Source organism: Echiichthys vipera (genome assembly GCF_963691815.1).
Source record: "Echiichthys vipera genome assembly, chromosome: 12".
In the NCBI taxonomy this organism is placed as follows: Eukaryota; Metazoa; Chordata; class Actinopteri; order Perciformes; family Trachinidae; genus Echiichthys; species Echiichthys vipera.
Genome location: NC_139837.1, coordinates 24,053,371 through 24,285,158, shown reverse-complemented (window position 1 = coordinate 24,285,158; position 231,788 = coordinate 24,053,371). Strand labels below are relative to the sequence as shown.

The following is a 231,788-nucleotide window of genomic DNA, read 5'->3' as shown; positions in this document are numbered from 1 at the left end:
ACCGATATATGCAGCCTTTTTACACCAAAATTCATCACATATCACCTATTATGGAATTAACACATTATGCCTAATTGTATTGTGATGCCCCACTGGATGCAAACATAAATGCAACACGGCTTTTCAAATGTAAACACAGTCTGTACAAAATAAGTTATTGAAAAAAGTGCCATTCATTTAATTGTTTGTGTTTTTAGAGAGAATATTTTGCCTCAAACAACACTACAGACAACATCACAACAAGGAAGATGCATATCTTCAGTCCAGAGTAGTAAACAAACTTAGTTTTCTTTTTCCAGACTGAGTAACGACTGAGCCGGAGCTTGGCAAATAATACAATCAATAAATTAGCAGTCAAGCTCAACATGCTAACCTGTATTGGATCTAATGGATACAGCACCAGAAATTACCTTCTCGACGTGACGGTAAACAACGCTGTAAAGTTCAGGTCAGCACTGGTCTGAGAAATACTTGTGACTGGGCGTTAAACAGACATAACGGGGCTCCAGGAACTCCACACGTTTGGTGAATCCGGCATCCTGAACGATAGAAAAAGTCTGTTTCTCGGTGTCGGCTGTTGCTTCTTTTCATCACTTTGCTGCACAGATGTAGCGTTTAACTCCGCATGGTTCTTCTTGAGCTGGGTGATCAAATGTGATGTATTAAAGGAAGACGCCTTGTTTCCTCCTCTCATAACTAACTTACTGTTAATAGGTGACACTTGGAAATACTTCCAAACCACGGACATCTCATGCACCGGGAGAGCTGAAGCTTGTTAGCCACGGTTAGCAACCTACGAGTGAAGCGTGTTGTTGTTATACGTCATCAAGCACGCGCCTGTAAACGGCCCGTGTTGCATTCAGGTACACTCGGAAATGCTGAAGCCTACGGCCCGTGTTGCATTCAGGTACACTCGGAAATGCTGAAGCCTACAGAACTAACATCGGTTGTAAAAACCCGATACCGATAATTCCCGATATTACATTTTTAACTCAATATCGGCCGATAATATCGGTGGGCCAATATTATCGGACATCCCTACTTGTAAGCCATGTTTGTAACTTTCTAGAGAAGGACCTAAGTAGTGAGTGCCCTGAGTGCTAGGATTGGCCAGTTGTCCATGTTGGCTGTCCTCAGCCTAACCACTCGAGATGGGCCTCACCAAGATGAGTATTGGGATTCGTAATAACACACGGGAAACACAAAATATGAAAGAAATAATCTACTCTGCATACCTCTGAGTCTAATGCCAGGATCAGAGTACTCATAGTGGCCCAAGGGTGTCAGGAAAGAACATTGGTAGATTGTGTCAACACTTAAAATGAGCTGATAGAATGAAACATATCAGAATGTATTTGCCCTCTTTAACAACTTTCACAGCATCTGGGATGTCCTGCATGACAATTCAGATGCCAGGGATGTTAATCTAACCGATCCAGGAAGTCTTCAGACACAGATATGCTTGAATAAATAATATATATAATAAATGATTTATGCTAAGTATTCTCCTGCAGAGGACTTGCAATGTGCAAAAATATTTACTGTTCTAAATTGCCTCACTTCGAGGCGATGGGACACAAAAAAGGACAAAAAAACACGTCTGGTGTGTGTATTTGACCCAACCGTTCATATCACCTTTCTTCCAGAGTACTTTGAATGTGTAATGCTGGCACGTATGGTTTTATATTGGAGTCGATTGAAAGCCCGGTGCATGTCATCTATTTTTCTGTGTAGAAACATATTCCAGCGACTGGGTTGCATTTCCAGTTTTCTGCCTCTCAAAACTTCCCAACAAACCATACCGACTGCACTGAATTTAAATATGTCTTTTCCTTCTTGTGTAGAAGTTCATCATGATGGACTCGTTCAGATTTGTCTCTCTGCTGTCAAAAAAAATGGAAAAATGAGGATAGAAAACTTTGTAATGCTAAATGGCATGAAATCATGCGAGTTGAATACTTCAGAGTTCAGAAATGAGATTTCTATCACACTATGCTAATCAGGTTTTTGCTTTGGAACATTTTTTTGAAAGAATACCGTTTTAATGGCTTCCTTCATTCAAATGGTTCTTTCCTGGGCCTTTTTTCTGTACCAACCTGCTTCTCTCTCTCTGTCACCACAGGGAGCTTCTGCTTGTTTCTCTGCTGTCGGCCACTGAGCGGATCCCCTGCAAGAAGCAGGGGTAAGTGCCTTGCTCAGGGACACCTCAGCAGCAGTCTCAGGCAATCTGGCCTCCTTTTATAGTGTGAACCCAGAAATTAATCTATGAGAGGAGTTTTCCATGATGGCTACCACTGTACCTGTAGAGCAGCAAATGCTTAATTTCTCTTAACTCACTGACATAATCAAATTTTATGCAAAGCTATGCAACATTTCTCCTCTTACAGCTGTTAAGAGACTGATGGACTTTAACTGTCCCATAGTATATAGTGTCAATAGGCAAGCCAGTATTATGGGTCATTATCACAAATATATCTATACGAAGGATTGAGGATTTGTTTGTTTGTGCAGTTAGGATTTATTATTTATTTTTTTGTTTGTTATTGACAGGATAGCTCCAAAACAAATTACAAAATTGCCTTCGGTTTTGAGTCGGATAGGATCTACTCAATCCTCCAACACATACATCCACACTAATATGAGGTGTGGTTAACGTTGTGAAACCTTTGCCGCTTGTTGAGGTTTCGGCATCAAAACTACTCATTCGATTTTTTTATTTTTTACGTAAAGGCAACGTTGACTTTTGGTAATCCACAGGACATGAACAGTGGCCTCCTGGGTGAAAGTCCTGTTTGTTTGACCCCGCTTTCCTCCCTACGTGGACTTTTCCGATCTTTATCCCAAGTCACCTGACTTCCTCTTTTGCTCCCGGCATGTCTATGACGGCCACCAGAGGGCACCGCCACAAGAAACATAAATATGGGTCTTCATAAACTGCTTGTACAAACCTCTTTTGACCTCTACTCACGGACTTGTTTTAGTCGTCTTTCTCCACTCTCCACACAAGCTTTGACTTTTATCCAGGTCTCAATTTCTAAATTGAGTTTGAAAGAAAAATCCAGCATAATCCACTTACTAAAACTGACACTAAATGGTATTCCCCGTACAGTTTGACAAGGAAATTCTTCCAATCTAACATCAGGTTTTTGGCCACCAGCAGTCATAGAGGGACAAATCTTATCGTATGTCCAGCCGCAGAAACGGAAAACAAACCATAACACAATGCAGTCACAGCTTGTGTATTTATGAATCTGCAGATGGCAGCGTGTGTGTGTGTGTGTGTTTGTGTGTGTGTGTGAGGTAAAGTGTTTTTGTAGTTTGACCAACTGGGCACGACTCACTGAGGCTCTCTCTGATTTGGCACCAGAGACTCTTCTATGGGAGACGTTAAAAGCTTTTTGGGAAAAAACAGGAAATCACTTACTGACAGAGAAGGAGGAATATTGGGTGCAGCAAATATTAACAACTCCCAGAATGCACCAAAACATCACAGATGAGTTGTATCTGTCTGAATTTAAGAGTAATGATGGATTTTCCCTGTTAAGATCTCTGCTGATGTTCACTTTGATTCATGCTGAAAATCACCCCGAACATAAACAAAAGCCATAATCCAATCATATAAACTGTATAAACAAACATTTATTCTCCCTGTTCTGCACTTCTAAAACGTTTTAAGACTTGAAGAAGCAAATTAGTTTTATCATCGCCTTGATAGGACGTCCCCCAAACCAGAATGTAAATTCTAAATTGTCACACTACACACTTCAGCTGGACACAGTTTTCCCCATAACGTCTGCATGCAACAGATTCTCCAGTTGTTACCTCAGAGCAGCAAGAGATATATCTATTTTTTATAAGTATAAGTATATTACCATATCTAACAAAGGTTTATGAATATTATATGTGACTGCTGTTTTAAAGTCAAATTTTGGTTTTGTGGAAAAAAGTCACTTAGACACATTTAAGTCAAATTTCTTCATACATTTACAAATCTGTGACAGATGAAGTCATACAAGTTTTCTTGAGCTCAACTGTTCAGCATGGTGAACTCGGAGGGGTCTGCATTTGTGTGAGTGACAGCCGCTTCTTACTCCTGCCGTCGTGGTCAAAACCAGCTTCCCCTCTGCTGCCTGCCCTTATTGAAACGACTGGAGGCAGTGAGTTACCGTGCAGTGAAGTGAAAACTGCTTTATAATCACTTAATAGATTAACCAATTTTAAAAAGCTGAATCAATTCATTAAAATTGCATTTAAGTAGTCAATAAAAACTCTAAATAATATGTTTACATAATTCAATCTGCCAATTAGTAAATATATAATTTTTTATTCAAATAATAAATGAATAATTGAATACTAAAATTAATTTAAAATAGGTGTTCAGTGTTACTTTTTGTTATTCTATTTACAGCCAATCAAAACACATCAGACAGTTGATTTCCTGCTTTAACGTACCGTTTGTTTTTGCTTTAATTTAAAGAGGACCTATTATGCTTTTCCGTCTTTTCTGACTTATGAATGTAGTTATGTTTTATAGTCACGTTTAATAATACCAAAGTGTCCAATAATGAAGTCCTTGCAATTAGACGTGAGCCCTGCCGACCGTCTGGGTTGGCTGTGCTCAGCTCCAAACGCTGGGGTGTCAGTCGCAATCAGAGATTTCTCAGAATTTCCGGGATTTGTCCCCGTTGAAGAATCCTGACTTCCTTAGTGTCATGCTGTTTCACACAGGCTCAAACTGTAAACTCTAAGTTCGGCTATTTTTACGCTGTTTTGGTGTTTATTTCGGAAGTTAACCTGTTAAAGCTAACCTGTTAAAGCTAACTTTAGCATGTTGCACAGCTAATGTGGCTAGCATCCATGTAGACTGTGTTTTCAGCTGCTGAGGTAACTGATTCCGGTTATCGTAAGCGGCATAACATTTACCGGCACCCGGCATAAATAGTTGACCAATCACAGACGAGCAGACCAGCCGACCAATCAGCACACTGGGCTTTTTTGGGGGCCAGAAGCTCAGACAGAGCCTGCCACACAGAGGTGCTGCATGGGTGCTGTAGCAATGGACAATATGAGAAATATAATCTGTTTTTGAAAGATCAAAGCATGTAAACCTATTATAGTTGACCTGAGAAATACAAATATGACCCTGAAAAGTAGCATAATAGGGCCTCTTTAAAGATGTGTAACTCACGGAGCAGCTGGAGCTCTGGTTGGCCAGAATTCTGCCAACACATAGCAGCTGGCCTCTGTTGTAAATTAAATAATAAATAGTATAACAAGAAAAAGACAGAATACATCGTTTTATAATGCATTATTTAATCTCTAATGTTATGAATCAAATTATAATAGATTTTTAAATGTTTGAATTTATTGATTTATTATAATGAACCACAGTAAACGTCTATATAGACCACAGTGGTATACGCACACGTCTGCAATACTGTGACAGTTGGAGTCATTTTATACGTTGGGCAGGAAGAAGAGACGGCGCTCTGAAAAACTTTTAGTGCTGAGTAAGAGTTGCTTTAAAATATGAACATTTTTAAATTTAAATACATGATTCTATCATTGCTCCCACAGTGGTTAAGGCAGGATGATGGCTTCAACCGCGTTTCTGCAGTTTGAGAGTTTTCCTGTCAGCAAACTGAAACAGAGTTTGTGAAGAGACAACACAAACACTCACACACACACACACACACACACACACACACACACACACACACACACACACACACACACACACACACACACACACACACACACACACACACACACACACACACACACACACACACACACACACACACACACACCTTTGAGTGCAGGACTTTTTGCCACTTGAATGTACAACCTCACTCTCCCAGGGTTTTACTGGAGATGCTTTTTTGTTGTTGGTGTCTCCTTTTGTTTCTTGACTCTTTATCTACTTTCCTTTCCTTCCTTTGTCGCTCTCTGTCTTGACACTGGAAGGAGGTCCTCTTTTATCCCATCTCTCTGACAAACACCTCTCCTTGAGGGCGCTCCTCTCCTCCTCTCCACCTTCCTCTCCTCTTATCCTCCTTTTCTCTCCGTCCTCTCCCCTGTCTTTGAGCTGCATCGCGCTCTCCTCAGCATGCTGAAGACGTGCGGTTTGTCTGCGTTGTGCCGACCAACTGACACCACAAATCCACCTCCCTGGGGACGGGTGGGTACGACCGAGGGGCCTCATTTATTCAATCATCCTTGAGCTTGATTCAATTCAACATATTGCATTGAAGATGACACTAAAACAAATAGAAGTCATTTCCCGGATAGTGATAGTGAATTTTATATTGCTTGACTTATCTCAGAAAAAACAACGCAACCTGCAGAGTTTTCTCACCAGGATTCATTTCCCATCAGTCGCAGCTTAAGCTCAGATCCACCCTTAAATGTGTGGATGGTTTTAATAAAGATGAAGCTTCTCTCTTTTTTCTACTGGAATGTTCTCAATTTCTACTGTTTGGTTAAAGCGATGGTAGGGCACCACTGAAATCCCACGCTGACTCATGTATTGTTTAACAGTTGCACACCTAAACTGTAGTGTCAGAATAATAAACAGCCGTCTGGGATACTCTCGCTGGGCTTCCTGTCTGTCTCTCTTTGTTTTTAGAAACATCTTCCTCTTGTTTCAGTTTCCCAAAGAGGCATTCAGTATTCAATGAGCTTTATTGATCTGTATTGGCACCCAGCAGGAGCTGAAACAACACAAAGAGGCCGTTTTCTCTCCTGCAGGACGGCTCTTCACCTTCATCTGTCCTGTCGGCCTGTAAGTGAAAAACAAACAAGGTAATTTTCCTGAAAGCATACAGCGAAGTTACACACTGAGTTTATTAAGTACAGCAAGCTGAAGCGAATGCAGTGCACAAGCTCTATAATGTGGTTTTTGTTCTGTTTCAGAGAGATGATGATCCAAATGATCAGTAAGGTCACTTGGTGGATATACACTGAGGTGAGTCAAGTCAAACTTAAAACTATATATATATATATATATATATATATATATATATATATATCACATTTAAAACAACCAAAGCTGACCTATAGCCTTTTGAGAACATCTTGATCTCTGAGCTCCATTGTATTTTACTCTCAGTTCAGTCCAGTAAAAAAAAGAAAATTTGTAGAAGTTTTTCAAGCGACCGAACCAATCAGCGTTGATTTTGAGGTGGATTTAAGTGTGTGGAAACGCAAAGAGACTGTTCAGTGTAAACAACATGGCGGCTTCCACGGATGTGATGAGAGCAACTATAGAGCAAGCCGCTCGCTAACACTGTTTTCTCTTGGATCCTTCTGTTGAAATATGGACCAGGCACCTGTAATTGGGCCTTTTATCCATAAATTCTCTTTACACAAATGGCAAATACCCTTTACTGACATGTTGTTTACTTTCTGATCTTTGCCTCAACGCTATTAATATGTCTTATGCTTCCTTAATCTTATTGATTGATTTGGACGTACGTTGGTGATGGTATATCCAGCAACCAGTATTTCCGCCTCTTCCCAAAAGATCTCCAAACGAGAGTTCCCGGATGGATATGCTGAGCAAATGACAATCAATCCATCTGGCAGAGTCAGGTTAGCTGACCCAACCCACCAACACAAAAGAATGCAAAGCAAATAACAATAAATATGACCGTAAAAGTGCAGCAGAAGCTGTCAACATGGGTTAATGCAGAGTAGATGCATATGGACACAGGTTCCGCAGACTCTGCTGCCTTGCTACTGCAGATATGAACAGGTGAAATTCAGGTCAGAAGAATACCCTCCAGTCACAGTTCTGTAGCTCATGTAAAACAGAAATAAATGAAGTGGAGAGTTCATTCACTTCCCCCTGAACTTGATCATTTGGATTTCCTCTGCAGGTTCTTAATACAGAGACACGGACACTCTTGTACTTTTCATTCTGTCCTGCAGCTCATTGTTCCTGCTGCTTCCTCTTTCTTCCTTAATCTCACTGTCTTTTGTCCAGAATTGATCTCACATGCTCCTGTCTTTAGTTTAACACCATAGAATCTCATTGAGGTTCTTTGACAGGTTAATACAGAGACTTTGAGTGTTTTTGTCTTGTTTCTGCATCCAAAAAGGGTTGATGCCATTTTCTCATCAGCATAGCTATTTACCTGTCTTCCTTTCTATACGTTATTCTGTCCAACCTATCCAATCAGGCGTTTCTCTTGACATCAGGGGCTGGTTGGGGTGTGAACCAATCTGAATCTTCGTAGCCAATTAGAGACTGACAGCAGAGTTATCACGGTAAGTTTCCTGTGGATGGTGAATGCTGATGGAGAGCTAATGGAAACAGAGGAGTATAAGCTTGTCAAGACCCTGCAGCAGCTTCACCTGCAGCTCCGCACCAACACAACAAAGCCTTCGTCTCTAAAACAGTTGGAGCTTAGCCTCATTTTTGTGCCGAGATGGAGCACATGCTTATCCCCATTACCATCGCCCCGAATAGAGAGGAGGAGACTTACTCTTTTACCCAAACTGACACCCGTCAGCCCAGGATGTGTCAGCACATTCTCTTGGAAAACATCTTTAATTGCTGCTGGTGAGAAGTGACTTTCTTTCAGTGCAGTTGCTGTTGAAGTGAAGGTGCTTTTGAAGCTCATTTACTCCAGAATTGTTTCTCTTTGGTGTCAATCATGATGTGAAGGAGTTGACATCACATCTTAGTTTCTCTTTATGCGAATCAACAGTTTTAGAGGAGAAGTATTTTTAATCAGCCAAAACAACACTGCAGCTCAAATAGAAATATATGGCACATTTCGGGAGACATTATTGAGAAAATTCATCTTCAAATGTCGGGTTCTCATTTAATATCGATGATTAGGGGACAGGGAGTTATCAAAATGTTGGACAATGAGATGCTATAATTCAGTGAGAACTCAGAGGGGATATTTTAGAGTAAAAATAACTTACAAAGCAGAGGTTTAATTTTAACATCTTGGGAGAGTGTCTGCTGCTTCAGAAAATCTCAGACAGAGGAGCATATTGCTAAAGATGAAGTCTTCAGTACACACTATATGAAAAAACACCAAAGCTAAACACATCAATAACAATTACAATGTGCCATTAACCATTACAGTTTTCATACACAAATACAAACACTGATGGAAAACAACAACAGGAGTTTACAGAGCGGTTCAGTAGGAGGTTCTTCAGCATCCAGGGGTCCGTTTCACAAAGCAGGTTTAGTGAAAACTCTGAGTCTGTTAACCCTGAAATGAGGGAAACTCTGAGTTTTCTGTTTCACAAAGGGAGGTAACTCAAACCAGAGAAAGAGGGGTAACTCTAGCCTGTTTCACGGAGAGAGGTAACTAAACCTCTCGGTCAGTTACCATGGTAACATGCTCTCTGAAACTAACCTGGTCGGGGCCAGGGGTCCGTTTCACAAAGCAGGTTAAAAAAACTCTGAGTCTAACCCTGAACTCTGAGTTGATCTACTCTGAGATAGGAAACTCTGAGTTTTCGGTTCCAGAACAGCAGATTTGCGTTAGGTTGATCAACTCAGAGTAGTTTGACCTGGAGTTAAGCCCGTGCACCACAAGTAAAAAAAGACAGCATCAATGGAGCCCTGATTCGACGAGCCACCATGGCAACGGGGAAGCGGAGCGCTATGCTACAACTGGAAATGGAAATATTAATGCGCTCATACGGGAGTTTGAGCAGAGAGAGGGAGACGGTGCGGGAGGACATTGCGGCTCGGGTCCGTGCATAAGTTTAAATTTAGTCCTGTTGCAATCACAGTAATATCACAGGGGAAACTGCTTTAGTGGTAGTCTATTAATTTATTTCATTTAAGTGCAACCCCGCGGGGGAGAAGCGCACTTGGCAGCAGCTTAAGATGAAACATAAAAACATTATTCAAACAGGTAAAACATCGGCACAATCTCATGGTGACGCCTCATTTTGAGCATGTTTTACATGGTAAAGTAAATATTACCGTAAGTGGCTGTTTTTTATACAACATATAAATGTTGTATAAAAAACTCCCATTTGCAAAAAAAACCGCAGCGCAACACACAATATCTGCTGTGATATGAGAGCATTACTGGTTGTTAATGTTGGAAATGTAAGGAGGGGTGAGATGGACAGTGACATGAAACGGTGTTGTGCGTATTCAGCCCCCTCGCATTATAGGTGATATTCTGGATCAGAAGGCTATATAGGAGTAGTTTATATACCGGTAACCCAACTAAAAGCACACACTTTTGAACCTATGAATTGCAAGAAAAGCTGGGATTATATCGGCTCCAGCACCCCCGCGACCCCGACCCCGGGATAAGCGGTTGAAGATGAATGAATGAATGAATGAATAAGTCAAATACATTCAACTTGCTCAAAAGATCCATTTCGTTAATTTTGTAATTATGGCTGCAGTATATTAAGGACGTCTATGCGCGGTCTGATAATCATCTCCCGACGAATATTTAATTCTCTTCGCACTAATTCTGCACCTTCATCCACGGGATCGTTATCAAAAGGACACGCCATGGTAGTGGAAATAGTCACCACCTAATATAACTTCTAATGTCTGATTTTTGCAATGATTTTCTGAAAAAACAGACGGAACTATACTACGCTAAAACTCGCCCGCTGACTGAATGAATGAGGAAATCAAACACCGTGTGTGGCTGAAAGAGGGCGGAGACAGAGAGAAACTCAAGGTTTTCTGAGAAAAACCTGGTCCTGACCAGGTTAGTTTCAGAGAGCATGTTACCATGGTAACTGACCGAGAGGTTAAGTTACCTCTCTTTGTGAAACAGGCTAGAGTTACTCCTCTGTCTCTGGTTTGAGTTACCTCCCTTTGTGAAACGGAAAACTCAGAGTTTCCCTCATTTCAGGGTTAACAGACTCAGAGTTTTCACTAAACCTGCTTTGTGAAACAGGCCCCAGGTTAGTTTCAGAAAACCTGGAGTTTCTCTCTGTCTCCGCCCTCTTTCAGCCGAACACGGCATTTGATTTCCTCATTCATTCAGTCAGCAGGCGAGTTTTGGCGTAGTATAGTTCTATCGTCTGTTTTTTTAGAAAATCTTTGCAAAAATCAGTCAGTAGAAGTTATATTAGGTGGCGACTATTTCACTACCATGGCATTTCCTTTTGATAATGATCCTGTGGATGAAGGTGCAGCATTACTGCACAGAGAATTAAATATTCGTCGGGAGATGATTATCAAACTATTGATTATAGATGTGCTTGCATTTCCAAGCAATTCTCTTTTTGAGCGGAACCGTTTCATGTCACAGCAGATATTGCATGTCGCGCTGCGTTTTTTTGCAAAAGGGAGTTTTTTTATACAACGTATAAAAATCAGTCAGTAGGCCTACATTAGAAGTTCTATTAGGTGGTGACTATTTCACTACCATGGCATGTCCTTTTGATAATGATCCCGTGGATGAAGGTGCAGCATTACTGCACAGATAATAAAATATTCGTCAGGAGATGATTATCAGACCGCGCATAGACGTCCTTAATATAGTGCAGCCATAATTACAAAATGAATGAAATGGATCTTTTGAGCAAGTTGAATGTATTTGACTCAGCATTTCCTAAATATAATCCCAGCTTTTCTTGCAATTCATAGGTTCAAAAATGTGTGCTTTTAATTGGGTTACCGGTATATAAACTACTCCTATACAGCCTTCTGATCCAGAATATCACCTATAATGCGAGGGGTGCATTTCACGGGAGGGGTGCTGAATACGGCACAACACCGTTTCACGTCACAGTCCATTATTTACATACACAACCTCATCGTCCTTACATTTCCAACATTAACAACCAAAGTCATGCTCTCACATCCCAGCAGATATTGTGTGTTGCGCTGCGTTTTTTACAAACGGAAGTTTTTTATACAACATATAAAACAGCCACTTACGGTAATATTTACTTTATCATGTAAAACATGCTCAAAATGAGGTGTCACCATGAGATTGTGCCGATGTTTTACCTGTTTGAACAATGTTTTTATGTTTCATCTTAAGCTGCTGCCAAGTGCGCTTCTCCCCTGCGAGGTTGCACTTAAATTAAATAAATTAATAGACTACCACTCAAGCAGTTTCCCCTGTGATAGAAACAGGACTACATTTAAACTTACGCACTGACCTGAGCAGCAATGTCCTCCCGCACCGTCTCCCTCTCTTTTGCTGCTGCAGTGGTGTTACACTTTCGGCGAAAAACCTGTTCAAACTCACCGTATGAGCGCATTAATATTTACAGTAGCAGTTGTAGCGTAGCCCTCCGCTTCCCCGTTGCCATGGTGACTCGTCGAATCAGGGCTCCATTGATGCTGTCTTTTTTTACTTGTGGTGCACGTGCTTAACTCCAGGTCAAACTACTCTGAGTTGATCAACCTAACGCAAATCAGCTGTTCTGGAACCGAAAACTCAGAGTTTCCTATCTCAGAGTAGATCAACTTAGAGTTCAGGGTTAGACTCAGAGTTTGGTGAACCTGCTTTGTGAAACGGACCCCAGGTCATGAATACAAGTAAACAATGTCAGCTTTGTGTGCAGGTGAGCGATCTGAGCAATAACCAATCCGTGCAAATACGCAATTTGTGCGAATGAGCCATCTGTGTAATTTGTAAACAGTTGAATACTTTCTACCATTGATCATGTGAGTGTCAGAAGGGACAAAGGAAACCTCTGGTCCTCATAAGTGGCTCTCAAGGTAACAGTTTAAAGTTGGTTATTGAAGCTTTTAATCGATTTTTATATTTTTCCAACACTGGAGGTTAGATTGAAAATGTCAACAAATCATCAGTGCCTATATCCATCTGTAGTTCTAGACATGAATCATTTAAAACATCTTATCCAGGTGGATCAAGACATTTCATTAGTTTTTCATTTGCCCTTCAGTCTTTGAAAATCCCCTTCCCCCAAACTGGATGACACATGGGTAAGACAGTCCAACAACACAACTGAAAAACAGATTAGATAAATAAATACATTCATCGTTAAGCGGTCAACTATTAAATCAAACACCAACTGTTTTGATAGTCCATCATTATCCATCATCACTCTTTTCTTTCTTTTGTCGTTGTGCAATGTCTGCCCTATGTGCCTTTCCTTTAATTACCCCCTGGGGATGAATAAAGTTGGACGGCACGGTGGTGTGGTGGTTAGCACTGTCGCCTCACTGCAAGAGGTTTTCCTGGCTCGAATCCCAGCTGGGCCCATCTGTGTGGAGTTTGCATGTTCTCCTTGTGTCTGCATGGGTTCCCACAGGGTTCTCCGGCTTTCTCCCACAGTCCAAAGACATGCACATGTTAATTGATGAGTCTTAAATTGCCTGTTAGTGTAAATATGAGTGTGATTGGTTGTCTGTCACTGTTTGTCTCTATGTGCCCAAAACAGTGCCCTTCTTTTTCTGAATCCACTGTTTTTATTCACCCTGTGGTTCCACAACCTGTCAGGAGACAGCAGGTGTCTCACCAATGATGCAAACACGCCTGGTGAAATATGAAGCAGATTTATGGACTTTAATGTTTCCAGATGTAACTGTAAATACAGTCCAGGTTAATCAAAGAACTAGCTGTGACAGAGAAGAGTTAAAAAGAGTTGGTTTAGCTTTGAAAACACAAATTTTGTCCCCTGTGAGTCAGTTATCAGGCACTGAAATGTCTTGATGTGTCTGCTGCTTTGATATCGCAACAGTTTGCCCTCAGAGCTTCATGAGGATGAAACAGGGTTTTGCTCCAGACTGATAGAGTCGTGTTATCCGTCCCTTCCCCTCAGCTGCTGTCCATATCAGTGGTAATACTGTAGTGGAGTCCAGGGGTCCGTTTCACAAAGCAGGTTTAGTGAAAACTCTGAGTCTGTTAACCCTGAAATGAGGGAAACTCTGAGTTTTCCATTTCACAAAGGGAGGCAACTCAGAGAGAGAGGGGTAACTCTAGCCTGTTTCACAAAGAGAGGTAACTTAAACTCTGCACTTTTGCAAACGGGAGTTTTTTATACAACATATAAAACAGCCACTTACGGTAATATTTACTTTATAATGTAAAACATGCTCAAAATGAGGCGTCACCATGAGATTGTGCCGATGTTTTAGCTGTTTGAACAATGTTTTTATGTTTCATCTTAAGCTGCTGCCAAGTGCGCTTCTCCCCCGTGGGAATGCACCTAAATGAAATAAACTAATAGACTACCACTCAAGCAGTTCCCCCTGTGATATTGTGATTGCAACAGGACTACATTTAAACTAACGCACTGACCCGAGCAGCAATGTTCTCCCACGCCGTCTCCCTCTCTTTAGCTGCTGCAGCGATGTTACACTTACGGCGAAAAACCTGCTCAAACTCCCGTATGAGGGCATTCATATTTCCAATTCCATTGGTAGCGTAGCACTCCTCTTCCCCGTTGCCATGGTGACTCGTCGAATCAGGGCTCCATTGATGCTGTCTTTTTATACTTGTGGTGCACGCGCTTAAGTCCAGGTCAAACTACTCCGAGTTGTACAAAGTAACGCAAATCTGCTGTTCTGGAACTGAAAACTCAGAGTTTCCTATCTCAGAGTAGATCAACTCACAGTTCAGGGTTAGACTCAGAGTTTGTTGAACCTGCTTTGTGAAACGGACCCCTGTTCTTACGTAACAACCCCTAATCATGAAAAATCAGCTGGAAGTTTGAGACATTTGTGAGTGTGTGACTGTTGAACCCAGCTCAATTTCAGACATGTCGGCAGGACCATGAAAGATCAGTTTAGTTTTAGAGTTTAGAGAAGAAAATAATCTGTCCCGTTTAAATCTGTAAATATAATTTCCATTAACTGTCGACACCAAACCCTCTCACTTAGACAACAGCTCCTCTGTTCCACAGAACGAGAGCAGCAACTCAACAAGACGAGATTTCTGATCTGATGTTGTCTTTGCTTTTCAAAATCTTTTATTATCATGGATGGATTACTGAACAGGCCTACAGGCTCAGGGGCCCTGACTCAGAAATGTTGTTTAAAAAAAAACAGAATGATTGCAAAGAGATGCTAAATGATCACAAAAGTAACATTAGTGACCACAAAGAGTCAAAAAAATTACTATAGGGATGCAAAACAACCACATAGAGATGTCAAATGACTGAAAAAAGACACACAAAGAGACAAGAAATGCCGACAAAGACACGCAAAATGATTTAAAATAGATGTAAAATGACCACAGACAGAAACAAAATGATGACATAGAAACATAAAGTGTCTAAAAATGGATACAAAAGCACCACAAAAAGATGCAAAATAACTGAAAATATACACAAAACGACCACATATAGATAAAAAACGATGACAAAGACGCGCAAAATGATTTTAAAAAGTTGTAAAATGACCACTGAGAGAAACAAAACGACAACATAGAAAAATAAAATGTCTCAAAATAGATGCAAAACAATTACAGAGATGTACAAAACAACTAAAAATGGACGTAAAATTACCACATAGAAAACCGTCTAAAGATAAGTGCACAATGACCACAGAGACCCGAAATGACTACAAAATGAGTAAAAGTTGACCTTTGAATGTGGGTGTCTTGTTCCTACATAGACATCATGGGGGGCTTCTTACATGTCTGTAACCAGGGGCCCATTGGCTCATCTGACTGCAATCAGCACAGCTCTACAGCCTGGGACAGGTGCAAATTAGTAAATGCACCTGGTTCAGTGACTGAGCAGAACAAACACATGGCATGGAGATGACTTGTTGAAGCCACAATTCCCATCTCTGTTAAAAATGCTCCACCGTTGTGTTTCCGTGTAAAGGGGTAAAAACACAAAAGTGTGCTCTGATCTGCTCATGCCGGTTTTCGTTTAGTACGTGTTTATGTAACATCCATGTACAGTACAGGCAAACAACAACAAACAAAGTCGGACTGTTTCCATCATTGGGACATTTAAGTGTCCTGTGTGGAGGCTGCAGATCCCTGTCTCACTGTACGGCGTCCTGCTTCTCCGCTACTAGGGAGAGAAGTAGAGGGAAGTCTCTACACATGCACGAGCTCTTGGTGGTGTTGTGTTCACAGCACCACCTAGCCACCTGGTGTGTATACTAAATCGAATTTCACTTTTGCGTCACCGTATGCACGCAGCTTTTCACCCAAAGACACTCAACTAAAGGCATAATAAAAAGTGAGAGTGCAATGCCACTTATGCGTTTCCTGTCCAGATCGTCTCCGTCTAAACAGGACCTCAAACGGCAACCAAAGTGGAGCACCCTGTGTTTGACATGCAGGGCTATCCAAAGTATGGACAACTGACGTCAAAGGGTCCTGACAAACTGCAGTATGTGCTGAGTTGGGATGAGGACACGTTGAACTTTGTATCTGTCCACTCTGTGCTTCTTGCATCCTCTTTAAATGTTCTGTTAATGTACATGTTAATGACTTCACAGAAGCCTCAGAGGTGTTGGTATATTTTGCAACTTTTGAAAGAGGCAAGCTACTTAAAGATTCTGTTCTCGCGCACACACACCAGGACACAAAGACGAGTGTTTAGTTTAGCATTTAGTTTCCCTTATGTGCATTAAGTTTAAAATGTTCTGTGCAGAACTTTTACTCCCTGGTTTGGTTCCTCATAGAACCAAAGATAAGGGAAACTAAATAAAACAGGTTACATTGCTGGATGCTCTTCTACAGCATGTAGTGGATAAAATAACATGGTAGCAGAGTTTGTGATCAGAACAGAACCTCATCCTTCCATACAAGTAAGCAAGAAGCAGTCTGTGTGAGTGCTAAATGGGTAAAATGAGAAGAGGCTAAAAGGAGAAGCAGAGGGTAGCTGTGTGGACCGTTGGCTCTCAAAATACCTCGGTTGTCTTCAACAGCCCTGACAGGAGAGTCGCTCTGATGCCCCCCGCTGCCCTAATCATTCCTGACATTACCACTTCCTCCTCCAGCTGTGGGAGGGGTAGGGGGGTATGACGCAGGAGTAGAGGAGGAGGCGGTGGCTCTAAGTAAAACCATCAACAGAGGTTCCTAACCTGAGGGGGGACACAGTGACTCATACCAGAGACCTTTTATTTATGGCCAGAACCGTTCATCCAATCTGCTTCACATTTGGCAGGTGTATGGATGAGGACTCAGTGGACTGCAGTGTCATATTTGCTGCCATTTGGCCACACGGTAGTGCTTTAACAACAAATGTTAGAAAAGTACAGGTGTGGTCACTGTCGCTCCTGTTAAGGAAACAAACAGGCGGAACACAACAAAGACGGAAGAGATCGCAGACACTGATTATTTCTTGTGAGTGTTGTGTTTTTATCACTGTATGTGTTGTAAGCTTGTTGTTAGCTGTGTAGCCACCTGGCTAACCCAATGGCAGCGCTCTGCGGTGGTGTGATGAAGCTTTCCCCAGCACCTTTCTGCAGGCCAACATGCACATCAATATTGATATATCTGCAATAAGCCAATATTGGCCTGGTCAGTTTATCAGTCAAGCTCCAATAGAAACATCTTGTTCCTGTTGTGGTTGGTGATAAAAAAAAACATGTTTCAGGTAGTAATCACATCTTTACACCATACACTGTACAAAAAATGACCGTAGCCTCAAGGTCTGTTCTCTCAACTTGATCCAATCGTCCTCTCCTACGGGAGTCACCATCTTGTCAGACTTTGACTCCGCCTCATTTCCTCTTACCAAAAAAGGGCAGGTATGTGACGCTGGGGGGAGGGAGATATGTCCAGACCAGAATTTTTTTTGTACGAGGCCTTAAATAGGTATAATTATGCTGTGAAAACAGCCTGTTTACCATGGGGGTCAATGAGAAACTGCTCTATTATGAAACTCGCCTCTAGTGGCCACTCGGAGAACTGACATTTTTGGCACTTCCATGTTGGATCAACCATGAAATCGCTGCGTTGGGGCTTGGTTCACATGTAGTTTTCTTGACTGAAATAAAGCACAAAAACTGACATTTGAACTGACATGAAATGATTGTCAGCCTGGGAGTTACACACCTTATTCCAGTGTTCTCCCAGGATATTCCTGTAAGTCTAGGTCACTAAAACAGGGTCATTTACCCTTTTTCTGTTTCTAGGAAACTGCAGGCTGGGATTAAGGGCAGGTGACCTGATTCTGCAGTCAAGTCTTAAAGGCAACTTCCCCTGTGCGGCCCCCAAAACAGCGGTAAGTAACAACTGTGGTTCTGAATCATACAGCCACTCCTACAGCGATGCTGGAACGGCAAAGGAGGATCTGTGATGACACAAAGCTTCAGACGGAGAGAACAGCACCTCTTTAGGGTGAGATTTCCCCAGGGATATACCTTGCCCTTTGATCGTTATCGCCTCTATTACAGTTGACATGTAATATGACGGGGGCGGCGTGGGTGAAAGTTGATTGATGAACTGCTTTTGCTGGCAGGAAATTCTGCACACATCACTTTTTCCTGGTGTGGAATCATAGAAAGCAATCATTTACCAGTTTCCCTGTTGGTTTTGAACAAAGGACAATAATCTGTTGCATTTCTAAAGGGAAATTTTGGACTTTTTACTCTTTATGTCATGGTCAGAGTTACTCATTAGTTAGCAGATTTGAATTGCTTTAACATTAATTGGAGGTCAGTGACAGGGTCAGACATACATAGGCAATTAAATTTAACATTAAACTTATAAACATACTTAATGGAAAAATAAAATCAGTTAAAGGATGATGAAATATAAAAAAACAATATGCATAAGATAATAGATAAGCAATAAAACGTCCGTGCAGTTAATTTAACAAAGGAAATAAATGTGCAGTAGAGAAAAAATCAGAGGTAGAGGGAAACGAGAGAGTTTAACAAATGTCATTAAGAATACTTTTACAGTCACTCAACCACTGGAGACAGTGTGTCAGCCTATATCAGCCCTAATTATCACTGATGTATAGTACAACCCTGACGGGTGGCGGTGGGGTCACAGCACGTCCACCTCCTCTGCAGGAGATAAAATAATAATTTCACTAAAACACAGGGAGGTCACACCACGGCCACTACATCATTGCATGGCATTACATAAACCTGTTCAGACAGAAATTAGCAGTTCTTAAGTCTCTGCAGAGAGACAAAAACGATGGTACGCTGGTACAAATACGATGGTCAGAAACACGTCAGGTGCCAGAAGGTCACTGGTTTGATTCTCCAATAATATTTGCTCAGTCAAAGTAAAACTCTAGCCCCTTAACTGACTGTGAGACTGAGAATATGAAATCAAATTTATATATGCAGTGATGAATTTTAATGTAAATATGAATAATTTATGATACATGAATAATTCGGGAAACAATTTCTTAATAATTATACAGTATAATGTAGTTAAAATGATGAGCTTCAATGACTCCATCGGCTGTCGTTTAGACCCAATAGAGCACTAACGAAACTGAAAACCTACTTCCCACCAACGACTCCAACCGTGGTCGTTGGCACTTGGAGCACAAAGGGTTCCAGTGACATCATCAGCCTTGTGAAAGGAGGATCTCCACACCAGATAGTTGGACCAGTCCCAGCCTGTTCAGATGTGTACATAAACTGATGAAGCCTCTTGGATGAGATGTGAAACCTTCTTCCTAGACAAATAACCAAGTCCAGTTGCTTTTGACTGATTCAATGACTACGCCAAATCTACTCATACATTTACAGTGTGTGTGTGTTTCATATATTTTTATATGCAACTCCATCCATCCATCCATCTTCAACTGGGTCGTGGGGGGCTTGCGCCAATGACAGCTGACATCGAGCGTGAGGCAGGGTCCACCCTGGACAGGACGCCAGTATATCACATGACACATAAAGATAAACAGAGACAAACAACTTTTCACACTCACATTCACACCTATTGGGAAATTTTAGAGTCATCAATTAACCTAACACGTGCATGTCTTTAGACTGTGGGAGGAAGCCGGAGAACCCGGAGAAAACTCAAACAGACATGGGGAGAACATTCAAACTCCACACAGGGGCCCCAGCCGGGATTTAAACCAGGAACCCTCTTGCTGTGAGGTGACAGTGCTAACCCATATTCAAATTCCTGTTTTCTTCCTTATCTGTTGTTATTATGAATATTTCTCTTCTTATCTTATGATTTTCAATTGCATAGTAAATAATTGTTTTGTTTTGTTGTTTAACAGAAAAATAGGTGAGTTTGAGTTAGGTGTATTGACACTTATCACAGCATTTTATAGTAAAGTACAGACAGAAAATATAACTCACTGGTAGATATGAAAGACTGGAAAGAAACCAGAGGCTCTGAATGTCAGAATGTCAACATGACGTATAGAGGAAGGTATTTAGAAAAGCTATTTATTAAAGATAGTGTGACTTGTTGATGCTCATGGGGGAATTGTTGGGTCTCTGTAAATCATGAATAAGTCACAGAGTGTGGTCTTTACCTACTCTTTATGTAAAGTGTCTTAAGATTACTTTTGTTATGATTTAGCACTGTAAATAAAATTGAATTGAATTGAAAAGTATTATATACAAAAGACAAAAGTTATTATAAATCAAGTGCCTTTTTGCAGAATGTTTAAGTAATATTTGTCTGACTTTGGCCATGCTGTGTGCTATTGTTTTGTCATTTTATGTTTTGTTTGTGCTCCATACTATGCGACCACATGGTCCTGAGTTAAACAAATGAGATGAAATGAAAAGATATTAAAAAATAAACACAAATCAATTCTCAGAACTTAATTCATGAATATTTCCTTTTCATTTGTGTGTGAAAATTATAGCCCTCACATGTTCTGCTCATAAGGGGGAAACAAGCACTGGTTCACTTTAAAGTAAATAATAATGATAATCCCCCCTATTGTGGTCATTAACATTATGAATTTCACCTTAAACAGTTGCTTTAAATATTACTTTCCACCTTCACTGAGGTAAATCCTTTAACTTTAAGTTTGTTAACATAATACCACAGTTGTTTTTTATGAATAAAAAAAATTAATGATTTGTTGTATACTAAATGCTAGGGGAATATTTTATAGTTTGTGGCAATGTTTAGCAAAAAAAACCCACAAATGATTTTGATGTATTTTTATTTATTTATTTGCTGCAGTTAATATTATGGTGTATAATATTTACCAGTTTCAATCCAGGGTTAATCTTTTGAACAACTTCAGTCAAACTTCCGTTTTCCGACCAAATATTAATTTTCTTTCCAGAGTTTAAGCCCTTTAAATATTCTGTAAATCAAATCAATATTGTATACCATGTTTCTGTTGATCGTGTTCTCCTTATTTTAGTTAAGAAATTACACTTGTTTGTGAGGGCCAAACTGACAGCGATGATGATTCAAGTAAAACCAATGAAATATAAACCTAATAAACTGTAATATTCAACTTACTAATGTATTAAAGTGCTTCTGGTTTACATTGTAAGCAGAACAGGAATCCTTTCACAGAAGCCTTTTAACAATATTTTATGGACTTAAAATGACATTAACTGAACAATATAGTTTACAGAAAAATAAGGAATTATTACATACGGTTAAGTAAACATGAAAAGTTGCTAATAGAATATAAAGAACATAAACAAAATGTATCTCCATTTTATTTTATTTTTGTTATCATAAAACCCTTTTAAGAGCAATAATCTACCAGACAGTGCCAAATAAGCGTATTATTTACTTTATTTAACTAACTGGCAGAGATTAGACTTGCTCAGCTGCTAGCAAGAGCACAAGGTCTGTATTAGCTTTTTTGAATTTGCATTGTTCATACGTATAGGAAGAACTTGTCTTTTTAATTGTACTGGTCAGTCATTAAGAGCGTACATCTTGTATATTTTAAAAGTGTGTGTTTTCTGCCAGTTCAGGTTGGATTTAGACGGACGTTATACATTCAGTGGTGCTGGTCAGACAGACGCCACAGTCACATCTCAGGGCCACGGGGTAGATGTAGGTCGGGTCCACGTTTGGCAGACAGTTGGGAAGTTTAACTGACACCAGGCGGGTTTCGTTGTACGTACAGACGCGCTGGTAGGACTCAATGAAGGGAGGGTCCAGGACGGGCTTCTGGAAATATAAACAGGAAAAAACATTATTACTTTGGAAAAATTTGATGTTCACTTTGGAGGTTGGACCTGGCTTTTTCATACCTAGTCAGTAGAGGTCTTCAGCTCAAGGACAACAAAGTTGTTCTTTTTCTAAAACAATTTCTCACTTTCTCCGCACTTATTTTGACAGAATTGTTCCATTCATTACTTCTCTGGTAGTGAACAACAAATTAATTTTTCCTGACAGGCTCGCTTGCGAGATAACGTGTTTGAGTTTTTGTTGGCAAATTGTCAAATTTAACCACCAGCTCATATCTGTATTTGCATGCTTGCAAAGTACTTTGCTAACGAAGGCAATTCTGTCAAATTTAGGTTAAATTTGAATGTTTTTTTATGTTTTTTTGTGTTAAATAGCATGTTATTAACAGTAACTATGTTAGTAACGTAGTTTTAAGAACCCTCCTTGTTTTTGGGAGCGTACCTATGTTCTTTTTAAAAAAAAAAAAAAAGGTACGATGTTCCCCACTTTTCACAGATAGGGTCCCATGTTACCTTTTCTGTTATTTTTTTCTATAATCAGTGCCGAATTCCCCGGCAAATAGGCCTATGTTTAACATGCTCTCATGCTACATGTTTGCAGAAATTACAAACATTGTGTCTCAGAAAGATGCAGAAAAACTAGTCCATGCATTTGTTACTTTTAGGCTGGACTATTGAAACTCCTTATTATCAGGCTGCTACAATAAGTCTTTTAAATGTCTCTAGTTGGTCCAAAATGCTGCAGCTTGTGTACTAACTAAAACAAATCGAAGAGAACACATTTCTCCTGTATTAAACTCTTTGCACTGGCTACCTGTAAAATCTAGAATAGAATTTAAAATCCTTCTCCTTACCTACAAAGCTCTTATTGGTCAGGCTCCGTCGTATCTTAAAGAGCTCATAGTACCGTATTACCCGACTAGATCGCTGCGCTCTGAGAATGCAGGGCTACTTGTCGTTCCTAGAGTCTCCAAAAGTAGAATGGGAGGCAGAGCCTTCAGCTGCAGAGCTCCTCTCCTGTGGAACCAACTCCCAAGTGTTATTCGGAATGCAGACACTGTCCCCATATTTAAGAGTAAACTTAAAACTTTCCTTTTAGATAAAGCTTACAGCTAGGTCTTAAGAGCCCTTAGCAATGTTGTTATTTTTAAGCTGATTTTGTTCTGCTTAATTATGCTGCTATAGGCCTAGTCTGCCGGGGGGTAATACTTTTCCTAATACTCTGACCTTCTCCCCTCTCTGTCTGTATCTTTCATGTCTCATCAATGCATGTTACTAATTCAGCTTCTTCCCAGGAGTTGTTTGTGCTTTGTCTTCTCGCAGGTCTCTGCTGATCGTGGTGGTGCCTGCTGCCGCGGTGCTGCATGACGCTTCCTGCTACTATTATAATCTATCACCTTAGCTTAGCTTGTTTCTACTATTCTGCTGTATTAACTGCCATAACATATAAGTCATATTCACATTACTATAGATATTATTTTAGTTACTGGAAGTGTCTCTGTCTTTGTGTCTGTCTTTTTCTCTCTCTCTGTCCATCTGTCCGTCTTTTCTCTCTTTCTCTCTCCTTTTCTTCCTCCCCAACCGGTCAAGACAGATGTCTGTCATCCACAGAGCTGGGTCTGTCTGACATTCCTGCCTGTTCTTCTCCTTTTTGATTGTTTTAATGCTAATTACCTCCACCAACTGTTGATGTTCATTACGGCTCTCAGGCTGCAGGAAGTGCTCCGGGCTTTGAAGCAAATTTGGGTGGGCAAACGGTGGAATTGCAATTATAGGGTCCGTCATGTGATGCCCTCTGGGTCGAAAAGACTTGACTTAGGGTCACAACTCCCACAGAATGATTCATTTCTGTACGATAATATTTGGAAAAGATGTACAATTAAATAATTGAATCCCCATTCCAGTGAAACCGAGCGCTAAAGTGGAGTAGTCTAAAGAGGCTAGTGCTCCTGCTGTATGTGCCCCATAATGAGGAAGCAGTGCCGATTATCCAGGAATTCTTAGATGCAGGAGTTGAAGTTTTTTGACTTCATGACTGAGCGACTTTCACAGGAATGAACGGGCTCTGCCTTCAACGCTGTATCCAGTAAACTTTATAAAATATACACAATAGGAGCACTCACTCATTAAAACATCTCCAGCACCGTGAACAAAAACTTCACCTGCTACCTGAAACGACTCATATGTTTCTCATGTCACGATAACCTGACATGGAATCAAATCGACCTTATAAAACTTTGAATAAAGTCTTTTGTTCTGCCTCTCATTATTTTTTATTTTTTGCCAGTGAACCCCTGATTTGCTGTGAAGCAATTTGAAGGCAGATTTGTGACACATCTGCAAAGCTCCTTTTAATTGCTTGTAGTGTTGGTGTTCAATCTTATTCTGCCGTTGCAGTAATTAAAAATTGTGTGCACAGAAGGTAAGGTTGTAAATCCTGAAGCTGGGTGGTATTTGTAATATTAGAGACTGCCCTGTGAGCCCTGACCCCCTAACTGTCTGTCCTACGGACAAGCAAGACGTCGACTCCCTCGGCTGCGTTCTGACCTCCCTGTGGGGGAGAGCAGACAAAATGAAGAGTCACCTCTCTGAGGGGATCCAAAGAGTATCACAAAACAAATCCGGGGCCTCGTGCACACACTCCAGCTCCACCGCAATATTCAAGCAGAGAATCACGAGATTCCTAATGCCTCCTGTCACTGAATACATTTTACCAGATGAAACTTGAGATTTCACAGCATTTTTTTGTAATCAGTATGCGGAAACTTACGAAATCCAATTTGTATCATTTATGCACTTGAGGCATTGTTAAGGAAACTGCTGCTGTCACTTCAATCTCTGAATTCCAGGCTGCTTTCCGTTCTTGCAGAACGTTAACTCAATTTCAGTGCTCCAAAAGGCCTCCTGTCCTCCTCCATTCATATGCAAGATTTATACTTCACACAGCCTCTCATTACTATGTGACAACAATGAGATCATAGTCAGTTATTATAAACACAGAACATATTTTTAGCAGACATCTTACATGCATATATATATATATATATATATATATAGAGAGAGAGAGAGAGAGATCTATCTCTATCTCTATCTATCATATTTGTCCATCTATCAACTTTATGTATCTGTATGGCAGCTGAATCCATAGAGCTACTCACAGACGACCTTGCACCGACCTCCCTGTGGTGTGAACAAATTTTCTCCATGGCGATCAAACATACCTCCATATCTACAGTATTTGTCTCACTGTCTGTTTGTCAGTCTGTTTGTCTGTCTATCTGTCTGTCTGTGTATCTGGATAAATCTGCATTTAATCCATCTTCTTCTTCCCTCTTTCTTCAAATGTAAGCTGATGCAAAGACTAATGTCTTTTGTATAAAGTTGTCAGCTTTGCTTACACCACCTCTTGGTGCAATCACATTTACACTCCTCTTTGTGTGTACAGTTGAGTACAGTATCTGCCTCCCAGCTGCTCACCTCCCAGGTCTCACAGCGCCCCCAGCAGGCGTCGGTGGTGATGTGCAGGCCCCTGCAGCCGGGCTTCCTGGCCAGGAAGGTGAACTCCCGGACGGCGCAACCAATGAAGCGCCTCAGGTTGACGGCTGAAACCCGGTGGAAGGGCTCTGGTTGCAGCAAGATCCAAAGCAGAAACCAGCATAAGACCAGTCCAGGCCTTCTGAGGGCGAGGAGCAGAGATGGAACAAAACATGAGCAGCTTGTGTGTTTTTATTTGAATGGAAGATGTAATATAGAAATGAAAAGTTGAAGGAGGATTTTTAAACTTCAGGTTAATAGAACAAGTGAAGAGGCTGGGAAGGTGTCACAGCCTGAAACAGCAAGCTTGCGGCTTCAGACTAAAAAGAAAAGGACTTTTTTTTTTTTGAATGCAGGAATAAGTCATATTTCTTGGCTTTCTTAACCACAAATTTTCTAAGGCATTCTGAGATCAGTTTTGTCACTGTTAGGGAGTCTATTTCAAATGCACAGTGTTTTTTCTTGTGGCAGTGAAATTATTATACGCTTCTAAAAAAATCATTTAAAATGCTTTGTATTGCAGAAATTCTAAACCTCCAGGAAAATGGACCTTAGCTGGACTTGATTGACTCCTTTCTCTTAAGCCTGACTGTTTACTAAGAGGATATCTGCCCATTTAAGGTCGAGCAGGGTCTATTTCCTCAAAGCAGAAGGGGGAACAACACTCCATAATGACTCTGTGGTACCACTCCTCAAAACTGCAAACACATTATGAAGCATTAGACTACTAAAATGTAATTCCATTTCAGTTCTCCAATTGAACCTTTATTGGAATATTACAAAAACAATAGTAAATGATGGGAAAATATGTTATTCTTGTCGTGACATATTGAGCATCTGAAACCAAATCAAACTAAAACATTTGGAATATTAATTTCCACTAAATGTGAACAGCAGTTTTTGTAAAATATTGAGGTTGAATACACTTCCAACAGTTGTCTCACTGTACATTAAAACATCGGTGAATGTTATTAATATTTTAGCAGCTGCATATTTTATGACAGCCCAGTCTTTAAAGGAGACAGACACTGTTATTGACACCACCTTGGACAGTTGGTGGTCCGCACATCTGTGTGTCATCCGTGCCCACGAAGTTTGCCACAAAGGCTTGTGAGATTTGCTGGAAATCCATGCGGCTAAAAATGTGGCGTTCAAGACATATCTGAAAGTATTACACCGGCACTATCAGCTAGACATGTCTACATGGAACTGTTTTCAAATGTAAAGTTGAAATCTTACCACAAAGTCCAGCTGTTCTGGAGCTTTTGGTCATAATTTCAACATCTGGATCCATATCAACAGATGGAGTTTGCCCTCTGAATGTTTCTTTTTTCTCAAAAGTCTTAAAGGACTTCTTGTCCATGTTGCTTCAAAAGTTGAGGTTCAAAGTCCATTCTTGACCTTGGATACAGCAGTCTGGATAACAATCTCACCAAAAGGTCCATTTAGTAGCTGTTCTGGAGCGTTTAATCATATCAGCTGAACAACAGGTGGTAGAACAGGAATGCATAGGAAGCCATCAAGCTAAATTCACTCACCGTTGTGCCTTCTTCCTTTGCAGGGTCATCTTAGCTGTCACTCAATGTTGACTATTGGATATGCCCTGAAATACAATGACACACTGAAGTTTAAGCAGTATCCTCACAGTTGTAGCAGGCAGGCCTGTAGCATCAGCTTTGAGGTTATTTTATGGCAGTGTGGACGGCTAACATGAACTGCAGTACTTGTCACATACGCTCCTCAGACCTGAACCACCTCCTAATGGATCCGACAGCACAAGCCAGAGCTTCTTTATCATCCCGTGTCCTGCCAATCAGAGACTGAAGTCCTCACTTCAGACTCCCTAAATCCCCCAGGGGCCTTTTCTACCTGTCGCTGCCCATCTAGTTCACCCACCAGCTTGTTCCCACTCCATTAGCTTGATTAGGGAAAAGAGTATGCCCTTTTGTTCACAGTCATCCACACGGAAGAGGGGGAACAACATACTCAAACACAGCGCCTACCTGTGTCTACTCTCACTCATCCGAGCTCAATTAGCTGGCTCCAGAGACAGACCCTGCTCCTGTTCTCACACGCCAACTGTAATGACTTCACCCCTGAGCTCCAACACTGCTTCTGCCACTTTGTCTCACAATTTTTTTCTTTTTAGTTGCCAATGACATTTCCTCACACACAGATAGAGAGAAAGCTGGCTATTACTCATGCCGTGTCTTGTAGGCAGGATAAAGCTTCTCTTAAGAGTGAAAGGATGCGGGAGACAAAGACGGGAGGAAAGGAAGAATTGATTTGGGTGAGTAAGCACCTCATCAAGAAATTACCATTGTCAGAGGCCCCGCGGGCAGCGTGTGGAGCCAGCGGAGCAGAACTGCTCTTAAGTAGTCCGGGAAATGAATTTTTAAAAGTGAAGTTGAAAGTTGAGACCAAGCAATTAAAGTTAGATTAGAGGAAGTATTGAGGAGGATGAGCCGGGGACAGGTTCACACTCCTCTCAGACACTCATGCCTCCTCACTATCAGGAAGAATTACCCATCTGGATCTTTTATTGAACAATGTGCAGGGTGGTGTGGAATAACAGAATGCATGTAATTGGATAACAGTGGTGATTAGGATGAGTTTAATTATAATCCAGTACAAAGGGAGTAAGCTGGATTTTCACACTCATTATTTCAAATAAGATCTTTTTTGCTTCATTTTTTGTCATACTTCATTAGTTTTAGGGGGAAATTCTTCAGCTAAATTTAACACCATCCCCTCTCTTTTAAAAGAACCAGCTCCAGCATAATATATCAGACTATATCAAAATAAAGTTTATTCAATTCAATATCATTCATTGGGGCAGGATTCCCAACGCATCAGCCAATATGCATGTGTTTTAATGTGAAATGAATCCCATTAAGTTTAAGTATTTTTGCGAGGGTAAGAAAAGAGGAAGGGGAATGTAAAGCACGCTGATGGTGACGTTGTTTTTGGTTTTCTTTTTCTTTTTTTTATACATTATTGGGTAGTGTTGTTGGAAGAATATAGTCAAGTCAAACTTTATTTGTATAACTCATTTAAAACAAGAATAGAAGAAAACAATGAATATATAATTCGTGAAATAAAATACAGTAAAAATATGGGGGACCATGAGTCATAAAAATAAACAAAGCAAATAAAATGTTGCTGAAAAATAACACTAGAAAAATCACAGAGATGCTAAATGACCACAAGTATACAAATAACGACCACTGAGACAAAAATGATGACAAAGAAATGTAAAATGTCTAGAAATAGAATCAAAACCACCACAAAAAGATGCAAAATGACTAAAAATAAAGATGCAAAACGACTAAAATTGATCCAAAACAATTAAAAAGAGAAACAAAATGACCACAAAATGACTAAAAGTCGACTCTTTGAATTTGGGTGTCTTGTTCCTGTACTGTATGTAGACAGAGTGGGGGGCCTCTCACATGTATGTGCCCAGGGGCCCCTTGTCTCTGAATACGTCCATGGTGAGGATGGATGCAGGGCCATAGAATTCATTTATGTAACTGATTTATTGATGATTAGATAAGTATAGAATAGAGGTAGGACACGCATGGTACTTATTTTTTTCCATTATTATTGGTTATTTAGTTTTCATATTTCTTTCAATCTGAAAAAAATGAAATGTTCAAAATTAAGTTCATTTAGTTAAATTTAATTCAGTACCTTTTATTGGGGCAGGATTCCTCATACTTTATCCAACGTGTGTGTGGTTTAGTGTGACATGGATCTTATTAAAACGCAGTGATCTAGAAGCTTCTAATGAGTTTGTTGATTTGAGGAAATAAAGTCGACAAAAAAACATCTAATCCTAAACAATCTACAGATCACTGAAAGAAAAAACAACATCATACGTCTAAGTACAGTGTTGGTCAAGACTCATCCATGTTGACTTATGGTTGATTTCCCACTAAACCTCCCCGTTATCACATGTCAGTTACACTGAGCAGCTCATAGGGAAAACAGATCACAAAGATCATGAATTCTTGTTTCCCTGCAGCCATCAGAAGCATCAGCAGCACCATGATGTTGTGCTGACCTCTGGTGCTCACTTGGAGAATTGATATTCTCCAAAGACTGGTGAGGCATCTCACATGTTGCAGCAAGTGAATCTGTTCTTGTTATGATGCATTTTTGACTTTCTAGTTGTGTATACTTCATTGCTACTGTGCTCCATATTGGGATGTTTGTTTTGTATTTGAGTGTTCCTTATGTTTCACATTTTGCTGGAATTTTTTTCTTGTCCATCCCACCATTTGTTTTATTTGTTTGTGGTTGAACTGCACACAGTGTGGACGCTAATGTGGATCGCTCATTTGTGGCTGAATAAACAACACAACTATAGACACAACACTGCATAGAATAAACAAACATTGCTCCTGTTTTTGCCTCTGTTGAATGCTGTTCATTCCTTTATTTAAGTCCACACAACTTTTAATATTTGCTTCCTTTATCTTCCTGGTACGTCTTTGTCGCCATTTATTTACTGTTCTTGAATTATTCTTTTAAACAAATTTTGGGTAGGTTTTTCAACCTGAGTGTCTGAAGAAAGAAATATATAGTTTTATATTATGCAAATACAATATCAGGACCAATGAGCTCCATGCTTTTCTGAACTGTCTAGCCAGCCTGTGTGAACTTTGACCTCTGTGTCAGCAATCTGGGAAACTTATGGATCATTTATGATCTCAAAGTTATGACTGTTGATTTCTCTCAAAAACAGTTACCATTAAAAAAAAACCTCATAATAAATTATAATTGTCACCACCTGTAGCCCATTCCTGACTAACATCCCATCTTTTTTTTTCCAGTTCACAACTTTTATATAATATAAACCTTTCCAATGGAATTCCATTGCTAGGCAACAAACAGCCTTGGTTCTTGTTAACTTCCCGTCAGTTGATGTCATGAGTCACTGCAACAGGAAATAAACTTGGAAACTGATTATGCTTACAGTTTCTGCCTAAAATGTGTCGCTTGTATGACAACTCCCTAAATGCCCCGGAAGAAGTATTTCGCACAAAAATGCTGAAATATATTAATTGAAACTTTACAAAAGAACTTCTAAGCAGTGTAACGTTGTTTAATTTTAATGGACCAATTTGATTATATTTTAGACACATATTCTAACCTGTCAAACTGTCTTGTTTGTAAATGTGTTGTAAATAAATTCAAGTTTTAAAAAAAAATGTTAGCAAACTTATGTTCGATAGTCACTTGAGCTAACAAGTGATATTGCGATACTTGTAGGTAACGTCAACGACGTTAACACAGTCTATGTAACTGCAGCAAAACGAAAATAATATGACATGGCTCATGTTTGTCTCATCTCATCTCATCTCATCTTCAACTGCTTATCCAGGGTCGGGTCGCGGGGGCAGCAGCTCAAGCAGGGAACCCCAAACTTCCATTTTCCGGGCCACATTAACCAGCTCTAACTGGGGGATCCTGAGGCGTTCCCAGGCCAGTGTGGAGATATAATCTCTCTGCCTAGTCCTGGGTCTTCCCAGAGGCCTCCTCCCAGCTGGGCGTGCCTGGAACACCTCCCTAGGGAGGCGCCCAGGGGGCATCCTTACTAGATGCCCGAACCACCTCAACCTGCTCCTTTCAAGGCAAAGGAGCAGCAGCTCTACTCCGAGCCATCCTCACGAATTGCTAAACTTCTCACCCTATCTCTAAGGGAGACTCCAGCCACCCTCCTGAGAAAACTTATTTCAGCAGCTTGACCTCGTTCGACCTCGTTCTTTTGATCATGACCCAGCTTTCATGACCACAGGTGAGGGTAGGAACGAAGATTGACCGGTAGATCGAGAGCTTTGCCTTCCTGCTCAGCTCTCTTTTCGTCACATCGGTGCGGTAGAGCGACTGCAACACCGCCCCCGCCGCTCCGATTCTCTGGCCAAACTCACGCTCCATCGTCCCCTCACTCATGAACATGATCCCGAGGTACTTGAACTCCTTCACTTGGGGTAAGGACTTATTCCCCAACTGGAATAAGCAATCTACAGGTTTCCTGCTGAGAGCCATGTCCTCAGATTTAGAGGTGCTTATCCTCATCTGAGCCTTTTCACACTCGGCTGCAAACCGATCCAGTGAGTGCTGAAGGTCACTGGCGGACGATGCCATCAGGACCACATCATCTGCAAAAAGCAGAGACGAGACCCTCAGCCCACCGAACTGAAACCCCTCCCCACCACAACTGTGCCTCGATATTCTGTCCGTGAAAATCACAAACAGGATTGGTGACAAAGCGCACCCCTGGCGGAGGCCAACCTCCACCGGGAAAGAATCCGACTTACTGCGGAGGATCCGGACACAGCTCTCGCTTTGGGTGTACAGAGATTGGATGGCCCTCAGAAGTGCCCCCCTCACCCCATACTCCCGCAGCACCTCCCACAGTATCTACCGAGGGACCCGGTCATATGCCTTCTCCAGATCCACAAAGCACATGTAGACTGGATGGGCATACTTCCGGGCCCCTTCCAGGATCCTTCCGAGAGTGAAGAGCTGGTCCATTGTTCCACGTTCAGGACGGATTTGACATTGTTCCTCTTCAATCTGAGGTTCGACTATAGGACGAACCCTCCTTTCTAGCACCTTGGAGTAGACTTTACCAGGGAGGCTGAGTAGTGTGATACCCCTGTAATTGGCACACACCCTCTGGTCCTCCTTTTTAAAAAGAGGAACCACCACCCTGGTCTGCCACTCCCTTGGCACTGTACCAGACTTCCACGCAATGTTGAAGAGACGTCTCCACCAAGACAGCCCCTCCAAACCCAAAGCTTTCAGCATTTCTGGACGAATCTCATCAACCCCTGGGGCTTTGCCACTGTGGAGTTTTTTGACTAAGTGCTCCTTCCACCGCTCGATTACCTCATCGGCTGAGGTCACCAGCGTCCCGTCCTTACTGTAAACAGCTTGCTAGCTAATGTGACGTCACATATGGTCTCTTATGTGGTCTATTGAATTAGTTTTAATTAGCTCTTCAAGTCTCTTCTGCAGTGAAGTTGTTTATATTCTCCATCCCTCGATTTTCAATCTTTGAATGAACTTGAGGAAACCAGAGTTGCCACTGTGCACAGGATTGCTATTATTATTATTATTGTTATTCTTATTGTTATCAATATTGTTATTATTATTATTATTATTATTATTATCGTTGTTGTTGTTGTTATTATTGCATAGACATACTCTATATGTAAAGTGTCTTGAGATAGCTTTTGTTATGATTTGGGAATATTAATAAAATTAAATTGAATCGAGTAAGAGTTGCGCTAAACTGGAGGAAAGTTTTATTTTGTGTTTGTGTGTGTGTGTGTGTGTGCGTGCGTGCGTGCGTGTGTATGTGTTTGTGTGTGTGTGTGTTTTCGTGTGTGTTTGTGTGTGTGTTGGACCCTGACTGCTTCTATATTTAGTCTCCCAGTGAGCTTTTTTTGCTCGGCACCGGTATGGCTCTGGCTTCTCCGGTGACCGTGCGGCCCGGCCTGGAGCTTTGCAGACTGCAGATCTGTCAAACTGCGCCTCAGGTTTCATCTCCACCACCAACTACTACAGAGCCATATCTTCTCTTCCACACTGGGCTCGTTATTGGCTGGACCTGCATCTGCGCTGCAACTTCCATCTGCCCCCCAATAACTATTTTGCTGCATGTAAGTAGACTACAGGCAACTTTTAAAATGTTTTTTAACGCACTAGAAACTTTGGAATGACAGTTGTAGAGAATGCATTGGCTCTTGACTGCGTCCAGCTGTAATTGAGCCCAGGTTGTTTTCGCTGCCATCCCCGTGTTTCCTCTTTGTCTTGCGTGTTTTTCAAGGAATGATTTCTCATTACAGTCTTGTTAAACCTGCAGGGCAACCGCTTATGTGCTTTATTCAAAAGTCCTCTGGTCCTCCTCAAGGACTCATTATACAGCTCAGCTGAACTGATCTGAAAGCAGCCTTACACACGTGTTCCCTGCTGCTATTTTTGGGTCCCGACAGCTTCATAACAGCAACACTATCTCACATTCCTGCAGGCGAACAGAGCGCACTTTGTAGCACTTGATAATATACATCAGTAATATAAAAAACTGGTCAAAGGTGGTAAATGAAAATACTCATTCTAAATGTAGAGATTAACGTCATACTTATGTTGATGCTATAATAATAGATGATTAGTAGTATTGTATTGTGCCTCTGGAATTATTGCATGGTAGTATAATGTATTTCTTAAATATAACGACATGTTTATATTATTCTGTCCAAAAAGTAAACTATTTCAATTTAACTTTAAATCTTTAACATTTTATTACATCACAATCACTTGCTTCACACATTGTGTGATGACGGCTTTAACCTCCTTGTTCCAGCTTTATACTGTATGTACCATGATCTTCTCCAAAGCGTCTCTATATGATTTTGGTATAGGCTTAGTGTCCTGTTGTCAGTGGGCATACACTCTCTTCATGTGTCTTCAGCTCCATGAACAAATACAGAGATTGTGCTTTGGCCGGAGAGCCCACTAAAACATTTCTATAGAAATCCACAGTTAACCGAGATGAACAATACTGACACAACCAACTTTGTAGATGATAATTATAGTGACATGAGAATAATTCTGCTAAGCACACTGGATTAGAAATACATCGCGGTATGCATGGTAGTTTGACCTGGTTTGATTGGTGGCATACCGGGGATGTAAAGGTTAGAGCAGCAGGCTGCTGACCAGAAGGTTTAAAGATAATTCAGGAAAGGCTGGTTAGGGAGGGACCTTTCTGCAAAAAACAAAGGAGTGGCGTTTGCATTGTTTCAAAAATATACTCCCTGTGTTTTTCTGTAGGGGTTTAAAAATCAATTATCTGATTAAAATCTTCATTTGAATGATCTTTTCATATGAAACTAGACCTAAGGAATCCATTGTTATCATGTCATGATGGCTTGTCAGAAAGGAGATTTGCAAAGTTGAACATTTGTAGCACTGTTCAAGTTCATGTTAAATAAATGAAGTTCTTTGGCGGCAAACATTGATGTGTAATTCCGGTGCAAAATCATCCCATGGTCTTTTTTTGGCAATTATATACATCAAATAAGCCATGGAGACATTTTTCTTTTTTCACGTATGAACTATTAACGGAGAAATCTGGGAGAATTGGACGTGGCTAACACTGGTTAGCGCAGGGCAGTAAGGTGAAGGCATTAAAACGGCTCATTGGGCTGCTTCCATTTGGATTGCTTTTGGTTATAGACTTGATTGGACTTGGCTATGAGAGGAGCTGGTACAGGGGCCAGTAGGTAAGTCTTTAAAAGACTCTTTAATAAACTCTGGGTTCACTAACTACAATGTTGGTGCTTTGTTTTCTGTGTAGGGACTCTTATCATGCTGCTGCAGAGGTTTGGTGTTATTTTGAGCAGTGTTAGTGGTTAAAAAAGACTTTTGAATGCCTTCACCATGCTGTCCCGAGCTAACCAGTGTAAGCCACGTCCGGCTGTTAGCGACTCTACAGGATTTCTCTGTTAACAGTTTATACAAATTACACTTTAATGTAACCATTATTTCTTTTATTTTTAATAATGCACCAGTTTTGAGGGTTCCTTGTCAGGCTCTTCTCATTCACTGCTCGCTCATATAACTATGAAAAGTATTGAACAAATTTGTCTTTAATCAACATGTTTATTACTGCAGAAATTACGTCCAGAGCAAAGAAGAAAATCAGGTGGCATCTCTAAACCTTAGTTGTTTTGGTGCCTAAAGTTAACCGGTCACGTGATGTAGTTTCACAGCGTTAAATATTTCTTAAGGTATCATGCAATTCCGTTTTAAAGTGTTAAATAGAACATCACATGTCATAAGATAGAATACAAAATATTGTGCATCGGTTTTCGTAAGCTATCTTATGAACCCTTTGATGAGAATACGTTGTCCAAGTACAATGTACAGAATTTGTCTTTAATGTCCAAGCAAAATTGTTTTTGTAAGTGAAATATCCCTAATCAAATTGAAATTGAATCAGATCGAATCATGCCATTGAGAATCGGAATTGAATCGATTAAGGAAATCAGTGGAGATTTCCAGCTCTAGTAAAATCCTAACTCGCATTGCTTTAAAATTAAAATATAAATTGTCTGTTTAACTCAAGCTCACCGAAACCAGATTTCAGTGACCTTATGGAAATGCCCAGATGTCTTGCATGTTAAAAACGACACTGCACTGAAAGTCTGCCTGAGGGACATTTGTCCCACATTCACCTCTGTGTTGTTGTCAGTGAAATGACAGCAGAGATCGCCTCTCCCTTTTCCTATAATCATATCGTCCAGGGTGTGTCTGCGAACGCTCTGTGGGACAGGTTCAGCAACACTGAGGCTATTGATTTATTGTCCATGACCGAGACAAAGAACACAAAGAGCTGCTGGAGACCATTTAGACAGAACTAATGAGAGAATGGTGTTGTTGCCTAGTGAGTCAGGGCATTGAAGATGGGTGGAAGCATCAGGAGAGAAAGTTGTTGTCGTTGAACCTGAAGCTGAAGGAATGTGGTCGATGTTGTTTCCACAGGTGTTTGTTTGCATGTAATGTACAAACTGAGGCTAGTTTTGTTCTATCCGTGTAGGTCAATTCAGCCTACTTCCAATTAATTCTGGACTGCTCCAAGAGGAAAATTACTATAGCCAGAGCATTAATGGTAATAATTAGAGTATAATTCTCCGATTTCAGCTCTCTGACAGTAAACTGAATATCTTTGAGTTGAGGACGTCATCCTGGGCTGTTAGGAAACACCGATCCAAATTTTTCATCATTTTCTGACATTTTATAAACCAAACAACTAATCGAGGAATCAAGATAATAATCAGCATATTAATTTACAATGAAATTATGCAGTGTTAGTTCAGCTCTAGTAATAAAGGAGCAAACGTTTTTTATTTCTGCTGTTATTTTCATTATATATACAGTTATACGTGGTGTCTGACCTCTCTGACATTTCTGCTGTGACTATTTTATGTGAGGCATGCATGAGGTTTCCAGACATTGTTCCTGCTCCTAATGCTTAGGATGCGTTACATGCCAAGTGTGACAAATAGATAAATATAGTTTCTTTTTTCCTTTTTGCATTGCTCACGAGCCCAAGAGGTAAATAAGGTCTCCAGCCACGGGTTAGCCTCGCTCCCTTGTGCACACAGCCCTGTTGAATTGTATGAAACTCAGGGGTTTTCAACCTGGAAAGTAGCAGTTTTCCAGTTTGACACTGTGATCATGTAAGCCGATTTCTTGTATTTTGTTTTGTTTTATTCCGACCAATCAGTATAAATTCACTTCTAGCTGCAAGCCTTGAGGAACTGGGGATATTTCTTTGAGTCATGCATTAGGAATCTGTAAAAATAATAATCCACATAAAATACCTGCTGTCAGGTGATGTGGACTGTTAAATCAGCTGACTTGTGGAGCTCTGAGGTGTGGATGTTGACTGATTAATGGCATCCCACGATCAAGTGCTGTAAATAATAATATGTGCACATCATCAGCTGGATACATACGTGTATAAATATATATCTAAAAAGCTTTAATGCTGGTTTTGTGGCCTCATGACGTCCCCCCTCCCTGTGCTTTTTCCACAACAGTGTGTGCGATGTGTTTCACTGCCCTCTGCCTTGTTGCTACAATTAGCGCTGACTGAAGAGACTTGTGACTTTGGCTCAGGGAAGCTGTCACAGTCTCACTCTCTGTTTCTGTCTCTGGCCCTGCTTCTGCTAACTTTCATTTTGCTGCCTCTTTTATCAGACATAACATTTAAAAGAAATACAAAACAAATAGAAAGTGCTTTTCATACAGGGATAATGCCAATAATCAAACACAATCTCACTCAGGTGAATGATCATATCACATTAATTTGAGCTAAAAAGGAGGTCATACCATGTATCTGACCTTCTTTAACATCTCAAATTACATAAGAGAGGACAAATGATACATCACTGAGAGTTGATTGCCTTTTCCTTAACCAATCTTGACTCGTGCAGTGGTGTATAACAACAGTTTCGTTTGTTTTTATTATGAAACTGCCCTCCTTTCCTTCAAGTGATATTTGTTTGAGTGCCATGACAGTGCCAGCCACCCTCCATGAGTTTTACTTGGACCCACTTCCTCTCCCTCCCTTTCTCCCTGTGACCCCTGTGCACTGACTCTCATCTCACCTCCCTCCGGTCACTCCGACTGCAGCTGACACGAAGCCTTGGGATAGCTCAGATGCCGTGCTATAGTGGTTTAACCCCTCCTCCACATACACACACTTCTCAGTATAGCATTTTAGACATAGATGTCAGCGTGTGTCCATGTGCACATACATTAATATTAGAGGGCAGAGGTCCACTTCTTTCATGCTTCAATTGTGTAGAGGTTGAGCTGCAGCATGGGACTAACCTCGGACAAACAGTCTGTGGAAATACTTCATGGTTTTGTTTCAGTGCGCTTGACACCCAGATGCCTTGTGACAAGTGGGTCAATTAAATGATTAAATTTGACATGTTATTAGGTTAGTATTTAATATAAAATAGCATTTAACTTTGTTGCCGGAAATTAGATTTATTTGATTTCTATTCTATTCTTCAGACGGACAGTTGCAAACATCTCGTGCAGAAATGTGATTATGCTTTCATAGAAAGGTAACTGATTAGGTTGTAGTGTTACATGTAGTACTTGTAGCCCACTACACATTTGTATATCTTGCACATAATATGTATCTCGATAAAGCATTTCCCTGGTAATTCAGTAAATATATAGTCTTTTTATAATAACCACATGGTAAAGCCAATTTGTATATACTCCTGTGTCCTGAAATCTAACATGTAACAAATGAAAAATGTGCAGTATTTTCTCATTTTATTAAGAACTTTAGTGCAAAATATAAACTCAAAACATTGCACATCAGATTCTCTGAGAACAATTGAGTGTGTATGTGCTTGTTATTATCAATTTCCATGATGTAATTGTGTTTCACAATATGATAAAATTCCAAAGAACCAGCCAGAATAATTTTCTATAGCTGACATTAAAACAGTGGATTTTTTGAGCTGGCAGGGTCTTTCTTAGGTAATGGCTTCTCTTATTTCAAAAAATAACTGTATGTTGGTGTTAATTCATCTGTTAAGTTAGCAAAAACCTTTTCTTCTTCAAATCAAATTTGAAGTTTCGTCTACTCATCAAGTTCTCTACAACGTAGAACCAGCTGTTATTTATGAACCGTTCCCTGTAACCGGCCGTTCTCCAGTCAGTGCTTAAGACTGGGAGTGACTGGGCGTTTGCACTTGTGGCTCCAGGTTCTGCAGCAGCCTTTCGTTACACATTAAGTGTGTTTGCGATTTTGGATTGACTCCGAAGTTGAAATTGCGCCTGCAGTGTCTTCTAAGATTGTCAAAAGTATCAACACCTCAATATTTTAAAATACCACATGTTTCAAAACACTATGATATCCATATTCAATAGTTTTGAAGCTTGAAGCTATATAAAAAAAGATTTATGATCTTATTCAGACACTGTGTACATGATGTTGATAAAAAAAAAGCATCCTATTTTGTGTGCCATGGTCTTTTATTCTTTTTGCCCTGATATCGAATGAGGTAATGAGTATTGTTTTTTTATACTAGCATTATATTAAAGTTTAAAATTCTAGCGATTTGACCACCTTTGTGTCTTAAATCTTTAATTGTGTAGACAGGCTGTATCTTTGATGCTGTTGTGTTGTTCTAGTGTGTGAAATCTGTCATTAAGTCTGCTCAGGACTGAGGTTATGATTAGCAATATCCCATAATACTTGCTCATAGACTTCAGCAAAGAGAACTGTTCTTGGATATCCATCTTTGCACTTGTTTAATGCTAAAGGGAGTAAAGCAAACAAAACGAACACTGACTATCTGATCTGATCTGACATTTGCTCAGCTCTTTCACCGTTTTATTTTAGCCTCACTCACCTGTCCGTTCTCCTAAACTGTCAGTCATGTTTGTGATCAGCACAAAAACACATTCTGGTCAAAGGCACCTTTATATTTTCCATGGTGTGATTTGTTTTAGCAGGCGGATTTGGAAAGCTGTCTAAATGTCACGCATTTTTCTCAGTTCACTTATTCATATCCTACGGCAAGACAGGACAAGACAAAACACAGCCCGACACCTTCAGCCATCACTCATTGTGTCACTGCTCCATTAAAGATGATAAACTCCCTCTGAACTGTATTTTAAGGTGTTTTCTGCTGGTTTGATGAAAAGCTCTCATGCAGGTACACGGATTTCTGTGTCTTTGAATGATGCGACTGCTAAACTCAAGGTCTCTTTTTTTCTTTCCTTTGTGTATCTGTGTAAACTGCAGTTATGGTCTTCTTGACTCCTCTGTTGCTTTTTTCGACAAAGATATTTCAATTAACCACAAACCTGGCACTTGGCTGCACGCTTCTAAATGCAATCAGTCAAATAGAGCAAAGGTCATTACTATATGCCAAAATAATTTTGTTTGTGCCTACTGTTAATGTGAGTTAGTCTGAAAGTGTTCAAATGCAGCTCTTAAATTATTACAATGTTTATGTTTCCACTACTGCTTCTACTATTCCACATGTGAATATGTTTTATGTTTTATTTGCAAATATTTGAAAAGAAAAGTCAGACAGAAAATATACATAGATATAAAACAAGTGTGCAGGTGAGGTAGAAACCCACCATAAAAGCAATATACAGATGGGGTGTGTGTGTGTGTGTGTGTGTGTGTGTGTGTGTGTGTGTGTGTGTGTAATACATACTTTTAAATAAAAAAATAACAATGTTAAAATAACAACACAAAATATCGATTAACCTGCATATCTTTTAAATTCCTAATAACATCGCAAATTATTAGCTGCTAATAAATAACAGCACTATATTGAAGACAACACAAAATGAAACACATTTCTAAATTATATATGGACAATCACTTTTGAAATAGATACCAATAAATATATCATATTTCTTTCTGTTGATTGTCAACTAGCAGAAATTGAATGTGGGTCAGCTTTAAGAGACAGAAAGGTTGACACAGTGACATCTAACCTTACGTTATACTTCACTTTTTAAGATTCACTGGACAGCAATAACACTGACTCTAACTTTTTTCTTTCAGAGCGGTGCCATGCTGCTGGGAGGCTGTGAATGAGAAAGCATGTCGTCAGACTTCTACTCCAGAGATGATCTGGTGGAGAGGGGGTTCATCCCCCTGGACATCGACAACGTCCACATGCTGCTGCAGGGTCAGTGCAGTGGCTCAGACCATTTTTTAATTCTGGTTGGAAGGATTTGCCACTTTATTTTTCAGTTTTAGGCTATTATAGCAGTTGTAGTGCTTTTATAGATTGGTCATTTACTTCGCTTTATCAAGCGTTCCAGCTGAACTGAGTGAAGGCGCACTGTTCCTTTGGAGAAGTCTGAGGTCATGCAACTGTAAAAAGAAAAGCCCCCTGTCTTAATTTCACCGTTTTATCTTGGTTCCTGTGGCAACATTATACCTTTTAAGGCTCAGTTATGCATCTCACTCAGGAGAGCAGTCTGCTGCTGCTGGCTCTGTCCTGTTTCACTTTTTTGTTTTGAGGTCATGCTTGGTTTAATCCGCTGAAACTGAACCCCTGCTCTCAGAGAGACCTGAGTCATACTGCTAAGAGCCAATCCAGAGGGAGACAGCAGGAGGGTGAAGGAGATATTAAACGCTTCTCGCTCATTGAGTCGCTGTCTCCCAGGGCGTTTTTGAACATTTAAAGCAAAGCTGTGATTGCGCCAGGGTCGTTTCATCCTGTTCTCACTGCCTGTACGACAAATGTCATCCTTCTTCAGTATTACAAATTGGTTTTAAACTTCATCTGTAAGATTTTGCGTTTGTTTTCTGTCTTTATGAAACTTATTTGGAGTCATCCATGGATATCTGTTCTTACTTAATGAATAATACTGAAACATTCATCAAGCCAAATTATTAATGTGTGTGGTACTTCTTGGTTTTGTATAATTGTAAATTGAATATCTTTGGGATTGTACGATTGGACAGATATAACAGGGTATTTGAAGACATCACCAGAGGCTCTGGAAAATTCTAATGCACATTTCACAATTTTTTTTTTTACATTTAAAAGGAAAAACAAGATACACTGGCCTAATGTTAGCATGCTAAAATGCTAAAACAAGATGAAAGTAACATACATCTCTACTGCCACAGAAGGGTTAAGATGCCCCTGTGACCCTGGAGGGTTGTGTTGTCTGGAGAAAAACATCCTGTGGGGTCTTAGCTCGTATTCTGTGACTGGATTATAACTTCTTACTCTTTGGTTCATGACATACATGGCATTTGCAGTGTAGCTCTCAAATTCATTGTTCACAGTCTGTGTGACATTTGCAGGAAAGTTTTTATTTCTGCTTGATCTCCAGTGTGTCATATTTCAGCTCTTTTGATGAGGCCTTCTGTTTGTGAGACCTGGTTCATTGTTTAAGTTGATTCTCTGGTGACCGAGGCAAGGTCACAGTGAAACACTGAAGCCGACAGCGTGGACAGGTATCTGCCCAGGAGGCTGTTAATCTGACACTGCTTCATCTTTTCTTTGTACCTGTCATAGTGTCACCAGGAATAGATGGCAGCGCAGGCTCTTGTCTCCACTTTGCTGTCTTCCTTTTATTGTCTCTCTCTCTCTGTCCCTGTGCAACTCTTTCTTTATCCACTCTTGCATCTTATATTTATTTTGTGGATTGCTTTGGGATGTTAACAACTCTCTGCCAACTCTTTACCACATTTTCTCTGCCTGTCTGCCTTTCTTTCTCTCTCTATGCAGCTACCTCAGTTCTTTGTCTCCTTCTCTGTGTTTGGGTCCATTCTTACAAGGTTCTCCACTGAACTGAACTATTTTTAACACGACTCCCTTAGTTTCTTCCTCAATTTTTTTTTTTTTAATTCAAAGCCTTGTAATTGTTTTTTCTAGCGATGTGACTTCCAAATGGTAGAATGTGCAGAATGGATGATGTAAGCCTAATGCCCCCATGTCCAGAACGCTTTTCTTTGTATTTCTTAAAGGGGTAATGATGATAAAAGGATGTCAGCGAAGAAAGCTCATACTGTGTGTAACTGTGAGTGTGGTCAGTGTTTGCAGCAGCAGGGTAAGGAAGCTTACTCTGTACTGAGTGCATGTAATCAGATTTTATTACATGATGAACGTGTTGCCCCGTCATGTCTACGTGATGGATCTTTTTAGGGTTCAGACTTGATGTTTCATGAAGACTTTGTGACAATTACTCCCCTTTAAATACCTTGTCATTGGTTATTGGTTACCCTGGTTATTATTGGGTGAAACCACTCCCATAATAATATTCATCCTCATCACCATCATAGCACCTTTCTTCCAAAGTGCTTCACATTGTCGAAAAAGTACAGTTAATGATAATCCAAGCATTAGTAAACCATCAAATTACAAAATTAGGAACATGAATACAAAATGATAATAAATAATAATAATTAAAATAATTAGATACTTTAAAGTATATAAGACTTGTATTAGGGGAAGAAAACATCATCTTAAAAGGGGAGGACAAATCTTTATTTGTAACCTAATAAATGCTATTCACCATGAAATATGTGTTCTGCAGAAAACATCTTGTGTGTTTTTGAACCCTCTAATGTAGCACAAGTAGACTTTATATTTCACTTTGGCTTTTGTTTTCCATCAGATCCTTGTTATGATCTTGACATATACGACCTCACTCATGTGCATGTGTAGGGTTAGGGTTAGGTAAGGTGATATATCCAAATGTTCACAGCATTTGACATTTGAATTTGCCCTACATTTTCCAGCTTATGTATCATAAATTACCCAGCAGGCAGCAGGAGAACTAGCTTGTTGCAGGTCGTGTTTCAGCAGGCCTGAATCTTCTGTGAATCAGATTGAAAAGAGGCGGAGTCCAGCTGATCTCACCTGCTTCCCTGCAGGCTGGAAATGTAGACTGTTAGCTCTTTGGACAGGAACTTTTCCTAAACTAATTTCATGTGTTTTTCCTTCATATCTCTTCTCCTGAAATCATGGATCGGCAGCGTTTAGAGTCAATGTGGTAAACCGTATGTTTACCAGATAGAGACGTTTTACATTGATATGCACCAGAGTTTGCTGACCTGGAAACATTCCCTGCTGAATCAGCATGAGTGATCCCATCATGGGTGAGTTTTTTTTATTTGACTCAATGGTACAGGCTTATTGGTACAAAACCGAGCTAACTGGGTAGAACTTTTTTCAAAGGCACACTACTATAATGGAAATTGTTAGGCATATTATCAGCATATGAAAATGTACCTCTGGTGGACTTCTGCAGTATAACAGTAGCTATACAGTTATACACAACAATTAAGTGGTGGCAACATATGTTATTCAAATGGAGCTATTTATCTAGAATGAAGAGATTTTGGTTCATCATACGCTAAAAAATAGTTTCTGCTCAGAAGCACGACATATCCATTTGGCTTGTAAATTTTATCAGCAAATAAATCTGAAGTCAAATACAGGCTTCTTTCTCTTTCAAAGTAAAGTTTGTTCTTAGGGCCAGGATAGGTTTGAATCTGATAAGAAGAACATATTTGTCCAACCAAGTCACACATGTATACACTACTTTAATCACCTATGTTAGTTTAGGGAATATACTGTTCATGTCAATTTGTAGGAATGTATAAATTAATGTATTTTTACAACGGCCAGTGTAGCAACACAAGTTACAGTGAAAGGTAATTGAAACACAAAATGAGAGCTTGGCTCCGGTCCAGACGCTGTAACTTTTATCAGTTATGTGTAAAATAATTATGGGAGTATTGCCCTGGAGGCCAAGCTCTGCTGTGACATTAAAGAGAAGAAAATAACAGCCTCCTGTACAGAACATATGGTTATGAATCACTTTGGTAAAATGAATCAGCCACTCGTCAGATACTTCTGGGACTGTTAACTGCTAAAGTTTCTTCTTTTTCACAGTGGTCCTTTTCTAAAAGTAATTTTAAGGCTTTGCAGTTCTTATTAGCTATCCTGGAAATATGCTAGCAGGCAAATTTAGTATAAGTATCCCGTTCAATGGTGAGGAACTTCTTCTGCATCACTTAGCACATCCTGATGAGGAACATCACTGCCTGCTACGGAAACAACACCAAACAGGACTGCAAGGCACTGCAAACATACAATAGACTGTGCCCTTCCCTGCCTAAAGGAGATTTACAACAGGCACTACAAGAATAATGCTAGGAGAATCATTAAACCGTGTAACAGCCTTTTCTTCTGGAGAGAAGCTACTGGATACTGTTTGTACAGACTTTGGTCATTTGTTGGCGGTTTTGTTGTTGTTGCCACAAAGATCAACAGAAGACGCAAGATTAGCTTGCTAACTCACTCACACGTATTAGTTGAGGTGAAGTCACATCAGTTATCTGTTGAAAGCAACCAAAGAAAGAAACCAACAAAGTCATCATCTTCCCACAGCTTAGTTGGCCCAATAGAAACTCCTACCAGAAGGCACTGTACACCACATCACCTGAAAGCCACTTAGTTATCAATGTTTTTTTTAATGGTAAGACAAGTTTATTTACATGTCACAGCAGGAAAATTCAACATGACCAGGATCCTGAAATGAAAGGCCAACCACCAATGAGATTACCTGTGATAGTAATGGATGCAGTACAAGAAGATACCTTTGATTAACGGAAAGCAACATCAAAGGTGTTAGACTTTGTAAGGATGGTTTCACATCTGTAGTCTGGTCACCTTTGGTCCCAACAAAGAGGAAAGAGCTGATACATTGTTGAATTTTAGTTCTGGTCCGGCTCCTGTTCACTATGATTTTTGACAAAGGAACCAAGAAGAGTACACATTAACTTATCCACACTGACATGTAACTTGTTGTTTGGACAGTTTTGGCGACTGTCTCTCTCCATCATCAGGACCCACACGGGAAAATCAATCTCTGGTTACTGACAGTCGTTAATGCAGCACTTTAATGCTTCTGATGTGCACATGTATGTTTTTTGGTGTCACAAAGAGCTCACAAAAAATAACTTGATTACAAGCATTTTTGGTATTATTAGACTGCAAATTTCTTAATAATGGTGGAAAGGTATAGACAGGACTCAAGGAAGTGTACTGTGCGAGGCTACTATACACTTTTACTGCTGATGACCACAAATTATACTTTTACATCCAGAACCCGATCATTGATCTTTATTGAGGTGGGAGTTCTTCTTTAAATTGTCATTATTTATGTTTACAAATAATTATGTTATTGGAATAGCAGGGATTCAGCTCCGCAGCTTCTACAGTGACTAAAATGGAAGTACTCTGGAAGTGACTGTGTCCCGATTGGGTTTGTTTAAAATAATTCTCCTGGAGAACTCACAAGTGTGTCACAGCTCTCCAGTTCCTTCATCCTCTTGACTTACCAGCCATGAACTCAAGAAAACTTGTTCATCATTTTTCTGTGTTAGTTCTTAGTGATTAGTGCTCAGCAGTGCATCTCTCTAGATGTTAAAACAACTAACAGGGTCATGTTGCCAAAGATAACCCAACCACTTCCCCTTATCTTTGTTCAATGATACCACATCAATTATAATTAGATCTGAGTCATCATGGGGGGTCCCTATGATTAAGATTAGACCTACAAGTGAATTAAAGCCAAAGGTGGCCTGCTGTTAAACATATTAAAACAGAAATAGTCTGTAAACTGTTTGATAATGCACCTCATAGGACCAGGCAGCCTGAAAGAGGGCTGGAGCACAGCATGGACGAGAAAGGACTACGGACAGAGTTAACTGAGAATCTAGTAGATCAAAATTTAGCTGGACCTTATTGAATATTGTTTATTAGTTTTCAAGATCTAAATTATGAATGAATGATGAAAATATCGAAATTATGAGGCGATTTGGAAAAGTGTGGTAGAAACTGTTTTTACAGACTCTAGACATCTGCGACAGGCTAATTAAAGCCACTAAATTGGCTCAATATAATGTGAAGTTAAAGAAGAATCTTTTTGAGGATAAATACTATTTTTGAGATGCTGTTTGCAGTTTTCAATCTGAGAATAACTGTCAAACTGGAAGTTTAGAAAAGCTCTGAGTGAGATGTTTTTGAGTCAGTAAATTGATTGTTTTGAGGACAATGGAGAATGAAGACTGGATTATATGTGAGACTCTTCATACTGTCCGTGACCTGAATGACTTTATTGAGCTGTACAATGGTGAGTGCTGGACAATTAACTGAACAGAGCTGTTATTATTACGTATGCAAGTTTTTAGGTTGTCTGATTGCTTAAATCTCTCTGTAGCCCATCTCAGATACTTGTTATCCAATTTTTAACTATGCAATTTCTGAATACACATATGTAGGATAAGAAGAGAGATCTACACATATTAAAATGAATCACCTTGTGAAGTATTAATTAGGCTAATTAATTATTCCTCGTTAAAACGGGGGAACCACCACCGTATAGACAGGTAATGTGGAATAAGCCTGATGGAAACCTAGTCACCTGCAAGAATTAATAAAATACTTTTCTATCAGTTTATCTTATCAATTAATTGAATCAATTCATTTCTATCAATCAATTTCTATCAATCTCAATCTGAAAACAGTGACCTCAAAACTTTGCAAAACAGTATGAAAGCTCACACACAACAGCTGGGGTTTGGGGGGTTTTACTATAAAATATGAATATATTTATATACATAATATACATGATAGTCTATAACCTGAAATGACACACATGAGAATAACAGAAAATGAATGTGCATGGTAAAAGCTATGATATGGAAATGCAATTTCTAATCATACCTTTACGGAAATTAAAGTTTAATATAAAAAAGCCAGTGGTCACCAGATCTGCTCATTAAAGTACCAACAACGTCATCTCACCAACCCAGCTTTGTAGAAGGGGGATCCAAGGCTGTCCAACAGGGCGGAATGGGACAGCCTCTCGATAGGGGACGCTTCACCGTGGCAACAGATATTCAGCATCAAGGGTCACTTTCGTTCTGAACCCTAAATCTTCAGCTTTAAGCCAAAAGGAATCTTTCTAGATGCTTCAGCTTCAAAAGCTTTGAGTAAGGTGAATGAGAGAGTCAGTTGGTCACTTTCAAGCTCCTGGTGAAAACTGGATTTTGATATGAACTTAAAGGGTAACTTTGCGCTGTTGACTTATCTCGCCGCAATAAAAATAAGCTTATTCTCAAAAACACGAGCACTAACTTAAAAAGATGTTTGACTAATTAGTACAATATTATGAATCAAATAAAACACTGAATTTCATTGAAACAAAGTCAGAAAGTTACTAAAAAATAAAGACAAAAATAAACTAAATAGATGTTACAAAATAAGACAATAGACAACGTACCATAGAAAGGAACAAGACAATACTAGGACAAAAGAAGACAAAAGACTGAGAAGAAGTGAGAAGTCTGAGGATATCATCTGAGGGAATCTTCTAGAAATCTGAGGAGACAGCTTGGGTCTACTATCTTTAAGTCCAGTTCTAAAGTCGGGCCTGGATAATGAGCTGCATTAATTTTCCGGCATAAAGTGGGGGGAAGACCCTCTTTCCTTTGTCCCCAATGACAAGATATCAGTTTTCATATGAATATACAAATCAGGCCAAGTGTATGAATTTAACAGTGAATACACACACATTAACACATAATGTGAACGTTCCTCTTATTTAATAATCCTGTAGAAGTGTCAGTGACACAATAACATCAGATAATAACATTTTCATATGTTAAAATAAGCATTCTATGATGGTAGTTGATAATGTGTTAAAATAAGATCCTTTTCGACTGGAGAAGTTTCGTTACTACTTAATACTGTACTAATTTTGGTCCTTACCTCAAGGGTATGGAGTACTGATACCCAGCCCTATACATGCATTAGTAGTATATTTAAACCTGTGGTTCTTAACCTCGATCGAACCCTAAGGGTTCGGTGAGTCGGTCTCAGGGGTTCGGCAGAGCCTCCGCCGCAGAGGTCAAGACACACCCGACTCATCGTGTCAATTCGTGATGACACGCCCCGCTTGGCCATCACTGGCTGCAGATCATAACGTTACATTGCTTGGCCAATCAGTGCTGCGGGGAATTTAGTGCGCTCAGTAGTCAACGTGTGACTGTCGTGGTAGTACGTCGTGTGATTTCTTTCTTGATATTTTAATCCATACTAACTATGTCGAGCAAAAAAAAGAAAGTGGTCGGAAGCATATGTACAACATGGATTCACATGTATCACGGAACGTAATGGGACCCAGCGACCTATCTGCATGATTTGCAATGCCAAGTTGAGCAACTCTAGTCTCGCACCGGCAAAACTAAAAGAACACTTCTTGAAGCTCCATGGAGATGGGGAATACAAGAACACAACGCTTGCTGAATTCAAGGTGAAGAGAGCCAGATTCGATGAAGAGGCCACTCTGTCTGCTTTTGGATTTGTACCCATTAACAAACTGTTCCTCACAGCATCGTACGAAGTTGCTTACCTGATCGCAAAGCAGGGCAAGCCACACAACATTGGTGAAACACTCATAAAACCAGCTGCGTTAAAGATGGCGAATCTGATACTTTGAACAGCGGCCGAAGGTAAATTATCCCAAATTCCTCTTTCAAATGACACCATCAGCGAAAGAATAGAGTATATGAGTAAAGACATCTTGGCTCAAGTAGTCGCAGATCTGATTTCAAGCCCGGCAAAATTCAGCCTTCAACTCGACGAGTCCACAGACGTTTCTAATCTAAGCCAGCTTGCTGTTTTTGTACGCTATGTGAAAGACGACATGATAAAAGAAGAATTTTTATTTTGTAAGCCTCTTACAACAACAACTAAGGCAGCCGATGTGAAGAAGCTTGTGGATAACTTCTTCAGAGACAACAATCTTTCCTGGGATATGGTTTCTGCAGTTTGTACGGACAGAGCTCCAGTCACGCTGGGAAGAAAGTCTGGTTTTGGCTCGCTAGTAAAAGCCGATGCACCACACATCATTGTTACGCATTGTATTCTGCACAGGCATGCGTTGGCAACAAAAACCTTGCCTCCAAAAATGGCAGAAGTATTAAAAACTGTAGTGGAATGTGTGAACTATGTGCGAAATAGTGCTCTGAGGCACCGCATCTTCAGTGAGCTGTGTAAAGAAATGGGTCTGAATTTGAGGTACTTCTGTACCATTCTAATGTTCGGTGGTTATCCCGGGGACAGGTGCTGAATCGTGTTTCTGCCATGCGTGTGGAATTAGCCCTGTTTTTGCAAGAGCACCAACATTGTCATGCAGATTGCTTCAAAAATTCTGAGTTCATTCTCATTTTAGCATACATTGCTGATATATTCGCAGCTCTCAATCATCTCAATCAGCAGATGCAGGGTGGTGGAGTCAACATCATGGAAGCGGAAGAAAACCTGAAGGTTTTTTTAAAAAAAAGCTACCGTTATGGAAACGAGGCATAGAGAACAATAACTTCGTAAACTTTCCCCTTCTGGACGACTGTGTAAGTAAGATCAAAGATGTGTCTGGAATCAGAGACATTTCTGTACCCATCGAACTGAAGCAAACAATTGCTACGCACTTAGATGAGCTTGCAAAGTCTCTCGACGGATACTTCCCTACAAGAGAGTCATATCCAGCATGGGTGGAACAGCCGTTCACATTTGCTGTTGCGACAGCAGATGTCAATGATGAATACCTCGAAGAAATCATTGAAATTCAGCAGAGCCAGGTTCAACAGCAACTCTTCAGAATAACAACGCTCTCAACTTTTTGGCTTCAACAAATGGAAAAGTATCCAGTTATTGCTAAGAAAGCCCTGGAATTTTTTATACCATTTGTTACAACATATCTTTGCGAGCAATCCTTTTCGAGGATGCTGGACATAAAAACGAAGAAAAGGAACAGACTTTGCTGTGAGAATGACATGAGAGTGGCACTTGCCAAGGTGAAGCCATGCATATCTGAACTGGTCTACACTGTGTTGGTTTTGTTCTTGGAACAAGGTGATATTCATGCACGGTTCATTTTGTGCACCAGTAAAAAAACATATACCTATGTCTTGAATTTGAAAAAAATCACATTTTATTTTTCACTAAAGAAGGGTTCGATGAATGCGCATATGAAACTGGTGGGGTTTGGTACCTCCAAAAAGGTTAAGAACCACTGATTTAAACGCATATCAATACAGAGGTAGAATGAAATGTGAAATGTCTCATCCCAATACATGTACTTGCAGGGACGTTGGAGTCAGTATGTGTGCAGCTCCTATGTTAAACTGGATTCCAGTCAAAGCTACTTTTTGAAAGTACCAACACTGGATATAAAGCTGGAGATTAATTCAGTTTACAGGCTTGCAGCTCTGTTTGTGCTGAATTATTTTCTGTGGCTTTTATTATTGCACTGATGTTTTCTGCTTGTTCAGGCAACACACAGACCAAATACCTGTGTTTGTGATTACCCTCATGCCCACAGATTTTCTGTGAAGTGATTGGCCCAACCTGTGGGTGTTAGCTACAGTAATAAGCTGCTTTTAAAAGGCACATTTATTATAGCTGCAAACACCAGGCTAATTTCACAATGGGTGTATCAACCTCTTTGACTGATTAATGTAAAAATGAATTACACACTGACATAGAGGGTAGAGAATGCTGCTGTCTGGTTTGGGTTAGTTAGTTCATTTTCACAAAGTCCATTCCTGTCACTTTTCTGGAGAGGACAGTGTTCAATCTACTTCAGTCTCATTGAGCCTGCAGGCAAGGCTCAATGAGACTCTCGTCAGTGACATTTGCAGCACACACATCGTTGCTAATAATATTAGAAATCTAGGAAGTTGAGACTGCAGTTGCACCCAGTATAAATAGTTTACGTAAAGCATTGTGACCTTAATGCCTATGATCTAAATTTGCACTACCTGTATGATTGAGTGCTTTGATGTGATGATATAAATAAAACTTGACATTTTGTGTGTATGTGTGTGTTTTCTTCCCCAACAGTGGAACAAGAACAGATTCAGAAGAAGACCTTCACCAACTGGGTCAACGCTCAGTTGTCAAAGGTGAGCCATGTCTCTAAACTCTGTCCAGTCCGAAAGCTTTGTAGAGAATTAGCAAACTTTCTTTTTATCAGATGAAACCAGCAGCTCTACAGCTCGCTCTGTTGTTAGCTCCACTAACAATTCCACACCTTTGAGTCCTAGGAGGCTGGAATTTGGCATGGAGGTCAAGTGTTTGTAAGGGTTGTGTGTGTGTGAATGCATGCATGGATGCATGTGCATACCTTGTTGCAGCTACTGTAAAGAAAATGTATGCTTTTACTGGCCCTTTTATATTTGCAGCTTAGCTTTTTTTAATCTTTAGTGTTATGTTATGTTATGTTATGTTATGTTATGTTACAGCGTCCAGCTTGTTTTAGCGATATTTCCTACATTACTGTGGAAATGACTTTGTTTGCCCTCAGGGAAAAACATTTTTTATTCATTCATAGCATTGTAATTTATACACGGTAATTTCCACTCACTTAGCTGAGCTGATGCAGCCGAAAACAAAGTGCAGGTTGGAACATGTGAGGGCTTAAGTTGAGTTGCTCGGCTGCTGAGGCGGACTCCAGATCATGGAGGGCTGTCCTTCAGTGCTGATTGGACCCAGTGTACTACCTCATCCTCATCCTCTGGAAAGACAGCAGAGCACTGGGTTGCGACAGGGCGGGGTGGAAAGTATTCTTCAACATTAGTCTTGCCAGGTTGAATTGTAGCTGAAAGTCATACTGCTGCAGGCGGTCTGACCATCTGTAGAGGTAAAGGGGCCTATGTCCTCCACCTGAAGTGGACATCAGGGCTGTCAGGGCCTGGTGGTCCATCTGTAGGGTAAAAGACTGTCCATACAGGAGTTTAGGTCCAGGTAGCATCCTGGCTGTCGTATCCGAGTGAAAAGGGGAGATACCATCTGTGGACACATCGACCCCGACAAAATCAATGGCCGATGCGGAGTACATAAATTTCCCAGTGTTTAAGTTGACATGGTGGTGGCTGAGGGAGTCAAAAACCCATTCTAGGCGAGTGTCAACATCGGTCCGTGTACCAAAATGTCGTCCAAATAGGCCTGTTACCAGGGCAGCTGGCGAGGATTGTGAACATGATCTTCTGAAGGCAGGATGGCCCTGAACTGAGCCAAAAAGCCATCCTCATATAGCTGTACAGGCCAGTATGGGTTAGGGTGAGGGTTAGGGTTAGGAACATGTGAGGGCTTAAGTTGAGGCATTACTAGTAGGGATGTCCGATAATATCGGCCCACCGATATTATCGGCCGATATTGAGTCAAAAATGTAATATCGGGAATTATCGGTATCGGGTTTTTACAACCGATGTTGTTCTGTAGGCTTCAGTTTTTCCGAGTGTACCTGAATGCAACACGGGCCGTTTACAGGCGCGTGCTTGATGACGTATAACAACAACAACACGCTTCACTCGTAGGTTGCTAACCGTGGCTAACAAGCTTCAGCTCTCCCGGTGCATGAGATGTCCGAGGTTTGGAAGTATTTCCAAGTGTCATCTACTAACAGTATATGTGCGCTTTGCAATGACTGCAAGGCGTTAGTTATGAGAGGAGGAAACAAGGCGTCTTCCTTTAAAACATCAAATTTGATCATCCACCTCCAGAAGAATAATGCGGAGTTAAACGCTACATCTGTGCAGCACAGTGATGAAAAGAAGCAACAGTCGACACCGAGAAAAAAACTTTTTCTATCGTTCAAGATGCCGGATTCACCAAACGTGTGGAGTTCCTCGAGCCCCGTTATGTCTGTATAACGCCCAGTCAGAGTGTTTCTCAGACCAGTGCTTACCTGAATTGCACAGCATTGTTTACTGTCACGTCGAGAAGGTAATTTCTGGTGCTGTATCCGTTAGATCCACTACAGGTTAGCATGTTGAGCTTGACTGCTAATTTATTGATTGTATTATTTGCCAAGTTACGGCTCAGTCGTTACTCAGTCTGGAAAAAGAAAACTAAGTTTGTTTACTACTCTGGACTGAAGCTATGCATCGTCCTTGTTGTGATGTTGTCTGTATTGTGTTTGAGGCAAAATATTCTCTCTAAAAACACAAACAAATAAATGAATGGCACTTTTTTCAATAACTTATTTTGTACGGATTGTGTTTACAATTTGAAAAGCCGTGTTGCATTTATATATGCATCCAGTGGGGCATCACAATAGAATTAGGCATAATGTGTTAATTCCATAATGGGTGATATGTGATGAATTTTGGTGTAAAAAGGCTGCATATATCGGTATCGGGTGATATCGGTATCGGAAATTAAGGGTTGGACAATATCGGAATATCGGATATCGGCAGAAAAGCCAATATCGAGCATCCCTAATTACTAGCTATACTTATGTAATTATATATTATATATATTATCATATTCCCTTAATATAATAATAGTTCATTTAAATAATCTGTCATTAAATAAGCCTCTCTCAGTAAATATGTTTGTACAACAGGGAAATTCCAGTCACCAATATTATATTATGTACTGTATATAGATACAGAATATGTCATGAGTAAGACCTTTAAAAGTATGTTTACAATCAGTACTTTTTGTTTGTAAAATAACCGTTTAAATTCAAAAGGCTTTTATATATAGTTTGAAATATAGGATAGTTCTGATACCGATCGGCGAGTGCACAAGATATGCACTGATCCAATACTGTGCTAAGAAAAATACTTAAAAGTTTTTTATTCATGTTATTTTTCATAATAAGCAAAAGTTTTATGGTATTAATTATCTGTATGTATAACCTGATGATATGATAATTAATACCATAAAACACCTGAGCCAGGGCGACATGGTGGTGTGGTGGTCAGCACTTTCGCCTCACAACAAGAGGGTGTTCTCTCCGTGTCTTCGTGGGTTTTCTCCGGGTTCTCCGGTTTCCTTCCACAATCCAAAGACATGCACATGTTAGGTTAATTGATGACTCTAAAACTGCCCATAGGTGTGAATGTTTGTCTGTCTCTGTTCGTCTCTATGTACCCTGCGATAGACTTGCGCCCTGTCAAGGGTGTAGCCCGCCTCACGCCCGATGTCAGCTGGGATCGGCTCCAGCCCCCCTGCGAGCCCGACAGGGACAAGGGGTTGAAGATTAATGAATGAATGAATGAATAACCTGAGCCAGGCCATATAACAATGATAGCAATTGTTTCTCACGTCCATACAGGGTTTTTAGAATACTGCTGTTAAAAAATTATATATATATATACCCGTATATGTACTGTGGGTACTCGGTATCGCGTTCAGGTATCGGTGACATTTGATTTTGTGTTGCCTCCCTCTCAAATACTTATCATCCGTTCTAAGGACACCATCCACTGTGTTGTGTCAGCTGACAGTGTACATTCTTCTGAAAGACCTCAAGCAGCATTGGAAACCAAAACAAATCTATGAGTCTCTGATGATTATCATCAAACCTCATAAAACAAGGCATCATCCTTTTTATATCCATATTATTGCTTTTCCCAGTCAGCAGCTTGGGTTCACAAGAAATCCAACAAGGCCTGAATTTGGAGATTTGAAGACCGCACACATCACTGTCACACACACACACACAAACACACAAACACTGGGGGCATTTTTCTGTACGTCAGCAACATTTATTTATTAATTTTTCAGAACAAGGTTGATTTTCCTGCTTTTTTTTTTTCCACAAATAAAGAGGATTATAAAACAACAACATGGAGGCTCCAAGAAAGCAAATGTTACTCCTTTCAACCTTTCTCACGGCAGCACAAACCATATCCAGTCCTTCCATTCTTACCTTTCACATTATAAGCCCAAGATATATACCTCGCATAGTTTTAATGTGAAATGTTCGAAGGTGAGTATTTTCACTTTTTTGGTTGTTTATTGGTTACTCTAGTCAAGGACACTCTGTTCAGACCAATTTTTTTGTTACATTTTTTGGGTATTTGTAAAACTATATATTTTTGGAATCCTTACAGACCGAAGAATCAGAAAATCTTTGCTTGACAATTTTTACAAGTCATTACTGCAGTACATTTGGGTGTACTTTTACAGTAAAAAACGCCATAGGCTAATTTGCTGTCATCTTGCCTTAGAATTAATTAAAGTAGATCTGAGGCTACACAACATTTTTAGATAGTTCAAAGGGTCCTTACTGCAAATCCACGGTATAGGATTTAAATCTGGTCCCCAGTTTCTCAGAATTTTCATTAAAAAATGGATGCCTTTCTCTCAGGCGAGAAAATACTGGTAGATTAACTAATTAAGGTTTTTAGCAGCCGGTACAGCTTGGGCGAGAGGGGCCACAATGGGATCCGGCACATGAGGAGCCGGCCCAGTCATTGGGTTGCCCTGCTCCAGGTGATGGTGCTGAAGAGGGGAAGGCACTCTGCGCAGGCAGTTGACCACTGCAGCAGAGGTAACCGTACCCATGGGAACCACCTCAGGCCACTTGGAGTGCAGGTTGTAGACCACCACAAGGAACCTTTGGCAGTGTGGCATGTTGGACAGTTCTTCACAGATATTAAGCTGCAGGTGGTCCCATTTTGCAGACAGCTAGTCTACTGGCTGTAGTGGAGGTAAAGTGGGTGGCCCAGTCTTCCCACTGGTGAGGCACTCTGCACAGGAGCAAATAAGTCCCTCTAGGTCACGGTCAATGGCAGGCCACAACACAGTGTCACAGCACCTTTGCATGGCTTTGACGATGCCGAGGTGTCCCTGATGTACCATTTGCAAGACACACCCTCTGAGGGCCACTGGGATGACAGCACAGAGGCCATGGGCGATGCAGGCCTCACCGAAGCATGACAGTTCACGTCTCACTCGATAGTATGGCTCCATTTCTGGTGGGATGCAGGCAGGCCAACCATGTCTGATGTAGTCACGAAGCATCCTGAAGATGGGCTCGGCTGCTGAGGCGGACTCCAGATCATGGAGGGCTGTCCTTCAGTGCTGATTGGACCCAGTGTACTACCTCATCCTCATCCTCTGGAAAGACAGCAGAGCACTGGGTTGGGACAGGGCGGGGTGGAAAGTATTCTACAACATTAGTCTTGCCAGGCTTGAATTATAGCTGAAAGTCATAGTGCTGCAGGCGGTCTGACCATCTGTAGAGGCCAAAAAGCCATCCTCATATAGCGGTACAGGCCAGTATGGGTGATAAAAGCCGTCATGTTCAGACTCTCCAGGTGTAGAGGAAATTGTAGGTAGCCCTGACATGATTACAACTTAGAAAAGACCCTGTAGCCGTAGAAGTTGGTTGTGAGGTGGTAAGTTCTTCTGTCATTGGGAGAGGCACTACTGCCTTGTTGACCTGACGAAGGTTGACGCAGACTCTCAGTCCACCTGACTTCTTCCTGGCAATGACGAGGTTAGACACTCAAGGAGAGGCATCAATGGGCTCTATTATTTCATCAGCCTGGAGGCTTGGAGCTCCTGTGTAACGCTGTCCCACAGAGCCAGGGGAACATGTTGAAGGGGCTGGGCCACGGGAGGTACGCTGTGGTCCAGGAGCTGTCTGTGTGTGAATGAGGTGAGACACCCAAGGCCATTGAACAGGCCAGCTTTGTTGCCAAGGGGAACCCACTTGTAGTATTTGTGTTCTGTTGTTGTCCTGTAGGGTAAAGCCAAGGCTGAGAAAGAGGAGAGGCCCATAAAGTTCTCATCGAGGCGCAAAATGTAGAATGGGAAGCGGCCCACAGTTATAGAGGCGTAGCGAGCTGGGAGGTAAAGTAGGCCGACAACGTCGATTTTGCTGCGGCCGTCGCCACAGAGAGCAGTGAATGGGGGCTGCAGCTGTCTGTTTGGGAAGAGAAGGTTACAGTTGTCAACATTAAGCACTGACACTATGGCCCCAGTGTTGAGAGGGACACAGCAGCCATCCAGGTATATAGGGTACCTGGAAAAGATCACTGGGTGGGGATCTATGGTGTTCAATGGCACCACCGGGTCACGTGACTGATCAAAGTAGTCAGCTGGAGCACACCGGCACCATTTAGCAAAGTGGTTAGGTTTCTGACAGCGTCTGCATGTTTGTTCCCTAGCAGGGCAGTCATGAGCCCTAGTGGCATGATGGGTGGAGCAACAATTCCCACATTGTCTCTGTTGGCGTGTTTGCTTGGGGTGCGCGACCTGTATAGCGGCAGGGCTGGCCCGGTTGTCTGAACTGTTGCAAGCTGTTGCACTGGCTGTTGCACTGGCTGTTCCATAACGGCAGTATGAGACTTGCTTTCTGCTATTTTAGCAGCACATTGAATTGCCGCCTCCACTTGTAAGTAACAACTCCTCCTGTACTCTGGGATTAGTTGTTTTTTCAATGAGCTGATCTCAAATGAGTTCATCCCTCATGACATCTTTGTCTGAACTCCAGCGACCGAAAGAGGGTTCACAAAATGTGCATTCAAAGCCCTAATGATAGCATTGTAGGTGTCCAGAGTCCCATCGAGCGTGTTGAAAATCCTGTTACCCTCCACTCCCAGCAAGAGCGGTAGGATAGCGTCCTTCCTTGCGCTAAAAGGTACAGTTCAAAGGATGTGTTTATGTGTGTGTGGTGGTGGGGGTGGGGGGGGTCTACAATAGGAAAAGAATCAAAGGAAAACACACAAAAATATAAAGATGTCCTCCAGTGAGGGGAGTGGTGGGTAAAAAACAGTAAGGCAGCTATTTGGCATTAAAAGATATACAAATAAAACAAATATGGGTCAATGACATCTAAATCTAATTGACATAATTTTTCGGCATTCCAACTTGACAATTTGACTACTGGAAATCGAATTCTAGATAATCCTGGAGATGTGAGGTTGAGAAATTAATATTAAAAAGACGGCCATTTTGAAAATCCAAGATGATCTTGGACAATGACAATTGTCAATCCAAATTTTCCTGATTCTTCATACTCTAAGGTTTCCAAAAATATATAGTTTTCATAAACCCCCCAAAAATGGAACGAAATTACACAAGGAAACTGACTACTCCCGCTGTGTGTAAAGGCCTTACCACCTAACATGAGTCAACAGCAGACTGTCGGCTCTCTTTCTGCCTCATGTTGGAGGTCAGCTGTGAGTGGGGAGGTGGGGGACCATGTACATAAATAGAGCACAGAGGAACAAGGTTCACAGCACACAGACGGACAGCGACAGATGGCCACCCCCCCTTCCAACCACCGACACCCACCAAGCACACACCCTCATATCCACTCGCCAGACATCCACCCAGCTCTGGCTCAGTGTTGACCTCAGTGGTGACTCTGCCAATGAACTGAATGGTGGAGATAATTGTTAATCCTTTGTTTGGTTGTTCACATTAGATCTGACAATGCAACAGTACCTTGTGTCACATGTGAATAGTTTTCTTTCCATTTTGGAAACTCCTTCAGTGGTTGACATTTAACAGGCAGTTTCAGTAAGCAAAGGCTTTTTAGTGGTTTAGGAAATCTGATTATAAATTATTCTCTCCTGACTAAATGAGACTGAGATGAGAATTGTTTTTGGCATTTATAGGCTACTCTGGGACTGTTTTCTGCCGTTTACTTGTTTTATTTCAATGCCTTGTCTTATCGTCTCAGATCTTATCTTGTCCTGTCTTATCGTCTCATATCTTATCTTTTCTTATCTTCGGAGGATTATACTTTTTTTCTCTGTCTTCTTAATGTATCTCTTGGTTGTTCGTTGAACTCATTCTGACACAATGTAAAATGGTCGAGGGTCGGCTTGATCCGTTAATATTTACTTTAATGACAGCGCAAATATCTAAACAAACCGGCATAAGAAAAGCATCTTCCATCACCCAGGCAACAATACATCAACTGCTTTGCATTCCAACGTTATTAGTTCATAACACAAACTATGTATGACAGTCTTGTCTTGTCTTATCTTGTCTAATCCTGTTATGTCCTGTCTAATCGTATCTTGTCTTGTCTTGTCTTGTCTAATCATGTCTTGTCTTGTCTAATCGTGTCTTTTCTTGTCTTGTCTTGTCTAATTATGTCTTGTCTTGTCTAAACGTGTCTTTTCTTGTCTAATCGTGTCTTTTCTTGTGTTATTGTGTCTTATCGTGTCATATCTTATCTTGTCTTGTCTAATCGTGTCTTGTCTTGTCTTGTCTAATCATGTCTTGTTTCATGATATCGTTTCATATTTTATCTTGTCTTGTCTTGTTTTATGATATTGTTGCATATTTTATCTGGTCTTGTTTTATGATATCGTTTCATATTTTATCTTGTCTTGTCTTGTTTTATGATATCGTTTCATATTTTATCTTGTCTTGTCTAATCGTGTCTTGTCTTGTCTTATCTTGTCTTGTCATGTCTTATCGTGTCAAACCTGTCTTATCCTGTCTAATTGTGTCTTGTCTTGACTTGTCTAATCGTGCCTTGTCTTGTCTAATCATGTCTTGTCTTATCTAATCATGTCTTGTCTTGTGTTATTGTGTCTTATCGTGTCATATCTTATCTTGTCTTGTCTTGTCTAATCGTGTCTTGTCTTATCGTGTCTTATCTTGTCTTGTTTTATCATATTGTTTCATATCTTGTCTTGTCTAATCGTGTCTTGTCTTGTCTTGTCTCATCGTATCTAGTCTTATCTTGTCTTGTCTAATCGTGTCTTGTCTTATCGTGTATTTTCTTGTCTTGTTTTATCATATCGTTTCATATCTTGTCTTGTCTAATCGGGTCTTGTCTTGTCTTGTCTCATCATATCTAGTCTTATCTTGTCTTGTCTTGTCTTGTCTTGTCTTATCGTGTATTATCTTGTCTTGTCTTGTCTTGTCTTGTCGTGTCTTGTCTTGTCGTGTCTTGTCTTGCCTTATCTTGTCGTGTCTTGTCGTGTCTTGTCTTGTCGTGTCTTATCTTGGTGTGTCTTGTCTTGTCATATCTTATCTTGTCTTGTCTAATCGTGTCTTGTCTTGTCTTATCGTGTCAAACCTGTCTTATCCTGTCTAATCGTGTCTTGTCTTGACTTGTCTAATCGTGCCTTGTCTTGTCTAATCATGTCTTGTCTTATCTAATCATGTCTTGTCTTGTGTTATTGTGTCTTATCGTGTCATATCTTATCTTGTCTTGTCTTGTCTAATCGTGTCTTGTCTTATCGTGTCTTATCTTGTCTTGTTTTATCATATTGTTTCATATCTTGTCTTGTCTAATCGTGTCTTGTCTTGTCTTGTCTCATCGTATCTAGTCTTATCTTGTCTTGTCTAATCGTGTCTTGTCTTATCGTGTATTTTCTTGTCTTGTTTTATCATATCGTTTCATATCTTGTCTTGTCTAATCGGGTCTTGTCTTGTCTTGTCTCATCATATCTAGTCTTATCTTGTCTTGTCTAATCATGTCTTGTCTTATCGTGTATTATCTTGTCTTGTCTTGTCTTGTCTTGTCTTGTCTTGTCTTGTCTTGTCGTGTCTTGTCTTGTCGTGTCTTGTCTTGCCTTATCTTGTCGTGTCTTGTCGTGTCTTGTCTTGTCGTGTCTTATCTTGGTGTGTCTTGTCTTGTCATATCTTATCTTGTCTTGTCTAATCGTGTCTTGTCTTGTCTTATCGTGTCTTGTCTTATCTTGTCTTGTCATGTCTTATCGTGTCAAACCTGTCTTATCCTGTCTAATCGTGTCTTGTCTTGACTTGTCTAATCGTGCCTTGTCTTGTCTAATCATGTCTTGTCTTATCTAATCATGTCTTGTCTTGTGTTATTGTGTCTTATCGTGTCATATCTTATCTTGTCTTGTCTTGTCTAATCGTGTCTTGTCTTATCGTGTCTTATCTTGTCTTGTTTTATCATATTGTTTCATATCTTGTCTTGTCTAATCGGGTCTTGTCTTGTCTTGTCTCATCGTATCTAGTCTTATCTTGTCTTGTCTAATCGTGTCTTGTCTTATCGTGTATTTTCTTGTCTTGTTTTATCATATCGTTTCATATCTTGTCTTGTCTAATCGGGTCTTGTCTTGTCTTGTCTCATCGTATCTAGTCTTATCTTGTCTTGTCTAATCGTGTCTTGTCTTATCGTGTATTTTCTTGTCTTGTTTTATCATATCGTTTCATATCTTATCTTGTCTTGTCTAATCATGTCTTGTCTTATCGTGTATTATCTTGTCTTGTCTTGTCTTGTCTTGTCTTGTCTTGTCGTGTCTTGTCTTGTCGTGTCTTGTCTTGCCTTATCTTGTCGTGTCTTGTCGTGTCTTGTCTTGTCGTGTCTTATCTTGGTGTGTCTTGTCTTGTCATATCTTATCTTGTCTTGCCTTATCGTGTCTTGTCTTATCGTGTCATATCTTACCTTGTCTTGCCTTATCGTGTCTAGTCTTATCTTATCGTGTCATATCTTACCTTGTCTTGCCTTATTGTGTTTTGTCTTGTCTTATCTTATCTTATCATATCTTACCTTGTCTTTCATATTGTGTCTTGTCTTATCATGTCATATCTTACCTTGTCTTGCCTTATTGTGTTTTGTCTTGTCTTATCTTATCTTGTCATATCTTACCTTGTCTTTCCTTATCGTGTCTTGTCTAATCGTGTCATATCTTACCTTGTCTTGCCTTATCGTGTCTTGTCTTATCTTATTGTGTCATGTCTTACCTTGTCCTACCTATCCTGTCTTGTCTTTTTTCATCTCGTCTTGGGGAAAATACAGTTCTATCTAATCTTTCAGTTCATACATTATTAAATGTGGTTATTAAAGAATGGGATCAAGATAAGTATTTACTGTAAACCCCCTAGTGCTTTCTGATGGACAATAACTGTATGTCACGACGGCAACACTGTACCTCAAATACCTCAAACTTATCTCTGGCACTTGTTAATCATGCTGACACAAATGTACCTCTGAGCAGTTAATATCAGGTAACTGTCAGGCTCAAATACGTCTTCCTGTCTTCTGTCAGTGAGAAACATCAAGCAATACAACGGGGCAAAGTTACAAATTAAGTTAGTAAGTATATTTACCTAATAAAGTAGGTCTCTGTCATTCTCAGCATAAATACTTCATGAATTGCCTGAAAAGAATGCCAGTAGTGTCACAGGAAATGCCCAGATCCAATATCATTTGTCTTCATCTACAGGCAGCACCACAGTTGGCAGCTTGGGTTTGTGACACACTATGGCCGTGTGTTAGTAAGTTCTGTCCTGATTGGTTCAGGATTGGTGCAAAGGGATTTTATAATGATGTTGCAGTCACCTTTTCTACATGGTGTGCTTGAAAATTATTTATCAATGCATGGCAAAGATCAAAACGTTGATGAATGAACTGTCAGATGCAAATTTGATAACCACAATAATCATCATTATCTGCAGAAAATGTCTTATTTCCAAAATATCTACTTCTCAGAAACTAACACACAGCCTTGTTTTGAGCTAGATCACCACGTGTTTAATTGGACGTCACAAGTTATTTTTTGGCTCTAGCCGCATAATTATGGAAAATTCCAGTTGCATTCCTCACAGGTCAGATTGTGTTGCAAGAAAGATTCCTTTCTTTTCCTCATCAATTTTTGTACTTATTCTTAAGAGTGTACTGGGTGAGTGAGTGTACTCCTGTCTCCTCTGGAAGAGCTGCTCTAAATCCTCTGCTGAATCAAATCTGCAGATCAAAAATCCGATTTCCATTTTGAGGCCTGGGTCACCAACTAGACTGAAACATGATCTGCTGTGGCGGTCCCTTAAGAAAGAAGAAGATTCTAATGAGTGTGATAGGAAATGTTTTTTCTTCCAAAATAAAATGGTAACCGAGTTTATTATGTTAAGTTCTTAGTTGTAATCCTTGAAGATCAGTTTAAGTGGAAAACACAGCTCTTATGTATCCTACAAAGTTGCAAAAAATATTGGTAAGAAAACTGGCTCTATATTACTCTTTAATTTATGTTTTGGGCAAGCACGCATAAAACCAGCCTCAATTACATATTTTTATTACAACAAAAGTGTTAGATGGTCACTTACTTTAGCTGGAATGCTTATACTTCTCCTTAATTTAAACCCTTGAGTTATTAAACATATTTGACATCCTTAAATTTCATTAGGAAAGTTCTTAATAATTCACTTCCAGTTTCCTGTCATAGTTTCTTTTTCTCGAGGTCTCAGATCCACTGTACCACAGATCCACAAAACAAGACATTGGCTCTTTGAGTATTTTATACCTGCAAATATAAACATATACGTGTGTGTGTTTTGTGACAGCGGAGGCCGCCATGTGTGGTTGTGGATTTGTTCAATGATTTCCGCGACGGCTCCAAACTGTTGGACCTGCTGGAGGTGATGAGTGGCCAGCGCCTTGTGAGTTCTTCTCTCAGTTCAGAACCAAACATGCTCTCCAACCAACGGCCGACAGCTTTAATGAACCAGCTCACTGACCCTTCTGGTTGTGTTTCACAGAGTCGAGAGAGAGGCAGGGGGATGTTTCAGCACAGGAGCAACATTGAAAAAGCCCTTTCCTTTCTAAAGAAGAAATCGGTAAATGACACTGTAAAGGGGCACTCTGACTGTCAACCAAATGACAAAACAAGACATTTTTAACACACACACACACACACACACACACACACACACACACACACACACACACACACACACACACACACACACACACACACACACACACTTAATTGTAATATTCACAGGACAAAACTACAAAATGTGATAACTACTTCACCATCTGACTGACATATGGGGCTTTGTGTTTGAAAATTGGCCTGTTTTCTCCACAGATCAAACTAGTCAACATTAACATTCCTGACATTATTGATGGTAAACCCTCCATCATACTGGGCCTGATATGGACAATCATTCTACAGTATCATGTGAGTTTAAGATGTTTACTTTTTATAAATTTTATTTCTTCGAATTTCTCTCTTCTTGTTGTCTGTTGTGTTTCGTGGTTTTTCGTTTTTCTTAACTCATGAACTAAAAAGCCTAATTTCTCAATCATTTTGTGGATGCCATTATTAGATTTGAAGTGTTTTCTTGATTTGTGTTTTCATCATTCAACCAAATAATTTGAGTGAAACCCATTTCAATGCTAAAATTAAGCCCATTTGTTGAATCTTAAATAAAATGATATGTTTAGGATAAGCCAGAGACTTCCCACAAGACTGTGGTGTAATTTATGTGGATTTTAAGTTTCTTATTCTCTGCATTATAAATCTTTTCCCTTCCCATATTTTGCTTGTTGTTTGTCTAGTTATTTTTCTGTTGTTTTACACCTTATTAACTTTTACTCAGTTTCTGTAACTTACTGTTACTGTGTGTTGGTGGTTTTTCTTAGATCGAGGAGTTGGCCAGCGGCCTCTCGTTCAATTCCCGTCAGTCCTCCATGGAGTCCTTGGCCAGTCTGGACTCCCGCTCCACCCTGTCGAGCCGCTCGGCCAGCAGCAGTCCTCTTCCTCCCAGAGGCTCACCACTACACCAACGTTTTAGGGTTTCTGCTAAGAAGGCCCTTCTGCTGTGGGTCCGGGAACAGTGCCACAAGTAAGCACCCACTCAACTGGATGGTATTAAAGAACTCAGCTTTATTAAGAGTTATATTGATACAGCGACTGGTTGAAGCCTTGAAAATTCTCTAGTTGATGCAGCTCTTCTGTTGTGGGCCAAGTGTGGGATGTAAGGAGTGATAGATTCTCACACAGGGACCTCTCTTGTCATTTCCAGGTCTGGGCTAAAGACCAAAACCTGATCAGGCCTTTGCCGTTTGAGTTGTAGGCTTTCAGATGCTGCCGGCCAAAATCTGTTAAAATACTTTCCTATATATAGCACATGGGCTTTAATAGCATTTTGTTTGAAATATTGTCAAATCCCGGTGCCGTTTTGCTCTCTGTTTTCCTGTTAAGAAGCCCATCACAGCTTTATATATATATATTATTATTATTATTATTATGTGAAATTTTCCATTTTTATTTGGCTGTGTTAATATTTCTAATCTTAATATTTAAAGTTTCAGCGTGCCTGTATTTGATCATTCGGTGCCTTCTGTACGTGTAGGATTTAAAATCAGCAGTAAAATCAAAACAGACCATCATGAATGACCTGTAGTAATGAAATGATCCATCTCCCTCAGAGCTGGCTGTTCAATAAATGTGAAAGACTTCAAAGCTAGCTGGAGGAGTGGAGTGGTCTTCCTGGCGATCCAGTATGCTCTGCGGCCTGACCTGGTGGATCTGTCTAAGGCCAGAACCAGAAGCAACAAGCAGAACCTGGAGGAGGCCTTCCACATCGCCGAGAAAGAGCTAAACATCCCCAGACTGCTGGACCCTGATGGTGAGGAAATCAAACTACTTTTTTAATTTTTAATTTGGAAAGCTTTTTAAAATATGAAAAAAAAACAGTTTTCTCCTTCGATCACCTAAAGTGAATCTCATTTGTTTGTGTGGAGTAGGGATGTCAGGACTAACATCAAACTAGACTCACTAGATCACAGTTCCATAACTCTAAGACTGTCCTGATTCCTGCATTGTAGCTCTGTGAAAACAAATCTCACGAGTCACGTTGTTTGTGTGTGCCGCTATGTTTTGTGTGTAAGAGAGTCGTCGTGCCAGTCACCTGACGCATGTGTGCAAAGGGTCCATCACTGTGAATATGTTCAACATGTTGGAGAGAATCATCCAGCCCTTTCTGCTCAAGTCTTTGTGAAAAAAGTGAACTAGTGAATGTAACGTTACTAAGCAGGACCAAACCAGTTTAAACTGGGCTGGAGGACCAAACCAGTTTAAACTGGGCTGGAGGAGTTCACAATGTCTTCCTGTTTCCTGTCTACATCTGGTGGGGAGATGTAGCAGTTACCTGGATGTAACCCCAATTCTATGAGGATGTGATCAAACTGAATATTTTACATAGAAAGTAGACTGACAGGTTTCCAATAAGAAATTCTCTCTTTAATAATCATGAAACCGTGATATTTCCACTGACAATAATCATGATATCAAATCCCATATTGTGGCATCACTGCTTTGGAGGCTGATGAATAGTAAAGTTATGTCAAACTGTGATGATGTATTGGCCTTGCTGTCGGCCCATATCCCTGTGAAACCAACCGAGGCCAATTTGTTGAAAATGATTTTTATAAATGTGGTGAACTGAAACAGAAAACTAAATGCCTCTAAAGATGTTTGTACGAAGTACAATATATCAAGGTTGAATACGTATTTATATTCAGTATTTTTAGTAGTAGTAGTAGTATCTTTATTTAACTTGCCAACATTTGTAACACAGCCCCATTTGATCATCATTGATTGGTCATTTTTGGAAACTCATAGTCCGTTTCCAGCGCTGCAAGAACAGGAAGTTTCTTTTGTTTGCAATTTTTCAAGTTGATGTCGATGGAGAAATGTGAGTTTCATAACACAGACTCACAAGTATAGGCCATGTGTTTCACTTGATCGAATCATTTATTTTTTATCAGCCAGTCTCGTACAATCAGTTTACCACAGTTGAACTTAGTTCTCGTTTCAGTCTTTTGTTCACACAGCTCATCCCTCCACTCCCTCTGGTCTGATACAAACACTCTTATCCAAATATGATTCTTCAAACTAGTCACTCACACCTGTGTTGCAGACGTTGTTGTGGTGCCATGTGAATCTTTGTGTGTGTGTGTGTGTGTGTGTGTGTGTTTGTGTCTGTGTGTGAGTGTATAGCTAAGTGTTGTGACTGAGCCAGGCCCAGTGAGCCTGAGGGCAAGTGGGATGGTGATCTGACAGTCTGCTGACTCACTTGCTGTTTGTTTCCCTCAGTTAATATATAAAACCCTCACTTGTTTCACTCTGCCTGTTAGTTGATTAGCAGAGGGATGTTTTTTTAAAGACGGAGAAGCTACACCTCCGTTTTTAAGACTCCACTGTAAAACTGCACCAACTTCAGGAGCTTTGCTCATGTGTTAGTATTAAGCTTTTGACAGTAGTGTGAGCCTGATCATGGAGGATTGTGATGTGGATGCAGATGTGGACGTTCGAGACCCTGATGAGAAGTCCATCATGACCTACGTGGCTCAGTTCCTGCAGTACTCCAAAGACCTGCCAGCGTCAGAGGAAGAAATACAGGTCTGTATCACTATGTTTTATTCTTGACAAATATCGTTTTACACTGCCACAATGTTTGCAAAAAAGCTTAGAAGTCAGTGTTGCTTCTAGTCTTGACAACCAACTCAGGAAGTCCAATGTCAAAGGTTAGGGTACAGCTGAGTCCTGCCCATTAAACATTAATTTGGTAATTTGCGGGTAAAAAGAAGTCGAGACATCAAGATTGCATCAGGCAACATTTGTTTGAAATGTTTTTTAGAAGCCCTGGTTACATATAAAAGTAATTTAAATGTATTTATCTCATCAGCAACAGTATCCAACCTAGAAAAACAAAAACAAACATGTTTAACTTAGATATCGAGATGTTTTTACAAATCACCAAATCAGTGCTCAGTGTTTTCTTTTTCTTCAGCAAGAGTCTGACTGATGAGTCTGTGCTGCTGCAAAATCGATATCTGCGGGTAAAGATGGATATATGCGGTGACATGCATATGATCACACATGTTTAGCAGGAATCCTTTAAATCTAGCCATTAAAGACTTGGTCTAAATATATAAAACCAGAGGTAGAGTATTTTACAGTAGAACAATACATTTATTGTTCACAGACTCCACACTGCTTTCTGCCCTGCTTCTGTCAACTCATGTGCTGCAAACAGTCTTGTAAATACTGGCGTTACCTGAGGTGCACTTTGTCTGTCATTTTTTTTGTGCAAATAGGACAGAATATATGCAGATGTATTTGTGAGAAATTGACATTAGCCTCCAATAAAACAGTCTTTATTTGAATGTTATTTGGAAGTTGTAATGGGAAGAATCACAGCTTGCAGAGCACCTTTGGTAAAATCCTATAACATTTGTAAACTGTAGTATTTGAGAGTTCCAAGTTGTACTATATGTGGTTATCATGAACATGACTAATGTTAAGAAGTTACGTATGTAATGAAGTATGGTCTCTCTTTGCCAGGGTTGCCCTGCAATTATTTCTGTCACTTGCCATGTGATTTGCAATAACTTTTTCTGTGGGATTTCTCTATTTCCTTGGCACCCTTTTGTTTACTGTTAACTCCTCTCCTTTTTCTCTCCTCTCCTCTCCTACCCTTTTTCTCCTTTCCTCTCCTCTCCTCTCCTTTTCCTCCTAGACACCCTACCTGACTGTTCCTAAAAGTCCTTCACCTGTCAACCTTCCTGTTCACTACACTCCTGCTATTTCTGCTTCACCTCTGAGACAGGTAGACCTGACAGTCACGATCCACCTCTGTTTCATTTCTCACCTTTCATCCACCTCTTTACCTTCCAGTAGATTCAGTGACGGCTTAAACTAGATCTTTCCACATGAAATTACTATTGTTTTCCTTTGAAGCTGTGGTTTGCAGAAACTTTTTTGGGTGGTCAGAAAATACCATTTACTTTAATAACAGTGAAAAATACATAAAGATATGTAGAAATGAATGAATAAACAAAGAAAATACAACCAGCCTTGGATACTAGCGTGACACATAAAAGACTGCCTGAATCTTCTTATCTTCGTCTGTGCCACACCCCTGTCACTTCTTTATGGTTGAAAAGGAGCTGATGTTTTTCTCTGTTTATGCAGTATGTATGGGAACCCTCTGGTTTGCAGGTTTGCAATTGTCAACATCATTACTGCTGTGACACACGGTGTAAATCAGCCGCACCAAACCCTCGCAGCACCCGCAAATAACTTTCATTGCAGGTGATTATGCCTTGTAAAGACATGCCAAGAAAGTTGTTTATTGGGAAGGCGCTGCAGCTACTGAATTGAAAAAGTCACTTAGCGCCAACATTACCTTTAACTCATATAGTGGTGAAAAGCAGGACTGATCATGCAGAAATAAAACTAGTTTGCCCGGTTCTCTGGGAGGGAATCCAAAACCACAACGAGGGCGTGTTTCTCTGCCTCTCATGAGATGAGACGGCACTAACTCTGCATTGCGTTATTCCCTCCTTCCACTGAGATCCTGCTTCTATGGCCTGCTGCAGAACTCATGATTGACCAGTCATTTTGGACAAAACAGTCTCTGACAAGATATCAGCATGTTTGCATGTTTTTTTATGTTGTTATTTTACCCCCAAGAAGTGCTAATTTTTAGAAGAATTTGGGAATAATTGTGCAGTGTTCGTTGGGTCTGTGAAACATTCTGCACATTCAAATCTGAGAAAAACATCTCAGAATTCATCTAAATGTCTTAATGTTCCTACTCACTGAATTCTTTATACATATTATACATACTATACATACATACTATAGACATTGCATTAATTAAAATCTAACAATCTGGCCTCAAACATCCCCATTTACAGCAGAATAGGTTTTTGTTCTACATGTTTCCATGTTATGATTAAAAAACAACCTTGTTGCCAAATCAAACTTCAGGATGGGCTTAGTAACTGCTGTGCACAGGCTTGTTTGAGACGCATTTTGGCACACCAGCTGCCATTATGTTTTGTGTAAAGTATCTCATGACTGGTGTTGGTGCGTTATGGGAAAGATTTCTGCTTCGTTCCTTTGGTTGGTTGCCTAATAAATAGAAGCTTGTTTACATAAATAGAACACACCAGAGAGAGTAGAACAGCTCTTTCCCTGTTTTGTCTTTTTACCTTCGGGTGTTACCTGTTCTGGCTTCCATTGGTTATACTTCTTTCACCACTATGGGATATAAATAAACTAACAAAGCTACAGTTGTTGCAAACATATTTGTATGTGGAGCAGTTGCAATCTAGTTTGTCTTGGCTGCAATAGATAATAAATAAGGCTACTCTTAGGTTTCTTCATTTGACCTGTGCAGTTGGACATTCTGACCCCAGTGTGCAGATAAAAGATAAAGCTATTTAGATATCGAAATCAAACTCAATACAACTGATCATGACGAACACTCAATGAACTCAACAACTGAGTTTAGCATTACATTGCTGAATTGGTCAACAACTGTTTTTTCCCCCATGTTGCCAGGCGACACCTGATCGAAAGGCACAGGAAGTGACATGCTGGCTGGTTCAGGCCTACGATGAGCTGCTGGAGGGATGGGACTCGACAGAGGGAGAGAGCTACTCAGAAAGATACCATGTATGTTTTCCAGCTCATTCTTCCAACATTGCTGCATTTTTAAGTATCACTGCTTCTTGTCTTTTTGGGTGTGGTTCATTTATATTCTTTCAGGTATTAAGAGCTTATTGCTTCTTCAGTGTGCAGCAGCCTCATCACGTTTTGTTCCATAATGCCATATTGTCCCGTTTGCCATGTTGTGCATCATATGTGATGTCCTACAAAGAAAAGTGGATCTTTGAAATTTGGCAATTTTAATCGCCTTTTGAGTTAACCTCACAACAGTGACATTTTGCATCCCTCAGGTATTTCAGACCTTTCTGGTGTCCTTTAATGAGCAGCGGCGTCCCATCATGCCATTGTTGACAGCGATGAGACGAACCTCGAAACTGAGCGAGGAGCAGCGGGCTCTCAGAGAGGCGTGGGACACCCTCACTGAAAAGGTCAGTTTCATCAAATCTTTTTTTCCATCCAGACCTTCAAAAACATTCAGAGCTTGTTTATTATTGGTACATTTCAACCTTTTCAATGTGGTTTAATTTGGTTAGTTTTAAGTTGGCTTTTCCAATTATTATTATTTTTTTAATATTACCAATATCGATATTTGTATACAGTCTAGTTATTTTACAGATACATATAAAAACATAGTATGAGCTAGAAACCAGGAAAATACTCATGACGTAATCCCTATTTCAGCATGTACTGTATGTATGCTACTATAGTGTCTATGTACCTCTCTATTATATCATATTCTTTGAAACACATTATACTTGCAGGGTTTGTACAGGTGCTTGAAATCCTTGAAAGGTGCTTGAATTCTAATCATGTCTTTAAAAGGTTTGAAAAGTGCTTGAATCTTTGATAAAGTACTTAAAAATGCTTGAAATTGTATCCTTATTACTTTCACAACTAATAGTTATAGAATATGAATATAATTTCATATTTTATCCTTCTGGTATGACAAAACAATTTTAGTTGTTTATAACATAATACCATCTCTTTTAACTTGATTTTAATTTAAAAAAAAGAAGGAAATAATCATTTTCACTGTATTCGTAGAAATATGTAATTTACCACAACTGTAAGGTGCTGGAAAAGCTTAAAAAAGGACATTGAAAGTGATTGAAAAGCACTTGAATTTGTTCCTGGAAAGGTGTACAAACCCTGTACTTGTTTCTTTATGCAAAGACACTAAGCATACTTTAATCCAATATGCCCTCTTTTCTCTGTTTTGTCATTTAGTTGCGTGAATACAAAGTGGAGTTGGACATGAGTATCCCGGCCCCCTTGGATACGGTGGCCCGCTGGCTGCTGAAAACAGAGAAGGTTTTGGCAGAGGAGGAGGGCGACCCACAGAACCACGGCCGGGCCGCTGACGAAGCCAGGGAGAAGCAGGAACTCCTCAAAGTGAATATTTAGTGCATCTATCCCTTAAACTTATATGACTTTAGGAAGTAAATTAAGGCTTCATTCAATGTTCAGGGAAGTTGTTTTTGAGATAATGTGGATGCTCTCACCTCCTCTTTGAGGCATTAAGACATAGACCTAGATGAGCAGAAATCATGACTCTGTATTATATTGAAACATAAATATGCATGAGAATATGCTCGCTGCTCAATGTTGCTGTAGGTTTGCCTGGAGGAGATGCCGCAGCATGTGAAGACCTTCCAGTCCTTCCAGAACTTGGATGAGTATGGAAACATGATGGTTCCCACTGACAAGATGGATGAACTCAAGAGAAGGTGAGGGCCCTTTCCCTGGACGATGTGTGTTCATGTGTGTACATGTCAAGACAATTGTCCATCTTTCATAGAGCTGGGTTCTCTTCTGCCTGTTAAAGGGAAGGTTTTCATTGCCATTTTGTGCACGAGCTTGCTGTATACTGTATATAATAACTATAATAATTAACTACTTTTATTAAAGCTAGTGCGACTTGTTGCTGCTCATGGGGGAATTGTTGGGTCTCTGTAAATCATAGATAAGTCATAGAGTGTGGTATGGACCTAATCTATATGTAAAGTGACCTTAGATAACTTTTGTTATGATTTGGAACTATAAATAAAATTGAATTAAATTAAATTATATGCATGAAATTACACTTGAATGCTTGAATTGCTTTCCTTAAGCTAAATGTCTTAGTATTACATGACCTGCATTTAATCAAGGCTCCCAGTTGTCCATCAGGGATTTTTTTGTTGTTTGTTTCTCATTTTTACGACATCCGTAACCTTATTTGTCACCAGGTTCACCAGTGTGAGAGTGACTGCTAAGTACCACGGGATCAAGCTGGATTACCGGGAGCACCGCCACACAGTTTTGGATCTGTTGGGGCAGATCAGGACCAAGCTGCGGGTCTGGAAGAGACCTTACATCTCCCCAGAGGCTATCAGGGTGTTGCTGCAAGAATGGCATGTGAGTAGATTTGGCATCTTTGGAAATTGAATTAATATTTTGAGTAAGTTTGTTGGAAGCAGATACTTAGATACTTTTCCGATACCATATGTTTAAAACGATACAATCTCCCAAGTATTTGATAGCATCAAAAGTACCAAGGGTAGCTTACCAGTGGTAGCATGCAGCTAATATTAGCTTACCTGCGATCGAGGAGTGACTTTTCCTGCGACATTTTTCTGTATGTCTAGGAGTCTTTTTTTACATTTTAGCAGTGGTTTCAAAAGAGGTATCAATTATGGTTTATTAAATCTAGTATTGTATCAAAGTTAAAATGCTGGTATAGTGACAACCTTCATTGTGAGTTGTTTGAAGAAAGGATATAAATAAACATACTATTATTACTATTGACCACACTTACTGTCCACAGTAAGAGGAAAACCCCTTTTGATTTTGGTAACAGGACGACCTTTTCTCTGGTTTCCTAAAGGTCAAAAAATAACAATGCTCATCTCAGTGTTTCATGTTGTTTCTACCGTGTAGTGAGCATAGCAGTTATGGCTGCTATGTACTTTTTGTTTCTAACTTTTTATTTTTAATTCAGGATCTTGTAAACACAAAGGACCTACCATCTTTGCTGGAAGCTGCTCTTCATAAGCTGAAGCAGGTTTCTGAAAAATATTCAAGCAAATCTGCCCTTGGTTAGTGTTTTAAACCTTTCCTTGGTGATCAATGGTCAATGGGTTCATTCTGTGATTGAGTTTTTGAGTGCCGTTTGTCTTTGCTCCTCAGCTGCAGATTACCACCAGGTCAGTCAGCAGGTGAAGCAGCTGGAGGAGGACACCGCAGTGGTTTTGGAAGAGGTGACCACAACCAAGAGCACTATGGGACGGGTCCTGTCTGCATGGGACTCCTACAGTGACTGCCTCAGCTCCCTGCAGGCTTGGCTGGAGCAGGGCTCTGTAACACACAGCCATGGACGCAGAGCAGAGGTATTATTAACACATAGAAATGATATATTCTTCAGTTAGTGGCAGAAGAACCACGCTTCATAAACTAGTTGCTCTTGCCTTTTTCGCTGGGCTAATTCCTCCAGAGCAGTGCTGCATTTGTAGAAATATTTGTGCAAACGTCTACTGAGAAATCTGCTAAAATAGTCACAAAAATCTAATTTCCTACACTTATAGATACACATCTAGTTCCACACACTCCAGTATTTCTCCTCTGTGTTGATTAAGATCCCTACCTTTATGATTTTGTTAAGGTGACGTCTGAATCCATGGCTGAGTGGGGCTCTCGACAGGCGCACCTGAACGAGATGGGTAACTTCCTGATTGAGTCCACAGACCCTCAGACCAGCAGGAGCCTGGCAGAGGAGGTGCGCAGACTCAACATGCACTGGGCCGAGTTCTTCAAGAAAAATGCTTTTGTAAGTTACAGAACCAGGAAAACCTGGTTGATGAGAAACAGTGAATCCAATGCTCCCAATTATATTTATCTAACATAAAAGTCCTGCATATGATCTGTTTGATAAAGAAAGTACTCTATCTCCCTCTTTGTGGATGTGTTCTTTGTTTTTGTGTTGATCGTCTTAGTTGTAGTGTCATTTTAAATGTTTATTGTTTTGTTTTTGTCATTCCTGTTACGTTAATGTCTTTATGTCATTTCTTGGTTTTCATTTGTATTGCATGTTTTGATCCCCTTGAAAACGAGGTGGGGATCGGGTTTATCCTCATAAATAAACATTAACATACAATTATATATTTAACTTTCAGGCCATTTCCTCCTCAGGGTGAGTGGCTTTGTTGTTACATGATGACCTAGTTTCTTTTCTGTTCATTTGCTTTCAAGTGACAGAGTGGATTATGGGGACTAGATGTCTCAGACCTTTGGAATTGAAGCTATGATTGTCCCATTGTTGGAATTATTACCACACTGTGATTTTGAGGAGTGACTTCGAGTTTAAAAGTTGTACTCCACCTTTACTTTTTGTGCGGAGGCAATTATAAATGCAAGGCTTTTATAGTCTGTGATTACAGTGGATTGTTGAAGTTGTTTACAGGGCAGGTGAATTGTCTGTAAAACTATTTTGTCAGACTATTGTATCATGTTCACTGTGATATTAAAGTACAGATACAGTACAGTACATTGAACAGCTTTTATCATGCTTTTTATAGGACAGCATGGCTGAGCCCAGTGCTGACATCCAGAACAGATCCCAGGACATCCAAGCTCTGGTCAGAGAGGCCACTCTCATTCTCAAAGAGCCTCTGGAGACCATGGCAGGTCCCTTACGCACCTACAGAAAAAGAATACAGGTAGGACTAATCGGTGCTTAAATTACACCTACTTTACTGATTAGATTTGAAACAACAGTCTGGTCAGAATCATAAATAACATATCTCAGGATGCCATCATTAGCGTCAGCGTTCATTTTATGCTTTAAACTGGATTTACCTTTAAATGATCAGATACAGCTCTCTAGAATGACTGTTTGCTTTCTCTCCTTCAGATCATAATGAGGAAGATAAAAGAAGTGGATCTTGAGGCTCTGGCTCCCTCCCCAGACTGCCCAGCTGATCAGTTACAGAAACTGAAGCTTGCTGCCCCTGAAGTATGAATGAATTATCTCCTTTTAATGCTTCCTTCATTCTGCTGTGTTCATAATCATTTAAGTCTTTATGTTTTGTTCTTTTGTTCACCACATTCTGTCACTAAAAAGCTACTGGAAGCTGCCATTATGAATGTACATTATGTTATGTAAGTTTATCCGTTCATTATGATCTGTTAATGTCACCAGGTGATACAGACCCTGTCTGAGGCAGAACAGGTGTGTGCAGAGCTGCAGCACAGTGTGTCGGGTCTGGACAGTCGTCTGGCTGAACTCCTGCACTGGGAGACTGAGGCCCGGGAGCTCTACCAGCTGCTGAGGGCAGCAGAGCGACAACAACAACAACAGCAACAGCAACAGCAACAACAACAGCGGGGTCAGGACACAAGAGCGAGGGTGAGATGATCCACAGAACAGAAAGCTTGTTTTGCTGTGACTATCCAAATTTGTTTACTCTGAAACAGTCAAAGATCCAATGTCAAGCATATTGTCCTTTCATAAAGAAGGCATCATGCAGAAGTGAGGAAACGCTGATGTTTGTTCAACACCATTTATTCCTCCAGGTCCTGATTTCCCGTGGTCTCCAGCTCGAGGGCCAGGTGGTCACAGAGGAGCAGGACCTGCAGGTGATGGTGATGACAAGTCAGAAAAACTCTCCCATCCAGTACCTCCATGCCTCTGCCATGCAGGACCGAGTGCGAGTCTCTGTTGCACAGTCACAGGTCAGTTGTCTTTTTGTAAATTGACTGAGTAACCCATTGGATTTGGCGTGACCTGTAGGGAATATTATGTATATAATATAATGGTAACCACTTATAGTGTTTACGTCTTTCTGCGTCAAATTTATCATTATAAGTGGTTGGTTATTATAACCTTTTTAAAATATATTTATTATGCAGATTACCATCTAATTGACATTTGTATATGTATTATATGAATATAAAGTAATAAAACTGACAGCTTTGCTATTCACTGGCTCAGTACCTATTCTTCTGCCTTTTCCTCACCAATGTCCTGGCTTTCTGCCACTGCAGCATAAGCATTTCGTTCAGATAATATGTGCTACTCATTATTTAAGCAGCATTTATATAGGAATGATTCCATCCCAGGCCACTATAAGGGGTTGTTCTACTGTGGCTGCAATGCTGTTCTAATGTGTGTGATTTCAATTCCAGGAAGCTGTAGGTATGCTGAGCAGCCTGGGAGCCAGGAGAGACAGAAGCAGAAGCCCTCCAGAAGGGCCTCCTCCATCAAAGGTCCTTAAACAAGCTAAAGAAAAGCCTCAACATCTGAGACAGTCAGACACAGTCAGACGGCCAACTCAGCAGCCCGAGGCAAAGTTAGTTTCATGCTATGGAATCTTTGTCCCAAAGATAATGGTGCAGGAATACAGAGACGAAAAAGTGACTCCTCCGCCACTGCCATATACCTATGCACAAGCTGTGATGCAGACCAGGACAAAGTCGCCACCAGAAGGCCAGGCTCAGGCCTGGCAAGAGACAACTGAACAACAACAACAGCAGCAGCAGCAGCAGACTCATGGACAAGGACTGATACAGCAGCATCAGCTACTACAGCAAGAACAACTTAACATGCAGATGGAAAAAAAGCTACAGCAGCAACAAATCAAGCAACAGCAAACTCAAGAAGAACAACAGATAGAAATACATCAATATCGAGTTCAGCAGCAGGTGGTAACAGACAGCCAAATATCAGAGCCCCATGAGCAGACTTTACTTCCACAACCACTAAAGAAACCACCTCTGAGCTCCCAGGAGCTTCAAAGCAGAAAGACTCAGGCCATGAAGAACCGGCCCTGGCTTCAGAAGCATAAAACTCCAGATCCAGAACAGGATTTCACTCTGGAACCCACTCAGACTAGACAGACTCAGCCACAGTCAGACAGAGAAACGGTTGGATCAGTTCAAGTTGTTGCAGAGCATACAGCAACTGCCAAGCCACAGCCCGAGACACATGCACTGCTTTCTAAGCAGCCACAGCAACAGAAAAAAGAGCAACAAAAAGAAACACAACAACCTCCAACTCTAGAGCAGCAGCAGCAACAGCAACTGCAACATCAACCCCACTGCCTGGAAAAACAGCAACGGCAACAGGAACAATTGCTGCAGCAGCAACAACAAGAAAAGCAACCACAGTCTATAATAAGACAGGCCCAACCAGATTCAGATGACAAGGCTAAATCCCCGACTGTAACTATGGCTCAGCCTCACCCACAAACCAAGGCCCAAAATCAGTCACAGCCTGAAACTATGGGTCAGTCTAAAACTCAGGCAGCAGTACAAGTGCAAGTGCAGTCCACAAGTGCATCCCTCACTACCACAGACGGTCAGCAACCACTGAAGACCATGTCCAAAACCAGAGTGAGCCAAGGCACCATAAAGCCCCAGCCACAGACACAACTACAGCTCCAGCCCCAGGTTCAGTCTCAGTCCCAAATATGTGTCCCAGCCGGACCTCAGCCATATATGCAGCCACAGGATCTAGCACATGGCCCAGCTATAGCTCAAGTGCAGACCTGGGCTCAAGTTCGACCTTCTTCCCCTATGCAGGCGCAACTGCCGGGCCAAATACAGCCTCCTGTGCCATCCCACATTCAGCTTCGTAGTCATCCACAGTCATGGGCCTCTGTCAGGCCGCCCTCCCCTAAGCCTCCAACACATGGCCAGTCTCAAATCCATCCACAGTCCATGGTCCAGGCTCAAATACATCCTGAGTCCATGGCCCAGTCTCAAATCCATCCTCAGTCTGTGGTCCAGGCTCAAACCCATGCTCAGTCAATGGCCCAGACTCAAACCCATCCTCCGGCGAAGGCCCAGACTCAAATCCATCCTCAGTCCATGGTCCAGACTCAAACCCATCCTCAGGCCAAGGCCCAGGCTCAAATCCATACTCAGTCCATGGTCCAGGCTCAAACCCATTCTGAGGCCAAGGCCCAGGCACAAATCCATCCTCAGTCCATGGTCCAGGCTCATACCCATCCTCAGGACATGGTCCAGGCTGAAACCCATCTGCAGTCCATGGTACAGGCTCGAACCCATCCACAGGCCATTACCCAGACTCAAATCCATCCTCAGGCCAAGGCCCAGGCTGAAACCCATCCTCCGGCGAAGGCCCAGACTCAAATCCATCCTCAGTCCATGGTCCAGACTCAAACCCATCCTCAGGCCAAGGCCCAGGCTCAAATCCATACTCAGTCCGAGGTCCAGGCTCAAACCCATTCTGAGGCCAAGGCCCAGGCTCAAATCCATCCCCAGTCCATGGTCCAGGCTCATACCCATCCTCAGGACATGGTCCAGGCTGAAACCCATCTGCTGTCCATGGTACAGGCTCGAACCCATCCACAGGCCATTACCCAGACTCAAATCCATCCTCAGGCCAAGGCCCAGGCTGAAACCCATCTGCAGTCCATGGTCCAGGCTCAAACCCATCCTCAGGCCGTTACCCAGACTCAAATCCATTCTCAGGCCAAGGTCCAGGCTCAAATCCATCCTCAGTCCATGGCCCAGGTTCAAATCCATCCTCAGGCCAAGGCCCATCCTCAAACCAATGCCCAGTCTGTAGTCCAGACTCAAACCCATGCTCAGCCAATGTCCCGGCCAAGTTACGCCCAACCTTCGACTCAACATCAAGCCCAAACACAATTTAATAATCCAGTAATCCACCCTCAGGGTCATCCTCAGCCTATGACTCAGTATGCCACACATGCTCAGCCAGAGGTCCAGCACCCAGGCCATATTCCCCAGGGCCAAATCCATGCTTGGACTCAAGTGAGAGTCTCATCCCCAATGTCTGCCCAGCATCCACAGGCTACAGCACAACCTCCACTTTACCCCCAGGGTTACTCCCAGGGTCAGTCTCCATCCCAGCAGTGGACACCCAAACAAGAGCCACAAAACCAAGCCATTGCCCAGCAGAGGCATCCAATTCCCCAAACATACCCTAAGCAACTAGGTCAAGCTCCACAGTCTCAAATGTATCCAACAGTTCAGGCTTTACCACAGTGGCCCCAAGCTGGGTCCCAGCAAGGACCTCAGCTTGGGCCTCCCGGGTATTCTCACATGGGGCAATCATATACTCAGCCTCAGATGCAAACACAAACCCAACCCTGGGCTCAAACACAGCCCCAAATGAGACCCCAGAGTTCCATGCAACAACAACCTCAGATGGGAGCTTATAATATGTTGCACATGCAGATGCAACAAGACCAAGTTCAGCAACAGACTTGGGTCCAGGCACATCCTCAACTTCAGCCCCAGTCTTATCCCCAGCCTCAGTCTCAGAAATATGCACAGATACAGCATCAAAGTCAGCGTCACCCACAGCCTCAGATGCAAAGTCAAATACCTCTCCAATCGCAACCAACCCACCAAGCCCATTCTCAGCTTCCTTCACAGCCTCAGGCCCAGCACCAGCTGCAGGCCCAGTCCCAAACACATATCCATGCCCAGACTCAGCAGCCTCAGCTCAATCTTCAGTTCCAGCAGCCTCCTCCACAACCCAAACAGCAGGCCCAGCTGCAACCTCAACCGAAGATTCAGATACCAACTGAACCAAAAGGTGAATCTCTTCAACAGTCCAAACCTGTGGCTCAATCAGCACCACAACCAGAGGTTCAGTCACCAACTCAACCCAAGATTCAGTCACCAGCCCAACCCAAGGCTGAATCACTTCCACAGCCCCTACCTGAGCCCCAGTTGCCTCCTCAACCCATGGCTCAGTCACCAATTAAGACTGAATCACCACCACAACCCAAACAACAGGCCCAAAAAGCACCACCACCCAAAGCTGTGTTCCCAACTCAGCCCAAGGTTCAGACACCAACCAAACCCATGGCCCAATCACCACTACAACCCAAACCACAGGCTCAAACAGCACCACTACCCAAAGCTCAGTCACCAACTCAGCCCACGTTTCAGTCACCAACTCAACCCAAGGGCCAAGCTTTGCCACAACCTAACCCACAGGCACAACTGCCATTACAGCCGCAACTTCAGGCTCAATCCCCACCACTACCTAAGGCTCAAACTGCACCACAATCTATGGGTCAATCACCCAAACAGGCCAGGTCTCTGCAGTCAAAACCACAAACTCAGTCTCCTCCACAACCCAAACCTCAACAGCTCCAAACTATTCTCCTCTCCCAGGTCAATGTGTTGCCTCAGTCCCTGGCTGAGTCACCAGACCTGTGCATTAAACCCCCAGCCTTTGCCCAGGCGCCCCCCCAGGCCTACACAGAGGCTTACGCTAAGGCTCAGGCTTTGGCCAGAAATGGCTTTGAGGAGGCCAAGCACTGTCTGCAGGAACACATCGTGGAAACCATTAACGTTTTTAAAGACACATGTATATCGGCTGAGCAAGCATCAGTGAAAGAGGTACAGTAAATGTAATCCCTTCTGGATTGTAATATTATAAAAGAAGTAGTGTATCCCTATTTACTAAGTTTAAATCTGCAGAGTTTTCATGCAATCAGAGGTCAATTTTTGGGACTCTGCATTTATATATTTGCCTTTCCCCTCAGAAGACTCTGAAGACTCTGGACCCAGAATTGCTAGAGGAGTTCTTGAGGGCAACTGAGGGCATGGAGGCCTTTTGTACCCCCTCACAGCTCAGAGACATGGAGTTCTTTACTCAGTCTGTCAGGACACAGTGGGAGGTAGGACACACTACCTTACTATGACAGATTTAGTCATTTTAATGAGTTTTAATGAGACCCTGTTCATTGAGGTTCACATTTGTCAGATAATTGCTTGTGCATGTCCACTATTAATGTACTAAAACTTGCAACATTTTCAGCTTTTGTCAGCTTTAGATATGAATGTCATGTTTATTTGCATAGTATACATAAGAAGAACTCATATACGAAACCTTTTCATTGAATACTATGTTCTAACATGTCATATGTTTTTTTGCATTAATTTTATTTTATCTCCCAGGCTGTGAGAGCTGAGATCTCAGGCTTTTTGCAACAATTACGTTTTCAAGTAACAAGGAAAGACTTTAACAACGCTGCCCTGCAGTGTGAGGTGCACTTAAGCTCGGGCTTAGAAAACCAAGTGCAGGTAGTTAAATTAGTAGAGCTATACTCTTGGCAGGTGTGCATTGGTGGATGGGGAAGCCGATTTATCTACTCTGCTTAACTAAGCTTTTTTCCTCCGTCTTCTTTGTATGCCTCCAAGGAGACTCTGTCAGAGGGACTTGGTAATTGCATTTCTTAATTCTGGTTGCTCTTTAAACAGGCTATTTTTTTCTGGGTGTGGTTACAGTACCATATAACTCTATCTGGTATCTTGATTTTAGGCTGCACTCACACTTGGCCCAGATGATCTGTGCCGTGCTTTGGCGTGATTGTCCCCCCTCCCTCTTCCCCCGCGGCCCAGGCCTGCTTGCACTCACATTACCTGAAATGAGCTGGACCTGGGCTCAGATGCTTCTTGCTTATAGACGTCAATACCTCTCAGAGTTTTTTTGTTATACAACTGTTTTTTAATATTTTTAACTGACCAAATCTGCAGGAAACAATGCACCTCCGCATCAGACCACCCCTAACCCTCTCACGGCATCTTTTTAAATGTCCGTCTAGGAGAACAGTCGTATATAAATAGTCTCTGGACCGCTGTCAATGCTCGTACATGTGCGCATGCTCGTGCCAGCACATGTGCATCCATGCTTTATTAAAGCCAGACTCTCTCAACTGGGCCGCGGCAGGGAAGAGTGCTGTGCCTGTGCACGAAACAGTTGTACTCACACTGGTCAAACTTTCGCTGTGATTCGTGCTTGGTCACGGTACAAATGGCAAGTGTAAGTGCGCCCTTATTGTAATTGGGCCAGTAAAGACAAACACAGAAAACATACACAACCTACATGAAAAAAACAAATGAACTTATTTATATTAAATTGTCAGCAGTTATGCCTTACTTAGTAACATTATAAAAGAAATTACATTTTCAGTTGAAGCTGAAAACGGCGTTCTGTTAGGGCGCACTCACACTGTCCATCCGTACCGTGCCCCAGCACGTTTTAAAGCTAAAGTCTAGTTCGTTTGACAAGTGTGAGTGCAACCGTACCGTGCCTAGAAGCGTTACGCTTGCCGTCCACGGCCCGTTTGGGAGAGGTGGGCTTTTGTAAAGCAGGTTTGCACATGTACGAGCACGAGCGTAGGCATGTGTACAAGCACGAGGCTTACGGCGTTTCTGATGTAATTTTATATGCGCCTGTTCGGACATAGAAAAAGAGGACGGACCATGCGCTGACATTTAAAACAATGGCGGCGAAAGGTTCACGTTGGTGTGATGCGGAGGTGGCGTGTCTACTGCAGATTTGGTCAGATGAAAATATTCAAAAACAGTTGGACAAGACGCACAAAAAAGCAGAGATCTATGGAAAGATTTGTAAACTAAGCGACGCATCGCGATGACATCAATCAATGTGTGTGACGTGTTACGGCGTGATGACGTATAGGCAGCAAGAAGCATTCCGCCGAGGCCCAGGCGGTGTGAGTGCAAACGGACGTGGCCCGTGGAGGGAGAGGGAGGGGGGAACAAGTACCCTTAAGCATGGGGCACGGTACGGATGGACAGTGTGAGTGCGCCCTTATTCTTTTTTGCAATACATCTGTGGGCTGCTGTCATCTGGGGGTGGACTTGTGTGGTGTAGTATGTTTGTCAAAATCAAGAAAATGAAATTATGTAATATTACATACTGTTAAGCAGGACAAACAAGTTCAAAAGTACATTTCAAGTCTGATTAGATTTTTATGAATCTAAAAAACAAGACAACAAAAAAGCTGAACTAAATCAAAATAGGTTTCTATGTTTCATTAGGTTTCAATGGGTAGAATGAATCATCTGGCTTCATATCCAGTTAATTACATTCCTGTTTATTCACCAGGCTTGTTTCTCAGCGGAAGGCAGCTTTGCCCAGGCAGGGCAGCACCTCGAGGCCTTGAAAAAGCTCTGTGACACCCTGAGCCCTGAGGATGCTCACCGCCTTGCCCAGACTCAGCTGATGGAGTGTGAGACAAGGCTGGCTGCCATCCAGCGACAATTCAGCGGAGACCAAGATGCTCCACTCCCCGATTCTAGGTAAGATTAAATGTGAAATGCAGTCTTCCAAACAGCTGACAGTGAGCAAGGAATGTATTATTTACTGATTTACTGAATCCTAAATCCGCTTACTGTTAAAAGATGTTTGGAGATGAAGATTTTTTTCTCTAAATAGCCATCTATTATTTGCCACTTTATATTATCTGTGACTCATTAAGTCCTTCAAACTTTGTAAGCCAGGTATTTAAAGTTTAAAGATGCATGCTGTCATGCAGCTGTAAAGATAAAATGATAAAGGGAAACACAAGGGAAATGATGTCCTCATTTTTGTTTCACAGGATTCCTGTTGCCTTTAGTGAAGATCTGACCACTCAAAAGGAACTTACAAGACCAAGTGACAAAGCTCAGGTCTTAGCTGAGGTATGACTCACTCCTATTGAAACTTAGAGCTCATAGCTCTCTTCCAGGGAACATTTGCAGACCACACTAGAACTTCTCCAGTTGCAACTGTTTCACATTTCCATGTTATCTGCCTTTAAGCATGTCCCGTCTTCCACAGACATCAACTGAGCAGCTCCAGAGGTTTGAAATAACAGAAACATGCTATTTCCCTTTTTTTCAGGTGTTTCAAGTAACAATGAAGACAGTCGGTTTGGAGAGGAGGGAGGTTGAAAAGCAGCCTTCTGTAGAGGAAGAATTAACCAAAAAGGAGGCTTTAGAAAGGTAGAATAAATTCAGGCTTTGCTAAGCTAACATGACGTACAGAGTTTATTATCAAAACTCTTTGGAGCAAATCGTTATATTCAGTGTTTAATGTGTTGTCTTTGTTTGTTTTAACTTACAAAATCTCCAGATATGACAATTGTAAGAGGTCTCTGCAAGCCCAACTGGCTAAAAATGAACAAAGCATCAAGGATGTTGCCTCTGACTCCGTCTCTCTGAAAGGCCTTCATACACGGCTCCAGGAAATACAGGTAATATATTAGTGTGTGTGTGTGTATCAGAAACAGATAGTTGCAGTTGCTTTGTGAATTAATCCCCATGAAATGGCAGTAAACTTGAATTTTTTCACAGTCCTTGAGGCAGGAGACAGAGTCCCTGTGGTCTGAGTACACAAACCAGTGTTCCCAGTGTTCCCCGTTAAGCGAGAACACTGGTCTGGAGCAGGAGAAGGCAGAGCTGCAGGAGCAGTGGTGCAGCCAACAGTCCAAACTTCAGAGTAGGGGCAGCTTGTTGGGCGCCGCTCTCAGACAAATCGACTCCACTGAGAACCACATGGTGGACTTCACCGACCGTCTGGACCGCTACCTGAGACAGCCCAAAGACATCACTGCCTTCACACCAGCCAACACCAACATCCTGAAAGATATCAAGGTCTTCTGTCAGACATGAATACTTTTTTTGTGTTTTTTTTGTCAAGCTGTCACAGAAGCATTCAACAATAGATGTTATTGATAGTGACTCAGGTTAAACTCAGCCAAATACAAAATGAACACGTTGACCTTGTAAACCAATCTCACTCTGATTTCCTGCTACAATTTGGTTCCTTTTGCGATAGGAACTGGATGACAACATCCAGAATGAGCTGGACCAGCTGTCCCGTCTAGACCCTGAATCCAGTGACCTGGACCCCAGAGACTGCTTCCCTCTGTCCCGTGAGGTTAAGACTCACAGAGCCAGCCTGGATCAGCTTCGACAGCAGGTCCGGAAGAGTGAAGCAGCCGCCCGCGCCCTTGATCGCTTCCTCATGTCATTGCGTACTGTGGATGAAGACATCTCTGGAGTCCAAGGCGCCCCCTGCAGCGACACTGTGTTACTGCAGGACTGTCGCTCCAAACTGGCTCTAATCAGGCAGAGCATCGACAGTCTAAAAGAAAAAGCGCCTCAGCTGGATGTGCTCCTGCAGGGGGCCAGGTTGACAGTCACCCGAGATGGTATCCCAGCCTCCTGCCTGGACATGGTGACTGCCCTGCTGAAAAGACTAGAGGAAGCTGATGGTGGGCTGGCCAGCCAGCAGAAGGGCCTACAGAAGGAGACACAGAGCAGGTCGCTGGGCCTGAGAAAGAGGACACTGCAGGGGGAGATGAGGAAGCTGCAGGATACGATCGAAACACAAGGCCTGAAGGAGCCCACCATCCCTGCTGTGCAACACAGGTGTGTCTTTGAGCTGAATACTTAAGCCTTATTTGTATGGTATAATTTGTAGTTTTTAATATGTTCTACTTAATTTTTTTCAGTGTGCTCTTTTCCTTTGCGGTTTGTTTTTTGATGACATCATTTTCATTAAAGTTTGTTATATGAAAGCAGTTGGTTTACGGCATGCACATATGATATGTTTCTTAGAATATAGATCTAACACTTATAAAGAAATAATGTCTTGATAATATACCTGTATTTCCCAGTCTTCGAGCGCTGTCAGATTTGGAGGGTCAGCTGCAGGTCCAGCACGCAGAGCTCCAGAACCTCCGTGAACTTCAAGACAAACAGGGAGGAGGAGAACAACTCCTTGAGGAGCTGGAGACTCAATGGAAGGACACTCAGAGAGCTTTTTCTGACAGGTAGGTTCAGCTCAAGTGACTTAACAGATGGTCAGCAAATAAAATAAGCCATAAGGAATAAGTGACTGCTGACGATCTTACACCTGAACCAATGGTGTGTTTAGCTGACTAACATGAATGAATGTCATGAGAAATACCAATGTATTTAATAAAAATGGTGCTTTTAGCTTGTAAGCCATTCTTACAATTCTGTTCAGATGCTCAGGTGAATGTTGACAGCTGTTACGTACTGTACATACGTATGGCTGACAACAAGACATCACTTGAAGTTATTTTCTTCCTCTGGCAGGAAGAAGCAGTGCAACATCCTGCTGGAGCTTCTGAAGAAGTTTCAGAGCTGCCGCAGTCAGCAGAGCAATACCACTCAGAAAGCAGAGCAGACGATCAGCGAGCAGGCTTCCTACTTGGGCAAGGACAACCTGCAGAGAACTATTTCCACGGTTAGTCCACATGTGCTGTGGATAGAATTCACATGTGGATTTAATGGACCAGTAGACGGCAGACACATTCTAAACTCAGATCAGTCAGTCAGTGCCTTCGGGTAAACTGTGTGTTCACATGTGTACTGTATGTCTGTCCAGGTCTCTGATATTAAGGAGGGCCTGAGTGGTGTTGGGGAGCGTATGGAAGAGATGAGGAGTGTTTGCAGGCAGCTGCAATCTCAACTGAAGATGTTCCCAGACTGCAGTGAGACTCCCTTTGAAGTCGAGGCTGACGCACTCATGGACAACTGGCTAGATGTAAGCATCTCTGGGTTTTCCTTAGAAATGAGAAAGGAACATATAGATAGTAGTAGTTGTAGTTATCCTAGTTATAAATCAATAGATGTTTAGATATTCTACAAGGGTTTGTCAGTAACATTTGCCACTTTTTAACATATAAAACATAGGGACAGAAAACCGCAAAAGTGCACCCCAATACAAATAAATTTTTTAATATTTGTTGCATTAGTGATATTTGTTGTTACAGTCACAACCTGAACTGCATGTCAACGCTCCACATGTATTGGTGCGTGCACACAGGCATTTATTTTCAACTGACAGAACCAGATGACCTGGAACAAAACTTCCAAAAGATCGATGAAAATGAGCTTTTAATTTCAATTACCCATCCCCATTTTAAAAAAAATATTATTATTCCAAATATGAGTTGACTAAAAATGGCAGCCATATTTTTCACCTTTAAAAGTAAGAGCTGAGCCCTGACTGCACAACTAAATTCTAGTTTGGAAATCCTGACAGGTACACCTCTGTTTTCAGCTCATCTTGACTTATATTGTTGGTTCTTGGTGCCCTTGCAGGTGACGGAGAAGACAGATGCCTACATGGATAACCTGCGGGTGGGGCTAGAGCTGTGGGAGAAGCAGCTGATGCTGGGGGGAGAAGTGGACGGCTGGGCAGGAGCCAAACTGGCCCTGTTTGCAGAGAGCCATCCTTTCCAAAACGAGCAGCAAGTTCTCTACATGAGGGTAAAATTCCCATAGAGTTAAAATTCTTATGCTTCAGTGTGAAAACCTCCAACTATTGTGACACTTTAAAGTTGTACTCCTTAAGAATTGTGAAACAGTATGTGGTTTCTAGCGGCCTCTGTGTCAGTAAGATGTAACTGCAGGCGGACCTGTTCCTTTAGTGCAGGGGTCTGCAACCCACGGCTCCTGAGCCACATGCGGCTCTTCAGCCCCTTTTTCAGTGGCTCCCTGTAGCTTTGCCAAAAAATTATATAAACAATGTGTAAATAACGGGTTTTTTTGCAAAGTGGACGAGGGAAAACATCTTAGAGTTCAAGGTGATATCGAAAAAATATTAGGTGAAACTAAAATATGCGTCACATCCTCGGTGTACGGCTAATCTGGAGTTGGTGACCCGCACTGCTGGTGGATGACCCCACAAAAAAGAATATTATTGATTTATTAATATATATTAATTTGCTTTCACATGATGGCTTACCTGTGTGCTTGATATGTGGTAAGAAATTAGTGAACAACCACAATTTTAGGACGGGTAATATTAGGAATAAAATGTCAACAGTAACAATACATAAACCTTTTTAAGCTGTGACATCACATGTGTTTTGTGGCTCCAGACACATTTTATCTGGTGGAAGAGGCGGCAAAATGGCTCTTTTGATAGTAAAGGTTGCAGACCCCTGGTTTAGAGCCTCAGTCTTGTCACGTTTACGGTCACTATGTGTGTTGACTCTTTTGTCAACTTTATCGAAACAAATTTACCTCTCTACTTCTGGTCAGTCCCCTATATGACACACACACACACACACACACACACACACACACACACACACACACACACACACACACACACACACACACACACACACACACACACACACACACACACACACACACACACACACACACACACACACACACACACACACACACACACACACACACACACACACACACACACACACACACACACACACACACACACACACACACACACACACACACACACACACACACACACACACACACACACACACACACCCTTATTAGAAGACTGACTCATAAGTTGGAAGTTCCCGATTTCTGAGTGCAAGTCAATGCAGCATAACTGTTGGTGCCAATTGGGACGACTTATTTACATCTAGCTTGTGGATGTAGCCACAGAAACAGATATTGTAATACTCAGCAAAAAGGCAAGTAGAAGTGCTTTCATTAGTGGGTCATATGATCAATCACCACTGTAACTCACTCTTTGATAGATAGTAACTTAAAAGACAATTTGATAGAGGAAAATTTTATGGAGTACACCTAAGATTTATGATTGTGTCATCCCTGATCTTTTAAATCCTCCCATATATGTCATGTATATGTAGAAGTTGAAACTCAACTTTTAATTGCTTTGTAGGATGAGATCCAAGCCAATGAGGAGCACATTGAACATTTCCATAAGAAGTCTGTAGAGATCCAGGAGATGCTGCAGAGTCGGGAGTCACCACTTGAGCTGCAGGTGAGTTGAAACAGATTGATCTAATCCCTTCAGCACTTATAGTGCAGTGTTTGTTTGTTTTACAGCATCTGTACCCTTTTTGTCAATGTCTCAATAAGGTGATGGAAACCCATCTGAGGAAGAGGGTGGAGCAGGTGAAGGAGCTGTTTGCAGACTGCACCGATGTCTTTGAGGAGCTGATAGCTGTGAAGAAACACCTCGCTGAGAAGATAGAGGAGTGCCAGTCAGCTGTAGAGAGCATCCAGTGTGCTGTCAGTAATGTTGACACGTCACAACCAAAAGTGGAAGACCAGATACAGGTACACAGCTGTTATGTTTGCTTTGATGCTTTATTTTATGAACCTTACTATTACTATTATATTCAGAAGTCACATATACCCTACAGTGTATTCCTGTGATTGACTACCTTCTAAACTTTATTAAGAATTCAATTAGATACCTAAAACAAGGATGATGATGATGATGATGATGATGAGGTGCTAATTTCACAAAAATAACGGCAATTGAAATCACTGTCATTGGCCCTTTTAGTCTTCTGATGTACAGTATGTAAGTAATCAGCAACAACAACAACATTGAAGTACAGTACTGTGTGGTAATAATGACTGAATGAGTATGATAAATATATCAAACTTGTTTACTCTCTTTGGGCAATAAAAAGACAAATAAAGGATGTTATTCAGAAAAGCTAATTTGAATGTTCTTTAAATAGGATTTGAGATTATTAAATTACACATTTCAGGTCAGAGACTTTGACTATTTTCCTTGGATTCTGCTGTTACTATAATAAGCAACATTTTTACTGTTAAATCTCACCAGAGTCTTTGTGATGACCTGGAGGCTCAGGAGGAGGAGGCCGAGGCTGCACTGAAGGAGGTTGGTTTGGTTTCCAGCGTGGCCAGTCCTCAGGTGCTGGAGGCGCTGTCTGTAGACTGCTGCAGGCTGAGGGAGGCCATCTCCCGCACCAAGGAGGTGATCCACCTGAAGAGAGAGGAGAGGGATGAAGGCCTGCTCAAGGTTATCAAAGGTTAGTGCGGAGGTTGTGTCTGTGTTTCAGTCGATGGTCACTGTTTCATGATGATGATGATGATATACAACAATGTATTGAATCAAACACGGCTGCATTCATGTTACGCATACATTTAGTTTTCACTCAATACAGACTTTTGTGTATTCTATTTATGAATCATGTTTTGCAATAATATATGACAGTAATATTTTTTTATTTTTCTCCAGATGAAAGATTGTTGTTTGAGGAATGGTTCCAGGACCAGCAGCTTTCCGTCAATGAGTGCTTTGAGAACCCTGAGAGCAGAACAGACGTGGAAACATCCCTGCAAAGACTCACTGTGAGTGGGTGAACGTGTTGATGGGTAGATGGATACTATAGATTCTTGGATGATGAATGGGTCCTCACAGTTTCTCTCACGTCCATCAGGGTTTCTTAAAATCCAAGGTTGCAGAGAAACGTCTGGAGCAGCTGAAAGATCAGCTGGAGAGAGGCAGCCAGCAGGTTCCTCCCCAGCAGCTCTCTGAGTTCACCGACTGGCTGAAAGAGCAGCAGAAGGAGGTGGACCGCTTCAGAACACACTGCCACAACAGGCAGAAACAAATGGAGCCACTCCTTAGTGACCTAAACAGGTAAATGCTTCTGTGGTCTGCAAGTAAACATAAATAAATTTCTGTTTCGGCTGCGCTGTGCTGTGCTGTACTGTGCTGTTCAAAAATCAAATTGTAAAATCTGCCCTTGTTTTAACACAAATCAGAAAAAATGTTTTTTGACAAGTGTCTTTTGTTCTCTAGTCTGCAGAAGCATCACGATAGCTTCCGTGATTGGCTGCAGAACAAAGAAAAACAGTCTGTGGAGTCAGACAAAGTCAGACTTCTTCTCAAAGACCTTCAGGATGAGAGGTGATCTGCAACATTCATTCTGATAGTGATACTGACATATGAGATTGGAAAAACTATTGGATTTAAACAACAAAGTTGTGACAAATATATGTTAAAGTTTCCATAGGTAATTGAATATATATCTAATTGTCACGGACCAGACAGATGAGGACCACAAGTGCGTCACGTTTTAAGAGTTTTATTGAGGGTTCCAGAGAGGGAAAGGGAGTGCAGTTCAGGGTGAGGCAGTGATCGTAGTCAGGCAGAAAGGCAGGTCGGTTTACCAGGGCAGAAGATCATACAGGTCCAGAGGAGAAGGCAGGTCGGGTTTTCCAGGGCAGACGATCAGGCAGGTTCAGGGGCGAAGACAGGTCGGGTTTACCAGGGCAGAAGATCAGGCAGGTTCAGGGGCGAAGGCAGGTCGGGTTTTCCGGGGCAGACGATCAGGCAGGTTCAGGGGCGAAGACAGGTTGGGTTTACCAGGGCAGAAGATCAAGCAGGTTCAGGGGCGAAGGCAGGTCGGGTTTTCCGGGGCAGAAGATCAGGCAGGTTTACAGGCAGGTCCGGGTTGTACAGGAGTCAGGGAGTAAAGCCAGTGAAGCACGATACGGAAGCAACTTCGCAGACGGTCTGACAAGGCCGAGCTGAAAAGCAGGACTCTTTATGCTGGAGGTGGTGAGTGGGAAATGCACTGCAGCTGGCAGGTAAACGGGAGCAGAGCAGAGACAGGTGAAGCTGATGAGTACAATTAGTGAGTTTCCAGGCAGAGAGAGAGAGCTCATGACATCTAATAATTAATTATAATTATTTCTGATACCAAATACACCATTATTGATAAATGGCGATAAGCCAAAATTGGACCAAAAAATTGTCTCACAATGGTACAGATGGATTGCATTTGAGACACATCTATTGTTTCCTTATTTTTGTTGTTATTATTTATAGGCTACATTTTTCAAATATGATCAAATGCAAAAAAGTATAGCATGAAGCCTAAAACAGTTAATCCATAGAATGTAGATTTATTACACAGTCTTTTTTTATTGCCTTGTGTTCCTATTATACGTTGCCCTAATGCCTTGATTCCTTATGTACATCACTTGAATTGGCTGCTGTTTTTGAAAGGTGCTATCCAAATAAACTCTGCCTCACTTTGCCTTCCATGTGACAGCAGGAGAGCTGAGACCCTCAGTGAGCTCTTAGCATCAGTGCGCAGACAAGGCGTCAGAGCTGAAAGCCTCCTGAAGGACGGTGATAATTTGATACAACGCTACAGAAACCTGGAAGGCAAGCTGCAGAGGCAGGCAGACTCCCAGAGCGCCCTGGAGAGGGAATTTGACAAGTTTAATTCCCAGGCTAAGAGCACCAGGACCTGGATAACTGACCTTGTGCAGCCTCTCACCTCCCCTGGCAGAAACACCCAGACCGATGAGATGAAGCACAAAGCACAGGTCAGTTTGAAACCAGAAATTATCTATTCCGTATAGAATTACAAAGTCAGCGGTTTCACAAGCTAATTTGCATACACCAGGACAGTAAATGTGGCCTGCTCAGGCTCACTCATATACCATAAACATATTATGTTAGCCTTAATCTTGATTAAGCGATCATCAAAGTCATCCGGATTCAGCCTCTGCGGATGCTAATGTTCTTTTCACCATTTTCCCATTTCCTCACCAGGCCATCCTGAGCTCCAAACCTGAAGGAGACTCTAAAGTGAACGACCTGAGAAGACAAGGTGAAAGTCTGTGTGAACAGGAGGACATGCAAAAGGGCAGGAAGCAAGAGATTCAACAGTCGGTCAGAGAAACTGAGGAGCTATGGAGGACGGCCCTGCAGACAGCTGAGGAGAATCTCAGCGAGGCCGAAACACAATCACTGTTAAACAAAGACCTGGATGCCGTCAAAACCCAGAATGAAATTGTTCTGTCTTGGATTAGAGACCAGGAGCAGAACATGCAGTCGCTTAGTGGTTGCATGCAAGTTGAAGAAAAGCTCCAGATTTCTCAGGTAAGTTTAAAATAGTCTGGATAAGTTTGTTAAGGGTGTGACTGGCTTTGGATGGGCTTGATTTTTGAGGAAAGAGGCAAAGTTGTCTCCTGAGGAGTTATTTGTTCTCTTCAGGCTACTCTGAGCTCCAAGCCTGATGGAGACTCACAGCTCCAGGATCTGAAGCGACGGTGCCAGAGTCTGTGTGATAACCAGAGCTTGGATGAGAGCAGCAGACGAGAGGTTCAGCTAGCAGTCAGACAAACAGAGAAGCAGTGGAGGAAAGTGTTGCAGGCAGCTGAGGAGGGTCTCAACAAGGCAGAGGCCGAAGCTGTCACTGAAAAAGACTTTGATGCTTTCAAAAGTCAAAGTGAAAGAATCCAGTCCTGGATCAAAGAGCAGAAACAGAAGCTGCTGTCCCTCGGTAGTCACATGCGGTTTGAAGAAAGGTTACAGGTCGCACAGGTGAGTTTACTACTCTTTAACTCAGAAAATCTCAGCGATGCCTTGGAGTGAAGCCTATAAGTTCCCACACCTCCATTTCTGCATCTTCCCTTCAGGCTGTAATGACCTCCAAACCTGAGGGAGAGTCCAAGGTGCTCGACCTGAAGACACAAGGAGAATGTCTGTGTGAGCATCTGAAGGAGAGCAGGATGCCAGAGGTCCAGCGGCTGGTGAAGGACACGGAGCAGCAGATGAGAACAGTTCAGCAGGCCGCCAGGCAGGCGGAGCTCCGTAGCCTTTCAGACGACTTCGACACTCAGAGTAAAAACACTCAGTCCTGGATCAGAGACAGACAACAGAAGCTGCAGTCTGTGGGCAGTCACACACCACCTGACGAGAGATGTCACACAGCTCAGGTCTGTTTGAGCTTATTACTGTACTGTAGTAGCAATATGAGAATTGGCTTTAAAAAGATATTTTTTGGCAGGTTTTCAAGCCTTTATTAGACAGGACAGACAGGAAACGAGGTGAGAGAGAGAGGGGGAGACATGCAGCACAGTGCCGCAGGTCAGTGTCGAACCCGAGGCCGCTGCCTCGAGGACCTTCAGCCTCTTTACATGGGGCGTCCCTAACCACTGTGCAACTGGCCGCCAATTTAAAAAGATATTTGTATAAAATAAGATTAAGTCACAAATATTGGTCGTGCAAAGTGTACTATGTATAAAGTCAGTTTGTCATACATTTTGGAAACCATGAAATTCAGTCTTAAAGCATAACGCTTCCTCTTCCTAATGTCTCAAACATTTGAATGAATCGTCTAATGCTTTTAATGACTATTGTGTATTTTTTTACAGAGCATCTTGAGCTCCAAACCTGAAGGCGACTGTACGGTGAACAACCTGAGGAGGCGAGGCCAGAGTGTGTGTGACCATCAGGATGCAGACCAGGGAAGGAAAGTCCATGTTCAGAAGACAATAAGAGACACAGAGGACCAGTGGAGGACGGTCCTGCAGGCTGCTAAACAGGTTGAAGCTGCTGCAGAAGCTGAGATCGCCCAGAGCACAGAGAGGAGAGCGATGGAGGTGAGAGAACTATAGACAGAGAAAAAAATTAAAATAGGTAATATTAATGATGATTTAACCAGAAAATGCTCACCATTATAAAGCATGTAGGAAAGACCCCACAAAATGACAACTAACTACATCTGAAGTTGAGCCAAGTTTGTCGTTTACTGTTTGTTTCACTGATGATTCCCAGAGATGCATCACATACTGAAGTACATTTTGATATTTTAGTTGCAGACATTACTGTCATATCTCACTTCCACCTCCATCCATTTAATTAGTTAAACAGATATTCCACCTGTGCAGCAAAGTACAAGCAAGAAGTATTTGTCCATCTTAATATCTTCCTTTCTTTTTTCTTTTCTTTTTTACTAATTAAAAGTGCATGTAACAAAGAAAAGCATGTTGTTGTTTTTTGGTCTGATAGGAATCTGCCAGACGGCAAAGGGGCTCCAGTCAAAAGGTGCAAACCTCCTCTTCTCGATCTACTGTGAATACATATTACTCAAAATGTATTTAATAAGTAAATATTTGGCAAACTTCTGGTCTGAAGTGTCAGAACAACAGCAGTTTACAGTAAAATAAACATTGCATACACAGTACGCGTGTACGATGAAGAGGTGCTATTTGAACATGAGCTTGGCAAAGAAAAAGACAAACATAAGTCCCCCTGGTTTCGAACTGCCTCATTATAAGTTTCTTTTCTTTTTCAGCTGAGCGAATTTGATGCACAGCAGCAGGACATTGGCAGCTGGCTTACAGACCTCCAAACGCGACTGGACTCTCTGAAGAGCCAAACCAAAGCTGAGGACAGACTGCACACTGCTCAGGTGAGCTGATGGCTCAGGTTGCAGGGAAACACATGCTCCTCTTTTGCACCAAAGGCTTTTATTATAAAAGTGTCAGCTGTGGAATTCACATATTTTACATAATACAAGTCTTAGCTATGAGATGTGACTTTTGTATCTCATCTCTAGGCAATCATGAGTTCCAAGCCTGAAGGAGAATCCAAGCTCCAGGTGCTCAAGAGGCGAAGTCAGAGGTTGTGTAGTCAGGACCTCGAGGAACCCACAAAACAAGAGGTTCAACAAAAAGTAAGAGATGCAGAAGAGCAGTGGATGAGATTCCTGCAGAATGGTAAACAAGCCCTGGATCAGGCTGAGAAGCAGTGTGCTCTGGAGGGTCAGCTGAAGGACTACAAAGCCTTGAGAGAAAACACCAGAGCCTGGCTGCAGGACAAGCAGCAGAGCCTCTTCTCTCAGACAGATCCAGAAAAGACAGTTAACACTGCACAGGTCTGTTTGAACAATAGACTGTTTGGTAAACACATATACATCTGTGCTAATTTCTTCACTTAAACAACAAGCAAAAATAGGTTACTTTTCTTGGATTCATTTTGATATTAATATTTTACTGCTGTAAATATGTTTATGCTTCAATTCAATTCAATTGTATTTACAGTGCCTAATCATAAAGTTATCCAAAGACACTTTACATATAGAGTAGGTAAAGACCACACTGTGACCTATTTATGATTAACAGAGACCCAACAATTCCCCCATGAGCATCAACAATTCACACTATCTTTAATAAAAGAAGTAGTAATTATCAAGTTATTATCCTGCAAGCTTGTGTACACAGATTTTTTTACTTGACAGTAAATCCTTTTTACTTCAAACTGAAGATTTGAGGGTTCAGCTTATTTTGTCAGACATAATTGACTTTTTCCTCTTCAACAGTCCTACTTTATTTTACCGGCCTTTTTATCCTCAGACTGTCCTGAGCTGTAAGCCTGAAGGAGACTCCAAGCTGACAGAACTGAGGAGACAAAGCCAGAGTCTGTCCGACCAGGAGGACCTGGAGGAGAACACGCGACAAGAGGCACAGCGGACGGTAAAAGATTCAGAGGAGCAGTGGAGGACAGTCCTGCAGACCGCCGAGAATACTCTGAAGAAAGCCGAGGTCCAGTACTCGCTCTCCAGGGAGCTGGATGGCTTTCGTACCCAAGCAGGGAGCACCAAAACCTGGGTCGAAGAGCTGCAGCAACAGGCCAAGTCCAAAGGCAGCGGGACACAGGGCAGCCAATCTCAGATAGAGGACAGGCTGAACACAGCACAGGTAAAACATAGATGAGGGCTTTTTTGATAATATATTATCTGTTTTATTCTGTGCAGCTTTTCAGCCAAGTAATTTGTCATTGTTTTAAACTGCAGGTAAAGTAATCAAATACAATGTCTTACAGGCTTAAAGCAAATTGTATTCTAATTCAGTTGTGTCATTAGAAAAATAAAACAATGATAAAAAGTTTTTTAATGGTGGATATTCCTTTTTTATAACACATTTGTTATATCTGTGGACAGCTGTTTTAGAAGGCAAAAGGATGTCTAAAAAGTGTTCATGACTGTGTCTTTAGGTCATCTTGAGCTCCAAGTCCAACGGTGAGGCTCGAGTGATGGAGCTGAAGAGACGAGCACAAAGTCTGTGTGAGCAAGAAGACCTGCAGGGAGAAAAGAAAGAGGAGGTTCAGCAGACTGTCAAAGACGCTGAGCAGCAGTGGAGGATGCTCCTGCAGGCTGCAGAGGAGACACAGAGGTATTAGTTTCTTACTGTGCATGCTTAGATACAGATCAGATGACTAAAGTTTGTTATCAGCCCTCTGTGACTGAATTCCTTCCCAGTGGCAGGATTGAGGTTTCATTGCTTTTTATCAAATTTAAGCAGTGAAACTTAATCCTCTGAAAGCTCTTACCAAATTCATTGTATTAGATTTAGCATTTTAAGTAAATGATAAAGTAAAAATATTGTGTTGAACTCTGAGCTTAACAGATTGGGGGATTTCGCCAAAAAAAACAATTTTTTAAAACTCTTTAAAACGTTAACCAGCAGTCATTACTGTGACTGAAAAGTGCAAAAGTGCCCTAAGACACAAAAGACCAAGGGCAGTTCTAAAAAATGTCAGAGGTCACAGAAAACCACTCAAAAATCTTTATTTTAAAAAATAGTCAGTTATTATTTAGACTTTCATGTATTTTTACAGTCCGTGATCATTTTTATTTGAAGGTTGAACTAAAACTGAATATGTTGTGATTCTGATTTATAATGTTCTCTGATAATCTGTTGTGACCCAATAGGCAGTTGAAGGGTGTTGTGGAACGCCTGGTGTCCTGTCAGAACCAGCGAGGCCAGGCTGAGGCCCGTCTGTCTGAAGTTCAGAAGCAGACATCCAACCTGCCGCGTGTCTTCCCCTGGCCGGGCCTGGGAGAGCGGAGGCAGGCGGTTGAACAGGCCCGGACCCTGCTGGACCAGAGCACAGCTTTGGCTCCCGTCCTCTCAGACCTCCGCACACAGGTAAAAACCTTACAGGAAAGCGACTTCAACTTTATGTCTTTGTAGCATTATCAATGTTATGTCAATAATAACAAAACTTATTGACAGTGCGGTAGTGGTTCCGGACCCCTGCAGAGTTTTTTTTTATCTGTACAACTTTGTATAACTTTAATAAATGTTATTACAAATTAATGATAAACATGTTATCAGGTGACAAAATTGGATGGGACATAAGTTTTAAGACATCTTTACTGTTCTCACTTTTCTCCTGAAGGCTGCAGAGCTTCTTGAGATCACACAGGACCAGGGCTGGTCAGATCCCTCCTGGACAGCCAATCAGGAGTCCATTCCTGCTCTGCTCAAAGAGCTAACTGTGAGTTCATCTTCATTGTTCACCTTTTTTTTTTGACACTTTTAAGTAAGTTATAATTTGTATACATGTATATTTGCATTGAGAATGTGTTGCTGTCGAAATACTATCTACTATCTATAAGACTAAGTTTAATCTCATATCTCCTGGATAAAAGTTCAAACTATTATTAAGCTTGTATTTTTAACCACCACCACATCATCTTCATCACCATCATCATCACCATCATCATCATCATCATCACCTTTTGTCCTTCCTCTCCTGTCCCAGAGAACAAGATCATCTCCCGCCCCACACTATTATCTCATTGTTTGCCTTCAAACTCCCTTTTAAATTACATTTTGTCTAAAAGCATTGTATCTGGCTCAACAGAACAATTGGTTTTAAGACTGTGACCAATAGCCAAGTTCCTGTGTTGTTTTCAGACGGCAGTAGCTGACCTGGAGCAGGGCATTCAGACAGAGAGGCAGTGCACCCAGCTGGTGGAGCAGCATGAAGCAGCGCAGGATTGGCTGAGGGAGCATGTTAAGGGCCTCGGAGTTCCTCCAGCAGACAGACAGGGTCTGCACAGCACTGTCAACACTCTGAAGGTCAGATAATAAAACACATACACACAATTGTTAATTGGATTCTTGAGAAAAGCCAGTGGCACCAAGTTGGTAACCTGACTCCGCCAGATGGATTTATTCTCATTTGCTCAGCATATCCATCTGGGAACTCTCGTTTGGAGATCTTTTGGTAAGGGGCGGAAATACTGGTTGCTGATCGGAGAAACTATCTATCACCAATTTACAGGCCAAATCCACCAATCAGAACAACAAAGCATATCACGTGCAAACAGTGTTGAGGCAAGGCTCAGAACGTAACCAACATGTCTGTAAAGGATAGTTTCCGTTTGTGTAACGTAAATTTACGGATCAGCACAATTACAACAGAAGGATCTAAGAGAAAAAAGAGTTAGTGAGCGGCTTGCTCGATAGCTGGGCTCATCTCATCTGAAGAAGCCGCCATGTTGTTAACACTGAACAGTTGCTTCTCGTTTCGTCACACTTAAATACGCCTCAAATACAATGCTGATTGGTTTGGTCGCTTGGAAAACGTCTCCAAATTTTCTCCATCGCACGTTACCAGACTGATCTGTGAGTAAAATACAATGAAGCTCTGGAGATCAGGATGGTCTCGCGAGGCTACCAAGTTTGCGCGGTCACTGAAAATATCTGTGTTGTGATGCGCCAAACTACTAATAACAAACCAATACATTTCATTTGAGAAAGACATGATGATCCATGTTTGGATAGTGTATTCATGTTCTCATCAGGGCAAACAAATGTCCCCAAATCTTTGACTTTTTTAATCGAAATTATATGAAATAAAGTTTTTATAACTTTTAGCCAAAGAGTCAAAAGCTCTACCCAATGATGTGAAAAAAATGTTCTCCCTGCATTCTGATTATCTGACTCTCTTTTTGTCCCTCTGGATGCCAGGCTTTACTCCAGACAGTGGACAGAGAGCAGAGAGAGATGAAGGAGCTGGACTCTGCCAGAGACAGTTTGCTGAGCCTCTGCACCCCTGGAGGTCGTGATGCCCTGACCCTGGACGTCAGCCATCTCCATGACCTCTGTGCCACCTCGGAGCAGGAGGTGAAGGAGATCCTGGCGGCCTGTGAGACACGGCTCGAGGAGCTGGACAGTCAGCTCGCCAGGAGAGCTCAGGGACTGAAGGACACAGCTGCAGCCCTACAGTGGGAGCTCCGCTCTCTGGACCAGGCGCTTAATTACAGCGAATCACAGAACAACATCACTCAGCTCCAACAGCACTGGCACAGCCTTCAGGTTTGTTCTTCTTTGTTTATCCAATCACAAAACCTGATGTAACTTCCCATTTTAGTATCTAAATAGGCTGAGCTAAGGTCCCCAAACTTAACCTGAAGAAAAAAATGATGTAAAGGAATACTGGAGTAGGTAGCTAACATCATAAATGTACAACTGCTGCCATGTGAATATTACTTACGTGATGTTGTTGTCCTTCTCCTGTTAGAACTGTGGGAAATCACTAGAAGATTTGGGTGTGAAAGTTCATGATCTTCACCAGGAAGTAAAGGCTACACCTGCCACTGACGAGCTGCCAACAGAAATTCTGACTGTTGTGACGTCCTTATGCGAACAACATGACAGGTACAATGCCTTACAATGGATGACACTATTGTAGATACACACAAAAAACATTATATGAATTATGACTTTGAGTGTCATAAGACAGTCAGCGACACTGTTTTTTTGTTTGTATTTTGACTTTTTGATTGACATATAACTTTGTTTCATTCAAGATATAAACAAGAAAGCTGTGGTCTGACACAAACCTCACCAACTCACTTGACATGCAGAAATATGTGTCCCCTTCACCACTTTTAAAAACTTTATATAGCCCACTTGACCAGATTCTGCATGACAAATTCTCAGCTGGCATCCCTCTATTTCAATTTAGTTTTCAATTATTCTTCCATACCAAAAACATGCCTTAGAGGAACATTCTGCTCTTGATCACTGACATGGAAACACAGAGTTCCCCTGATTTATAACCTGGTTGAAACATCCAAATGTTACATGTTATCTTATACCTGGTTTCTTGAACCAAGCAATGGGACTCACATTTAAACATAAATATCTCTGTTACTTTATGTGGCAGAAGAAAATATTTTTGAATCTGTTTTATCTTGCAGTTGTTCCTTTTGTAGAATGTTTTATGCAGAAAAAATACATTTTATCCTGTTTTCATTTCTATCTAATCTAGTATAATACATGCAACATGTTGTGCATAAATTAAGTGTGATCGAATTATGTCTACAGTCTAAAGTCCAGGCTGAGTGAGCGTCAGGGTACCTGCTCGACAAACACAGCTCGCTGTCTCATGGACTATCTTCACGCCCTGCAGGAATGGAACCAAAGCAAACCATCAGAATCCATTTCTTCTGTGCAGGTTTATGTCTTTTTATGATTTAACTGTTTAGCTAGATAGTGTAAAAACTTTGGTAGCATTTGTGCAGTTGAACACATCTAAGATATTCTTAGTACATGTAGTCTTCTACTGTTGTTAGTGTTTTACTCAGGTGCATCATGCTAAAAATGACAGACATATAAAGTGTCAATCAGTATTTTTCCATGGCCAGATTTACTAATGTCACCATTAACAAAAAACGGTTAAATTATGTTGTGAGTTTGTTGGGAAATGATATGTTAATTGAGAGAGAAAATAATATTTTATAATATATACATATAATATATTTTTCATTAAAGTAACATTAGTGAGTTTATGGATTCGTGAATTGTAACATTTTTACTCTTGTCAGTGGCGTATTTATGCTCACAATGCACAATCAATTTTGTTTTGACTTTTGACACAAACTATAAAATGTTTTTCCTCACGGTGTTAGATGACATTGGAGGAAGGTGAAAAGTTGCAGGCAAGCCTGCGAGAGGTGCTTTCTCACCAGCAGTTTCTAAGAGACTGTTTGACGCCAGCCTTGATTGAGAAACTGGAGAAACAGGGTTCAGAGACACTAAGAGCAGCAGACACCCACAAGACTTCTCTCAGCCAGAGCTTAAAGGTATTTCATTCATGTTAAATATATTTATATATCATATTTAATTAATTCATTGTTTCATGTTATATTTACAAAACAGCTTAGTGTAGAAACTAATGCCAGTTTACTCTTTCATTCAAGGAACTTGATGGAAAGAGTAAACAAAAGCTGTCTGATGTCCTCGATGGCAGTCTACCGGAGACAAAAACATCTATAGTGGCACCACCGCGAAAAAGCAAACGCTCCTCTGAGAAAAAACATCCAGATAAACTACAAAAAAACATTCCCTTAACAGAAAACCCTACATCTATTGAGGATGAATTGTCAGTTTCAGTTGAGGTGCAAACTAAGGGTAAAACATTAAAGCCTACTGTGGCAGCAGTTATGGAGGACATAAAAACTACTGGTTTGGAGCAAACCAGAAGTGAACCAACCCAAAAGAAATCTCAGATTCCCCCTTATGTTTCAGAACCTTTAACTTCACAAAGTTACATCATTTCTAAAGAGGCACTGTTTGAAAGTATAAAGCCGGATACCACAGCTGAGCCTGTTGTAGCTCAGCAAATTAAACCTGTTGTTGAGGAACCTGTACTGATCCAAAAGGTCATGGAGCAGTCTCCACCCAGTGTTAGTGAGAAAACTACACCTGTACCATTCAGACGAAAGACCAAGACTTCGGCCACTGAAACGGAGCCTACCCAGACTAAGGTGGAACCTGAAATGGTGAAAACTATTATTACTCAGGAGTCACTCATAAATCTGACAGGAACTGCTACTGTGGAAGAAACAAAGCCTATCACAACCATTATTTTAGATGTATCAGAGCCAATCACGTGTGTCCCTGTTACAACAGATATCGCAAGTGAACTCAAAACTAAGTCAGTAACCAAGTCGGAGCAAGCTGGGACAACAGTTGTTGAGCAAGCCAAGCTTGGACCTACCAGTAAAGAATCAAAGAGTCCATATGTGTCCTCAAAGACTACTGTTGTTAAACCTGCACAGATAAAAGGTGACACTGAGAATCTGATGTCTCACTTACCTTCAGCACATATCATAGAAACAGATGCTGAGCAACTTAAATCTGTGCAAGAGGCAAAGGATTCAAAAGTTTCCACAACTTCAGAGCAAAGGGGTTCCCAGAATATAGCCACTGGATACTCTGCAGGGCTCGAGGAAACTAAGAAAGAACCTGAGAATGCGAAGACTTCTTCCACTGTGCAAGGTATCACACAGCCAGCCCAAAATGCTATTTTGGCAGAAAATAAGCTCTCGCCAACCAAAACAAAGTCAAAGAGTCCAAAACTGGCCCCAGAATTTTCTAACCAGGACAAAATGCAGACCATGGAAAAGCCTGCAAGTCAGATATCTTTACTAACTTCCAAGGAGCTAACTGATGCTCCTGCTGTGGAGGAAGAAACAGACACTACTGTTGTTCAAGCGAAAAAGCTTTCTCCAACCAAAAGAAGATCCAAGGGTCCAAGGCATTTCCCAGAACATGCTACAAAGGATCTGACAGAGACAAAGCAAGAGCCTGGATGTCAGAAGCCTTCATTGAGGTCGGTAGAGCAGACTTCAACTGTTGATGTGCAAGAAACGACATGTATAGCAACCGTTATTCTAGATGTATCAGATCCATCAGACCAGCAGGCAGCACAGGTGACAGAACAACCTGAAATTCCAAAGTCTTCTTTGAATTTGAGGGAGCAAACTGAAAGTCTCATTATGGAAGAAACGAAGCCTGTACCAACCAGAAGAAAGTCAAAGAGTACTGAATTTACCAGCACATCTCTGCAAGTTGTTGCCCATGAAAGAACTACTGATGTGGAACCTGAAGATAGTAAGAAAGAACCTGACAACCTGAGGTCTTCTTCAACTCCCCAGATGCCCACAGAACCAACTGAAACTGCTGTTGTGAAAGAAAAAAATATTTCTCCAACCAAAAGAAGATCAAAGGGTTCAAAGCTTTCCTCAGAACATGCTACAAAGGATCAGGTAGAGACAAAGCAAAGTCCTGGAAGTCAGAAACCTTTATTAAGCTCCAGAAAGCAAATCACAAGTCATGTTGTGGATGAAACAAAGCGTATAGCAACCATTATTCTAGATGTATTTGATCCGTTCACATATGTCCCTTTAACAACTGATGTTACAACAACACTTCCTCTGAAACAGGCTGACCAGCAGGCAACACAGATGACAGAGGAACCTGTAGCTTCTTTGAGTTTAAGGGGGGAGCAAACTGAAACTGTTGTTGTTGGAGAAACTGAAGTTATACCATCTGAGAGGAAATCACAGAGCCTTGTTGTTTCCACAGTGTCTCTCCTTGGTAAACTCTTTGGTGTGGAGCCTAACGAAACAAAACAAGAACCTGGAAATGATCCTGAAACCTGGGATTCTGTTCAAGAGCAAGATAAAACTGCTGTTGTTGAACAAAGTAAACTTCTACCACCCAAGAGAAAGTCAAAGAGCACAGATCCTCAAGAGGTGTTCACAACAACAACCAAAACAACAACAACCGAAAAGACTGTTGTGGAAATGGGAAAGCTTTCATCAACCAAAAGTAAGTTGGAGCTGACAAAGACCAAGGAAGAGCCTGACAGTCAAAAGCCATCTTCAACTCAAGAGGTGGTCAAAACTACAACTGGAATTACTGTTGCGGAAAAAGGAAAGCTTTCACTAACCAAAAATAAGTCAAAGGGTCTGATAGATTCCCCAGAACTTGCAACCACGGAGCTGACAAAGACACAGGAAGAGCTTGACAGTCAGAAGCCATCTTCAAATCTGGATGTGGTCACAGCAACAGCTAAACTGACTGAAATTACAGCTGTAGAAAAGGGTAAACTTTCACCACCCAAAAGAAAGTCAAAAGGTCTAAAACCTTCACCAGAACTTGCTACCACAGAGCTGACAAAAACCAAGAAAGAGCCTGACAGTCAAAAGCAATCATCAACTCCGAAGATGGTCACAGAAACAACTAAAATTTCAGTGGTGGAAGAAGGAAAGCTTTCACCAACCAAAAGTCACTCAATGGATCTGAAACTTTCCACAGAACTTGCTACCACAGAGCCAGCAAAGACCAAGGGAAAGCCTGATGGTCAGAAGCTATCTTCAACTCCAGAGGTGGTCACAACAACAACAGCTGAAAAGACTGTTGTGGAAAAGGGAAATCTTTTACCAACAAAAAATAAGTTGGAGCTGACAAAGACCAAGGAAGAGCCTGACAGTCAGAAGCCATCTTCAACCCAAGAGGCAGTCACAGCAACAAATGAACTGACTGAAATTACAGCTGTGGAAAAAGGTAGACTTTCATCAACCAAAATTGAGCTGGAGCTGACAAAGACAAAGGAAGAGCCTGACAGTCAAAAGCAATCATCAACTCCAGAGATGGTCACAACAACAGCAACAATAACAACAACAGCTGAAACAACTATTGTAGGAATGGGAAAGCTTTCACCATCCAAAAGTAAGTTGGAGCTGACAAAGACCAAGGAAGAGCCTGACAGTCAGAAGCCATGTTCAACTCCAGATGTGGTCACAGCAACAGCTGAACTGATGGAAATTACACCTGTGGAAAGGGGTAAACTTTCGCCACCCAAAAGAAAGTCGAGGGGTCTAAAACTTTCCCCAGAACTTGCTACCACAGAGCTGACAAAGACAAAGGAAGAGCCTGACAGTCAGAAGATATCATCGGCTCCAGATGTGGTCACAGAAACAACTAAAATTATAGTTTTGGAAGAAGGAAAGCTTTCACCAACCAAAAGTCAGTCAATGGATCTGAAACTTTCCACAGAACTTTCTACCACAGAGCTGACAAAGACCAAGGTAAAGCCTGACAATCTTAAGCAATCATCAACTCCAGAGATGGTCACAACAACAACAACAACCAACACAACAACAGCTGAGAAGACTGTTGTGGAAAAGGAAAAGCTTTCATCAACTCAAACTAAGTCAAAGGGTTTGAAACATTTCCCAGAACTTACTGCCACAACGCTGACAAAAACCAAGGAAGAGCCTGACAGTCAAAAGCAATCATCAACTCCAGAGATGGTCACAGCAACAACAACCACAACAACAGCTGAAAAGACTGTTGTGGAAATGGGAAAGCTTTCACCAACCAACAGCAAGTTGGAGCTGACAAAGACCCAGGAAGAGCCTGACAGTCAGAAGCCATATTCAACTCCAGATGTGGCCACAGCAACAGGTGAACTGAAGGAAATTACACCTGTGGAAAGGGGTAAACTTTCGCCACCCAAAAGAAAGTCGAGGGGTCTAAAACTTTCCCCAGAACTTGCTACCACAGAGCTGACAAAGACAAAGGAAGAGCCTGACAGTCAGAAGATATCATCGACTCCAGATGTGGTCACAGAAACAACTAAAATTACAGTTTTGGAAGAAGGAAAGCTTTCACCAACCAAAAGTCAGTCAATGGATCTGAAACTTTCACAAGAACTTGCTACCACAGAGCCAGAAAAGATCAAGATGAAGCCTGATAGTCAAAAGCAATCATCAACTCCAGAGATGGTCACAACAACAACAACAACCACCACAACAACAGCTGAAAAGACTTTTGTGGAAAAGGGAAAGCGTTCTTCAACTCAATCTGAGTCAAAGGGTCTGAAACGCTCCCCAGAACTTACTACCACAAAGCTGACACAGACCAAGGAAGAGCTTGACAGTCAGAAGCAATCATCAACTCCAGATGTGGTCACAACAACAGCAACAATAACAACAACAGCTGAAACTACTATTGTGGAAATGGGAAAGCTTTCAACAACCAAAAGTAAGTTGGAGCTGACAAAGACCAAGGAAGATCCTGACAGTCAGAAGCCATCTTCAACTCCAGAACTGACTGAAATTACAGTTGTGGAAAAAAGTAAACTTTCGCCACCAAAAAGAAAGTCAAAGGGTATAAAACTTTCCCCAGGACTTGCTATCACAGAGGTGACAAAGACCAAGGAAGAGCCTGACAGTAAGAAGCAATCAACTCCAGAGATGGTCACAGAAACAACTAAAATTACAGTTGTGGGAGAAGGAAAACTTTCACCAACCAAAAATAAGTTGCAGCTGACAAAGACTAAGGAAGACAAAGACAGTCAGGAGCAATTTTCAACTCCAGATGTGTTCACAGCAACAGCTGAACCGACTGAAATTACAGTTGTGGAAAAAGGTAAACTTTCACCACCAAAAAGAAAGTCAAAGGATCTTAAACTTTCACCAGAATTTGCTGTCAGAGAGCTGACAAAGACCAAGGAAAAGCCTGACAGTCAGAATAAATCATCAACTCAAGAGGTGGTCACAACAACTACAACAACAGCTGAAAAGATTGTTGTGGAAATGGTAAAGCATTCACCAACCAAAAGTAAATGGGAGCTGACAAAGACCAAGGAAGAGCCTGACAGTCAGAAGCCATCTTCAACTCCAGATGTGGTCACAGAAACAACTAAAAATACAGTTGTGGAAGAAGGAAAGCTTTCACCAACCAACAGTCAGTCAATGGATTTGAAACTTTCCACAGAACTTGCTACCACAGAGCTGACAAAGACCAAGAGAGAGCCTGATGGTAAGAAGCAATCTACTCCAGAGATGGTCACAACAACAACAAACACAACAACAATGGAAAAAACTGTTGTGGAAATGGGAAAGCTTTCACCAACCAAAAGTAAGTCAAATGATCGGAAACCTTCCACAGAACTTGCTACCACAGAGCTTATGGATTTCAAGAAAGAACCTGACAGTCAGAAGTCTTCATTGTATTCCAGTAAACAATCTGAACCTGCTGTTTTAGAGAAACTTTTTGTACCGGCCAGGAGGAAGCAGAAGATTCTAGACACTTCCACGACTGTAGAGCCACTTTCTGCTATTGGTGGAAGTATTGACGTGGAGTCTAAGGAGGCTAAGGAAGAACCAGAGAGTAGAAAGGCTTCGTATGCACAGGTAGTCATGGGAGCAATTGAAACTGATTTTGTTAAAGACAGTAATGTTTCCCCACCCAAAAGAGAATCAAAATATCCAAAGGATTCTTTAAAACTTTCTAGCAAGGAGCTGACAAAGATCAAGGATGATCCCGACAGTCAGAAAATGTCTACAACTCCAGAGGTAGTCATAGGCCTAACTGGATTTACTGTTGTTGAAAAAGAAAGGCTATCGCCAACCAAAATAAAGTCAAAGGGCCTAAAACCTTTCACAGAACTTGCTAGCGGTGATTTGTCTGTGACCAAGGAAGAGCCTGATAGTCAGAAGACTTTGCTGGATTCTAGAGAGCAAACGGAAGGGGCTGTTATGGAAAAAGCTAAGGTCATACAAACCGGGAGAATGCCAAAGACTGAGAACATTTTCCCCACTCCAGAAACAGCCTCTCTGCTCAAAAAGTCCCTTGAAAGACCTACTGATATAGAGCCTGAAGATACTAGGAACAACCTTGTGAAGCCTGCCCCAGCTTTGGAGGTGGTCACAGTGCAGACTGAAATACCTGTAGTGAAAGAAACTGAAAATTTGCCTCCAAATAGAAGGTCAGATACACTTAATTCTTCCCAAATCCTTGCTGATAAAGAGCCAACACAGAACAAGGAAGAACCTGATAGTCAAGCGTCTTCATCCAGCTCAGGGAGAAAACTTTGTGGAACTACACAGACTGCTCATATGGAACCCGATCAAACTAAGGAACAGTTTAAGACTTCACAGATAACCATGGCTCCAGGAACCATACCTGTTGTGGAAACTGTCTCACAACAGATACAAGCACCCCAGACCAAGATGCAGACAATTGAGATTGTTAGTGAAAGACAATCTCTAATCAAGGATGATGTTAGATTTAGTGTCACTCAAAAAATGCAACCTGCTGAGAAGAGTCAAACTATTGAAAAGACCATCAGTTCAATCTGTGAGAAGTTTACTGCTCATGTTGATGGCCCCGTTCAGGAGCTCCCAGGAAAGAAAGTTGCCACAGTCATTTTAGATACATATGTGCAACCATCAGAACAGGTAGATCCTGGTACTACATCTCCTCAGACAGAACATTTGAAGTCTGAACTTACACCCATTTCAACCGTGGCTAAACCCCCAAATACTGAGTTACAGCAGCCTAAAGACCGATCTGAAAAGGCCCCAGAACAAACGGTTACCCAGTCTATAGAAAGAGACTTAAGTACATTGTCTCAGTCACAACTTTCTCTCTCAGCAGAGCCTGACTATATGGACAAATTATGGGAAAACACAGGTGACACTCAGAAGAGATATTTGGTCCTTGATCTAACTGAGACAAGTGTGAGTCAGACATGCGAGATAAAGCCAAATCAGACAGAGACTGTGGCTCAAAGTGACTCCATTCAACCTTCCTTTTCTGTTTTTGCACCGACAAGACCTCATAGGGCAGAGACAGAATTTTCAGCAATAACGTCATCTGATCAAGACATAATAAAACTAAATCAAGCTATGAGTCAGCTGACACTCATACAGGAAATACCCAGAGAGAAGGATTATGATGTCCAGGAAGAGCATGCACCTAAGAGTTTGGATGAAAAGTCTGTTAAACCAGTTCAAACAAGTATGCAGAGCATGAGAATGCCAGAAAACAAAGATATGGCTACTGCTGATGTTAAGCCAGAGAAGGCTGCAGTTAAGATGACTACAATAGAAGTGCGAGAAAGCAGTACTGAATGTCAAGACAATGTGGCTCAAAGGGACTCTATCCAACCCTCTCATGCTTGTGAAGCATTGCCCCCTGATGAGGCATGGACAGAATTTGTAGAAATAAGCATTTCTGAGCAAGATATGGTGAAACCAAGTAAACCTGGACCCTTAAAAATCACACATGAAAGACCTAAGGTGGTCAAGGAACATCTTACACTGTCAACACATAGCAAGGACAATATACCCAAGAGCTTGGATGAAAAAGCTGTTATAATGGAGAAAATCCAAATTATGCCTGAAGTACGCATCCTACAACTAGACATACCAACCAGTCTGGAGAAGGAAGAAAAAACATCCGTCACAAAAACAAAAGAGACACGGAAAGACATTGTTCAAACAAGTTTCCAGAGTGAAAAGGTGCCAGCAAAAAAAGATATTACTACTGCTGATGTTAAACCAGAGAAAGCTACAATTGAGATGGCTAATCTAAAGGTGCAAGAAAGTAGTACTGAATGTCAAGAGAATGTGGCTCAAAGGGATTCTGCTAAACCTTCTGGTTCTGAATCATCCCAACCATGTGAAAAAGAGACAGAATATATAGAAATAAGCTTATATGAGGAAGACATAGTACAACCAAGCCAAACCGTCACTAAGATAGGACTTTTGAAAACCTCACAGAATAGGCCTAGAGAGGTCAATGAACATGTGGTCCAAGAAGAGCAACCTAAAGTTTCAACACATGGTATGCACAATGTACCCAAGAGCCTGGATGAAAAGTCTGTTAGGATAGATAAAATCCACATGGGGCCTGAAGTGTCCATCCTACAACAAGATATACCAACCAGTCTTGAGAAGGATGTAAATACATCTGTCACAAGAGCAAAAGCGCACAGGATGGATATTGTTCAAACAAGTATACAGTGTGACAGAGCCCCAGAAAACAAATATACAGCTACTCCTGATGTTAATGCAGACAATGCTGCAGATAAAACAAGAGTAGAAGGGCAACAAATCACCACTGAAAGGCAAGAAAATGTGTGTCAGAGTGACTCTGGTCAGCCCAGCTCTTTTGCTATTTCAGCATTGCAGCCAAGTAAAGTAAGAACAACATTTGCAGAAATAAGCTTATCTGAGCAAGGCACTGTAAAACCAAGGGAAACAGTGATTAAACAAGAGCTCACAAAAACCCAAAGAGGAAGACCCACAGGGGTTGAGGATCCAGATGTGCAAGAAGTGCATGAAAAAGTGTCGACAAAAGACATGCATGCTGAACCCCAAAGCCTGGATGAAAAATCTGTTAAGATGGAGAAAATCCTTAAAGGGGCTGAGGTGTGCTTTTTAAAGCCAGGTACACAGGCCACTATAAAGGAGCATGAAATCACATCTGTTACGATACTAAAGGCGACAAGGATTGACGAAGATCAAACAAGTATCCAGTGCGAAAAAGTGCCAGAAAACAAAGACCTGACTTCAGCTGATGTTCAGCCAGAACAGGCTGCAGTCAAGATGACCATGGTTGAAGTGGAGACTGAGGACAGACCTAAAGAGTTCAAGAATCCTGATGTGCAAGAAGTGAAAGTGTTGACAAGAGACATACATGCTGAGCCCCAAAGCCTGGATGAAAAATCTGTTAAGATGGAGAAAATCCTTAAAGGGGCTGAAGTGTGCATTTTACAACCAGGTACACAGGCAACTATAACGGAGCATGTAATCACATCTGTTACATTAGCAAAGGTGTCAAGGACTGACAAAGATCAAACAAGTATCGAGTGTAACAAAGTGCCAGGAAACAAAGACCTGACTTCAGCTTATGTTCAGCCAGAAGAGGCTGCAGTCAAGATGACCATGGTTGAAGTGGAGACCAAGGACAGACCCAAAGAGGTGCAAGATCGCAGTGTCCATGAAAAGCATGCACAAGTGGCACCACATGACATACATGATTTTCGCAAGAGCCTGGATGAAAAGTCTGTTGAAAAGGGTGACATCCCCATTAGTGCACATGAATACAAAACTGTCACAAGAGAAAAGGAACCAAGGACAGAATTCAGTATCCAGTTTGAGAAAGAAAACAAGAACTGGACCACCACTGAAGTTCAGCCTGACAATTCTTCAGTTAAAATGACCAGGGTAGAAGTGCGAGAAAGCTTTACTGAGTCCCTGTCTGAATCCAGGGTGGTCCCTGGGGCCCAAACAGAGAGGAACACAGCAGATGCAAAGGAAAATGAGAAGGAAGAACAAAAGGGGGAGAAGAAGAGTACAGTTCAGGGAGAGGAAAGGGAAACGATGGTCAATGTAGAAATACAAAATGTACCACTCCCAATGACCACCACCACCACTGGTAAAATGAGGCTGCAGAAAATGGATTTGCCACAGGTAAGACATGGATGATACGTTTCAGTGCTTGTGGCTAGTAATATAAGCTTCCTCAAGTTTAATACTGGTGTTTTGTGTCTACAATGGCAGCATGGGTACAAGGCTGACAAGATATCACCCACAACACAACAGGCAGTTCAGAAATCTTCAACTGGAATTACCTGGGGTGAGGTAACCCTGGTGGAAGGACTACCCTCTCAGGATAACAAAGCTCAGGCAGGAGAATGTGTTATGAAGACTGAGAAACTTGTCCTGGAGGTACCAGAAGGATCCACCACCATGAGGAGCATCTTCACAGAAGTACAGCTATTCTCAAGGAAAGGACCCAACAGTCAACTCATTGAGGTATCATTATTACTGTCTTTTTTGAAACCGCCACTAAGAGGCACCAAAGTTAGAAATTCTCAAATCCTACACATAAGGGCTTTAAGTGCAAAGAATATTTTATGAGAATACTGGTGTGATGAGCATGTACCGTCAGCATAATGAATTAAATTGATTCTAGCTCATGGTTGTTACCGATGTTCCTCACTGTAAATCAACAAATACACAATTGCCAAAAAATAACATAATCTTTAATGCAGGGATGTTTTCAAATGACATGGAATTAAAGAAAATGAGTTTTATATGAACAGATTCAAGAAAGATTCATTTTTAATTTGGGCTTGGATTGCACCAAAGCCCATATGGTGCCAGACTCTGATGTGTTTCTGTGTCTTTAGGGTAAACCACTTGAGGATGCTCCAGAGACTCTGATTACATCCATCAGTGGTCTGGACAACCGTCTAAGCAGGCTGGTGTCAAAAGTCCTGAGCTGCAAGAACCATCCAGTTGAGCTCAACCCAACAGCCATGACCCAGCAGCTGAAGGAGGCTCAGGTGTGAATCCAAATGAAAGGGTGCATGGCTCACTAGAGAAATAAAACATGTTCTATGGAAGCAGCTTGATTAGTAGATACTGGTGGAGTTGGACAGCAGGTTGGGTAATATTTGCAAAGTATCTGCTGAATTATTAATTGTCAATTTAATAATCAGATAATCTCAATAAACATAACGTTTGAATTAAAACTGCAGGCTTTAAATAATTGTTTGCTTTTTCTTGCTGAGTGCAGGAGTGCCGAGAGACTGCACAGGCACAGGTGTCATTGCTCTCTCAGCTGAGAGGAGCTGATGTTGAGAACAAGGATGCTCTGGAGAATATGGAGGACCAGTGGAGTACTGCTGTTCAGGATGCAGCTGCTGTCATCCAGAGTAAAGAGGCCCAGCTGCAGCTGGTGACTGATTACTGCAAACAGACTCAAGCAGCCAAGACCACCCTGGAGATGCTGACAGCTGAACTGGATGCTGCCAGAATGTGAGTTGTCATTTATGGTTTACTTTTAATTTCTTAAGTGATTGCAGTTTGAGATACTGCCATTTTCAGGTGAACCACGGATAATGTCAGGAGAATCAGGTGCAAGATAGTCCAGAGTTTCTCGTTCACACATGCAGTCTTTGTATTAGTGAGCAGGTGGGGTAAACTCTGTTCACTGAATCGGATATTTTGAGTTCACAGACAGTGCCCCGCCGTTTAATGTCTAGACAAATTCAGGTTTGCAGTGCATGTTTGAAAGGGGCTTATGTTGCAATATGAAGCCAAGTAGGGGCAAGGCCAAAGGGAGACAAAGAGCAGAAGAAACTGGAGTTTCAAAGCTTTCTACAGCAATATTTTTGTTATAATAACATTGAATGTAATGTACATCTCAACACTCCCTCTCATGCACATATATTGTAAAATCTGAAACCTTGTAAACGCCCAGCACATGATTTAAAGACCGTCATTTTTTCTCTCAGGTCCCCAAAGGAGAGCAGCTCCAAGGAGGCAGAGCAACTGTGCTCCTTACAGAGACGTATGGAAGAGAACAGAATAGTACTTGGGGAGTTGCTTGTGACCCATTCCAAGTTATGCCCCCACCTCAGCTGGTCTGAGCGAGCAACTGCAGAGACTGAACAGAAAAACCTCCAAGAGCAGTGGAGAGGCCTAGAAAAAGCTGTGGAGAGGACCTTATATCACACAAATGCCCATTCTCAGGAGACCAGCAGCCTTTTGTCAGCGATATCAGGCCTTCAGGAACATCTGGAAACAATTGGAAATGACCTAGAAGCCAAATCTCCTTCAGTTACTCAGTGGAACTGCAAGAAGGCGCAGCAGCTGATGGTGGCTAATGCTGAATGCAAAGCGGCCCGGCAAAAACACCTTCATTTGCAGCAGCTGTCAGACGCGCTGCTACTCAGCTCACAGAAGGAGAAGGACGCAACAGAGATACAGAAGGGGCTTCAGAGGATCAAAGACCAACTTTGCAGCGCTGAGGAACTTGTGTCCTCTCAAACTCAGAACAGCAGCAACCCCATAATGGAGAAAATTATCGTTGTTATGACGGATGGCCTCACATGGGCAAAACTGACAGAGAGTGACATTGAAGGCAGGAGGAGGAGAGTGGCTCTCCTCCCTGAGGAGGTGCACCGGCAGCTCAGAGATCTGAAGAAGCTGCAGTCTGAGGTCATGGCCAAACAGGGCCAACTGGAGTTACTGGTGGAGGAGGTAATAGAGCTCCTTCCACAACTGGACCAGGCTGAGGAGGTGCCCATGGTGCGCTCCTCTCTGGAATCTCTTGAAGAACTCTCAAAGTTGACTACTGAGAAGCTAGCTAAGGCTGTGAGAGAGATAGAGTCAGGACTGCAGACTAGAGAAAAGCTGTCAGAGCAGATTGTTGACCTAGACTCCTGGGTTTTGGCTCATCTGCATAGAGAGACCTCCAGGAGTCCAGACAGTGAGCTCAGGAGCCCTGCTGAATTTGACCGCAGAGTTCGTCAGATCCAAGAGACCCTGGCTGAGGCGGAGAAGCAGGCTGCGGTCTGTGATTCTCTTTTAATAAAGAGTAAAGACATTGCCTCTGAGCTCAGCATCACAGAGAACTGTCAGCTTTTTGACAAACTTACCAACCTCCAGGAGGACATCAGAGCCATCAGCAGCTATGAGAAGGCCAACAAGAAAGAGCTGGACAAACTCACACAGACTGTAGATTTAAGCAAGAAAAAACTGGTTACCATTGAAACAAGCCTGAGGCAGATGTCAGTAGATCTGAGTAGATACAGGTTCCCCATCACAAGCGAGTCCCTGCAAGCTCTAGAGCCTTTCAAACACATGATTTTGGAGCAAAAGTCCCAGGTTGATCTTCTGCAACCGTGGATTCCCCAGGAAAAGACAAGGGAACTACACAATGTCATTTCTGAACTTCTCAGCCAAATGGTCACCTTGGCAATGAAAGCCAGAGGTCATGAAAGTTATCTGAACAGGAGGCAGTGTTTGGAGGACCTCAGGGAGAACGTTCAGGAGCAGGTCTGTCAGACCAAAGACGACAGCAGGGCGCTGGAGGAAAAGTACAAAGTCTATCAGACCCTCCTCGTCCAGCTTCCTCTAATAAAGTTTATGTCTGAGGAGGCCGGCTCCAAACTCCAGATGATCTCTGCTGATCTTTACCCCTCACAGCTGAGGACAGAGCGAGAGAGGCTGAAACAAAACGAGGAGAGCCATGACACCTTGGAGATGACTCTCTACAACAACCTCAGCATTATTGAGTGGAACCTGCTGAAGGAACTGGACCTCAACTCAGAGAAGGCAGCCACTCAGACCTTCCTCCAGAAGACCCAGCAGGAGCTCCAGAAACGCCCCATGTTGGAGCCAAATGAAACGGCAATTAGCGACGAATACCAGAGAATCATGTCTTTGAAAAAGTCTGTAGAGTCAAGAATGAGTGCACTGGAGGTTCTGGAGCGAAAGAAGGGAAACAGAGAAGGAAGTGGATCCCAAGACCTGAAGGACTTGAAGACTGCAGTCCTCAGTGAATGTGACTCACGAATGGCAAGTTGCATTGTTCTGTTTTTTTGTGATTTTCAAATGTTTTTATGGGTTTCACAGTGACTTTTCAATAACGTTAGACGTTCATATACTTCTGTATTTCTCACCTTACAGTGTCTTACATTATTTTAATCGTCATGATAAAGTGAAAGCCACCCATCCTAGATCAGGTTTAAAGTATTTGACACTAAATCAGAATCCAAGACAGGTCATATCAAGGCCATAGCAAACTTAACTCTTTCTGTAGAAATCATTACATCTGCAATCACAACAACAAAATCTGTCATCTTAAAAATTAGATTTTTTTTATCATAGTTGACAGTTACCATATTACCCTAATCACTCAATTTGGAAAATAACCTATACAAACTGTTGTCCTTACTTGCCTCAACTTTCAACACCGTTAAACAATGGGCGTTATTATTATATGGTCCAAAAAAAAGCAACAAACAAACAAAAAGCACTTAAAAGTCAAACTATAATGTTTTAGCCCTAATATGATGAGAGTGTGAAGATAAGATGTTGTCTTTATTGTATTTTAGGAGAACAGTTCCCAGGCCATAGGGTCTCTGAGAGGTTACACCTGTGCTGTTAGACAAGCAGCAGAATTCCTGAGGGACATCGAGGTCTCTCTGCTGCCCCTGCAGGGCTCAACCGGACCCTGCTCTGAAAGGCTCGAGAAGACCCAGCAGGCTTTGGCCTCGCTGCAGCAGAAGTTCCAGACCCATGTGGAGCAGCTCCAGAGCCAGGGCGCCCTGCATCCTTACCTGTCCCCCCGGAAGGTGGAGCAGCAACAGGAGAATGTTCTGAGCCAGCTCCTGGTGAGGATGTCCACTCTCGAGGCAAAGGGCCACATAACACTGGAGTGTCTCAGCAGGTAAAGGGCTCACAGATTTGTACTGTATGTGAGTAGAAGCTGCATCTTCTTATTGGAAAGCAACAGATAACAAATTATGTCTTTCAGTTGTGTAGAACGTCACAGAAAATACACCAAGTGCCACGAGGAAATCACTCAGAGTATGAAGAGCACAGAGGACAGCATGTCACTGCTCATCCGTCAAAAGGTCACCTGTCTCTCTGACTGCATTGACCAGCACACCAAGTTCAGAGTACGTATGAGACGTATCCCTGAGGCTCACTTCTCTGGGGGGCCATTATTTTTCATTGCTTGTTACGTTTTGAAGCAAAAGTAATGTCCAAAAGTGAGAACAGTACAATATTCAAGGAGACCTCGATAATGGTTTTCTTGTTGCAACTGTTGATTACTTATTTGGATTTTAACCTCATAGGGAAGTTGATTGGTCACCGTTGCTTTTTACCACTTAATCTTCACTCATAAAAAAAAATGTATTGTGGATGACTCTGTTGTGCAGGTTGTTTCTGAGGAGGTGGAATCCCTGCAGAGGCATCTGCAGGAGCTGAGGGAATGGTGCCCAGAGCAGAGCTGTCGTGGAGGCAGGGAGGCCATCGTGGCTGCTCTCTGGAAACACATCTCAAGACTACGACGCTGCACACAAGAGTTGACAACTCGTAGTAAAAAGAGGATCGCAGAATGGAGCCAAATTACCAACAGTGTAAGTAAAAGTGCAGTACGGTAAAAATATCTAGGATTAACTTTTTTTTTTAGCAGCGACTGATTTAATTAATATTCAGTAAGAGCAGTGTTCTTCAACTCCAGATTAGCCTTGACTTTTCACACAATACACACATGTTGAAAGGACATCTTTCCAGTCAAACCATCTAAAGTCCCCAGACATATTTATTTTACGTTACTTTGTTGGCTTATATAACTATGAAGAATTATTAAGACCATACTCGTGCGGCCCTTCCTCTCAGGTGGAGAAGGCCTCTGCTCTCCTGGAGCAGGTGGAGGCCGAGCTCCCTGATGGCTCCCGGGTAAAGGCCTCTACTGAGGACCTTCATGACCTGCTGCAGTCCTGGGAACAGTACCAGGACAGACTGGATTGTGAACATCGAGCCCTGTCCGCGCTTGAACTGCGCTCTGCCAGGCTGCAAGGGGTCCCCGCCCACCTAGAGCAGGCTCCCCCCACTCCACTTTCTCAGCAGCTGCAGGCGATGCAGGGTCGATATGACAGGTAAGAAGATTGTAAAATCTAAATTGAGATGATTTCCAAGGCAAAACAAAATACTCAATTACCCACAAGCCCTCCTAAACTTGAATTAGCAATAAAAAAATTGGGTTGGCCGTAGAATGCAGTGCCTCTGAGGTTGTTGCGGTATTTAAACACATTTATACTCACAGTGCTTTGAATTTAATGTTGGATGTTATTCTCAATGCAAACATATTCATGGCGTTAAGGTAAGAGGCTCATGAAGCTGTTAAATGATTGTTTAAATTGTTGGACGTATGTGTCCATATGTTTTCACAGTGTAAAGCAGAGGAGCAGGGAGGGTTTGAAGGCAGCCAGGACAGAACTAGAGGAGAGAGAAAAGGTTCGGCAGGAGCTGCAGGGTGTTCGGGTTTGGCTGCAGGCTACAGTCGGTCTTCTTTCAGAGATGGAGCAGAGCAGCAGCACGCAGGAGCTTCAGGTGGGACACTCAACTCAGGTTTACACCACACCTGTTTGTTTTCTTCTGGTCAGAATCCTCAAGAGAACGTTTCATAGTTACTTCGCAGGAATTTGCAAAATGTATAATACAAAATTGGTATTTTCTATAGTCCTTTTCCTGTTTATGCAACCATTTATGCAAACAGGCGACCAACAAGAGTCAACGAAGGTCACAGTTTGTGTAGTCAAGGACAGTCCTCCTGGTCCTTCATGAGCATCCATGGATACTTCCCTGAGAACATGTCCTTGTGTATTCCACTGAATATGAAAGATTTAGCACATTTACACACTTGCTTACAACCTGCATAGTTGCAGTAACTGCATCATCATATTAACAATCTTAAAAAGACAACTATATACACTGAAGTGAGGGAACTTTCTTATTGTTATTTCCTGGTAATGGATTTTTAACTTTCAGCCAGAAGAGCCTGAAGCAGCTTTATGTCCCTCCTTAGTTTCAAGCACACAACATGACCCAGATACAGAATTTCAAAATTAAGGGTTAATGTGTTTAATATGATGTGAATGCCGCTCCAATACCGGTTCGATGTGGGGCAGCCCCAGAATACGTGGAAATGGTTTGCCTCTGGAGAGCCACATTTTCTTCCAACAGGTTAAGTTTATATTCTTGTATTTTTCTTGACATGACACTTGAAAAATCTTATAACATTCTTCCAAAAATGTTGAAAACCATTGAAAAGTGCATATTTTCCCCCACTCCTCCTGAGAGAGCCTCATTCCTGCCTTGGAAGTATTTTAATTGGTCTTAAAATGTAAAAGACCTCTGGTTGGCTCCAGATCCCACAGAGGTCCTTCATCTAAACAGGTCATCACAGTGTGCTCAGAGTTCGAATGTGTCTCTTCCTCCAGGCAGTAGAGTGTAAATAAAGAGTCTCTAATGAGAGAGGAGCAGTTTTATCATCAGAACTGAAAATACAATGACACATTGGTACTCAACGAATATTATAGTTCAGTGCTATTTTTAAAAAAACAGTACATGAAACACTTCATTTCTCCAGATCAGACACACCTGCACGCACACTGAAAATGATAAATTATATATATTATGAGTCTAATAAGTGTTGCACACAGTGGCATGGCTTAATTGGATGCCCCCCCCCCCCCAAAAAAAAAATAATGTATTAATTTCCAACGCTTCTCTGATCAGCTGTTCTAAAGGACGTTTTGAATAAATGCAGTGAGACAGAGACCATTGACTGTCTGAAGCAAGTGTCCAGTAAATATAAAACGCCTGAATCCAACCGTTGGCTTGGCCTCAGGCCTGAACGCTCTTCGGTGTTTGGTGTTCACTATGAACCCGGCGACCCTCAGAATCACTCTGGCCTTTGTCCTGAAACCTGAGCAGAGGCCAACATCTCCACATCCACTCCAGCTTTCTCTCCAAACACACACACACACACACACACACACACACACACACACACACATAAACACACACACATTTCCCTTTCCCTTGCAGAAGATCTGTGTTGGTGAAAGACCCGAACCCCCACACCATCACTCCCACTACACTCACCCCTCCTCTTGTACCGGACACCTTTTGTTCAGTGCTGTAAGCGGATCTTTCTTTATGACAGTCATTCCACGGACACACACATGCGCGCGCACGCACGAGTGTACGCACGCACGCACACGTTCAGTGAGAGAGAGAGAGAGAGAGAGAGAGAGAGAGAGAGAGAGAGAGCTGCTGAACAAAGCACTGGCAGCTTACAAGCAGTTTGTTCGCTGAGAGGTGAAGATAAGATCGATGTCCGAGTCCCTCTTGTTCCAAAATACTTCAAGATTTTCACTATTTGACCAATAATTTACACACAAAGCTGTAGCGCAAAATGTCACAAAGAAAATCAGTAAATGTTGAGGTTTTTTGTTCATTGTTACTGCAGGACACAAAACTTTATCAGATTCTTTCTCATTTTGATTTTCTGTGTCTCTGTGTCTCTGTGTCTCTGTGTGTGTGTTCTCTCTTTCGCTCTTCTCCTCTCTCTTCTCTTCTCCTTCATCTTTCTCCTCTCTCTCTCCTCTCTCTCTCTCTTCTCCTCTCTCTCCTCTCTCTCTCTCTCTCTCTCTCTCCTCACTTCTTCCTCTCACTCTCTCTCTCTCTCTCTATCTCTCTCTCTCTCTCTCTCTCTCTCCTCTCTCTTTCTCTCTCTCTCTCTTCTTTCTTTCTCTCTGCAGGAGGTTCACAGCCAGCTGTGTAACCAGAAGGCTTTACTCAAGCGCATCATGGAGAGCCTGAAGATGAAGTACTCGGACATGTACACACTGGTCCCGGTGGAGATCGAAGGCCAGCTGCAGGAGGTCACACAGACGCTGCAGCAAGTAGAAGTAAAGGTACATAAGACTTTGGTTTACACAAAATGTATTTTTTATTATACTTTTGGTAGCTTGAACCAATATTCTAATATGATTACATCTGTATATGGTATAGAAAAGCCTTTACAATTCAACTTGAATTTAAAGATAATTACATACAGATAAATTAACATTTCATTAAAAAAATTGCATTTTTATAGTGTAGGTGTAGACAGGAAGAAAACGATTGATAATCAAATCTTTGGGACATTAACAAATTCCACACTTCTACAGATCTAGATTTAGAGTGCAATTGAATTGTAACAATGGCTTGAGAACAGAAACTTGTTTCTTCTGTAATTGTTGGCGCCGGTACTTGATTCATCCATCAGGTGGGAGAGGCAGTGGAGAAGAGCGGTCCTGTCTACAGACTGGGGGCAAAGCTGTCTGAGATCCATGCTGGACTGCTGTCTGTGCAGAAAAGACTTGAACAGAGAAGTCCCAATGTGACTCAAGCTAAGATCACTCAGAAGGTGGGTGGTGACATGGAGGTGGCCTAGCTGCATAAATACTTCTGTGAAATCTGTCTTCTTACAGATTTGAGAATAAACTCAGCAGTAATATTTAACAAATCAACTCTATAACAAAAGTGTAGAGTGGAACTTTTCTTCCCCGTCTTGTACTGCTGCTGTTTATGTCCTCAATGGTTTTAGCTGGATCCCAAACCTTTTTGAGGAAATTAGCATCCAAGTTAAAGCTGAAGTTATGTATTCAGTAGGAGTGTCATGGTTATCTAAAACCACCATTTGAAAATACTTTTAATTTTAAGCTCACAATTAGTTTACATTTTTCCACTTAAACTACTTTTTTTTCACACCAACCCCTGACACATACATTTTCAAACTGCTCTCTAGACTTAAAGCTGCATTCTCTCTAATGTCCAGCAGGGGGAGACTCCACTGGCTCCAAAAAGAAGTGGGATTGTATAGAAGTCAATGAGAAAAGGAGCCTAAACTTTGATTTTGGCTCACTTGATTTATTTCCTCAGTAAACATTTTCCTAATGAATTTCTGTCTAAATCTTTTGTAAATGATGGTCCCATTTAGAGACAAAATGACCATAAAGCAGGGGATGCTTTACGGCGGGGCTACCTTGTGATTGGCAGGTCGTTACCACAGTGTCAGATCCACCCCTCACTCCTCCTAGCTTCACCCTCTCATCCATATATGGTCATGTCTGGCCCCATTTTGAGCTTTGTCAAGAACTGGGCAAATAGGAACATCAAATAGGGAACAGAGTGCCCCTGCTTCTGTAAAATAGACTCGCATTCTTTGGCTGTTAGTCATTCATACTACTGTGAATCCTGTTATCCTCTCCTAATGCAGTTATCTTGTGTTCACGATTTACCGCCCTGAATCATTTTATAGGTTATTGATTGATCACTGGCTGTTTTAAAAGCTTTAACGTCAAGGCATTAATTGTGATTTTTGTTATTTTAAAGTGAATAAATCATCAATTAATTAACATATGATTGTGTGTGGTTGTGTGTGTGTGTGTGTGTGTGTGCTCAGCGTGCATGGGATGAGCTAGACGTGTGGCACTCGTGTGTGGCGGCACTTGAGGTGGACATGCAGGACTTGGAAAAGCCAGACGAGGTGCTGACCCTCACTGAGAGACTTGTGGAGGTCCAGCAGCTCCACTCCCACCTGGCCAAACAGGCAGAGCAGAGGACCACCCTCCTCAGCAAGGTCAGGAAGCCTCCAATTCCCCTCCGCCCTCTTTTTCACACCTCAAACCACTTGTGTCCCATCATCATCTGTATAATTCCCAGTTAATGATTTGTGAGTTGTAATTACAAGCTGTCACATCTCCAGATTAGTTTGGTGTCAAACAACAAATGTTTGTGTGATGACAAGTTTTCTCTGTTGCTGTGTATTTCTTTCATGTTTATACACAAACATCAGTGTACAAGCATTGCAAGTGCTTCTCTTTCCCCACATGCACAATAAATACCACTTTGTTGTGTCAGAAGCTGCTCTTTCAGATTAAACTCCCATGATTTTGATTAGAAGTGTATGTCAGAGCTTGTAATGGTTGGTTGTTGTTGAACAATGTTCACACAGTTTCATGATTGAGTGTTTAAACTAATTATTGTTTGGGTTTTTGCTGGTCAGATTCACACGTGGCTTCAGGAGCATCAGGAGATGATCAGCAGCTCTAACAGCTGGATGACAGAAGCCAAGTCATGGCTCGCTACGCCCTGTTCCTACACCACCGCTAAATGTCTGAGCAGCCATGTTCACACTCTGCAGGTCAGTACACTGAACCGTGCTCTACTTTACACGACCCTTTCTTTCTACAGCACATTATACTTTAAAGTACTTTTAAACCAAAGCTGAAAACATTTGTTTGACGCTGCCATTCATTTCTCACACTGCCCTGTAACTGTTATCCTTGTTTTTTATACCCGTTATCTATTCTAGCTTGCTTTTATTTCATATTTTCTTTATTGATTTTTCTTAAATGTTTCTATTTGCTATTTAATGTTTTATGTAAAGCACTTTGAATTGCCTTTTTGCAGAAATGTACTTGGAAAGTAATGCAAAACAAATGGATCTTTTTTGAATCTCAACATGTTTGTCAACACGTCTTTCTCGTGTTGCAGATGGTGCTGGATGACTCCGCACAGATTCGGACGACTCTGCAGGGCTTCAGCTCAGTCCTGAAGGAGATGTCGCAGGTGTGCGACATCACAACTCTCCAAGAACAACTAGACGAAGCCGATCACCAAGTGGCCGACGTTCAAGAAAGCTTCACGGCTCCTCTGTCTCACCTTGGGCACGCAGCTGACGTGAGTCTTAATCCTCTTTCTTTTGCTCATGTACTTTCCCTTTTTGTGAATGGCCAAATATATTGATTGATCCCTTGCTGTCTAGGAGGTGGAAGCCATTGAGGGTGAAGTCCACCGTATGGAGAATGACGTGGCTGAGATCAAGACATTATTGTCGTCTCCAGAGACTTTCCCCAGCCCCAGAGAAGAACGCCTCAAGGTGAGATTGGTGAAGGAAGAAGCCTTTTGGTGAACGTTTAGCTGTTTGTATTAAGACTGGACATCGCCACTGATTTCCTGAATCGATTCGATTCCATATCGATTTGATTGAGGCTATTTCAGTTAAACTTTGATTTGAAAGAGATTCTCAGCAAACTAACATTTTAAATTGTACAAAGAACCCTCTAACCTGGTGTATTATTACTGAACCCTAAAACTGTTACAATAACGTCCTTTTTTTGTAACTTTGCATGCTTTTATGGCTCCATTTTGTCAGCCAGAAATACTAAAGAGAAAAAAGAGATCTGTTTTTCTGAATGCCCTTTCTATGTACAGTCTGTTGAGCAGAGGATCCAGTCCATGAGGAGGACCATAGCTGAGATACAGAAGTGTAAACCAGGCCTTTGTCTCCCTGAGAAGGCTGAAGAGACTCTGACCGTCTTCACTGTGGTGGACCAGCTCCAGACTCTGCTTCTGGAACTGGAGAAGGTCAGTGAGACAATCCATTTGTCGCTTGGTCAGGTATTTAAACTAGAATTGGCCTTCACTGAACCTTCACCTTTACTCTTTTTGTAGAAAGTCCCTGCCCTTTTCATCCAGCAGCCACCGACTCCAGACCAAGCAAAAGCTCCGTCGGCTCCGTCAGCTGCGGAAGCTCCGTCGGCTCAGCAGACGACCTCTCAGTCTCAACTCCAGAAGTCCACGTCAGAGGAGGCTGACGTGAGTTTGGTTAACTGTTCAGAATATGAGAGCTTTAGATAATGTATCATTTTGTCAGTGTTTGTGGAGAAATATCAGTTTGGGATTGTTGCAGCTGGTAAAGGTGCAGCTCATTTTAATGACTGGATATACTGATGGGTAGCTTAACCTATAATAATACATAATTTATAACTTGATTTATATTTTGCACTATTAGGCTTATTAAACCTGCCTTTAAACACCTAAAGTTGTGTAGTAAAAAGTACAATATTTCCTTCTGATAGCCATTAGAGTGGAAATATAATGTAGCATAAAATGGAAATTCTCAAGTAAAGCAAAAGGACCTCAGAATTGTATCTTGAGTGAAATTCCGCGGCGTAAAATCATTCCAGGGTCTTCAGCAAATACACTCATCAAATAAGCCATCGAGATAATTAAACTATTAACGGAGATATCGCTAACAGCAGAATGCGGTTAACACTGATTAGCTCGGGGCAGCACGGTGAAGGCATTCAAACTGCTTTTTTATCCACTAATACCGCTGAAAATAACAGCAAACCTCTGCAGCAGCACGAGAAGAGGCCCTACACAGAAAACAAAGCACCAATGGGCTCCTTCCTTTTGGATTGACTTTGGTAATTCATTTGAATGGACATTACTATGAGAGGAGCTGGTACAGGGGCCAGTAGGTAAGTCTTTAAAACACTCTTAAAATCAAAAAGCTGTTTAAATGCCTTCACCGTGCTGCCTCAAGCTAATCAATGTTATCCACATTCGGCTGTTAACGACTGTTAGCGGCCGTCTGGGATTTCTACGTTAATAATTGTTACACAAAAAAATTGTCTCAATGGCTTATTTGATGAGTGGATTTGACGAAAAAAGACCCTGGGAACCTTCTACGCCAGAATTTCACTTTAAGTACTGTTCTTAAATAATATAATACATATACTGAGTTACTTGCCACAACTGGACTGTGACAGTAGTTAAAGTACTTGGTTAAGTGGAGTTAAAATCCTATATTGCCAAGATGACGTGCAGCCCCAAAGTCATCATGTGTAGAAAAAAACAAGCTGTCCCTGTGCTGTCTCTCAGGAGAAGGACACGGAGCGAGGGGAAATCCGAATTGTACACGTTAAAGAGGACATACTGAAGACATCGGGAGCATCGCTGCTGACTGTGGAGCGGTCCTCATCTGAGCAGAGACAGTTTAGGACGTCAGACAGCACTCAGGTAAGGAAGCCTGCGAGTTCATCCTAATGGCTTTATGTTTTTTTTCTTAATAAATCAATAATAAATATGTACTGACTGACTTTTGGATACTAGAAGAGATGTGATTTTCAGTGGAGTGTCACTAAAGTGTGTTCATTCTCACTATTATCTGATTTACATGAACTTACCATCACTGCATAATGAAACCTGGGTTTTGAATATTAAATACTCACCCCCCGTGGTCTTCAAAGGTAACTAACATGGCTGCTAACCCATTCCTCCATGTGATTTTAACAAAGTTATTTAACATTTTGCAAATGTTTTGTTTTCCCCTGCATGCTTAATACTAATATCTATTTCTATTGGAAATTATGTGAAGTATGAAGCATGCTTCAGATACATGGTGGTGTGAGTGCAGATAGTGGGACATTGAGCGGAAGTTTGCGGTTTGCTGTGCACTCTGAGATTCTAGTGGAGATCCCAGAGTTTCTAAAACATATGTTTGATATGTCAGACTGAGTTCAGAAGGAAATTATTCCAAAATGATATGCAAGATATATATATAATATTCAAATTTGATATCCTATTATAAAAAAACGTTCTTTGATCTGCATTTAAAAGTTTATTTTTTATTTTTCCTTTCAACCAAATCGTATTAAAATCAGTGGAGAAATTTTTGGAAATACCCTGATTATTAAGAAACAAATAGACAAACATTCCCTTTCTCTTAGAGGTTATTAAGGCCCAGACACGAAGAACCAGTGGCGACGAAAGCCTGTGTCTCGCCGAAAAAGTAGAACTTGAACATATTGCAAAGACTAGATCTCTTGGCCAAAGAGCACATAAGTTCTGAGCATAGAAAAAATGGATGTGGCAAATCCACATCGGCAGTGTTGTGCCTGATCACGTTCACTGAACAGTAGTTCATGAACTCGTTCATATTTAGGGCGAACATGAACTAAACATACTGTATTCTGCCTGATGAACGTTACTGTGTATGTGTTCATTCTGGTGTATGTGAATGACATGCTCTCTCAGTGTAACTTCGTTCAGTAGGGCGCCAGATTTCTACAGAGCCTTACAGGCGAAACCAAGGCTAAAACACATCGTAAGCGGGCCTAAATATGGAGCGGGAAAAGCACCTAATCTGGCAACACCAGCCGCCAGTGTTGCACCGCCACATACATCATCAAAACAAAACACAGCATGGAGGCGACAGCAACGTGTAGGGGACAAAGCAGCGAGGAGGCGTCATATTCTCGGTTAAATGAGTTTTATGATTTTGCACGCCAGCTTTCAAAAAAAAAAATCTGCACTTCAGTCACATCCACAGCAAACCTGAAATGGCACATTGAACTGAAGCACCCGGTATTTCAGGGTATGTGCAAGCAAATCAAAAATCAAAAGACAGTTAAGACAGATCTTCGACCCAAATCCCATTAACTGCGTACAGAAGCGACTCCATTGGCATCTCCCTGCCACAGCTGGACCACCTGGTGGTGCAGCATGTTGTCAGAGACCTGCAGCCTTTGAGTAAAGTGGAAAGCCCAGCTTTCATAAAATTAATTTTAAGTTCAACCTTCATTTCCTACCTCAGCCTGGTTCCTGGTTTTATTATTCATGTAACTTGTTTGTTGAACCAGGATTCAAGTATTCCATTTAAGTATGTTCTGAAATGGAAAATTATTAAAATTAAAAAACATTTGCTCCTTAAGGATTACTGTCCTGTTTTACTCTTTGTAATTCCTCATTAAAAGGACCATTCAAGAAGCAAGTTTTTCCTCATGGTTTTGAGAATATACTGTAGGTGTGAAAGCTGCAGCTGCTCATGTGTGGACTGAATGGACAGCAGCAAAGTGTTAAAGCAACTATGTGGAAATGCTGTCCCCTCAGTTCTAATGTAAACCCTGGTTGGATAAGGACGTATATTTTTATTGTTGAAGCTGTTAAAATAATTGCTGTCTGTTGTTCTATATAGACTGTGGCAATCATTGTATTCATTTTTGTTACTGTGAACTTAGTTCATAATTTTGAAACTGCTCTATTATGCAAACTCCCCCTAGTGGATGGTTGGAAAACTGCCGTTTTTGGCACTTCCTTATTGGATCAACCAGGAAGTCGCTGTGTCAGGGGCTGGGTTCTGACTAACGCCTACTCTCCACACCAGCAGGGGGTGGTAGTCTGTATTTATCACTCAAAAAGTGACAAGATGCAAGTTAGCCAGTTAGCACTTTAACAACACAACCTGTTGGTGACAGAACAAACAATATTGCTGTGCGAGAGTGAAAATAACACAATTATGAACCGCTTTTGCTAAAGAAAAAAATGACGTTACAAATATGATATTACAAATTTGTTTTACATCTCACAGCCTCTTGACTTTGGCTGTTTCTTTACTTTCCTCCCTTTAGTATCTCCTCTTGTACACTGATTCGCTGAGACGAAACTGCCAATCAGAGTGATTTCTCTCACCGACAGCTCTGCCGAAAAGCCCCTGATGAGGGCTGACTGGTGCCAACAGTTCAAGACACACTGCAAAAACTAGAGCGACAGACACTCATCAGGGCCTTAAAGGGATACTTTGTTGATTTTGATCCAGCTCTGTGTCATGACAGTGTGTGCAGATAAACGGTGATGAACGGTTTGTGTCATTCGGCAAATCTCGCCGCTGGGGCAACGGAGGGAGGCCAAACACCGTTGAGCTGCACACACTGGATTTAAATCAGAAAACATATCTCTTTAAAGGTTAATAAACAATGTTGTAGATGCTTTTAGTGCAAAAGTAAACAATGACAGTCATTAGCAGCAGCAGTCGCCAGCTTGCAGCTCAGTGTCCCAGATGCACTTTCGACCACCTCCCGTGTGACTCTGCACATGAGTGTTTCCGTGTCAGCAGAGGGAGCAACAAGGCGTGCTCCAGGCTGAAGAAGCCAGAGAGAAAACAGGGAGTCAGGAGCAAAGAGTGGAAGAAGGTGGAGGAGGTGTTTTATGGTGGCTCTGGGATGCTTTCCTGGCCGCTTCGCCAGAGGTAAACAAGATATAGAGCTTCTGTGGACAAACCTTTCATCTTTCATCATTTTCTTTCTCTGTCTAACTCTTCTCTTTTGGTCACCTCGTGCCCCTCTCCGGAGTTCCTTGTGACCCAAGGTCAGCTACTTACAATGTAGGAGGAGGGCATTAACCACACCAGATGCCATAGGAATGATCCTCATGGCATACATCCCAACAATTCCAGTTAAATCATTTCTAACAACTATATGACTAAGATCTGACCTTTCTTTGACCTGGGTCACTCTGTTCTCCACATTACTGCTGGCAATGAGCTCCCTCACCTACTCACCTCTATTGCCATCGCCATCTCCCTACTTATTGTATCAGCTGCTTGCTGCTTCTACAAACCCTCTTCTGATCTTTAATACATCTTTTTAATCACTGCGGTTTCCAATTCATTCTTCCTCCTTCTACTTCAGCCTCCCTGCACATCTGTTTCTGGATTTTGTCCTGCCCCTAGAGAGCAGCATTGAATAGTGTTTGTAACTGTGTGACAGTAGATTCGAGAATTATGTTACCAACAATGTTTTCTCTTTCAGCCATTTAACATTCTGGTTCTGTTGTTTCGGTAGATATTTTTAATGTGTCATTGTTGGTGTTAGGTCCCAGAAGAGACTGAAGGTGCTACTGGAGAAAGCACTGAACAGACTGAAGAAGTTAAACAGGTAATTTAACTCTCAACACTGTCAAACATCCTCATTGGCTCCTATTGAAATTATTCATATTGGCAACAGATCTAATAAAAAACAAAACAAAACCAACTGTTAAAACACATCATTCAGCCACACTGTTGTACTGGGTGACATGTTTCTTCATTATTAGGAATTCACACAGTGTTTCCTCTGGAGAACGTTCTGCTGGGGCGGGTTGCCAAGGCAAAATATTTGCTGCTGCAGTAAATCACAAAAGGAAAATAGTTATTGAATGTAATTTCCACATGAGCAGATAAAAAAAAACATCCTGCTGCCTTAAATACTTTGTAGCGAACCAAGTCTCAAAACTGCGGAGCACTGAACCTGCCAGTATAAATACATACATAAATGAATAAATGACTTGATAAAGGAATATTCCATTAAATGTTAAGATGTCAATAAAATATTACATAAATTGATATTTGTGTTTTAATTAGCTTCTTTATTCATTTATCGTAATAAATTCCCCTATTTATTTATTTATTCATTTTTAAATATATGTATTCACTATAGATTTTTTATATTTCTTTACTGTAAGTATGTATTTTTATGTATTTATATTTATTTATTTATTTATGTATTTTTTTCTTTTTACAATTTGTTTTGCATTTCTCCCTCAACAGAACACATGCATTGTTAGCTTTGTTTATTTTTCATGGGATTTGTTGAAATTGATGAAAATATAAAATATCAGCCTTATATCAATCATAGGTTTCAGTGGTGTTTATAATTCTGTGATTTAAAAAAATGTGTGCTGCATGCCTGACTGTGTTAAAGTTACTGCCCAAAACAGTGAACTAATAGTGTAAAATGACTTTACATTTCTCATTTATATAATTGAATTCTTGGAACAATTAGGGCGCACTCACACTGCCCCCTATCCCCCCCCCCCCTTTCCCCCCGTGGCCCAGGCCCGTTTGTACTCACACTGCCTGGGCCTCGGCGGATGCTTCTTGCCTGTCTATATGTCATCATGGCGTAACACGTCAAACACACTGATCGACGTCATCGCGATGCCTCACTTTGTTTACAAATCTTTCCATAGACCTCAGAGTTTTTGTGCGTCTTGTCCGACTGTTTTTGAATATTTTCATCGACCAAATCTGCAGTAAACACTCCACCTCCGCATCACACCAACGTGAACCTTTCACCGCCATTGTTTTAAATGTCCGCGCAGGGTCCGTCGTTTTCTTTTTTTTTTTTTTTCTATGTTTTCAGAGCCGCCGTAGTCCTCGTGCTCGTGCATGTGTGCATGCTCGTGCTCGTACATGTGCAGACGTGCTTTACAAAAGCCCACCTCTCCCAAACAGTCCGTGGCCGGCAAGTGGGCCGCAGCTAGGCGCAGTGCGGTTGCACTCACACTGGTCAAACAAACTAGGCTTTACCCGTAAAACCCGTTTGGGCACAGTACGGATGGACAGCGTGAGTGCGCCCTTAATTAAGTATTGAAAACTACAGATAGCAGCCATTAATGTATTTTACAATACGGCAGATTTAACAAGATAACATAACAAGAAGATGTCAATAACATTATGTAATTTAATTCAGTAACAGTGTGTATCAGGATTGTGTGAATCCTTATCACGTGGTAACCCTGATGACTAAATGATCCATGTATTTAACTGACTGACCTGACTGATCTTCTAACCCTGCTCATGTTTCTTCAGGATGTTGAGGGCCCCACTGAAACCACAGAAGCAAGTTCATCTGAAGCCTTATCAAAGCCCCTGGGCACAGTCACAACTCAGTCACTGCCTGAGAGCATGGTAAACACCACCGTAACCTCCACCGTAAAAGTCTCCAAATCCAACTCTGGGCCCCAGCAGAGATGTGTAGTCTCCTAGATCTAGAACTTGTATCTCTAGAACATTTCACTTCTTCTTGATCTAAGCATTATACATCCAGCTTCTTCTAGAGCCAGGAAATTCCCCTCTAGAAGAATACCTAGATCCCATAACTTCTTCCAGAATCAGCCTTACACTAACAGATTATATTCTCTAGAGCCAATTCAAAAACTCCTCTAGAACATACCCTAGAATCCCTGATGTGTTCAGACCTGTCATTCCTTCTAGAACCAAGCATAGAACAACAATGTTTACAACCTATTCTAGATCTCCCAACTACTTCTAGATCCAACCTTAGAACTCATCTAGAATCGAACGTAGATTTCAGTTTCCTCTAGAATGAAGGAAACTTGGAACAGCCTGTTCTTCTATAACAAACAAATGCAGTTTTTTTCTAGCGATCTAAGTCTATAATACCCACTCATAGACATCAGTCTAAAGCTCAGTAGTCTAGATACAGTATAACCTATTCTAGATCAACCAAGGTTCACTTGAGCTAACCATAGAACTCCCAATGTGTTCATGATCAAGTCTTGGTTTCAAGGCTTCATTGAAATTCCCCAAATTTTCTAGACCAAAGTATAACCCCTTCTTCGACACCAGATCTAGAACTCAATTTGTTTTGCAGGATCAGCTGTAGAGCTCTTGATTTCTTTCTTGAACCAATGCTTTTTTTCCAAACCTTCCAACTCCTCACATCTTGTAGAATCAAACCTAGAACCCATATTTCTTCTGGTGTCCTCTAGAATACTTTTAGAACAAGACCTGGAACCTGCTTTTGACTTTTTTTCTAGAGCTGTTTCAATACAACCAAACTCAAAACTCCTACCTTCTTCTAGAGCTAAACCTGAAATACAAATTTTCCTAGAACCGAATATTCTAGCACAAAGCCTAGACCTTCAGGTTCTTCTTGAAACGTCTCAACCTACAGTGCATTTACATGGCAGATAATTCTGATATATTGGCTTCCAACAGTTCAGAGCTGAGCATTTTGAATTTAAGTTTCTTAGTGCATAATAAAAAATAAAATAGAGGACAGGACAAAGTACTTATAATGAATCAGATGTGTGCCAAAGTTGTACTCTTTTCTAAATGAGGTGCGTGTTTACGTGAAGGTCTACTGTGCTCGCCCAGTCCCAGAACAATTGTGCCTATTTATTGACGAGTGATCACCACTGAGATGTGGTTTAAAAAGAACACAGCACATTATTTTGCAACTGTGTGAGAAGTGGTAGGCAGGGTGGTGGTTACTGTTTTGCCAAAAATGGAACACAGAGAGACTGGTGATATTTAGCATGTGGGGTGGATGGTTTTCAGTCTGTAATAAGCTTTTGCATGGACCTTAATTCTAATGGGTTAATATGTTTTTATAAAAGGCAGAAACAAAGTGTACTAATAGACTTTATAATATGTGAACTATGTTTTATATTGTATCATATAGGGAATGGTGATTTAAAATAGATAAACTTTTTGATTGCTGACCTTTCATATACTCTCTGAGCTCATTTACCAGCAAATGCAGAGCATTATTGTTTAAAATAAACTTGCTTGCCTACATGCATCTGCCATTTGAATTTCCATAAGCTGAATATGGTAATAAATTGTTGTTTACAGGGTTGATTGATTAACTTAGTAATTATCCCTTTAGTGAATTTCTCAGTCACTCCCTGGCAGCAGGAGACTGTGGAGAAAGATTCCTGCTTTGTTATGAATTGATTTTCTCTCTCTACAATGCAGATTTTGTACTTAAGAAAGTTTTCTAAGACTGCTGGCCATGAAAATGCACTGGTTTGACATGATTACTGATTAACACACTACTGATGACGGGTGAAAACCACATAACTCCACATTTTAATTAAGTATAGTAGTAGTAGTAGTATTTAATTGGTGGGATTGTACTCAAATTTGGACTTGTGCAAAATTTCTTAAGACTTCTTTATAATTTCAGCAATTAATATAGCAATCTAACAACACCCAAAAAGCTGCCATTTTTGGAGGTACATGGTTTTCACCTGGAAGCAGCAATACTGAGATGTCTTACGTGGCATGTGCTGTATTTGTACATTGTTCTACTTTTGTCTTTCCATTCTGTCTACATATCCAAACAAGAGCACAAATACAAATAAACCCAGAACAGTGATCTACTCCTCCGTCTCTCTTTCTCTGTGTCAAGAGCTCATGAGGGGGCTTGCATGGAGGGGGGGGGGGGGGTGACCCAGAGGGGCTGAAGACATACACAGAGAGCACACACACACACTACAAACTGCATACAGGCCAAAGACTCAGTCCGACCTGCCCAAAACACACTCAGTACAGAGAAGTTCTGGTTAAAATCCAGAAGTCCTCTAGAAACAGTAGCAACCAAAGCCACCACACATGTATACGCACCCTCTCAACCTAACGTTGCCTGCAGCCTCCCCAACCTGCACATTCAGACTGCAGCATCAGGACGGCGCTGCATCCTGCAGCTGCCCTGGTAGATAAAAAATATAATAAAGAAGAGACAAAAGTCACACTCAGAGCCCAGGTTCAGCATGACACACAGACAAAAAGCACCTTCCTCCTCCTAATAACCATCTAACTGTGCAGTGATGAGTTTTTGACCACTTCCTTGTTGGTTTACTGGTTGGTTGGTTGGTTGATTGATTATATTTATGTTTGACCTTTAATACAACAATTACACTGTCAACCCTGGTGAATTCATTTTCTTCACTTGCATTTTATTGCCTTTTGCATTTGAACTTATGAATTTATATGCACATAGAGCCTTGGAAGTATCAACAGGAGCAAATTTTAGATTGTTTCTAATTAACATTATTGATTTGTAACCTAAAATGACTAATTTGTGTTTTAAAATACTTATTTTTTGCCTAAATTTAGTAATTTAGCACTTTTTGTGCACTTGAATAACTACATTTTTCCTGCAAAATAGAGCTGCAAAGATTGGTTGATTTATTGAGCATTTAAATTAATCGCCAACTATTTTTATAATTTGTGTATCTGTTTGAAGAGCGGGAACAATTTGAAATTTTAGCTTCTTAAATGTGAATATTTTCTGGTTTTGTTCCTCCTCTGTGACAGTAAATGGAATATCTTCAAGTTGTGGACAAAACATTTGAGGACATCTTCTTGGGCTTTGGGAAACTGATCAACATTTTAAGTGTATTGATTAACCGATAAAATATTCAACAAATTAATCAACAATGAAAAGAATCGTTTGTTGCTTCCATGTATCCTTTCACCTCTGACACTAATTGGACCACTTTTATATTGATATACTTTAAGTGTTGAACATTTAACACCATGGTTATTGAAGCTGTTTGGCTGCCTGCCTTGTCTTCAGAGCTTGATTAAGTATTTCAAAGGCATAAATGATTAATTTGAAGATAAACATGACTCAAAATGTTCCCTCTGAATGTACAGACTTATAAGGTTTGGCTCAAAATATCACTGACTCGAGACAACCTTTTTCATAAATATATATATACAGTATATATATATATATATATATATATACTGTATATATATATTCTCCTGTAACTAATAGAGGGCTCTGTGTATTCACATTAGACTTCAGTGACATTCAAAGCAGGTTTGTTGACTCTTAGTGTTCACCTCCTGTCAAATCCTCAACAGTTTCCTGGCAACTGTGTTCAGTCATTTGATGCATTAAATTTAATTTTGCCGTGCAAAATGCTCATAATTTACTCTGAAACAGAAGCATGAGAGGGGAAAGTTTCAAGAAGAGAATAAAAGAACACGTATAAACAAAGTTCTGATGGAATAAATGATCCGTTGACCGACAGGTACAAAGTAGCAAAGTGTTCGTGTTCTGTGTTTACTGCTCACTCAGCTCCACCCCTGCAACCTTAGGCCTCTCTCATTCTCTCTTGCTCTTCCTGTGATAAAGAGTCACTGTCACTGGAGCACTGCCACCGCTCCAGGAAGTGGTTTCTGCCACAGGTGGGAGGAGCAGAGAGGGAAAGAAAGAGAAGAGTAAACAAAGAGCAAGGGAAAGACAGAGAGCGAGAGAGGGACAGCCAGGCAGGGGAAAGACTTTAAGTGTGAGAAGTAGTGTCACAGATCTATATTAGAACTGCAACCTGTTCAGGTCCCCCCCCCCCCTCTCTACCTGTGATCCTGGAGCAGAGAGGTTCAGCCTGGTGTGTTGTGTGTGTCCCAGGCCTGTGAAGGTGTCCTCCATGTGTGCCTGGAGAGGGTCAGCCAGCTGGAGCTGTGGCTGCAGAAAGCCCAGAGGAGCCTGGTAGCCGGCGCAGCTGCAGGTTCATTCACCATGCAGGACAGCGTTGAGGAGCAACTCCTCACCTGCCAGGTAAGCCCCGCCCACCAGGAAACCAGGTAATTTCCAGGATTTTCTAGGAAGCTGCAGCGAGTTAAGACTGAGCAACCTGGGGCTGAAAGTGATTTTTAAATTATTTTTTTATTGCTGAGGGCTGTCTTATGCTGCCTTCACGTGCTATAATAAAGATGCTCTTTTCCACTTGTAAACTGGAAATTACCAGTGTAAATGTGTGTGTGTGTGTGTGTGTGTGTGTGTGTGTGTGTGTGTGTGTGTGTGTGTGTGTGTGTGTGTGTGTGTGCGTGCGTGCGTGCGTGCGTGCGTGCGTGCGTGAGTGTGTGTGAAGACTGTCTCTCCTCCAGCAGCAGGATGTTGTCGCTTTGACTCATAGGTCAGAGGTCCGTTTTACTCTCTCACTGCTGATAACATCATGATGCCTCCACTTATGGCTGCAAACACAAGTGTAATAATAATATATTTGACGTGTGTGCATCCTTATTGCTAAGAGAAGTGAACATCGCACCAACATTTCCTGGGTTGGAAGATCAATTCACCCACAAAGTTAATAACACTGGTGCAGTGCACTTTCTGGTATTGCTGCTAGCATCATTTTTGGAGGGGCTTCTCCGTTTAGAGCATGTGACCATTCAGAATGTGGGCTAATATCAATGCTCTCCGTTCATGGGATTGACTTCACACTGGACACTCCACTCCCATGGGTCCTGAGCAACATACCTGCCAAGTGTGAAGTTGATCACAGGAATCTTGAGGTATGCGAAAGACAGCCAGACATGCTCACATACTCAGACAGGCAGAGAAATCGTCCATTTGGTTAGATGATGCTACTACAGCGCCACCTATTGGCCAATTGGCACCAAATATATCACGTCCACTTGGAAATCATATCTAAACATGTCCACCAAATGTAGTTGCAATAGCACAAAGCGTTAAGGAGATGTGACATGTTTTTGGAATGTAAGGCCTTTGAAACTTTGAGGGCCGACTGTAAACAAAACTGTACAGAACATCAACAATCGCCTTGGTCCTTCCAGAGATGCTCTGTACCACATTTGGTGATTACCACAAATTTGTAGAAGGAGCAAAAAAACAGATTTTGACACAATTTAAAACGGTGGAAAATAAATGGGCCTGGCTTATATGGAAAGATTTGTTTGGAAACGCAGAATCCAGGAGGATCTGCGATGAACCCTTCAAATGTTACAGGCCAAAATGTATAGTTTATTGTTATGGTACTGTGTTTTAAAATCTTTTGATATATTGTACAGTAGTAATGCTTTAGTGTAAAGTCTGCAACTCTCTGTGTGCACTGTCTGTCCAGAGAACACATGACTTGTTGAGTTCACTAAATGCCAGCTGCTGGTATTTGCATTTGAGGGTGCGGTACGGCTTCAGAGGTGGTGACCAGACTGGCAAAGATCAGGATATCACAAATCAAGTTTTAAACTATCAAACGCTCTGTGACTAACACGCACACACACACACACACACACACACACACACACACACACACACACACACGCGCGCGCGCACACATACACACACACACGCACGCATGCACGCACTCATGCACGCACGCACACACGCACGCACACACGCACGCACACACATACACTCAGAAAGAGGCTACAGAAGATAGCAGCAGAGACACTGCAAACACAGCTTTAGACCAATTCACTGTTTTTTTTAATTATAAATTAATATTATTTTTTTAACAGTGTATTGGTCAGTTAATATTGTTGCTCTTCCGTGAAAAACATGCATCTCCAAAACATTATTCTGATAATCCAATAGGTTCATAAGAACATGTAGAAGAATTGTATGAACCCATAATGAAGGAACACTTCACCCTTCATCCATCACTAATGTGGAAACATATTGTTTACATGAACTCTGTAATGGAATTTATATATTTTTTTCATAATTCATTGATTGTGGGTCTGAGTGTTTCAGTGTGTGGTCTCACCGTCTTCTGTCAGTAGTCAGGCCCTCACAGGCTTCATTATCGTTTTCTTCATTCAGAAGCTTTGGCAGGTCTTTCCTTTCCTGCTGACCCACAGAGTGTAACTAGGGCCTCCATTAAAGTTTCAGAGGTTAGACACATCCCGTAGTCACATGTCACATTTGAATGAAGCTTTGTGGGGAAACAAACAGCAGCTGATGAGATCTAGTCTCCCATTCACACATTTACTAAAGAGGCTTGTTCATTCAGGACCCACATCTGAACCTTACCCATGAACCTTTGTGCTGCAGCAATCACACCTGACCCCTGATCTGTCCACACACTGGAGATATTTGAACCTTGATGTCACACAGACAGACATCCGGAGAAAAGAAATAAAATAAAGTTCTCATGTTATTGTGTAGGAGATGCTCCTGGAGATCGAGCAGAGGGTTTCTGGCCTGTCGGCGCCCGGCCAGGCAGCTGAGCAGCAGCAGGCTGAAGCGGCGGAGCTGCTCTCCTCCAAACTGGAGCTCCTGAAGGTCAACCTGTTCTCCTTCCAGCAGCTGCTCCAGGACAGACAGGGAGAGGAGAGAGTCATCGGCCACAGAGACACACAGGAGCAGGTACAATCTGTGTGACTACATATGAATTCAAACAGTAAATTATACTTGTAACAAGTCATAAAATGCAGCTTAAAATTAAAAACATCTTGTCTTAATAACACTTAAGACAGTTTGGAATATATCTGTTTTTAATTTTTTTGTAGTGGACATAGGGATAATCATTTCCACAAAATGTACACAACAGTACAGTTCAAATCACTCTGAAGAAATGTGATATATTGTGCATTCTTTTAACATTTAGCTTTTTGCTCCCTGTGTCTCTTCTTCACCTGTTTCTCCTCAGGAGTCAGTGCCTCAGTCGGAGCGTCCCCTGCAGGCTCGGTTGCAGCACAGCAGCAGTGTTCAGGAGATCTTCTCCTCACCGAGAAACAAGCTGCTCCGACAGAGCAGCCTGCAGAAGCAGAAGGTACTGGACTCTCCTGACTGTTGGTGAATGGTTCATTTAGAAGGATCACCAGTACTTTATGAGTGTAAACTTAAATGTAGTACTGTCCCCTCTTAGTCTCTGGGTCAACTAATAGGTTATTTTGGTCTTAGTCAACTTAGATTTCTTGAGTCCTTTGTCATTTTTTTAAATGCTTTTTTGATGCTGAATGACTTTCAAGAAATTTGTGAGCACATCTCTGGTAAACACAATATTTAAAGCGGTGATTCTTTACAGATGTGTAAATAAAATCAACTATTATGATCAACTAATCAATTGGTTGACTAAGAATCTCCTTAATCAAGGACAGCGAGGAAAGCATTAGAGTCAATGTAACAAATCTGAAGTTTAACCTGTTGTTTTAAGAAACCAAGTTGATAAACTATAATAGGTTTACAGTGCCTGTAGAAAGTCATGATTCCCTTTTGAAATAGTCACTTTTTTTGTTTTACAGCCTGAAATAATAATACAAACTAGAATAGCAGGGTTGAAAAAAGTGATGAGTCCCCAGATGTAATACTTTGTTGAGGCAGCTTTTGCTTTATTTACAGCATCAGTCTGTTTGGATCTGTCTCTACGGGCTTTGTGCACCTAGACTGGGAAATATGTCCCCATAGTCTGTGGTGAGCGGCCCAGTCTGTGGTGAGCGGTGATGGACTCGCTCTTCAAGGCCATTCACAGATGTTCTGTAGGATTCAGGTCAGGGCTCTGACTGGGCCACTCTAGAACATTCACCTTCCTGTCCTTTAGTCACTGTGTTTTTTTTATGGAGGTGTGTTTTGGGTCATTGTCATGCTGGAAGGTGAACCACCTGCCCATTTTCTAGTGTCTAACAGAGGGCAGCAGGTTTACTCAAGAATGTGGGTGTACTTGGCAGCATCCACTTTCCCTTCAATCCTGACCAACTGCCCAGTCCCTGCTGAAAAGAAACAAGCCCACAACATAATGCTGCCACCACCAGGCGTCACTGTAGGGATGGTGTGTTTTTGGTGGTGTGCTGTGTTTGGTTCTGCCAAACATAGCGCTTGGAGTTCAGCCCAAAAAGTTCAGTTTTGGTCTCATCTGACCATATAACCTTTTGACACATGGCATCAGAATATTCAATGTTTTTTACAAGACTCAGTGTGACATTTTTTCAGAAGAGGCTTCTTTCTTGCCACCCTGCCATACATGTAGAACTTGTGAAATTGTTGACACATGCACAGATCGACCAACCTTTGCCATTTAGACTTGGAACTCCTTCAAGGTCACCATGGGCCTCTTGGTAGCTTCCCTGATCAATCTTTTCCTGGCTCGTTATTCCAGTTTGGAGGGGCAGCCCAATCTAGGCAAGGTCTGGGTGGATCCATATGCCTTCCACTCCTGGACAACACTCTGGACGGTCCTCAGAGGGAGAGTTAAAGCCTTTGAAATCTTTTTCTATCCTTCTCCTAACTTGTGCCTATCCACCACTATATCCTGGAGCTCTTTTAAAAGCATCTTTCCAACCACTTTATTACTTGTGTTACCGTGAATTACTAGGAGAGGAATCCTCAAGAACAGCTGATTTTATTCTGAAGTAACACCACAGTTGATGTCAGGTCGAGGCCGATTCACTTGGTGTGTGATCTGGAAGGTGATGGTTATACTTGATAATGTTTATAATGGTTATTCTAAAGAAACGTATCTTGTTTCTAACCCTGCTATTCTAGTTTTTCATTATTTTAAATTCATTTTCAGAAATTTAGAAAAAATCATTTCAGGCTTTATAACAAAATAAGTGACTATTTCAAAACGGTATCATGACTTTCTATAGGCACCGTATAAGCGCCATGTTGTGATGTACTAGAGCACATTTCACTGTCCGTGTTGTTTCTGTTTGTGGTGCAGGAGTTAGAGCAGGAGCTGAGTGAACAGAGAGGACTGACTCAGGCCATCTCAAGGCAGGGCAGCAGAGCTCGACTCCACAGCCAGGAACCAGAGGAGCACAGGTAACACACTGCACCAGTATATCATGATATACACTGTAGTCTGAAAGAGACATTACGCAGTGTGTTTTATTAGTGTCTTCTTTACTAACTGGTTTATAATCTACACACAATAATGCTTTTTTGTTAATAAGTCATTTTGTGCTTCTATTGAAGTCCTTTAAGTTCTCCTTCAAAATTCAAATGGATCAACTTGCGTGTCCGTGTCTGTAACACAACAGGACAGAACGAGGCTGCAGTAGAATTTAAGATGGTGTAGGCAATTTTCTGGAAAAGGCAACATTTTCTCTCCATCTCTGAAACGCTTTGCTGATATCAAAACAGATTTTATTGTATTTATTGTCAGACTCTTTTTTCGACTCTTTTTGAGAAATTCACCTTCCTTTTATAGGGTTGTTTTGCAGCACAGGAAGTTTTTGCAGATGCTGGAACTTTTTCTGCAGGATTTTCACCGTTGAATCAGGGTTGCAGAAGTTTAGTTTTTGAATTACAATATGCTGACAGGTTTTTATGGAATTTTTGCTCAGTGTTACCAAAAAAAACCTGCGGATTTCAAATTATTTATTTTGTAAGTTCTGAGATTGTTTGATGTGATTTCTCCAATCAGTGCAATTTGATTTTAGATTAATTTGCCAATTTTGAGAAATAGACAAATAAAATTTCAAACAAATAAAGGAAGAAAGACAGAGAGAGAGAGTGAAATGGAGTGTGAATTTTCAGCCTCTTCTCTCCCTGCAGGGCACCTCCTGCTGAGGCTGATGTGGACGAGGACTCTGTTCAAAAGAAGTGGGATCACCTTCACAGCCGGCTGCTGGCTCTGGAGGAGAGCTGGCTGCTTCCCCCCTCTGAGGTAAGACCTTCATCTTGAAAGCTGAACTGCTTGATTAACACTTTTCAAATAGAAAAAGAGGTGTTCTGGCCGCGCTTGATTATCACCTTCTTTGAGCAGAAGGCACTTTGTTGTGTCTTTGGTGTTATGGGGACTCCTGCTGGGCTTGATAAGAGACATGTGGGACTTCTGATGTGTCCCTCTCTCTCTCTGAAGGTGACAGACTCATCTCTGAGGCGCAGTGATGGAACAGCAGGACTTGTGATTGGAACACAAACCCTAAAAGAGCTCCGAACCCACATGAGTCATCTGAGAGAGCTGGGGCTCACAGCAACAGAGCCTCTGAAGCAGGTACGGGCTCGTTATTACAGAGTACGTATGATGGGACGTGACCACTGGACAGTGCTGTGACCTTGTGTTGTGTTCACCAACCTCCTTATTGGAAATCTCCTGGTGAAAGCCATCCATTCTGTGAAAGCCCTAGGTCTCTGGCTTGTGGTTGTACAGTTTCATTAGGCTGTGATTATCCTAAAGGACACAACAGCTCATTGAGACATTAAAATGTCTCCTATGGAGACTTACGTCATCACACATGAAGACAACTGGGCTCATTGAATCCACAAGAGTCTCATCTTTACAATCAGACCCAATTTTTGACCTTCAACATTCTTTTTGGACCCCAGTATGCAACAATATTACAATACTCGAGCCCGAGGTCAAGGGACCTCTTTTAAAATGACCGTTTTTCCCTCAACAATACAACTCATATTTGCAGACAGTGTTGGAAGGATTACTTATTCCCCTACAGATTACTGATTACATGTCCTAAAATGTAATCAGTAATGTATTCCCTTGGATTACTCAAGTAAAGTCATGTATTCTGAATACTTTTGAATTTACTTTTAGCTTACTTCAAAACGGTCTAGTTGAACTTGTTTATCTGGGACACTTATTTTATCTTATTCCTGTTTTCAGAGAAAAAGTTCTGCAAATACACAAAACACAATTGTGGTTAGTTTTGTCCTGCAACTGATACTATTTAAAGAAATATGGAACCAAGAGTCAACAGTCTTCAATTTCTTTTACCTTTTATTTATTTCCACACCTCAGTAATTAGGGAACAGGGACAGTTGTAACGCATACCAGGGATGGTTGTAACATGTCTAAAATAAACTTAATGAATCACTTAAATACTCCAAATGAAAAATAGAATATCACATATGTCACATTATTATGACCATTAGTGTCTTTTCTTTTTTCAAATAATTATCTTTTATTCACACTACATGATAAAAGCTTAGGTAAGTTACATAGTTATAATGCAATACTTTTTTCAATGGGTGGAACATACATCATCAGTTGTTAAAAATATCTTTTCATCATGGGCGTGAGGTGGACATCTTCAACAATAAACATAAAAGAGAAGAACCTTCTCCCCAACAAGGAGATGAAACACAGCAATCTGTCTGTTTTTCTCTTTCTGGTATTTGCCATCCTGCAGTCAAACACATCACAGGTGACAGCGGTGTATTTTCCACCAATACACCAATTTAAACTTTAACTATAACGGAATACAGTTACTCCTATATTTTTAAATACGTAATGCGATTATATGTAATCCGTTACTCCCCAACCCTGTTTGCAGATCAGATCTGAAAGCACTTTCAAGCCCTAAAGTGAGATGGAAAGGAAAGTTGGATTCCTCTGCATGTTGTTTTTGCCCTCGCTCACCACAGGACACACATATTGACATCCCACTTTAGAAAAAGAAGAGCAGGAAACAAGAAAGATGAAAGACGGCCAATGAGTAATGCCAAACTGTTTCTGCTGATTCACAATCAGATCTTACACAGAATGCATCATGACAGCAGTCAGAAAACATCATCCCTGCACAGTATGAAGCTCATCTTCTGTCAGTGTCTGATAATTTGACTCACTTGTCTGACCCCAGGCGTCCCCTGTGGACGGCTCCCATCAGACTCTGGATGAGAGTTTGTTTCATGTGCTGTACGGAGCGTCCCTGTCCCTGTCCTCCATCTGCAACCTGCTGCACTCACCTGCTGGGACGACACATGAAGATGACACCCAGCGGAAGCGGCTGCAGCTGCAGGTGGGACTCACAACAAACACTCCTCAGCGTTTCGTTATTATTCATTCACTCCACTGATTTGGTCCAGACTGAAATATCTTAGTGGCACAAAAGCTTGGTCAGACATCCATGGTTCCCAGAGGATGACTCTCACTGATCTTTTCTCTCTTTTGACAAAAAACACACACTTGCATAAAATCAAAACGATCCTCTACACTCATGCTTAATGATTATTATGCAAACTTTTCAGAGTCTATCTGCAGAGCTGGCTACCTTTGGCGGCGAGCTGGCCTCACAAGGGTTGAAGGTCAGCTGCATCCTGGGCTCAGAGTGCGGTCAGCGGTGTGTCGACGATCTGTGTCGATTGCTTCCTGTGGTCCTGGCGGCTCTGAGCAGCAGAGAGAAGCAGCTCAAGAACCTGCAGGAGGAGATGGCAAAGCAGCAGGTTGGACGTCATAACTGACTTGTAAAAACAAGAACCCGCTGATAAACCCTGGAATATTTAAATAATTACATATTTAAGCTAATTTTTATCTTGACTGTATTTATGATCTGTGTGAGTCGTCCTACCGTCTTTTGTCCCTGCATCATTCCTAAGTAACATCTTATCTAACATATTTATATTTATTCTTGTAAATGCAAATTAAAATAACATGTTCCTGTTTATTGACCATTAAACCCTTGTTGTTTGCATGAAACAGTTTAAAGAAGCAGTGTCGTGTGTTTAACCGACAGATACAACTAAATGAGTTGCATGCAGCCTTCACTTCTAACCAGGCGACGGATCTCCAGATAATTCATGAATGCACTGGAACCCCAGGCTTTAACAAACAACTACAGGTACTGTTTCCATGCAGATGTTTCACTTAACAAGATCCTCATCATGTGAGTAAGTCAACAAAGACGAAAGACCTGTATAACTCACCTGTGAGAAAAATGCCTTTAAAGTTGTTTTGGTGTCCAGCTAAATTAATTGTAGGCAAAATATTAGAAATTAAATTATTTGTGTACATCAAAATCTTGAGCCAAAACATGAACTTTGACCCTTATTTCAGAAGTTTAAGTACCTTTAGTCTCTTGAGACCATCCTGATCTCTGAGCTATTTTACTCTCAGATCAGTCCAGTAACGTGCGGCGGAGAATATTTGGAGAAGTTGAGAGCAGCCATGGCGCAAGCCGCTTACTAACACTTTTTTCTCCTGGATCCTTCTGTTGAATATGAAATATCCTTTACAGACATGTTGTTTACTTTCTGAGCTTTGCCCCGGCGCTGTTGGTATGTCATACGCTTCATTGATCTGATTGGTTGATTCGGCCCGTATGTTGGTGATAGACTGATGGTTTATCCAATCAGCAACTGACCTTCCCAAAAGATCTCCAAACCAGAGCAGACAGGTTTAAGCACCTGTGCATTGTCTGCAGAATCATAAAATGAGTCATGCCAGAAGGCATTTAAGGGACATTCCGATATTTTTCAACCCTATATCGTCATTTAGTTCTGTCTAAGTGAGTAATGGACTCTTTATTTGAATGTGTCCAGTACTGAGTGGAGCGCTGCAGCCTGGCCGTTGTGAACTGGGCTGCAATGTAATCAAATAGGGCACCTGTACACTGACAATATACAGCACACCAGTAAAAGTATTAGTTTCTGCCACTGACAGGCTCAGGTTTGTTTGTTTTATTTATTTTTCAGGCTGTGGTTCAGATGCAGGAGTCTCTGCAGCAGCAGGTGGAACAGGTGAGCTCCCTGCTGGAGGAGGCTGACCCACAAAACCTGCCTGCCTCTTTCATCCAGCAGGCCACACAGCTGCAGGTATGATAACTGCTATACATCATATCTGCTCAGATGTTTAGAGATGTAGCTGACATTGGGGAAGCTTATTCCCTAAATTCAATACTGAATACCAATTTACCAATACTAAATACTAACCGTACAGACAGACTTTCAACCAGTTTTAACAGGCTTGAATAAGGTTCTTTTAATTACTTACAAGGCACTTTCAGAGCTTTTATCCCTTTGACCCTGCTCGTACTTTGAGATCCTCGGGTAGAGGCCGTCTGTCTATTCCAGTCTTTGAAGACGAAAAGTTCTTTTGAGCAACTTTTGAGATAAGAGCTACAGGAGAAATGCGAAAGACTGAGTCAGTGTCATCCTTCAGAGCTAAGCTCAAAACCTACTCACGCCCAAAAAGTATACCGCTTTTTTGGATAAGTGCTATATAAAGAAAGATTATTATTACTATTATTAAGTAAGTGATAATTCAGTTGCCACAAACATGTATAAATCTTGAAAGTGTGTGTCCCTTGTGTGTGCAGGGTGAGCTGCACAGGTCTCTGGGTGGTGTTCGCTCCCACTGTGAGCAGCTGAGGAACAGCGTGGAGCTGCAGCAGCAGTACGGGCGGCTGGTCCACTGCCTGCAGGAGCTGCTCACTCTGGGCTCTGAACGCCTCATGCAGCAGCCTGAGACAGAGCTCCGCAGCAGAGCTGAGCTCCAGCAACAGCTCAGCAGTCACACGGTCCGTCTATGGGATGCAGAAATCACAGTACAGTTCCCTATCCAAAAAATAAAAACTTGAAAATATTATCTTTAATATTGTGTGCCCTTTTCTGTTATCAGAAGTTCTTCCAGTTCGTGGGCCATCATTTTAGGATCCTGCAGTACCTGACCCAGAGAGTCCCAGAGAGCGCCCTCCAGAGATGGGAGGGTGTGGTGATGGTTCTGCAGGAGGAGGTGGCCCGACTGCAGCAGCGTGGACTTGAGAAAGGGATCAGGATGCGGGAGACGCTACAGGTAGAGCTTGGAATGAATATTATTTAATTTGAGGAGTATGTGAAAGATGAAATTAAGAGCGTGTGGCTCTTACTTTTGTGAAAGTAACATTTGAAACTAGAAGGTTTCTGAAGCCAAAACCCAACTAAACGGCAAAAGCAACTAAATATCTGTGTTTTGTCTTTTACAATCAGCATCAGCATCAAAATATGACGCACAGCTGGACAGGCTAATTTTCGCCCCTTTACAGGCACAGAAATGGATGCATGAATGCATTACAATACAGTACTCATTCTCCAAAAGTTAAAATTTTCAGTTCAGAGCCTCAAAATCTGAGGCCATGGCTCTCAGCAGGAAACCGGTGGATTGCTTACTCCAGGTAGGATATGATTCCTTACCCCAAGTGAAGGAGTTCAAGTACCACGGGATCTTGTTCACGAGTGAGGGGACGATGGAGCGTGAGTTTGGCCGGAGAATTGTAGCAGCGGGGGTGGTATTGCAGTCGCTTTACCCTACCGTTGTAAGGGGCCCCTTAAGAGTACTCTGCATGCGGATCAAAAACTATGCGCAGGTTCATAACGGATTAAAGGGTCTAAATAATCAAGAAAAACAAGCTGAGAGGTGAGGTGAGGTGATCATAGCTCTTCGTTCTGCAAAAGCCAAGAAAAAAATAATAATCACAGAATCGATCTCTTCTGTCATCTGTCTCAGATGTGGTCCCAGTGGGAAGAGGACAGCGCCTGGTCAGACTCCCTGCTGAGAGCCACTGAGACTCTATTTCCCAAGATGCAGGAGGGAGGTGATTCTGATGAGCAGATATCAGAAAAACTCTCTGTCTACCAGGTAACTTTTTTATTAATACATGTGTTCTTTCAGGGGATAATTGTGATTGACCAGCAAGCAGCCGACCAGAGGACAGAGTGATTTTGTGATGTTCCATTCTGCTCATTTGGAGACTATTTGGGGCGCGCTCTCCATGCAGTACTTTGTGCATTGCACTCAAAACCTAATTGGCTCAATGAAATACAACAGAATGGGTTGTTTTCTGTCGGGGCACATGATGTTCCTCGGCTTTGATGTGAGTTATTAGCCGAGTGGAGAGTTAATTTTGGTTCATATTCTCTGTTGCTCTGCTGTGGGATTGGAAATGGGTCTGATATTCCCCTGAAATGGACTATAGTAGGAGCTGCAGCTCGCCCAGTGGTCGATAAAGTGTGTAAGTAGGGAAAGAGGTAAAGAAGGGAGTAACGCCCGGGATCGAAAAGTGATCCCATGGCGGTTTGTGCCCATCATGAAAGCGGCGTATACTGCTCCTCCGAGTGGAAATGACTTTACTGTCCGATAGTAGCCTTTAAAACATGGGGGCATTGAGGGATGGAGACATCACAGCCAGGCCAGCTGTTACCCCCCAGTTTGCAGTCTTTTTGCTAAGCTAAGCTAATCTTTCCTGGCTCTTGCTGTGTACTAAACACACAGTCACGAAGAGAGACTGAGAGTATAAGTGTTTACGAGTGTTGTCTCCGTGACAGGAGCTGCTCGTTGTTCTGGAGGGGAACAAGGCACGGTTCAGTGGGATGCTGGAGGCGGGGCTCTGGCTGCAGGAGGCGGGCTGCCGGGGAGTGAGCGTGTCCAGCAGCGAGCTGGAGGCACGCTGGAGAGAGCTGCGCAAGAAGGTGGAGCACCAACACACCAATGTGGACAGGAACAGGAAGCTGAAGAGCAGGTGAAAGATGAGAAAGAGAGAAAATATGTTCCCACTGCAAAGCTTAGGATAAAGACATTTGTAAAGTATTACATTTTAAGATATGTTTGAAAGGGGTAGATTTGATTTTTTACTTGAATTGAAATGTTGAAATTCTTCCCCATATTATTGACTGGTGGAAATTGTCATTGTTTAATAATGGCATGGTGTTTAATAACGTGCATTACAACCAATAAAAGGCACTTGACAAGAATGTTAATGTTGAATGAATCTATCTATATGGTAAAAAGGAGCTTTAAATAAGAAAATATTCTGTTGAAAACGGTGTTCCGATAGATTTGTTAATCAAAATCTGATATTTTCCTCCAATAAACAGGTTTTCTCGTGACTCTGCTGTTCTGACTGACTGGATGGGCGGGGCCAGACAGCAGATTGACAGATGCAGTCAGCTCTCTGTTGCTGCCGAGGAGGAGACAGATGTTGGACAGAGGCGTGACCAGTACCGCCAGTTTGTGGTGAGCAGCAGTTGGAGAACCAATAGAGCTGCAACTAAAAATTATTTCCTCAATCAGTCGATTAGTTGTTGGTCTATAAAATGTCAGAAAATGGTGAAAAATGTGGATCAGTGTTTCCCAAAGCTCAAGATTACGTCCTCAAATGTCTTGTTTTGTCCACAACTCAACTGTCTTACTGTCATAGAGGAAAAAAGAAAGCCAAAAATATTTACATTTAAGAAACTGGAATCAGAGAATTTTAACTTATAGTATCTTAACTAAATGTAAAGTAAAGTGATTCAAGCATGTTTTGGTGCCATTTTAGGCATATTTTGATGATTATCAGGGTAACATTGTGAATCGCAATTATTTTGAGAACAAAATATAACAAAATCCTTCCTTTTAGGCTTTGACCAAAGAGTTGGAGGGTAAATCTGGACAGAAGGTGGCTGTAATCGGTGCTGGAACCCAGCTGCTCCAGCTGAGGGAAGAAGACAGAGACTCAGACAGAAACCTAGAGGATCAAGAGACTTCAGGATCTGAGACTTCAGACCCAGATCTCTGCTCCATCCACTCCCAGCTCAGACAGACAGAGCTGGACTGGTCCAGTCTGCTAGCTGATGCTCCTGTCGTCCAACAAGCTCTCCATCAGGTGAGGAGAATGAATATACTTTAAAAGAATGGGATGTTTCAGGGGTGTGACTTTAAATTTAGAATAGATGGTGTTTGTTGTTTTATTATTCTATTATTTTGGCCAAACTACTCTAACAAAACTTTTAGTGTTTCAATGTCCAAATGTATTTGCTCCTCCGTGCATGTACAGTTCAGAGCAGTTTGGTAGTTCAAAAACCACGCCGCAGTCCTCCTGTCACCAATTAGTTTCAAACATCCCCACCGTGCAGCACAATGCCATCCTGAGGACTCATCTCACCTTTATTGGTGTGAAACCATTCTTCCCTCCATCTGTCTGTCGCTCTGGATCTCTTCTTTTCTCAATTCTTCTCTCTCTCTCTTCCAATTTTCTTCTTCCATGCTCTTCCCAGCCTCCTCTCCTTTCAGCTCTCTTCCTATCCCTCCTTTCCTTTTCCTCAATCCCCCTCGTCTCCTCTTCCTGCTGTTCTTATTCTTTTCCATTACAATCTTTTCTCCTCCTCGCCAGGGGCACAGATGAGATTTTTGAACTGGGGGGGACCAAGCTGTCAGCAAATGAATTCAACTCAATAAGTTATTTTTGTGTAATTCAGGCTTTAACTAGCGCTCAAGTCGTTACTTTTGTAATAGTCTATTGGCCAATGGTTTGCACAAAAAAACATTGGAGAATTCTTATTTGAAATCATGGATAAACAACAATGAACATTGTTAAACAAAGGCCGACCTGATCAACACTTAGCCATATATGATGAAACTGTTATTTGTCTGAGTGCCAATCACCCACAAAAACTTTCTGATCTAAGAAAAATATGTTTTATTTATACACTTGTGTATAAACTCAAAAGTGTAAACAACAGCATATGTACATAAATAAAAATAAGTATGTAAACTGTAAATGAAATTCACATTTTAAATGATAGAAGTAGTACTATTAGGAATTGCCTATAGTGCAGCCAAACAAATTTACTGTCATGAGGAATTCCCTGCAGGCCAGGAGCATAATGTTATCGTTCTCACAACAGACAGTTGCTTTTTATAATCACATCTATACATAAAATATAAAGAAAACATTAAAGCTATTCACCTACGGCCTAAAAATACTTTTATTTTACATTTAGCCTACTTCAGGTAAGAGCAAATGTAATTTATTAATGTCAGACTAGCTACGCAACATTGCAAAAGGATTAGCTGCCACATCTGGGAGAGTCAACAGGCGTAGGATCCAGCAGGAGAGTCTACTTACATTGTTTTTTTTTGTTTTTGTTTCTTCACCCACTCTGTCATAGTTGACAATGGTCTGATCACTGCAACAACAGGCACAGGCGCAGCTACCAGTTTCTCTTTAGGACCCTGGGAGTGAGAGTCGTTATGGTGTGTTCAGTTTACAGTTCAGTTTCCCAGCCTCCCAAACGTACAACATGTAACTACTGTTTATGTGAGGAGCAGAGAGTGTTAATGTCTGGCTGCTGAGATTAATCCGACTTTCAGAGTTGGAGATCCGACTGCACGAGCACGGGGGTTCTGATTCAAATTCTGACTTGGAGCTTGGAAATTTAAACATTCGTGCAACTTGAACACACCATTAGTCGTAGCACACAAACGCCGGGCTCTCAATGCACGCTGCAGTGTACATTAGTCTAACTAACGGAACTTTAATCTTCCGTTTTACCGGCAATGTACCTCGCCTTATTTAGGGAAAGTGGAACATTTTTTGCCCTCTCAATCCCAAATTTCTCGAGTTTAAGTTCAAAAGCATGTTTGTTCGTTTATGTTTTCCTTCCTTGTTTTAATTTGCATTTTGTTTGTAAATCTGAAATGTATGTTCACATGCTGCAAAAAATAAAATCACAAAGCTAAATCATAAAAAAAAAAATTAAATAAAAAACAGTAGCCCATATGACTTAGGATGTGTGTAGGCTCATGCATAACAAATATCTGATATTTACCTCAGAGCAAGGCCATCTACATCTTAAAACTAAGATAAAATTGTGTAAAACAATCCTGAAGCTTTCTGGCCACCGATAGAGACACGACTGAAACAATAACTTCCAACAGGACAAGCTAAATTTTTTTGGCCTTTTTTGGAAGTAGAAAAAGTTGCTATTTAAAATTACCTGTGAGTAAGTAAGTTTGTAATTCTATACATCCCTTCTCCTCCTCCTCAGCGATGGATGAAGACGTTGACCCAGCAGGGGGCGGTGCTGGAGCTGCAGTTCTGGCTGGGAGCTGCTGAGTCCCAGCTGCATGAGCATCTAAGCAGAACAAACCAAACCTCCTCCACTAACACTCATCTGAGTCAGCTCCTGAAATACTGCAAGGTAGAGAGGGGCTGAAGGATAAAATGTCCTGATTACTCAAGTGTCTTTGGCCGGTGGTAGAAGTTTACTTGCATTTATGATTGACTGTCTCTCTCTCTCTCTCTCTCTCTCTCTCTCTCTCTCTCTCTCTCTCTCTCTCTCTCTCTCTCTCTCTCTCTCTCTCTCTCTCTCCCTCCCTCTCTCTCCCTCTCTCCCTCTCTCCCTCTCTCTCTCTCTCTCTCTCTCTCTCTCTCTCTCTCCCTCCATGACATTGTTCTAAGGAGTGTCAGATTGAGATGTCGGCCCATCAGGCCACACTGGACTTTGTGAGCCAGCCGTTACACACATGCAGTACTGAGGAGGGCCAGAGGATGCGCTATGAACACAACACGTTTGCAGAGGAGCAGGGTCGTCTCAACCATCAGTGGCTCAGTTTGCAGGAAACTCTCAACACTCAGGTTATGAAACAAACATCAAACTGTGACCAAACAATATAAAACATATATAATCATAATTTTTGGCCAAAGTCTGTCTGACCTGCTGTTGTTGTTGTTGTTGTTATTATTGTTTGTGGTGTTCAGATCGAGGAGGTGGAGCAGGAGCTGAGGAGCAGAGTGGAGCTGGAGGCCCGACTGCAACAGATCAACAGCTGGATCACACATCAGAACCTCTGGATGGACTCAGCTCAGACACCCAGCAGCCAGACGGATCTGCTGAGGAACATCAACGCCTGCCAGGTTGAGGTCACATCTGGACCAACAGTCACAACACCTGAGGGGTGTACTACAAAGCTGGCTGAAAATACCCAGGGTTGGATAACCGGGAACGACAAATATGGAACTCACAATCAGAGTTAAACGGTACCACAACGTTAATTTGCCAAGCCAGGGTTTTTGCTTTAGTTTCAATGTCTTCTCATAAAAAGGACATGTATCGAGTTTACCCTTTGGATAGATCAAGGAACACATATTTCACTCAAGAAGTGCAGATCATTATAATGAGCAGTATTAACTAAGCAGTTTAAGAGTACGATAACAGCAAGGGGGAACACAGTTGCACATAATGAGGCTAAGGAGGCATGCTGGAAAAAAAAAATTGCAGATCGTTTAAATCTGTAAGTGAAAAGATTCTGCATATTGTCTAAAAATAACTTTGCCAAATACAGAATTGATCACAATTAATCCCAATAGAGTGATGGTAATTTAAAAATGCAAAAATGTCCAACCTGCTTCTTTTTATATTTCAGGGAATGCAAAGGTGTAATACACGACACTGGACTCCATAATAATTTCATTACCTTTGGTTAATACGTTTTCCATGTGACATAAGAATTGGATTTAAAAAAAATACACATCAACGCACAGGGGACGAACCCCGCACACAGAATTACAAAACTGATACGCTGCCTCCACTCTATCAACTGTCTCACAGAGCTGGGGGTTTTCTTTGATCTCAAACACTTTAAAATCCTTCTTTGACAGTTTGAGTGGACAAAAAAGCTCTGAAACTTTACAAACATATTGTGCAATGAGTTGATTGAGCTACAACCCTGCGAAAAACAAAGCACACCGTATTTGTGCTCAGATTTTCAGCCTCACCAGCTGGATGAAACTATGTACCCGTGACAAAGAATCGCAGAATTCTCTGATGAGAACCTGTGTCTCTCATAAAGAAAGTCTAGGAAGCTGCTCCTAGCTTTAAAGAGTCGATCTACATGAATGTCTACGTCATGTAAACCTCCTCCCGACCAGGTTTGGTTGAAAGCATCAGTTACCATGGTGAAACAGCAATGCTAAAACAGAGTGACTTTCGTGTCACAGCTGACCCAAGCTTTAAGCACAACATACCTTGCTGACCCACTAAGCCAGCTTCGTAGTGCACCCCACCGGACCAAATTAGCTTAACGATATATGTTTTTTCATCTCCTTTTTTTGTCTATATGTCAGGATCTTGAGAAGAAGATCAGGCAGAAGTCTGCAGCTCTTCAGGAGTTGAGAGATAGACGCGATGCTGGAGGAGAGACAGATAAATCCCTCCAGGCCTGTGCAGCTCTCACACAACAGGTAAATGACACAGACATAAATGTAGAAATGAAATGATGTAAAAGAAACAATTGGTGGGTCTGACTGATTTTTCTAGTTGTAAGATTGTTATGTTGTCCTGTTACAGAAACATCCTTTACTGAAGGATTAAAGAATGTAATGCAAACTAGGAAAGGTTTTTAATTTATTATAGTGCAATATACAGCTCTTATTCTAGCACAAATGACACTGGATTTATTCATTGTATTATTATGTTTGAACCTGTATTGATGACTGTGGAGGCTTGCACTTCTAATTTTGTTGTATTCTACACAATGACAGTAAAGGCTTCCAATTCTGTTATCTTCTAAACCTTGTTGTTTGGTATTTGTCTTTTTTTCATGTTATTGGATCACGCTGTGTGTTCTTGAACAGCATGACTCAGTAAAACAGAGGCTGGTTCAGGCCAAGCAGCTGTGGGATCGTGTGCAGAAGCGACTGAATCAGATGATGCTGAAAACAACGAGAACATCTCAGACTCTGGATTATCACAGCAGCCCTCAGATCTCTCTGCAGGCACACAGAGATCTCCTTGAAAAGCTGCAGGTAGGATTGGTGGACGGATACACATGCCGAAAATTGGCTCCATGAAAGGCATGCAAAAATGTTCTATTGTGCAGAAAGAACATGATTCATACTCAGAACTTGTTTTGGTTATTGTACCTGTGATGACTGATTGGTGTTTGTGTGTCTTAAGCAGCTTCTTCGTGAGACAGAAGCTTCAGATGCAGAGTGGAACGAACTCAATCAAACCGCCTCCGCCCTCAGAGACATCATAAGTCCTGCTGCTGCTGTACTCGTCATGCAGCAGCTGGACAGACAGAGAGACAGGTGAAACAGACTGCACGCAGCAGACACACATTAAAACACACACAAACAATGAAGTGACTTCTCAGTAAATTAATCAATCCATCATCCTCCAGTTGGACCGTAGTGTCCAAAGCGTTGGACCAGCAGCTCCAAAAGAGTCGGGGCGTCCTGCAGGTCTGGGAGGTCTACGCCCGGCGGGCTGGATCATTCTCCCAGCGGCTGCAAACACTGCAGGGTGACGTCAGGTCAGCATTGAGCGAAGCGCCTGGAGACGATTGCACTGTCGAGCAGGTAGCTGTCAGGATACACAATGTTCAGGTGAGAAAAAGGAACAAATATCAGGATAATCATCCGGTTTTTTTTACTTAACTTTCCTTCTCCAACAGCACCAATGTCACATTTCCATCTTACGATTACGATTAATCCGTCTCACACTTACTGTCATAAAATAATACCTGAATACTTCTTTCTTAATATTATAATGAAGCATTTATTTAGTTGTCACGAGTAAGCAAACACAACATTTGGTTTTCATTTAAAATGTCTTCACTGAAACCCCCCTCCTTGTCTGTCCCTGCTCCAGAGTCTCCTGGAGAAGACACATGCTCTGCAGTCTGACCTGGAGGGGGTGCTGGAGGCATCCAAGGACTTAATTGGCCACCTGGAACCTTTAGCTGCCAGTCTGGTCCAATCAGAGAGCCGCTCATTGTCTCGTGGTGTTCAGCAGCTCAGCCATACTGAGACGAGGAAGCTGGGTCAGCTGCAGGTACAACTTCATGAATGAATCCCTGCGCTCCAGCACCCATACTACAATAATATACATATACCAGATAAAGATTTCATTTTTCCAAATACAGAGTGTCTCAAAAACAGTATGCCTAAAATATCAGGATGTCCTATTGCAGTAAGGGCAGCTGCAGTTTATACTAAAAGTAAAAAGAAAAAGTATGAGCTCTGGAACTCAGCCAATCTATTTATGTCCTTGGTGACCTATAAATTAAGACACAGATGGCTGTGTGTCCTATGTCCATGTTTGTGTGTAGGAGGAGCTTGAGCGGCTGCAGGAGTTTGGAAACGTCCAGGAGTCACTGGAGGGAAATCTGGAGCTTTGGCAGGAGCGTCTGCAGGATGTGGCTGGGGCAGCAGACCAGGTGAGACAGCATGAGTGGAGTTTATGAATGACTGTAGTGCTGCTGATTCTTCTTCATTTTAATCTGCTGAGCAAGAGACTTTTATTTTTAAATAAAAGATTTCAATCTCAAATTGACTTGTTCTCATCACAGCTTGAAATAATGACACTCAGCTGACAGAACTTTTAAGATTAGATTTTTCCATATTTACTTCTATTTAATATGACCAATTATTACCTTCTAATGGCATCGTATTGTGATGAACTCACATATACCGTGATACATAGTTACGTCGTCTCAAATGTTACATTCATTTTGCACTAAAGTTGTCAACAAAATGCAAAAATACTTTTCATTCGTTAAGTCTTTAATTCACACGGGAGTATACAAAAGTAGGCTTTACCATGTGGTTATTTCATATAGACTATTTATTTATTGAATTACCAGAAAACATGCTGTATATCATTAGGGAGATATGAACTGACCTATATCAGGATGGAAGATCTGTCCATCACAGCACTATTTAGTGTTTACTAACAGACTAATAGAAGGACACTTTAGATCAGTAATAAGGGGTTGGTACTACAGAACAATGAATGAAGAAATTAAAAAATAGACAAACTGTGGACAGAATAACCCAGGACGTGTGTGTAGCTGTGATGTCATGCGTGCAGTAGACTGTGGTGATCCCTTGTGATCTAAGATGCCACCATATGTTTCCAGTCTGGCCTCCTAGAGCTGAGTGGTCTGTCTGCTGACCTGGATGTGCTGAACGAGCAGAGCCGCAGCCTGACGCTGGGTGACGCTGCAGCACGCCGCCTGCAACGCCTCAACCATTGCTGGGCCGACGTCTCTGCAAGAGCTGAGGAGGCCTGCAGGTCAGACCGGTGATCTGTGCATGAACACATGAACCTAGGGACTAAGGAGAGCGTTACATGAAAAGAAATGATTATACAGGAATTTCCAAGCCTTTTTATACAATAAATACCAGAAAGTGCTGTTAAGGGGAGACACTCCAGGTGAATGGGGTTACGTTTTTATCCCATAGATATCACCATTAAACTTCCCCAGTTGATTAACGACATTAGGACAAATCATTTTTGTTTTCTGAAATGTTGTGTTTAATATGCAAGACATTATAGAATTTTCTATTTATTTAACATTAACAGTTACATTAAGACAAGCTAAGTTTTTTAATGAAGAATACATGAAGACATATCGACCATAAAGTGCTGCATTACAAATCCAACCGAATACCTGAAATTAAGTGTTTGATGCTCAAAATTTTCCCCAATGTTGAAAAGAAATCTGCACCTTTTCTCTCGGATCCTACATCCTGCTAAAAAGAAAATACAGAAGCAGTAGTTGTGAAACAAATCACAAAAAAACAAGATCGAGTTGATACTTAAATTTGTACAAAATTAAACATTTAAGGCCAGTTTTTATCCCAGAAGCCATCTAAGTTAAATTTTGTGGTTTAAGAAACAGTTAATTGACAGAAAATAAAGTGCGAGTGTTTTCTTTTGTCGCAGTGAGCTACAGACGGAGGCACTGAGGCAGCAGAGCTTCGAGCAGAAGTGTGAGAGCTGGATGTCCTTCCTCCAGAGGATGGAGGACAGCCTGGCTGTAGACGTGGCCGGCTCTTACATCGGCCTCAGACAGCAGCTCTGTACACACAAGGTATGGTGCATGATTAAAAGACACACACCACAAAAACACTACAGACACTCAGAGACGTGATCCTGATCTCTGCTGCTGTTTCAGAGGTTTCAGGCAGAGTTCTTCACTGGTCACCAGATCCTTCATTCAGTTGTCACTGAGGCTCTTCATCTGCTGCAGAAAGGAGAGATGGAGGACAGGTGAGAAGACCCAACAGTACACTAGGCGAGGCAAACACAGGCGGGGGGAGGTTAAAGCAACAGAATTTTTTGAGCTGTGTCACTCGTGTATCCAGGAGTGACTTCATCCTGAAGCTAGCCCAGCTCAGGGAGCACTGGCAGGGGGCAGTGCAGCGGGCGGACCAACGGCGCTCCCTCGTGGAGGGGCTGGTGAAGCACTGGCACCTGTACAGCCGCAGCCTGAGGAAGCTGCAGAGGTTCCTGTCGGAGACGCAGACCCTCCTTCCCCCCGCCGGCCCCGCCCACTGCAGCCTGCAGCAGCTGCGACGCTCCCTCCAGGACCTCCAGGTGAGACACGGCCAGAGCAACATGACCACATCAAGACAGTGAGGGCTGAAGACTTCCCTTTAATATTTAACTAAAGTAAAATACAAAAAAAAAAATCAACAGACAAAAAAAAAAAAAAAAAATCAGAGTTGTACTCACAGAAAGTGCAGTGCTTGACTAAAGATTACTTTTCACCCCAGGTCAAAATGTAGCATATTTAAGTGCATTAGAAATATAATTTACGCATACAAAAGTTAAGTATACTTGTACTTTTTGTGCTTAACTCAACACATACTTCTAGGAGTGTACTTCAACATAGATGCCATTGAGTTCAACTTTTATGTGCTAAAAGAAAATGCCAATTCTGCAAAACTTAATGTGGTATTTCTAAATTGTACAAATACCTATGGTTGTAGTCTTTTGTAATACACAAGTGTATTTGAGTAAACTTAGTAGTAGTATTCAAGGACTACTTAAGTATACTTGAAGGTGACAAAAAAGAACAAAGTGTGCTTTGTACATTCTTTAAAAAGTATACTTTTTTTTCAAAAGTGACCTCTGACCCTATTTTTAAAAACCACTTTGTGCACCTTTTCAGACCTTAACAAACCCACAAACAATCAAACAGTCTTTATTTACATTGTCAGGACTGTAAAAGACTACTGCAGAGAGTTGGTGCTCTATGGAATGGTTGTTAATTCGGATTACCAGGGGTTCAATTGGGATTATATCAGAGAAATGAACATTATGTTATTAAACCTGTGAGATTTTTTAAACCGATTTTTCTCAGGACCCTCCCATCCACCTATCACACTCTGACTGACAATTGCACTGACGTCACTTCTTCTTCTTTTCTGTTTTATGGCGGGTGGTAACAGCTGCCTGAGTGCTCATTAGAGAAAAAGAAAGGACTGCTGCTGATTACATTTACATCAAAAGACAGACAAAAGAGACGAGGAAGACAGTTTCAATTTGGATTCTTTGATTACCATGAAATGAAGAGACAAGATTAAAATTGACTGTGAATGAAGATTCAATAAACAGATAGCTGCTCCTAAATCAAAGGGACCAACACGCCCTTCACTGAGAAGATCACAGGACAGCTCGTTGGCTAACCTTCTGTCTTCTAAAATCATCTTTAACTGTCTCTCTGTCCTCCTCAGCACACAGAGCTGTTGTTCCAAAGGTATCAGTGCAGTTTCATCCACACTCTGGAAGTTGGACGGCAGCTCTTCTCCATGGGGGACGATGAGACCCAGACTCAGCTGCAGACGGATCTGGGAACCCTGCAAGAGGAGTGGGACAACCTCCACAGCCTGCTGGGCCGGAGGATGGAGCTGACTGAGGCTATCGTCAAGGTACTCAAGTCGCTCCAGGTCACGTTCTTATATCTCACTGTGGTTTATCAGCAGAGGAAGTGATGCTTTCAGGGACATCTTGTATGTCACTGCACTGGGTCTTTACTCGGTTTTAACTGACCTTATTTGGATCAGGTCTGGACTCAAACAACAAGGTCCTGGTCTTGGACTGGACCTGGAATCGATCCATTTTATGGTCTGTTGTCAAGGAAAAAGGGGTGCATCTAGTGCTGCATTAAATGTCAAACTTTAATTTCTCTCTTCACAAATGTGAAGTTTTTCTTTTTTTATTTGCTTTATGTACAGAAGCTCTGAGAGGCAAGTGAGAAAAACAACCTAATTTTGGTGATCCATTTTCTAATTCTGATCATAACTGTTTTAAGAACATTTGAAAAAAAAAAAAGGGTTTTGTCAGGACCATTTTTCAAAGTTACTTTTTTTTATATCTGAAAACAAGTGCTTTTTTTCCCCTGTTTCTGGCTGTAGAGTGGAGCTCTGCTGCCCTGCCTGGAGATGGAATTGTTTTATCCGGATAAGTGTTTGTTGTTGTAATACTCATTTCGGCCAGCAGAGGCTAAAGTGCACCACTTCCCCAAGTTCTAGCACAGATTAAAATACATTTCTAGCCAAAACAGAGGCATGACCATAATGTTACACAACTTGCTAACACAGAATATACAGTATGTGCCTTGTGTTTAGAGCGCATGGAAATGAAAACTCACCTGGAAGAAAAAATGCTTTTACTCCTATTTAGAACAGAACATGGGGGAACGGTGCACTTGAGCCTCTTGTGGCAAAAATTAACCTGCCAAAATTGATTTTGTAAGCTGTTGTCACAGATTAAAAATGAAGGAACAGGAGAGATCAGTCTTCGAAAAATGGATCACAGAATTTTTTTTCTCTCACTTGCCTCTCAGGGCTTTAAGGGCTGGATTTAATATTTTGGTTGGATAATATATTATAATATATATATTATATATACTTTTAAGTCTTCTGGCAGTTTTAATTGGCCTTTGACCCAATTGTTTGTATAAAATATCAGTATCAGCAAGTATAGAGCAGACAATCTGGTCTATAATAAAAGAGCTATCTCTTAACAACAGATTTTTCTGAAATCTGCTTTATATCCGGGCTATCATCAGGCGCTTTATAAGCCAAGACAAGGAAGGGCAAGGCATGTTTATTTGTATTGCACATTTCAAAAACAAGGTAATACAAAGTGCTTTGCATGAAACAAACACATTGGAAAGAAACACACAGTCCATCATTCCATTCACTATTCACACTCATGGGCAATTTAGAGTCACAATTAACCTAACACGTCTTTGGACTGTGGGAGGAAGCCGGAGAACCCGGAAAAAACCCACGCAGACAGGGGTAGAACAAGCAAACTCCACACAGAAGGGCCAGAGCCGAGATTCAAACCAAGAACCCTCTTGCTGTGAGGGGAAAGTGCTAATCACCACACCGATGTCTTGTGTATGCAGGATAAGCAGTTAATAAAAATATTTACTTACTGAAAGTTACTGCAAAAAGAAAAGTCTTCAGACTTGATTTAAAAGAACAAAAAGTTGCAGCAGACCTGCAGTTTTCTGGACGTTTTTTCCTTATATGTGGAACATAAAAGGTTTTTGACATAGAAACGTGATCCTGTTACAGATCTCCTCAAATATCACCTCTATGTGTTAATGCTGTGATTTTCTTTTTTATTGATGGATGACTCTTTGGTGTTGAAGGCTCTATTGCATGAAACCAAACCAGTGACCTAGTCATTTATACTGAAGGCTCAGATTCCTCTGGATGTACAGAATCAATGCAGCTGTAGAAACATTATCTGTTTGGTCACAGAGTTTGGCTGCTCTGTTGGTCTTCTGAGACGGTTACATCATCATCCTTTTCTCTGATTCAATTCTATCAGACATTTATTAGAATTTAAGGGATTATTTAGCAAAATCGTCCAATGTATATTCTAAATATTCTATTTAAATATATTTCCATGACTTAAGATGGAGTGTGATTGATCCCATCTGAGCTCTTTTTTCTTAAGTATCATAATTGGTTTTAGCTTTCAGGAAGACACACAAGAAAACATAGGAAACCCCAACAAGAACATAAGAAAGAAAATGCTAAATATATGTTTAAATATAATAATATTGTGAAAACATCGAACTATATGTTAGCAAATATTATGATAATAAAATATACCACTCCTCATGTATGATCCTTTTTAAGGATTTTAGTCCAGATAAATATAATCCCATCTGATTTCTGTCGAAATATGACAGGTATTCTAGCTTACATATATTTAAATAATTTACATCAGATTGATATTGTTTGTGTGTGTGTGTGTGTGTGTGTGTGTGTGTGTGTGTGTGTGTGTGTGTGTGTGTGTGTGTGTGTGTGTGTGTGTGTGTGTGTGTGTGTGTGTGTGTGTGTGTGTGTGTGTGTGTGTGTGTGTGTGTGTGTGTGTGTGTGTGTGTGTGTGTGTGTGTGTGTGTGTGTGTGTGTGTGTGTGTGTGTGTGTGTGTGTGTGTGTGTGTGTGTGTGGTGCATTTTTCTCTGTCACTGACTTCAGTATTAAGGCCCCATGAACATGATCTGTTTGTGGCTGTTCAGGGGCCATGGCACTTTTTAAGACAGGTGTAAAAGGCTCTCCAAGTCTCCAACACATTCATCAACGTCAGACACCGACAAGCCGCTAAGGCACTACTTCCCAACCAGGGCCTCATGTTTTTATACAGAATCTTAATCTGAAACATTTTTGTTAATATTATTTCCCCATACAAAAAAATACAATATATAAAATAAGTCACAGCAAAGCTTTTGACAATGTTGAAGCACACGCTGAAGGGATAGGAATCAGCTGAAGGTAGCTGTGATACTGAAGTCTGATGCAAGAGTGAGGTATTTGTATATTGAACCTGCCGGACACCTGTCCTTTGACTGAGGAGACATTTGAAGCCTCTTACGGCTTCTGTTTGCCTGACAGCGTCCAAGTTAATCCTATCTGCTCTGAATAAAGACAGTGGACGTGTTCAGGAAGTCAAAGACAAAAGGAGTGTCACTGCTCGTTCTCAAAGCCAATCAGCTGTTTAAGAACCCGGTGCCTTAATCTGTGTGATCAATGAGCGGACATGTTTTTATTGTGTCTCAGAACTGGGAGCGCTGTGAGGCCGGTCTATCAGACAGCATGCTGCAGCTGAAAGACATGAAGACCAGACTGAACCAGTCGATACCCGAGTCTGATGACGAGCTGCAGAGTGCCGAGAAATACAACAAGGTACGTCTGCAAACAACTGGTCACACAAACACACATTGCTGAAATTAATTGTTCTAAGTTATATTTATACAAAACACTCAGGGTAGAGACAGTCGCTCTGCAGCCAGCAGTATTCCCATTGGCTGAGTTAAACCTCAGTGGGTGGAGCCACAATAAATTGGCTAAATTCTTTTTCAGTTTGGAGCATTTAGCCGGGTTTAATGTCACCGCAGTAGCATCACAATCGTGCAAGATACAGCCAGTTTGATAATTGGTGCGTTTCCATCAGGGTAAAATGGAGCAGTCGGAAAAATTTTAGGCCACGCTCTCTCAAATGGCCGTTCATTCGCCGTGTTTCCATTACAAGAAAAGAGGGTTTGGATCGCCGTTGATCATCTGATCAGTGATACAGCGGAGTGCCTTTCTGCCTCAAGAGAAATACAGAATAGTTGCAATTCGATTTAAGGTGGCTGGTATGATTCACAACGTCAACTTACGTTCAAGTAACATGACAGAAAACACTCCACAAATTCTGGGCGAGAGAGAGAGAGAGGGAGCATGCAGCAAAAGACCACAGGTCAGATTCTACCCCGTCCACTGCAGCACTCATTTAACAAGCACGTGCAAAGATGCATGTGCACAGATTATTTTCTGTGCTGTGTTCTTCTACACCACTGGATAAAAGTGTCTCCTCTACTTCACCGGGTTTTTGTGGCGCCTGTACTACCACACGTCACATCCCGCTGAGAATTACATCTAATCAGAAATCAGTATTCAACGCTAATGGAAACCCACCTAATGGGGGTAATCAAAGGAAGGCAGCCAGATCCAGGGCCTGCACTAATTGTGCAAGATGCACTCCTGAAACTTTAAAATTTTGTAAATGAGAGATAAGATCAAAATGAAGGCTGAGTTCAAAGATGGGTGTGGTCCAAACAAGACCGTCGTTACTAGGTATTTAGGAAGTAGGGAAGTGTCTATTGTCCCTTTAAGATTTCAGGCGTACACTTGGCTGTGCAATGTGCTGTTCTGTTCTTTTTGAAAATGTGGATGCATATATTACATGCTCATATTCTTATAACTTTTCATAGTCTGTAAAAGTTCTACATCGTGCTACAACCTGCAGGACAGATAGTTGGTCGTAAAAGGTTCATATTCACAACAAACGGATAAATGTCAAATAAAAAAATTAAAGAGGTGTAGACACACGTACGCACACTGTATGAAACATTGGAAGAACAACAAACAGACAGACTTGGAGCCTTAAGCCACTTTTTGTTGGGATGCACTAATTTAAAGTTCTACTAGAGAAAAGCCAAGTTTAAAAACAGGTTTGACTCAGTTCATCCTGTCTGACATCACAGCCTTTATCCTCCACCCCTCCCCCTGCACACTCTACCCTCCCCCGGTCCGGCACGGCCTGCAGCCTGTGGCCCTTAATCCTCTCTGGGCGGAGAAAGAGAGACAAGAGTGACAGGGAGAGAGGGGCCGGGCAGAGAGACACATTAGGGAGTAGCTGTGAGAGAGAGCTGAGAAGTGGACCACTGACGGTTTGTTTTGGCTGGTCGGTGTGTTATGGTATGCAGGAGAACGAGGACTCCCTGGAGGACTGGGCTGAGAGCCTGACGGAGCTGAGCACCATGAAGACGGATCTGTCCCAATACATCATCGCCGACGACGTCCTGCTGCTGCAGGAGCAGGTGGAGCATCTGCACTGTCAGTGGGAGGAACTCTGCCTCAAGGTTAGTATGCCTGGTTTTTATACACTGAACTCTATGAACACATGGGACTCATGTTATCATGAAGGATCCAGGTCTAATCACAACCTGCTCAAATCAGCTGCTTCTGCTCTTCAACTGCTCAGAAAATGGCTTTCATATTGCTGGGGCAGCCATTCATTAATCGATTCATCCATTCATAAAGTGCATAGTGAGTGCATTGGCAGTCATACATTTTATTTTATTTTACCGTAATACCCATTTTTAACATCTTATCATGCAATACCCTTTAATATCCCCTTAATTTAATGCTGTGTGATGTTTATAAGTCAAGACTTCTGTTTCAGTGGCTGCTCCATTCAGTGAAATAGTATGCGGCATGTGCATCATTTAATACACATTTCCTATAATTCCTTAAAATATTTGGAACCTCTGGATACTTGGGATTTCTACTCAAGTTTATAATAAAATCCTGTGACTTTGAACAATGTTTCGCTTCACAGCCAAGTTAACTGTCCTGCAATAAAGTGATCTCACCATTGAAAGTCATGTTTTTTTTTTAGCAAATGGTGGCTTCCTCTTCATGTCCTGAGAGCGGAGACAGTTCATACAAAGTGCACGGCCAGAAACAAACATTTCTCTCCTGTTTCCTTTGGGCCCTGTACTGTAGGACTGCTGGTTAATCATTGAAGAGCTAACATGTGTAACCAGCAGCCCAAACACACACTCACTTTGTGTGTGTGTGTGTGTGTGTGTGTGTGTGTGTGTGTGTGTGTGTGTGTGTGTGTGTGTGTGTGTGTGTGTGTGTGTGTGTGTGTGTGTGTGTGTGTGTGTGTGTGTGTGTGTGTGTGTGTGTGTGTGTGTGTGTGTGTGTGTGTGTGTGTGTGTGTGTGTGTGTGTGTGTGTGTGTGTGTGTGAGTGAGTGCGCTCGCAGCAGGTCAGGTGAGATGATTTAGCTTCTCAGACTTCTGCAGGACCAAGAGACGAGGGAGAAGAAAGTCTCAACGTTGAAACTTAATTTTGTTTATTTAATCAAAGTTTGCTTTTTGAAGAGAGCGGTCACCTGACAGTCCTGCGGGATATATACACTGTTTCTTTGTCTGCTTTCTGGTCATACGTGTTAAAAGTCTAAGCCCTTAATGAGGAGTTAAGTTAGTCAATCTTTAGTCCTTTTTGGGTGACTGAAGGGACCAACAGGTTTGGGTGTAGGGGGGGTCATGAGGGGGTGAGGGGCATTGTGGGGGAACAGATGGTGACAGGAGAGAAATGCTGTAATGAGCTGAGAGGCTTCAAGAAGAAAAGCTTTTGTATTGAAATTAGTTTTGGGGGGAGGAGTAGTGATCCTACTGACTTTCACCTCTTTTACTGTTTGGGTGTTTGTGTTTGTTTGTTGTTTGTCTGTTATGTGTGTTTGCACTGGTAGCCCTTTGTGGGACTGTCCTGAGATATAGCCTGTGAATGTTCTCATTCGTCCAGGTCATCGTTATCCTCAAAGCAATGGTCCTGAGATATAGTTCACAAATGGTCTTCAATGCAGTGTCATCTTGTTTTAAAATACTCCCAATCAAAGGTAAAAGCTTCCAGTTAAAGTTCTCTTTACCTTATTCAGGTGTGCCCCGCAGTCATGAGCTCAGTGTGTTTAAAGGGGAAATAAGCCCCTTTCACACCTGCACTGTAAACCTGAAATGATCCAAAAATTACCTGGCAGGGCTGCATGTGAGAACGCGAATATCCAAATCAGTCAAACACTCTTTACCCTGCCAGCTCCCTTGTACTAAGACCTTTTAATTTCCTCATTGTATTCACGGTGCGGGTAGATGACGTTTCTTGTACATACCAGAAGAAAGCAAATCTCTCAGACAGTGAAGGAGGATGATTTACACAAAACGGCAACGAAAATGTGAGATTTCAAGAGAGCTGACACCAAAATTTCTTCATCAGACAAAAAGAAAATGATGAGAGACTGTTACTTAGGACCAAGACACAGACAGTTTCCGGACTATCGGATTCTCCTGATTATGTCTCCTTCATGCTCATTTTCAGGTTCAGGCCTGTGTTTCGGGTTTCTGCTGTGCATTATTTATCTCATACTGCCTGTCTCGTTGACAAAAAAAGCCCAGTCTGCTCTGATGGGTCAGCATTTCCAGGTCTTCAGCATCTCAGCTCTCGTCATTGCAGCTGGGGAATGACTGTAACAGCAATGTAGCGGCACTTTCGGTCTATATACAGTATAGTGTAGTTGTAGTGTATATAACAACTCCCCCTGCTTTATAATAAAAAAAAGACAAGGAGTCTCACTTTTTCCAAAATGGGCAGTAGAACACACATGCTTACCTCACAGCGATTCTTCAGATATATGGAGGTTTTAACTTTTCAGCTGCCATTATTCTTTTATTTCCAAGATTCTGGTTCTTCCCCTTTACTTCCAGTATGACTGTTTAAACAGCTATTTTTTACATTTTTATGTGCCATCGGACTTTATCGTCTCTCTCAGCTCTGTCCACTATTCACAGTCTAATTCAGCACAAATGAAATTCAAAATGATTTAAGAATAATATGACTAGGAGGATCTGTATCTGCAGTAGTAAGACACGGATCAATCATACACAGAATGACTAAGCATCTTAAGGTAATAAAGCTTATTACAATTCTTTCCTCCAATCCTCTTTGTGTCAGGTGTCTTTGCGTAAACAGGAGATCGCAGATCGCCTCAACGCCTGGATCATCTTCAATGAGAAGAACAAGGAGCTGTGTGAGTGGCTGACGCAGATGGAGAACAAGGTGGCGCACAACTCCGACCTCAACATCGAGGAGATGGTGGAGAAACTCAAGAAGGTAAGAGACCATGGCAGACACACTCTCATTCAACACTAAACCATGAGTTAGAGTACGTCCACACAAACGAAAAACAATCTTTTTTTTCTCCGTCATTCTTGGAATTTTTTTGTACACACGGCTTGGACTCAAGAAATATCTGCGTCCACACAAAACCAGTGAAACCTGCTTAAAACACTGCAATACACATGCCAGGCCTGGATGTGGAGCTTTAACTGCCACAGAAATACAACAACAACGGAGAAGAAGAGATGGAGAGACGCTGTGTAGAATACAAACACCGGAGAGTTTCTCTCCAAATCTGGAGACTTCCCAAATCCTCCTCCATCCTAGAGAGAAATGTGTCACTGTTTCTGGTGTTAGTGGAGACTTTTGTGCTGTTTTGGACTCTGATGCACCAATCACTCTGCAGTTAGTGTCCTCAACGAGCAGTGGGTGCTGCTGTGAGCCCCTTCCCCATCCCAAAGCACTCACGGACGGGCACTGTCTCACTAGATTTAGAGACTTTTCACACCTTCTTAGAAACTTTAGTTATAAAAAGCTACTAACGACCAATTTAGCGACTTATTCAGACCATCAGGGAAAAAGGAGAAATATCTTGTTGGCCTAATTCATTCCCATGCATGTGGCTCAGAGTCCAGTTCAGTAAACAGTCTATTGGTCCGTCCCTCTCCTCCCGCAGCAGCACTGTCGTTGATATGTGACGTCGCGGTGGTTAGAGGTCCAAGGGGGAGCGATGACAGCATCGTTAACAAAGTATGCGGTTTCACCGTCTAGACAACAACGTCATGGGGGGCGTTTTCAAATCTTCCCACTCTGGGACCCAGTTTTAAAAGATACTGTTTTCAGGCTCTGATAATGCCGGTTGCATGAGGATGGTCGGCCAAAACGATACTAAAGTTGTGCAGATAAAGGAAAACGTGTCTACGTGTGGTGGGGCCCTTAGACTGACCAGATTAATGTCACTTCTTCACCCATCACAGCTGATGATCAAAGTTTGAAGGAAAGACGTCATTGATTGGTCTAAAAGATGAGGCAGGTGTATCTTTAATCTGGTATACCGTATGTGCAAGAGAAGAAATCTGTTAAAAAAACTCTTCATTTAAAGTATTTTTGGTCACTTTTTGTTTTGTTTTTTTGTTTCCAGAAGGTCTTGAAAACTTTGGTTGAAAGTTAAGAAAACCAGTGTTTTGGTGCATCCCATCACTACATCACTGCATCACTGCGTATCACTGCATACCACTGTGTGTGTTTTGTCTATTTTAGTTCCAAAATTCACTGTATTGGCCGCCATGGTGAATTTTAGAATACAGTGAATTTTGGAACTAAAATAGACCTTTCATATGTGGATTGTGCACTGAATATCTAACATTATTATACTTACAATGGATAAGTTTTAAGGGGTTAAAGCGAGCAAACAACATGTGAGCTGTCCAGGAGGAAATATGTACAATGTATTGAATTAACGGTTGTTGAATATGAATTTAAAATGTCTCTGTTCCTGAAATCAGGCGTATTATTCTATAAATGAACACTGAGAAAATAAAGTATTAATAAATAAAATTGCCAAACATTTAAATAAAAAAAATGAAATACATCGCCATACAACACCATTTCTAAAACATTGTTTTCTACATTATTTGTTCGTAAATTTATTTTATTTTTTGTTTTTATATCAGCTCGTATCAGAAATCATATACAGTAGGATGATACCGATCTGTGGATGAGGACGTTCTGTTGAGTCGTGTTGCTCAAGATCTTTTATTGTGTAAAAAACACACAAAACCTAGTTAAAGTGGAACATGCAGTTTGGTTTTGTGGACATTACTTTGCTGCATCACTCTCTGCTCTGAAGAGGAGGAGGAGGGTATGGAGGGATGGGCTGGGCTTTTTAAAAAAAAAGCTGTGCATCCCCTCCTGATTGTTAAAGATACGACAGCTGTTTGAGCCCCAGCAGGGCCACGCGGGTTTGTTTTGTGTCCAACTCACGGCCCCCCATTTGTCACGATGTGTGACCGGGAGGGGCGTGGAGGGGAGTAAAGGCGATTGCTGTAAAAGAAACCCAAACTTATTGCCCTGGTGGGGGGTTTAAACCTTTTCAGGCCCTGGAGCTTTAAATTTAGTGTCCCGACACACAGAGCTCTTAGCAGGAGCTGTGGAACTCTCTGGCAAACTCAAACAAAGTCATGATTTTCACCTAAAATAAAGATTCAAGTAAGATTACGTTCGACTAAGACATGAACACTTTCTAATGGTGTAGATGATTTTTTTGTTTGATTTGTGTTTTTTTAAATGAATCTTTCGATGTATTCTTACGTGAAACTTTATATGGCCAACCTTGTCCTTAATATCAGACTCAATACACTTATTCCGTTCTCTTTCTCTGCGTTTCTCTACTAGGACTGCATGGAAGAGATCAACCTTTTCAGTGAGAATAAAACCCATCTGAAGCAGCTCGGAGAACAGCTCATTACAGCCAGCAATAAGACGAAAGAGACGGAGGTCAACGACAAGCTGAAGGACATCAACGACCGCTGGCAGCACCTGTTTGACCACATAGAGACCAGGTAAGAGGAGGGGGAGCCCGGGGAGAACTAACTAACACCCTGTCAACTCTGCAGACTGTTTCCATGGACAGTCCCCATTTTTGGTTGCCTGTCCCCAGCTGGAGCAGTCCCTGGAAAAGGTATTATATTTAATGAAAGCCAATCGGTTTATGTCTCAATCATGTTGCATGCTTCTTTTTTTAACATTACAGTTACCACGGTCAAAGTAAATGAAACTGGAACTGCCCCCCTTTTTATTCCGTGAATAATAATTTGGATATTTTAAATGATTTATTGAAAACATTGTATAGATGTAGCCTTAGACTTAATAATGTTGGAAGTCTGACGGTGTAGCTGAGACTGAGATGTCCTGGAAAGGGCAACTGTATGGAAGACAAAGCCTTTCTATACAGGAGTCTTTATTCATGTTCCATCAGCACCTGTGATTTGTGTGTGTACATCTATAATAACTGTGATTCATATGACTCTATTGATCAATAACTATAAGACTATAACAGTCCTTCTTGGAAACAGACTCAGTGATTACTGTAATGACTTCCCTGCTGGGATAGAAATAACAGCCATGTACTTTTGCACTTTTAACAGCTTCTCTGTCTTATAGAGAGCGCTGACGTAAGTAGTCAACACAGTGTCAACAGTAAAAACAGCTCAGTGTTCATGTCAGAATCTAATGTTGGTGCTGTTGCATTAAGGGTAAGATGGAAATGAACCGTCTCATAAATGTTTCTAAAACGTAACACGTAATTTCCCATAAAACCTGCTGATTCTTTATTTTCCTTAAAGGCATAACAGACTTTACTGAAGTCCAAACCCTTGTTGTTTTCTACTGCAGTTCAACCCGTGCTGCTTTATCTGTGTGTTGTTAGTTTGAGAACAGGAGCACAGCTGTTATTCTGCTCTGGCTGCAGATTAAAACAGAAAAAGCTCAGAGCTAACAGAGGATAGAGTGATATTATTATTAATCCATAAATACGAATCTCATTCCTGCACACAGAGGAGTGGTGTCTGTGTGCTGGAAGCTGCAGAAATGGGCATGCTCTTTACTGCTGAGCTACATGAAGCTGCATTGCGTGATGTGACTGGTAAAAAGTGAGCGTGAGATGAGCCCAACTGGGCCACTGTGGTGAATACAAGTCAAATGCTGAGAAGGTTACTAAGATAAACCAACATTGTACCAGCACCAGCCCAGCACTAGAACTAGGTTTGGGTTGGTCGAAAAGGAGTATCTGTGGTCATTTTACATTTATATTTTATCACTTTGTGTGTCATTTTTGTCTCTTTGTGGTGATTTTTGGTCATTTTTTGTATTCTAGTGGTCATTAAGCATCTCTTCATGATTTTTCACCAATGTTTTGAGTCAGGGCACCTGACCTTGCCCCTGGGCCTGTGCCCGGTAGTCCTGTTCAGTAATCCATCAATGGTAAAATGGAAGTTGTCTTAGCTAGTTAAACTTTAATTGAATGGCAAATTTGATCACGCCCTGCTGTTTGACATAAACAAAGTAGGTTTTTAAGTGCAGAAAAGCCTGCAGTCATATGGTCCACAGTTGCCTTTCAGACAGACTGTCAGTCTCTCCTGGAAGGTATTCATGGTGTTGCAATGGGTTGTACAGAGTAGTACCAACCCTGCAACACCTGGCCAATAATTGTGTAAAACAGCTGTGATTTGGGTTTTTTTGGGCTGGGGAAGTTTGCAGACTTGGACTTTAAGTGCTCCTGTGTCCATCAAAGTGTGACTTCCTCTGTTTAACTGATGCCTTAATATGAATCTTCTGCTTTAGTTGGAATGTTCTTATTTGGTTTTCTAGATAATTATGTGTTCTCACCACCTATGTTCTCAGAAACCAAGTATCATGCATTAGCGGAGAGTTTTCGACTTCTCTTGCTCTTATTTTGGTAACTCGGCTTTCTCATCATCAAAAAGCACAGTGGTTATTATCGTCTTGTCCTCGCTGTGCAGAAGAGCAGATGAATGAAGGGGTGGTGGAGTGCTCAGCAATTACCTCCATATCTCTGGCAAACAACAGGACAGGGAGTTGCTGTTCCTGATAATTGGTGACTGTAAATGACTCTATGATTACTAGCAAATTCATAAAATCACATAAAATCAGAGCGAACTGAAGTGAGTTAAGCTGACGACAGTGAGCTGTGGTCTTAAACCAGTCAGGGTGGGGGGTGGATGTGACTTATCCTCCATATGGTGGCTGACTTCTCATAAAGCTCTGTTTCTCTCACACATTTTAGCATGAAATGTCGAGCGTGGGATTTACAAACTTGACTCTAATTGGACAGTATTTTCAGAATGTTGCCACTGTGCAGCATTTAAAGGTTTCTTTCACATGTAGAATATATTTAAGTAGAAAAACAGTGTAAAAAACCTCTGTACATGCCTCAAACTGAGTGAAAATATGATTTCACAGTATGCCAGTATTAACTGTGGACACGGACAGAGTAGGTTTAGTAGACGCTACATCCACATGACTTTGTTTTCAAAACTAAAATGATCTTTCAAAATAAAATAATCTCCGTCCACATACGCTTTTTAGCTCTGTATCAGAAATCATCTCTGTCCATGTCTAACACACCTGAAAACAGATATCATGTGGCTATTCGCGTGGGCATGTGCAGACCAGAAATAAGAAAACAAGAGCAGAGATTTATTATCTTGGGCCAACGTCGAGATGGAACTGGTACTGAAAGTAATACGATAGTATAAAGAGGTAATGGGACATATTGGAGCGGTTACTGAGAGCATTATCCCTCACCGAAGACACACAAGAAGAATGAAATCACAAATGTTTCCGTTTCTGCCCGTCCAGAATAAAACACAAGTCCGGACTTTTCAAACTAAAACGGACTCAGCAGCGTTTCCACACATCTCTGGTTTAGGAGCGTGAAAACACCGGTATACTGTGCATATTTGAATAAAAAAACCTAGTAGTGTAGCCAGAGGGGCAACGAGAGTAAGGGTGTCAATCTTTTGTTAGTACAGCAATGCGCCCTCTGTCATAAACAACAGAAGGGCGACCTGAGTGCAGGGTGAGGGGACACACACAAGTGGATTTGCCCTCCCTTCAGCTACCCCCCCCCCCCCCCCCCCCGGCCAGCATAACGAGGCTAAGCCTGTTAATGAGCCGCTGCTGAGGCACGAGCCTCGTGTCTGTGATGGAATGTTCCGTTGTCACACTGTTGATTTTAGATTTTATTACATCACAGCCACAGAAAATCCCTGTTTCTGTGCCAGTGTTCCAATCCATCACCATCACAGAGGTGTTGAACAAGGTTCAGGTCTGTCTATTCTTCAACAACTATTTTGTACAGTTGAAACAGGAAAGCGCCTTCCTCAAAATGTTGACACAGATTTGAAAGCACTCTATTGTCTAAAATATCAATGCATGCTGTAGCATGAAACTCAGGGGCCCACATCAGGAAAAACAACGTATTAGCACCTCACTGAATATGTGTAACATGTATCGTGTTATAATGATAATGTTATCATCACCCATTGTGGGATTTGAGGGGGGTGAGAAGCCACTGTTGGTCGCCTTCACAAGCTCTTAACACGATCAGGAACCTCCCCGTTGTCACCTCCATGTTGTTCCCCTGCTCGGCTCTGTCCCCCTCAAAACCATTGAGCAGTTTTAAGAAGCAAGTATATAATGGATTAGGTTATTTACTGTTTACCACAAACGTAGATATTCATTAATGAGGACCAGCTTTAGAAACAAAAACAAAAACAGGACAGGGTTAAAACTAGCTTTCAGTGGATCAGGTGGCTCCAGCCCTCACTTAACCCCCGGTAGTCTAATCCACACAGATTCTGCACGCTGAGAGAGGACACACCCCAACTCTCTGAGCCAATGAAACATGCGCAGCAGGAAGCTGATGACACATGCAATTTGTTCACTGGTTCTCTGTGCTCTGATTTGCAGTAAATATTAAACCTTTGTGGCACCAAACAACCACTATTAGTTGAAACTAAGGGTGTCAAAAGTATCAACACGTTTCAAACTGTGTCCACATTTAATAGTATCAAAGGTATTGAAGCTATAAAAAAAGCATATCCACAATCAGATCTCAACCCAAAGAAAAGGCAGGGAAGAAAATCAGCTGTGTTGGTTTGTGTTCAGTGACTTTTTTCTGAACCAGCACTATGTGCAGAATGTTAACAATTAAAGTAAGAAATATTCTATTTTGTGTGCCAACGACTTTTTGTCTTTTTTCCTTTGTGAAGAAAAATTGATCAAGTATCTTTTTTAAAAATATTGTATCAGAAGTGTAAAATCAATTTGAAGGCTGTATTGAAGTCAGTTCATATTCTGCATTCATGTCGGAATAATTAGAAAAATGAGCAACTGGGAAAGATTGCGAAATGGTACACAACATCCGGAAGTAAATGTTTAGTTGACCGCAATGAAGTTTTATTTTTTTTATTTTTCTCGTATTGCATAGTAATAATGGATTGGATTTATATAGCACCTTTCTCAGTACTCAATAAGCTTTACTGAGTCAAGGTTCCATTTATTCACACAGACATACATGGTGGTGATAAACTATGACAGTAGTCACAGCAACAGACTGACGAAAGCATGGCTGCTAATCAGCGCCTATGGCCCCTCGGACAACCTCCTCAAACATACAGCAGTCTTACACATTCACACGAGGCAAGCTGGGTGAAGTATCTTGCCCAAGGACACAGCGACCATGACAAAAGAAGGGCAGGGCGAGGATCGAAACACCAACCCTTCAGACATTGGCCAGCATTGACCCGCTCTACCAACTGAGCCATAGCATTGTAAATTTGCCATAGCATTGTAAATTTGTAACATGGTTATAACAGTAGCATGAAGAATTAACCCACAAAACAAGTGATTTAAGTGGTTTTAGTGAACATGCTGCTCAAACTGCGACATGTTGTTGAAACACTCTTATCTTCTTTGTAGCGTCCATGGTGTCTCCACCATGACTCCATTATGACTTAAACCTCATGAACACACCAAAGTCAGAAGAACTACTGCCCAACTCGGGAAATTGAACCATCCCATTAGTCTCAAGTGACCCTCCGTAAACATTCACGACTTAAAGTCTCTTATTACAAACTCCTTTTTATGACTTATTTCCGTCACGATCATCTTCTGCACAGCATGCAGAGAAGTAGCTTACTACACAGCAATGAAGTGAGTCAGTGTTTTCATAGGTCGGTGCATTGCCGGAGTCCTGTAGTACTGGGTCACAGGTTTTGATAAGCACTGATGGAGCTGCAAAGAAGCTGATTCAGAGTCAGTGAGGACCGTCCTTCAGCCTTTGTCTGCGTCACTAAGTTACGGCAGATGACTGCAGAGGGATTAGATGCGTTGACATTGGCCTGCCGCTTGCCTTTGTCCCCCAAAACAAACCGGGTGCTCCGTCACCCGGGCCAGCAGCTGCAGTCTGCTGACACAAGCCTTTGTGCCATCGAGCCCTTCAGCCTCAGGGGCCACCATCCTCTCTCCTCATTGTCTGAATAAGAGGCACGCGAGGCAGATGTTTGTCTTTAAAACACAATCTCCCTGCTCTCCATCGCTGTCTCCATCTTCTCACAACTGTTACAGCAAACGTCTTTCTTTCTTTGTCACACAGTGTTTTTGTTTCTAAACTGCAGTTTGTCGAGTCGTTAATTTCACGTGGAGCTTTTACATATTATTTAGTGTCAAGTTGTCTGGCAGTGTAATGCCCACATAAAGACAACACAGCACTAACTCACGACTACTCAGCTCTGTTTCCAGGCAGTTGTAGATCTGGTCGTCATGGTGATGAGGGCGCACTTCTCGTGTTGCTGGCTTGGCTCGGATAACACAGCCATTTGTTAAGTTTGAACAAGGGATTGTGAGATGAAAGATGGAGTAGCCTGGGAGTTAATGTTTATGTTTGTGTGACAGTGATGCTGAAATATAGGTGTGTTAGTGTGTATCACTTTCTTAGTTTATTCTGTCATGCAGGGGTTTCGGTATAATCAGTAAGTTTTACATAAAAGCCATGCAGGCAATCAAACTAGATCGGACCTGGTAACATTTCCATATCACTTTAACACAAGTTTGAATTGAATTCTGTCAGGTTAATATACAAAGTTTAAATACACAAAGAGATACAACTACAACTGACTCAGTTATATTTTTTGTGCACAAAGAAAACACCATAAAGCCCTTTTCATGTATGCACTGCAACCTTGATCTTATCCAGAGTTCTAAATGAACTTTTTTGGATCACCAGCCAATGTGGCTGGTAACTTTCTAAACTTTCTACCAGCCAATCAGAATTTCCACTAGCCAAATTTTTCCCAGTGAAAATAAGAGAAATTATGACCGCCACTGTGAATGCATTTGATAATAATAATCAATGTAATGTAATGCGCTAGCTAGCTCGGGAGCATCACGGTGAAGGCATTAAAAGTCTTTTTAACAACTAATACTGCTCAAAATAACACCAAACCTCTGCAGTAGCATGAGAACAGTCACTCTACTTAAAACAAAGCAACAACAACGTAGTTAGTGAACCCGGAGTTTATTAAAATAGTGTTTTTAAAGACTTACCTAGTGGCCCCTGTACCAGCTCCTCTCATAGTAAAGTCCATTCAAGTTGATTACCAAAGGAAGGAGCCCATTGGTGCTTTAATTTCTGTGTAGGGACTCTTCTCATGCTAATGCAGAGGTTTGCTGTTATTTTCAGCAGAATTAGTGGTTAAAAAAGCCGCTTTAATGTGTTCACGGTGCTGCCCGGAGCTAATCAATATTAGCCGCATTCGTCTGTAAGCAATCTACTGGACTTCTCCGTTAATAGTTCATGCATAAAAAAAATATGTCTCAGTGGCTTATTTGATGTATGCATTTGCCAAAAAAGACCCTGGGATGATTTTACACCGGAATTCCACTTTAAACAGACTTTTACTCTGCCGGCAGTCTAGTACAAAGTCTTTGTGATTGAGCCTATGTGTAAATACAGCAGCTCATTGTTCGGAGAATTCACAGCGAGCGAATGGGCGTGTTGATGATGTATACATCATGCGGCTGGCGCGAAAACTGGAAGAAAACAAAGGGTAAAGAGAAGGGTGATCTACACGAAGAAGGCAACAAAATGTCAAAGTGGAGAGATAACGAGACTCAGGAACTTCTCTCTGTGAGGGACGTCGGCGAGATCATACGAACCGGCCGCGTAACTGCGGTGTAATCCACGCCGTGTCCTGCTTCCTGCACGCTCTACCACTCTACTCTCGCCAGTCTACCTCTAAGGAGCAAGAACTCATCTGACAGGGACAATCTCCTGTTGAGTGCTACATGTATGAACACTCTCAGTTCATAACAAACAGAGACCCACTTTGAGTGAGAACATTTTAATTATCCATGTACTTTCAATTTCCATCCAGACCAGCGGCATGCAAAAGTGAATGGATGGACTGCAAAACCATCAACACAAAGTATTTAAGTAAACAGGAATTACATCTCTCAACTTGATGTATTTTCAGTGCACTTTTGGATATTATGGCAGCAGAATTCTCTCATAAATAATGTAGAAAATATATCATTCGATTCACTGTGAGAGGCAGTGGCGAGTGTCCATTGGGCTCACAATAGTCATAAATGAAGGATGCCACTGCAAAACACTTGAATTCATATCTGATATTCATTCAGCCTGTGAGAGAACAGAAAACACTGCTCTAAGTATCATTATGTTTCAACATACCACTGTGTTACAGATGTGAAACTGCTCCGTCTCTCCCACCAGCTACCAAACATCACATGATCATTGTGGCTCATGTCTGAATAAAGCCATTAGTGTAACAGATAGATGAAACCGGTGATGTTTATCTATTCCATGTCTGAAAGGGGCTTTAGATTTACGTTTTCCCTCTGAGTCAATCCTCCTTTTTCTCCTCCACCTGTTGTCGCCCTAACCCGTCTTCATCATTCAATCCTTTAATATATGACTTGCTCTTAGTGCACTGAACCCCATGCTGGTTTATTTAAAATGGGAGAAGGTGGCAGATGGAGGTTTTCCACACTGAGGTTCCCCCGCTGGGTCAGTCAGTAACATCCGAGGTGGGATCCAAAAACGGTAACACGGATTGAAAGCTGCACCTGTAATCTGCTTGAGACTGGGCTAACTTTAACAGGCTTTCTTTGTTACTGCTTGTTTGTTGTTGCAGGGCTTGTAAAGCGATATTACAGTTTTAACAGTTTGTTTCCAGTCTAAATCTATACTTTTCTACTCCTAAGGGCCTCTAAGATGGCCTATGTTCCTGCTTAGCTGCCCATCCAAACAGAGACATTTCACATACATAAACAGTGCAACAGTATTTTATTTTTCACCAAAATTGCATAGCACTCAAATGTTCCTTTATAATAACTTGAAATTGTCTTTCAAAATTTAAGCATCATTTATAAAATACTCCAGATTAAAGGACCCGTTCTCCCAAATGATCCAGATATGATAAATAATAAATCAAAGAAAACAAAGCAGTCATGGTCAATGCTCTCAAACTTCTTTGTGAAATCAACCGTTGATGAATGGTATTAGAGTGTATTTACTTCAAAGGGAAAGCTCTTTATTATTTTTAAGCCTTTTACCTTTTTAAATACAAAACATTCAACAAGTTCACGTGTTCAAACTCTCAGATTCACTGATGAGAGAATGATGACTTAATTGTTGAAAAACGCTTAGTTAAGCAATTTGTTGCTTCTTAAATGATATCATTATAAATTTCACATTTAAGTCTTTGATATACATTTTCACCATTTAATGACATTTTAGACTAAATACTCATATCACAATAATCAACACATGAATCAAGAAAATAATTTAGTTCCATAAACATTTTCCAAAGGAGCTCCTGATGATGAGTGTCCTCGAGTGAACCTGTTCTTGCATCCAGATGTTTTGAAAGAGGGGAGGAGGAGGAGGGAGGCGGACTTCAAATGAGGGAGGGGATGGATGGAGGAGGAGGTGGGTGGGTGGGGGGCTAATGTTTGGTAGCGGTGGAACCATCTCTATGGAGTAGCCTCCTCACCAGCCCAGCCCGTAAGTACATTTCGCCATTCTCGTGCCCCAGCACACCCGGCCAGACTGAGGCGGTGGAGGCAGGAGGGGAAAGGGGAGCACATCGACTGTTTTGTTGTGCTAAAGAGGAGGAGGAGGTGGAGGAGACATGGAGAGCAGGAGCGAAGGGGGATGGGCCGAGCTTTGTCGGTGCAGGCATGTAGACAGGCAGACGCATGCAGAGTCATTCAGAGCAAATTCAATTGAGACCTCCAGCTCCGGTCGTCTTGTGTGTGTCTGTATTTAGGTGTGTGTGTCACTGATGTTGCTCTCCGCCTCTCCATGCACCGCCACATCCTTACACACTGTAGAGACATGCAACCCTGAGCGCACATCTGCATGCAAACATAAACACCGGCATGCACATGCATCAGGAGCCAAAAATAGTAATAGGAACATCCCCCCGACAGTGTCTGTTATTGCAGCATCAGCATTGAGATTGTTTAACTGTGTGTCTAATTATGTAAAACACAAAACAGTTTTCAGTGTGTGGTCAGGAAGTAAAGCAGGACGCAGCTTCAGAGACGGTTGGATAGCAGCTGTGTGTTGCATCCTTCTGCTGGTTGTGCTAGCTTACATGGACACTGGACACCTAAAACAGCATCTGAACTAACATGCACGCATGCACAGAGCTTCACTTAAACAATTTTTTTATAATGCTGATAAAACGTTACCATTAAGCCGTAAGGATGTTGTGATGTTTGTTTGTTTGTGTGTGTATATACATATATATATATATATATATACACACACACACATATTTATATACTGCAGTAGCTCGGGGTGGCAGTGCCAGTTCATCTCCTGGGCACTGCTGAGGTGCTGTTGAGCAAGGCACGGAACCCCCAACTGCTCAGGGCACTGGTGACTGGCATCCCCCCTCATCCTGTGTGTGTGTAACATGAATAACAATAATAGAGTGAAAAAAATCTAATTTCCCCGTTGCGGGACTAATAAAGGAATTCTTCTTCTATATAAAAACCATCTTCTTTACAAACTCTAATATATGTATACTAGAGTTTATTTCTAGGTTTCTAGTGTGTGTGTATATATATATATATATACACACTAGAGTTTGTAAAGAAGATGCCTTTTCTCTTGTCTATTGTTTAACTCAAATGTCACCTTCACACATGTTAAAATGCTAACACGCCAGCATGCTAACACCCAGAAATCCAAAACCTACCTGCAACTTAAAGCACCATGCTCATGTTGTGTTATGTGATATCACAACAACAATAGGAACTACCAGGTTATATTGTATATGCGATATATATGAAAGGACTTATATCGGGATAGAAGGTTTCGGCCATATAGTCCAGCCCTACCGTTCAGTTTGTTCAGTTGCAGCCATCTTTGTTGTCTTCAAAACTGCCGCATCTGCGCTCATCTTTACCCTGTGTCTCAAACACGCCCCATAGTAGTTAAACGCTTGTGATTGGCCCGGCCTCTGCTGGAAATCTGCCCAGAACAGGGGCGCTTTTCTTTGCTCCTATGATTGAACTTAAGATAAAAAAAATTTCCCTCTAGATGTGCTTAGAAAATCCAGTATTGGGTGGACTGAGAAATCATCCTCCACTTCTAATAATGTGATTGATTGATTTCCACTTTATACTGATTAGTATTTTTAGAACACACAGGAGCGTGCACTGGTCTCACAATCCAAATGACATAACCTACAGTATAACATATTTGTTTAAGGTTGAAGACAGAGCTCCAGACAGCCCAGACAGACTGGAAGCCATCCACACACTTACACCTTCCCACACACATTGATCCTCAGAGGTGGATCCTGGTGAAATGCTCTCACTGGCTGCAGTCACATGCCTGTGTGGTGTCACCCACTCTGGGTTGTGCTGGTTTTTGAACTGAAGTAGGTCACTGACCTGAGAGCTGAACTGGAATGTAGTCTCTCTCCCAGACAACACCCAGCTCCCATTTAGATGTAGATCATTCTGCAGCTCTGCTATAATGGCTCCTGTGTCATAAGTGTGAGAATAGCAGCACTTCCCACACGCTGTGATGAGCGTCCACCGTGCCAGTCTGCGCTGTAGAGCCGAGCGTAGCGCTAACAATGGCAGGCTGATGAGTGTGATTCTCACTGTGGACATATCTGCACTGTGTAGTGAGGTTGTCTTCACGCTGCATGTCAAAGTGTCCCGATTCTGATTATTTTCCTCTCCAATGAGACATTCATCACATCAAATGTGTTTGAACAGAAAAGATGCACACAGTTGCTTCTTTTCGATATCAGTTCTGTTCATGTGTTTTTGAAAAACAGTGGAATTGAAATAGTTAGCTAAAATTAACTAAAAGTTAGCTAAAAGTAATGGATTATTTGTGGATTATCATTCCACAATCTTTTTCACTTTAGAGCAGACGCTCCGACGCAGTGTGCAACTGTTGTACTTTTATTTGCCTGTCTGCAACAACTCAAATAAGTTTTTGGGGAAAAGTGATGGATCAATGGTTGAAAAGGTTGGCTTAAAGCAATGGATAAATTGAAGAAATAAATAGCTGAAAATTATCTTAAAGTAATGGAAAAATAGCTGAAATTGTTACCTAAAAGTTAGTTAAAAGTACTAAATAAACAGTGAAAATTGTAGCATAATAGTCCTAATGTATTAACAGTTGAAATTGGTTAAAGGTTAGAACTTTCCACTTTACTCCAGTCAGTTCAGTAGTAGCTACTTGTTCAACTAAAGTACTGACAGTTCAGTTAAATGAATAGATTAACAACATCCACTTTTATATAATAAATAGTGTTATCCATTTGGAACATAAAGTAATGGAGGGGAACATCACACTCACATTTCTGGTGAAACCTCACTTGCTTGACAGATGAAAATTGAGGAGTTGTAGAAACATTTTGGAAATTTTCAGAATAGAGTAGAAACATGCCATGCTTTAGGGATCATGTGTAAAATGCTTATGCTTGTGTTGGCTTGTCTTTAGACTGTAGAAGAAAGGAAGTTTACCAGTTTCAGGTGTCACAATCTTTGACCAGCAGAACTCCAGTGACACCTTCCTTAACACGCCATTTTTTCTCTCTGTAGGGTGAGAAAGCTGAAAGAGACCCTGGTGACGGTGCAACAGCTGGATAAGAACATGAGCAACTTGCGGACGTGGCTGTCTCGCATCGAGGCGGAGCTGGCCAAGCCGGTGGTCTACGATGTCTGCGACAGCGAGGAGATTCAGAGGAAGCTAGCTGAGCAGCAGGTGGGGGAACACAAAATGATTCTCGTTTTAATAATGAAATGTTTGCGCAGCATATTACTCAATTATGAAAGTGTGAATGACATTTGAAACTGATCAAATAGTAAATGAAAAAGTGGCTTTCATCTGTTTAGCATTTTAGCGATGGGCGTTTTCTCAAGGTTTGAAATGTGATTTTGAGATTTAAGTTATGTACTGTAGGATGGCAAATCTATTTACAAACAGTTGACTTATTTTGCAACCTGGTTGAGTTTTCCTTTAATGTATCACCTTCCTGTAGACTGCTGTCGCAAAACATAATTTTCGTTGTTTAAAGCACAATAACATCTTTAATCATCATTTTAATGGAAAAGCTTGAAAATGCACCTTGAAATGCTTGAAAAGTGCTTTAATTTGATTTTGGAAAAGGTGTAGGAACCCTGTAGGTGACTGCAGCACTTATAGGTTTAAATTGTCCGGCAACTGTGTCACTCCATCACTCCATCACTGCAGTGACTAATTGGTTGTGTTGAATTTAGAACCATTCACCAAACCACACTGACAGAAAAAAAGTGCAATTTCAGAAGGAAAGGTAAAATACTTTAAACATAACAGGAACCTACCATGTTTCTATGTGGAGGACCAAGAGTTTTCAGTAAAAGAAAACTTCCAAATGGTAATTCACAGCATTTCCCTCCACCTCGCACCTCCATAAACTACTGAACTCGGACTACTTCCAGGTAACAAAGAGGCTTAAAAAGCTTTACGATGAGCGCAGGGCTGAATGGAATGGTACTTTGAGGGGAGACACCACAGGGCACTTTGAGGGAATTTAGGGCAGGGAGTACCTTACTCACTTAATGGCGATACAGGCCTGCTTTCAAACCCTTTCTGGTCCCGGCCACCCTCTTGTGGTCTGAACAGCGTAAATAACAGAAGAGTAGAATAATGTGTTCCACAAAGTGAGACTCAGAAAGCGGCAGGTAGAGGTTTATTTGTGAAGGAGGAAGCTGTCACACTGGGCTGAGAGATGGTAAATGCACTGAGAGCCTGGCCTCAGTGAGTGGCCCAAACACAGGAAATGGATTTTAGTTTGTAAGTCCATTTATAGCCTGCCTGCACCTGCTCACACGACTTTTTGTCTTTCTGAGGATTGAGCAGGCCCAGTTTTAGAGATAGAGTGAAGATATCGGTGTCATATGAAACTAGATAATCTAAGGATTCAGTTGGTACCATAGCATGCTAGCTTGTTGGTAAAGCAGTTTAATAACGCTCCAAAGTTATGCTAAATTTTGGTGAAAGGTAAACTGGTTTGTCCATTTCCAAAGGGGTCCCTTGACATCTGACCTCAAGATATGCGAATGAAAATGTGTTCTCTGACTCCCCACGAGTCTCCTCTTTACAGACATGCCCACTTTATGCACCTCCAGACATTGACCTATTCTAAAATGGACTGTTGTAATATTTGTGCATATTTGAGGTCTATAAACAGTGTTGAAGGTCATAAACTGGGTCTGACTGTAAAGATGAGACTCTTGTGGATTCAATGAGCCCAGTTGTCTCCCCATAGGAGACATTTCATTGTCTAAAATGAGCTGTTGTGATCTCTATGATAATCACAGCCTCATGAAACTTTAATTATGAATGATGGAAGTGAAAAGGGCCAATCTGCTAAAGTCAAAGCAACAAATCAACTCTGCCAGTTAGTGCTCCAACAGCTCAAAAAAGTTCAGCCTGTTAGGCCTCTTGACATCGAGGATGTCACAAATAAATGGCATGAAAATCAGAAGAATTGCTGAGGAAATGATTGCATCAAAACTCTTTTGTCGCCACAAATCTAAGACTGTTTATTGGTTTGGTTTATTTAAATGAAAATCTCAGCACTTGTGCATCTTTGTGGTCCTACAGCATGCTTGTATAACAACACGTGGACTCTGCTATTAGGGCCTGAAGTGAGAAGATGTGAGTGCAGGTTTCTGTGGATTTAATCAAAAGGAGGACCTGTGTCATCACAGGTGAAAAAACAACTTTGGAGTGAATACGATAAACACTTCAGATGAGAAAAATCTTGTGTGTTTTTCAGTTACATGTGAATTGAATTCCAATTACACAAAAAGTTTCGTCTCCCCTGTTGCTTCAGTTATAGCTGATCCCACGTTGCATTAATTCAGAAGACTTCATTAATAAATATGGCTTCTTGAAGTGTCTCCATCAGAGGCTAGACACAACAGATTGCTTTTTTCTTTTCTAAGAAGCTCCAAATTTTCAAAACGTTGAAAGAGCTCTGCTCTGTCAAAAACATTTCATGGAGCTACTGACAGTTATGAAATGGCCAATTTTGTCCGGCAAATACCTGCAGGTTCTTGAATTTCTTGTTCTAATTTTATGATTGAGTTTAGGGTCGAACACATTCATCTCACAAAATGCTAACAATGGAGGAGACTGACCTTTTGACAACTCTGTCTCTGAAGAAAGAGTTGATGTCTAGAAAAAGAAGTGGTTCATGAGAAGAGAGGGAGAGACGTGTGACAGACAGGCAGACACGTGAAGAAAGAAAACACAAGTGAACTGGTAAAAAAAAGTGAGGAAGAAATCCAGGCTTCTGAGAGAAAAAAAGACTGCAGCTCTCTCCATTAGTGGATGAAGGATGGCTGAAATGACTCCTGTGTGGATGGGCTCTTTAAGCTTTCAGCTGTCGCCATAGCAACCCGGAGAGTGGTAACTTTGAACAAACAAGAGCTGACAAAAAGTGCTCACACACGAAGTTGAGTTGCAGTAATAATCCCACTTCTGAAAACCATCAAGACAATATGAGTTATTGTTTTCTCCTGTTTTAACTCGACGGCTGCTCTTCTGAAGGCTCCGAGAACTCTTTGGCACTTAACCTTACTCAGCTCAGCCGTTGTACTGAGACATCATCTGTTGCACTCAGAAGCAAGTGCTTGTCTAATAGACATGGGATGATATATAGATTTAATAAAAACAATGGCAATCCCCAATATTATTATCCCAACAATCTTCAAATATAGCTAAAAAACAAAGTGGAATTACTTTACCTTACGTTTTGATAAGATCCCCCTTATTTAAATGATAAAAAGTCATAGTATGTTATGTAATAAACAATTGAATCCATCCCAGAGAAAGTGAAAGTCATAGAGAAGCCCATTGGAAGTGTTGTAGATGGTCATTTCTTCATGCATACAGCCTATTAATAATGAAACTTACATGTGTTGTTGTTGATAAATACATACGTAGTGTTAATTGTACATGCAGAAAACACTTTCACTCTCCACTTCTTCTTTTAATAGGCTACGTCAAATGGGAAGAGGAATTTTCTGTAAAATAAAATAAATTCTCCTTAATTTGAACTGTAACCTATGAGCTGTGGCCAAATGAATGTTACCGGCAGAGTAATAACTGAAGTAAACTGCTGTATGCTGTGTTCACTGTTATTCGCCTTGATCTTAAAATAAAATAAAATAAAATAAAACCCAACATGTGATTTTTCTGCTGTGCTTTTTGACCTGCAGAATCTACAGCGGGACATCGAGCAGCACACGGAGAGCGTGGCGTCAGTGCTGACACTGTGCGACGTCATGCTCCACGATGCAGACGCCTGCGGCAGCGACTCTGAGAACGACTCGATCCAGCAGACGACCCGCAGCCTGGACCGACGCTGGAGGAACATCTGTGCCATGTCCATGGAGAGGAGGATGAGGTGAGCGGACAGATAGAGGTTCAAGCCTAATTACGTCTCAAAATAAACAGAAATCTCACTATAAAATGTAAATGATGTCAGTTTTGGACATTACCTGACTGTGCTTAAAAACATCATAGATATTTGAAAGAACTCTCTCAGGTTTTTTCTCTGTTGCCCCTCCTCATTACACAATAAAAATGAAAATGTGGAACGACCCCGTCTGTTGTGTGCAGGATTGAGGAGACCTGGCGGCTCTGGTGTAAGTTCCTGGATGACTTCTCTCGCTTTGAAGACTGGCTGAAGACAGCTGAGCTCACTGCAGCCAACCCCGACTCTGCTGACGTCCTGTACACCAGCGCCAAGGAGGAGCTCAAGAAGTTCGAGGTCAGGAGACCAATCTTTGTCTCTTTTTTTTTTGTTTTGAAAGAAATCTTTTACCTTGGTAGACTGGAAACAGGAAGATGAGTGGAGTGGTTAGAAAGTATAAAACCAGACCTTAAAATAGGGACATATGTATTGTTGTGATGGAAATTAAAATCTAGTTAGTAACATGATTGTGTTCAGTAAATGTCAGTACATCTTTTAGCCTGAGGAGGAAGCCATTAGTGTTCAAAATTTAAAAGATGCATCCTCTGGGGAGCATGGATGTTCATTTTCATTTGATTTAGATTTTCTTGTGCATATGATGATATTTTGACCATTGAACTTTTTATGTCTAGCGGTCAAATGCCCAATGAATGTCATATTTAATCAGCCCTTTACTAGATTGCCTTTTATTTTTTTGGGTGGCAAGTGAAGCACATGTACATGCATGTACATATTTTTACCTGCATTTGGTGCTAAGGTGTGCCCTGTTCACACATACACAACACAAACGTTTGAGCCTTCTAGGTTGAAAACTGGGGTTGGACTGACGAGCCAACCGAGTGAGCTATTGCTAAAAACACATGACAAAGCAAAAGAAGAAATTATAATTCAACTGATAAAGAATTTAGTTTTAAAACCCGCAACATCTTTTTATTTTGTTTCCCCCTTCAAATGCATCCAAGATCAAGATGAATACATTCCATCTTTACACAGCAGAATCGGGACTCATAGGGACCAGTTTGTTGTTGTTTATTTTGTCAGAATGGTAAATGACAGAAATGAAAGCCTGCCTGCAGCTTTGGAGGGTGAAGTTGAGACCAGTACTAGAAGACATTTGTGTTGTACTTCTCTGTGCAGCGTCAGGTTCAGGTATCTGTCGCTCTGAGAAACGGAGGTAACCTTTGACCTTTGATGTGTCACTCTGGCTTAGAAACAGGGATTAGCGCCTGCTAATCTGGACACTGCCCAAGTGCCCTCATCTCCACGGCAACAGGGATCCAGTGTAGATTGTTTTTGCTTAAACGCAATTCATCCCTGCTGAAGACCAGTGACCTATATGCTGACTGTCGGGGACATGTAATGGGAGCTGTGGGAGCATAATGGTTATTTTAAATCCATAAAGCGACTGGAAAAGGTTGTTAATCCTCCTTGAGCTGCTGGTAGTGGAGGTCTGGTGCTTTGGTTCTTTCAATTTGTCAAGCTGTACATACCTACCTTTCCTTCCTACATCCCTTCCTAAAAAATCCAATTCTAATCAAGTACCCTTTCGGAAGATAAAGACCCTGTGAGAGTCTCCGATCTCTTTCACCTCTTACTACGTTAGACTGTATATAAAGATGGATGATCAGCCAGTCATTAACATCTGAGTTTCACCCCATTTTTATAAAGCAAATAACTAATTAAAACCAAAGTTATCAGTGTGATTAAAAACTACCTTAAATGACACATACCATCTGTGGGAAAAAATTATTTGAAATTTTAGGTTGGCCCATGACCCATCCACTAAAATGGAGGGGGCGGGACTTATGACATATACTGCAGCCAGCCACCAGGGTTGATCCAGACGCTTTTGCTTCACTTCACCATTAGCAGCATAAAGAGTTACAGACATAGTAATCAATAATAATCCCAAGAAAACTTAGAAGAATTGCATTAACTATTAAGGAGAAACTACTCTAAGTTTCCACTCTTTGATAAACATACCACCTTAACTCCCTTATCCTTCTGGAAAGAGATGATGTTTCCATAACATGCACTGCATACATTTCTCTTTAAGTATTATATATTCTCTTGAAGTTTTTCCTAGTTCCTTGTTTGACATAAAATGGAATTGTTTAGAGTGACGTTCAAAGCCATGATAACAGTGATAACTTACTGACCCTTTCAGTCAGTACAACACAAACTAAAAACTGGAAAAAACTTCTCATTCTCTAGTCCTTATATTTCTTTTTCTTCTCCTCTCAGGCGTTCCAGCGGCAGGTTCATGAACGTCTGACTCAGCTGGAGCTGGTCAACAAACAGTATCGCCGCCTGGCCCGGGAGAACCGAACTGATGCCGCCAGCAAGCTCAAAGTCATGGTGCACGAGGGGAACCAGAGGTGGGACAGCCTGCAGAAGAGGGTGGCTTCTGTTCTCCGCAGACTCAAGGTGAGCTGATTGGTTAACTGAATATGACAGTGAAGATGGCTTCCTTTAGGGCAGTTAGGAAACTTTCCTCAACCTGCAGCAAGAGAAACAAACCGCACACATAAGAAATGAGCCAGATAACAAATCAGAGAGCAAACATTATTACGTATCAGACCTTCCTAGCTGATCTGAGTAGTATCGTGCTGCTCTCTGCTCTAAGCCGTCAGGATTTAGGTCAACTCTCAGACGGTGACGAGGCACGAGGCGTCACATTGGCAGGCAGCCGCATGTGGCGCCGGGCAGATGGAGGATGTTTATGTTGCTTTATAAAGGTTGCATGTAATCAAAGAACTCAGCTGATTGTTGCCAGTTGACCTCTGCTGGCTCTGCCTCCATAAAATAATTCAGTGTACTTAGTTTTTGGAGCTTCATGGAATAAAAGAAGTGTTCCATAGAAAAGCAAAGACTCATCTGCATATAACAACAAGGTCTGTCTGTTGTTAAAGGAATCTGATATTGTGGGTTTAAACCTCCTTTAACTTTTAACCTTGTTGCCTCTGATAAATCTAACCCTTGGGAACACACATAGAATCAACAAAGGACCAAAGATGATAACAGAGGTGAACTATACCAACACAAATCAGAATCTGTTTATACTCTTAATAAACAATGCTATGTGCTCCTGCAGCACTTTACCTCTCAGAGAGAAGACTTTGAGGGAACTCGTGAGGGGATCCTGGTCTGGCTGACAGAGATGGACCTGCAGCTCACCAATGTGGAGCACTTCTCAGAGAGTGACATTGAAGACAAGATGAGGCAGCTGAACGTAAGTGTACACCCACTGACAGTTAAACTATTATAAATTTGAATCTGCAGTATGGCATGAATTAGTGCACACTGACATTGTGACCTTTTCTCCCCTCATGTGACCCTCTGCAGGGCTTCCAGCAGGAAATCACCCTGAACACCAACAAGATCGACGCCCTGATCGTGTTTGGGGAGAACCTGATCCAAAAGAGCGCTCCTCTGGACGCCGTGCTGATCGAGGACGAGCTGGAGGAGCTGCACTCCTACTGTCAGGAGGTGTTCGGCAGAGTGGCTCGCTTCCACCACCGCCTCGTCAACAGACGCCCGGTTAGCGCTGCAAACATGCCCCTCCAGCACTTTTCTTCTTTATTACAGTCCAGCACAAACATGCACCACACAATAGCTAGTGTGTCCATAAATGACAGCTTCTTCTTTTTGTTTGGCACTGCGAGAAAACACTTAGGCGCTGCTCCTTAAATGTTGAGCGTGGAGCATTTAGTGTGTGTCCAAAATGAGCAGGGAATTGTTGGAGAAGATGGATATCCAGTTTGCGAAGTGTGGCGTCTAAAAGTGAGTGCAAAGGGTCCAACACTGTGAATCTGTTCCAACATGTTGGAGAGAATCACCCAGGCCTTTCTGCTCAAGTCTGTGTGAAAGAAGTGAACTAGTGAATGTAACGTTACTAAGCTGGACCAAACACGTTTAAACTGGAGTTCACGTCCTCAAGTTTACTGTCTACATCTAGTGGGGAGATGTAGTAGTTACCTGGATGTAATCCTACTTCTATGACGACCTGCTCAACCTGAATATTTTACATAGAAAGTAGACTGACAGGTTTAATTTTCCTTGTGTCCAATAATAAACTACTTCATTAATAACAGTGAAACTGTGATTTTTCTTCTGATGATAATAAACAAACTATTAGGTGCTCAATACAATAGATCCATCAAGGAAACCAGGAGGAACAAGACAAAATATTTTCAATAATGGTATAATTTCACCTAGAAAGAAATGTTTTACTTGTTTCCGAATAAAAAAATTAATGTCTATGACTTTATGAAGCCTTTTGAATTTGGTGAAAGACATTGTAGTTTGAAATTAAACTTGAGTGAAGACATTACAATACGATACAATTATTGATACTTAATGTCGTCTTCTTCAATGTTTTTGAAGGTTCTGGAGGAGGAGAGGGAACTGTCAGACCGGGACACAGACCTGGATGACTCATCCAATGGGACTTCCTGGAGCGAGGCGAGGAAGAAGGAGGAGGAGGAGGAGGAGGAGGAGGAGGTCCCAGCAGCAGGTGGGGTCTCAGCTGGAAGGCAGGTCATGTGCCACCTCCTAGCGCCCCCCCTGGAGCGGTCGGGAAGAGAGACGCCCGTCAGCGTGGACTCCCTCCCATTGGAGTGGGACCACACTGTGGACGTGGGAGGATCGTCGTCACACGAGGATGACGAGGAAGGCAGCTTCTTCAGCGCCCTGTCAGGTAATAATAGCTGCATGTTTGGTTAGTTTAAGTGTATTAAATACAATCTGCATAGATTGAGGTTGTTCACAGTGTCCCAAAAAAACGTTTTTACATTAATGTCCTTCTGTCCAGGCAGCTTTTGATTTATCTTAATACATAAGATATATGAAGCCAACATAGGTGAGAACACTGATTTTCTCCCAGACTTTCTGTCGTGTAGCAGCTCAAAGGACAGAAGAAATCTGTTCTTGAGAGCATTCCTTGGTGGTGCCTTCAAGGACGCTCACTTGTCAAAAACCTGACCTGCTGAAAAGTGTTTTTTAGAAAATCAAGGCCAGACTACAAGAACTTCCTCGTGTCTCTCTCCTCCCATAACCCAGAAATCGTCGTATGCAGGATCTTCCAATCCCTTAAGTGCAGACTTCTGGAAGAGCTTTGAAGTCTTTTATGAAGCGGCATGACGTCAGTTTGAAGCACACGTCATAATTAATTGAGTCACCTCCGATCTGTCTTACAGATGTGAAGGTCACTGAGGGCGCAGAGTCGTTTGTTAAAGCGGCTGTCAGAGCCGTGAACACTGCCTCGGGTAGGCACTCTGCCCCCTGCATGCCGCTGCCTCACTGTGTGCTTATGGGCTAAATGTCCCGTCTCCTAGCAACCCCAAACCCATCAAGCTGTACCCCACACCCTCCATCACTCATCTAATTCACATCTAAGGCACTTTGTTTTGCCACATTTGTACCTTGAGCTACAGATGTGGCTGTGTACCGCTGCAGCTATTTGTTTACTAAGATCACATCTTTATACATGATGTGGCAATGGATGTTATTTATTTGTGCGATCCATGTGTGTTTTTTATGATGCTGTTTTTGCATGGATTCTTTATGCATGTCTCAGATGCTTTGTGTTTTATGGGTCGTATCCTATCTTTCTCTTCTCTTTGAACCTTTTTGTCTTTTTGGTTTTGTTCTTCTCTCCATAATTTGACACTGCCTTTACTAAACTTTTCCTTCTCTCTCTCCTCAGTGAAGTCAGTGACCGACCCACCCAGCTGGCACCAGCCCACCTCCCCAGAGAGGAAACGAGTTCCACGAGAAATGATCCGAGGCCTGGGCTCGTCACCCACACACACCACCAGTACGCCCTTCAACCAGCAGGGCTACGTAAGGACACGCACATCAAGGCCTTCGCAGTCTTTTAACTTTCTATCATCCAAAGAAGTCGAAGTGAGTTTGTTTTTTGACTGAAGATGATCGTTTTAATCGCCTTGTGTGTGTGTTCAGGCTAAGCTGATGTCGGAATGCAGCGGCAGTATCAACAACGTAAAGAGGGTCAAGCTGATCCTGAACGACGAGGAGGAGTTGGAGAATCCGGGTCTGACGTGCAGCACGGCCGACAAACAGACCAGCACAGGTACACTGACAGAGATGCTCAACAGTGAGGGGGGTCACTCTGTTGGAGTTTCTGGGAAATAAAACTGAAGAAAAGGGAAATGATGCATTCAAGGTCCTGAGGAAAATTCTAGAAAGTGTAGTTTTTAATACAACTGTAACTGGATCACTGGGTCACTGGAGTTTCTCTTTCACACTTGCAGCACACAGCCAGAGATTCTCAGTGTCAGATGCATTCACACTTACTGGATATATTTTATTTGGTTTAGGCGAGAGTCGGCGCATGTGTCGGTTCATAATATGGTCAAAAAGAACAGAGTCTCTCAACGTTTTTTTAATTTGTCGGATGATTTCGGCGTTGGTCCTTACTGACAGAAGTTCCTGAATCTCTTCGTCTCTCCAGTTGGTAGTTGGCGTCTTTGTGTAAATCAGCCGTCTTCTTCTCCACCATCGTAGGTTTGTTTTCTTCTGGTGTCGACTGCAGCATCATAGAAACTTCATGAACACACCCACCGCTCTCTGTGAATACACTGGAGGATGAATGGCTGTTTTTACACATGGGCTCAATATGAGATTAAACAGACTTTGCACTCACAAACAGCCCGTACATACAGTGATGTCTGGATAAATTCAGGTTTGCGGTACAGGTGTGAAAGAGAATGTAGACCCACTTCTCTCCCATAAGCTTGTGGTTTTCTCTCACAAAGACAAAGATGTTGGAACCTTCAAGAGTTTTCTCTCTGTATTAAATTTCTGTGTTAAATTCTGCAACACTGGTGGAAAATGTGAGACACGGCTGTAGCTAAGGATTTCTCTTATTGATAATTAATGTACTCATTCCTTTGTAGATTAAGTGATTTAATAGTCAAGTTTATACATTGTCACAAAAAATAGAAACACATTTTAGTGTTATTCAACCAACAGTCCACAACCCAAATGATTTGAAATGATATGCTATGTGTGCTTTATTATTGATTGTGTGAGTGCCTTATAAGTATAAGTGGTGATTTAATTAGTGCATTTAGCCCCTTTATTAACTCCCACAGTCACATTATGCTCAAATGCTCTTTCGCATTTACACTTGATATTAACCAGGAAATGAATGGATTTAAAGCCACCCTCCTGATTAATTATTGTTGAGAGGACCAACTAAAAGAAGTGGTATCATGAGAAACATGATAAATATGGAGCTGTATACAACAATAGAGCCCAACATATTTACATCAGTGTTATTAACTGTTACTCTTTTGTCCCTGCAGGTGTGATCGAGCGCTGGGAGCTGCTACAAGTACAGAAGTTCAACAGCGACACAGGCATCAAGCAGGACCTGGAGCAGTGGCAGAAGCTGAACTCTGACCTCTGTGATGTCACTTCCTGGTTGGGTAGGGTGCTGCCGGAGCTCGAGAGGCTACAGCTGATCGCACCGTCCACCAGCATCCGAGACATGGAAGTCAACATCAGGAAACTAAAAGTAAACAGCAACGACGGCGTGTTATCACATGAGACAGTTACATTAGAGAAGATAAACACGTCATCACATCTGTCCTTTATTAACACTTCCCTTTATATTCTGTAGGAGATGCAGAAGACCTTCAACAGCTACAAGTGTCTGATGATCTCAGCCAACCTGAGCAGCCGCCACTTCCAGCGTGGCGACAGCGCAGAGCTGAGGGAGCTGCAGGATGCTCTCAGCTCAGCCAATCACAGCTGGACACAGGCCTGCAGCGGCCTGGAGAGTTGGGAGAGGAGGCTGCACTCTGCACTCATGCAGTGTCAGGTCAGACACATTTACATCAGAAAGTTTAAAATAATAAGCGCGGCTCAGAAAATGTGATTAACGTTTAAATGGAGCATGTTAAAAAAAAAGGTTCTTCTCTTTCAGGAGTTTCACAAGACGCTGCACTCATTGCTGCTGTGGCTCGCTCAGGCCGAAAACAAACTCAGCGTTGTGAACGTCGGCGACCGGTCAACAGCCCGCTCCACCCTGCTGCAGCAGAGAGACACACTGACAGTGAGCAGAAGACTCATCCTTTCATCATCACTGCCATGACAATTTAATACTCGATTGAGTTGCTTTTTTCCAAACATGTTTGAGTTTTAATGAGCTGAGGGGAAATTTAAAGGATTGTGTGTGAGAATTTAATACTTATCGAAGTTGTTCTCTTATTGCCCAAAAGCATTTTCTAAGCATGTTGTTTGAGTTTCAGTGAGCTAAGGGCCCCATGAGAATATTGTTACCAGTGAAATTATCTGTTATCAGGTATCATCCAACAGCTAGAGGGTTTATGGGAAATGTAGTCTCTCTTTGACACTAACAGTTCTGGGGATTGGAGGTAAACTGTTTTGTTTTAAATTTAAATAGACAAATGTGTCTAAATTGATCTGAAAATGATAATTTCATGGAATCAGGTAGAACAAATAGTTCCCAGCAGAGATTTTCCCCAGTATTATCGCACTTTTTACAAACAAAACTTTCATGTGCAGAGTCTGACTGTGTGGGGGGAAAGACCTGCACACAGCACAGGAGAGGGCTGAAGCCCTGTTGCAGGATCAACAACAGACCAGTCCATTTGGTTTCATTTTTGAAAGTACAATGCCCCCTTTACAGAGAAAGAAAAAAAAAGGATTGACTTCAAATATAAAGTCTCTGAAATCGTCAAAGGCAACATTACAGTCAGCCACAGTCTGAGTCTTTGGTCACTTTCTTTGGTGACAATTAAGAACACTGGGAAAGCTATTTATTGACATTTTCAGGTTAGCAACTGTGACAACAACTTTGACGAATTCAATTTGCGTCACTGGCTTGTACATTTAACTCTGCACTGAGCTTCCACATACACATATAAACATGTAGAAATATGAACATTGTCATCAAAGTTGAGCTCCAGAGGTAAAACTTCCCCTGAGTCTTATAAAGAGGCTGAATCCAGGATAACCTACAAACGTGCCCCCCCCCCCCCCCCGCTGTAGGCTCTGCAAGAGGAGCTGTGCGGCCGCCAGCGGCAGGTCTCCTCGCTGCAGGAGATCTCCTCTCAGCTCCTCCTGGAGGCAACCGGAGAAGACAGCGTGGAGGCCAAGGAGAAGGTCCACGTCATCAGTAACAAACTGCATCTCCTGCTGCGAGAGGTGGCTGCCGACCTGCACACGCTGCAGGGAAGACTGGTGGGTCCTTTTGACTTTTGATCACAGTCTGGTTTCATTGTGCATGAGGGCTCTGCTGTCAGATTCTTTTCTTATACGGGTGTTTTTCCTGCTGAAAAGTGTTAAAGATTAGCTAACCATGAAGAAAATTACAGCTGTATCATTTTTGGATATATTTATTTTTTTGTATTTATGCAAATATATTTGCACTTTGGTAAGTCATATCTAACCTTTATTTTATTTAAAAACACTGACTCAAATAAGCAGAACTATGTTATTGTGCTCTGTGATTTTGCACTGGGCGCACTGTTAAACCTTTTCAACTCACTTGTGACGTAAGACTTTATTTTACAGCTCTGTCATTTCTGAATTATTTACAAGAAGGTTCCTGGAAAAAGACTGTAATTTTATATAATAGAGAGCGTTGAGTTAGTTCTTCCAAGAAAGTAATCCACATAATTGTGAGTGTAATTTAGAGAATAGTTTAGTCACTGGAATCAGCTTTTCATCCACTTGCAAAGTGCATGACGAGTCATAAATAGAGCATCACTCTTAGTATTAATGGAACCTTTATTATCAGTACACAGCAGGTCAGCTTACATAAAATATATAAACATACATAAAAACATAACAATTCTTATAATGAATGAGAATGAACATTCTCTTGGGTTTAAGGATATTCCTATTTTCACTAACTGACTGCTATTGCAGATCTATAAAAAATCATCACAAAAACAATTTGGGCCTTTAGGGAACTATAGCATAACCATTAATTGCATCTGGCTGCAAATTAAGCAATACAACCTAAAAGTAAAACCAGACCTTCAGTACTTCACTTTTAGGCTCAGGGATTTTTCAGATGAGATGCTATAAAAGTTAAAGTCATGTGCATGTGACCTCTGTCAGTCTTATCTGATAGTCTGTTTGCTGTCTGTGTCTCAGGAAACCTGCTCAACCAGCTCAGAAATGGACAGCATTGGTCTGGGAACACTCCGCTCTCCTCTGCTGCTGCACAAGGTAGACCTGAACACTTTGGTTAGCACAGGACACAGGCTGAGTGCAGGGACTTACACCAAATGTATTGTATTGTTAAAAAAATACAAAATAATTCATATTATTTGAGTAAAGCAAAAATACTACACTGTTAAGTTACATGTGACTATTCTTGTATTACTTTTTTGGACTATAATGTGTCTTTTGGACATACTATGACTTTTTTCGACATATTATACTATGACTGTTTTCACTTTGACATACTATACTATGACTTTTTTCACTTTTTGACATACTATGACTTTTTCAACATACGACTTTTTTCACTTTTTGACATACTATGACTTTTTCAACATACTATACTATGACTTTTTTTTTTTTTTAACTTTTTAACATACTATAGTATGACTTTTTCACTTTTTGACATACTATAGTATGACTTTTTTTCACTTTTTGACATACTATAGTATGACTTTCACTTTTTGACATACTATAGTATGACTTTTTTTCACTTTTTGACATACTATAGTATGACTTTTTTTCACTTTTTGACATACTATAGTATGACTTTTTTTCAACATACTGTACTATGACTTTTTTGGAAGCGTTAGGTGACATTTTGGAAGTTGACACAATTGATTAACACCACTGACTTGTTTGTTGTGTCAGGAGGAGGCTACAGGTCTACAGACAGCTACAGTGGGGCAACCAGTGACTAGAAGGTACGTTTTACAGCTCACCAAAATAAAAATAATGGCGTAAAATAGAACTTTGTGCTGCTTACAACATGGAAAAATCCCATTTTTAAAAATGTGTGTGTTTGTTGAAACCATGTTCTTTTTACTCCAACCTAGAAAGTTAAAAAAATTTAATTTAACCATTTCTTAATGTCCACATTCAGGGAGGAGAGGAGGGATTCTTCCCCACAGCGACCCTTCTTCTACCGGGTTTTACGAGCTGCCTTCCCCTTACACTTGCTCTTCTTCTTGCTTCTGGTTCTGGCCTGCCTGGTGCCTCTATCAGAGGAGAACTACAGCTGTACACTATCCAACAACTTCGCCCGCTCCTTCTACCCCATGCTTCGCTACACCAACGGCCCTCCGCCCACATGAAAACTGCCATGACTCACAATGAGTTCTCCTGATGAGGACTGAAAGACTTTATCATACTTGAGGTCCAAAATGGACTTATAAAGGTGGAAGCTCAGACACCTTATCCCTTCCACAAAAAAGAAGCACTGCCCTTCATGTCTGAAGGCTTCACCTTTTGTTTATTGACAGGATTTTATTGGTGTATTTAAAAATATATTTATTGTCTGTGTACACCACAGTTATAAAAACAAAAGAAGCCATATCACTGGTTCGTTTTTTTAAGTTCTGTTATTTTTAAGTGTAGATTTGCCATCTAACGTCCCCACCAAACATCTTCAAAACACAGTGCAAAGAAGAAAAAAAATTCTCAAAATGTATTTTAATATCTACAGTATATTGTCATTTTTGTACATTCACTGTAGTCCCTGGAATCTAATAGGAAGGATTAGGGGCAGTTATTACCAAAGCATCCAAAAAGTGACGAGTACACTAGTCATTTTCTACCACTGCAGCTATTTTTACTGGTTTTCATAGAAATCAGCCACTTCATGATGGAACATTTTGTACAGAAATGTAGTTTGATGGAGAGACATTTAAAGAGTAATTATCTGTAAGATAATTTTTTAATGATGGCAGTGACTCATCTGCAGACATGCCTTTCTGTAGCCAACAGAACTATCCTATCCTTTATCAGATAATGTACTTTTAAAGCTCTTATTGATCATTTTTATTGATGATTTTTGTATATAAGGGCAAACTACTGAGAAAGAAATTGCTAACTTATTGTTCCTGCGTATGAGTTGGAGTGTGGTATTGAAAAAAAAATTTAACATGGCACTATTGTGCCATGTTAAATTTTAAGCATTGGTGTGAGATATTTTCCTCTTAAGCTAGTGTAGGTTTAAATATTAGCTCTGGAAGGAAGTTACATGTCAGGACATTAACAGCAACAATGCACATAACTGCCATTTAGCTGATTAACCCTTTAAAAACAATTTAGTATTGTTGTTCATAACTGACCCAACGTTGTCTGAGTTGGCCCCGTGAACTAGAAGAGCTCTGCAGGTGTCAAATATAAAACAGGTTACAAATTCTGATTATTAAAAGTAGTTTATAATGTAATAAAAATGAATTATTTACCTGAATGCCGCTTTAAAACACACTTCAGTCATGCAGTTGATGGATTGGTGTCAAAATCTAAAAGCGTCAGACTTGGAGTAGAACATGAATGTAAGTGATCCTTTGGGAATTGAATGTAGCTGTGTACATACACAATCAAAGAACATTAAATATACAGAATTTAAATTGTTATTGATCCCAAATATTATAGAGTGACTTGAAACTCAGTGTTGATCCTAATTTGTACATAATCTCAGTATCACACTCAACAGAACAGAAACAAACAACAAAATGTGTGTTTTATTTTATTTTGTGAACTTTTATTTATGCATTTGTCAATTGTCATTTTTGATTGACGATAAACTGTGTTTGCCATGATTTCCTGCTGTTTGTTTGCTTTCATAAGATCTGATGAATGCATGTGTGTTATGAAAAGACAAATATTTTTAAGCATCAAATTGGGTGTGTGAGTGTGTGCACATGCATGACATCAAAAATGTTATGTCATAAACTTATGTCGAAAAAGTGAAAAAAGTCACATAGTATGTAGAATAGAAGTCATAGTATAGTATGGCAAAAAAAGTGAAAAAAGTCATAGTAAAGTAAATGGAAAAAAGTCATAGTATAGTATGTCGAATAAAGTGAAAAAAGTCTGTATAGTATGGGAAAAAAAGTGAAAAAAAAATCATAGTATAGTTTGTCGGAAAAAAGTCCTAGTCTAGTATTTCAAATAAAGTGAAAGTCAGTATAGTATGGCGAAAAAGTTAAAAAGGCAGTATAGAATTACGAAAAAATGAAAAAAGTCATAGTATAGAATGTAGGAAAAAGTCATATAATAGTACGTTGAAAAAAAAAGGAAAAAGTCATAGTATAAATATGTTGGAGAAAAGTCATAGTATAGTACATCGAAAAAAAGTGAAAAAAATCCTAGTATAGTATGCCGGAAAAAAAGTCAAAGTATAATACGTCGAAAAAAAGTGAAAAAAGTCATAGTAGTGTGTCGAACAAAAGTCATAGTATAGTATGTTGAAAAAAGTGAAAAAAGTCATACTATAGTTTGTTGAAAAAAGTGAAAAAAGTTAGTATAGAATTACGAAAAAATGAAAAAAGTCATATTATAGTATGTTGTAAAAAAAGGGAAAAAAGTCATAGTATAGTTTGTTGAAAAAAGTGAAAAAAGTCAGTATAGAATTACGAAAAAATGAAAAAAGTCATATTATAGTATGTTGTAAAAAAAAAAGGAAAAAAGTCATAGTATAAATATGTTGGAAAAAAAGTCATAGTATAATACATCGAAAAAAAGTGAAAAAGTCATAGTATAGTGTGTCGAACAAAAGTCATAGTATAGTATGTTGAAAAAAGTCATAGTATAGTATGTGGAAAAAGTGAAAAAGTCAAAGCATAGTACGTGGAAAAAAGTGAAAAAAGTCCTAGTATAGTATGTCAAATAAAGTGGAAAAAAGTCAGTATAGTAGGGTGAAAAAAGTGAAAAAGTCATAGCAAAGTATGTGGAAAAAAGTGAAAAAAGTCCTAGTATAGTATGTCAAATAAAGTGGAAAAAAGTCAGTATAGTATGGTGAAAAAAGTGAAAGAAGTCATAGTTTAGTATGGCGAAAAAATGGAAAAAAATCTTGGCATTATATCTCAAATGTTTTTAAATAAAAAAGTCATGGTATAGAATGTTGAAAAAAAGTCATAGTATAGTTTGTGGAAAAAAAGTCAGTATAGTATGTCAAAAAAGGAAAAAACAGTCATAGTATAGTTTGTGGAAAAAAGTCAGTATAGTATGTCAAAAAAGGCATAGCATAGTATGTTGAAAATGTTAGTCACATAGTATGTTGTAAAAATCATAGTATAAAGTCATAGTATAGTATGTTGAAAAAAGTTGAAAAAGTCATAGTATATTATGTTGAAAAAACGTCATAGTATAGTATGCCGAAAAAAGTGAAAAAAGTCACAGTATGGTATGTGGAAAAAAGTGTACAAAGTCATAGTATAGTATGTTGAAAAAAGTAAAAAAGTCATGGTATGGTATGTCGAAAAAAATATCTATACCAGTGAAAAGTCATAGTATATGGCGAAAAATGGAAAAAAATCTTAGTATAGTATCTCAAATGTTTTTAAATAAAAAAGTCATGGTATAGAATGTTGAAAAAAAAAAAAAAGAGTATAGACTTTTATACTATACTAAAAAAGTCAGTATAGTATGTCAAAAAAGGGAAAAAAGTCATAGTATGGTATGTCGAAAAAAGTCATGGTATAGTATGTCGAAAAAAGTGTAAAAAGTCATAGCATAGTATGGTGAAAAAAGTGAAAAGTCCTAGTATAGTATGTCAAATAAAGTGGAAAAAAGTCAGTATAGTATGGTGAAAAAAGTGAAAAGTCATAGTATAGTATGGCGAAAAAATGGAAAAAAATCTTAGTATAGATCTCAAATGTTTTTAAATAAAAAAGTCATGGTATATAATGTTGAAAAAAAGTCATAGTATAGTTTGTGGAAAAAAGTCAGTATAGTATGTCAAAAAAGGAAAAAAAATCATAGTATGGTATGGCGAAAAAAGTCATAGCATAGTATGTTTAAAAATGTTAGTCACATAGTATGTTGTAAAAATGAAAAAAGTCATGGTATAGTATGTCGAAAAAAGTGTAAAAAGTCATAGCATAGTATGGTGAAAAAAGTGAAAAGTCCTAGTATAGTATGTCAAATAAAGTGGAAAAAAGTCAGTATAGTATGGTGAAAAAAGTGAAAAGTCATAGTATAGTATGGCGAAAAAATGGAAAAAAATCTTAGTATAGTATCTCAAATGTTTTTAAATAAAAAAGTCATGGTATATAATGTTGAAAAAAATTCATAGTATAGTTTGTGGAAAAAAGTCAGTATAGTATGTCAAAAAAGGAAAAAAAATCATAGTATGGTATGGCGAAAAAAGTCATAGCATAGTATGTTTAAAAATGTTAGTCACATAGTATGTTGTAAAAATGAAAAAAGTCACAGTATAGTATGTCGAAAAAGTCATAGTATAGTATGTCAAAAATTGTAAGTCATAGTACAATGTGTTGAAAATAAAAAAAATCATAGTATAGAATGTCGAAAAGTTAAAAAAGTCACAGTATAGGCCATTGACTAGGCCACTCTAGGACATTTACCGTCCTGTCCTTTAGCCACTGTGTTGTTTTTATGGAGGTGTGTTTTGGGTCGTTGTCATGCTGGAAGGTGAACCACCTGCCCATTTTCAAGTGTCTAACAGAGGGCTGCAGGTTTTCCTCAAGAATGTGGGTGTACTTGGCAGCATCCACTTTCCCTTCAGTCCTGACCAACTGCCCAGTCCCTGCTGAAGAGAAACAAGCCCACAACATAATGCTGCCACCACCAGGCGTCACTGTAGGGATGGTGTGTTTTTGGTGGTGTGCTGTGTTTGGTTTCTGCCAAACATAGCGCTTGGAGTTCAGCCCAAAAAGTTAAATTTTGGTCTCATCTGACCATATAACCATTTGACACATGGCATCAGAATCTGCAATGTTTTTTTACGAGACTCAGTGTGACATTTTTTCAGAAGAGGCTTCTTTCTTGCCACCCTGCCATACATGTAGAACTTGTGAAATTGTTGACACATGCACAGATCGACCAACCTTTGCCATTTAGACTTGGAACTCCTTCAGGGTCACCATGGGCCTCTTGGTAGCTTCCCTGATCAATCTTTTCCGGGCTCGGTCCTCCAGTTTGGAGGGGCGGCCCGCTCTGGGTGGATCCATATGTCTTCCACTTCTGGACAATACTCTGAACAGTACTCAGAGGGATAGTTAAAGCCTTTGAAATATTTTATATCCTTCTCCTAACTTGTGCCTATACACAACTTTATCCCAGAGCTCTTTTAAAAGCATCTTTCCAACCACGGTGAGTTATTTGTGTTACCATGAACTACTAGTAGGAAGTGGGAAGTTGGAAGCTCGAAACCACCAGGGAGCATTTGGAACAGCACGTCAGAGCGCAGTAGAGTGATCCAGCAAAGAACGCCCAGTTAGGAACACCGGGGTAAGTGCCCTGGCCTGCACCTCAAGTTACTGAGTTCAACATCATGCCCCCGAATCTCAGTGAAGTTAGGCAGGTCGTGAGGAAGGCAAGGTCGTCATCAGCACCAGGCCCCTATGGAGTTCCCTACAAGCTATAATAACAACTGCCCTAAGGTGCTGGAGTTGCTATGGTATCTGATGAGAGCTGCCTGGAAAAAGCAAGGCATTCCATCCGAATGGCAAAGAGCTGTAGCGGTCTTCATTCCCACGGAAATGAACTCAAAAGACATCAGCAAGTTCAGGAACATCACCCTGCTGAATGTGAAAGGAAAAATATTTTTCTCCGTGCTGGCCAAAAGGATGACCACCTACCTGCTCGAAAACAACTACATAGACACTATGTGCCAGAAAGCAGGAGTCCTAGGCTTCCCACGGTGTGTCGAGCACTCCACAATGATCTGGGACTAGATCCAAAAGGCTAAAAAGGGGAAGACGGATCTCCATGTCGTCTGGCTCAATCTAGCAAATGCATATGGATCAGTCCCACACCAGCTGATCAACTATGCCATAGAGTTGCATCAAGACCATGGTTGCATCCTATTTCAACAACCTGCAGATGTGCTTTCCTTTCCAAGATTGCACCACCGGATGGCAAAAGTTTGAGGTAGGCATCACTATGGGCTGTGCCATCTCTCCCATCTTGTTTATGGCAGCATTTGAGGTGATCCTCATCGGTGCGAGACAAATGATCGGAGGGATCCAGCTCCCAGCTGGGAAGAGACTACCCCCATTGAGGATGTACATGGACGATGTCACAAGCCTCCTTCAGACCGCAGCATGTACATCTGCTGAAAAGGATGGACGAGCGGATGTCGTGGGTTCAAATCAGGATCAAGCCCTAAAAATCCCGGAGACTGTCTCTCAGAAAGGGAGTCAGAACCGACAGCACTAACGTCATCGTAGGGGGAGAGTGGTGCCATGACCAGGTCCTGAGGAAGCTATAACTTGCAGAGAACCACAGTTTCATCGGCTTCGTCACAAAGGTGAGGGGAGAAGAGACACCAGGCCAAAAGAAACACCTAGGCCGTCCCCTGCACCTGCAGCTGACCCATGGGCACCGGAGGAAGTGAGACCTGCAGCAATACCTAGCAGGTGATTCCATCTCCCTGTTGCCTCTAAAGAATCCTCGAGGAAAAGCTGATTTTATTCTGAAGTAATCAAAAACAACTCAATTGAGGTCAGGTGGAGGCCAATTCACTTGGTGTGTAATCTGAAAGGTGATTGGTTATACCTGAGAATGTTTAAAATGGTTATTCTGAAGGGACTCATCACTTTTCCAATACTGTTATTCTGGTTTTTCATTTGGAAATTTGGAAAAGAAACTAAAATTCACTTGAATGCAATATGTAAAAATCACACTGGAAAAATATGTTTTTATGTATTATCATTTCCGGCTGTAAAACAAAAAAGTGACTATTTCAAAAGGCTATCATGACTTCCTATAGGCACCGTAAAGTATGTCGTTAAAGTGAAAAAAGTCATAGTATGTCGAAAAAAGTGAAAAAATTCATAGTATAGTATGCCGAAAAAAGTGAAAAAAGTCATAGTATAGTATGCCGAAAAAAGTGAAAAAATGTATAGTATAGTATAGTATGTCGAAAAAAGTGAAAAAATGTATAGTATAGTATAAAATGGAAAATAATGTTATAGTACACACATATTTTCATATAGTTAATATCTTATGGTTTCCAAGTTGGCCACATGGAGGAAAACATCCAACAGGAAAAACAGCAAAAACTGATTTGAAAGGACAGATTGTTGTTAACACTGTAATAAACATGAAAGATCTACCTCAGCTTTAAAACACACATTCAGTAATGCAGTTGAAGACTATTTATTTAAACATATTAAGTTAAACATACTTTATTTACAATCTTATCATTGATCCATAATGTTAAAGATAGACTTCAGCCTAACGCTCAGCAGAACAGAAACAAACAACAAAACTTGTATGTGTAAAGTTTGATTTATTTTGTGAACTCTTATTCACGGGTTGAATAGATTTCCATTTCTGATTGACAAAGTGTGTTTGCTATGATTTGTGGCTGCATGTTTACCATATCGCTGTGAAAGTCTAGAGAAAGTCTGACAGGTTTGCCAGGCAAAAACTCACAACATCTGAGATATGAATATTTGTGTTGTGCACGGACAGAATTATTTGCAGCATCAGATTTGGATGAGTGTGTGTTTGTGTGTGCATGCATGTACAAGCTACAGACATCAGGAAAGAAAGGAGAGTGAACATGTATCTGTCTATCAGCAGTGGTAGAATAATCTGGCAGTAAGGTTGAATTTACATTGGCAGAGAAGTGGCACAGATCATGACCTGATGTCCAAAAAGAACCTAAGTGATGTGTTCAAGGATTCACTCACACACTCAAAACAAAGCTATTTGGACTAGAATGGAATCAAATAACGCTCTTCTCTTCCAAGAGAACAGTTTAAGAGTACATCATCAAAAACACCACAGCAAATAAGCCCAGAACACGAGGCTTTAAATGTGTAAGAAGACAAATGGTTTCAGGACTTATGGCCAACAGTTCCTTGTGTCTGTGAAGCCAAGAACAACGGACAAGCCAGATTTGAACTGATGCTCACCATCACATGTGTTAATACTTTCAGGGAAGTGCAGAAATTACAGCGGCGAACACTGATGATTCCACCATGGTCAGTTACTTGGTTAATAAAGGCTTTTAAAACTTTTAATATAAAAAACTAAACCTAAACAAACCATATCCATAATTGCCTATGCACATTTATTTCCCTTTGTTTAAGCAGAGGCTCTTTGTCAAAGTCAAATACATTTAAAGAAGCAGCAGAATTGGGTTTTTATGTAGGAAATCATGTGTATTCTATCTTTACTTACTTTGAATTGATCTTATCTGTAAAAGATAACAGATTGTAAACGATTTGCACATATTTTTCCGTCCATTTTCTGATGATGTTCAGGTTAAAAGTCAATTGATGAACATCCTCAAAATGTTGCAAAGTTTGAAATCTCTGCTTAAATCCCTGCATATACACACTTAAATAGTTTGAAAAATGCTAACATTTCATAAACATTTGGCAGCTTAGCTTGATGAGCTCCACACTGATGGTAACACATCAACATGTATTTGCAGTACACTGTATAATATTACATATTATAACTGTAGTTTTTTTTTTTTTCCGGAGATGGTTTCTGTACTTTTACATAGTTCTTATCATTATTTTGAAGTTTGGTCTTAATGAGTTGATTGATGCCATAGAAAGGAGTGGAACCTCATGGCTGACAGCTGTGATCGACTCACGATTGGTCAGGCGTAAAAACCCTCACAATAATATTGACTGACTGGTGAATATCCATTATCAGGATAATCCGCACACGATTGACATGAACGGTGTTCGTCGCATGTACAGGTAACACCTCTGTGTATGTATTTATCAACGACAACAACAACAACAGCCAATATAAGTTAGATCAAGTCTGCTCTGCTGGAGCATTTTATGACATACTATATTACAGTTATTAATAATTGCTTTTTTAAATAAGGGACCCATCTGTGTTAACATTTCTTAAATACAGTGCCTATAGAAAGTCATGATACCCGTTTGAAATGGTCTTTTTTTTTGTTTTAAGGCCTGAAATAATAATACATAAAAAAAAATATTTTTCCAGCGTGATTTACATATTTTGCCTTACAATATTAAAGTGAATTTTCTCTTCAAAATTTGTGAAAATTAATAAAAAATAAAAAACTATAATAGCAGGGTTGAAAAGGGATTAAAATTCCAGCGTGATTTTTTTTTATGTATTGTCAATTCAGGCTGTAAAGCAAAGAAATGACTATTCATCAAAAGGGTAACATGACTTTCTATAGGCACTGTAACTGTAAGGTAAAGTGATTCCAGTGGGTTTAAGAGTTTTTTGTATATTTTTGAAGACTATAAGGATAATATCTTTAATCACAATTATTTGGGATTATTATCACTTTTATACAGTGACAGAGGTGTCGTCCATCTTAACAGTCTATGCTGTTAACTAAGAAAATATCTGTGCCACACATTGCACTGTGTAAATCCAGCCTTAGTTGAACCAGATGAAGAGAGAAGAGAGAGAGGTCACATTAACAGTCATTATGTTCAAAAGGCCACAAACTGCTGCTTCTTGACTCCACTGACACTTTTCTACAGTTTGTAGAGAGTAGAAAAATCCTGGATGAACAGGCACAGATTAAAACATCAAAGTACACAAGTAGAAGTGGATGAAAAAAACACCACAGTGAGATAGAAAAACACTGCCCTTTTTTCCTTTTAGCTACATGACTAGCAACCCTAATGGGAATGGATGTTAACTGTACGACCACATGCACCTTTCTGTAAGACACTGCAGACGGTTAAGACGACTTGTTCTGGATGTTACACCACGGTGAAAAAAGAGATACAAATACTGCATATCAAAAAAGAGCTCAAACTCACTGGCAGAGGTTCAGCGATGTTCTCACGAACACCTACTGTAGTGCACATTCACAAGAAATATTTATGCACACAATATACATTCAATCAAAAACTTTTTTTTTTTCAAAGACTAAAAACATCTTAACAGGAGAAATACAAACTTTACCTCACAACAGCACTTTCTATTGTTTTTTTAATCTTTTTTTTTTCCTTTGTTTCCTTTTCTCGATCTTTCTTTGGGGGATGGAAAGCCATTAAAAGGTTAAGGCTCAGTCTCTTTTAGTCCCGTCACCCATTTAAGGCAGTTTCCATGACAACTCGATCAGCCATGATGTAGTCTGTTGGTTCCACAGGTAGACCTGCATCTCCTTCATCCAGTGACCACTGCCCCGGCTGGATGTAACTGTGAGGAAAGTTATCACAGCTGTTGACCAGTGGAGAAGCACAAGTACATTTACTGTCATTAAGGAGCAGCCTGACATGCTGCTGAGAGTATTTCTACTCAGCAGCAACAGCATAAGATCAGCTCAAATAAAAAGAAGTTCAATATTGATTTCCTTTTCCTTCTTACCTTCCTTTCCTGTCTTTGTTATTTTACTTTTCTTTTCCTGCAATACCTTCTTATGTTCCCCTTCTTCTGTCCTTTTGTCCTACCTCAGCTGCACATCTGGCAGCAGAGTGATGCTTTGAGGCTCACTTGAGGGTGTGTAAAGGCTTATATAGGTTATAATATATACTATAAATCAGATATAAAGAATCAGTTGATGTTGATGGGTGTGTAAAGGCTTATATAGGTTATAATATATACTATAAATCAGATATAAATAATCAGTTGATGTTGATGGGTGTGTAAAGGCCTATATAGGTTATAATATAGAAAATAAATCAGATATAAAGAATCTGGTGATGTTAATGGGTGTGTAAAGGCCTATATAGGTTATAATTTAGAAAATAAATCAGATATAAAGAATCTGATGATGTTGATGGGTGTGTAAGGCCTGTAGCTTCATACAAAAGAGGAATCACGGCTGGAACTATTTCCTAGGTGCATTAACAGCGTACTGAGTAAAGCGATCATAAACTTTTGTGATATTTCCGTTTATTTTACTCATTAACTAATACATTTAATACAATTTCTAAAATTCTGTTTTTGCTTTATTATGATGTATTGTGTGTCGATTGATGAGGAATAAGATTTAAATCTGGTCTATAACACAACTAAGTTTGGTTCACATACTTTCAAGCAGCACTGTAGGTTTTTGGTTTGTTTGTTTTTCTGTCAGCAGGATTACAGAAGAAAACACCGGCCTGATTCTCATTAAACTTGGTGAAAGGTGTAGAGTAGGCAAGAAAAAACCCATTCATTTTTAAAGGGGATCTGAATCACAGCGCTGATACATCAATTATCTTTTGACTGTGAGATGAGAGAGCACGGCCTTGGCAGAGTTCTGTGCCCTCCTAGTTCTCTTTTTTCCTGCCTTACAACTCTTTTTATGTCCTTCATTCTGTGGCTGTCTTTCCTTCATTTACTCTCTATTTTTTCTTCTTTCTTCAACTGATCTGAAAACATCCCAATCCCCAAATCTCCACCTCACACCAAATTCTTCTCTCACTATGATACTTTGATGAAAGAAATAAGGAAATACAATTTCCCTGGTGGTATAACTACTTTGAATGACCTAAAACATCCTCCATTTTAACTTACTCATTACTGTCCAGGCTCTGAAATGGAGGAGAGGACTGGAGGGGCACCTGACCCTGCAGGTGTTTGTCCAGCATCAACGCTTCAGCAGGTCCATGTGGAGGAACGGTGGTGTTGTCGGCGGCCGGCTGGTTTGTGGGGAAGTGGTGCTGTTCAGAGCAAGTGTCGGAGCTCGGCGAGGACGACTGTTGACTGCTGCTGCTGGACGTGTTGGCGTCCAGCATCTCCAGGAGGAGGTCGTACACCAGCACCACATTCTTCCTCTTCATGGTGGAAAGATGGTCCATGCCTTTGTTACTGAAGAGAAAGGGAAGATGGATTACATGACACACATATCGATAAAACGATAACGATCCATAAGATTGGCCGCCTTGCAGTTGTATGTTTCCGTCAAGTTACAGCATATATATAAAAATGTAGTGAAGACACTGAAGGAATTTAATAAAAAAGTATCGTAAAAAGTACAGTTTCCCACACATCTTCAACCCATCCTCAACTGTAAATCAATTCTGTATGTGTTTACGTTTGTGAGAGCGTGCTAATACAAAAGGCAGATATAAAGTTGGCAAGAGTTTAAATGTCTCTCTGTGCTTTTTCGATTCTCTCCTCTAGATTCAGAAGCTGCAGATTCATTGTTTCCTGTCGTCCTTGGCTGTACCTGACATGGCGGATGTGGGAGAGCAGCATGGTGAGGTGTCCAAGGCGAAGAGTCTGCTGCTGGGACGACAGGCCCAGTTTGGAAATGGCCCAGACCAGAGAATCGATCACAGAGTCCAGCAGACGCAGCAGCCTGTTCCTGCTCTCCAGCTCCTCGGCTGTCTGAGGGGAGTTTGTACAAAGATCTGCAAAACACAGCACAGCCACATTTAAACAAGAAGACATCATATTTAACTCAGAGGTAGACTGATAACCTGCCAAAGTATTGGGCCTTTTGTCACTTTATATACAGTATATTTTTTATATTTGTTATGTAGTCCGCTAAGGCAGCTGTTTATGTTCTTCAAGACTAAAGTAACAGAATACTGATTGTTCAGTTCGGATCATAGATTCCTAATGAGACGAGACGAGACAAGACAGTGACAACTACTCTCTGTACTCTGTTCTAAATTCTGACTCAGGCTTTTTTGTAGCTAGATATAATTTGTAGAATCCTAAAATATAAATGAGGACAGAGAAAGTGAGATACTTGCTACAGGTGCATTTCTATAGAGATGAAACAGAGAAAATACTATTTAATTTCTCTGATTCAATGCTTTGTTTACGGATAATGGTAGCTCACTCGACCACCACTGCTCTCTCTCTCTCTCCCTGCTTTCTTTGAGCCTCCGTCCAAAACTCTTGACCAGCAGACTTTCCTATGAAGCTTGAAAAAGCCAATCATTTTTACGTTGTTAAACAAGTCTCAGGTGACACTGTTTGAGTTGAGAAATGAGACAGGCCAGTTCACATCTCTGTGGTTGTAAAACAGTTTAGGTTTGTTGTGAATCTTTGAACTGAATTGGGTTTTAGGCAGTTGAGATTTAAAAAGTTAGTTTTGGGCGTTGTGCATGTGGGTTTCAGTCCAAGTTGTAACATTTACACGACTAAAAATCAACTACAGCACATGTAAACAACTGAGTTTCTTCAATTAAACAGAAACCACCAAGGCCCCTAATGACATCACGATGGACATTCCGGATGAAAACGGCTGGAGACAGGAGAAGCCGTAGATCACCGTGTCCACCCACCAGAACAGACAGACTGAGCGGTTGAGCCACAACCTTACATCTGTCCAAATACATAAATCTTTAAAAAAAAAAAATCCTCCCTGTTCTCTCTGACTTTTCAGACTCAATTTCACTTCTTTCACAATTTGTTCTTTTTTTCACGCCAGCTGCAGTGGAGCAGAGTCAACAGAGAGAACGGAGTCTGGCAGAGGACCCTGTGTGCGTCTGTCAGGGAGGAACTTTGTTAAACTCTGCGAGGACATGCAGAGAGGCCGCTCACCTCCATGAAACCTGTACAGTGGCTGCTGGCGGTGCCGGCGGAGGACACAGTGACCGCTGACAATGCACAAAAGGTTAAAAAACAAAAGACACACTGCAGTAAAGTCGATCTTCACAGGTCATTTAATCCAAAATCTTCTTCAAACAAGCCCACCGCTCTGCCAATCTGACTCCTGTGGGAGGGCCATCCAAAGACTTGTATTGTGTAACCCTTGAGCACAATACTTTGTTGCAAAATATATTTTATTGCGAGGCTCTCAATGCACGACTTATATCCAACTTTAACTCAATGAAATACTAGAAAACTTGAAGTGCACACTTCTGTCAAATGATGCTAGCCCCACACAAGAGCTCTTTGGGCGGATTTTGGGGTCCGATTCGGCTCTCCTCACAATCGCAAGTGTGTTCCCGATTTATGGCAGGTCTGAACAGATTATGTGCCCAAATGATCCTAAGGGGTTTACAGATAATATACTGTGAAGTCTCAATTGGACAGGATTCATACATGTTTGAGGTTTACGCCAGGGTCAGATGGGAGACAGAAGTGCTGCAGAGCGCCAGAAAGCACTTCGCCGTGCTGCCCGCATGGCCCCTGCGTTCACCAAATGGGCTGTTCAGACAGGACGCAGTGATAGTTTCGGTGTCAGTCAGACCCAGAATCAGGATGAGGAGTCGTGTTGTGTGCCAAAAACGGTGACTAGCGGGGTGCCTAGTTGCTCAGTGCTTGTGGGCGCCCCATATGCAGAGGCTAAAGTCCTGGGCCTTTGCTGCATGTCATGCGCTTTCTCTCCTGTTGCTATCAAGTGAAGGCATGAAAAGGTCAAAAAAATAATCTAAATTAAAAAAAAAAAAACAGTGCCCAAACTGTCTTAGTAAATGTTTCCACTGTTCCAACAATCAACAACTTCTGTTGCAACAAATCCTTCATTTACAGAGTAAGTTGTGAAAGTTTTACTGGCCCTAAGCGCTGTTTTTTGGCAATTAATTAGCAAAATACAATGATCTGCTATCGATCAAAAACCCCAAACAATCAGCGATGCACTTTGGCATTGTCGATTACTGATATTCATCAAATTACCCAACTTTAGGATCATCTTTTATCTGTTTATGTCACTGTTAGACAGTGATTGGATTTTGAAATGAATTAAATCTCAGATTTTATGGAAGTGCGCACACATCATCCTGTTCAGTAGAAGAGTGTCAAAACTCCTCTAGTGACAAACTCTGCACAGATACATGTCAGTATAGTGAATGTCAGACATTTGAGGAGACATAAACATAAGAAAAAACTATTTTTGACTGGAGGGGATCTTTAATTAACTTTATCAGAAAGCATTATTTTGACAAACTAACTTTTTGGCTGTAAGCTAACAAACACAATTTGTTCTGGTCAGATTTGTTTTATCATGTGGGTGAGATTTGAAACAGGTGTCATTGACCCACTCGGTTCCAGATTATCGTGTCAGTTAACAAACTTATCTGGCTTAGGTAACAACCAAGAACACACACACACACACTGATGTACAGATTGGAAAGGTTCAAACAGGATTTGATGCTCGTATCTCATTCGTCCCAGGGAAAATAAAGCGTGGACTGCGGTTTGTCTGTGTCAGCAACACTCACTGGAGTTGAGGAGGATCATGGCCTTCAGACAGACGTACTCCTCCCTCTGAAGCTTCAGCTCACGAAACCGAGAGGTGGCTGCCAGCAGCATGTCGAAGATCTCCATGATGCCCTCCACACACTGTCCTTCCTCCCTACAGAGACAGGGAGACACAGGGATGGTGAAACTCAGAAAGATGGGAAACAAGAAAGTCAGAGAGAGAGAGAGAGTGAATGAAAAGAACAGAGGAGAAAATAGGGGACAAACAGACAACACGTACGGGACAATAAAGACACTCACTCTACATTATGCTGCTTAATACACGGCTAGAATTCCAGCTTAAAGACACTAATTATTGACCACCAGCCAAGACAGCGGTGAGGAGGTTTTGAGTATTTTGCAAGGTGTTTATATGTCTGTGGACAAATCTTACCCCTACAAAAACACAGCAACCATCATAAAACTTTATAGGCGTGTTAGATTGAGATCAAAATGAATGTCAAGCTCAAAGATAGGTGTGGTCCAAGCAAGAGCAGTTGAAGGAGGGAGGTATCGAAAAATCAAAGCAGGATGGCCTGCGAAGTAATGGCCATAGTCTTGTACCTAAAACAAAGAAAGAAATCTGCATATTGGTCAATTCTACTCTGGCTAGGACCAGAAACCAGACCGCTTCAGCTACTACCATCTTGTCCCGTTGCCTGTGCTCATATAAAGAATTTGTTCATAGAAATGAATATATTTATATGGTCGTTATATCACACTTGATACAATGTTCAACACATCTGTTTAAAGAATAAAACCAATGATTTGGAGAATCACAACACTGTTAGTCTGTAGCAAGAGTCTACTAATCAGAAATAGAAACCGAGAAGAACAATCAGAATAAAGTATTTACCAAGGCCATGTGATAAACCTTCCAAGTCCTTTTGCACTATTATTAATTTATTCTGTATCATTCTATATTTAGGTTTCTCATAACAGTTCTATATTGATACATTTATAATGCTGCACAAAACCAGATCCTTATTTCCAATCTTCAAAATGCAAGACAAAGTACTGATATCCTTGTATTACTGTCAGACAGAGTTATTTATTTAATTGTCACTCTTTTTCTCTATAGTCTTTTATATAAACACACAGGAGTATAACACTCCACACCGCATTGAGCCACCTGGAGCATCTGGGGAACTGTCAGGGTGCTCCTCTTGGACTTCAGCCTTCAGTAACATCATCCCAGAGATCCAAGTTGGGAAACTTTCCCAACTGAGCCTCTCCCACCATCTGTCGCTGGATTAAGGACTTCCTAACTAACCGTCCACAAGCAGTCAGACTCGGCCCCCAACACTCAGCACTGGCTCCGCCGAAGGCTGTGCTGAGTACACGTCTGTACACACTTTACACATTTGACTGCTCTCATGCCCATCCCTCAAACACTTTTATAAAGTCTGTGGACGACACCACCGTGGTCGGGGATCATCTCTGGTGTACATGAATCAGGCTACAGAGATGAGGTCAAAGGACTGACAGCGTGGTGTTCAGTAAACAATCTCACACTTAACACCACAAAAACGAAAGAAATAATGCCAGACCCAGGCCCGCTCTAAATCAACGGGCTTGGAAAGAGTACACTCTTTCAGATTCTTCGGGCTGCACATCTCTGACGACCTGTTCTGGACCGCTAAGACCATGGTGGTGATGAAGAAGGCCAAGTAGCATCTCCACCTTCTGAGAGTGCTCAGGAAAAACAACCTAGAGGAGCAGCTGCTTGTAACCTTTTATCAAGCTACTGTCTAGAGCATACTGCATCTCGGCGTGGAATGCTGGTTGCACAGCAGCGGACAGGAGAGAGCTGCAGACAATGATTATCAAAGCCCGGAGGATCGCTGGCTGCTCTCTGCCCAGCCTGGAGGACATCGCCAGCTCCCGATTTCTGCCAACATCATTAAGGACAACTCCCATCCCGACCATCACTTGTTTGACCTGCTGCCCTCAGGCCGGCGCTCCAGGTCACACAAAACACAGACAAACATGGAGAGATAGCTTCTTCCTCAGAGCTATCACCACGATACACATGCACAATAAGAACCACACAAAACAACAATCCTTAAATCTGTCACTCATATCATTACTGTTTCATATGTATCTGTCATGCAGGCTTTATCCTAACAGTCTACATCCGGTGCGTCAGGTCCTTCTTGTTTACAATGTAAAATCTTAAATCCGTGCAATTTATTGTTTCAAGTGCAATATATTTATTATAACTATATAATAAACATAGCAATTAAAACCAGTTCTCTCATTCTTATCCTCTCCATGTATATAACTTCTCTCCATTCCCCTATTTCCCTATATATATAGCTTATCTATTGTAGTATTCTAGTATTTTGTACCCTCTATCCTAAGATCAGGTTAGGTTATCACAATGGCACTAGAACCAAAACATTTGCAACTACACGGCCCTCCTCTACAACTTCCTTGTTCGCAGGTGCGTTATCATACACTTGATAACACTGCAGCTTATTAGTAGGCACACAGAGAAACTAAGTGCTTTGCTAATGCTGTTATTTGGATGATTAAAACAGCACATCAAAGATGCTAAATAAACTTGGAGGATCTGGCCACAGGCGCTACAACTGTGATGCAAATTTATGCAATTTATGAACTGGAGATGAACCCTCCTTTCTCAAAATTCATCACGTCTGCTCCCAAAACAATATTCTAAGTGTTGATTGGCTACGACAACTTGAACTATGGTCCCGTTATCTCCCTAAACTTTGCACCTCTGACTTGACAAATTCTGTTCTGCTTCCAACTGGGTGATTCACATTGTGGCATCTTTCTATGAAAACACTTGAGAAACTGTTTTGTCTTTTGAATCTTCAATACACACTTGAGAGTGAGTAAAACTACAAGGTCAATAAAGTGAAATAGTGATGGAGAAAGACAACTGTAACAAAATGTGACAGAGAGATCCACGGCAAAGGCATTTAGACAATGAAAATCAGAAAACCACTCTGTCTGAGCCTCATGTTAAATACAGTAAGTGGGTGGATTAGCATCCAGGACGCTCCTGAGACATCCAAGGAGAAAGGGCTACCAAAGGCCGACGGAGCGGAGAAAAATAAGGCTGTGTTATGAAAACACACCAAGGTTAACCTAAGCCTATAGTGATAGTTTCCGTGGTAGTGGGGGAAGAAACGGTGAAACACTAAACTCAGACCACCAGTCGAGTAAGAAAGACTTTCTATTGACCTCATGTACTGTACATTTACTCTTACTGTCCCACTCTACTTTCTCACACAGGATCATTATTCCAGATTTTGTAAAAAAAAATCCAATAAAAAGAACAATAACAACAACAACAACAACAACAATAAATGGGTCCAAAGTCGGATTTATTTTATTTCTCTGTGCCACTGAGCAAAACAACACAACACACTAGGGATGTCACGATATGAGATTTTGATATCACAATTATTGAGGAAATATCATAAATGGCTTGATGATTATCTCCAACATGTCAACTTTTTTCCTCAAAATATTTCAACTTATTCTTCAATTTATTCTGACTTTTTGTCACAATTTTTTCGCATTTATCTCAAAACATTACAACATATGTTTTGTCACAGTCTTCTGACTCTTTTTCTCAAAATATTACGACTTTTTTAATCACAATTTTCCGACTTTATTTTGCAAAATATTACAACTTTTTTTGTTACAACCTTGCAAATTTATTTCTCAAAATATTAAGATTTTTTTTGTCACAATCTCCCAACTTTATTTCTGAAAATATTTTTTTTTTCGTCACAATCAATTTATCTCTCAAAATATTCTGACTTTTGTCTCCATGTCCCCACAAAAAGGCTAGATGATTCTCTCCAACATGTTGGAAAATATTCACAGTGTTTGACCCTTTGCACTCACTTTTAGACGCCACACTTTGCAAACTGGAGATCCATCTTCTCCAACAACCCCCTGCTCATTTTGGACACACACTAAATGCTCCACCCTTCTTCTACTCAGCACTCCAGGGGCCTGTTTCACAAAGCAGGTTTAGTGAAAACTCTGAGTGTGTTAACCCTGAAATGAGGGAAACTCAGAGTTTTCCGTTTCACAAAGGGAGGTAACTCAAACCAGAGACAGAGGGGTAACTCAAGCCTGTTTCACAAAGAGAGGTAACTTAACCTCTCGGTCAGTTACCGTGGTAACATGCTCTCTGAAACTAACCTGGTCGGGACCAGGTTTTTCTCAGAAAACCTTGAGTTTCTCTCTGTCTCCGCCCTCTTTCAGCCACACACGGTGTTTCATTTCCTCATTCATTCAGTCAGCGGGCGAGTTTTGGCGAAGTATAGTTCTGCTATAGTTCCGTCTGTTTTTTCAGAAAATCACTGAAAACATCAGTCATTAGAAGTTATATTAGGTGGTGACTATTTCACTACCATGGCGTGTCCTTCTGATAACAATCCTGTGGATGAAGCTGCAGCATTACTGCGCAGATAATTATATATTCGTCGGGAGATGATTATCAGACTATTGATTATAGATGTTCTTGCATTTCCAGGCAATTCTCTTTTTGAGCGGTACCGTTTCATGTCACAGCAGATATTCTGTGTTGCGCTGCGGTTTTTTGCAAACGGGAGTTTTTGTATACAACGTATAAAAGTGATTCAGTAGGCCTACAATAGAAGTTATATTAGGTGGTGAATATTTACACTACCATGGCGTGTCATTTTGATAACGATCCCGTGAATGAAGGTGACGCATTTCGCAAAGAGAATTAAATATTCGTCGGGAGATGATTATCAGACGTCCTTAATATGCTGCAGCCATAATTACAAAATGAATGAAATGGATCTTTTGAGCAAGTTGAATGTATTTGACTCAGCGTTTCTAAATATAATTCCAGCTTTTCTTGCAATTCATAGGTTCAAAAGTGTGTGCTTTTAATTGGGTTACCGGTATATAAACTACTCCTATATAGCCTTCTGATCCAGAATATCGCCCATAATGCGAGGGGGCTGAATACGGCACAACACCGTTTCATGTCACAGTCCATCTCACCCCTCCTTACATTTCCAACATTAACAACCAGTAATGCTCTCATATCACAGCAGATATTGTGTGTTGCGCTGCGTTTTTTTTTGCAAATGGGAGTTTTTTATACAACATTGATATGTTGTATAAAAAACAGCCACTTACGGTAATATTTACTTTACGATGTAAAACCTGCTCAAAATGAGGCGTCACCATGAGACTGTGCTGAGGTTTTACCTGTTTGAAAAATGTTTTTATGTTTCATCTTAAGCTGCGCTTCTCCCCCGCGGGGTTGCACTTAAATGAAATAAATGAATAGACTCCCACTCAAGCAGTTCCCCCTGTGATATTACTGTGATTGCAACAGGACTACATTTAAACTTATGCACTGACCCGAGCCGCAATGTCCTCCAGCACCGTCTCCCTCTCTTTTGCTGCGGCAGCGGTGTAAACCTGCTCAAACTCTCCGTATGAGCGCATTAATATTTCCAATTCCAGTTGTAGCGTAGCCCTTCGCTTCCCCGTTGCCATGGTGACTCGTCGAATCAGGGCTCCATTGATGCTGTCTTTTTTTACTTGTGGTGCACGCGCTTAACTCCAGGTCAAACTACACTGAGTTGATCAACCTAACGCAAATCTGCTGTTCTGGAACCGAAAACTCAGAGTTTCCTATCTCAGAGTAGATCAACTCAGAGTTCCGGGTTAGACTCAGAGTTTTTTGAACCTGCTTTGTGAAACAGGCCCCAGGTGAGTGGCACAACAGCTCTCTCTCACACACAACACACCGGCATACACACAAACAACGTGAATCGTGAGATTTGTTTTCACATGGCTACAATGCAATTCTTAATCTCACATAAAACTGTTCTGCTGCCACAAATACTCAATACAGCACCAAACATGGATTAATCCGCCAAAAAATAGTCCAAAACAAATGCATTATTTCCTCCTGTTTGATTAACATTTGCTGAAAACTAGTGACCGCTGTTTTAGGAAATTACTGAAACTTTTATTTAACAATGAAAAGTATTCAAAGATTTATGTCTTCAGTAATAAAATAAAAATAATATATATATATAAAAAACATCTTCATGCCTTTGTATATTAGATAAGGTCATGCACACCGCTGAATTAACAACAGTTACAGCAATAATATGAGCTAGACTTCCTGTCTTCATTCTACTGCACTTTGAACACCAGAGATAACAAGTTTCTTTAAAGTTTCATTAACATGCTGCCTATGTGACTAACTACAGAATTAAGTTTACGGTTCAGAAGAAAATCCAAACTGCTGGTAAAGTGGCAGGCTATTTATAACGACGTGTCTACCATAAATACAAAGGGTGAACTTGAGTGCCAGAAACAGCCAAGCCTTGTCTGGCTGAAGTTGAAGGTCAGTGTAGAAGGGAACACTGAGTGATAAAAGATTTTTGGCAAGGAAAGGAGCCAGCAGCAGCAGCAGAGGAATCAAAGATATATCTGCAGCCAGAGCTGCTAATATCTTTACTGTTCAAGGCCTGAGTAAACTCCCTCTTTATTGTGTGATGTCAACTCATCAGAGGGTAACAATTTAGGAAGATTACGCTGTAACCCTCATCACTGTTGTGGCAAACAAGGCAGCTGCACAAAAGACTCAAATTCAAGAGCCAGTTTCACTAAGAAAAAACACTTTAGACTGGTCTTTAGAGTAAGTGCGAGATTAGTCGGGACATTTTCATTCTCAGACTCTGGGATTTTTCAGTATTCTATTTCAGATTTATATCTGCAGTTCACTTTTGATCCTCTGAAATGGCAGTTATAATAAACAACAAAAAAACGTACAGGAGGTTCATTTTTTGTCATTTTTATAAAAGTGGCTCACCAGAAAAAGACGTTGGGACACACTGTTCTGGGCCGTTTAATGACTAATAAGTTAGCCAAGGCGCCCCAAGGCGTACTGTGGACTAAGAGCCATGATATTCAAATTAAAAAGTATCTGACTAGGGGTTATATCTAAGAAAGTCAAAGTCTATCTTTGTGAAATCCGCCCCAGGAAGAGCAGCGCAAGCACCATACATGCTCCAACAGAGGCTGCAGCCTTTAAGCTATCTTGAGCATTATAATGCTGTAGCTGGTCAGGGTAAAGCTACTCCTTTTTATGTTGATGTGTTGTTTAATTAATAACAATGCATTCAAATACTAAATCTACCTGATAATTAGTTGCTACAGCTGTCAAAGAGTACTTGTAGTAGAATGAAACAAAAATATATATATCCCTTTCAAATACAATGAAGTAGAAGTATAATGAATATACCGTACGCACACACATATAAATATAAAGTATATATATATATATATATATATATATATATATATCTTTCCTAGCCAGAATAAGTAAATGACAACAGTTTTTCTGCCCTCTGAACGGCTGAATTGAAATACTCCTAATATAAACAGTATTGAACTGAATAGCACACAGCAGCAAATTATCATCAAGGAGAGCAGAGCTCACTATTAATTCAATTCAATTCAATTTTATTTATAGTGCCAAATCATAACAAAAGTTATCTCAGGACAGTTTACAGAGTAGGTAAAGACCACACTCTATGACTTATTTAGGATTTACATAGAACCAACAATTCCCCCGTAGAGTACAGTACAATAAGCTCTATCAGTTCACTGGTCTACTTGTCCCATCTCAGCAAGGCAGATATATGAGGGGAAGGATAACTTTGTATATTCAAGACATATTTTTTATTTGGAGGAAATAATTACTTCATATTATCTCAAAATGATTTGCATGATAAATGCACTAAATACATTGAGAAATTAGGCAAAAAAACAGTGCTTAGTGCTTGGACTGCACATTCATTTGCGAAATGTTTCATGAACAAGCCTTAGCATGTGGGAGAAGAAGAGCTCACCAATACTGTACCCAGTGCCATTAAATCGGCACACTAAACGGCTTCATAAAAGTCTTTAGAGCTCAATAACAGATCAGTAATTTGTGATTTAGACTGCTGATGACAGAAGTATATAAAAAGTGACCCAGCTGGCTCACCTGTTGAGTTTGAAGTCTGGAGAGAAGATGAGTTTTCCAGGATGGTCCACTGACCTCCACATCAGGCCCAACATCAGGATCTCTAGCCAGCAGCACTTCAGCAGGTGGATCTGGTCGGCTAGACTCAGCTCTACAAAGCCTGAGGGCACACCACGCAGAGAACTACAATGACCTGTTCAGACTTACACAATATATGTAGTGAAGACTTTCATAACAAAGGTATTAAGTGTTTTTATTTTTGGCAAAACGTGGATGCTCCACACACACACACATCATCGGATCTCAACAATCAGCACAGTTTCAAGGTTAGTGTCACCAGTTCAGTATCGACTGGATGGCTCCTTCTGTTACTGAGTTATGAAACATAATGACATCCAAGTGATGTTTTCAAAACCCTCTGTCTGTGCCCCCGTGTGTCTTAACACAGAAACAGAGAACATTGTGCAGCTTTAGTGAGGAGGTACAGGCTCCTTTGGACGAATACTCACTCCTGTATTAGATATGATTAACATGTCTTTATCAGCAGGTTATGTACCACAGTCTTTTAAAGTAGCTGTGATTAAACCTCTTCTTAAAAAGCCCAGTCTTGATCCAGACTGGGATCCATGTTAATGGCAAATCCTCCATGCACACTTAAGTCAGTCATGGAGTCCCACAGGGTTCTGTCCCTGGACTAATTCTATTCACCTTATATATGCTTCCCTTAGGAAATATTTTAAGGAAGCACTCGAGGAATTTTCATTGTTATGCTGATGATACATAATTGTATTTATTGATCAAACCAGAAGAAACAGATCAGTTAGCTTAACTTCAAATGTTCATTAAGGAAATAAAAAGCTGGATGACCTGCAAATTTCTCATGTTAAACTCAGATAAAACTGAAGTTATTGTACTTGGCCCCCAAGGCCTCCGAAACTCATTAGCTAAAGATATTGTTACTCTGGATGATGTTGTGTTGTCCCCCAGCACCACAGTAAGGAATCTGGGTGTTATTTTTGATCAGGATATGTCCTTCAATTCTCACATAAAATTAACAACAAGGAATGCATATTTTCACCTGCGTAATATATTGCGAAAATTAGGAACAGTTGGCCTCATTTATCAATCTTGCGTGAAAACTGGCGCAGATCTGAGCGCAGAATTGGTCGTAGGAAAGGACCCACGTGTGATTTATGAAACATTCGTATCGGACCAATCTCAGCGTACGAATGAGCGGGCCTTGATAAATGTTGCGGCTGAATTTGATCGTCATTAACATGTTACGCCATTAAATATTTCTGGTTCGGAGGCCTCGCCCACTGAGGTCAAACATGCAGAGGAGAAACGCTTTTCCGACACACAGATCGGCATCCTGACATCCGAGATGGAGCAAAATAAAGATGTATTTTTTGTCAGTCTTAAGAGTGGAATAAAAGGGGCCCATAAAAACGCTGTATGGAAAAGAATAACAGAGGCAGTCAAACCGAAGCAGCGCTCCACTGTGACCCATGTGCGCATGCGCGCACTGTTGGACAGGTGTTGTTGGACAGCTGCCGTGAAATGCTCTGTAGCGGGGTTTGCCAGCGGGTTATTAGGTATACCGTTAGAGGATAACCTTTGTCACCCAGAAGAACCATACCAAGATGTTAATCATCTGATACCTTGTTTGATTTAAGGCAATTTATCGAGGGTAGCCACCAACCGAGGAGATGACTCTGGCTCTGCAGTGCGTCTTGCTGCAGCCGCGCGCCAACACATTCATTCATTAATTCAATGTCGGGGTCACGGGGGGCTGGAGCCGAGCTGATTTGAAATATAAAAGAATCGTGTGTTCCCCCTGGCCACCTGGCCACCACGTTTAAAAGCGACAGCTTGGCATCACAAATCCCCCGTACACTTATAGAGTGGTAGTTTTGGCGATGGATGAATGCGTTATCATTCATGGATGGTGCCTTCAGACGCACATGAGTACAATTAATTGCTCCAACCACATTTTTTTTTTTTTATTCGTTTTAAGAATCCGTTTTGACCTGCTCTTAATATGTGACTGCTTATGCTTAATGACAGCTGAGGTTTTTTCATTATTTTCAGACAGATTTTGCTGCGTTGCACCGCAAATGCACAGGCTGAAATTTGCGTACACGATCTCAGACGACACCTGAGATTTGATCATAGCTCCCGCTCACGTCCAAATTGATAAATGCCGTTGTTTGCCAGGAAATAGTCGTACGCACGTTTTTCTGCCGTACGTTCGTTTGATAAATTCTTCTCCTGATTTTATTTGATGTTTCTCTTTTTCTGTACATCTCTGTAAGGCACTTTGCGATACTTTTCTGTATGAAAAGCACCATATAAATAAAGGTTGATTTGATGATTTGATTTGAAATGAGGGCCATTGTGTCCCAGAAAGATGCAGAAAAACTAGTCCATGCATTTGTTACTTCTAGGCTGGACTCCTGCAACTCCTTATTATCAGGCTGCTCCAATAAGTCTGTTAAGAGTCTCCAGTTGGTCCAAAATGCTGCAGCTCGTGTACTAACTAAAACAACTCGAAAAGAACATATTTCTCCTGCATTAGCTTCTTTGCACTGGCTAACTGTAAAATCTAGGATAGAATTTAAAATCCTTCTCCTCACCTACAAAGCTCTTATTGGTCAGGCTCCGTCGTATCTTAAAGAGCTCATAGTACCGTATTACCCAACTAGATCGCTGCAGCATCAGAATGCAGGGCTACTTGTCGTTCCTAGAGTCTCCAAAAGTAGAATGGGAGGCAGAGCCTTCAGCTACCAAGCTCCTCTTCTGTGGAATTGACTCCCAAGTGTTATTCGGGAGGCAGACACTGTCCCCATATTTAAGAGTACGCTCAAAACTTTCCTCTTTGATAAAGCTTACAGTTAGGGCTGTTGAGCCCCAGCTATGTTGTTATTTTTAAGCTTCTGCTTAATGATGCTGCTATAGGCCTAGTCTGCCAGGGGATAATCCTGTTGCTGATACTCTGGGCTTTTATCCTGTCTGTTTGTATCATTCATGTCTCATCAATGCATGTAACTAATTCAACTACATGTTTGCCACCATAATTATTATCTTTGCCATGTTCTGTCACCCTAGCTGTGCCTCTTTCCTGCTGTTCTGCTGTATTAACTGCCGTAACATGAAAGTCATATTCACATTGCTTTAGCTATCACTATAGTCACTGTTACTTTGCGGTTGCTTGCATCTCTGGAAGTGTGTCTGTCTGTCTTTGTCTCTCTCTGTTCATCTGTCCGTCTTTTCTCTCTATCTCTCTCCTTGTCTTCCTCCCCAACCGGTGCAGACAGATGTCAATACCTACTCTGTAAAGTTTCCTGAGATTACTCTTTGTTATGATTTGGCACTATCAATAAAATTGAAATTGAAAATTGAATTGAATTGTGACAGACTGTTGCACAACCAAAGCGTCACCAGCACTTTCCAACATTTCAAGAGACAAAGTTACTTAGATCAGGATCCTGTCATTTGGTCTGCTTTCATACGAGGTTCAGCTGCTCAAGTGAAACTAATCAGTCAGATGACAAAAAGCACACACTCAAACACAGAGATAGAATGAGAGTAGAACGGCCATTCTCATTCAAATCAACATCGCAGGACTGTCAGAGTGGCAGACACTTTTTCTGTGTACTGTTGCCATTGCAAAGAACTGGGACGTGTGAACTTCTCCATTAACTCCCATGTTAACCAACAAACGGAAAGTTATAAGCTCAGTGAGGTGAGGTTCGACTTTTGTGCGTTACGGTACACCCATTGTCTTGCAAATAGAAAAAAAATATTAGTGGTTAACTAAGCAGTATGTTTTTTTCCCTCGATCTTGAAAGGCAGTTGAACAGTAGCAAACTATAATAATGACATCAATGAGCATATATTCATCTTGGCAGTGCCTCGCTCACCTGATCATGCTTTCTTAGATATTTTATAAAGCAGAAAATGTCTCATTCTTTTCACTCATTTTCACTTTTGTCAGAGTAAAAAAATAGGGGGGAGGGGGAATCAGGAAATATGGTCTTTATTAAAAAAAAAAAAAAAAACGGAGTTTTTGTGATCCCCTCACAATAACACCTCTCTTGAAGAGTCACCTGCTGGGCTGCACACTGGCTGAGACGAGAGGAGAGGAGAGTGAAACATAAAAAAGGGATAGGAAAGTGGAGAAACAGAATCAGGATCAGCCAAGAAAGAAAGAAAGAGAGACATTCACTAACTCTAGCCTTCACATTAAGACGTAAAAAGGTTAATGATTATATTCTACTACTGGTCTCTTGTTATGCATACAGCCAATTTCTCACTTGTTTGTTTATTCAACAATCACACACAACTTGACACACTGACATAAATGATGGGTGGAAGATGTGTTTACCGTAGCCTCGGCTTTGTTTTTACCTTTATAACCTTCAGTCTTTCAGCGAGTCTGACTTCAACACACTGTTGATGGTAAAAAAGCAAAACTGCTTCCACTAACCACCAGTCATGCCACTGCGGGTAGTTAGTTTGTAGCCTAAAGCCTATACAAAAGTAAATATATACGTTTAATTCCCAAAGTAAAGAGAATGATCAGGAAATATGGAAAGTTAGATCAAAGATGCAGATTGATTGTGTCCATGTTCTCATTGTGTCCTGGTCTCAGTATAGAGATGAAGAAAAGTTGTATGATTTATTAAACGTTGGGTAGGCAGTTTATTTTTGATGTTGCTGGTCAAAAAATCCAGGCTTTAGAAAATCTGTGTTCAGGCTTTAGAAAATCTAGCGTGTGACATTGACTTTGCCTCAGGACAGAGAGAGGGGAGGGAGAGCTGCAGAAAGGGATCTCACTCTACTTCAATTTCTGGAATTCTTGTGTTATTGTTTTTTTTTTCTTTTTCCTATCACAGCTTTAAGTAGAAACAATTCAAGTTTTTATAAAATATTAATAGGCGCAATAATTTGAAAACTTAGTTTGAACCTGAACAAAAATCCACAAAACATTCCAATAAAAATGTAAGAATGTATGACATGCTGCCAATTTTATGTCTGTCATGTTAATGTTTAAAGTTATATATTATGCGATAATAATGTATATGTCAATGACTTGTCCATACTAAACAATTCTAAGATTAGATATGCTGTAAAAGGAGTCACATCAAGACCGGCTTTGACAGTTTGGATCTTACCAGGAATCTTTTTAGCCCAGCTGATCATGAGAACCAGTTCCTTGTCTGCCAAGTTGGTGAGGGTCATCATCATGCTGGCCTCGGTGAAGGGCTTCTTCAGGTCTTCCATGAGGTAGATCTCTGGAGGCTCTGCCTCCATAATGCGGGAGATGAACTCCTCCGGGCTCATGGCTGAGTGGTGTGAATGGTTCGTCTGAGGGATGGGGGTGAGCGTGGCGAGAGGAGCCTCCAGGTGGAGATGCCGCTGGTTCCGAGCACCCAGCCCCACCCTGACCAAACCCCTGCCTGTCGGATCCCGAAGCTGGAGTCCACCACGGCGGTGTCGGGCTCCTCGATAGCTGCAGCGCTCACGCCTTACACCTGTAACGTGATGACGGCAATAGAAACATGTACATGACCTGTGATGTCCCTTTCAAGTTTTTGTAAGTGGCAAGGCTCTTGCTTACTGGGTTCAAGTGAAAAAAGTGAAAATGTGAAGTGAAAATGTATAAAAACTTTATTATCACTATCATCATGCATTGGAAACTCCCTGACTATTGGCAGCCCAGTCTATACCTCTGAGCAAGTCTTCTATTAGCTGGTTTGGGTGCGTTAAGTAGAGCAAAGGCACTTCTAAACACAAAGGTCCTCATCACTGTGCAATAGTCTTAGGTGTGGAGGAGCCTGGTGCAACAAACCAAGGTCAACAAACCAAGGTCAGACCAGATTCACAGAGTCATCAACAGAAATTTCAAGGTTAGCACCAAAACCTTTCAAATAGTGACAACCAAAGTTTCCTGGAAATCCCTGGAGCTGAGAAAGCTGCTTTCAAGGACAGAGAGTCACAAATCAAATCTGTGAAAATGGTTGACTCTCAACCATGAAAAGGAATACTTTTACTTTTACTTTCTTGCAGAGACTTGAAGTTAAAATCTGACCGAAGAAATAATAGCTGAAATGTCTAATAATGTGTAACTTAGAAGTACAGAAAATATACAGTACGGCTGCGTTTAAAAAAATGGTATTTAAGTTATTCCCAGCCCCCATTTATGAAAGTCTCAAAGTTCACGCCATAACGAGCTCAACAGAACACTCTTCATCTTTCCTGTCGGTGCTTGAACTTTTTTTTGCTGCTGTAAGATGACAAAGCATTAAGGACCTCAATTAAAAAGGACAGCACCTACCACACTTCATCATGCCCACTTCGTAACATTTACGTAGACGGCAGGCCTGGCAGCTTTTACGTCTGTTCTTGTCGATAGTGCATTGATTTGTTGCAGGGCAGATGTAATCATTGTGTCCTAAGAAGGAAAAGAAAGACTGTAGATTTATTTGTGGTGGATGATTAGCAGGAATAAATGGTGAACAATCATGGACAGAAAGAGAGTCGCTACCTTGTATACTCCTCTTGAAAAAAGCCTTGCAGCCCTCACAGGACCACACACCGTAGTGGTACCCCGAGGCGTAGTCGTGGCACACGGCGCAGAAGTGCATGTCAGCTTTCCCTCCTCCTACAGACGAACACAAGGAGGAGTTCACACCATCCACTCCTTCTCCTGATCTCTTCCCCAGGGGCTTGTTACAGCCGATGATGGAGCTGCAGAAAGGAAGCACAGACTCTGAAAAGGGACATCTTGACATTTGGAATTTTAGCCTGTCATTCGCCTGTTATTAGTCTTCCAACAGGTAATCTTTTGCTGAAAATGTCTCCGCAACCGCATTTCAGTCAACTGCAAAATTGCATCAGAAAACTTCATCATTTAAACATAATGGGCAATAAATCTCCCACATTCACGGCCAGTGCCATTATGACTATCAACTGTTGGCAAAAATGACTAAAATTTTAAGTATAACTGCAGAGAAAGACATAAATCAACTGCTGAGACCTATCCAATAGAATCAGTGTGTAAAAGTCAACTTTCTAAGTTCAAGCAAAAACCCAACTGGCAGTCTATTGCTAATGACACTGCGATCTAACTGCACCTCAGCTGGATTCTGTGTGCAGGCTTTCCTATCATCCAACGATCATCTTAGCCGAAGAAAACTTAAAACACCTTGGGTCCTATTTAGACGATCAATGGTGCATGGTCTGTGCGTTTAGTGCGTGTACATCTCCACTTTTGCTAGTTAGACGGTGCATGTTCTGGATTCAAAGTAAGGGATACAAGGGGCAAATGGGTTTTATTTAGTCTCCCTCTATAATCCTAAGTGTGTTTTGGAGGTAACATGGATGAAACTAATTGTAGCATTGTTGTTGTTGCCGTCATGTTCGGAATATTGGAGATGTGAGCAGTCTTCTGCTGAGGGAAGGGATCTGCTAATGCACCTAGCTGCGGACCGTCCGCCCACTCTATTTGACTGAATATGAGCGGCTCAGTCGCCTGTCACCCACCTGAATGAATGATTTTCACCCCCACTGTAGAGTCACTGCAGTAAATATCATGGGATATTAAGCAGTAAAACTAAAATTTGTAGATATAAACTTGACCGCAGAAACAGAACCAAACTTTTAAACAAACATAATGTTTCCCATCAAACTCAAATAAATTTAACATACTCTCATCACTGAAGTGCACTCTGGACCAGATCTGGTGTCCTTGGGAGCCACCTTTGCTTGGTTCTGTGTGAATGAACAATAAGCAAGCGTTCCTTTATTGCTGCACTGTTGTGAAAACATGATGGTGGCTTCTGCAGTTTTGACCCTTTGTCCCCTCACCACCAGTGTCAAGGGCCCGGCAACAGCACCCTGAGGGGACCTTTGATTGACTGCTATTAATTTGTCTCTTTACCTGTATCTGACGAGGTAAACGCCAAAGTCTTTATGAAATAAAGCTCCGGCATTCATTGTTAACTTGTGATGTCTTCTCTGATTGAAATGTATTAGGTTTTCTTCTTTTAGCCCATCTGTAGTGAGTGAAGTTCTCGCCTTTTTGCAGTGATGCAGTGCACTCAAAGTGACAACTTTATTATACAGTATGCAGCTGAGGTTTGTCTCTGCTCCAGATCGCTCTGTTACAGCTCAGCTCTGATGAACTTAATAGTACATGTTTTAATAACACGTTTGTGAAAGGTTGGATTTGATCAGTAACATATAGAAAATAAATGGAGGACAGCAACGATATTAAAAGACATTTGTGTGTCTATGTGTAAGGAATTATTATGTGCTAGTGTCTGGGCCCCTATACACAACTTTCAAATAACTTACCAGGGTGTGCCATTTCACACATCTCCATTATGTCTTATGATTGTAATTGTCTTTGAACTGTTTGGGACTAAATATTAATAATATTATATTACTACATATTAAGCCACATTTCTTTTGCCACAAAATATATTTCATGACAGTGGAGGGATAAAGCTTTTAGAGATCGATTTAAAGTGAGAAAGTTTTTGCAATTTTTGACGATTTTCCAGTTTGCATTCAGCTTAATTGGTAGTCATCTCCTTCATTTGATGTATTATTCTATGTCCATTCATGGATCAGCTTCAGTAAGCCTACCTGCTAGCGTTGATGCTGTGGGTTTTGGATTCCAGCCAGGGTGCATGTGGGCTGGGTTCATTGTAGACGAGAGGCTGAGGACAGTGCAGAGTTAGTGAGGGCATGTTGGGGTGACTATGGGAGGGCCAGAAGGCTGATGGGCTCAGGGGGGGACACAGAGACGTCGGGCTCTCAGTGATGGGCGGCCTGCCATAGCTCAGCACTGATGGGCTGTAGAAAGTTAGAGGTCCATGGCTGTGGTTGTACTCGTGGCTACTGTCCGTGTAAGGAGAAGGGATGCAGACGGTGTGGCTGTCCATGCCCAGAGGAGGGCTGTACACGACAGGCAGCAGTCCCGGGGAGCTCGGCCTCTGGGAGGTTTTGCTGGAGTCCACCTCCTGTAGCTGAAGCAGTGGTAATGGGTTGGCATCCAGCCCGGGGGAGGAGGCCATGCCAGGCTACTGTATGTGTTTACAGTGATGATGAATATGATGGCGCAGCTGGTTCCTCTATTGCATGTTCTAGCGTAGACAAGTCCTATGGGAGAAATACTGTGTTACATTTAAAACATCAACTCGACATTTAAACAAAACTAGAATTATAGCCTTGGGGTTGTGTGTCTCCATCAACCAGTCAGGCTGCAGTTTAAATCCATGACTGTCCTGTCCCATATAATATATGTAGTGAAGACTTTGAAGGAGTTGAATACTAAAGTATTAAAAGGACTTAATGGTTCTGTATAACAAACCATCTGACGAGGTTAACAGTAAGTAGAGTTTAAGATAGAAAAACTTCCTAGATTAATTGTCGTATTGCTCACCATTTCCTCTATTTGAAGTTGTAACAGACCAAATAAAAAGGGACATGTAGTAAGAGATGGCAACAAAAACATATTTAAAATGCTATGAAGCAATACAAAGAAATGAGAATTGTTGTATAATTTTAATATTGGCCTCTCAGTAAAGATGATGGCAAAACTGTTTTTAAAGCCCAGTTTGATTAGCTCAATTCCTGAAAGACACCACTCTTGACACTTTTGCAGTCATAAAAGAAAGTTTGAAGCAGAAAATTGGACATCGTTGAACTCTGGAGGCAGACATTGCTGACAAAACACTTACTTGAGTTATTATAAAAAACGGTGATGAGCGAAGGATTTTTGTCCAAAATAAATGCATCCTTTGAATGAATAACCTTTTCACTTAATGTTTCAGAAAGACCAGACACAACAAGATAAACCCTTTCTTATGGTTCATTTGGTCTAGACTGCCTCAGGCTCTCTACCTGAGCTGTTGTGACTCAATTTATTGGGAGTAACCAGAGATTGCCCTTCCAACAGCAGTGCAACTGTTATTCGAGAACACTTGAATCCACAAGATAATGGGTTTTCTTTTCGGAGTGCATCACGGTCGAAGGGTCAAATGAGTCCCTGCTGTTGCACGTGTGGACAAGAGCTGACAAAACGGAAAAGAGAAAAATCTATAGCCGCCTCAGGAACTCTTCAAGGAATTACAGGATTATAGTTCCCCCTGCACCCCAAAAAAACAAACTGTGGAATGTACTTTGGGTGTTGTTTGAAGCACTGATTGATTGTGTGTATCAAATTGAGATTCAATTCAATTCAATTTTATTTATAGTGCCAAATCATAACAAAAATTATCTCAGGACACTTTAGAAACTAGGTAAAGACCACACTCTATGACTTATTTATGATAAACATAGACCCAACAATTCCTCTGTAGAGTACGGTGGCAACGAAAACCTTCCCTTTTACAGGCAGGAACGTCAGACAGACCCAGCTCTGTGGAGGATGGCCATCTGTCTTGACTGGGATGTATATTGACATTTAAAAGTTATTCGTTTTAAACTTTTTTTTATTGGTTATGCTAATGATCAAATATCATAAAAAGTGCACCTCCTCCTGAACTGGTGGCATTCATCAAGTTGAAATTAGATATTTAATTTAAAAAAGAGATACTTTATCCATTTCAACCATTTCAACCCAGGTCTGTGACTTGGCTCATTCGGCGGAGACTTATGCCATAGAGACATCCCAAACACTGTTGCAATAACACAGACTTTGATTAAAATGGGTAAAGCATCTCTGTAACTTTATCGTTACGTTATGGTTTGTCCAACTTAGAAATAAGAGATTGAGGAGAGGAATATGAAAGTGTTCCTGCATAAGACTAACTGTGTTGTTGTATGTCTTTTGCAACCAGTCTAGTTTAGTACCTGAAACTAGAATAATTCACAAAATGTTCCCCTGATCAATATCAAATATCAAATCAATGAGCTAAGGTGCTTTGCAGTACAAGTACCGGTAGGTAATATGAAAGACTGTCATGTGGACAGGTGAAGTCCAACAAATGTCCAATGTTCCCACAGACTTTGTTACAAGCAGGTATTTTATTGAGCACATGTACTTTCTTTGATCAGCCAGGTGAAATGAGGCCACAGCTTATTTACTGTGTCAGTGGTGAAGAGAACGGGTGAACATTTATTCCACAGATACTGGAGCTGGGGCTATCGTGGAGCCAGTCGGTGTAAATGGCTGCACGCCAGGAGAACAAAAAACACTACAGATCATCAGCCTGTTTGACCCCTACAGTTCTTTAAATACTGTAACCAAACTGTGCCAGGAATGCCAATCAGCTGGTTAATCAGCAGCCGGAACTTCTGCCCGGTGAACCTCGGACGTCATGGCTATGTTCACACTGTAGGTTTTAATGCACAATTATGATTCATTGCTCAAATACGTTTTTTGATTGGCTGTTCACATTGCGTCTTTAAATGTGGCCTGTCTACGGTTTGCTGTATGAACAGCTCACGCTGCTGAAGTGACTCGCTAATGCAGTTGATCATTGATGCCATCACGCCACGGCGGTGTTTACGGAAGCAACCATGGCAACGGCAACCGGAAAACAGATTGGTTTATGATAAGACCCTTGAAGTCTAGCTTGCACCGAAGTATTAGAAGACATTTAAAGAAATAAACTATTTTAAATCTTTTTTATTACTTCTTTCCTCCCTTAAGTCCAAGTTGGCAACAACAGCATGGGGCGTTCATGAAGGCGTGGTCAAGCAGGAAATGGACATCTAGTAAAAAATACTTGGACAAAACCAATCCTAAATTAAATGTGACAATCAAATGGAATCCACAATGTTTTAGATAAATACATATTCCACATAACAAAAGACATATGTCCCTTTCTTGTTAGACCCTGAAAAGTCTTAGAACTCACGAGAGTTTGACAGCTCAAATGTTCTTCTAAAGCTTTGAATAGCTGTGAAGTAACTGCAGACAGGAGACACCATTTCAAACAGTCGCAAGGTCAATCGCATCAACAGTCAACATGTGCATCACACATGTCAGGTCAAGGTGGCCTTGAGCAAAACTATTTATCATTACCTGTTCACTCTGAATACAGGAAATGAGCACCATTACACTATGAATCTTAAGTCTTTTCATAATGGGCCAAAACATTAGTCCTATTTTTAACGCTCCACCAAATCCATCAGAGAAATTCAGTCTTCTTGAACCTTCTTTTGGAGCACACAATCCATATGTCCTTTGCGGTCTCCCTCAAGTGATTG

General features: G+C 41.2%; 3 protein-coding genes across 3 annotated transcripts; 1 reads left to right on the top strand and 2 right to left on the bottom strand.

Annotated features, from left to right (window-relative positions):
• Nucleotides 1–21,797: 21,797 nt before the first annotated feature.
• gphb5 (glycoprotein hormone subunit beta 5) lies at nt 21,798–27,110 on the bottom strand (the record flags this gene model as incomplete). The annotated part of the gene is made up of 3 exons (XM_083924628.1): nt 21,798–21,989; nt 25,487–25,685; nt 27,082–27,110. 3 exons carry the CDS (start codon nt 27,108–27,110, stop codon nt 21,798–21,800), a joined length of 420 nt encoding a protein of 139 aa, XP_083780754.1.
• A 6,052-nt stretch (nt 27,111–33,162) lies between these two features.
• On the top strand, nt 33,163–198,080 carry syne2b (spectrin repeat containing, nuclear envelope 2b). Its single transcript, XM_083924627.1, has 131 exons — nt 33,163–33,219; nt 40,683–40,809; nt 51,562–51,623; nt 63,736–63,831; nt 63,931–64,008; nt 64,263–64,355; nt 64,820–65,022; nt 65,609–65,808; nt 67,483–67,583; nt 68,704–68,793; nt 70,536–70,649; nt 70,934–71,071; nt 71,871–72,035; nt 72,258–72,370; nt 72,872–73,040; nt 73,624–73,720; nt 73,812–74,011; nt 74,284–74,448; nt 75,197–75,337; nt 75,532–75,633; nt 75,820–76,026; nt 76,194–76,352; nt 76,806–81,023; nt 81,170–81,304; nt 81,585–81,710; nt 83,539–83,732; nt 84,032–84,113; nt 84,316–84,416; nt 84,547–84,667; nt 84,768–85,067; nt 85,252–85,847; nt 86,096–86,251; nt 86,541–86,691; nt 86,833–86,991; nt 87,552–87,719; nt 89,122–89,223; nt 89,322–89,522; nt 90,043–90,250; nt 90,460–90,572; nt 90,662–90,864; nt 91,027–91,134; nt 92,285–92,564; nt 92,794–93,123; nt 93,238–93,567; nt 93,663–93,962; nt 94,401–94,628; nt 95,038–95,073; nt 95,324–95,440; nt 95,588–95,905; nt 96,384–96,728; nt 97,024–97,202; nt 97,742–97,958; nt 98,212–98,310; nt 98,733–98,897; nt 99,792–100,139; nt 100,345–100,481; nt 101,154–101,283; nt 101,738–101,911; nt 102,029–111,886; nt 111,977–112,231; nt 112,609–112,764; nt 112,998–113,239; nt 113,719–115,786; nt 116,326–116,660; nt 116,748–116,892; nt 117,157–117,357; nt 117,620–117,879; nt 118,174–118,333; nt 120,550–120,705; nt 121,059–121,199; nt 122,238–122,414; nt 122,841–122,978; nt 123,332–123,517; nt 123,603–123,716; nt 124,052–124,204; nt 124,292–124,435; nt 125,507–125,644; nt 128,517–128,651; nt 129,277–129,339; nt 131,034–131,201; nt 135,394–135,543; nt 137,896–138,096; nt 138,380–138,502; nt 140,390–140,490; nt 141,226–141,337; nt 141,533–141,667; nt 143,268–143,426; nt 143,656–143,850; nt 144,141–144,245; nt 145,099–145,218; nt 145,722–145,922; nt 146,024–146,197; nt 146,888–147,019; nt 147,706–147,899; nt 148,255–148,393; nt 148,779–149,024; nt 151,189–151,341; nt 151,602–151,778; nt 151,902–152,057; nt 153,267–153,383; nt 153,777–153,947; nt 154,102–154,232; nt 154,325–154,529; nt 154,795–154,977; nt 155,255–155,362; nt 156,065–156,219; nt 156,874–157,021; nt 157,106–157,200; nt 157,296–157,527; nt 158,670–158,864; nt 162,019–162,144; nt 163,710–163,865; nt 166,518–166,676; nt 169,077–169,243; nt 181,368–181,530; nt 185,037–185,224; nt 185,440–185,590; nt 187,538–187,720; nt 188,388–188,525; nt 188,639–188,833; nt 189,680–189,992; nt 190,492–190,560; nt 191,001–191,137; nt 191,258–191,387; nt 192,625–192,836; nt 192,942–193,142; nt 193,248–193,376; nt 194,336–194,527; nt 195,449–195,523; nt 196,169–196,221; nt 196,401–198,080. Exons 2-131 carry the CDS (start codon nt 40,722–40,724, stop codon nt 196,609–196,611), a joined length of 37,410 nt encoding a protein of 12,469 aa, XP_083780753.1. The 5' UTR covers nt 33,163–33,219; nt 40,683–40,721; the 3' UTR covers nt 196,612–198,080.
• Nucleotides 198,081–206,505: 8,425 nt separating this feature from the next.
• On the bottom strand, nt 206,506–228,646 carry esr2b (estrogen receptor 2b; the record flags this gene model as incomplete). The annotated part of the gene is made up of 9 exons (XM_083924625.1): nt 206,506–206,620; nt 207,923–208,216; nt 208,578–208,761; nt 211,528–211,661; nt 219,582–219,720; nt 224,738–225,097; nt 225,901–226,017; nt 226,111–226,313; nt 228,216–228,646. The coding sequence occupies 9 exons, from the start codon at nt 228,644–228,646 to the stop codon at nt 206,506–206,508; spliced, it is 1,977 nt and encodes a 658-aa protein (XP_083780751.1).
• Nucleotides 228,647–231,788: the final 3,142 nt, after the last annotated feature.

Excerpts from the sequence above, each read along its gene's own strand:
- syne2b (XM_083924627.1), top strand. The coding sequence starts at position 40,722 with ATGTCGTCAGACTTCTACTCCAGAGATGATCTGGTGGAGAGGGGGTTC. Across the intron at positions 75,338-75,531 it reads CCTACAGAAAAAGAATACAG|ATCATAATGAGGAAGATAAA; the intron begins GTAGGACTAATC and ends TCTCTCCTTCAG. Across the intron at positions 123,717-124,051 it reads CCAGAGAAGAACGCCTCAAG|TCTGTTGAGCAGAGGATCCA; the intron begins GTGAGATTGGTG and ends TTCTATGTACAG.